The sequence below is a fragment of the Dipodomys spectabilis genome, unplaced genomic scaffold (assembly GCF_019054845.1).
Source record: "Dipodomys spectabilis isolate Male_0828 unplaced genomic scaffold, ASM1905484v1 ptg000039l, whole genome shotgun sequence".
NCBI lineage: Eukaryota > Metazoa > Chordata > Mammalia > Rodentia > Heteromyidae > Dipodomys > Dipodomys spectabilis.
The window spans coordinates 889749-1125232 of NW_024870716.1; the positions used below are offsets into that span (position 1 = coordinate 889749).

Here is a 235484-nt window from a genome sequence, read left to right on the forward strand (position 1 = left end):
TACAGAGCTTGAAGCTAGTTTTCAGAGAGGGAGGCTGTATTTCTAATTCTTTTTTGTTGTTGTTGTTGGTTGCGGGACTTGAACTCAGGGCCAGGGAACTGTCCCTGAGCTCTTCAGCTCAAGGCTGGTGTTCTACCACTTGAGCCACAGCACAACTTCAGTTTTCTGGTGGTTTATTAGAGATGAGTTTCATGGACTTTCATATCCAGGCTGGATTTGAACTGTGATCCTCAGATCTCAGCCTCTTGAGTAGCTAGAATTTGCAGGTGTGAGCCATTAGTGTCTGGTTTCCAATTCTTTAAAAAAAAAAATTTTTTTTTTTTGGGGTCCGGTCGTGGGGCCTGAACTCTGGCCTGGGCGCTGTCCCTCAGCTCTTCAGCTCAAGGCTAGCGCTCTACCACTTGAGCCACAGCGCCACTTCCGGCTTTTTTCTTTTTGCTTATGTGGTGCTGAGGAATCGAACCCAGGGCCTCGAGCATGCAAGGCAAGCACTCTACCACTGAGCCACCTTCCCAGCCCCTAAAAAAATTTTTTAAAATTGTTATTATAAAGGTGATATACAGAGGGATTACCGTTACATAAGTAAGGTAATGAGTATTTTCTTTTTGGACAATATCACCCCTTCCCTCTCTCTCCCTGTTTTTCTCTCCCATCCCTACTCACAATATATTTTTAATCCCCCCCCCCCTTTTTTTTTGTCGGTTATGGGGCTTGAACTCTGGGCCTGGGCACTGCCCCTCAGCTCTTGAGCTCAAGGCTAGCACTCTATACTTGAGCTACTGCGCCACTTCCATTTTTTTCTGCTTATGTGGTGCTGAGGAATCGAACCCAGGACCTCATGCATGCAAGGCAAACATTCTACCACTAAGCCCTGTATTTCTAGTTCTTAAGGTTTGTTATGATTCTGGTTCCCAAAACATAGGAAGGTTGTATATTTTTAGCTTCTTTCATTTCTAGGCTAGCAAAAGCTACACTTACAGCCTCAGCAGAGACAGAACATTGTTACTAGCAGAGGGAACAGGTCTGAGTTTTGACTTTCACCTTTGCTTTACAAAGCCACCTTAGCAGCCCTGACCCCTGTAGATAAAATTTTCTCCAGATTGTTGTACCTTAGCTAATTATTTCAATAGCTAACAATTACTGGATAGCAAAGCACTTTATACATGAGATCTCAGTGAGCTCTTGAGATGGTGAGGTGCTACATAGTTGTAAGCACAAAGGGATTAGAGAGGTAGGGAGGATCAGCCTGATAGAGGATCACAAATCAGGCAGTGTTCTCTCTAAGTCAGATCTTAAAGGTGACTAGGGTAGATCAGCAGGGAGGAGGTTACTCCATACAGAGCAGGATAGGAGGGGACTGTAGAGGAGGAATGAGCTAGCCTGCTTGCTGGAATGAAGGAACCTAGTTACAGAGAGGTGAGTTCGCCTCAAGACAGATGGTCAGTTCACAGAGGATTTTGTCTGAAGATTTCCTGATGTTAAAATAAGCTGTGGAGGCTTTGCTGCCCAGACTTGGTTCAGGAAATAGAGATTAGCTGGTAAATGGTCCCTGGCCATTCATGAGTTTGCTCATTACAAGTCAGATGATTGAAATATATGAGAAGTGTTTAATCCTCAGAGGTTAGAGATTCAGAATAATTTAAGAAAAACTGGATAGGAAATGGTCTCACATTACCCTTGAACTATAGAAGTTCCCAAATGTAGAAATTCCTTTTTTCTTATAGTTACTATAGAAGTAACATACAGAGGGGTTATTGTTTCATAAGTCAGATAATGAGTACATTTCTTTTTAGACAAAGTCACCCTTCCTTTGCTCTCTCCCAGTTTTTCCTTCTGTCCCCTACTCACAAGTTGTACAGTTTATTTTCAACATAGTGTCCAGTGAGTACCACTGCTGCATCTGTTCACCTTTTGTCCTATTTCTGTACAGAATTTCCATTTGTACTCAACCACGTTTTGAACATGTTTTATTCATGGTAGATACTCAGTACATATTGTATTGTAACAGTGGCAAATACTGTTTTCTACTTGCTGTTGTTTTTGTATACACTGTATCTTGGGGGCAAATAACACCCTCTCTCAGCTAATCACCTAGGCCTAGTACCTGGGAATCTATGCTACTGTATATCTCACTCTTCCTTTCTCTGTAAGGCTGCTCCTGTAGTTTGGTCCTAAGTTCTTGCCTGCTTTGTTGTAATAGATTCTTTTATATTCTCTAAGCTCCAGTCTTACAGGACCTATCCATGCCTCCCACCCATCATTATAGCTACGTGTAAAGATTTGGCAGAGCTGGGCACCAGTGACTTACTCCTGTAATCCTAGATACTTAGGAGGCTGAGATCTGAGGATCAAAGTTCAAAGTCAGCCCGAGTAGGAAAGTCTATGACTCTTATCTCCAGGTAATCACCAGAAAACCAGAAATGGAGGTGTGGTTCCAATGGTAAAATGCCATCCTTGAGCAGAAAAACCTAAGTTACAACACCCAGGCTCTTCAGTTCAAGTTCCAGTATAAGTGCACATGTTGTGTGTGCACGCACACACACAGTTTCTGAGGGCAGACTTTTTTTTCTATTAAGATTTTTATTAACATACATAAGTTGTAGGGGAGGTTTCATTATGTTTCCGTACATGTATGCAGTATAACTATTGATGTCACCTACTATCAGGCCTCCTTATTATTCCTTCCCCTTAGAATAATTTCAACTAGCTTCATTGTCCTATTTTCATATATACATTCGTCCTCTTTATTCTGATATACACCCACCCCCTCAACAGAGCCTGTCTTACTTTCTCATCATTTCTTTTGTACTATGTATTATATCAAGAGGTTTCATTGGGGAGGAGTTTTCTAGAAAGAAAACCTGTGCTAAGGCTTGGGAAAGGAGAAAACCTGCACATTCAGTGCATTGAAAGGACAAATTGGTTGATGAGGATGTTGAAGAGAGAAAGCCAAGAAGGCATAGAAATTGATCAGGTTGTAGGGGACCTTGCCAGCCTTGGTAAAGAGCATGGTGAGAGTTTTAGACATGGTAATGTTGAGTTTACTTTGGCCATTGCAGACTCCTGGAATCTATCTCTTCTGGACATCAGCTTGCCTGAATGAGGGCTGGCTTCTCAGCTTCTTGCTAGCCTCTACCAACAAGGTGATGGTGCCCTTTTCCCTTTCAGGTTTGACTGGTGCTCTGCTCACTTCTGTCCCCAGGCTAGAAAGGGCAGTGCCTCTGGTAGCCTGGCCTCAGTGTTTGGCATGCCTGCCAGTGGCCTGAGCCTATAATTTGGTGGGCTGGTTGGTTACAAAAATAAAAAGTGTGACCTATAACTAAAGACAAGTGCATTCACTGAAGAGGGAGTTTTTAATTTGCAGAAATCCTGGTCTGTACTTAGCTGGAGGAGAAACTGATCTCCTCCCCAGGCACAGCTCCATGTTCTGCTTTAGTACTTGCTCTAGGGCTGGTGAGGGTTTGGGAGACAGGGGGTAAGATGTGAGGGCTTTAGGGAATTATTTGGAGGAGACAATAGAGTGCAACAACAATTTTTGTTTTTTGTCTTTTTGTCAGTTGTGGGGCTTGAACTCTGGGCTTGGGCACTGTCCCTCAGCTCTTTAGCTCAAGATAAGCTAAAGAGCTGGGCTTGGGCACAAGATGAGCGCTCTACCACTTGAGCCACAGTGCCACTTCTGGTTTTCTAATGGCTAATTGGAAATAAGAGTCTCACAGACTTTCTTGCCCTGGCTTGCTGTGAACTGTGATCTCAGATCTCAGCTGCCTGAATAGCTAGGATTATAGTTGTGAGCCACCAGTGGCCGGCTTCAACAGTTTTGATAGGGCTTCCTGGGAAGTAAGCATTATTCAATCTTGCTTCTCATGTATTGACTTTTCTGGGGTAGGAATACTTTAAAAATGTTTAATTGCATGATCACTCTTTCATTTAACAACTATTGAGTATTCTGAGTTTTAGACATGAGGGATGCTACAGTGAATCACTGATCTTATAGAACATAGACAAATATATATATGCATCTTAAATAATGTTAAGGAGTGATCAGTGTCTCACAGAAAAAAGAGATAAGGGGCTAGAGAGTAATGGTGGTGGTGTTTTAAATAAGAATGTTGGGCTATTTGGGGGGTTGAGGTATAGGAGAAGGATGAGATAGTGAAAGGCTACTTTTTGTATGGTACTAGAGTTTAAATTTAGAGACTTAAGCTTACTGGGTAAGCAACCCATTTCAGCAAAGGGTTACTTTCTATGAATTTTGAGTGTCTTAGAGAAGTGTCTTTCTGTGTCAGCATAGTCAGCCTGGGAGGGGTTCAGAGGCGGTACTCTCCTGAGGACTGGTTCCTCACCCCAGCTGGGCCCCAGTCAGAACTTGTGGTTGCTTCTTTGGGCTTCAATTGTCAAAACTGCCTGTAGGGTTGGCATAGTGCTGATTAACTGTAAATAGATGCTTGTCTTTCCAGGATTGTTGGCCTGATTCACCCAAGATTTCTTGACGTCACTGTGCTCTGGGTTAGTGTCGGGAAATGAAGCTGGATGCAGGAAACCATTTTAGGGAATATGCAGATTCCTCCTACCACCAGGTGTTTAGCCAGCTCTTTCAACAATTTTGGGGCTCAGTACATTTGGATTTGAATCCAACATCAGTTGCTGTTTATTAGCTCTGTGACCTTGAACCAGTCCTTAACTTGTATATATAAAGAACCTCAGTGCTGGGTGTCGGTGGCTCACACCTGTAATCTAGGTACTCAGGAGGCTGAGATCTGAAGATCATGGCTCAAAGCCAGCCCAGGCAGGAAAGTCCTTGAGACTCTTATCTCCAATAAACTCCCAGAAAACCTGAAGTGGTGCTGTGGCTCAAATGGTAGAGTGCTTGCCTTGGGGCTGGGAAGGTGGCTCAGTGGTAGAGCGCTTGCCTTGCATGCATGAGGGCCTGGGTTCGATTCCTCAGCACCACATAAGCAAAAAGAAAAAAAGCCGGAAGTGGCGCTGCAGCTCAAGTGGTAGAGTGTTAGCCTTGAGCTAGCTGAGGGACAGCACCCAGGCCCAGAGTTCAGGCCCCATGACCGGACCCCACAAAAAAAAAGAGTGCTTGCCTTAAGCTGAAGAGCTCAAGGACATTGCCAAGGCCCAGAGTTCGAGCCCCATGATAGGTAAATAAGATAGTGTGTGGGATAGTAAGTGCTCATTAAAAATTAAATAGAAATATTCTAAGAGCATTAGGCCTCTTGAATCAAGGATCTGGTATTGAGGAGTCAATAAGAATATTCAAGAAATACGAATGGGTAAAGACTAGTTTTCTGTCTCTTTAAATTGTAAATTCAGTGAACTGCATGTAATATTTGTTACTATGCTTTTCTATCTGATGGTGTTGCCCTGTCATGCATGACATTTTCATCTGCTTTAATGACCCTGCAGGAGCTGGGATAACCCTTTTCTCCTGTTAGACTGCTCTTTAGCACATTTTTCTTTAGTACAGCCATGGAAGAGAGTTCTGAGCTAAAGGGATTTTACCAAAGCCACTAGAACAGCCATCACAGACCCATCAAGGTCTAGACCTGTACACTGAAACTATATTGAACTCTTGGTGGAGCTTCTGTTAGGTGAGTTCATTTTGCAGACTGGAGTCCGTGTATTCTCCTTAATGTGAGCCTGCTAGCCTTAGGTGAAGCCCAAAAATGGATGGACCAGATGTATCTAAATAGAGATGGGAGAGAGCATCTTTTTTTAAAATAAAATTTTTTATTGCGATTAAGTGATTATATAAATTTCACAGTATTGTGTGCTAGTGATACTTAAAAGTCACAGACAAGCTGGGCACCGGTGGCTCACGCCTGTAATCCTAGCTACTCAGGAGGCTGAGATCTGAGGATCATGGTTCAAAGCCAGCCTGGGCAGGAAAGTCCCTGAGACTCTTATCTCCAATAAACTGCTCAGAAATCTGGAAGTGGCGCTGTGGCTCATGTGGTTGAGCTTTAGCCTTGAGCTGAAGATCTGAGTGACGGCGCCCAGGCCCAGAGTTCAAGTGCCACGACCAAAAAAAAAAATTGGTGAATTTCATGAGCTCTGACAATACAACTCTTTCTTCCATATTAAGTGATATGTACATTTCTGTCCTTTTGCTTAGTATAAGCTTACACTTTCCCTCTCATTCCCTCCCTCCCATCCTTCGCTTGTTTTCATCAATGTCTAGTGCTGCTGATGGGCCCCTCTGTTGTAGGTTTACCCCTGTTTCCCTCTGATTCTATGTCCTCCTCCTAGCTTCCCTCAGGTGGGAGAGAGCATCTTTATTTAGACATTCTGTGTCCAGAATTTGTCTTTTTTGTGTCAGTACAGAGCTTGAATTTAGGAACTTGTGTTCTTGGTCATGTTGCTCATGGCTCGTGCTCTACTACTTGAGTCACACTTTCCAGTTCTGTCTCAAGAGTTTGCTTGGACCATTTACTTAAGAGATAGACTTTTCTTTTTTTTTTTTGGGTCTGGTCGTGGGGTCTGAACTCGGCCTGGGCGCTGTCCCTCAGCTCTTCAGCTCAAGGCTAGCACTCTACCACTTGCGCCACAGCGCCACTTCCGGCTTTTTTTCTTTTTGTTTATATGGTGCTGAGGAATCGAACCCAGGGCCTCATGCATGCAAGGCAAGCGCTCTACCACTGGAGCCATCTTCCCAGCCCCAGACTTCTTTCTTTCTTCCTTTTTTTTTTTTTTTGGTGGGGAATGGGTGCTTGAATTCAGGGCCTAGGCACTGTCCCTGAGCTTTTTGGCTCAGGGCTAACACTCTACCACTTGAGCCACAGGGCCACTTCTGGATTTTTGCTGGCTATTTGGAGATAAGAGTCACACAGACTTTCTTCCCCAGGCTAGCTTCTAGCTGTGATCCTCATATCTCAGCCTCATGAGTAGCTAGGATTACAGTCCCCTGCCAGGAGGGCCTGGCTTAGGACAGACTTCTTTTTTGTGTGGTTGTGGTTACTTTGTTTTTACTTTTACTCAGCAGAATCAGCATCACACAAGCATTCATTATCATATGGCTCTTGGTAAACAGGGCACTTGGTGCTCCTTTCCCTTATGAAGTACTCACTTCCCTTGTGAAGTGCTTCTGATATTAGTTCCAGATTAATAGTCCCAATCACAGCCATTAATTGCTCCCTTTGGACTTTCTTAATTACAGCTGGCATGGGTAACTGAGGAATTAAAGATCTCTTGTGCATTTATGGGGTGACAGGTCCTGGTGGGTTCCTAAAGCAGTTATCTGTCATTTTCTCAGAAAATCCTTGTTGAAAGCTGTGAGAATAACCTCAGGACTTGAGAGGTAGCCAGCTAAAGTGTTAGGTGGCTTTTGGCTTCTTAGTTTATTTCTTCCAAGAATTTTGTAAAGAAACTATCTAGTACTTGTCATTTTGAGATGCCCAGAGAAATGTCAAAGTGGTGTCACAACAGTGTCACAGCGCTCCCAGTTGTTTCTGATGTCTTGCAGATACAAAGCTTACTCTGGCTTTTTTTCTGCAGCAAGGCTGGTAAAGATTCCCCTTAGTTTCCTCTAGGGCCTCTGAATGCTAAGATGTCATCTTCCCTGCCTGGTGACAGGGACAGGGACAAGACACAGACATCAAAAACTTACTTGGTGCAGCCTGGTATTCCTTCACTCAGCAAGTATTATTGGATGTTAAGAATTGCGTTGTTAAGTAGATGAGAGTTAAAGATGACTAAGTGTCTGCCCCTATGAGTTCAGACTAAAGGGAGAGACAAGCTCATTGAACATATAATTATAATATGTAGCTGGTGAGTGCAGTGATGTAGATATATAGGTAGTATGGGGCACATAGAGGAGAGGTGGAGCTTGAAGGGTACTGTCTACAGGAGGAAATCTCTGCTGGCCGGAGGGCTTCTTAGGAGTTGAACAGGAGTGTGGGAGTGAAAGCTTCCCAAGTAGAGAGGATAGCTGGGCATTGGTGACTCATACCTGTAATCCTAGCTACTCAGGAGGATGAGATCTGAGGATCACAATTTGAAGCCAACCCAGGCAGGAAAGTCTATGAGACTCTTAAATCCAATTAACCACCAAAAAGGCAGAAATGGAGCTGTGGCTCAAGTGGCAGAGTGCCAGCCTTGAACAAAAGAAACTCAGAACAGGGGCTAGACCCTGAGTTCAAGTTCTAGGACTCTCTCTCACACACAAATCCAAAAAAACAAACAAGTAGAGAAGACAGTATGAGCAGAGTTACCAAGAGAGACTCTATAGTTTGAGCTAGGCAAAGATGGCTCATCTGTAATTTTGACTACTCAGGAAACTTGAGATCTGAAGATCACAGTTTGAAGCCAATCAGGGCATAAAAGTCTGAAATTCTTTCTAAATAATCAGCATATAGGCCAAAAATGGAGGTTTGGCTCAAAGTATAGTAAAGTGCCAGCCTTGAACAGAAAAAGATAAGGATAGCACCAGGCCCTGAGTTTAAGCCCTTATACTAGTTTAAATAAAAGGGAGGCTGGATGCTGGTGGATCACCCCTATAAACCTAGCTACTCAGGAGGCTTAGATCTGAGGATTGCAGTTTGAAGCCAGCTGGGGCAGAAAAGGCCCCATGAGACTCTTATTTCCAGTTAACCATGCAAAAACTGGAAGTGGAGCTGTGGCTCAAGTGATAGATTGCTAATCTTGAGCACAAAGAGGCGAGGGTGCCTCAGTGCCTAGGCCCTGAGTTCAAGCCCCGCAATTGACAAAAAAAATAAAAACTAAAAGGGGGGGTAGGGGGGAAGGTCAGGAGGCAGAAAACTGGGAGAAGATGGAAGAGATGACTCTGTTCAGAAAGAAATGTACTTATTACCTGACTTAGGTAAGCAAACTCCTCTGCACATCACCTAATAAAATTTAAATAAAATTTTAAGAAAGGAGAGAATAGGGGCTGGGAAGTTGGCTCAGTGGTAGAGCGCTTGCCTTGCATGCCTGAGACCCTGGGTTCGATTCCTCAGCACCACATAAGCAAAAAGAAAAAAGCCGGAAGTGGCGCTGTGGCTCAAGAGGTAGAGCACTAGCTAAAGAGCTGAGGGACAGCGCCCAGGCCCAGAGTTCAGGCCCCACAACCGGACCAAAAAAAAAAAGGAGAGAATATACAGAATATACAGTTTGAGAATCCTCACAGAGATACTAGTGCTGTTGAACTGATATATCCAGCAGAGGATGCTGGGAGGGGAGGCTAGAGACAAAATCACCCAGAAGGGACTGTCGTACCCATAAGGGTGGCATGGTCAGGTTTTGAGTTGTCCCATGGATCTCATAGGAGGGAATTGGAATAGAGTTGAGTCATGTGTGATGAGGATGGGATGATGATAAATAGCTACTGGAGATCATGTGAAAGAGCCAATAAATAGTTAAAAAGATTAAATCTTAAAGACTGATTAGTTTTGACCTTGGGTATGTGGAAATGAGGGATAAGGGAGGAATTCAGGACGACATGCACGTGTCTAGCTTGCTAGATTAGTGGTATGGAAGTACTATCAGCTGAGGGAACACAGAAGAAATTCCTGAGAACCAGAAAAGTACTTAGTCAGACACTCAAGGTTGCTAGAGCCTATGGATGCAGAATGTCCCCCAGGCAGTTGGATATTTAAAGCTGAAGGTCAGAGGAGAAGTCTTAAGTAGGAATGCACATTTGAGAGTAAAATTTGAGGTCTTTATATTCTCACAGACAGCATAGGCATTCAGCAGTGGGAGGGACAACTTCTTAGGTAATGTCTCAAGGAGCACAGCAGAGTTGTTGAGAAAAGTAGTTGAGGGTGATGAAAACAGATTTGTGGCAGAATCAGGTTTGGAGACCACATGTTTAACCTAGGGAACTCAGAGACAGGGAAGTAAGGGATTTGAGGTAAGCCAGGAATATTAGAGATAATCTGGTAAAATCTTCTCCAAAGCTCTTCAGAGATAACAAAACTGTGGCCCCAAAAGTTCAGTGGGATTGTCCCAGGTCAGCCCCTGGGCTGCACAAATAGCCAAGCAGCTTAGTAACTCTATTCTCTATCTCTCTGAATTCTGGTTCCAGCTTTACAGTGAATTTCCTGGGTGGCCAGTGGTGTCAGTCTTTCCTTTTGTTTTTTTTTTTTTGAGTCCGGTCATGGGGCCTCAGCTCTTCAGCTCAAGGCTAGCGCTCTACCACTTGAGCCACAGCGCCACTTCCGGCTTTTTTATTTTTGCTTATGTGGTGCTGAGGAATCGAACTCAGGGCCTCATGCATGCAAGGCAAGCGCTCTACCACTGAACCACCTTCCCAGCCCCCAGTCTTTCCTTTTGAAGGGACCTACACGTAACTACTCTAACAAGGATTATTGGATTTCATAAGTTAATGATATTATATCCTATATTGATAACTTGTACTATTTGCTTTCATATTTATGTAGATATGTCATATCACTATGAGATTATATTTTACATATGTATTGAGAATCTAACTTGAGTATAATAAAAATCCTGGGGTAGGTCATTTCATAGAATCATACATAGAGGCCTTCTCCTATGCCAAGCATCACGGGAAGTCCTCTTTCATTGATCCCTTCACTTAATGGTTATAAAAAGAAATAAGTATAATCCATAATTTATAATGGACAAATTAAGCTTTAGGAAGGTGTGGTAGTTTTCCCATTGTCTCATGAAAAATACTCAAGGATAGATGACCAGGATTCATGATCTTGATCAGGGGCTCCTGAACAGGACTTTAAATCCAGGTCCTCCCTTGATTTCAAAACCCATGCTGTTATTTATTTATTTTGCATGTGCCAGTGCTGAGGCTTGAACTCAGGGCCTGGGTGCTGTCCCTGAGCTTTTTTGCTCTAGGCTAGCATCTGTTACTTGAGCTACACTTCCACTTCTGGAGATAGGAGTCTCATAGGTTTTCCTGCCTCAGACTGGCTTTGAACCTCAGTCCTCAGCTCAGTTTCCCAAGTAGTCAGGATTACAGATGTGACGCACCAGGGCCTGGCCATGTTGTTATTTATTACCACTTTGGAAAGTTTAAAATGTCTTTTATTTGTAAGGGATTTGTCACCATATGCTTTCCAAAAAGATAATTCATTGTCTCAGTGCTCTACATACTTTAGGTGGTTGCATACAAGGAAATATTGGTCAATGATCAACCAGAGCTGTTTAAAAAATCCAGTTGGATCTTCCCCAAGGTAGAAATAGTTCTTTTTTAAAAAATTCCTTTTATTTTTTTCTTTGTAAGAAGACATCATGACATGATCGAAACACCTGTGTGTTGGAAGCTACATGGCTGGGCTTGAATCTGTATTCTACTTTTTCTGGGGCTTGAACTCAGGACCTGAGCATTGTCCCCGAGCTGAGCCACAGTGCCACTTTCGGCCTTTTCTGTTTGTAGTACTGAGGAATTGAACCCAGAACTTCATGAATGCCAGGCAAGCACTCTATACAACTCTACCCCGCCCCTGTGTTCTACTTTCTATGTGACCTTGAGCCCACTGAAAATCAGATTTGGAATTCTCTCACCAGTTAAATAGATATAAATAACATTCACCTTCAGTGGTGAGGGCAGTGCTGAGGACAGTGATATAATCTGAGAAAAGTGCCTGGCATATAAAAGATACCCAGTAATGTTTTATTCCTCATCTATGGCCTAAGTGAATATGGCCCTTAGAATGCCAGGCATTTCAAAAAGTAGAGAAAATTCTGGGTCTGTCCAAAGGCTAACTACAAGAATGCATTCTTTTCTAGTTGGACAGTTAAAGGAAATATAAAATATTAAAAAGAAGATGGGACCAACTAAAAAAAATGATATTCAAGTATGACTTGACCTCTGTCAAGCCCTAATCTTAAAGACATGACAGGATAATAGTCCTGAGGGACAGCTCAATGTCAAGAGCACATTGAGGTCATCATGGTTCCTCCCAAAAGAATCTATGCAAGCACCCAAGTACTGAGGCCATGCTGCATTGGAGATCTATTGTAAAAGCAAGGAGAAGGCTAGAGGCTTGGCTCTGTGGAAGTCCCTGAGTTAACCCCACCCCCCATATCGCCACAAACAACAAATATATATAGTGCTTCTCCCCAGCTGATATGTGTGACACGTGTGTTTCTGGGATGGGCTTCAGTTTTTACCTTTCCATAAAGCAGGAGTCATGCCCCTCCTACATGTATTTGGAGGTAGAAAAGGGATTCATTAAGTTTTATGGTCAGTTAAGATTCAGGATTTATGATAAGACTCCTGGAAAGTCAGAGCTGGGTCCAGGCAAGGCACTGGGTGAGATGGAATGCTGCCTTGACAGCTTCTGCTGTCAGTTTGGGCAGCCACTTCCTTTTTTTTTCTTTCTTTCTTTTTTTTTTTTTTGGTCAGTCGTGGGGCTTGAACTCTGGGCCTGGGTGCTGCTGTCCTTGAGCTCTTCAGCTCAAGGCTAGCACTCTACCACTTGAGCCACAACACCACTTCTGGCTTTTTCTGCTTATGTGGTGTTGAGGAATCGAACCCAGGGTCTCATACATGCATCGCAAGCACTCTACCACTGAGCCACTTTCCAGCCCCTAGGCAGCCACTTTCTACCGAGCTGCTTCTGTGTGCAAGGCATCCTCGCTTAACAGTTGTGTACTAGGCTAAGTCTGTACCCTCATGGAGCTTCTCATTCAGGAACATACAAAAGGTGAAAATGTAAAACTTAGAGAGAGAAGTCATTTCCCCATAAAACCTTATAATTAAAGGATTTAGAGCAAGACTCAAGTTGATAGAGCACTTGCCTAGCAAACATAAGGTATTGCGTTCAAACCTTAGTATGAATGAATAAATGAATGAATGACTAAATAACTAAATAAATGGTCTGGCTCAACTGTGTGTGATGGTACATACCTATAATCCTAGCACTTAGGAGACAGGTATTTTGATAACAAGTTTGAGGCCAGCCTGAGCTACGTAGGTAGTTCCAGGTCAGCCTGGGCTATGTAGGAAAGTCCTGCAGCCTGGGCTCTGTAGCAAAATCCTGCACCCACAAGCAAAAATGGGGGATGGGGAAGCTTAGCATAGTACCTGGCCTAAAGTAGTTGTGTATAAACTTCAGCTTCCTCTTTCTTTAAAAATATGCAGGAGTGCTGGGCACTGGTGGCTCATGCCTGGATTCCTAGCTACTCAGGAGGCTGAGATCTAAGGATCATGGTTCAAAACCAGCCCAGGCAGGAAAGTCTGTGAGACTCTTATCTCCAATAAAACTGGAAATGGTGCTATGGCTCAAATAGTAGAGTGCTTGCTTTGAGCTGGAGAGCTGAAGAGCTCAGGGACACAGCCCAGGCCCCATAACAGACCCCCCCCCCCAAAAAAAAAAAAAAAAAAAAAAAAAGGAGCAAAACTTGTCTCTCGGCACAGTATGTGGTATGTAGAAAACACTAAGGCTGTTGAAAGAATAGTTGAACACTACTGCTAGCCAGGCAGTAAAACCTTCAGAAGTTCAGAGGTCTCAGTAGTTTGGAGAAATTTGTGATTGAACTGGTTGCTCCTGAAGGGTAAATATTGTTTGGAAAGGCATAATCCTACCTACTCAGGAGTCTGAGGTATGAGGATCTTGGTTCAAGTCAGCTCTGACAGGAAAGTCCACAAGACTAATCTCCAAAAAGCTGGAAATAGAGCTGTGTTTTAAAGTGGTAGAGCACTAGCCTTTAGTACAAAAGTTCAGTGACAGCATCCAGGACCTGAGTTCAAGCCCCAAGACTAGCACCAAAAAAAAAAAAAAAAAGAGCAGATAATGCAATTCCTTGTCTTAGGGGAGGTGCTACATGGGGTTAAAGCTACTTCATTTGAGTCATACCTTAGCTGTAATGCCAGCTTAATTTTTTTTTATTATCGTAAAGGTGATGTACAGAGGGGTTACAGTTACGTAAGTCTGGTAATGAGTACCTTTCTTTTTGAACAGTGTCATCTCCTCCTCATTTTCTCCCAGTTTTTCCTCTTTTGACCCCTCTTCCTCCATAAGTTGTATAGTTCATTTCAATTCAATAATTCAGCAGTGTGTATTACTAAAGTATTCACCCTTTGTCCCACTGTGTCTATGCTTCTCCTTCCCCTCCCCAAATCAGATAAACTTATATACAAGACAAAGGGTACAGAAATAAAAAACAGTGACAAAAGGAAAAAAAAAACAGAAGAAAAAAGAACCGCAAACAGTACAATAAAAAAATCTATTTCCAATTCTTAGAGTTTATGGCTCAGTGGTAGAGCACTTGTTTTTTGGGTCCAGTCGTGGGACCTGAACTCTGGGCCTGGGCGCTGTCCTTCAGCTCAAGGCTAGCAGGCTAGCACTCTACCACTTGAGCAACAGCGCCACTTCCAGCCTTTTTCTTTTTGCTTATGTGGTGCTGAGGAATAGAACCCAGGGCCTCATGCATGCAAGGCAAGTGCTCTACCACTGTGCCACCTTCCCAGCCCCTCTTAGAGTTTAATAAAAACCTCTTGCTTCCATTTCTTGGAGTTCATTTCGATAAGCATCGTTTTATATGGTCATATGCTTGTAACTATTGAGCCCTTGTGATCCTCTCCTAAGAATATCTTACTTTGATCTCACTGTGTGAATGTTTAGAGTCCTATTTAATTAATCCTGTCCAAGTGTAATTTTTTGTCCTTTACTATCTATTGAATTTACGTGTAGATATTTAGGCACATTCTAATTATTACAAGTCTATTTCTTTGAGTCTGGCTTACTTCACTAAGTATATTTTTTTCCAATTCTTTCCATTTTCTAATGAATGGGGCAATGTCATTTCCATTGTGTATATGCTACATTTTCTTGATCATTTTGTCCACTGAGGGATATTTGGGTTGATTCCATAGCTTAGCAGTACAGCAATGAACATGGTTGTGCTGGTGGCTTTAGTGCAGTCTGGTTTGCGGTCATTTGGATAAATGCCCAGGAGTAAGTGGGATTGCGGGGTCATAAGGAAGCTCTGTGTTTAGTCTTTTGTTGTTGTTGTTGTTGTTGTTGTTGGTTGTGGGGCTTGAACTCTGGGCCTGGGCGCTGTCTATGTGTTCTTCAGCTCAAGGCGAGCACTCTACTGCTTGAGCCACAATGCCACTTCCTGTGTTTAGTCTTTTGAGGAACCTCCATACTGCTTTCCAGAGTAGTTGAACAAGTTTATATTCCTGCCAACAATGTAGCATTCCCTTTTGGTCACATCCTCACCAGCATCTGTTATTGTTCGTTTTCTTGGTAATGGCCATTGTAACTGGGATGACGTGATTTTGATTTGCATTTCTTTTATGGCCAGAGATGTTGAACATCTCTTCATTTGTCTATTGGCCATTCTTGTTTCTTCAAAGGCTCTCTAAGTCTTTAGCCCATTTATTAATTGGGTTGTTGTTTCTTTGAGGATTTGTTTTTTTTGAGCTCTAAGTATATTTCAGGTATGAGACCCTTGTTTGATGCATAGTTAGTAAAGATCTTCAGTTCTGTAATCTCATCTCTAACACATACTTGATATGTAATCCTAGGTAAGTTCCACAGCCTAAGCCCTTGTTTCATTGCAAGTAAAATAAAATAATAACTCCTACTTCACAAATTTGTCTTGAGAATTAAATGAGATAATTCTTTTTTTTGGGGGGGGGTTCGGTCGTGGGGCCTGAACTCTGGGCCTGGGCGCTGTCCCTCAGCTCTTCAGCTCAAGACTAGCGCTCTACCACTTGAGCCACAGTGCCACTGCCGGCTTTTTTCTTTTTGCTTATGTGGTGCTGAGGAATCGAACCCAAGGCCTCATGCATGCAAGGCATGCGCTCTACCACTGAGCCACCTTCCCAGCCCAAAATGAGATAATTCTTATCAAATATTTGTCAAAGTTTTATTAATGGTTACCTTTTGTCACTGCTATTTTCATTTTTATAATATTGTTATTATTAAGTCCATTTACTTACCATAGCTTATAAGTCCCTTTGTTATCTGACTGTGTCTTGCTTGTAGTAATTTTCATATATACTTTCATCCTGTTAGAGCAAATCTCTTACAAATTCCCAGAGTCTATATAATTTGTAAGCACTCTAGTCTCCTTGCCTAGAATATCACCATCTTTCTTCCTTTGTTGCCCAACTCCCTTCTTAATTTTTTTTTTTTGGTTAGTTGAAGGTCTTGAACTCTGGGCCTGGGCGCTATCCTATTTGTTGCCCAACTCCCTTCTTAATTTTTTTTTTTTTTGGTTAGTTGAAGGTCTTGAACTCTGGGCCTGGGCGCTATCCTAAGCTGTTCAGCTCAAGGCGAGTGCTCTACCACTTGAGCCGCAGTGCCACTTCTGGTTTTCTGGTGGTTAATTGGCAATAAGAATCTCTCTGAGTAGCTAGGATTAGAAGTGAGAGCCACTGGCGCCTGGCTCTGCTTAATGTTTTGAAATAGGATCCTATCCGAGTGCAGGTGGCTCACACCTGTAATCTTAGCTACTCAGGAAGCTGAGACCTGAGGATTGCAGTTCAGAGCCAGCCCAGGCAGGAAAGTCTGTGAGACTCCAGTTAACCACCAGAAAATCGGAAGTGGCACTGTGGTAGAGTGCTCTCCTTGAGCTGAAGAGCTCAGGGATAGTGCCCAGGCCCAGAGTTCAAGCTCCACGACCACAACCACCAACAACAAAAAGATAGGATCCTAAAATATTTCTTCCAGGAAGTCTTATACTTGGCATCTTGGTCTAATTAGGTGTTACTTCACTGGATTCCACAGTGCCATCTCCACCTCTTTGATAGCAGTGCTGTCTTTGCTCACCCCTGTTTTGCTGACTTACCTTGCCTCAGGATATAAATTTTGCAAAGATAGTGATCATACCATACTTATTTTGATACTACCAGATTCTAGCTTGGTGAACAGTTGTGTCCCAGGTAAGTGTTGGATAAAAAAATCTAAACAAGCCAGGCGCTGGTGGCTCACACCTGTAATCCTAGCTACTCAGGAGGCTGAGATCCGAGGATCGCGGTTCAAAGCCAGCCCGGGCAGGAAAGTCCATGAAACTCTTATCTCCAATAAACCACTAGAAAACTGGAAGTGGCGCTGTAGCTCAAGTGGTAGAGTGCTCGCCTTGAGCTGAAGAGCACAGGGATAGTGCTCAGGCCCAGAGTTCAAGCTCCACAACCAAAAAACAACAACAACAACAAAAAAACAAAAACCTAAACGAAGTTCATAATATGTGTCACATTTATGATCATAGCAACCCTATGAGGTAGATATATCTTCCTTCCTTTTACGTATAGGGAAAGTGAGGCTTTATAGACATTACATTACACTTCCCTAAAAGAGTAAGTGGTGCAGCCAGGATTCTACCATAGGCAGTGGTGGCCCCATGTGTCTATAGAACCGTCACTACAATTGATTATAAGGATGTCTTCTGAATGTCACTAAAATGTGAAGAAATATTAGCTATAAGTTTAATAAATAATAAATGCATGGACACTTTTGGAGGAGGATATTAGCTTTATGAAAGATTTGCAAGAGAAGGTAAGGTTTTACCTATTGTGAACTAGAGGAGGGGTGTGACTAGCAGTTGTGAAGAAAGTGATATCAGAGACTCGTATAGAGGAAACTGAGGGACAGGAGGAACAAGAGTATATAATAGAAAAATTAAATTTGTAATCTTAGCCCATGCTGTAGTAATAAACAGGCTGATGGAATCCCTGTACTCAAGAGCAGGGTCTAGCAGGCTGTACAAGGATGAATATGACCAAAGGGCTGGGAAATAGCTTAAATTACAGTATGAACTAAGTAGAGTTAAGCCTCAGAATGAGAAGTAGAAGTTTGCTGAGGAAAAAGCAACATAGGAAGAAAGTTACTTGAGCTATAGTTTGTAAAGCAGATTATAGGTGAGAATCCAGAAATAGCAAAAACTGGTGCAACAACCCATTGCTTGCAGATAATCAGGACAGAACAAGGACTTGGTGGTGAGATAGATCAATCATTTATTAAGCACTTGCACCTATTTCAAAGGATAACGCATGACCCCCTACCCTCTAGTTCTAGTTCTGAGCAGAGGGATTTCCCCTAAATAAAAGACACTGTTGGGCTGGGAAGGTGGCTCAGTGGTAGAGCACTTTGCCTTGCATGCATGAGGCCCTGGGTTCGATTCCTCAGCACCACATAAGCAGGGGGAAAAAAAGCCGGAAGTGGTGCTGTGGCTCAAGTGGTAGAGTGCTAGCCTTGAGCTGAAGAGCTGAGGGACAGCGCCCAGGCCCAGAGTTCAGGCCCCACAACCGGACCCCTCACCCCCACCCGCCCCCCCCCAAAAAAAAAGACACTGTTTGGAGCACCTTTTTCTTCTCTTTTTCTTTTCTTTTCTAGTTGCCTTGAGTATTTTGTTTGTTTGCTTGTTTTTTTTTGGGGGGGGGGGGGGAATCTTTTTAGCTTTTATTTTTTTTCAGAGCTGAGGACCAAACTCAGGGCCCTTGTATTTACTAGGCAAGTGCTCTTCCACTGAGCTAAATCCCAACTTCTTTTTTTTATTTACTATTCCTATTTAATTCTTCTATTCATTTCTTCCCCTTTATCTATTATGTCTAGCTATCTCTATCTAATCTCTATCTATCATATATATATATTTTCCCCCCAAGTGCTGGGCATCAAGCACAAGGGTAGATAGGCAAGCACTGTACCACTGAGGCACATTTTCATTCTCAGAGATTTTCTTATTTTATTCATGAAGACTTCATTTCTAAGGTTACTTCATGGACTGCAATAGATGCCTAAGTTCCAACCATTGTAGAAAAGATTTTAAGAAGTCTACATACATCCCATTTAATACTTTGATACTTCTAGGAGGTTATGCATACTCCTTCTGTTATATTCCACATAGTTACATAGCCATACCTAAATTCAAGGGAAGCTGAGAAATACACTACTTTTAGGCTGTTGAACATTCTACTGCACATGGCTCAGGAAGATGAGGATAAGAGTTTGGGGATAACAAGCAGGTCTTTGGCATGTCATTCATTCTTCCCATATGATTATGCTTGATGCTTAGAAGTGTTTTTAGGTTGAGTAGTCACAAAGCTATTAAATTTGAGTCAAGTAGTAATAGCCAAGGATTCAGAAGTCTGGGCAAACAGTCACAAGTAACTCCTAGAGTCAGAGAATGGTAAGACACACTATTCCAGAAGAATCCAGAATTGGAGAGGATGAGCTACTCAAGGGCCAATATGTGCTTTCCGTAAGATTCAAAGAGCAGCAGGGCATGCCTGCTATCCCAGTTAGTTAGGAGGTAGAGATTAGGAGGATCACAGTTCAAGGCCAGCTTGAACAAAAAAAGTTAGCAGATAGTCACCTATCTGAAGCCAGGTGACTCAAGCCTGTAATCCTAGCTATTCAGGATGCTGAGATCTGAGGATCACAGTTCAAAGCCAGTCCAGGCAGGAAAGTCTATAAGACTCTTCTTTTTTTTTTGCAGGGGGGTCGGGGTCCTGTCATGGGCCTGAACTCTAGGCCTGGGCACTGTCCCTCAGCTCTTCAGCTCAAGGCTAGCGCTCTACCACTTGAGCCACAGTGCCACTTCTGGCTTTTTTTTTTCTGCTTATGTGGGGCTGAGGAATCGAACCCAGGGCCTCATGCATGCAAGGCACGCGCTCTACCACTGAGCCACCTTCCCAGCCCTGTGAGACTCTTATGTCTAATTAACCACCAGAAAATTGGAAGTGGCACTGTGGTAGAGCACTCGCCTTGAGCTGAAGAGCTGAGGGACAGTGCCTAGGCCCAGAGTTCAAGCCCCACAACTGACAAAAAGACTCTATCTCAAACAAGTGCTGTGTGGTGGTACACACTGTAATCCCAGGTACACAGAAGGTAGAAGTAGGAGGATCAAAAAGAAGGCAAAAAGTGTAAGACCCTATCTGAAAAATACAAGGTCTGGCGACATGGCCAAGTGGTTAAACACCTGCCTAGCAAGTACAATGCACTAAATTCAAGTCCCAGTACTGCAGACACCATTAAGAACATGCTAGCTGGGCACCAGTAGCTCATACCTGTAATCCTACCTACTCAGGAGGCTGAGATCTGAGGATCACAGTTCAAAGCCAGCCTGGGCAGGAAAGTCTGTGAGATTCTTATTTCCAATAAACCACTAGAAAACTGGAAGTGGTGCTGTGGCCCAAGCGGTAGAGCGCTCACCTTGAGCTGAAGAGTGCAGAGACAGTGCCCAAGCCCAGAGTTCAAGTTCCATTATCAACCAAAAAAACAAAAAAGAACAAAAAAATGCTAATGCCAGGTGCTGGTGGCTCATACCTGTAATCCTAGCTGTTCAGGAGTCTGCGATCTCTGAGGATTGAGGTTCAAAGCCAACCTGGGCAGGCATGTCCATGAGACTCTTTTTTCCAGTAAACTACTCAGAAAAAGCTGGATGTGATGCTGTAACTCAAATGGTAGTGTGCTAGCCTTGAACACCAATAGCCAGAAGGCTCAGGGATAGTGCTTAGGTCCTGAATTCAAGCCCCAGGACTAGCAAAAAGAAGAAAGAAAGAAAAGAACATGCTAAGATTATTGGGCACTGGTGGGTCGTACCTGAGGAGGCTAAGATCTGAGGATCACGAGTATTTTTGAATTGAAGAAACATAGTTTATCTTCTTTGCTTAGAAGTTGGAAGTTTTATCTCTGTGTAGGGTAAAGGGAGGAGGTACCTGAAGCAGAGATGACAGCTAGAGGATTATCCCAGAGGACCTGGGTGGTGACATCCAGTTGGTGACAGTGGGAGAAGTAAAGATGTAGATGAGAGACCTGGAGGAGACTCGGTGCCACAGGGAGAAGTGGACTGTGGAGTTTGGGGGAGAAAGGAAAGTGACCCTTGAACTACAGAGTCCTCTAAGAGGTAAGATTGCCTGTTGGGCTACTCAGGCTGGAAGACAGAGCCTTGTGGGGAAAGGAAAGACCCCGTTGGCTAGGGGAGAATGAGAGGCTCTGCCCCAAGATGCCTTGGCTTTGGAAAACCAGCTGCCCCCAGCAGAATAGTTTCCATTCTGCGTAACTGAGGAGTGTGTGGGTCTGGCTAACCACGAGCTGGGGCTGAGGAGCCAGAAGACAGATCAAGTTGCTGTGACGGTAGCTGTTTAGTTTAGGCCTGGGGGCTCCATTGGGAAATGCTTACAGCCGTTCTCTTATCTCCCAACTGTGAACTCCTTGACTGGTAAGCCAGAGTGAGGGCCTCAGGAAGAATGTAGAGACCAGCCTCCCTGCAGTAGGTTACTGGTTATTAAGTGTGAGGCCAGTGATATGGCTGATTGGGGATGTAGCCATTTTTCTTTGCCTCCTCAAAACCCAACACTGGAACGCTCCAGAGTGAAGAGGAGACCTCTAGAGTATAATTTTCCTTGGAAAAAAAAAAATCTCTTCATTTCAATGATGCTGGCCTTCTAAGGGCTTCTCCTTCATGTGATTTGCCTGGTATGAATCGCAGAGCTCAGCTAGAGACATCTGGTGAAGCCATTTCTTTTTCCTACAGACTGCTGAAGGACTTGGCCTGTAATGGCTCAGCATGTCATTTCTGGTTATGGAGTCATCAGTGACCACAGCACCTCCTTCTCCAGTCATAGTTCTGAGCCTGGCAGCTTGTCTCTAAAATGATGGCTTCAATTAAACAGAAACAGAAAAGCAGCTGGATGCCAGTAGCTCCTGTCTATAATCAGCTACTTAGCAAGTTGAGATCTGAAGATTGCAGTTCAGAGTCAATTGGGGCAAATAAATCCATGAGACTCTTATCTCCAATTAACGAGCAAAAAAAAGTTGAAAAGTGGAGGCATAATTCAAGTGGTAGAACACCAACCAAGAGCATGAAGCCCCATAAAAAAAAATCACAGAAACACAGATGCTACAGATACTTCAGTCAAAGTCACTTTTCTCATGCCTTTTTGTCATAAGAAACCCCAGCAAATTTTTCCTGTCTTAAGAGGGCAGCTCAGACCTAGAGATAACTGTGTGCGTAACTAGAGTGTTGTACTCTACCCTTATGCTCCTGTGCACAGTGTGTGTGTGTGGGGGGGGGCATCTCATTTGGTGGGGGATAAGGAACAGTGGGGAACAGAACTGTTGAAGCTATGGAGTTTGTCAGTCCAATCCCTAGACTCTAAGGGGGTGAGGGGTAACTGCTTCCTTCTATCCCTTCCTGTGTTACAGCACTGTGTTGGGCACATGCTGGTTGGGATGTTTACCTCCACTGCATGAAGGAGGGCATAGGGTTGCCTTTACTTCCAGTATGGTGTCATTGACTGTTCTGTGATTTCCTTTCTGCCACGGGACAGTTCTTTCACCCAGAACCTTTTATCACTGACTTAGGCCCACTCTAGACTCACTTTCCCAAGTTATCTCCAAATCCGCCCCTGCATTGCTCCAGCCAGTCATGAGCCTGGGGAAAAGTGTGGGTGTTTGGAGGGGCTTCTGTGCTTCATATGTCTAGACCTTTTTTAATTTTAGCTCTTGGACCTTTGATCAGACTCTGATTTTTTGGTTTCCTTGGATAGGACCACAGGTTTGTTTTTTGTTTTTTAATGGGGAGGAGTTGAGAGGAGCTGTGCTGAAATAATGAGATAAACAAACAGTGATGTGGAGGTGGCAGCAGAGTAGGCTGTGGGCTGGGCTGGCGGGCTGGCCAGCCTGCTGTCTGGGCGGGCTGGGTGGAGGAGGACTCCTGCCCTGTGTATTGGCCAGCTGGCTTGTGTTAAAGCACTAGCTGAAAATAACTCATTGTCTGGGAGCCGCTACTGCAGCAGGACAGCAGGGGTGGTGCCTACTACCACTTTAAGTTCTCACCCTTTGGGAGTAGTGCCCAGCTGGCCACAGCTGTGCCCACTGCCCACTTATAGAAACACATGACAGGCAGGCTGGGCTGTTCCTGATGTTCTGTTCTTTTGGAGACTAATAATGGACCTTTGTGCATTATGTTGCCTGTTTTGTTATTGGCATGGGAGGAGCAGGCTTTTGGTTGGTGAAGGGGATCCTAGTAGGAACACAATAGGATAGTACTGCAGTTCTTCCTACAGCTGCCTCTTGGAGATATATGTTGTATCAAGTTAGAGTATGAGACTCTTATTTCAAGCTTCAGTATTGGTGCCGTGTGTGTGTGTGTGTGTGTGTGTGTGTGTGTGTCCCCTTTTTTACTCAAGGCTGGCACTCCTATCACTTGAGCCACACCTCCACTTCTGGCCTTTTTCTGGTTAATTGGAGAGCAGAGTCTCCTGCACTTTTTGTCCAGTTGGCTGTGAACCACAATCCTCAGATCTTAGCTTCCTGAGTAGCTAGGATTACAGGCATGAATCACCAGCACCCAGCTGGACTTCCAAGTTTTGTGTCCCCTCACCATTTCCTTCCTCGGTTTCTCTGCCCACTAGTCTAATCTAGTGGGATGCCTAGAGGACTTGGTGGCAGCAGATTCGCAGCAGTGTGTTGAGAAGCATATAGTTACCAGGAAAACACCTCATTTCACTTATGGAGTAGTTCTAGTTTCAGTTCTCTGGGGTTCCCCATGTCCAGGGCCTGAGGACAGGGATGGGGCTTCCATGTTGGAAGATGGGTCCAGCCATAGGAAGCTTGATGGGAGGGAGTTCTGAGAAAAGAAAACTTTACTCAAGTCACCAGCAGACTTTCTGTATTTTGCTTAAAGTCAGCAACCTCTGCTGCTGGCCTTCCCACAGCCCTTTTCCCAGGGATGTTTCAGATTTCTCTCTGCCTGATTCTCAGAAGCTATGCCTTTTTTACTTTATTTTTTTTTTTCTTTCAAGCTATGCCATTTTTATCTTTATTCCTAAGTAAGATTTATCATGATCTACTGGGACGAATAGAAATAGTTCCAAACAGGGATTTTTGGTAGTTCCTATTTTTGTGTGTTGGGTTTTCCCCAGGCCTGGTCCAAGAAGACTGGCAGAGTAAATGGTAAGCCCCAGAGCAGGGCTTGTAGCTTTAAAGGAAACTCCAGCTCTATCAGCGTTTCCCTTCCCTTACAGTGGAAGGAAATGGGGAGGGGCTAAGTGGGCTAGTGGTTCAGAGCAGGAAGGGAAAGAAAACTGTGCAGAGCTACCTCCTCCTCTCTTTACTGCAGTCAACAGGGGTCTGGGGAGAAATCCACTTATCAGGCAGTCTGCCTGGCCCAACTCATGAGCCAGAGCAGCCTTGCTGGAAGAGCATCATGTCCATGCCTTTTACCTCCCTCCATTGTAAGTCTTCAATCTGAGATTTCTTGTGGGTTCTGAGTTAGAAGCCAGTTTCACAGTTTGAGTTCATCTTTTTTTCTTCCATTTCCTTTTCTGACTGTGTCTATAACTCGTCTCCTTTTCTCCCTCCCAAGTATGGGTTGTGTGTGTGTGGGGGGGGGTGATGGTGGATCCATAACCCCAAGGATGTAGTATTTCAGTTGTCTCTTAGTCTCAGAGGAAACCAGAGATCAAAGCAGGGGTAAAGGACTGCTTTGTATTCAGTATTGAGAAGCAACTGCTAAAGGAGATCAGAATCAGACATAGACAACCCCAAAGCAAGAGAGCAGACACTACACAGGCTTTTCAGGAGGAAGAAGGGAGCTGTGAAAATACCCAGTGTTCCAGATACATACAGACATAAACTGTTTATCATTTGATCCTCATAAAACCCTGTGAAGTAGTGAGATTATCTCCAATTTATGGGTGAGTTCACCAAAGTTAGATAGCTCTGAATAACCTAAAATTAATCATGGGCCCTCTGGCTCCACGTTCAGTGCCCTGGACCTCTGCCTTTTTTCTGTTCAAGGGTTGCACTGAGGAGTTAGTAAGAGCTTAGCTTCTATCTCTGTGGAACCACTGAAGGAAAATACCAGAGTAACAACCTTTGGCTGAGACCGGAACTGTGTCAGTTTTGCTCCCTGGCTGCCTCCAGAACTCAGGAAGTTGTCCTTCCTAAGGCTAGAGCAGCTTCCTCTGGACATTGGAGTTCTACCAGATTCATTCACATCATCAGGTAGAGGCAGGAGCCTTAACAATCTTGTCTGACAGGAAGAGAACTGTCCTGGTCCTGCTGCCTTGGCTGACAGCTCTCACTGTTGTCCTACTTCTTGTGAGACTGCTGGAGACTGAGGGTTTCCCCTTAAGCCATCTCCTTTCTAACACCCTGCAGTGTGACAAAACAGAGAGTCCTACCTGAGGATCTACCTCTAGGATGTAGGCCAATAGTCAGGGCTGCTTTGTGCTTTGTACTCCATAGGTCCATCTTCTCTGAGGATCCAAGGTTTGACTAGGTCTCTGATAGGTCTCTTTCATGCTCCTAGGTTAGGGTTCTAAAGAGGGTGACTGCTTAGTCCTGAAGCTGGGAGACAACCACTCATTTTCTCAAGTTCACCTGGGTGAGGAGGTGAGAAACCTCAGCAGTGACAGTGGTTAGCCAGGGAGAAAGTTGGTATAGACAGGATGTGAAGTTTGCCACAGTAACAACAAACCACCCCCTCCTCTGAGTAGCTCTCTTCTAGAGGAGACAACAGCAAACTGTTTTCATGGCACAGATATGGAAGAAACAACCAAAGACAGCATTTTACTCAGGTTGTACAAAGCCAAGACTGGTACTGGAGACTGTTTCTAGGTTCAGTTGGCAGCATCTCACCCCTAGTTAGAGTATAGACTGCTCTGTGCCTGCCCCCGGCTTTAGAGTCCCTGTTTCTTTAAGACCTCCTGCTCTTATTCTGCTGTCCTCACAGACATGTTACAACTGACCCTTAGAAAAGCAGAAAGGAAGGGCTGGGAAGGTGGCTCAGTGGTAGAGCGCTTGCCTTGCATGCATGAGGCCCTGGGTTCCATTCCTCAGCACCATATAAGCAAAAAGAAAAAAGCTGGAAGTGGCGCTGTGGCTCAAGTGGTAGAGCGCTAGCCTTGAGCTGAAGAGCTGAGGGACAGCGTTCAGGCCCCACTACCGGACCAAAAAAAAAAAAAAGCAGAAAGGACATTCTGGCCTGTATTTGCCCATCCCTACTATCAGTATGATACTAGCCGGGGAAGGACTGGGCCAGCTTCTCACTCTTAAGGTTGAGGTGAGCATATAGCTGGTTTAGTAGTATATGTAGTCTGTTAGCTTATGTGACACTGTATTTAAAGATTTCTTCTCAATCCCTTAGGCAATGGAGGAACCCCTCCTAGTATTCTTCCTTAGGGATCCTGGGTATACACAGTTTGCTCCCTGGGGAGCAAGTGGTCATGCTTGGGTTGCCAGGGAGTGAGAGTTGCACTCAGAGCAGTAGGGAGAGAGAAGGGGAAGTTCCCCAGGAAGAGACTGGCTCTGTGGGAAGTCCTGAGCATTGTCAGGCAGTTGTGGCACTTTGGGTGGGGAACACATTTCATTTAGGAGTGTAGGTGTGCAGATGGGGGGATCTGACAAAAATCCCAGACTGTTTAGTGGTAAAGATCTGTGAACAAAGCCAGGTGCCAGTGGCTCACGCCTATAATCCTAGCTATTCAGGAGGCTGACATCTGAGGATCATGGTTCAAAACCAGCCGAGGCAGGAAAGTCCGTAAGACTTATCTCCAGTAAACCACCAGAAAACCAGAAGTGGTGTTGTGGCTCAAATGGTAGAGCGCCAGACTTGAGCTGAGGGGATGTTATCTCCGAACACTGCGCCATACATATGGGTTCCTTAGGCTTCCCTCATTCACAGTGTTATCTGTCCATTCAGCAATCAATAATGAACAAAATAATATGATTCCTGGGCTATTCTTCAGTTTTCTACATTGGAATATCTGGGTGAGGAGTCAGGACACTGTTGTGTCTAGGTTAATTGGGAAAAGTGTCATATGTAATTTGATACTAATAAAGTCCTAAACTTTCATAAACATTTTTTTAAGTATTTGAACAGCTTTATCATGCTCTTTACAAATATCCTTCTCATTACTTTCATCTGACTTGTGCAAGAGAGAGAGAGACAGCACTTAAATAGGTGGTGGCTAGTCACAGCTCACTCATGCAAGCGTATGGTGCAGTAATGTCACCTGTTTCAGACAGTGGTGGAAAAGTATATTGCAAATCGCTTCTTTGAACTGGTGGCTCTCAAAGTTTTGAACTGTCTAATGTTAAAAAGTACATTTTACAGGGCTGGGAAGGTGGCTTAGTGGTAGAGCGCTTGCCTTGCATGCATGAGGCCCTGGGTTCCATTCCTCAGCACCACATAAGCAAAAAGAAAAAAGCCGGAAGTGGCGCTGTGGCTCAAGTGGTAGAGCGCTAGCCTTGAGCTGAAGAACTGAGGGACAGTGCCCAGGCCCAGATTTCAGGCCCCACAACCAGACCCAAAAAATAAAAAATAAAAATAAAAAAAATAAAATGGAAATGAACAGATTTAAATATGGTAGACTATACCAGAATTTACTGCAAGTAAATTATATAAATGTCTCAAGATTCAATTTCTTTTAATTCCACACACACACACACACACACACACACACACACACACACACACACACACACACACACACACACACACACACACACACACACACACACACACACATACATGTCTGTAAAATGTACTTTTGGTCAGGTCGTGGGGCCTGAACTCTGGGCCTGGCCGTTGTCCCTCAGCTCTTCAGCTCAAGGCTAGCGCTCTACCACTTGAGCCACAGCCCCACTTCTGGCTTTTTTCTTTTTGCTTATGTGGTGCTGAGGAATGGAACCCAGGGCCTCATGCATGCAAGGCAAGCGCTCTACCTCTGAGCTACCTTCCCAGCCCTCATTTCCATTTTAAAAAGGTTAATTTTTCTTCATTACCGTCTATTTTATGACCTGTGGTTTTAGAAGACATTGTTCAACCAAATCCAACTAATACAATAGGAAGACAGGAGAGTGACATCACCTTTTTAGTCTGTGTGAGCAGCAGCAGAGTCAAGGTGAAGTCCGATAGCCTAGGAAGGAAAGACAGGTCATTTTAGCCTTTCTGTCCTTCAGAGAGAGAGAGAGAGAGAGAGAGAGAGAGTGTATTGCATGCACACGCATATAGGCAGGGGTTCAGTCTGTTCATTTATATTCTTCAGAGCTCTATGAACCTGCCTCCTGACAAGGCCCGGCTCCTGCGGCAGTATGACAATGAGAAGAAGTGGGATCTGATCTGTGATCAGGTATGTGCTTGGGAAAAGCAGGGAGGTGGGGAATAGTGTTGGACTATACAAGGCAGGAAAGTCAAAGGCATCAACTGTAGCCCTGGCAGGAACCCCAGCCTAGTTAAGGGGACTCATGACAGAGACAGAACTGTTAGACCAAGGTCCAAAAATGCTATTTTGGTAGTTTCCAGTGGGCAGTGGGTGCTGAAGTGGTTTGTGTGAGGCTGCCTATGGAAGAGGCAGGTAGTTTTCCCAGCAGAGCCTGCTTCTGCCTTTCCATAGGACTGGGACTCAAGGACTTGGCCTTTATCTCTCACTTTACTCCAGGTAAATAGCATGGTGCTTCTCATTATCTGCAGACTTCTAGGAATGAAAAACCTGTCGTCTAGTCTCCTCTTCCCAAATTTTGGAATAGTAAAGAAATCTGGCTTTCCTTATAGTGTCTAGAGCTAGATGAGAAGAGAGAGTATTACTTCGCTTAGAACCAAGGGGTTTTTTGTTGTTGTTTGTTTTTGTTCTTATTCCTGCTGTTGTTGGATACTGTCCCTGAGCTTTTGTTTGTTTGTTTGCTTAAGGCTAGCACTCTTCCACTTGAGCCACAGCTCTACTTTTGGCTTTTTGGTGGTTAATTAGTAATGAGTCTTACAGACTTGTCCCACCTGTCCCGGCTTGCTTCAAGCCGTGATCCCCAGATCTCAGCCTCCTGAGTAGCTAGGATTACAGGTGTGAGTAACCAGCACCTGGCTAGAGCCAAGATCTTTTAATACCTGGTTCTTTACCTGCCTATATTTCAGGGTCATGAGTGGGTCATGAACTTTTGAATTTAGATGGGTCTATCTTCCAGGCTTTAGCTTCCTCTTTCATATTTCTTTGTAGGTATGGATAGACCCTGCCCAGTGCTAGTGTTTTCCTAGCACTCTTTTTTTTTTTTTTTTTGGTCAGTTGTAGGGTCTGAACTCTGTGCCTGGGTGTTGTCCCTCAGCTCTTCAGCTCAAGGATAGCACTCTACCACTTGAGTCACAGCACCCCTTCCAGCTTTTTCTGCTTATGTGGTGCTGAGGAATTGAAGCGAGGGCCTCATGTATGAGAGGCAAGCACTCTACCACTGGCCATCTTCCCAGCCCTACCTAGCACTTTTTCCATAGCCCTTGTCATGAAAAAAGATCTATTTCTTTTCAAGCTCTTAATAAAATAACAGCTAGCATTTATTGAATGCTGGTTATGTATCAAGGACTCTACACATACTAATTCAGTCCTCATAAAAATCCTCTGAGGAAGGAACTTGCATTTGAAGAGGCACATAGTTCATGAACCTGCCTATTGCTGGTAAGTGGATAGAGCCAGATTGGGCTTAGGCAAGCTGGTGCCAGGTCTGTGCCAACTGTGCCCTTTACCATCTGATTCAGAGGCCCTAATCCAAGCTTCTTTTTCCTCATGGAGACCCATCCCCTTGGGCTCTGCATTAAGAAGAGTTGGTTGGCACCTGCTTGGGGTTTGACAAGCAGTAGCTCTTTGGTACTGAGACTCTTCAATAATATCACAGTCTTTTCGAGGTCACATAAGCATTCTCAAACTTTGTGTTTTCCTTTAATTTGTTTCCAGGTCCTGTTTCCTAACATTGTGTTGTTTTGTAGCCCCATTCTTGGGGCTTCTCTGTCATCCTCAAGATTTTAGATTTTTTTTGTCAGTGGAGTTTTCCACATTTCTTCTTGGGCCAAATGAGGGAGTTGAGCCAAAATAGAGAGGGTATTTTCCCCTGTGCCCCATGAGAAGGGGATTGGGAGGTGACCTGGCTTAAAGCAGCAGGATTTTGCCTTGCGTTGTTGGGACTTGAGGCTTGACTGTAGCCCTGAGCTGTGTTAACACTCTTAGCCAGTTTAGTTCCATTTACAGGGTTTGGAGTTATAAAAGCTGGATTCTGCAAGGCCAGGATCCCCTTCCCTTGGTCTTCCTAAAACCAGAGAACAGCATTCTCCAGTAATATCTTTGTTTTTGGTACTGGTCATAGTGCTATAATCCCTGCATTTTAGTAACCAGCATACTTAATTACATAGAAAAACATTTTAGTTCCAGAGATCACTCATTGGAGAAGAAGATTATAAAAGATGAGAAATGCCTGGGGATAAGTTATAGAAACCTAGGATTTGGGTGATACTAAGGGCCACATGATAGCTGGGAGGCGAAGCCCCCTTACACTGAACAGTCTTTCCTTGGTGTCTTCCTTAGGCTCTGTGTTTCTGTATGTACATTTGTACATGTATACATGTTTCCTTTATAGGAACGGTTCCAGGTGAAGAATCCTCCCCACACTTATATCCAGAAACTCCAGAGCTTCTTGGACCCCAGTGTAACTCGGAAGGTGAAGTATGAGACAGCTAGTTCTCCTGTTGCTGCCTATATTGGTCCTGTGGTATCTGGGCACAAACCCTTTGACTTGGGACATCTGCTTTTGAGCAAATAAGAGTTGGATTTCTGGGTTCTGAGGCCAGGGATTTGGAGTGGCTTTCCAGGCTGGAGGTCTCTTTACCCTTCCATTCTTTTTCTGAACCCTTGGTTTATACTGTAAAGTTGGATAGCCAGGCATGGTGGTACATGCTTGTAATTTTAGATCTTGGGAGGATGAGGCAGGAGAATTTCAAGTTCGGTGCCAGCCTGGGCTACATAGTAGCAAGACTATCTCTAAAAGAGAAAGTTGGAGGGGGTCTCTATCAGTGACAGATGATTCTATGTTCACAGAAGTTCAGGAGGAGAGTACAGGAGTCAACCAAAGTTCTGCGGGAGCTAGAGATCTCTCTTCGCACCAATCACATTGGGTGAGTTAAATCTGGCCATCCCAGACTCTCCATTTGGTCCAGGTTTGCTGCTACATAGGACCTGGTGTCCTTTGAGGATGATTTGCTGTTTAGCCTTCCTGTCATAGAGTTTCCCCTGGAATGGATCCTGGCTCCCCAGGGCTTTAGACTGTGCCTTTCCTGGCTCTCACCCGCCACGCCCCCCCCCCCTCCCCCGTCTAGTTCTGCCAGCTGCTGACTGGATCCTTCTGGCAAGCTTGGGGCCTCTCCTGAGGGCCTCATCCTGTGGCTTTGGGTAGAAGACATTCCCATAGCAGCTGAGACTAGAGTCTGTTTGTGGCCTGGTACTGAGCCAAGCGAGGCCCAGAGAAGGCTGGGGGTGGGAGGTTACTGAGAGCTACTTCCTATGTGATGACCACTTGGGCTTTTTGGTGTCCACTTTATTTACTTTTTTTTTTTTTCCTCAGAGCTAGTGCCACAGCACCACTTCCAGTTTTCTATTGGTTAATTGGAAGTAAGAGTCTCATGGACGTTTTCTTGCCTGGGCTGGCTTCCAACTGCGATTATCTCAGCCTCCTGCGTAGCTAGGATTGATTATAGGTGTGAGCCACTGGCACCTGGCTACTTTAAAAAAAATTTTTTTTTGTGCTGCTCCTCCCTGGGCCTTGAACTCAGGGCCAATTGTTCTCACTTGGCTTCCTTTGGTCAGTGCTGACATTCTACCAGTTGAGCCACACAGCTGTACTTCTCGCTTTTTGGTGATTAATTGGAGATGAGAGTTTCACAAATTTTCCTGCCAAGTCTGACTTTGAATCATGATCTTCAGATCTCAACCTCCCGAATAGCTAGGATTAGTCATGAGCTACCAACACTTACTTTCTTAATAGGAAACAATTTTAGTTCCTAAGCAGAAGCTTCCTGAAACACCAGAAAATATGTAAGACAGGAGCTGAACGTTTCCTGTATGTACAGATCTTGATGCTACCAAGTGATTGACAGAGCTCCCTGGATCTATGAGTCTTCTTTCTAGTCTGAGTGGGGAGCCAGGTGTTACTGAGGAGGCAGAAGGCCAGTTAGGACCAAGGAAAGAGGGCAATGCCTTGGTTCTGTGAAACTAACCAGCAAAGATATATAAGGTGTGAGAGAGAGAGAGAGAAACAGATTGGCAGACAAAGGGAGAAGCAGAGAGTAAGAGAGGAGGAAAGAGGAGAATGTGTGAAGACATGCAGAAAGCACAGGGACACCTGATGTGTAGGACTGAAGGTCTACTGTCAGGAGTTCTGACTTGTCATTCACTGAGAAGTACCTGACATGATAAGTGCCTCAGTGAATGAGAAGTAGAGCCAGGGGGAAGGGTGGGGTTACTGGGTAGATGCCAGTCCCAGGTCCCTAAGCTTCCTGAGAGTAGAATGGGAAAAGCCAAATGACACAATTAGCCTTTCCTCTCTTGTCACAGTAGTGGCCTGCTTGCCTACCCGCACGCGGAGCCTGCTTGGACTCTTTACAGGGAAAGCCATCTTGGTGTAGTCAGCTGCTGCAGTCACAAAGGAAACAGTGCAGGAGAGGGCAGGAAAGGGACAGTTCCTGGCCTCAGAAGGTATGTTGTGGTGGCCAGGACGTGGCTTCTACACTCATCTGACCAGTAATGGAAAGCTAAGCCAATGGGAAAGGTGTGGCCAAGGTTCCACACTTGGTGAATCTTTCACAGAAAGAAACTTGGCTCCTCAGTTTGCCTCAAGAGTGAGGGCAAGAGTGACACCCACTACAGTCCTGCGTACCCTTGCTACTCCACAGGGCCTCCCTCTCAGGTCCTGCTGTCTTCCTTAAGTCCTCCTGTAGTTGGAAGTGATGATGGGGGTCTTGGTAGACAGAGGACCACGGCAGTGTGTAACAGTCTTTTCTCCCTTCTCACTCTACAGAGTTGCTGCCTCCCTGGCTTTTGTCTTAGATTTAGGCCCAGACTAACATGGGTCCCAGGCATCAGGGCCCCTTGGCAGTTGACACACAGAGATCTAGACTTTGTCCTTGATTCCCAGGGAATACTTAGTACTGGCGTTTTAGGAGTCTATGCCATCTGACGTAAGACTTTCCTGGGTAGTTATTGGGATAGCTAGGATCCGTGTGTGTGTGTGTGTGTGTGTGTGTGTGTGTGTGTGTGTGTGTGTTGTAAGCTGGAAGGAGGAGATCAGGTCAAGTGTGTGTGTGTGTGTGTGTGTGTGTGTGTGTGTGTGTGTGTGTGTGTGTGTTGTAAGCTGGAAGGAGATCAGGTCAAGGTGAAGAAGAGTAGGTACTCCTTCCTTGCTCATGGCCTGGTTGGTAGGGGTCTGCAGAACCACTTACGAAAGTATGGAGTGAGGCCTGCTAGGAAGTAAGGATTCCAGATCCCCTGCAACTCCTCCTCCCTCCCTGGTTTGTATTGGTTTCTCTGCCTTGCCTAAGTGACCTTTACCCTTTCCTCAAAGTGTCAAGATCCCGAAAATAGCAGTGTAGACTCAGACAGGAAATGAGAAGGGGGTGGGGAGCTGGAGAGCAGACAGACAGGAAACGGGAGGCCTGTAGGCCTCCAGAGAGGAAGCTAACTTCAGGCAGCTCCGGTGTCAGTCAGCTTTCAGCCAGAGGCTGCTGCCAAATCTCAGCCTGGCCTGGTGTTCCAGCCCCAGCCTCTCTCCTGCTTGGGGTGTGTCTAGCCAACATGGTGCTGGTGCTTCAGTTGTGTTTGAAAAGTGGCTTTGTAGAGCAGTTTGGGTATAGCTGGCTTATACAGAATAGAGAACTCAGGAGAGTAAGGATTTTTTTTTTTATCCTGAGGGTTTATGTCTTTGTGGAATGAGCTTGTAATATAACATTCCTTCTGGAATTTGCTCTTGCCTTTTGTCCTAAAAGGAGTGAAGGCAGTAGGCAAAAATGCTCTAGGACATTATCCTTCACATTTCCTGTTTTCTTTTTTTTTTTTTTTTGTCGGTCGTGGGGCTTGAACTCTGGGCCTGGGCGCTATCCCTCAGCTCTTCAGCTCAAAGCGAGCGCTCTACCACTTGAGCTACGGCGCCACTTCCGGTTTTCTGGTGGTTTATTGGAGATAGGAGTCTCACGGACTTTCCTGCCCGGGCTGGCTTTGAACCGTGATCCTCAGATCTCAGCCTCCTGAGTAGCTAGGATTACAGGCATGAGCCACCAGTGCCCGGCTATTTCCTGTTTTCTATATACCTGCCTTCCATCGTCATCTGAACCCAAAGGGTCATGGTATTCTGGAGTTCTTTGAGTTCCTGGTCATCCCCAGCCTTTTCTGCTCACCAGACTTACTGTGACTACATATATAACTCATGTCCCACTTTGCTCACTGCTTCCTCAAACTGCTTTCCTTGAAATCTGTGGAGAGCCCTTTCACTCAGTAACCCCGTTTCAGAGCTCTCTTTGCCCCTCTGCCAGTATCTTGACTGAAACTTGAGTCAACCTGGGAACTTGCTCTCTCTGTCAAAGCATTGCTCTGAACACAGAGGTAAATACTCCTTAACTTTTTTTTTTTTTTTTTTTTTTTGGGGGGGGTCCGGTTATGGGGCCTGAACTCTGGGCCTGGGCGCTGTCCCTCAGCTCTTCAGCTCAAGGCTAGCGCTCTACCACTTGAGCCACAACGCCACTTCCGGGTTTTTTCTTTTTGCTTATATGGTGCTGAGGAATCAAACCCAGGGCCTCATGCATGCAAGGCATGCGCTCTACCACTGAGCCACCTTCCCAGCCCACTCCTTAACTTCTTTAAAAAATTATTTTTTTGTTTGTATTAATTATACAGAGAGAGTGAAGGCTTACATTGTGTTTTGTTTATTTGCCGGTCCTGAGGCTTGAACTCAGGGCCTTGGGTACTGTTCTGAGCTTCTTTTGTTTAAGACTAGTGCTCTATCACTTGAGCTACAGTGCCACTTCTTTTTCTGAGTGGTTAATTGGAAATAAGAGTTTCAAAAACTTTTCTGCCCTGGCTGGCTTCAAAAGAACAATCCTCAGATCTCAGCCTCCTGAGTAGCTAGGATTACAGGTCTGATCCACCAGCACCCAACTAATTGTGGTATTTTTAAAAATAATATATATGCTGTACTTTGGATTTACCCCCTCTATTACTTTTATTCTCCCTTCCCCCTACTGCCCCACACCTGTATTTAGTTACATATTTTAACTTCCTTACAAATACCTCCCCAAGTCTTTGAACGAACATTGAGAATAACATTTTGCTAAGCCTGTACTATCTCTAAGGGATACAGAAAATGATTGCACCAGAGCCCTGGCCCATAAAGAAAGTGCTTGGAAGTGTGCTTGACTTGAAGCATGTTCACACGAAAGCAAGTGGTATTGTGCTTTTCTCCATCCCTAGCTCATAAGACATGACCATGAAGGGATATTGTAGGTTTTGGTTTTGAGGATTTTCCCAGCCAGGCTCCAGAGTGATCCAAAAAGGGTTCAGAGGCCCCCCTTAACCCACTTGAGCAGATCCCACTGCCATTGTGTTTCCTCTTATCTGCAGGTGGGTTCGGGAGTTTCTTAATGATGAAAACAAAGGCTTGGATGTGCTGGTGGATTATCTGTCCTTTGCTCAGTGTTCTGTCATGTGAGTACTGCCCCTGGGCTAAGGCTGGGGACCCCTGGGGATTACAGAGTCCCATTCTACTTAGAGGAAGAAGGATGGAATTCTAACAGGTGGGAATGGGCATCCCGGACAGGAGGAAGTAGCCAAGGTTATGGCGTGGAAGGGAACAGGCAAGCCAAGGCACGTATGAAGAGCAGTGAAGTGTGTTTTGTAGTATAGGAAGATTATAATCAAATGATCAAATGCCAGTCTGCAAACAATCCAAGGAAATGTCTGGGATTCCCTGGTGAGCTCCATCATCTCTAGAATTGAATCTTTCTGAAGCTGTTCTGGTTCCCCAGATGAGATGCTTATTTCAGACTACTGTTGAAGAATCTAGGAGCAAGGGCATGACCTTTGACCTGGACAGACAGATAAAGTATATATGGGAACCTTTTTTAGGCAGTCTTTTAGCTTTGAGGCAGCCAGAATGAGTTAGCACAGGAAAGACAGCACAGAGTCGTGCAAAGAATAAGGCATCTTTTGAGTCAAGTGAAGCTGGCATTGATTCTCAATTGTATCTTGTACTCTGTATGGTCTCACTCAAGCATGTTTATCTTCTTCAAAGAAAGGATTGTAAGATTAAATGGAAATGTGTGTAGAGCACTAGTATTATTTGGAACATTCTATGTCTACACTGTAGTATCTGCTTTACTGTTAATTGTATTCCTACTCAGGGTAGCATGCCCTACCACAAATTACCTGATTATCTGGAAAGAAGAGGGCAGTGATAGTAAATGAAGTGGCAGATATATGCATACTTACATCCTAAACAAATCAGCTGTAGGGAGAGCAGTGTACCTGATTGCTCATTAGATTATATGTAGTCTTTTGTATAGTTCCCCAGTACTGAAAGCCTTTAGTCTTGAAAAACCCTAGTCTTGGGCCTTGGCCTTTGCCTAGACTTTTGTTTTCTATTGTCCCTGTCCCTAAGTCTGTTCTCCTTTATCTAGCAGGTCTCATTTCCTGTGAGGTACCTACTAGTGCCTCTCCCAGATTTGACCTTCCTATCACCTTACTCAGATCATCCTCTACTAAACCAGAGAGTGGCCTATACCTAATTCCTATCCCTTCAGAAAGCATACTTTGTGATCTTCCTATCCCTTTTTTTGTGTGTGTATGTGTTGGTTGAGAGGCTTGAATTTGGGGCCTAGGAGCTGTCCCTGAGCTCTTTTGCTCAAGACTAGCTCTCTACCACCTTGAGCCACAGCAACTTTAGTTTTCTGGTAGTTAATAGGAGATAAGAGTCTCATGGAGGGGCTGGGAAGTTGGCTCAGTGGTAGAGCGCTTGCCTTGCATGTCTGAGGCCCTGGGTTCGATTCCGGGGCACCACATAAGCAAAAAGAAAAAAGCCTGAAGTGGCACTATGGCTCAAGTGGTAGAGTGCTCACCTTGAGCTGAAGAGCTGAGGGACAGCACCCAGGCCCAGAGTTTAGCTCTCCTCCTCCCCCCACCCCACAAAAAAAACAAAAAGAGTCTCATGGACTTTCCTGCCTGGGCTGGCTTTGAACCATGATCCTCAGATCTCAGCCTCCTGAGTAGTTAGGATTATAGGCATGAGCCACCAGCACCTGGCCTTCCTATCTCTTTAAATAATTCTTTTTTTGGGGGGTGGGGAGTGGTACTGGAATTTGAACCTAGTACCTTGAGCTTGTTAACTAGGTGTTATACCACTTGAGCCACTCTTCCAGTCCCTACTCTTTGAATAGAAAGAAATGAAAAGCATGTGCTGAAATGACTTTTTTAAATTCAGAACTTTTTTTTTTGTCTGTTGTGGGGCTCGAACTCAGAGCCTGGGGTCTATCCCTGAGCTCTTTAGCTCAAGGCCAGCACTCTACCACTTCCTGTTTTCTGGTAGTTAATTGGAGATAAAAGTCTCACAGACTTTCCTGCCTGGGCTGGCTTTGAAAAAACCATAATCCTCAGTTCTCAGCCTCCTGAGTAGCTAAAATTACAGGCATGAGCCACCGGCATCTGGCTAAATTCAGAACTTTTATAGTAAAAAGATATAGATCATTTTTCCAAATAAACCTATCATACTTGAAAAGTAAACAAGTCCCAGCTGCTCTAAACCAAGAATACTCTAGACCCTTGGTGCTCTGGTGTCCAAGGAAGTGTCGCTGAATGTTTTAAAAGGAAAGACTCACTGGGAGCTTGTGGCTCACACCTGAAATCCCAGCTACTCAGGAGGCTAAGATCTGAGGATTGCTGTTCAAAGCTAGCCCAGGCAAGAAAGTCCGTAAGACTTTTACCTCCAATAAACCACCAGAAAAAGCCAGAAGTGGCTCTGTGGCTCAAGTGGTAGAATGCTAGTCTTGAGCAAAAGGAGCTCAGGGACAGCGTCTGGGCCCAGAGTTCAAGCTCCAGGACTGGCAAAAAAACCTCTGGGATAGGAGAGTGTGTTTTGGGAAAGCTTGAGAGAAAAGGGTGAGGCCATGTAGAGTTTAAGTGAAGGGAGGTATAAGTGCTCAGGAGTACCATGACTGATGGAGAGAAAGAGAGAAAAAAGCTACCAGCAAGCTGTCTCCCTGTCAGGGAGTTTCCTTTGATATCTACTAGAGAGCCCCCCACTAACCACTTCCTGATCACCAGGTATCAACACCTGCCTCTGCCTCCTTTGGCATATTCAGCATTTGTGGATATTGTTTACTGTCCCAGAAAGCCCCAGTCCATGCCTTGACTTGGAATATGTTTGCAGAGCAGGATGCCCTGTGGGGAGAAGAGCCTGTGGGAGATTCTCTCTAGTCCTTAGTGTCCTTCGGAGTAGTGGACAGGAAGGGTGAGTCAGTCTGTTCTTAGTGGGTGTGCCTTGATGGCAGTGTAAGAGACAGCCCTGTGGGTTTCTGGCCTTGGCCGTCTCTTTTCCCTGGACATACTCACAAAGGAGACAGGACCTCAGAAACAAGTGACAGAGAAGCCACCCCAACTCCTGCGGGTTTTCTGTCCCTAGTCACAATCTCAGCCTGCAATTTCTTCCCCCCCGGAAGCTGAAGCCAAGGAACTTCTATATTAGAAAAATATGGAAGTCTCTAGGGGCTGGGAAGGTGGCTCAGTGGTAGAGTACTTGCCTTGCATGCATGAGGCCCTGGATTCGATTCCTCAGCACCACATAAGCAAAAAGAAAAAAGCCGGAAGTGGCGCTGTGGCTCAAGTGGTAGAGCACTAGCCTTGAGCTGAAGAGCTGAGGGACAGCGCCCAGGGCCAGAGTTCAGGCCCCACAACTGGACCCCCCCCCCCAAAAAAAATATAGAAGTCTCAAATAGCCAGTTATAGAAAATTTAGCCCCTAAAAAACTCCATGCTGAGGCTTGAGGTGTAGCTCAGGTGGTAGAGTGGCTGCCTAGCATGCTAGCCTGCCTCACAGCCCTAGTTTCATTAACCCCTTACACTGCAAAATGAAAACACAAAGCCAGTGCTGGCATGGGACAGTGGTGCATTTCCTAAATATAAAGGGCTTGGGTGTTCTGGAACACCATCCTCTTCCTTCCATCTACCCAATCCAGAACAAACTAGGTGTCTCCCAAGGCACTGAGAGGCCCTTTAGTCACTGGCACTGACCAATGAGCAAGACCTGCAGTTGGGCCAGTCCCCACCACTTCCTCCTTAGGCTATATTTATATTCTCCATATGGAACCACAGCTTCTTGGAGATGTCCCTTCAGTAAGATGCTTGGAGTGCAGGGAGCCAGCTAGCCGCCATAATCCTTGGTCCATGGGGAGGCTACTCCTGGAATTTCTGGCTAGTTTGGAAGAGAAGCCGGATTCTAAGCATTCCCTGTTCTTAGATCCTCCTCCTGAAGCTGCCTCAGCCTCTCTGCTCTTGTCCTATGGTGGTGGGTCCTAACCAGAATGGAGTCTTTGCTGCCCAATTCTGCTTTCTTCTCTTGCTGCCCTTGCTTCTTGTTGCCCTAGAGGCCTGGAAAATGGGATGTGGGCCTGTCAAGGGCTTAGCATAAAATGTCTCTTGTGTATGTGCCTGTGTGTGCGCATGTGTGTCCTTTCATGCTCCAGGTTTGACTTTGAGGGTCTGGAGAGTGGTGATGATGGTGCATTTGATAAACTCCGGTCCTGGAGCAGGTCAATCGAGGACCTGCAGCCGCCCAGCATCCTGTCGGCCCCCTTCACCAACAGCCTCGCTCGCTCTGCGCGCCAGTCTGTGCTCCGGTATGTGTGTGCTCGCTCTGCCCGCCTGCCTCCCACCCCAGCCCCAGTCCAGGTCTCAGTAACTGCGGTGAGTGCTCATGCTCCTCCCTCCACTCTTGCTTCTAGGCTCAGCTCTCTTGCCCTCTGCCTGCCCGTCTGTCTCTGGTCTGTTCTCTCTGTCTCCCTGACTGCCCAGCGGTCTGTCCTGGGTAAGTACATCGTCCTTTGCTGTGCTGCCTCACCTGGGGCTCCAGCTCTCCCCCTCCTCCACTCCTCACTCTCAGCCATTTCTCCCCCAAACTCTCAGGCAGGGCTCAGGCTTTACTGGCTGATCCAGTTCCAGCTCTCATTGCTGTTACCTCTAACTCCCACTCTGCCCATCCAGTTCTCAGAGACCAGCTAGAACCTACCTGCCTGTTCCTCTCCTTCCCTGTTCTTCTTCCTCTGGCCTTTTTTCTCCAAAGCTGCTGTGCCTTCATTTGTCTATGGTGTTTTAAGAGCCATCTGCTAGTAGACTAGATGGCATCTCAGAGCCTCCCCCACCCATCCTCCACAGGAGGCTCTGGCTTGTTTCTCTTATGGCCCTATTTCTCTCCTTTGGATTTTATCCCTCAGAGTGCTCATCATTCTTGCCTTGAAGGAGCAGATCCATACTTGCTTCCTCTTTTTAAAATTTCTCTTCACAAACTCATCATTGAGGCTGCAAAGGGGTGGTACAAAGCCAGGTGTAGCCTCTTGGCTTCCCTTACACTTGTGGAGGTATGCCCTGCCTTTTGGAGACATAATAATGGGATGAGAGCCAAGATTTTCTACTCCATGAAAAGTGCAGTTTGGATAAATGTCTTTCTGGAAATATAGACTATAGGTCTACAGGACTACAAAGACGTCAGGTCTGTGTATTTCAAAAGGTCTCTGGAGTTAGCATGATTTAAACGCTGATGATAAAGTTTGAATCCTAGGAAGGTGTGAACAAAGGCCTCTTCCAGAGAGGTGAGCACAGGCTGACGGCCCTGCCTCCTGTGCTCTCATGGTTGTTGGCACACACTCCTTCTTGCCCATCTCGGCCGCTGCCAAGGGGCAGCCTGCTGTCTGGGTGATGAGGAGTGCTTTTGGATCCTTCAGCAGCCTCAACACCCACCTGACTGACTGGCCCTCTCCTCCAGATACAGCACTCTTCCTGGCCGCAGGGCCCTGAAGAACTCCCGCCTAGTGAGCCAAAAGGATGATGTTCACGTCTGTATCCTTTGTCTCAGAGCCATCATGAACTATCAGGTAAGAGACAGCACTAGCTACAGGTGCTCTACTTCTGCCTCATCTGTTGAATTAGGACAGCTAGCAGGGCACTGCTTTTATTTTATTTATTTTTTTTTTTGTGGGTCGTGGGGCTTGAACTCTGGGCCTGGGCGCTGTTCCTCAGCTCTTCAGCTCAAGGCGAGCGCTCTACCACTTGAGCTACAGCGCCACTTCCGGTTTTCTGGTGGTTTATTGGAGATAGGAGTCTCACGGTCTCTCCTGCCCGGGCTGGCTTTGAACCGCGATCCTCAGATCTCAGCCTCCTGAGTAGCTAGGATTACAGGCCTGAGCCACCAGCGCCCGGCTAGGGCACTGCTTTTAAAAGACAGGTTTGCCAGTAAGCTTGTGGCCAAGGAGATTGGCTAGGCTCTCCCTTTCTTACCAACAAGGTCCTCTCCTATCTCTTTGCTTACAGTATGGCTTCAATTTGGTCATGTCCCATCCCCACGCTGTCAATGAAATTGCGCTCAGCCTCAACAACAAGAATCCAAGGTGAGTTCCTTTCCTCCTCATTCTGCTCAGGGCTCCAAAGATCTCAGTTGCACTTACCCTGGACAAGTCCTGCCCGGATTTGTGGTCCTGTAGCCAGAGTCAGACCTTTGATTCTCCTTCCCCTCCATCTTGCTGGAAAAGTGTCCCTGGCTTCCTTCTGGTCTGCACAATTATTGAGGGAGCAAGTCTTCCTCTCACCCTTCCTTCCTTCCTTCCTTCCTTCCTTCCTTCCTTCCTTCCTTCCTTCCTTCCTTCCTTCCTTCCTTCCTTCCTTCCTTCCCTCCCTCCCTCCCTTTCTCTCGCTCTTTCTTTCTCTTGCTCTTTCTTTCTTTCTCTTGCTCTTCCTTCCTTCCTTCCTTTCTTTCTTTCTTTCTTTCTTTCCTTCTTTCTTTCTGTTATGTTTTCTTTTGTTTTGTCAGTTGTAGGGCTTGAACTCAGGGCCTGGATTCTATCCCTGAGCCCCTTTGCTCAAGGCTAGTACTTTACCACTTGAGTGAGCCACAGCACCACTTCCAGTTTTTGAGTGGTCAATTGGAGAGAAGAGTTTCAGAGGGACTTTTCTACCCAGGCTGGCTTTGAATCAATCCTCAGATCTCAGCCTCCTGAGTAACTAGGATTACAGGTGTCAGCCACCAGCGCCCAGCTTCTCTCACCTTTCTTTAAAAAAAAAAATTAATAAAACTAAAATCAAGGGTAGAAAAACTTGATAGTCCTCAGCAGTTTAATTCTTAGGTGATAAAACCATCCCTCTTACCAGTTCTGAGCTTTGTCCTTTTTTTTGGGGCGGGGGGTGGTCCGGTTGTGGGGCCTGAACTCTGGGCCTGGGCACTGTCCCTCAACTCTTCAGCTCAAGGATACCGCTCTACCACTTGAGCCACAGCGCCACTTCCGGCTTTTTTCTTTTTGCTTATGTGGTGCTGAGGAATCGAACTCAGGGCCTCATGCATGCAAGGCAAGTGCTCTACCATTAAGCCACCTTCCCAGCCCCAGGTTTGTCCTTTTTTAAAATGTATATTCTGTTTTGGCTGTAGTGGGATTTGATTCTCTCACCTTTCTAAAGCCTACCCTTTTCCTCACCACTGAGGCTGGATCTACCTTACAGAACAACTCCGCAGTTGTGGACATGAACTGTGTGGTGGCCTGATTAAGGTGCTAATCTTCCTTCCTTAGGACCAAAGCTCTGGTCTTGGAACTCCTGGCAGCTGTGTGTTTGGTGCGAGGAGGTCATGAAATTATTCTTGCTGCTTTTGACAATTTCAAAGAGGTCAGTCTCCTGCTGGCATGTTTCTATGTAGGAGTAGGGGGGCAAACGGGGAGAAGGCAGGGAGCCAGATAGGTAAGCACCATTTCTTAGGATTTCCAGTGATTTTAACATCTCTGATTGGCTAAGTAGCCTGCTTCCCAGAGCAGGAACAAAAACTAAAGCAAAATCAACTTCAATCCTGTTAGGTCTCATGGCAGGAAGCCTGCCAATTAGCTGGCTAAGAATGAATGTTCTGAGCTATAGTGCAGTGATCCTAATCTAATGGCCATCAGAATTACCAGAGGAGCTTGTTAAAAGTGTAGACCCCTTTAACCCTCTTCTGACCCACGGGAGCCTGGGCATCTGCTCTTTACAAGACTCCCCAGGCAGTCCTCCTGCTGTGAACCCATTGGAGGGACCTAGTTTACATAGGAAAAGGATGTCTCCTGGGCTGTTGATATAACCATTAGTGAGGGGAGAGAGAACTCCTGTGTGGAATTTCCCCAGCTCCCAGACTACCTTTGCAACCACAGTGCTTCAAAACACTGTGGGATTCCTCGACATCAGCCACAGCTGTCTTCCCACCCCTTCCTCTACTCTGGACCTCTTTCCTAGCATCCATTGTTCAATCCAGGAAACAGCTCTTCCTCCTTGAAGCTCAGGGGCTCTGAGGAGCCCTTGGACCCCTCTCAGTAGAGAGCTTTCCTGTACTAGTCCCACCCCTGTGGATCCCTGGGACCTCAGTCTCTTGCTTCAGTCATGGCGGAATTCCTCCTTTTAACTTTTTTTTTTGTCAGTCTTTTTTTTTTTTTTCGGTCATGGAGCTTGAACTCTGGGCCTGGGTGCTGTCCCTGAGCTCTTCAGCCCAAGGCTAACTCTCTACCTCTTGAGCCACAGCACCACTTCTGGTTTTCTGGTGGTTAACTGGAGATAAGAGTCTCATGGGCTTTCCTGCCTAGGCTGGTTTTGAACGGCGATCCTCAGGTCTCAGCCTCCTGAGTACTAGGATTACAGGCATGAGCCACTTGTACCCAGCCCTCCTTTTAACTCAGACACATCCGATCTCCCTGTTTCCCCTCGTAACCTGACCAGAGGCACCTAATACCCAATCCAAGGGCACAGGCTTTACTTGGTTCGGGATGGTAGGAGACCAGATACCCAGGGCCAGATTCCAGGTTCCCAGTTTTCTTTTACAGTGTTCAAAATGGATCATTCCCTAGATAGAGTTGTGGTTAAACTTAGTCGGAACTAGTGCTTTTGTCATAATGCTGCTGGAAGCCATGGTTCAGGGGTTTGGGTTCTGTGTGGAGCAGATCCTTTCCCTGAGAAAGTTTGCTGGTTCAGGTGTGCAAGGAGCTGCATCGATTTGAGAAGCTAATGGAATACTTCCGGAATGAAGACAGCAACATTGACTTCATGGTGAGGAACTAGGCCAGTGCATACCCATCAGAAAGAACTATGAGCTTCTTAAGGTCAGGAACCATTTTGACTGTATTTTGATATTCTGCCCTTTCCCAGGTGGCCTGCATGCAGTTCATCAACATTGTGGTGCACTCAGTGGAAGACATGAACTTCCGGGTCCACTTGCAGTATGAGTTTACCAAGCTGGGGCTAGAGGAGTTCCTGCAGGTGAGCTGGTCGGGGTCCTGATCAAGTAAAGCATTTGGAGATAATCTTAGACCCAGCACGAAGAATGCTTAAAGCCGGGCATTGGTGGCTCACGCCTGTAATCCTAGCTACTCAGGAGGCTGAGATCTGAGGATGGCGGTTCAAAGCCAGCCCGGGCAGGAAAAGTCCATGAGACTCTTATCTCCAATTAGCCACCAGAAAGCTGGAAGTGGCACTGTGGCTCAAGTGGGAGAGTACTTGCCTTGAGCTGAAGAGCTCAGGGACAGTGCCCAGGCCTAGAGTTCAAATTCCATGACTGACCAAAAAAAATTTATTATTATTATTTTTTTTTTACAAGAATTTAGTCCTGGATACTTCTAAAATCTACTAGTCTTCTCTGGGACTCAGGACCTCCTGCAGAGAGCTCTCCAGTCCGGTAACTTCATTGGAACCAGACTCTTAACATGATGCTGATTGTGTGTTCTAGGAAGTGGTAGTGGGAGACGATGAGAATGAAGATTTTCCAGGAGCCCCTTCCATCCTCTGCTAGCTCCCTTAACTACTACTCTCTTTGCTTTTCCCCAGAAGTCAAGGCACACGGAGAGTGAGAAGCTGCAGGTGCAGATTCAGGCATATCTGGACAACGTGTTTGATGTTGGGGGATTGTTAGAAGATGCTGAAACTAAGAATGTAGCCCTGGAGAAGGTGGAAGAGCTGGAGGAGCACGTGTCTCATGTAGGTGGTCTCTTTTGCTGTTCACGCTAGTGTTGAGGGTGGGGGATGGGCATCATTTAAGTTCCAGAAATCCTGAGCTGATCTACTTGTCTCCATATTAAGCCTCAAGGCGGCTTTAGAACCATCAAGGCTCTGGCTTGATTCACTGGACTCCTTACTGGGACACATACATGCAGTGACCTTCATGCTGGGCATTAGGTGACCTCAGGCTGAGGACACCACTACTTGCCTTGTATCTATCCATTTTGGTTTCTTTCTTTTCTTTTTTCTTTTTTGCTGGTACTGGGGCTTGAACTCAGGACCTTTCACTCAGTTGGTTTGCTTGTTCACAGCTGGCACTGGAGGGCTGGGAAGGTGGCTCAGTGGTAGAGCGCTTGCCTTGCATGCCTGAGGCCCTGGGTTCAATTCCTTAGCACCACATAAGAAAAAAGCCAGAAGTGGCACTGTGGCTCAAGTGGTAGAGCACTAGCCTTGAGCTGAAGAGCTGAGGGACAGCGCCCAGGCCCAGAGTTCAGGCCCCACGACTGGGAACCCCCCCCCCCCAAAAAAAAAAAAAAAACAGCTGGCACTGGACACTGAGCCACACCTCAAGTCAGGCTTTTTGTTGGTTAATTGAAGATGGACTCTCTTAGACTTTTCTGCCTACGTTGGCTTCCAAACCACAATCCTCCTGGTCTCAGGCTCTTCAGAAGCTAGCATTGCAAGTGAGCCACGGGTGTTAAGCTCTGTTCCTATTTCATGTATATTAGACCCTGGCCCATGAGTTTCGTAGGGAAGCCGCTTGCCCTTGTAGCATTATGGTGGGGGTGCCCAGGTCCTGACTGGGTGTCAGACTATCCTGGGTGCTCAGGATTTAACATAATCCTGCCTTTTCCATCTTGCAGCTCACAGAAAAGCTTTTGGACCTGGAGAATGAGAACATGATGCGGGTGGCTGAATTGGAGAAGCAGCTGCTGCAGCGAGAGAAAGAACTGGAGAGCATCAAGGTTCAGTAATCTGGGGAAGAGAGGACCTGGGCTCCATGGTCTAGGGCCTTGCTTTTCTTTCCTCAGTTATGGTGGGCTGATGATTTTACCCATATTTTTGTGCCAGTCCTGGGGCTTGAACTTGGGGTCTGGGCACTGTGCCTGAGCGTTTTTAGTCAAGATAGTGCTCTACCACTTGAACCATAGCTCCATTTCTGACTTTTTTGTGGCTAATTGGAGCTAAGTCTCGTGGACTTTCTTGGTCAGAGTTGGCTTTGATCTATAATCCTAAGATCCCGGCCTCCTGAGTTGTTAGGATCACAGGTGTGAACTGCTGCTGCCCCAAAATAATCCCTTTTTTTTTTTTTTTTTTTTTTGTGCCAGTCGTGGGGCTTGAACTCTGGGCCTGGGCGCTGTCCCTGTGCTTTTCAGCTCAAGGCCAGTGCTTTACCACTTGAGCCACAGCACCACTTCCAGTTTTCTAGTGGTTTATTGGAGAGTCTCACGGACTTTCCTGCCCGGGCTGGCTTTGAACAGTGATCCTCAGATCTCAACCTCCTGAGTAGCTAGAATTACAGACATGAGCCACCGGCACCCGGCTAATAATCCCATTTTTTAGCTGAAGAAGGAAGCTGAAAACAGAGTGGGCCAGACAAACTGGGTGAGAATGGATATGGTACCCATAAGCATCCCTGGAGTCTTCAGGCGAGACTGCCTTCTTCATGTACTCCCTCATCCCTGATTACAGAGCAGGATCAGAGTAGCCCATTCTTTCTGGCTTTTTCTTAGGTTCTACCAGGCATCCTAGATTAGAAGGTAGGGGGTTCATCATATTTGTCCCTTTTTTGGTCTCCTTGCCTACCTTGTTACTGGTTATAAAGCCATGCCTCCACCTTTGTTTTCTTCTGGAGGAATATGATTATACTGGCTCTGTTGCTACACACACACACACACACACACACACACACGTGCATACATATGTATTTGGGCACATGTGTACATGTGGATATATTTGTGTGTTTATGCACAGCCCCTGTTAAATACAGAGCTATGAGGGTCTAGAGATGGCTCATACAAGGCCTGTCCATGGGGCTTCCAAATGAATGATATACCATGGCCAAATGAAAAAAAAAAACAGTAGTGAGAAGCAAAAAGTTACGGAGAGAGCAGCAGTGTCAGACTGTCAGTGGTCCAAAGGGAGTGTTTCTCAGGGGGATCCTTTTCCCTGGGGGTTTGAGTGGCCTTAGCGATGAGACTAGACTGGAGCAGGAAGGAAGGACTCATCCAGGTACTAGTGAGGCAGGCCAGCTCTTCTTCTTACCTCTGCTCCCCACATGGAATTGTGCTTTTCTGAATACCTTCATAGATCCCTTGGTCCCTTGGGTAGGAATTCTCATTCCTTGGTAGCAGCAGCTGTTGTGATTCTAAACCCCGCCCCCCCACCCACTTTCCTCAATGGCTGATAGGAGACATACGAGAACACAAACCACCAGGTGCATACCCTTCGGAGGCTCATTAAGGAGAAGGAGGAGGCCTTCCAACGCCGATGCCACTTGGAGCCAAGTGCCCGGGGCTTGGAGTCTGTGGGTGGAGAGGTCCTGGCCAGGATAGGCCCTGCAGAGCTGAGTGAAGGCATACCACCCTCTGACCTGGACCTGCTGGCTTCAGCCCCACTGGCTGAGGAAGCCCTTCCTCTGCCCCCTCCACCAGCTCCACCTTTGCCTCCACCCCCTCCTCCATTACCAGGTAACTAAGACCTCTGAGCTGGAAGGAACAATGTTTTTATGGGAGCCAAATGTGTAGTCAGTAGTGTCTTCCTGGAAGAGTAGCTGGGAGATTGCATCATTTGAGGGCTGGAAGGATAGGAAGTGAGGATGAGAAGGCTGAGAGTGGAAGCAGATATAAAGCAGCACAGGTTACTAGTGGAGGAGTGGCAGGAACAGAACCTGCTTCTAAGATCTTCAAGATGTTGCTCCTAATTCCTCTGAGATCAGTCAAGCAGAGGCTTAACTGAAATGGTCTGAGACTAGCTTGAGCTGTTATTAAGGACTCCTGGGAGTAGCCTGAGCAGATTCCACATAGGGTGGAATATGGACAGGTGGTGAGGGTGGCCTGGGAAGAGAGTCATGACCCTGTGGATCAATGTACCATTCCTTTTTCCTCCAGACAAGTGTCCCCCAGCCCCACCTCTCCCTGGTGCTGCTCCCTCAGTAGTACTGACGGTGGGCCTGTCAGGTGAGTCCCCAGGGTGCTGGGCAGGCTGGTGATACAAGGAAAATGTATCCTTGGGCTCTGCCTTACTGATCATCTTTCTAAACTAGCCATTCGCATTAAGAAACCTATCAAGACCAAGTTCCGGCTACCAGTCTTCAACTGGACAGCACTGAAACCCAATCAGATCAGTGGCACTGTCTTCAGTGAACTTGATGATGAGAAGATCTTGGAGGTGACAGGGTTTAGGGCCTAGAGGGCTGGGGGTTGGAGACTAGGCTGCTCTTTTAGCCAGGTCTCCTGGACTTGGAAAAGCCCTCAACCAGAATGGGTCAGTTCCAATTCTGTCCTGCAGGAGCCAGAGTTGGGCCCATGCTGGGCATGCTGTCAGTGCTCTCATAGTGTGAGACTGAATCATTGTCCTTTCTTACGTACTTCTGCCAGGACCTAGACCTGGACAAGTTTGAAGATTTGTTTAAGACGAAAGCCCAGGGCCCTGCTCTTGACCTCATCTGCTCCAAAAATAAGACAGCACAAAAGGCTGCCAGCAAGGTGACCCTCTTAGAAGCCAACCGTGCCAAGAACCTGGCCATCACCCTACGCAAAGCTGGCCGCTCAGCTGAGGAGATCTGCAGGGCCATCCACACGTGAGGCTCCCTTCCCTGAGGCCCTGGGGCCCCAGACAATCAGCAACCTATTTATCCACTGAAGAGTTTGGCTTTTCCCAGTTTCTAGGGTTCCTGACAGAACTTTCTCACACACTTCAGTCATCCACTGGGCAGAACTTACTGCATCTGTGCTGTGTCAGACACAGAATGAGGAGGTACAGATTCAGCCCAGGCTTTTACCCAGAGAATTAACTGGTGGGAACAGTGCAGTAACACCAAGCAGATATTACCAGGCTGGTAGGATGTAGATAGGAGAGGCAATATGGCTGAGTTTGGTCAGGGTGGAGTAGTCCTTCCAAGAAGAGGTGCTTTCTCAACTGGGACTGAAGGAAGTACACAGGTTAGTGCAGTTCAGGCCCAGAGGAAGGAGCCTGGTACTTTGGATACTAAAAACGAAATGTGATAGGAAGTTCCAGGCAGGGCAGACAGTAGACCGAAGTCATCCTACTTAACCATACGTGCAGAGGGAAGTTATTGAAAGGCTTTTAAACAGAAGCCTGGAACATTTCCCCACGATCATTGCTGTGTCCTCTGCACAGCTTCTCCACCCCTGATTTTTCTAGGGATGAGGGGAATGTGGACAAATGCCAGGTCTAAGGTAGTCCTCTTTTCTACACAGGTTTGACCTGCAGACACTACCAGTGGACTTTGTTGAGTGCCTGATGCGCTTCCTGCCCACAGAGGCTGAGGTGAAGCTGCTTCGACAATATGAGCGTGAGCGGCAGCCTCTGGAAGAGCTTGCAGCAGAGGACCGCTTCATGCTGCTCTTCAGCAAGGTGGAGCGGCTCACCCAGCGAATGGCCGGCATGGCCTTCTTGGGCAACTTTCAGGACAACCTGCAAATGCTCACACCGGTATAGCTCCCACCCAAATCACAGACCCCCACTGTGACCTATCTATCCCATTCCATCCCTGCTGGTCATCTTCCTTGCTAGTCTTTTTTTGGGGGGAGGGGTCAGTCATGGGGCTTGAACTCTGGGCCTAAACTATGTCCCTCAGCTCTTCAGCTCAAGGCTAGCGCTCTACCACTTGAGCTATAGCGCCACTTCCAGTTTTCTGGTGGTTTATTGGAGATAAGAGTTTCACCGACTTTCCTGCCGGGACTGCCTTTGAATCTCGATCCTCAGATCTCAGCCTCCTGAGTAGCTAGGATTACAGGCGTGAGCCACAGGCGCCTGGCTTCCCTGCTAGTCTTTATAGCCACTCCAATTTTACCTCCCTCCCAGCCTGGGTGACTCTGTTCATCTCTTCTTCTAGCAACTGAATGCCATCATCGCAGCCTCAGCTTCAGTCAAGTCCTCACAGAAACTGAAGCAGATGCTGGAGGTAAGGAGAGGAGATAAACAGGGTGCTGTTGGTTCCCACGTACAGGGTAGGGGCCTGGGGTGATATGGAGAAGAGGAAGTAGCCTTGGAGCTTGGTCTGAACTGCTCACCCCTCACATTTTATGGACAGATCATACTTGCACTGGGGAACTACATGAACAGCAGCAAGCGAGGAGCTGTGTATGGCTTCAAGCTCCAAAGTCTAGATCTGGTAAATGGAGGGACAGCATGGGCGGGAAGCTAGGTAAGCAGTGGTAGAGCAGCATGTTCAGCTCTCTGGTCCCCTCCCTCACAGCTCCTGGACACAAAGTCCACTGACCGGAAGATGACACTTCTCCATTTCATCGCCTTGACAGTGAAGGAGAAATACCCAGACCTAGCTAACTTCTGGCATGAGCTACACTTTGTGGAGAAGGCTGCAGCAGGTGAGGGGAGCCTGGCTGGGTGGCCCTGCCCTCTCATCCAGCCTAGGACAATCCCTGGAAGCTATGAGAGGGAATGCTTGGTTCCATTTGTTTCTGGCTTTTGTTATCTTCTTTCTGACAACTTCAAAGCTTTCCGAAGGAGCCACCCAGAGTCCTCCTAGGCCCAGCCCAGCCCTGGGAGTGGGAACAGGAAGGGGAGCAAGGACTTTACTCCCATCCTCCACCAAGTGGTCCAGAGACAGCATTTGTCTTGAACATATGCAATGTGATTCTAAGAACTATAAATGTCCTCCATAGACATAGAGCACTTGTTTCTACCACAGCTGCAAAAGCAGATACAAGCCTAAAACAGCTGCACTGTGAAAACCAGCAGTTCCCCCTTGATTTTGTTCTTTGGGGTCTTGAGCTCATAGCCTCCATTTGTTTCCCCTGCCTCTTAGAACTCAACTGGCTTGGTACATGTCCACATGGGTGTGAGACCCCAAGGGAGCCTGTGTCTGGGGGAGGGCAAGGTTGTGGAAGCCTTGGGCCGGTTTCAGCCAGGCCTCTGGTGACTACAGTGTCCCTGGAGAACGTGCTGCTAGACGTGAAGGAGTTGGGCCGGGGTATGGAGCTAATTCGGCGGGAGTGCAGCCTTCATGACAACAGTGTCCTTCGGAGCTTCCTCAATACCAATGAAGGCAAACTGGACAAGCTCCAGCGTGATGCCAAGACAGCTGAGGTAAACAAAGGATGGAGGGGGTGGGAAGGGCCAGGACCAAGGCACTAGAGCCAGGTAGGCCTCCAGCTCTTGACTGGCTGTATGTAGGAGGAAGACAGTGCTTTAGAGGTGACCATCGTGGCTAGAGATTGAGAGCTTTGGGGAACTTACATTTTTTCTAGTTCAGCAGCTCAGGTGGTTGATTTTCCAGCTTTTGGTTCCAGGCTCTGCTTTCACGTCTCTAGTGTTAGTTGAATTTCTGCCTAGCAGGCTTATCCCTCCGCCCATCCCTTCCTTAGGAGGCCTACAATGCAGTTGTGCGCTACTTTGGTGAGAGTCCCAAGACCACACCTCCTTCTGTCTTTTTCCCAGTATTTGTCAGATTCATTCGTTCTTACAAGGTAAGCTGTAGAGTTTTTAATGAGTTTGGCTAAGACAAAATTTACTGGGGGGAGAGCACTTGGGCTTCAGCTGTGGGCTGTTCTGGGGAGAGAGCAATGGAGGACCAGGAGGGCTGGTGACAGGCCTCTTAACTGTGAACCAGTAGGCAGGGTGGGGGCCCAGGCCCTTCCTGTCATTGTTTGGGGCAGGAAGTGCCCCTCCAGAGTGTGGCCACCTGGGGTTAGCTGGTCCCACTGCCACCTACTCTCCACCCTCAATGTTTTAGCCCCTCCTCTCCCAGCGTGTGTGAACCTCACCCTCCACCCCTGTGGTTCTTAGGAAGCAGAACAAGAGAATGATGCCCGGAAGAAGCAGGAGGAGGTAATGAGGGAGAAGCAGCTGGCTCAGGAAGCCAAGAAGCTGGATGCCAAGGTGGGTGGAACCAAGAGCTGGCCTGGAGAAGGCAGCAAGACAAAGAACTGGGGGCTGAGGAGGAACAGAGCTAGAAAAAAGATGGAAAATTGGGACAGATTCCCAGAGGGCCCGGGGATTGAAGGCCAGAGGGATTGAGAGGGGGATTCCCAGCAGTGCAGAGGCATACTCAAACTGAATCTTGGGACAGGAACCAGTCCCCTGTCAAATTAGTGAGTTCCTTCCCCCTCCTATGTTGGCCCTAGACTCCATCCCAGAGGAACAAGTGGCAACAACAGGAGCTAATTGCAGAGTTGAGGCGGCGCCAGGCTAAGGAGCACCGGCCTGTTTATGAGGGAAAGGACGGTACCATTGAGGACATCATTACAGGTGGGGTCTTGCCCGTCCCAGGGCCTACCCATTGGGCCCAGCTCCCAGAGCCCAACCTAACCCCTCAGGCCTTCCTCCCACTCCCCCATCCCCATGAGGCCTGACGGCTGTGTCTCTCTCCTGGGCCACAGTGCTGAAGAGTGTCCCTTTCACGGCCCGTACTGCCAAGCGGGGCTCACGCTTCTTCTGTGATACAGCCCACCATGATGAATCAAACTGTTAACCCCCAAGCCTGGGGCCCCTGACAGGTACCAGGCACCACAGCTGCCCCCTCTGCATGCCCGCCTTCCTCAACTACAGGAACTCACAGGCAACTCTTGCATGCCTTGGAAGCATCCTGTGTCAGCCTTCTAGCAATGGGAACACCTATTTCTTGCATGCTCCATGCTCTGAGAAGCATGGCTTATTTCCTGCATGTGCCCTTGTGGAAATGATCTCTCTCTCTCTCCCACTAATGCTGTCTCCTGGCTTCTACTAAGACTCAGACTCAAGTGATAGTGAATTGCCAGGCCAGGGAGCTGTGCCAGAGCAGGCAGGACCAGGCCTGTGGTTATGGACTGCTAAAGCTCCATTCCTAGGGTAGGGATCCTTAGGCTTCTCCAAAGAGTTCAGCAGTAGCCGCTGCCAGGGACAGTCAGATATCACTTGAGCTCTGCTTCTTGACATCTAGTTGGCCTGGGGTCTCTTCCTGAGTTTACCTTGTCTCTGTGCCACAGCCTCTTTTCACCCCACCTCATCTTCTGGAAAAACAAAAAGACCTATCCATCTCTCCATCAGGCCAAAGCCTCTCCAAGCTCCTCCTCATCTCCACTGCTTGCTGCTTCCCTGCCCTGCTCAGTCTTCCTGCTCCTTCACAGGCCTCTTGTCTTCCCCACAGGCCTCCGCCACCAGCCTGTTGTTCGCCACCAAGCCAGGAGTGCTGCACCATTCAGTGTACACCCTCGGGCCCCAGGCCCCCACTGAGAGACCCGACCCTCTTGGAAGCAGAAGCACTTCAACTCTTGAGTTCTCCAAGTCTAGACAAGGAATCTGACCTGAAGCAATGGGCCTGGCAAAAGGCTGTGCTGTGCCATTATACACACTTGGTCTCTGGGGTCCTGGCACTTCCTTAGTGCCTCCCATGCTGCACTTTGCCCCATAGTCCTCATTTCCTGGAGGGTCAGTTCTGAGCTGGGAAAAAACCACTTCCAGCATAGTCCCCCAAGCTCCTCTCCCACTAGAGTTCCATGGGATAAGAGAAATGTGTCCCCCCCCCCCCCCCCTTCTTTTCCCCTTTTCTTTGGCCTAGAAGTTCCAGGCTGAGGGAGTTCTGGGGACTCTGCCAGTCTCAGATATCTCTTACCAAAAGCAAGGCTATGCTATGCCTGGGCCCTGCCACACACACTCTGCTATCCTCTTGAGAGAAGGGTAGAGGAGCTATGTCAGGCCCAATGCCCTTCCCCTTGGCCCTTCCAGGCTAGGCAAACACTGTCCTTGTGAGGTAGCTGAAGAGTAGAGGTGCTCTCCTGCACTACAGCAAGGGTGTGCCAACAGCCCATGTCCTGTCTTCAGCTAGGTGGTTTTTGGCAGGGGATAGCACATGGAGCATCTTTACAGACTATTTTACTCAGTTCCCTATCAGCTTCTTCTGAGCCCTTGGAAGGGAATGCGGGGCCATCTCTTTTTGTACATGTACCAATCCCTTCTCTCTTGTACATAAACCCCAGACCTTCCTTCTCAACAAAGGCTTGAAGCTCCATGCTGACTATGTCTCTTCTTTCTGAGCTTGGGAATCTAGGGATGGAAAGCAGATTGGAGGTGAGCTGAGAAACCTGGAGAAAGGAGAACCAGTCTGGGGTGGGCTCCAACCACACAAAGGGATGGAGGCCTATTAAAAACACTAGTGCCATCTGCTGGTCGTGCGTGCGTGTGCATGCATGCGTGTGTGTGTGTGTGTGTGTGCGCGCGTGTGTGTGTGTGTGTGTGTGTGTGTGTGCGTGCGTGTGCGTGCGTGTGTTCGTTCCTGTCCAGTCCCCAGACTGCATAGGTAGTACATGGAGAGGACAAGAGTCACTTGCCATGTTATAAATATTGTTATTTAAAAAACAAAAACAAAACACATACACTGGGTTCCAGGGCTGGAGGAAGCAGTGGTAGAGCCCCAGGGCTGGGGCAGGCAGGAGCAGGCACTGATACTAAAGGGTGAGGACCCTGCCCTCTGCCACTTAGGCTGTGTCCACCAGCCCATCTCTTCCCTGGAGGCCCCTTCTCTCATACACTTTATCTACTGGCATCACCCATCCCACATGGAACAGGCCATTCATGTCTGGCCTGGGGCTCAGGGCAAGGACTGCACTAGTTGTCTGGGAACCGGGGGACCCTTGAACACCAAGAGCAGCCTTGGTAGGTGCCAAAAGTGGTGCGTTGAGGGTGGAGTTACTTTAAGAAAAGTGGACATGGACCAGACTGATGAAAAAAGGAGTCTGAGGGTAGCCTTGGAGCCATTGCCTCATGTAGGCCAGAGGCAGAGAGAAGCCCATCAGGTCACTGGTGGTCATCTAGCTGCTGCAGGAGTGTCCGCCGGCGCCTCTCCAGCTCTCCCTCACTCAGCTCACTTTCTGATGTGTCCCAGCCTGTCTGTTGGAGCAAAGGCACTGCTCACCTGAGCCCCCTAGACAGAGACAGAGTACCACTGGGGCCTTGGGCTGGGCCTCCCATTCACCTTCTCCTTCTTGACTCCGAAGCCTGGGGAGCGGTTAGGGAGTTCTGCCTGCCGGAGCTCCATATCCTTAGCCTGTTCCTGTTCTTTTTCTTCACTCTCTTTGCCAGGCTTCTCCTCGGGCTCTGTCTCACTCTCAGGACTGTTCTGTAAGAGTTCAGAGCCTCCCTCAGCAACTGCAGAGGACTGCTGGAAGGCAGGCAGAGTTCTACAAATTACATGAGCTCCTTCTCTACTTACCGACTTGTGTCTTCTTTTCTTAGTTTTCTTTTTTGGTTTCTTGGCTTTCCGAAGGCCATGCTCTGAAGGTAAAACAATCCCATCAGAAAAAAAGGAGGGCTAGCTCACACATAAAACCCTAGCACTCACGAAGCTGAGATTTGAGCATCACAGTTCAAAGCCAGCCTGGGCAGGACAGTTCGTGAGACTCTTACCTCCAATTAACCACCAGAAAACTGGAAGTGGAGCTGTGGCTCAAAGTGGGGCTCATCTTTTTTTTTTTTTTTTTTTTTTTGCTACAGCCCACTGTCTATTCTTTGCAGTGGCAGGTGCATGGTATGAGGGAGCACTCTGGGGAAGTCTGACTCTGGCTTCCCTTCTTCCACAGCTCAACCTTCCCAACCCACTCTGGCCTTTATGGGGCTGGAGCCTCTGCCTATCAGGATGGTAGTACTCAGGCTACCATGTTCCTAGCAACTGCTTACCTGATCCAAGGAGGTGGGAAGATGGGGATCCCCGTCCTCCGAGGGTAGCACCCCCACTTTCAACTGAATCAAGTGATGATGAAGGCTCAGAGCCTGACTCTGAGGGATTCCGCCGCCTTCGCTTGGGGGGTCGGAGGGATGGTGGGGGCAGCTCCTCCTCTTCTGACTCAGAGCCCTGGGCAGATACGGGTCAGTAAAGAGGTGGTTTGGCCACACATACCCTCACCTGGGAATTGGGGGCAAAGGGTACAGATCCAAAGAAATCTTCGTATCTCCCTCTAAGACATACAGTGTTTATTCAAAGCGATCCAATCTCATCCTACACCCCTCTAGCTGCTGACTCACTGAAGGCGAGTGCGAGCGTTTCCGATGGTGCTTCTTGCCCTTCCTGCTGTGCTTTCGGCCTTTGGTATGGAGGTGCTGGCATTCGGTCTGCTAGAGGGAGAGGGAGAGGTTAGGCCTTCCGCCTACCCAGGGCCCACCCTTCATAGTCCCTCCTTCATTAGCTGGCCTGAGAAAGGAGACCCTAGTGGTGAGAGGCCACTGAAACACTCAAGGGCCCAGGACAGATTAGGAAGACCAACAGCCTGCCTCACCTCCAGCACCTGCAGGAACTCCCGGAAGAGCCGGATCCTCTCCGACTCCAGGGTGATCTGCTCAAAGGCTGAGTCGCACACAAAGCGCTCACGGACCTTGAACGGGGAGAGCACTGCTGATCAGACCAGGCCCTGCCTGGCCTGGCTTGGACACCGCCACGAGCACTGGGCAGGGCTGGGGCAGAGGAAGGAAGGGAACTGGAGCTGTCCCAGGGCTTTGCTGTGACTGGGGTGGGCCCTCAGTGGTGGAGAAGCTCCGCTGCCCTCAGGCTTGAGGGTGATTGGGGCCAAGCTGCGCTCCTGACCTCTTCCCACGCAGTGCCCAGCTCCAGAGCAGGCACGGCCTGCCTCAGCATGCTTCGAAAGGCAGCCTCCCTGCGCCGCATCCTCCGTGCCTCCTCCTTTTCCCGCTCCCTCTCCCGGGCCTCTGCCTTCTCCAGCAGCTGAGGGCAGAAAGGAGCACAGGGTCACCCAGAAAGGTAGATGCCCAGGGCCCACTCAGGTATAACATAAGAGGTAGGAAAGTGGGTGTGGACTTCTGCCACCATTCCTCAAACCCAGGATACAGTGGGGCAGTGAGAAGGAACAGTGAGCCCGCCCCGCCCTACCCAGCCCCTCACACTATTGAAGGTCAGCTTGATGTTGCCTGCGTCCAGCGCAGCAGCCCTCTTGTCAAAGCTTATGACGTGGGCGAAGTCCTCAAAGGCTGTGTTCACCTCCACACAGAAGCCCCGGTCCTGTGGGCACAGCAGTGTGTGAAGCAAGGGGTACCATGGGCAGAGGCCCAAGGCCAATAGGTAGAGTCAGACTACAGGATGCCCAAGAAACTCCTCTGCCCTAAAAAGAGGATCCATAGACTGACACCTGAGAATCCACACTGTCCAAATCCTCATTGTCTGCCTGGGCCCCAAGCTTACCCCAGATATGGCTATTGTGTGGAACCAAAGGGATCAGGCAGTATCTCCAGAGTCTGAGAGTCTCACAATGACTTCTTTCTTCCTTTGGCTACAACTGGAACTTCCTGGTGCTCAAGAAAGCTCCCAAGCATCTCAACATCTAGTCCCTAGCCTCAGGCTTTACTTACTGAATGCTCACTATGCATTAAACCCCCTGCTGAGTGCTTCATTCACATTCTCACTTAATCTCCAAGTTCTTTTAGGTTGTCCTCTCCTAATTTTAGGCAGAAAAATGAGAACACTTCCCCAAAGTCTCTTAGCCAAACCTATGGCCAGATGACATCTACCCAGGTCTTTTTAAGACTGGAACCTGTGCTCTCAAGCACTACATCCACACTGGTTTTGGTTTTTGTTGGTCATGGGGCTTGAATTCTGGGCTTGGGCACTATCTCTCAGCTCTTCAGCTCAAGGGAGCGCTCTACCGCTTGAGCCACAGTGCCACTTCCAGTTTTCTAGTGATTTTTTGGAGATAAGAGTCTCACGTGGACTTTCCTGCCTGGGCTGGCTTTGAACCGCGATCCTCAGATCTCAGCCTCCTGAGTAGCTAGGATTAAAGGCGTGAGCCACCGGCGCCCGGCCACACTGATTATTTAGACCCTAGGTGAAATGGAGGATATTAGGTGTGCACCTTCAAAGCAATATTGAAAACATGTCCCATTCTCTTAAGCATCCTGACCAGACCCCATGCTTTACAACATTGTAGTGAAGTGAAGGCTTAGCAGAGTGGTCGCACTTATTGGCCCAAGTTGACACAAGTGGTAGCATAGCCACTGGCACAGGCCAGCTCCCTTGCTGTCCCTCCACAAAGGTCTGGTTCCTCTGACCTTCCTGCTGATGGCAGGGGCATATTCTTTCTTCTCTTCAAGTCTCTACTCAACCTCCAGCTCCCTTCAAACACATTCCCTTCTTGTAGGGTTTAATCTCACCCTCTTCACTGGCTCCTTGCAAGGAACAGATATCTCACATTGCCTCAAATATTCTTGTTCTTAGCTCCGTAAGCTAAATGCCTATTTCTTTTTTCTTTTTTTTGCCAGTCCTGGGGCTTGAACTCAGAGCCTGGGCACTGTCCCTGAGCTTTTTGCTCAAGGCTAGCACTCTACCACTTAAGCCACAACGCCACTTCCAGCTTTTTCTGTGTATGTGGTACTGAGGAATCAAACCCAAGGCTTCATGCTTGCTAGGCAAGCACTCTACCACTGAGTCACTTTCCCAGCCCCTAAATGCTTTTTTTTTTTTTTTTTTTTGGGTCGGTTGTGGGGCTTGAACTCTGAGCGCTATTCCTGCACTCTTCAGCTCAAGGCCAGTGCTCTACCGTTTGAGCCACAGCGCCACTTCCGGTTTTCTAGTGGTTTATTGGAGATAAGAGTCTCATGGACTTTCCTGCCCAGGCTGGCTTTAGAACCTCAATCCTCAGATCTCAGCCTCCTGAATAGCTAGGATTATAGGCGTGAGCCACCAGCGAGCTGCTTATTTCTTTATAAATTTCAAAATCCCTTAAAATACAGCACAGGGAAAAGGAATAAGCATTTATAGGGAACCTTTTATCTTTGTAAATGCTATTTAATTCCTTGAACCTGGCATAAGGATTTTCCTGCTTAAGAAACTAAGGTTCTGAAGCACTATGTAACTTGTAGTGGTCTCAGAGCCAATGCACAACTAAGAGTTAGATGTGTGCTGCCCCACAGCCAATCCCTTCATGGCCATTGCTCTTCCAAAAGTTATACTTAGTCAAATTCAGACTCCTACTCTGTCCTCATTCATGTGGTCCTAAGCGCCTGTTTCCTTCATCACTCCCCTCGTGTCGTTTTTGTTGTTGTTGTTACTTCTCTTTCATGCAAGTTCCTGAGAAATGATTTTAAATTCGTCTTCACTACCTGATCTACCCTCCTAGCAATCTCATTCTTTACCTGTCTGAGTTTTTTCAGACTCATACTACACTAAAGAGACTAATTTAAACATCCCCACATTTCTCACGAACACCCTCACATCTGTTATCGATCTTCCAGGCCAAGATCTCTCTTCCACATTCTCCAAGTCTAGGGCCCTGCAAAGTCCTATGAGCTGAGAGGTGCCCCCATGGACTGTAGATAGCCACAGGGACTCCTAAGACCATGTCTTCCAAAGCCAATAGCACAAATGAACAAGAAAGACCAACTTCAAAAGAGCTCTTAGGTGGCCTGGAGAGACCAGCTTCAATGAGGTCAAGAGCCCACAGGATTGTCAGCAGTACCAACAACTCCATGGCTAAAAGTTAATTGACCAATAAAATTTAGCTATCTTGGAATCAAGTATGTGATTATCCTACTTAAAATATGGCATATGTTTATTCCTCCTTGCCCAGGTTGTTTTTTAAAGCAATTCTCCAAATGGAATTTTTATTTTCTACAACCTTTCTACGTAATCCTTACTAATGATGATGCAATTCATTGCCCACCTATGCTCATCATACATCTCTCTCTCAGCTTAACAAAATAATCTAGCAATTCTTTTTAGTAATGCTATCCTACTGATTTTAAATTTTCATTTTTTAACAAACTTTTTCAATGAAAAAGTAATGTAAAATCTCAATGCATGAGATGCAAACTACTGAAAACAGGAAAAGCATATAATTCCCCTCCCCCTACCCCACTCAACCCCAACCGCTTGTTTCAGGAAACCTATGGCATCTCCCCCTTCTCATCTGCCATCCCTGTTCAGATCACTGCAGCAGCAGCCTAACTGATCTCCCTGCTTAGCCTCTTCTATTCCTTTAACCCAGCCTTGCAGCTAGTCCTGATATCTCAGAGGTTGGGGATTACTCTGAAGAGGATGGTTAAACCTAAAATGCATTTGAATTACGTACCACTTTTAGTATATGAGTCCTCAGAAACGTCCTGACACTACCTCTACCCTCATCTTCCCTTGATGCCACAAACTCCACACTACGGAGAAACGACCATATACTATTGCCAGTGGCTTTATCTAAGGCACTGCTTGATTTGATCATTAATTACAGGATAAAAATTTCAACTTATTTTAGTATTCAACGTACTTCATATACAGGGATCTACTTCCACATGGGCAAGAAGAAGCCACAGAATAATATACATCTCACAAAATGGAAATTTTTGGAGGGAGGGGTCCGGTCGTGGGGCCTGAACTCTGGGCCTGGGCGCTGTCCCTCAGCTCTTTAGCTCAAGGCCAACCCTCTACCACTTGAGCCACAGTGCCACTTCCGGCTTTTTTCTTTATGTGGTGCTGAGGAATCGAACCCAGGGCCTCAGGCATGCAAGGCAAGCACTCTACCACTGAGCCACCTTCCCAGCCCCAACAAAATGGAAATTTAAAAATACTAAATTCTGCCGGGCGCTGGTGGTTCATGCCTGCAATCCTAGCTATTCAGGAGGCTGAGATCTGAGGATCGAGGTTCTAAGCCAGCCCCGGCAGGAAAGAAGCCAGCCCTGGCAGGAAAGTCCGTGAGACCCTTATCTCCAAAAAACCATTAGAAAACCGGAAGTAGCGCTGTGGCTCAAGCAGTAGAACGCTCACCTTGAGCTGAAAAGCACAGGAGCAGTGCCCAGGCCCAGAGTTCAAGTCCCATGACCGAAAAAAACAAAAAACAAAAGCCCTAAGTTCTTTTGGTACTATGGTTTAAACTCAGAAGCTCAAGATTGATAGGCAGATTCTCTCCTACTAGAGTTAGACCTCTCCTCCAGAGTGCATGCGTGCGTGCGTGCGTGCGTGTGTTGGAGGGTCTCACTGGCCTAGAACTCAACAATCCTGCCTCAGCCTCTTGAGTGCTGGGATTTAAGGCATGTATCACTAAACTCAGCTTACTAAATTCATATTAAACTAAAGGAGATATGGGGGGCTGGGAATGTGGTTCAGTGGAAGAGTGCTTGCCTAGCATGCATGAGGCCCTGGATTAAATTCCTCAGAACAACATTTTAAAAAGTAAAACAAATAAAAGAGAAAAAAGTATTTAAAGATAAATAAGAGACATGGTATTAAAATGCAACATATGTATGACTGTGGAAGTTAAAGCAAAAAATTTCTGAAAAACATGCATACAATGAGATCTTCCCAACTTTACTGGTCCTTCTCAACTCGGGTACCAAGTTAAATCTCCTCTGTAATTAGGTGTCCTTTGGTAAAACACTTGCTATTTCTCATTTGAAAACTTGAACTCAGAAAGGTCATACTGCTTGGCTAAGGTCAGACAATTAGTAAAGACTTAGAACACTCTGAACTTTTACCCTAGGTGTTCTATCTCAAGTCCTGCTTCTAATGACAGCACTTAACTGTCTCCTCAAATATCATTAGTGTTCTTCCCTTTTCTTTTTTTTTTTTTTTTTTTTTTTGGGGGGGGGGGGTCCGGTCGTGGGGCCTGAACATTGGGCCTGGGCACTGTCCCTCAGCTCTTCAGCTCAAGGCTAGCACTCTGCCACTTGAGCCACAGTACCACTTCTGGCTTTTTTCTTTTTGCTTATGTGGTGCTGAGGAATTGAATTCAGGGCCGCATGCATGCAAGGCAAGCGCTCTACCACTGAGCCACCTTCCCAGCCCCTGTTCTTCCCTTTTCTATATATGAAGCATTCTCTCTTTTGGGAGGACAGAAGATTCTCTTTACCTGGTGGTTCACTTTTATAATTTTGACAGACATGGACATTAAACTATTTCTGCAGTGTAAGAAAAGCAACAATATACATGGGATGATAAATGATGGCCAACCCTTAGCCCTCTTTTCTAAGGACAATGACATCTAGGCCTGAGAACATGACAAAATTGCCCCCTAGAACCAGTATTGCCAGGTCATCCATATTAACAAAAGACCCAGATTTTTATGTGAAATCTGATTTTTAAATGTTAGCAGTAAGTTCCAAATTTTTCCAAAACAAAGCATGTGTATGCCAGAAAGATAACCTGTTAACACTTAGCTATACTTCTTGCTCCTAAAACCTGCCATGCCCTTTCTATCCACATGCCTTTGATCCTGCAATATCTTTATGTCTAAAACATTCCACTCTCTACCTACTTCACCCTAAAGATACAATTCAAGTGTCAATTTTTCTGATTCCTGTCTCTAAAGTAACATCTTACCCCTCTGAATAATATTTCTATCTTCATATTAGGCCATAAGTTCCAAGGAACAGAAAAATGTACAGTAAGAGAAGGTGTGGTGTTGGATGCCTATAATCCTGGCTACTTAAGACAGTAGAGGTAGGATGATTTCTAGTCTGAAGTTAGCCTGAGCAAAGTTAGTAAACCCCTATCTCCAAAATAGAACAAAAGGTGACATGGTAGTACACAGCTTTAATCCCAGGATTTGGGAGGCAGAGGCATGAGAGTTGTGAATTCAAAGCCAGCCTGTGCTACATAGCAAGTTCAAAGCTACCCTGGGCTATAAGGTGAGACCTGACTCAAAATGTTAAAAACAAAAGGGCTGGCTGAGGGCATAGCTCAAGTCATAGAGCAATTGCCTAGTTAGTATAATACCAGGAGTTCAATCCCCTAGTAAGAAAAAAGAAAAAAAAGAGAGAAAATGTGTCTAATTTACTATTATCTCTGTTCATGGTTGATTTCTGCTGAGCTGTCATGCTAATGAAAATGGGACTTATCAAAGAAGTCTTGTTCAGGGATCTTGGCTTGCAATGGCCTGCATTCAATCATGACCCCAGGTCCCCCTCACCTTAAGAATGTCTTTAATGATCTTCTTCTCATCATGGAATCGTGCCTTCAACTCCTCCACATAAAACTTGAATAAGTCCAGAGGGGTGGAGCCTGCAGGAAGGGAGGGAGGGGGGCCTGGCGGGCGGCAGCTTCCCAAGGCCTAGGGTGGGGTCGAGGACAGGACCAGGGAGTGGGGATGCAGAGGCTGATGGGGTAGGAAGCCAGACCAGAGAAGGGGGAGCCTGGCTGCCTTACCCGGCTGGCCCAGCATGTTGGCAAAGCGGACATCAGTGCTGACTGCTGGGTACAACTCCATCCAGGTAGACATGGAGTGTAGCTGCCCTGTCTCGTGCAGCTCGTCCAGGAAGGTCTGAGCAGGGAGAAGCCAGTGACAAAGCAGTGAGACAGGGAGGGAGGCGAGAACTTGGGGGGAAGGGAAAGGCAGGGATGATCCAAACTGAGGAAATCCAGGCATAGAGGCCAAGATGAAGAGATACAGATGCAGAGGAAGAGAGCATTACAAAAGGAGAGACTGTAAATATACCAAAGGAGACAGAGCAAAAAATGAAAAGAATCAGAAACCTGCCAGCAGCTCAGTCTTCCATGACTTGGCTTCAACTTCTTGACGTGATCCAGCTAAGTCCCCCTCACCACTGCTACCTCAATTGGAAGATAAGCTGTCTGGCTTCCACCCAAAGGAAATGCACATAGTCTAGCTGTCACTTGTGCCTACAGGGTGCTCTCTGCTGGAAGCTTCTGCACGGTGCATATAGCTGGTCTCCCTAGAGACCAAAGCTAGAGCTGAGGGGACAAAGCAGGAGCAGAAGTGCAGGACAGAGGCCTGGTGGGAGTTTTCTTTGTACAGCATTAGGCACAAAGCAGGCAGCCTAGGCCAGAGAAGGCAGGGCACAGAGGAAGAGGCTGTGGTCTGGGGCAGAGCAGAGCTCTGATTCCCAAAAGCAGGAAGATACCTGGAAGGCCTCCCGGTTCTTGCGCTGCTGGCGCCGCTCCCGAAGCCGGGCCCGCTCCCGCTCTTCCTCTTCCTCCCTCTCTAAGGCTCGGATGTGCTCCTCAAAGCAGACCAGGGCATCTTCCTTATCCATATCTACAGGAAGGGTGGAGGTTCAGTGGGTTCCAGAGCAGCAGGGCAATTTCTCAGATTCCAAAACCTTCTACATCTCAAAGATGCTGTCCTTGTTGGTACCCCTCCCAGGCAGATGGGGAAGTGAAGGAGAGGGCTCTGTGGGACCACCTACTGTAGGGGTGTTTTTTTGTTTTTGTTTTTGATTTTTTTTTTTTTGTCTGGGGTCTGAACTCTGGGCCTGGGCACTGTGCCTCAGCTCTTCAGCTCAAGGCTAGTGCCCTACCACTTGAGCCACAGCACCATTTCCGGCCTTTTCTGTTTAGGTGGTGCTGAGGAATCGAACCCAGGGCCTCATGTATGCGAGGCAAGCGCTCTACCACTGAGCCAACTTCCCAGCCGAGGTTTGGCTCTTGATGTTAAAATAATCAAGTATTCAAAAGTATGGTGAATTCAGTCACTGGAAGCCATCACAGGAAACCAGTTACCTGAAGTTTCATATCTTGGAACTGAGTTTATTAGGTTTTCTTTCTTTCTTTCTTTCTTTGGGTCCAGTCGTGGGGCCTGAACTCTGGGCCTGGGTGCTGTCCCTCAGCTCTTCAGCTCAAGGCTAGCACTCTACCACTTGAGCCACAGCGCCACTTCCGGCTTTTTTCTTTTTGCTTATGTGGTGCTGAGGAGTTGAACCCAGGGCCTCATGCATGCAAGGCAAGCGCTCTACCACTGAGCCACTTTCCCAGCGCTAGGCTTTCTTAATGTACAGAAGGGTACTAAGGCTTGAAATCAGGGTCTCATGCTCACTAGGCAGATGTGCTATTGACTTGAGTCATGCTCCCAGTTCTTTTTTACTTTATTTTTTAAGTAGAGCCTCATATTACGATCCTACTACCTATGCCCTCCCACATAGCTGAGATCACACACAAGTACCACCACACTGATTGAGATGGGAGTATCAGGAATATTTTGTCTAGACTGGCTTTGAAATACAATCCTCCTGATCACTAACTCCTGAATAGCTGGGGTAACAGACATGAGCCATCAATCAGGCTTTGATACAACTGCAGTTGTTGAATTTTTCCTATTGTCATTGATTTCAGTCTAAGAGTTTCTTATTGTAGTATACGTGACCAGTTAAGGCCCACAGTGCCAACCAAGACTTAAAACCCTCTTCACATGAGCTATAAATACTTTCATGATCATCATCTCCAGGAGTTCTGATTCTATGTCCATGTCAACAGTAGAACTTAGTGGGTATGTATTTCAGTAACAAAACATCTGTCTAGCATGTGTGAGGCCCTGGGTTCAATTTATAGCACATATACAAAAAAACAAAAACACCAAGCTAAGTGCTGGTGGCCCAAGCCTCTAATATTAGCTACTCTGGAAGCTGAAATCTGAGAATCACCATTGAAAGTTAGCCAGGGCAGGAACTCTGTGAGACTTTTTTTTTTTTTTTTGTCGGTTGTGGGGCCTGAACTCTGGGCCTGGGCGCTGTCCCCCAGCTCTTCAGCTGTAGACCAGCTCTCTACCATTGAGCCTCAGCCCCACTTCTGGCTTTTTCTGCTTATGTGGTGCTGAGGAATCAAACCAAGGGCCTCATGCATGCAAGGCAAGCACTCTACCACTGAGCCACCCTCCCAGCGCCATCTGTGAGACTCTTTTTTTTTTGTCGGTTGTGAGGCTTGAACTCTGGGCCTGGGCGCTGTCCCTCAGCTTTTCAGCTCAAAGGGAGCGCTCTACCACTTGAGCTACAGCGCCACTTCCGGTTTTGTGGTGGTTTATTGGAGATAGGAGTCTCACGGTCTCTCCTGCCCGGGCTGGCTTTGAACCGCGATCCTCAGATCTCAGCCTCCTGAGTAGCTAGGATTACAGGCGTGAGCCACCAGCGCTCGGCATCTGTGAGACTCTTATCTCCAATTAACCACAAAAAAAGCTGGAAATGGATCTGTGGTTCAAGTAGTAGAGTATACTAGCCTTGAATATAAAAAAGCTCAAGGACAGCACCTGGGCTCTGAGTTCAAGCCTAGAATTGGCACAAAATAAAACAACAGTGGATCCCAGGAGAGATAGTAATCTGAATCATTCTGGGATTCTCTGAATGCAGAGAAAGACAGTGACTGAGTTAGGTGGGGCCTTCCAAGACAGGCAGGAGGGCAGGGGTGCCAGGGACTCATATGAGGCAGGTGAAGGTCAGTAAGGAAATAGGAAGAAACAGGTATAAGTAGAGACTCAGGCTTACTCTGCAGCTGCTGGTCCTGAGCAAAACTGGGGTTATCCATGAGGTACTGCTGGGCCTGGGACCATGTGGTTTGGAAGTTAACGCTACTCATCCCATCCAAGATGCTCTTCAGGGCCTGGATGTTGCGGCGCCGGAGCTGCTTGGCCTGTTCCTGGGGAGCAACAGAACCAATGAGGCAGGGCCTCGCGGAGTTGCACTGGAGAAAAGGATGTAGTACAGAACAGAGGAGGGCAGGACTAAGACTCTTTCTGGCCCTCCTACAGCCAATGCTGCAGGCCCAGAGAAGAATGGAAGTAAGCACAAGTGCTGCATCAACTTCCAAAACAGAAGCCGGGACACTAGGAGAGTAAAATGAATGGCTAGAGTCCATAAGAAAGAACAAGGAGGGTCTAAGATAAGACTAGGGCTGAGGTCCTGGCCCAGTGATCATTACCTTCTCCTTCTTGGCCAGGAAGAAGAGGACATCATCATAAACCTCTTTTCGATCCCTTTCAGGAACCACAGCCCAGACCTCCAGCTCCCCAAAGGTCTGTTCTGCCCGCCTGTGGAGCACATGGGCTATGAGTAGGTAAAGAAGAAAACCCTGAGCCTGTGTTCTCTGGGTTCCCCAGGTCTGGCCCAACCCAGCACAACCCCCTGACCGGTAGCGTGTGGTGGAGGTCATGCGTTCGTGTTGCTCCAGGAAATGCTGAAGGGTCTGCTTGGCTTCCTTGGCCCTGAGCCGAGCCTCTTCCTTCTCCTCCTTTTCCCGCTGTGCCTTGTAGGCATTGAATGCCTGCTTTTTCTCACTCAGTTTAGGCAAGGCACTGGGGTAGACAGGGTAGGAATGGGGTGGGGACAGGGAAGGAGTCAGCCTGAACCACCTTGCACAGCCCAGAGATGAGTGCAGATATATGCACAGACCCAGCACACGATGTCTCAGATATGGGAAGGGGTGAGTAGTAGTAATGGGAAGAGAGATGGCCCCAAAATACTGCCAAGACTGAACTCATTTGCACTGGGGTTTTCAAGTTATTGTCAGACCTCTGTTCTATTCACACCCTTCTTCCCAATTAATTCAATTCAATCCAATCCAGTAAGCACTAGGTCAGTACCTTTCCCTTTCCTTGTCAAGGCTTTTCTTGCCCTTGTACCCGCCCTAGTCTATCACTTTTCTAATGCCAGCCCCTCAAGCCTGAGTGGTGAATTGAGGCTCTGCTCAGTTCGTGGAGTCTCTGCTCTCATGAACAGGCGCTGGCTCCCTCTGCCAAGGCCTACCTGTAACGAGGGTCAGTGACCACCATCTTCATGGCCTGTTCCCACGAGGCATTGGAGGGGACAGCCTGGAACAGAGCAGGCATAGGTCTTGGGGTCTTCCCACCTCCAATCCTTTCAGGCCTTCCCTAGGAGCCCCATTCTTGGCACCTTGTCCCTCAGCAGCTCCTTGAATGCCTGCTTTGCCTTCTCCCGGTTGCTCCAACTGAGGCCAGATCTCTCTGGTTCTGGCTTGGATTCTTCTTCCTCCTGATGCTGTCCAGTAGAACTGGAGGATAAAAGTAATAGGGTTCTCTCAGTCCTCACTGCTTTCAGTGCCTTGCACTCTCAGTAACACATGGCTCTCTTCTTGCTCCCCAGGACAACCTCTTTTTACCCTTCAGTTGTGACCATACTGCACACCCCTCCAGAAACCTAGCACAGAGCAAGGGCTGAGCAGGCTAAGAGTCTGAGGCTGGAATGTGGAAAGCTTCAGGGGATGAGGAGAAGCCCTCACCTGCTGGGACCCTCCTCTGGCTGCTGCAGGAAGCCCTGCTCCAGTGGCTGGGCAGCCTCTGATATACCACAATCTTCACTCCCACCTGGCTCAGGTTCCAGAAAGCCTGTGGACACTGTGGTGGGACCCGGAGGTACAGGCGGGGGATCAGGCTGTGACTGAGGAGGCTGTGGCTGGAGTGTCTGTGACTGTTGCTGTTTCCTGAAGGCAAGCCAGAGGGTGGTATTGGAGTACAGCAGGGACAGAAGGGCAGAGGCCGATTGATTTCTGTAGCTTAGGAAGAACTAGGGCCAAGAGCAGACAACTCACAAGGAGACTGAGAGCCGACTTCTTCTCCCATAGGCTAGAAATAATGGAGAGCGTCCACCTGTACTCTCACATGCCCCCAGTAGGGATGGAGATGTGGGCAAGTCACTTACCCAGCAGCCTCTTGACTGACTAGAGCTGCAATGGGAAAAAAGCATAGTCACAGGGTAGCGAAGGACTGCACCCTCCCGCAGAGTCCTGGTCCAAGCCTCAACCCCCAGGACCCCTTACCCTCCAGGTCATCCAGGTCTTTAGGGCGGGTCCACCGGGACTCCTGACTCTGGTTGTTGTAGTAGTAAGGCTTGCCTGTGTCCGACTTGTACTCTTTCCAGGGGCACTGGGACAGCAGCAGCTGCAAGAGGATAAGCCAGAGACATTAGTGGGCTGGGAAGCTTTCTAGAGATAGGGGAGCTGAGGGAACCCAGTGAGTGGAGGACATAGTAGTCTTTAGCTACCACCTGGCTTGGCTCAAATCAGGGAAGGTGGACTTCCTGAAAACCTAGGGAGGTGTTTCTAGGGAATATGGATGGCTAGGGTTCTTGGGAACAGAGGAACTACAATGGGTATGAAAAGGGACTCGGGGAGGCCAGGGACTTGGAAGGGAAGAGCCAGAAAGCTCCACTCAAGACCTCTGCCTTGGACTTGAGCACGCTGGGCTTCTCCCACACGGACTGCTTGTCGTCAGCATTGTAGTAGTAGATGCGCCCATCAGGGGCCACATGCTCACTCCATAGGGCCCTCTGGGGGAGGGGGGGTTACAGAATGGTGGTCAAGGCCCCTTTCCCAAAGATGCTCTCCTCACCCCAACGATTTAGCCACCAATCCACCTGTTTTCAGTCTTTCCACTGAGACCCAAGCTAGAAGGACTTACCAGAGGGCCTGTTCCAGCCACAGCAGCTAGAAAAGAAGACAAATAAAAGCTACTTTGGAACCTTGTCCCAACTCCCATCATACCCCCACCTAGTCCTCCCTTACTCCATTCCCAGTAAATATACCCCTGGTCCCATCAACATCCCAGGCTCCCTGGCATCCCAACAGGCATGATCCAGGATGGGCTTCAGTCCATGGCCCCCTCTCCCCTGTAGCCCCCCAACCTCCGAGCCTGGGGGGAGGAGATCCCCCAGAAGACTCACAGCTGGCGGTGTCCGCACCCGGAGCCGTCTGCCGAAGAAAGAGGAGGGGGAAGGGTTGGGGCCAAGCCCAGTGCCCCCCAGGACCCAGGCCATGGGGGATGGAGAAGCAAGCTAGGCCAGGATCCGTGTAGCCTGTTCCCAGGGATCTCTGCCGGCTCCCTAACAGTCCCGCTCTCCCTGCTATCCACTCCCATCCAGCTGCAGTTCTCAGATCCCAGGGGGAAATCACATAGCAGCTCCATTCTTCATTTTCCGTGAAAATGTTTGTTGAGTCAATACCTGAGGCCCGTCTCTTCACAGTAAATGCCAAGTTCTACATCCCACTCAGACTCTACTATGCTGAACAACAGCACAAGAAGGAAGGTGCAGCAAGATCCCTGGGTGCCACTGCCTCCTCCAGAGGCAAAGAGGATGTGAAAAAAGGTCCTTATTAGTGTGTCCACAGTGCATGGCCCTGTGAGGGGAATGATGTGTCTCTGGAATAGGCGTGTCTCTAAGAGGCAGCCTGGGGAGTGTCAAGAGAACACACATGCCTTTGGAGATGAGCAGGAAACCAGAATTGCTGATTAAAGTATGAGGAATACTGCCAGGGACCAGGATGAATATGGTAAGAGGGAAAGAATGGAGTCCATATTCCTGAACTCCACGTCAGACCCAAAGGACTGCAGGGCTTAGCCTGCTTCCTGCCAGCCCCTAGCACTTACCGCTGCGGTGACGGGCACTGCTGGCATCAGCATTCCTGGCATCATTGGAGGTACCATTCCTGGTATCTATGGATGCAAAATAAGCCATGTGAGGGCAGGTATAACCTAGACAGTGGCCCTCTGAGTTGGGATGTCCTAAGAGATCCCATTGGGATCTAAGACCCTCACCTGGGGCACCTTCTCATGCAATCTTTGGCTTCTAGGTAGTCACCTTGCCTGAGAGTTGTCTCTGTTATTTAGCAAATCCTTGGGCCTGGCCCAAAGCTTCATTCCCTCCCCAGGTTCTGAAACCCAGATGCCCACTCTCACCTCCACCCCAGCTAAACAAGGTTTCCTGAGACCGCCCCCCCCTTCCCCCCCCTCGCCATGGCAAGGATTACCTGTGTGAGTGGTGGTGGTGCCCCCATGGGCGGAAGCATTGGGGGCAGAATGCCTGGTGGCATGGGGGGAATCGCTGGTGGTCTCTGACTCATAGGAGGGAGCCCCATCGGAGGAAAGGGAGGGGGAATCCCTGGAGGGGGCATCTGGAAGTGAGGAGAGGAAGAGATCTGCCTTGTCAAGGTCAGAAGACTCACGGAAAGTAGCCACCTGTTACCCACCCTGCCCTCCCCTGCCCTCCCTCCTGGCTTAGAGGCCATCCCAAGGCTTTCATTGAGAAGCACAATGCATGAAACTGCTTCTCTCCCCACCACTGAGGAAGACTATAACTGGGGAGTTCTCTGAGCCTAACAGGCAAGTATACAGTGCCTGAATAAGGAAGGGAGCAGGAAAAGGAGCAGCACCAGACTGAGGGGAGGCTGCACCCTTTCAGAACTCCCTCCACAAGAGGTCTCTCAGGTGAAGGGAGAAGGCAGGCGTCCCCCAGTCCCCTGCCTCCCATCCCTTTCTCTCCAACTTCTCTTCTCCCATCCCTTTCTCTCCAATAACCAATGCTACTCCAGCCCAAATTCAGAGGCTTTTTTAAAAGAGCACAGGTAAGGAATGGTGAAAGAGAAAGACAGAACCCCCCCACACACCCTCATCCTAATGGGGTTGGGAATATCCCTCCCAATTCTCCTACCTCAAGCCCCAGTGTGTCCAACGAACAAAAAGACAAAGGGAGAACTGTCAGCTTATGGACTACAGCTTTAATAGCTGCTCTCCCCACCCCAGCGCCCAACAAAACTACCCATCTTCCAAGGGCAGCAAAAAGGCTCATTCTAGAACTGTGCTGGCAACACTGCAGCAGTGAGGGTTTGGGGTGCAGGCTGGAAAAGCCAAGCCCAGGGAAACACATAAAACTTACGAAGGGTGGTGGCATCATGGGGGGCCCCGGTGGGAAGGGGGCAGGCGCTGCTGGGGGCCGGGGACCAGAATCGGGAACCGACTGTTGAGGGAGAGAAAAGTCATAGGACCCAGGATGGGCACAGAGATGGGCTTTTGCGGAAGGGAAGCAGAGGGATGAGGATGAAAAGGAGTACAAAGTTCAGGAGGGAGTCTCCAAGCCCAATTTCCTGCCCAGCCCAAGTTCTGAGCCCTGGGAAACTCTACTCTCTCTGTGCCAGCCCAGAGCCAGCTGGCTGAACCCTTCAATGTCATCGTTATTTTGGGAATTTCCATTTTGCCAAACACACAGAAAAGATGGAGAAGGCTGTACTACAGGCATCCAGCACTTGCCATGATTTTTGTTGTTGTATGAGGGCTCACTGCAGTGCCTCAAGCTCTAGCTTGACTTGCTTGTTCATGGCTGGCACTCTACCACTTCTGCCATACCTCCAGCCCAGCTTTTTATTAGTTAGCTATAGATGGAGTTTCACAGACTTTTCTACCTAGGCTAGCTTTGAACCTCAATCCTCTAATCTCAATCTCCTGAGTAGCTGGGATTACAGATGTGAGCCACCAAGCACCTGGGCTTTTTTTTTTTTTGGTCCAGTCGTGGGGCCTGAACTCTAGTCCTGGGCACTGTCCCTCAGCTCTTCAGCTCAAGGCTAGCACTCTACCACTTGAGTCACAGCGCCACTTCCGGCTTTTTTCTTTTTTGCTTATGTGGTGCTGAGGAATGGAACCCAGAGCCTCAAGCATGCAAGGCAAGCACTCTACCACTGAGCCACCTTCCCAACACTGGGCTAAGTTTTTGTTTTTGTTTTTTTCTTGCCAGTCTTGGGTCCCTGAGCTTCTTTTGCTCAGAGCTAGCGCTCTACCACTTAAGCCACAGCACCACTTCCGGCTTTTTCTGTTTATGTGGTACTGAGGAATTGAACCCAGGGCTTCATGCATGCTAAGCAAATGCTCTACCACTAAGCCACCTTCCCAGCCCCATGGGCTCAGGTTTTTTTTGTTTTTGTTTTGTTGTTAGTTGTGGGGCTTGAACTCTGGGCCTGGTCGCTATCCCTCAGCTCTTCAGCTCAAGGTGAGTGCTACCACTTGAAACACAGCAACACTTCTAGTTTTCTGGTGGTTTTATTGGATATAAGTCTCATGGACTTTCCTGCCTGGGCTGGCTTTAAACCTCGATACTCAGATCTCAGTCTCCTGAGTAGCTAGGATTACAGGCGTGAGCCACCAATGCCAGGCGGGGCTCAGTTTTTTTAACCACAGTTTTCAACTGATTCTTCAGTCATTGGGTAAGGCTATACCTCCCTCAAGCCAGTTGAGAAGTGGCCCCTTTACCTCTTCAACTAAACTGGTTGAAGGGAGATCAATCCAAAATTCTTTTTTGTTGTTGTTGTTGTTGTTGGTAGTAGGGGCTGAACTCTGGCCTGGGCACTATCCCTCAGCGCTTCAGCTCAAGGCTAGCGCTCTACCACTTGAGCCACAGCACCACTTCTGGCTTTTTTCTGCTTATGTAGTGCTGAGGAATCGACCCAGGGCCTCATGCATGCAAGGCAAGCGCTCTATCACTGAGCTAACTTGCTAGTCCCCAATCCAAAATTCTTACAACCCTATTCTCTTCTCTCAACTACTAGCTTCCTCCCCTAACCAGCCCCATCCTTAGTTACCCACTTCAACACCTCCCACTCCCAATCACCAACTTCATCTCTTTGTACTACCCTCACTCTTTTGGCAGCTACCTTTTCTTTACAAAACCTGAACTTATCTCCCTGTGGACACAGCTTTGCATGACCTAAGGGTCTTTGTTCTCTACCAAATGGGACCCTCCTTTAGTGCTCAACTTAAGTACTATTACTCCAGGAAGCCTTTCTGACTCTAAAGTAACTCATTCTAATTTTCACACTTCTGTTATTATGTGTGCCTGAGTATGTATCTTTCCCTACTAAAAGGTAATGGCAGAGATCATACCTGGCTTGTTGAAGATAGATTCCTAGTATCTGCCACTGTATCTGACACATAATAGGTACTTAATAAATACTGAATAGAAGTTCAACTCTCTCCATGGAAACTTCCAATCTAAAAAGTCATCCTACAGATACAACTCCACATAACCAAAATGATGAGTGTATGGAATGATGCTTTAATACTACTTCTAAAATGAAAACAAGACTGAAATCAACCTAAGAAATATACATTAGTAAGGAACTATGAGATTATATACAAGTGTAAAATAGAATACTATGCAGCCATAAATAAGAATGATAAGCTCACTGTCAAGATATGAAGCAATCTCTAAGATATATTGATAAGTGGAGAAAAGGCAAGGTATAGCAAAGTTTTGTCATATGTATAAATGCCAGTGTTAAAAGATGACAGAGGGCTGGGAAGGTGGCCTTGCATGCATGAGGCCCTGGGTTCGATTCCTCAGCACCACATTAGCAGAAAATCCTGGAAGTGGCACTGTGGCGCATGTAATAAAAGGCTAGCCTTGAGCTGAAGAGCTGAGGGACAGCGCCCAACCCCAGAGTTCAGACCCTACAACAACAACAACAACAAAAAATGACTGATAAAACATTAGTAAACGAAGGAAAGAGGAGAGGCAAGAATTGTGGCGGAAGACTTCACCTATGCCCTTTTGCATCATATGAATATGCAACCATATGACACTATTACCTGTTCAATAAAAACACTAAGTGCATTAGGGCTTGGAGACTGAGCTAAAAAAGCTGCCCTTCTCTGCTGAAAGCTGGTAGGTGGCAGAGGAATTCTAAGGAAAGGTGGTAGCTGGTTGAAGACAAGTCACCTTACCACTACTATGCTAAGAAGGCTCAGCATTTAAAAATGCTTTCTCGCCAGGTGATGATGGCTCACACTTGTAATCCTAACTACTTAAGAGGCTGAGACCTAGAAGATTGTGATTTGAAGCCATCTCAGGCAGAAAAGCCTGTGAGACTCCATCTCCAATTAATCAGCAAAATGCTAGTCAGGAGGTGTGGGTCAAGTGGTAAAGAGCCAGCCAAGCAAGAGGGTAAGACCCTGATTTCAAGCTCCTGTGTAGACACGTAGACACACACACACACACACTTTCTAATCTCTAACAATTTATTTTATCTTCACCTCATCTAACAAGAAAAGGTATGGGAGCTGAGAAGGTGGCTCAGTGCTGGAGCACTTGCCCTGCATGCATTAGGCCCTGGGTTCAATTCCTCAGCACCACATACACAGAAAAGGCTAGAAGTGGCACTGTGCCTCAAGTGGTAGAGTGCTACCCTTGAGCAAAAGCAGCTAAGGGACAGTGCTCAGGCCCTGAGGTCGAGCTGGGGGGGGGGGGGCGCGAAGGGGGGAGAGGGAAGAATAGAGAGAGAGAGTGGAGAGGGAGAGATGTATGAGCTAAACTATTGGAATCAGAACTTTTCTCAGTGTTCAATTACTTTAGCCCCATATTCAGACCTGTTCCTGTGCCCTGAAACTTTCATGAGATGTCAGAAGCTAATCACCAGGGAAGAAAATCCAGTCTTTGGAGTGGAACTCTCCCACCTCAAGCAGCCTTAGGACTTTAACTTCCCAGATAACTATCTTTGGGTCTTTTTTTTTTGTCGGTCGTGAGGCTTGAACTCTGGGCCTGGGCGCTGTCCCTCAGCTCTTCAGCTCAAGGCTAGCGCTCTACCACTTGAGCCACAGCGCCACTTCCGGTTTTCTGGTGGTTTATTGGAGATAGGAATCTCACGGTCTCTCCTGCCCGGGCTGGCTTTGAACGGCGATCCTCAGATCTCAGCCTCCTGAGTAGCTAGGATTACCGGCGTGAGCCACCAGCGCCCGGCTTATCTTTGGGTCTTATGAGGCCCCCAAGCTGCCCATTTCCAGATAGACATCACCACATCATCTATTCAGCTGTCCAAGATCAAAACCTAAGAGTCACTCTCCTTAGCTCCAGTCCATCACTGGGTCCTCTTAACTTTCTCTGCTCAAGATCTCTTGGATCAATCTACTTCTCTCCATTTTCTCTTCCACCTCTCAACTCCACTGTTTCTCATTTGACTACTGCATGGCCTCCCAACCATTCTCCCCACATTAACTCCACAATCTGTAACCATGACAAGCTCTTCAAAATGCACCATGAGCTAAGTAAGGTAAATGCCTGTAACACTCCAAGGCTTCCTACTGCTCTTAGGAGAAGCACCAAAGCCCTGCTCAGGGGGAAGAATATGAAAGTCTGCTGCCAGTCACCCTCCAGTCTCACTGATACCCTGATGCTGATCTGTACTCACCTTCCCATTTCTTCCACCTCAGATATCCACCTGGGCCTGAGACAACCTTGCCACCTCACCTACATATACTTCACAGTCAACAAATGTAATTTCCCAGGCAAGCTCGTTACAACCCACTACACTAGATACAGCCCTCTTTTGTATGCTCACTCAACACCATGTATCCATCAGCATTTATCCATTGATATTTAATCAGTTGTGCAATCCCAATGTACTACTATATTATGTAGCACTAATTTTAAAAAATGCTGCCCATTAAAGTGGTATCACAATGGATAAATGAATCAAGAAAACGTGACTAGTACTTATACACACACATATATACTATATATTATATATGTGTATATATAATTGATATATACATATATGTACAATTATACATACATATACATTTATGTATATACACATACACACATACACAATAGAATTTTACTCATTTCTCACAAACAATAATATTATGTCATTTGTAGAGAAATGGATGGACCTAGAAGAAAATTAAGTAACTCAGGCTTAGAGAGACAAAAGACGCATGAGTTCTCTCATATGTGGAAGTTAAGATTTAAAAATATAAATATATATATGAATACATATGCAGGGTAATATGCACATATACACAAATTGAATAAAGATCCTTCCTCAGGGAAGGAGTCCAATGATGTAACTCCTCTGAGCAACTAATGAGCAGTTTAACAAAATGAATACCAGGAAGCTCAAACATGTTTTATTGGGAGAACAAGGAAAGGGTACAGATGGAGAGAGAAAGGGTAGGCAAATACAGTGATATACATTTAATGTACATCATGTAAAAATGGAACTATGTAACTTGAGGGTATGATAGGATTGGGAAAGATGGGGGAGAACAATGAAAAGGGTAACACTGATCAAGATTGTACTCATAATCTAACTTATTTAATTTAAACTGCCACGTGCTGGTGGCTCACACTAAAATCCTAGCTACTCAGGAGGCTGAGACCTGAGGATCACTATTCAAAGCCAGCCTAGGCAGGAAAGTCCATGAGACTCTTTTCTCCAACTAATAGAAAATGCTGGAAGTGGAGCTGTGGCTCAAGTGGTGAGTAAAAAAAGCTCAGGGACTATGCGCATGCCCAGAGTTCAAGCCCCAAGACTGGCAAATAAATAAGTAAATGTTTAAAAAAAGTGATAGTCCATCGATTTTAAGATGAATCTTGACTTGAATGTTAGAATTAATGGAATATAAAACCTGCAGCACCCAGTAAATTCAAAGTTCTCCAGGGCAGGGATAGGTAATAAATACCTGTTCATATAATAACTGGTTTCGGCAAGTCCCACTAAACAGCAGGTCATTAGTAAAGCCTATTAAGAGTTATATAGGGAATATGGAATATCAGAGCCATAGAGAACTCTAATAATCACCTAAGATACTCTCCTTTTTCATGAAAAAGAAGAGTAATGTCCAAAGTCCTAAAACTGGTTAGGAACAGAGGACGCACTGGATCCAATTTGCCCTCCAATGCTCTCCACGTAGAAGCACAGTGGTTCCCACCCTGTAATCCTAGCTATTTAAGAAGTTGAACAAAAAGACCGAGGTTCAAGGCTAGCCTGGGCAGAAAGTTATCAGCTGATAGCTGGGTATTACACACACCTACCATTCTAGGGGAAAGAGGATGAGGCATAGCTCAGTGCTAAGGGCCTTCCTAACAAGTATGAGGCCCTGATTTCAAACCATAAAAAAATAAAAATAAAAGCAGCACAGCTCCTGTCACTAGAAAATCTGTTTATATCAACCTCCTTTCCAATGTAAGTGGTTAAATCATCAATAATTCAACATCTTCTTTCTTGAGAACCAGTGTTATTTCCCTATTACCTATCTAATAATTCACCAAAACTCATCCCTTTATCCTGCTTTGTCTCTCATCTTGTTCAAGAAGATCCAATATTCACCTTCTTCAGGTATTTTTACATTACCCCCCCATCTCCCATCCCACAACATTCTTACCATCTTGTGTCACTTAAGAATAAATGCTATGCCGGGCACTGGTGGCTCATGCCTATAATCCTAGCTACTCAAGAGGCTGAAACCTGAGGATCGTAATTCAAAGATAGTCCAGGCAGAAAAGTCTGTGAGACTCTTATCTCCAATTAACCACCAGAAAACTGGAAGTGTCACTGTGGTTCAAAGGAATAGAGCACTAGCCTTGAGAAAAAGAGCTCAGGTATAGCGCCCTGAGTTCAAGCCCCATGACAGAAAAAAAATAAAAAATAAAAAGCAGAAATGCTGACATACTCCTCTGTGAATGTCAGCTAGATATTTCAATAAGGATTTCTCTATATTTAGTCATATTTCTCCTATTAAACCTCCTGGAGTGTCCAGCAAGGACCCTGCAAACAAAGTGCTATAATAAGCTGGGTTCTGAAGGCTCACATCCATAATCCTAGCTACTCAAGGGGCTAAGATCTAAGGATCAAGGTTCAAAACCAGCCCAAACAGACAGATCCAAGAGACTCTTATCTACAATTAAACAGCAAAAAGCTGGAAGTAGTGGCATGGCTCAAGTGGTAAAGCACAAGCTATAAGCAGAAAAAGTCAAGTAAGTGAGAGCATGAGATCTTGAGTTCAAGCTCCATTATCATTATACGCACACACACACACACACACACACACACACACACACACACACACACACACACACGAAGTGCTATAGTGCTATAACATGCAGTCTCATTCCTAACCTCATTAGATTCTTGCATACTGAATACCCTTAAAATAGTTATGTTCACATGGGCCCATATACATTTCTATAAATCCTCTTGAGAACAGACTGTGACAGAGACATATAGTTTGGCAGAGGTCTCTGGCTTGGGGAAAGATAATACTACTTCTGTATTTCCAATTTCAACTCTGGATGGAAACTTCTGAGCAGAATTCTGACTGTTTTATTCAGTTTTCCACAGATAAAGCAATGGAATGGAAAAGAACCAACCCTTAAAGAGTTGGAGACATGGCTCAGTTGGTAGAGCACGCCAGCCAATGAGTGGATGTGTCAGGTCTCCAGTTTTGGAGCTTCTTCACGGAGCTTCCCCTGTGCTATTCAAGTCCTTTCTTTCCTTAAAATACCTACACTTCTCCCACATGTGACAATGCCAGTACAACTTTGGGATTGTTCATATTTCTAGGTGAGAATCTGAAGAAATAACTAGTGCAATAGAGGAATATAAGAAAAAGGACCAAAAGGGAAGCACTTCTTGTGGTTTTTTTTTTTTAGCACAAAACACACATTTAGGGACTGAGGAGAGACAACAACAAAAAATTTAATCATCATGAGTTCACCTGGAATGGTGGAAGGCCAACCTACTTTTGGATGAATCGATTCTTCTGAGCCTTTACATCTAAGGGGCAGTCTCAAAACAGAAAGTTCAAAACAAAGAATAAAAGGAGAAAAGAACAAGAATAGAAAGATAAAGAGAATGGAAAGAAGAAATAACTAACAGGCAAAGTTTACTGAGTACTTATTATGAGTCAGATACTGTACCAAACTCAAGTAATCCTCCCACCATCTTAGAAGTTATTACCCCCATTTTATAACTAAGGAAGTTGAGGTTCAGTGTTATTTGATTCCAAGAGATTAAATGGAAGAAGCAGGTTTTAGAATCTAAATATCCTATCCCAAAGCCTGGGCTTTCAACTGCTCCACAAAGCTGCCTCCCAGCAGGATGGATAGTGCCACAGACAGCATTTCTTACTCTTAGATTCATTGCCCTGCTTTCTTTTCACTCCAATCCTCATACAATCCTGAAATCCTCAGTAAGTCAGGTGATCCTAAAGTCTGCCTAGTCTGATTGACTCCAACTTCCTGAAAAGACCTGTCTGAAAAGTAAAAGCTAGGACATGTATCTTTCAGAAAGTGGTAGCCATTATCAAAAAGAAATAGTTGAGAGACCCATGCTGGTGGTTCATACTTATAATCCTAGCTACTAAGAAAGCTGAGATCTGAGGACCATGGTTCAAAGCCAGCCTGGGCAGAAAAGCTGAGAGTCTTATTTTCAATTAACCACCAAAAGTCAAAAGTAGAGATATGGATCAAGTGGTAAAGCACCAACCTTGAGTGAAAAAGCTAAGGGTCAATGCCCAGGCTTTAAGTTCAAGCCACAGAGGAGATGTAGCTTGGGGTAAAATGATTGCCTAGCATGAAAAAGACCCTGGAGCAGCAAGTATAGCTAAGAAACCAGCTGATTCCCCCCTGTGTTATATCTCCTTGCTACCTTACTTCAACAGCCTCCAAACAGCACCAGTCCCTCCCCCTGTTCCCAAGACCAGCCGACCTTTCTAGAAAATATCCCTTTGTGGTTTCTAATTCCTTCATCACTTCTGAAAAACAGAATGTTACTCTAGTCCTCATCTATCTTAAGTCAAGGCTCAACCTCTTAAAGAGTTCTCTCATCCCTCCAACAAGATTCCAGGCGCTGGCTGGTCCTTGGCTGGTCCTTCTCAGCCTGGCAGGTTTTCTGGCTCCCCCCCCCCCCCCAATCCCTGGGGATTTCCTCCAGCCCCAGCTGAAGGCCTCGCCTCCATCTTCTCCAGCTTCAGGTTTCCCTGTGTCCTAGGACCCTTTTGCCTGAATTTCCTCTTCAAAAGTCATCGTATTTGGAAACTGGGAGAGCCCTGGTTTATCATTTTCATCCATTTTCTTTTTTAAGTCCCTGGGAAAGAAAGGCCCGAAGAGAGGTAGTGACTTGCCCAAGGTCACACCAGAGTTGTGAATTTGTGGACGGCAAAGCCAAGGCTAGGACCCTGGGGCCTCTGCTCTTTCATTTCTAGGAATACCGAGCTCTGGGATGCCGACCTGGAGCATCTCTTTCCTCAGGAGCCCACTCCCCTCCTCAGGAGACAAGGTCTTGCAAATGCGGGGAACGGGAAGGAGTCTCCATGTGGTCCTCCAAGGGGCACCCCGGGCTTCCCAAGGGAAGCGCCCTGGGCCTGGGGGAGGGGCATGGGGCACGCCAAATACCTCAGGAGATGCAACTGGGGTTCCCTCACCTCCGGCCCCATCTCTTTTCCCGACCTTTCTCCGCAAACCCACCCTTTACTTCTTCCCTTTCTCCTCCTCCTCCCTCAGCACCGAAACTCGCGGTCCCACCTCAGTCCCTCACTCCCCTGTCCGCCCCCCCCCCCCCCCCCGCAGCCAGACTCCATCATGGCCTCCCCCGCCCCCTCTCCAAATCCCCGCCCCCACCCCTCTTCTCGAGCTGCCCTCCCTCACCTTTCCCTCCCCTCACCCCCCTCGGGGTCCCGGGTACCCCGGTGACCTCCTCGCCCCCCCTGGCCCCAGCCCGGGCCACAAGGGGCGCTGTGGAACCGCCCCGGGCCCCTCCACCCCCGCGCGGGGACGTTACCATGCCAGAGCCTCCGAGCAGCTGGGCCGGCTCGGCCCACCCCCCAGTAAAAGCCGCTCTGATTGGCTGGGGCGCAGCCTGGAGGGCGGGGCCCGCGGGGGGTCGCACCCCTTCGTGGCCGGGGCTCCGGTGACTACCGCCGCCGTGCGGGGACCCCAACCGGCCCGGTGTCTCCGGGCCCGGCCCCGCCCCCCTGCCCCTGGGCGCGGAGAGCCGGGCCCCGCCCCCGCGCCGCGGGCCCTGGGCCCGCCTCCGGGGGCGGGGCGCGCCGGCTCCTCCTCCGGCTGACCGCCGCGCGGGCCCTCCCCCGAGCTCGGTCCTCGCCGCGCGCGTGCCGCCGCGTCCCGGGGCCGGGACCCAGGCTAGATCCAAGCATTCATCCCGTACGGCATCTCTGCCTTTCGAGAAACGGTGTCAAACTTGCCGTGCAGTTATTTGTAGCACTTTTAAACGAGTTAACCTGTTTCAGGCACCGAGCATAAAGCAATTGGAAAAAAAAAAAGAAACACGAATCCCCTAAATTGCTGCCCTTCTCAATTGACCCTAAAGCGAACTGAAATTTGGCTCCCATCATAAAGTAAACTCAAGCTGGGTGCTGGTGGCTCACACCTGTCATCCTAGCTACTCAGGAGGCTGAGATCTGAGGATCGTGGTTCAAAGCCAGCCCGGGCAGCGAAGTCCGTGAGACTTGTCTCTAATTAACCACCAGAAAACGTAGGAAGTGGAGCCTGTGACTCGAGTGGTAGAGTACTAGCTTTGAGGAAAAGATCTCAGGGATAGCACCCAGGCACTGAGTTCAAGCCCGGACCCAGCACAAAAAAAGTGAGGATGCAGTCTTGTATAAAGAATTTAAAATGTGGGCTGGGAAGGTGGCTCAGTGGTAGAGCACTTGCCTTGCATGCTCGAGGCCCTGGGTTCGATTCCTCAGCACCACATAAGCAAAAAGAAAAAAGCCGCAAGTGGCGCTGTGGCTCAAGTGGTAGAGCGCTAGCCTTGAGCTGAAGAGCTGAGGGACAGCGCCCAGGCCCAGAGTTCAGGCCCCACGACCGGACCCAAAAAAAAAAAAAAAAAGAATTTAAAATGTGAGATAAATGGAATGTGGTCAGTTAAGGGGCAGCTGTTTATAGAGGCTCAGCACAAACTAGTGTCACGGAGTCCTGTGTGAGGGTCTCATAGCAGGACAAAGCTAAGAACAGAAGAAAAGGGGGCAGACAGGGCCAGGATCTAGGGACTGCCATTTGTTAGTTTAAGAATTCTGGAGAACCCCAAAATTCCAATTTAGAACCTGGTCTTCCAAGTCCTTACAAAAGTGCATTTTTATAAAGTTAGTTGTCTAGAATAATTTTATTTATTTTATTATTTGTTAGCTATTTTTTCCCCAGTACTGTGGTTTGAACTCGGGGCTTGGGCACTATTTGGCACCCTTAGCTTCTCTCTTAAGACTAGTGTTCTACCACCTGAGCCATAGCTCTACTTCTTTTTGATAGTTAATTGGAGATGAGAGTCTCTCAGACTTTCCAGACCAGACTGGCTCTGAACAGCAATCCTCAAATCTCAAGTCTCCAGAGTAGCTAGGATTACAGATACACATCAACACCATCTGATCCATTTGTTCTCATTATCATTTACATTGGTACTGTGACATGGACTCGGGATTTTACTTTTGCTAAGAAAGCACTCTACCTCATGAGCCATGCCTCCAGCCCCAGGCACTAGCCTTGAGCAAAAAGGAGCTCAGGGACTGCATCCAGGCTGTCCCAGGAATGGCAATAAATAAATCAATCCAATTGAATTTCTTATTTATTCATTTATTTCTGTACCAGGTTTGAACTCTTCTTCCTCCTCCTCCTCCTGCTCCTCTTCCCTCTATTTTCTAAATAAATCTCACTATGTAGCCAGCAAAAAGCCAGAAGTAGAGGCATGGCTTGAGTGGTAGGTCTCTCCAGTTAAGGAGAACTTGAGGCCCAGAGATTAAACCCCACATGGTACCAGCACAAAAAAAAGAAAATAGAAAAATAAGTAAATAAATAAATAAATAGTAAGCTGGGCACCAGTGGCTCACGCCTGTAATCCTAGCTACTCAGGAGGCTGAGATCTGAGGAACAGGGTTCAAAGCCAGCCTGGGCAGGTACATCCATGAGACTCTTATCTCCAATAAACCACTAGAAAACCGGAAGTGGCTCTGTGGCTCAAGTGGTAGAGCACTTTCCTTGAGCTGAAGAGTGCAGGGACAGCACCCAGGCCCAGAGTTCAAGCCCCACAACTGACAATAAATAAATAAATAGTAAGTAACAATATGTTCTGAAGTCATGAAGGATTAAAGGAACAGATGTATATAGAGACATACTTTAGTTAAGGTATAAATGCCTTAAGAATAAAATGAGGTCTCACTGGTTTCTTCATGACCAGCACTTACACCTATGCATGGCACCTGAACTGTTCCCAAGAGTGTTTGTTGAGTGAATGAGCCAATAAAAGGATTAACTTTGAATAAATAAATATAATATATAAAAAACAAATGAGTGTCAGCTGACAAGTTGCTCAGTGACTATGGCACTACTGAGGACTTCACTTATAACATTAAGTTCCTTGGAGCTGAGATGTAGCTCAGTGGCAAAGTGCTTGCCTAACAAGTGCAATGTCCTGGGTTTAAGCCTCAGTACCAAAAGAGAAAAGACAAGAAAAATATAGTTTATTATTTATTAAATTGTAATATTTTAGTAGCAAAGATTAATCTGCATATATGTGGACTTGCATTTACATATTTATTCATTTAACAAGTTTTTAGTAAGTGCCTAGGAGGTATAGTTCTAAAGCCTAGATATATAATGATGTTGGTTAGTTTTGAAAAGATGATTACCATGATTTTTAAAGAATAGAGCTTTGATCCTCAGGAAAAAGGTAAATATGTTCCCTCTTAGTTGCTGATTGGCTTTAATTTTTTAAGTAAAATTAAAATTTCTTTTTAGGAAAGTGTGTGAGTAAACTTTCTGGTATTATGGCAAAATAGCTGAGATAATTAACTTGTGAAATAAAAAGCTTATTTTGGCTTCCTAGTTTGGAAGTTCTGGTCCATGATCAATAAATAGTTCTATTGCTTCTGGTGGGAGCGCTAGACAACAAAGGCATGGAGTGTTTAGTGGAACAAGCCACTGACATCATGAGCCAGTAAGCAAAGAGGAACAAAGAAAGGCCTGGGTACAATTCTGGTGATCTAAATAGCTCCCACAAGAACCTCCCTACCTTCCAAAGTTTCCATAATAGCACCACGCTGGGGACCAATCCTTTGTACGTGAACCTTTGGGAAAGTATGCATGACTGTAATCTTAGCTACTTGGCAAGCTGAGAATCGAAAGACGGCAGTTTGAGGCTAGCTTGGGCAGAAAAGTTCGTGAGATTCTTTCTAAACTCATAGCTGGACTCAGTAATATGTACCTATCATCATAAGCTATATGGGAAGCTGAGATTGAATAGATCTTGGTTCCAGGAAACCTTAGGCAGAAAGCTCCATCTCAACAGAAAGATGCTGAGATGGCTGCATGCACTTGTCATCATAGCTAGGAAGAGAAGTATAAAATAGATGGATCAAGGTCTAGGCCTACTCCCAGACAGGAAGTGAGACCCTATTTCAAAACTGACCAGTGCAGCCAGGTGCCAGTGGCTCACACCTATAATCCTAGCTACTCAGAAGGCTGAGATCTGAGGATCACAGTTCAAAGCCAGCCAGGGCAGGAAAAGTCCGTGAAACTCTTATCTCCAATAAACCACAAGAAAACCGGAAGTAGCTCCGTAGCTCAAGTGGTAGAGCACTAGCCTTGAGATGAAGAGCTGAGAGACAGTGCTCAGGCCCAGAATTCAAGCCCATGACCAACAAAAACAAACAAAAAACAAAACACTGACCAGTGCAAAAAAGAACTGGGGGTATAGCCTGTCACATGAAAAGCCCTGAGTTCAAAACCCCAGAAGACCCAAATTAGCAGAAGGTAACATTTCTAATTACTTTTTCCTATTTTCAGCCATTATTTAGCTAAACAATATTCAGTGATTTTTGTGTGTTTCTTTGCTGGTACTGGGGCTTATACTTGGAGCTTCGCACTCTTGCCTAGCTTTTTCACGTAAGGCTTGTGCTTTACCACTTGAGCCACACTTCCACTTCCAGCATTATTTATTTATTTATATATTTTTTTGCTGGTTCTAGGGCTTGAACTCATGGCTTGGGCACTATTCTTTATGCTCAAGGCTAGCACTTGAGCCACAGTGGCACTTCTAGCTTTTCTGAGTAGTTTATTGGAGATAAGAGTCTCACAGGGACTTTTCTAGCTAGGCTGGCTTCAAACCATGATCCTTAGATCTCAGCCTCCTGAGTAACTAGGATTACAGGTGTGAGCCACTGGTGCCAGGCAACATTTTTTTTTTTTATCTTTTTGAGTGACAGTTCTGGGGCTTGAACTCAGGATCTGGGTGCTGTAACTGAGCTTTTTGACCATTTGACCAGAACTCCACTTCTAGCTTTTTTGGTGCTTAATTGTAAATAAGAGTCTCACAGACTTTTCTGCCCAGCCTGGCTTCAAACCACAATCCTCAGATCTTGACCTCCCAAGTAGCAAGGATTACAGGCATAAGCCACTGGTACCCAACTTCCTCTTCTAGCTTTGTTTGTTAGTTGAAATTAAGATTCTGTCCAGATTTGTCTCCTAGATGGCTTTGAATCAAGATCCTCAGATTTCAGCTTCCTGACTAGTTAGGATTACAAGCATGAGCCACCATGCTCAGCTATATTTAATAATTTTTTAAAGCAACAGGTCAAGGAAATACAATATTAAGTAATGGGTTAAAAGCTAGATAATAGGCACTGAGATGACTGGAAATCTAATCTTCTAATTCTTTAAATCAGACTGATGATGTCACTAGGGAAAAGAGGGTCAGTTGGAACCTGGTGTCTGGCAGTTGCTGGAGAAGGTGTGACTGGGCAGAAGGTATCCAGAATCCACTGTGGGGCCCTTAAGCCACAAAGCTGCCAACATTGTGTGTGCAGGCTATGTGCCAGAGACACAGGAAACTTTGGGACTGACAGAATTACCCATAATGGAGAATAACTCTCCACAGTTGGTGACTCCAGCATCAGTGAAGGCCATCATCTCAAGGATTGAAGCTGCCCAGCTAACTCGAGCTCGTGAGGTAATGTGTAAGGAAAGTACCTTTCTATTGGGATCTGAAGTAGAAGCCAGGGACTGACCCCAGCCCTGGGAACTCAGTTCCTAGGATACTTGGCAGCCTGAATTTGCAGACAAATGAATTAAAAATACTGAGGTCCTATATTTGGCCTCTGCCTGGTGGGCTGGCATCAACCCCCAGGAGTGGGGGTGGGACCAGGATGGAAGCCAACCACAAGTAAGTGGGCAGGAAGGACCAGGATAGCTCATAGTGGTGGGTCCTGGGAGAGTGGGAAAAATGAAATATTTTTAAATTCAGAGTCTGTGATTGACAAATTGCAGAATCCCTTAAGCCATGAGGATCAAAGGTTCAGATCTCCCTGTATATGACTGAGGGTCTAGTTTTCATTTGAGCCTCTAATTCTGAGGGTTTCTTGGGACCTCATTTTTTCCATGTTGCTTCCTTTTGAAGGGAGAGGTTAAGAAGCCCAAGCAAGTTCTGAAATTTAATAAAAAGAAATATAGGACTGGGGGTTGGGAAGGTAGCTCAGTGGTAGAGTGCTTGCCTTGCATGCATGAGGCCCTGGGTTCAATTCCTCAGTACCAAATAAGCAGAAAAAGCTGGAAGTGGTGCTCTGGCTCAAGTGGTAGAGCGCTAGTCTTGAGCTGAAGAGCTGAGGGACAGCACCCAGGCCCAGAGTTCAGACCTCAGGACCGACAAAAAAAAAAAAAAAAAGAAAAGGAATATGGGCTGGGAAGGTGGCTCAGCGGTAGAGTGCGTGCCCTAGCATGCATGAAGCCCTGGGTTCCATTCCTCAGTACCACATAAACAGAAAAAGCAGGAAGTGGTGTTGTGGCTCAAGGGGTAGAGTGCTAGCCTTGAGTAAAATAAGCTCAAGGACAGTGCCCAGGTCCTGATTTCAAGCCCCAGGGCTGGCAAAAACAAAACAAAACAAAATATTTGAGGTGTGTGTTTATTATTGCTGACCTTAATCAAAATGATAAGGGCTGACACTTTTTTGTTTATTTATTTATTTATTTTTGGGTCTAGTCGCGGGGCTTGAACTCTGGGCCTGGGCGCTGTCCCTCAGCTCTTCTGCTCAAGGCTAGTGCTCTACCACTTGAGCCACAGTGCCACTTCCGGCTTGTTTCTTTTTTGCTTATGTGGTGCTGAGGAATTGGACGCAGGGCCTCAGGCATGCAAGGTAAGTGCTCTACCACTGAGCCACCTTCCCAGCCCCAGGGCTGACACTTTTTGTTATTTACAAGTACTATTCTAAGCATTTTACAAATACTAATTCATTTATTCCTTATAAAAACCTACAGGACATAAGAATGTAATAATCCCTACCAATTGAAAAGCAAAACAAGGCTGGGGATGTGGCTTAGTGGTATAAGCACTCGGCCTAGCATGCATGAGGCCCTGGGTTCGATTTCTCATTACCACATACACAGAAAAACCAGAAGTGGTGCTGTGGCTCAAGTGGTAGAGTGCTAGCCTTGAGCAAAATAAGCTCAGGGACAGTGCCCAGGCCCTGAGTTCAAGCCCCAGGACTGTCATTTTAAAAAATAAATAAAAGTCAAACAAACAACAACTATAAGCAATCCCTGAGAAGACTAGTTACTTAGTTCAATGTCAGTCTAGGTAGAAAAGTCTATGAGACTCTTTTTTTTTTTTTTTGCTGGTCATGGGGCCTGAACTCTAGGCCTGGGAACTGTCCCTGAGCTCTTCAGCTCAAGGCTAGCGCTCTACCACTAGAGCCACACCACCATTTCCAGCCTTTTCTGCTTATGTGGTACTGAATTGAACTCAGGGCCTCATGCATGCAAGCAAGCACTCTACCACTGAGCCACCTTCCCAGCCCTCTATGAGACCCTTATCTCCAATAAACCACACACACACACACACACACACACACACACACACACACACACACACACTCAGGGCCTCATGCATGCAAGCAAGCACTCTACCACTGAGCCACCTTCCCAGCCCTCTATGAGACCCTTATCTCCAATAAACCACACACACACACACACACACACACACACACACACACACACACACACACACACACACACACACACACACACACACACACACACTGGAAGTAGAGCTGTGGCTCTTGAGCAAAAAAGGTCAAGGACAGCACTCAGGCTCTGAGTTCAAGCCTCAGGACTGGTACACACACACACACAACAACAACCAAAAAATAAAATACCCTGAGACCTAAACAAGTTGAATGACTTATCTTAGGCCATGCTGCTAGCACAGAGCTTGTGGCTTGAGTCTACACTCCCCCAACCCCCAATATTGCAATGTGATATCTCCCATATAGGATATTTCTAACCAGCTCTCAGACATTTTGGGCAATGTCAATAGTGTCATCAACTGCTTCCAGGAAGAATTAGGATATGATTTAAAAGAAAAGGCAATAATTCATGTTGGACAAATGGAAAAAAAGAGATACATCTTGCTGGATAAAATTGCCTCTTTCTCCAAAGATGCTGAGATGAAAGAGAAACACCTGTATGACATCTTCTGCTGGCTGAGTGACTGGGGTGAGTCTGTGAATAAATACAGCTCTGAATGTAGGTGCCTTTTCCCCAAGATGCTGGTCCCAGTTCACTCAGTTTCTTCCTTTCTCTACTTAATATAATCTGGGAGAGGGATGAGTGTGGTAGATGTAAGGAGAACAAAGGACACACTGCAATACCCTTTCCCCAATGAAGCTCTGTGTGTGCTGCTTCTGTGGTTTGAACATAGGTTCTGGGTTCTACCCCTAGGCTCTATCCCTGGGCTTGTTTGTTCAAGGCTAGCACTCTACCACCTGAGCCACAGCTTTACTTCCAGCTTTTTGGTGGTTAATTGGAGGTAAGAGTCTCATGAGCTTTCCTGTCTGGGCTGGCTTCAAACCATGTTCTTCAGATCTCAGCTCCTAAGTAGCTAGGATTATAGCTGTGAGCCACCAGCATCTGGCTCCCAGTAAAGCATTTTACCACTCAGATCACAGTACTTCACCTCTACTCCCCAAAGGGAATCAGCGAAAGTTCTCATTGCAGTGACAAATATCTGAAAGAAACAAGTGGATGGATACAAGATTTACAGTATTTTGGCTATGGCTTCAGAGGGCCAGTCCATGGTCCTTTGGCCCTCCCTTTTGCTTCTGGCATTAGTGGGCATGGAATATCATGGTGATGAGACTATCTGGCTGAGAGGATGCTTACCTCATGGCAGCCACGAAGCAGAGAGTAGTAACAGGAAAGGGAGGGGTAGAATATACCCTTCCAAGGCACACACCCCTGAGATGCACTTCGTCCAACTTTGCCCCACATTCCAGTTTTCTACCACCTCCCCATAGTTTGTTTACATTCTGGTTTTTTTTTTTTTTTTTGCCAGTCATGGGGCTTGAACTCTGGGCCTGGGTGCTGTCCCTCAGCTCTTCAGCTCAAGGCTAGCACTCTACCACTTGAGCCACAGCGCCACTTCTGGCTTTTTTCTGCTCATGTGGTGCTGAGGAATTGAACCCAGGACCTCATGCATGCAAGGCAAGCAGAACTCTACCATTGAGCCACCTTCCCAGCCACTTGTTTACATTCTGAACCTATCAATGGTTAAGCTATTCACTAAGTCAGAGCCCTCATGATCTAATTGTCTCTGAAAATGTTCTCACAGAAGTGTGCTTTACTAATCTCCTGGGTATCTCTCAATCTAATCAAGTTACCAGTCAAGATTAACTAGCATTGGAACAGAAATAGAATCTCTTAAGTACAAGTCATTTAGGTGTGGACCAGCTGCATATAACCCTGAAGTCAGTGCTACCCCATCTGGATCAACGTCACCTTGTCACAAGAATTGTGTGCTGGGAAGTGTACTCTATGCTGTAGTATTGGGAGAAGATATAGGGATGTCTGCTACCTATTTCATACTGCTATTATCCTGGGAGCTTTCAGTTCAGTAAGCCTTTAGACCTCAAGAAGTAAGAATGCAGCTGAACACTGGTGGCTCACACCTGTAATCCTAGCTACTCAAGAGGCTGAGATCTGAGGATCACAGTTCAAAAGCAGCCAGAGCAGGAAAGTCTGTGAGATTCTTATCTCCAATAAACCACTAGAAAGCCGGAAGTGGTGCTGTGGCTCAAGGCGAGTGCTCTAGTGTTTGGCTCAAGCGGTAGAGTGCTCGCCTTGAGCTGAAGAGCTGAGGGACAGCACCCAAGCCCAGAGTTCAAGCCCCATGAACGACAAAAAAAAAAAAAAAGAATTAAAAATGCTGTCCAGGCTTGGTGGTACATACCTGAAATTTCAGCATTTGGGAGACTGAGGCTGGAAATTTGAGATTTGAGCAAAGCACTGGTGGCCTACTAAAAAAAAAAAAAAAAAGCCAGAAATGGAGCTGTGGCTCAAATGATATAGCCCTAGCCTTGATCAAAATAAAAGCTCAGGAACAGTGTCCAGGCCCTGAATTCAAGCCCCATTCAAGCGGCAGGATTGGCACAAACAAACAAAAAGAGAGCACAGACTGAAAAGTTGAGAGTTGAGAGTTCAATGCCAGCCTAGGCCACATAGTGAGATCTTATCTCAAATAAAGAACTAAGCAAGCAATTGACTACATTTATTTAATTGGTCAGATGATGCCCTAGGCAATGAGTACAGACATCTGGCTGGTCTTATAGTACCTAATGTCTATTTTGTATTTCTACATGGCAAGCCTTGTGTTAATCATTTGTTTTTTTGTTTTGTTTTGTTTTTTGCTGGTTGTGGGGCCTGAACTCTGGGCCTGCCTGGACACTGTCCCTCAGCTCAAGGCTAGCACCCACCCACTTGAGCCACAACACTACCTCCCGCTTTTTCTGCTTATGTGGTGCTGAGGATTGAACCCAGGGCCTCAGGCATGCAAGGCAAGCGCTCTACCATTGAGCCACCTTCCCAGCCCATTGTGTTAATCATTTGATGTGTGTTGTCTCATTTAATCCTCTTCCAACTCTTTCACAGGGAGGAAACTGAGGCTCAGGAAAATAAATTACCTGGCCAGCACACATAGCTAATCCAAGGTGAAACTAGTTCGATTTCAGAGCTGCTACAAGCCCTGTTAGTTAAAGGACAACCTGTCTTCAACCTGCCCTTTCTTTTTGTCCAGGTGACAGTTTGACCTATGAGATCAAGAGGAGTGAGAAAGAAGAGGAGGCCTTGGATGAGTGGACTGAGGTGATGGAGAAAGTATTACCTCTCTCCCTCATGGCCACCAAAGGAGGCATCGAATCTCTCGTTTCCCTGTGTTCCACTCTCATTGAAAATCAAAAGAAAAAGGCAAGAAGTAGGTTCCCAGAGTACCTGGGAGAAGAGCTGAGTGGTAATGGGGTCGATGATATCTCAGGGGAAGAAGTCATAGGCCAGATCTTCAGAGGTGTTTCCTAGTCTCCTTCATAACAAAAGTACAAAACATTGTACAGTGGGAGCTCAGAGAAGGGAACAGGAACATTGGACTCAACATTGGACTCAACAAGGAACACTGGATCACAGAGCAGTTCTGATTGCCATGGGGGTGAAGATAGGAGTAAAGTGGAAATGGACCCACGGATGCTTCCTGGAGCTATGGTGTCGTGAGAGTTTTGTGGAACAGGGGCTGAAAAGCCAGGAAGACTATAGTATGAAGCTGGGTGCCAGTGGCTCATCTTAGCTACTCAGCAGGCTGAGATGTGAGAATCATGGTTCAAAGACAGCTGGGGCAGTAAGTATGTGAGACTCTTTGTCTCCAATGATCACCTAAAAGCCAGAAGTGTAGCTGTGGCTCAAGTAGTAGAGTCCTAGCCTCCTTGAGCACAAAAGTTCAGGGACAGCACCAGGTCCTGAGTTCAAGCTCCAGGACCAACACCAACATATACACCAAATCTCTCTCTCTCTCCTCTCTCTCTCTCTCCTCTCTCTCTCTCTCTCTCTCTCTCTCACACACACACACACACACACACACACACACACTATAGTTTGTAGCCAAAGACTGGAAGAACATTCTTTTCTCATTCTGAACCCAGTTGCTGAGTCAGGAAGTTTGGTGAGACTGTCAGAAGCCCTCTAGAGATTTCTAATCATGGCTTCTTGGGAGGTAGTTAGCTAACCTCAGGAATTTTACTCCCACTGAAACTGTAAGTGAGCTTAGATGATCTAACTCCTACATTTTTGTAGATTCAAAGCTTGAAGCTCAGAGAAGGAACCATTGAAAGGCTGCGCCAAAGGCAAGCCCCATATTCACTCAAGAGCAAGGGCCTTGGCATGAGACTGATTTCAGTTGGGACTCCATTTCTGCCAAATTTCAAGCTATGTGACTTTGGGCAAGTTACTTCATCTCTCTGAGCTTTGGTTTCTTCATATATAAAATGACAAGGACACTAACTCCCTGCAGGGTTATGGGGAGGCTTCCACAAAGTGTGAGGTATCTGCCATTATGCATAATCAACAGTAACTCACATTAGCATTTTCACTGATTCTCCTAGATTGTTATCAGTCATTGATTCTTGTGGCTCATTATCAGTCAAGTAAGATTGAAAATTGGGGAGGGGACAGAGGAAAATGGATGCAGAGACTATCTTTCCTACAGTTTTTTGTTTTGTTGCTCATGGGGCCTGAACTCTGTGCCTGGGAGCTGTCCTTCAGCTCTTCAGCTCAAGGCTATCACTCTTTAGCCACAGCGCCACTTCCAGCTTTTTCTGCTTATATGGTGCTGAGGAATCTAACCCAGGGCCTTTATGCATGCAAGTCAAGCACTCTACCACTGAGCCACCTTCCCAGCCCTTTCTTATAGTTTTTAAATGTTTTTGGTTTTTCTTTTTCTGGTCCTGGGGCTTGAACTCAGAGGCCTGGGCACTGTCTCTGAGCCTCTTTGTGCTCAAGGCTAGCATTCTACCACTTTGAGCCACAGTACCACTTCTAGCTTTTTCTGAGTAGTTTATTGGAAATAAGAGTCTCACAGACTTTCCTGCCCAGGCTGGTTTTGAACTGTAATCCTCAGATCTCAGTCTCCTAAGTAACTAGGATCACAGGCATGAGCCACTGGTGCGCAGATAACTACACTATTTCTTAAAACACAGTTATTTGTAGGCCAGGTGTTGATTGCTTACACTGTAATCCTAGCTACTCAAGAGGCTGAGATCTGGGGATCACGGTTCAAAGCCAGCCTAGGTTTATAAGTCTGAGAGACTCTTATCTCCAGTTAACCAGCAAAAGACCAGAAATGGAGCCAGGTGCCAGTGGCTCAGTCCCAGCGCCTTCTTTTTACCTAATCCTAATCCCAAAGAGGGATGCACAAGAATTTTGGACAAGTAGGATCTGTAGATCTGTGTAATTTTTTTCCAGTGAGTTTTGTTACCTCTTCATAAGAGTTCCCCCCGCTCTTTTCTTTTCCTGTCTACCTCTCCCAGTGTCTAAACACACCTTCTGGAAGAACTGGTTGGAAAAAAACTCAAAAAAGTCTGCACAGCACCTTCAGCCACTGAGCCCAGAGCTGATGCTCCAGGACAAGGGCATCACCAATACAAAGGTCTCTGAGGTGACATCCATGCTGCAGGAGCTCTTAGACTCCACCATGTTTAATAAGGGGGAGGCCAGAGCCATTAGGTATATGTCCACTATGGTAGAGAACCTCAACAAGGCCTTGATCCTCCAGCAAAAGGAGAATAACAGTCTGGAGACCAAATACAAGTACCTGGAGACAGAGATGACCAAAGAGCTTACCAATCAGAAGTTGCACTTCCAGAAGTCTACTGAAGCCCTTGAAAGCAAGAGGAATGCCCTACTAAAGCAGGTAGAGGTTCTAGGGAAAAAGTACCGTGAACTCCTTCAGACAAATCACAACCTCGAATTCCAACTGAAGCAGGCTCAGATGGCTACAGACCAAGCAAAAGTCCAGAAGAAGGTTTTCCTTATCCCCTCTGAATTCCCCAAGAAAGATACTCTTCTAAAAAAAGAAACATTCATGGAAGAAACCGACCTGGAGCCCCAGGAAGAGGAAGAAGACCTGGTTTCTTTACTTCCCCCATTTCCCATTACCTCAGCCTGGGTCAATGAGAGTACATCTTCAACACAGCCACTTTCCACCATTAGCCCAGAGTTGAGGACTGCAGATATATTCAGTGACAAGGACACTGGCAACCTTGTGCCACCCTCAGAGGGTGACTTTCCTACAGAAAAGGAAAGAATGGTGGCAGAAAGCCCAGGCCCTGAAGACAGAGATCAGGAAGGCCATTTCCAAGAGAAAGGAGCCCAAATGAAATCCTACCTGTCCCCAGAGACTTTGGAGAGAGAAGTTGAGCGCAGGAAGGAGGAGTTTATCTGGGAGAGGAAGAGGCAGCAATGGATGCAGGAGGAAGAGAGATGGCTACAGAAACAGAGGAAGTGGGCCCAGCTGGAGCTGGAGCACCAGAACAGGCTGCGACAGTGGGAAATGGAGGCAGCCTCCAGGCAGCAGCCGCAGAAGAAACTCTCTGGCCTGGAAGAGGATCCAAAGGAGGACAGGAGGATCTTCATCACCACCAACCAGTGGAGGAATCTGGAGAAGGCAGACAGGTCATCGGTGCCTCCCCCGAGGCGGGCTCAGTCAGCTCGTCAAGGCAAGCAGCCACAGATGCCTGGGTCCCTACGTGCACAGCAGCGAGGTCTGGGAAACCAGAGGGCAGTGAGTTCAGTTGAACTTACCCCAACATCAAAAACCAGCCAGATTCCCAGCAGGCCCAAGAAATCTGCTTCCTTTCCCATCACTGGTACATCCATTCGAAGGGTGACCCGACCCTCTGTGCAGAGATCTTTGGTCATCCCTAGAGAGAAGGTATACCACATGAACATGGAGGCCCAAAGGCAGAACCTGCAGCTTCTGAGGAGTCACTCAAAGCTGGCACTACCGAACCACCTGAGCAGCAAGGCCCTGACACTCATCACTACCACCATGGATCTGAGCTCTGGCAGGCTGCAGTGCCTGTGCCAAAAGTACATCCTCTACAGACACTTCCAGAGCTTCCGGTAGGTGCCCTGGCAGCCACTAGGCACCCACCCACACCCACTGAAATGTGGAGCAGAGCCAAAACACTAAAGGAGAGGAGTATTGGCAAGGAGCCAGGAAGAAATTACTCAGGTCCAGACCAGGTCTCCTGAGGGAAGGGACTAGCAAAGGCTGCTGGTCTCTACTTGGGCAACCCAAAGTATGGGAGGTAGAGCCTTTACATATGCTTTCCTTGTGAGCTTTTCCTCCAAGACTGCTACTCCATTTTCTCCCTCCCTCCCTTCCTTTCTAGCTCTCAAATCTCTTTCTTCCTTTCTCCTTCCTTCCTCCCTTTCTCCTTTCCTTCCTTTTTGTGTCAGTCTTGGGGCTTAAACTGACCGGGCACAGACCGTGATTCATTCTCTCTCTCTCTCCTCTCCCCACCCCCCCTCTTTACTTAAGGCTAGCACTTAAGCCACAATTCCACTTCCAACTTTTTGGTAGTTAACTGGACGTAAGAGTCTCACATACTTTCCTGCCCAGGCTAGCTTTGAATGATGATCCTCAGATCTCAGCCTCCTGGGTAGCTAGGATTACAGGTGTGAGCCACTAGAGCCCAGCTCTGCTTCTCTAGTTCCTCCTTGCTTCCTGTCATTCTATCACTCACTGACTAGGCTCCCCCCATTTGCTTGACTTTCCATTTCCAGCCCAGTCCTAAGGCTCCTCACTTCATCCCATCTCCTACTTTTCTGTGCCCTACTTTTCCAGGCTCCTACCCACCTCCATTTCTCCTCTTGCTCACAAGAATTACAAAACACAGACATCTCTAGTCAATCAACTTGGGGAAGCAGAGGCTTCTCCACCCCCTGAGTTGTTTCTCTTCTCTTCCCAGGCAAGAGGTGATGAGCCACATACAAATCTTACAAGAAATGAGGATCTCTTACAAGATCCCAAGCTTCTATATTTTACTAGAAAACATCGACCACCAGCAATGCCTTGGCCTGCAGACCTGGACAGACAAGCAGAAGTACTTAGAGGCCAAGCGCAAGGAGTGCCTGAACCGCATGGTGACCATGTTCCCCCAGGTGGGCCTGCTGCTCTGCTGCCTGCTGTCAAAGGAGTCAGCCCAGCCAGTGGATCGTGCCAGGAAGTGACCCTACAGTGGCCACTGGGGGTGTGACTAGAAGGCAGGCAGGCAGGGGAGGGGGGACAGATGGGAAATGAGAATGCTGATCTGGTTCTGGTCAAGGTCTCTGAACCAGGAAGAAGTGAAGGTGATACTGAGCCTGAGATAAAGAGAGAGCTTCCAATCTATGCTGATGATGGAGGGCAAGTTTCAGAAAGAGCAGAGGCCTAGGCTGGTGGCTCATGCCTATAATCATAGCTACTCAGGAAGCTGAGATCTAAGGATTGAGGTTTCAAGCAGGAAGTAACAATCTGAGAATTGAGGTTCTAAGCCAGACTGAGAAGGAAAGTTATCTCCAGTTAACCAGCATAAAGTGGAGCTGTGGCACAAGTGGTAGAGTACTGGTTTTGAGCACAAAAGCTCAGGGACAGAGCCCAGGCCCCAAGTTCAAGCCCAGGCACACACACACACACACACACACACACACACACACACACACACACACACACACACACACACACGATATTCAGGGGAAAAGAGATAGAGAAGAAGAGAAAGAGGGCTGGGAAGGTGGCTCAGTGGTAGAGCACTTGCCTTGCATGCATGAGGCCCTGGGTTCAATTCCTCAGCAACACATAAGCAAAAAAGAAAAAAGCCAGAATTGGCGCTGTAGCTCAAGTGGTAGAGCGCTAGCCATGAGCTGAAGAGCTGAGAGACAGCACCCAGGCCCAGAGTTCCGGCCTCATGACTGGGACCCTCCCCCACCCCCCAAAAAAGAGAAAGAGTGGAAGAGAGAGAGAGTATGAATGAATTAGAACATTTTGGGAATATTAATAGCTTTGTCCCTATTATTTGAGCATTGGATCTGCATCCCTGCCATCTTGTGTATGGGAGGAATAGCTATGAGTATTAGACCATTATATGCCAAGCTCTTCATCTGCAGATTCTTCAGTGCACGTCTAGATGTATAGCCCTAGCTTAGGAATGATTGGAAAGGATTAGTTCTAATTGCTTCTCCCCTCCCTCAACTACCAGGAGCAGAGAAGCAGGGAGTGCTGGTGTGCTCCATAGAGGGACTGCCAGTGGCTTGGAAGAAATCCCTCTAGTAGTCTCAGAATTTCTAGGCTCTGCCCTGGGTTGGATAAGGAAGTATCCTCCTGAGTCCTAAGCCGGGGTAACCTAGGGATTTGGTGCAAGTGCTGGTATCAGAGGGAAGAACCTTGGCCATGGAGGTTTCTTTCAATTCTGTACGTATCGTGTGTGTTTTAGCTTTGTTGCTCAAGGCTGGCACTCTCCTACTTGAGCCACAGCTCTACCTCAAGCTTTTCAGTGGTCAATTGGAGATAAGGATCTAATGGACTTCTCTGACCAGGACGGCTTTGAACCACAATCCTCAGATTTCTACCTTCTGAGTATCTAGGATGAGCCACCAGTACCCAGCTGTATGTACCACTTTGTAGTAGTCCTGATAAACCAACTCCTATAGTTGACTTCAAGTAACTTAGTAAGTTCATTTCAAGGTTGAGAAGGAACAGGGCCATATGATATTTTTTGGTGGCTCTGAGGGTTTTCCCAGCTCCTTGCCCAGTGCCAGGGCTGGGTATGAAGCTACTTGGAGTACTCCAGGCATCACCTGGTCCTCTGCTGTGTCCTTGCAAATACATTTTGTGACTTTCATTGCCCTGGCTCCCTTAAATTTTCTTCCTTCTGTTTTATCCACTGTCCAAATTCTTTACAAAGGAGAAAATAGACACTAACCAGTAAATAAGTAATGAAGGAGCTTCTAGGAAGGATCTGATACATGGGGGTTCAGGGGGTGGTGTGTGTGTGTGTGTGTGTGTGTGTTGGTCTTGGGGCTTGACCTCAGGACCTAGATTCTGTCCCTGAGCTTTTGTGCTCAAGGCTAGTGCTCTAACCACTTGAGCTTCAGCTACATTTTCAGCTTTTGGGTGGTTAATTGGAGATAAGAGTCTCATGGGCTTTCCTACCTGGACTGGCTTTGAATTGCAATCCTCAGATCTCAGCCTCCTGAGTAGCTAGTGTGAGCCAGTAGAGCCTGGCTGGTTCAGGGTTTCCAACTGGAGGGGTTCCCTAGGTCTTCCCCCCTCCTCTCAGCCCTGAATCCGGCCAGGAGCACTGTCAGACAGCTGACCTGGAGAAGGCATACTTTCTCGACACTCCAGGTTCCCTGATGTCCTCTGCTGGTTCTTGTCTAGCTCCAGCTGGAGTGTAACATTCATCTGAACATCCCTGAAGTCATCTCCCCAAAGCCCAGGAAATGCAAGTCATCCTCAGTCCCACGTCCCCAGCATGTCCGCTCTAGCGGCCCCATGTGCAAACAGCCCTCACTCTCCAAGCTCCGGGAATGTATGCCCCTGCGGATGGCCAGGTAAGTGCAAGGAAGTTGGGTGGGTGAGTGGGGAGTCAGGAAGCAGGGGTGACCACCTGGATGGTGGGCAGCACAGGCAAGAGCACAAATAGGCAAAGGATCTTGGCTGGAAGTCAGCCTAGGCAGAAAAGTCCATAAGACTCTTATCTCCAATTAATCAAAATTAAAATAATAAAAGCCAGAAAAGGAGCTGTGGCTCAAATGGTAGAGCACTAGCCTTGATTAAAATAAAGCTCAGGGGCTGGGAAGGTGGCTCAGTGGTAGAGCGCTTGCCTTGCATGCATGAGGCCCTGGGTTCGATTCCTCAGCACCACATAAGCAAAAAAAGAAAAAAAAAGCCAGAAGTGGCACTGTGGCTCAAGTGGCAGAGCCCTAGCCTTGAGCTGAAGAGCTGAGGGACAGCGCCCAGGCCCAGAGTCCAGGCCCCATGACCAGACCCCCCCCCAAAAAAAAATTAAATAAAATAAATAAAATAAAGCTCAGGAACAGTGTCCAGGCCTTGAAATCAAGCCCCAGGATTGGCGCGCGCACACACACACACACACACACACACACACACACACATATACACACACACATACACACACAGGGCCCAGACTGAAAAGTTGAGAGTTCAATGCTAGCCTAGGACACATAGTGAGATCCTATCTCAAATAAAGAACTAGGTGAATAATTGACTCCATTTATGTAATTAGTCTGATGTTGCACTAGGCAATGGGTACATACGTCTGGCTGGTCTTATAGTACAATAATAATACTGAATGTCTACTGTGTATTTCTACATGGCAGGCCTTGTGTTAATCAGCTGATATATGTTGTCTCATTTAATCCTCTTCCATAGAGAAAAGTGCCTATCTCCTTAGCTGCCCTGTCCAGCTCTGGTGCACTGACCCAGAAATGTGGGGCCATGTGTGGGCTTCAAGGACTAGCCTGATTATGTTGCAAACTAAGAAACTGACTCCAGGGGCTGGGTATGTGGCTTAGTAGTAGAGTGCTTGACTAGCATGCATGAAGCCCTGGGTTTGATTCCTCAGTACCATATACGCAGAAAAAGCCAGAAGTGGCACTGTGGCTCAAGTGGTAGAGTGCTAACCTTGAGCAAAAACTCAGGAACAGTGCCCAGGCCCTGAGTTCAACCCCCAGCACTGGCAGAAAGAGAGAGAGAGACACACACAGAGAGAGAGACAGAGAGAGAAAGAGAGACTAATGATTTACAACCAATCACTTAAAACCTTTTCTAGGGCTGGGAAGGTGGCTCAGTGGTAGAGCGCTTGCCTTGCATGCCTGAGGTCCTGGGTTTGATTCCTCAGCACCACATAAGCAAAAAGAAAAAAAGCCAGAAGTGGCGCTGTGGCTCAAGTGGTAGAGCGCTAGCCTTGAGCTGAAGAGCTAAGGGACAGCGCCCAGGCCCAGAGTTCAGGCCCCACGACCGGACCCAAAAAAAAAAAACCCTTTTCTACTCTGACAATTGAGTCAACATCTGCCATTGGTCTTTCCACATAAACAAACCTGATGCTTCTGACTGAGATCCCACCCCATCCACACCCCAGACTCAAACAGAGATAGTTTGTCTTGGGACAACCAAGAGCATCCATGCTACATCCAACCCAGCAGAAGCCTGGTTCAGGATTTCAGCTCTGAAGGCACAGAGTACCCTAGAAGAATCTTCAGGTAACCTCTCAGTCAGAGGAGCCCCAAAGAGCTCCCAAGGGAGTTTAGGAGCCCATGTTGAGAGGTGAGGGGTGACAAGAAGAGCAGGAAACAAATGCCATTTGAAAAGACAAGACAGCAAGGCCCAGTACCTTGGGCCTTATGGTCATGGAGAACTGGAGACTTCTCTGTCTTTTTCTTAATATCTAACTCTAAGTCTTTTATTTTTTTATTTAATTTAACTTATTTACATTCTCTTTTACTCACAGCCAACAGGGAAACCAGATGGGGGCCATCTGGAAAACTGATGTGTCCTCTTCTAGTCACCCAATAGAAAAGAAGACCCCTGCCAAACAAGCCTGGGACCAGGTAGGGGGATACCCAGATATCCCCCGACTGTTGGCAAGAGATGAGCAGGCATCCTAGCACAGAAGGGCCATTCAAAACCTGGTAAGGAACAGGGCTGGGAGTGACTAGGGATCATAATTCAAGGCCAGCCTGGGTTAAAAAAAAAAAAAGTTCAACCCAGGTACTGATGGTTCATGCCTAAAATCCTAGTTACTCAGGAGGCTGAGATCTGAGGCTCACAGTTCAAATCCAACCCAGGCAGGAAAGTACATGAGACTCTTATTTCCAATAAATTACTCAGAAAAAACCTGAAGTAGTGCTGTGGCTCAGTGCTGTGGTACAGTGCCAGCCTTGAGCAAAAGAAGCTCAAAGACATGTGCAAGTCCTGAGTTCAAGCTCCAGAACCAATGAAAAAAAAACAAAGAGCTTGAAAGCCCCAAACTCAATCAATGCTGTCACCTGTCATCCCAAGTTACTGGAGAAGCACAATGGTGGTCCAGAATAGCTGAAGTAGCAAACTTGCCTAGCAAACATGAAGCCTTGAGTTCAAACCCCAGCAACACACACACACACACACACACACACACACACACACACACACATGCTCTGAGACTTCAATAGTGACATCTTCAGATGTCTTCAGAGTGACAAAGAAGAACTAAACTTGTTCTATAACCAGAAAAACCTTCTGCTTTCCTTTTAGCTGCTCTTTCTAGCAACAGTTCTCAAGGAAATTAAAATGACAAAGGTAGGTCCAGGCCCAAGTCTCAGGGTTATCATATGATGTATGACATTTCTCAATCTCTCAACATGTCTACCTGGCTCTCTCAGAGAACCATCTCCAGGCCAAAGGCAAGATAGGCCTTAAAGCAGCTAGAATTGAAATCTTAAGCCACTATTACCTCTTTTGGCCCTGGCCCTGTCCAGGTCCCAATTAAAACATATCTGAAGATAACAGTTTGAATCCAGCCCAGGCATGAAAGTCCAGGAAACTCTTCTCTCCAATTAACCACCAAAAAGTCAAGAGTGGAGCTGTGGCTCAAATGGTAGGGCCCTTAGCATTGAGCACAAAAGCTCAGGAACAGCACCTAGGCTCTGCGTTCAAGCCCTAGGATTGGCACCAAAACAAAACAAAACAAAATCTCCAATAGAGAGAATATTGTGATGGCTGCCAATCTAACCTAAAAGGAACACATGTGTTGCTCTGTCTTTCCCAAAGGGACTTAGGTAAGAAAGAGTGGCAGAGCAGCCTTAGGGGTTAGGCCCCCCCCGCTGTGCCTCTGCCCTAAAGTGGTATGAATGTCCCAACTAGAAACCAGCATGACAGCCTACCCAATGTGGCTACCTAGAGTGCCACGCCAGGAGCATATGTGTAGTACTTGTTGATTTGGAGTTAACAGAGCTGAGAATAACTGAAACAATACAACTGTAGAACTAAGGAACTCAGGAGCCATCATCAGAAGCCTGTCCAGCTGAGGGGCTTCTAAGGCTCCACCGGGCATCCATGGGGACTCAAGGCTGGCCATTTTGTTCTTCCCCACACTTCTCCCAGAAATGGACACATAATGCCCTGTAATTGACCCCAAGCATTCATGGGGTTAGACTCTTTCAAATGTAAGTAGATAATGAAGAAATGAAATAATAAAACACCATAGAACAGCAGCTTTCTCCCCCCTCCTTGCCCCACTCTTTTTTTTCCCCCTGCTTTTCTTATAAAATGCAAAATCCTAAGATCCCTTCATGTCTCAAGCAGAGCTGTTCCACCCACACCCAGGCCTCCACTGGGATCTCAGCTACAGGCTGAAGCACTTATCAAAATATTGTTCCCAGTAAAGACAGCTTCCCCTTTCTAAGGGAATTTAGATGAATACAATTTTCTTCCCCCTTTTCCAACTTTGTACAGGATTATTTAATTTATTATTTGCTACTGGTGCAAAGGCAAGAGCCCTACTTCTTCTGTGTCCTTTGCCTATATCCTAGCTGGATCATCTTTTCACATCAGCCTGCTCCTAGGACCTCATAATCAATGATGGAAGGAGTGTGGATCTTGTGTGTGTGTGTGTGCACATGCGTGCATGTGCGCATGCACGCACATGTGCATGTCAGTCCTGGGCTTGAAACTCAGGGATCTGGGTTCTGTCCCTTATTTTTTTCACTCAAGGCTGGTGCTCTACTACTTGAACCACTCCTCTGTTTCTGCTTTTTGGTAGGTGGTTGGAAATAAGAGTCTCACAGACTTTTCTGCCTGGCTGGCTTCAATCAAAATCCTCAGATCTAGCCTCCTGAATAGCTAGGATTACAGGTGTGAGCCTTGTGTTGCCTTATAAGCCCTAAGCCTGTGCTCTCTGTCTGACAGGCAGAAAGACTGTATGTATCTACACACACTACATACTTTCTGAGGTTGGAGGTGAATCTTAGTTGAACTCTAACTGCCCTTCTCTTCCCATGCTCAGATTCATTCCTGCACAGCTATGCTATATGCTAGTCCCTGTGTGCCACAGAGAGGCATAAGAGCACAGACAAACATAGAAGTCTCACATGCTAGAGACAGACAAGAGGGCTGAGAATTTGGTATCTGAGACTGAGATGAGATGACATGAAGAAGAAACATGGGTTGGGAAGAAGTAAAGAAGATTAGCAGGACACCTGCAAAGGATGACATGTAAATTTATATGGAATTCTTTGCTTAAAGAAATGAATACTAGGAAGCTGTTATGGGGTGTAGAGTTAGGTTAAAGGGGGCAGACCAATGGAGGGAGAGTTAAAATGCAGTCATAATCCTGGGTGTAGATATGTGGAAATGGAACAGGGTAAATTGAGGGGATGGGTGCCAGTTGGAGACGAAGAATGATAATCAAGATGCACTGTACTCACAAACTAACAACTTGAAACCCCTTTGAACAATGACTTAAATTTAAAAAAAAAAGAAGAAAAAAAAAGAAAAGTAGTGAAGAAAGAGAAAAGTCAATGTTCTGTGAAGACTAGAAGCAGATTGACAAGAGATTGACATAAAGTCTCTGGAATTGACTCCAAAAAGAGTCATGTTAAGCAGTTTTACATTTAGGTCAAATATGGGCCCAACTCTTGACTGTGTGCCATTTGTTTCCTCCACACTCCCTGCCCAGTTCTCTAATTAGCTGTGTACCCGAAGACCAGGGATCTGACTCAGTTGTTCATCCTGCCCACCTGTCTTAATTTTTTCAGAGCTTCTATGACTCAAAGGAGGGAATGCCAGGAACCCATACTTGAGCTAGCTGAGTATGTCAGCAAAAAGCAACCAAACTACTCCTTGGAACCCCACAAAGTCAGAAGAATCAAGACACAGCATCAGTCCCCACTCCATCCCTTAAATAGTGATTCTCAAGCTTCATGGTAACTAAGAGCCACACAGGGACTTGTTCCAATGCAGGTTCCCAGCTGGTGCTTTTCAACAAAAACACTTTTCAGTGTTGAGAAGTCTCATCTGAGGACTTTAAGAAACACTATTTTCCCCCCATAGTCTCCAAACAGTACATTTTAAAAAAAAATAAAATAGAGGTTGGTTTATTTAAACATCTGTCTCAATTAATGCTGTAAAATATACTTCCCTGACTCATTTTTAGAAGCAACTCCAAGGCCATTTCCAAGTTCTCTTTCTCAGGAATGAGCACTCTACTTGCTTCCAGCACAAGCCCCTAGGAAGAAGAGAAACACTTACGTATCTGGCTCTGGGGATGATGTCAGGAGTAAAGTTTGATTTCTGAATCATGCTGTAGATAGCAGAAGGATGCCTTGCTAGAGAGAAAAGTGAAGGTATTTGAATATGGGTCATGCATAGGATAGCTAGGGCAAAAAAAGGGGTAGTTTCCAGACTCTGGGGTCTCAGGCTTGCTCATTTTTTTGTCAGGTCTCCCCAGTTATATCAAACCTATGAAACTGCATTCACACCCTTGTGTTGTAGTACATGCCTGTAACTGTGTATATGTGCATGTTGTGTGTAGGTAGAGGGTGTAGTATGAATGATGTGTGTGTGGGGAGGTACTTTTCTGGCAATGAGGTTCAAAATTGATATATCTAGCCAAATAAACTTATGCTGCCGCCAGTGCTGAGCACCAGTGGCTCACACCTATAATCTTAGCTACCCAGGAGGCTGAGATATGAGGATCACTGTTCAAAACCAGCCCAGGTAGGAAAGTCCATGAGACTATTATCCCTAATTAATCACCAGAAAAATGGAAGTGGTGCTGTGTCTTGAAGTGGTGGAGCACTAGGCTTGAGCACAAGAGCTCGGAACTAAGCCCAGGCCTGATTTCACACCCCATAATCAACAAAAGAAAAAAAAACTTCCTTTCTTTCTACCTTCCTTCCTTCCTTCCTTCTTTCCTTCCTTTTCTTTTTCTTTTTTTCTTTCTCTCTTGGTCAGTTTTAGAGCTTGAACTCAGGGTCTTAGTGCTGTCCCTAAAGTTTTTTGCTCTAGAATAGACTGGCGCTCTACCACTTTGAGCCATAGCTCCACTTCAGTTTTTAGGTAGTTACTGGAGATAAGAGTCTCACGGATGCTGGGCGCCGGTGGCTCATGCCTGTAATCCTAGCTACTCAGGAGGCTGAGATCTGAGGATTGTGGTTCAAAGCCAGCTCGGGCAGGAAAGTCCGTAGTACGCTTATCTCCAATAAACCACTAGAAAACTGGAAGTGGCACTGTGGCTCAAGCGGTAGAGTGCTCGCCTTGAGCTGAAGAGTGCAGGGACAGCGCCCAAACCTAGAGTTCAAGCCCCACAACCGACTGAAAAAAAAAAAAAAGTCTCACAGAGGGCTGGGAGGGTGGTAGAGTGCTTGCCTTGCTTGCATGAAGACCTGAGTTTGATTCCTCAGCACCACATAAGCAGAAAAAGCCAGAAGTGGAGCTGTGGCTCAAGTGGTAGAATGCTAGCCTTGAGCTGAAGAGCTGAGGGACAGTGCCCAGGCCCAGAGTTCAGGCCCCATGACTGACCAAAAAAAAAAAAAAAAAAAGAGTCTCACAGACTTTCTTGCCTGAGCTGGCTTCAAATTGCAATCCTCAGACTTCTGCATCCCGAGTAGCTAGGATTAGAGACATGAGTCACCAGTGCCGGGCTATTTATTTTGTGTCAGTACTGGGTTTGAACTCAGAGCCTGGCCACTGTTTCTTAGCTTTTTCTACTCTGACTAGTACTTATACTACTTGAGCCACAGCTGCATTTCTGGCCTTTTGGTACTTAATTGGAGATAGAAGTCTCATGGACTTTCCTTTTTCTTTTTTTTTTTTTGGTCGGTCGTGGGGCTTGAACTCTAGGCTTGGGTGCTGTCCCTGTGCTCTTCAGCTCAAGGCGATCACTCTATCACTTGAGCCACAGCGCCACTTCTGGTTTTCTAGTGGTTTATTGGAAATAAGACTCTCATGGACTTTACTGCCTAGGCTGGCTTTGAACTGCGATCCTCAGATCTCAGCCTCCTGAGTAGCTAGGATTACAGGCGTGAGCCACCACTGCCCAGCTCTCATGTACTTTTCTACCCCAACCGGCTTCAAACCATGATCCTCAGATCTCAGCTTCCTGAGTAGTTAGGATTATAGATATGAGTTACTGGTGCCTTGCCCAACCAAAAACTTTTAAAAACAACTGAGTCAAAAGTGCTAGGGAGGGTTAGCCACATTCAGTCTGATATGGTCTGTTTAGTATAGGAGGCTGACTTGGAAAAGTCAGAAACAAGATGAGTTTAATTTCATTATGAGAAGAGTCATGTTCTCATCAGTCATCTGACCATCAATTGGAAACTGTGAGGAATCTGTACAGAATAACTTTAAGTGATCTAGGCTAGTGGAAAAGGCATAACATGTATGAATAAATGGGAGCTGAGCATAGAAGGATATTTTTTTAAGGAAACCACAGAAATAGAAAGAGGAAAATATCAGAGAGGAAGAATTCTTTTGATAGGATTACTAACAAAGTAGAAAGGGGGAGGAGAAATCTATGAACTTGAAGCCAGGTCATTAGAAATTAAACTATCCAAAGGAGTAGAAAGGAAAAATGTAAAAACTAAGCATAGAAGGTGTGTGGAACCATGTCAAATAGTCTCACACAAGATGAAATTCTCAGAAGGACAAAGAATATATGAAGAGATTTGATCCCCAGCTCTGTTAAGGGAGGGCAATGTGAGCAGACAAAACAAAACAATAAAATATTCTATAGAGTTGGACACTGGTGACTCATGCCTGAAGTCCTAGGTATCAGGAGGCTGAGATTTGAGGCTTGGGATTCAAAGCCAGACCAAGTAGGAAAGTCTGTGAGGCTCTTACCTCCAATTAATCACAGAAAAACTGGCTCAAAGTGGTAGAGCACTATTCTTGATCAAGAAAGCTCAGGGATAGTGTCCAGGCGCTGAATTCAAGCCCTACAACCAACAACAACAAAATCTATAGGAAATAAATAAAGCACCAACCACCAGTGGCTCATGCCTGTAATCCTAGCAGCTCAGAAAGCTGACACCTGAGGATCACGGTTCAAAGTCAGCCTAAAGAAGGAAAGTCTGAGAGATTCTCAACTCCAATTAACCAGAAAAAAAAGTCAGAAGTGGAGCTGTGGGGCGGGAAAGGTGGCTCAGTGGTAGAGCGCTTGCCTTGCATGCTTGAGGCCCTGGGTTCGATTCCTCAGCACCACATAAGCAAAAAGAAAAAAGCTGGTAGTGGCACTGTGGCTCAAGTGGTAGAGCGCTAGCCTTGAGTTGAAGAGCTGAGGGACAGCGTCCAGGCCCAGAGTTCAGGCCCCACGACCGGACCGCCCCCCCCAAAAAAAAAAAAAAAAAAGAATTGGAGCTGTGGCTCAAGTGGCAGAGTACCAATCTTAAGGGATTAGTGAAAAAGGTAAGGGATAGTGCCCAGGCCCTGAGTTAAAACCCTAGTACCAGCACAGATATAGATATATATGAGACAGAGAGACCAGTTTTCTCAGTATGTTTTTTTGTTGTTGTTTTTGGTTAGTCATGGGGCCTGAATTCTGGACCTGGACACTTTCCCTCCGCTCTTCAGCTCAAGGCTAGTGCTCTACCACTTGAGCCACAGTGCCACCTCTGGCTTTTTCTGCTTATGTGGTGCTGAGGACTTGAACCCAGGGCCTCATACATGCAAGGCAAGCACTGTACCACTGAGCCACCTTCCCAGCCCTCAGTAGAAATTTTTCAAGCTGGATGTTTCCTGAAGCCCCACTGCCTTACACGTCTACAAGATAACCAAATAACCCCAGGCACTGACATGTTATCTGTTATTCTCAACTGACTGTTAACAGTGGCTACTGAGCGGCATCCTCAGAGTGAGGGCTTTCCAGTTTTCCACAGGTCCCAACTCTCTCTCCCGTACTAGGTACCATGAAGCCCTTAGCCAGTTGGTAGCATCATCATTCTGCCAACTTCGAGTTGAGAGGAGATGAAGGAGGCAGAGACTGAAAAGTCAACTAAATGTCACCCAAGACAGGATCTGGGATCTGCCTGCTTCCCTACATTTTTTTCCTGGAGCTGCTCAGCTTGGAACAGCATCAGAGTGCAGCTTTACACAGGCCAACAGTGTCATTGAATTTGGCAGCAGTGTCTGTGAAAGGGGACAGTTGACAACAATCCAGGTGTCCTGTCTCATCAACCCGTTTCTGAGTCCCTGAGTGGGCCCTGTTGCCTCACTTTCAAAAGGAGTCCCTTTACTTCAGTAGCCACCAGGGGGCAGAAAAGTATTCGTCTAAGGTCCTGAGGGCCTGGGCAGGGAGGGAGGCAGACTCTAAAACAGGAATGAGACAGAATAGATGAAGGAAAATGAGGCATGGGAAACAGCAGCCAGGAATTCAAAGATAAACATTGTATTAACGAGGGCTGGGAAAGTGGCTCTGGGGTAGAGTGCTTGCCTAGTATGTATGAAGCCCTGGGTTCAATTCCTCAGTGTCACATACACAGAAAATGCCAGAAGTGGCGCTGTGGCTCAAGTGGTAGAGTGCTAGCCTTGAGCAAAAAGAAGTTCAGGGTCAGTGCCAAGACCCTGAGTTCAAGTCCCAGGACTGGGAAAAAATATATAAATTTTATTAATGAATAGCTCTATTTGAAACACAAAACACTATTTTCTTTGCTTTAAGCCTAAACTCCTTCATAAGCTGCAGTACTAGTTTTTTTTGTGGTGGTGGTTGTTTTCTTTTTTAGGACAAAAAGGAAAAAGCAGCTCTTCCCTTGCAAGCTGCCCAAACTGTGCTCTGGGAACTGAACAAAATTATATTAAAGACATTTATCCTGGAAAACACTTGGAGAAAGACCCGTACTGACACAGACATAGTTAAGACACTTATCTAAGCTGGTTCACATCTAAGCTGATGGTTCACACCTGTAATCCTAGCTACTCAGGAGGCTGAGATCTGAGGATCATGGTTCAGAGCCATCCCAGCCAGGAAAGTCTGTGAAACTTTATCTCCAGTAAACTATTCAGAAAAATCTGGAAGTGGTGCTATGGCTCAAGTAGTAGAACACTAGCCTTGAGCACAGAGAGGCTCAGTCAGGTTACAGAGCCCAGTTAGTTCCAAGTTCACACTCCAAGACCGGCAAAATCAAAACAACAAAAACACACACACACAGAAATAAACCTATTTATCTCAAGGATAGACACCTATCTTGAAGGGAGCATGTATCAACATCGATCCTGTTTGAAGTGGTGCCCCAGACATCAATGGCCCAAGTTTAAAGTTTAGTGAGCATTCCAGCCAAAATCTCTGGTCCAGTTGATGAAACAGTATCTCTAACATCAAGATTGACAAAATCGGGCTGGGAAGGTGGCTCAGTGGTAGAGCGTTTGCCTTGCATGCCTGAGGCCCTGGATTCGATTCCTCAGCACCACATAAGAAAAAAGCCGGAAGTGGCGCTGTGGCTCAAGTGGTAGAGCACTAGCCTTGAGCTGAAGGGCTGAGGGACAGCGCCCAGGCCCAGAGTTCAGGCCCCATGACCGGACCAAAAAAAAAAAAAAGACAAAATCTATCAATGTTAGATAAAAAAGGAGTAATTTTCCTAAAGTGAATTTGAGCCAAACCCCAACTTCCTATGTGTATGCAGGGCCGTGTGTGTGTGTGAGGGGGGAGTTGAACTCAGGGCCTGGGCACTGTCCCTGAGCTTTTTTGCTCAGGGCTAGTACTCTACCATTTCAAGCCACAGTGCCGCTTCCGGTTTTCTGGAGGTGAATTAAAGAGTCTCATGGATTTTCCTCTTTGGGCTATCTTTGAACCATAATCCTTAGATCTCAGCCTCCTGAGTAGTTAGGATTACAGGTGTAATTACAGGTGTGTTCCACCAGAGCCTGAGCCCAACATCCCTTTTTTAAAAACCATATTACACCTGTTATCAGATGTGTCTACACCTAGGTCTGGATTGTGTACTTTGTGTGTGTGTGTGTGTGTGTGTGTGTGAAGAGAGAGAGAGAGAGAGAGAGAGAGAGAGAGAGAGAGAGAGAGAGAGAGAGAGAGCGCATGCATGCCAGTACTAGGCTTGAATTCAGGACCTAGATGCAGTCACTTAGCTTCTTGACTCAAAGCTGGTGCTCTACCACTTAAGCCACAGCTCCACTTCCTGCTTTATGATGGCAAAGTGGACATCAGCATCTCACTGACTTTCCTGCTCCAGCTGGCTTTAAACCTTGATCCTCAGAGCTCAGCCTTCTGTGTAGCTAGGATTACAAGTATGAGCCACTGGCACCTGATTATGTGTACTCCCTTCCCAACTACTTTTATTTTCATCTTGATATGTGTGTGTGTGTCCTCAAATTCTTTTTCATGACAAGACCAAGAACTCAGTATGTAAGGGTCTTCCTTTTGGATATCTCTGCCCTGAAGCATTACTGGTCACTGATCTGGTACTAAGAACTGATGAATGATATGCACTATGAAAGTGGCATGGTCCATCTGGGAAGGTGCTTGGCAGAGCATGAAGAAAAAGTATGGCAAAGATACCTTTTAACCATCTGGATCTTGAAAGGTAACACATGGCGGCTACAGTCTTCTCTCCCCCAGCCTTTTTCTCCTTGCTTTACCAGCTATCGCCAGCAGACTCTTAGCTCTGCAGTGCAGAGATCTGTCCTTGTAAATGATTTTTTCAGGCAATTATTTTCTAGGAACTCTGCCAAGATATCCTTCATTCAGACTTCCTCAAGCATAGTTCGTGTCCTCAGTCATTCATTCATTCAACAAATGTTGGTAGGGCTGGAGGTATGGCTCAAGTAGTAGATCAAGGCTCTGAGTTCAAACCCCAGTACCACCAAAATAATATTTATTGGGCACCTAACACTAGTCAACATTCTAGGTTTAAGAATATAGTAGTAGATGGGCTGGGAAGGTGGCTCAGTGGTAGAGTGCTTGCCTCGCTTGCATGAGGCCTTGGGTTCGATTCCTCAGCACCACATAAGCAGAAAAAGCCGGAAGTGGTGCTGTGGCTCAAGTGGTAGGGCGCTAACCTTGAGCTGAAGAGCTGAGGGACAGCGCCCAGGCCCAGAGTTCAGGCCCCACAACCAGCAAAAAAAAAAAAAAGAATATAACAGTAGAATAAAGTTTTTTTTTTGTGCTAGTAGTGGGGCTTGAACTCGGTCTTGTACTCTTGCTTCATTGAGATTCTACCACTTGAGCCATACCTCCACTTCTAGCTTTTTGCTGGTTAACTGGAGATAAGACTCTCACAGATATGTTTACCTGGGCTGGCTTCAAACCAAGATCCTCAGGTCTCAGCCTCTTAACAGGCAGTATTACAAGTATGAACTACTAGCACCTGACTTAATAAAGTCTTTTTTTTTGTTGTTGTTGTTTTGGTTGGTCATGGGGCTTGAACTCTGGGCCTGGGCACCGTCCCTGAGCTCTTTCACTCAAGGCTAGCGCTCTACCACCTTGAGCCACAGACCCACTTCCAGCTTCCGATGGTTAACTGGAAATATGAGTCTCACAAACTTTCCTGCCCACGATGGCTTTGAACTGTGATCCTCAGATCCCAGGTGTGAGCCAACAGTGCCCAGCATAAAATCATTTTTAAAAAAAAGTCCTTTCACGAAGTTTACATCCTATGGAGGAAAATAGATTAGTGAACTACAATTTGTCAGATAGTAAAAGGTACCATGGAGAAACACAAGATCTCAAAGAGGGATTAAGTTCCAAATTTAACATAGCCTCAGTGAGGCAAGTTTATAATCTCAGCACTGCCTCAGTGGAGGCAGGAAGATAATAAGTTCAAGGCCGGTCTGAACTGTTTAGGGAGACCTTGGAGAAGAGGCTTTCCCAGAAGGAAAGTCTGGCACTTAGGGGAGCATTAAGTACTTGGCATATTCAAGAAATTGTAGTGTTCTGTATGGCTAGAGCAGGTGAGTGAATAGAGGAAGAGAAGGCATGATACTGGAGCAGTGACCAGGAAAGATCACAACAGGACTGCAGGTCATCAGAAGGACTTTTTTTGGGACTCTGCATGAAATGGAATGCAGGAATAGAAGTGACATGATCTGATCTTTACTCCAAGAACATCATCCATTACTGTGCTGAGTGGAAATGGAGAGCTGAGGGTTGAGAGCAGGAGGACCAGCTAGAAGCTATTACAATGCTCAACACATTCAGGAAAGCTCAGGCAATGAGCTCAAGTGCTACCATCTCCCTGGAAGCCTCCCCTGATCCTCCCCTTCTTCTGGGGGCTCTCCTGTCTTTCCTTCATGCATATCTTACACCGTCAGCCCATCTGGTATTTGTTTTGGGGTTAGTGGTAAGGCTGTCCTTGAGCACATAACATGAAATCATGAGAGCAGAGGCCCTGTCACTTCCACAGATGTGGTGGCCCTTCCCTACACACAATGGACCAGGCACACAGCAGAAACCAAGTCGAACTTCTCCCTAAGAAATAAGTGGTTACTTCTATTCCTCTTGGTAAAGCTGCCTTGCTCTTGCCTTCGAGGCTTCTCCTGGCTGTTTCTGCTTACAAAGCCACCTCTCACTGTATTAAGCACTTAGCCACCATGACAGCCCTAATGTGGCCTGTTAGCTAACATCACAGTTCCTCAGTATAGAGGTTCACACAACACAATTCGACACTGGCCTGCAAAGGCAGCTTGTCAGTAGGCAGGAAACATACATAAAACATCTGCCCAAGTGAGTGACTCCGAAGACTCCTGAGATCAAATTAAATTAGTAATTATTACTGATTCTTTAAACATTTTTTTGGTGCCAGTACTAGCTTAGACTCAGGGCCTAGGGGCTGTCCCTTAGCTTTTTCACTCAAGGCTGGAGCCCTATCAGTCACAGTTCCACTTTCGGCTAACTTTTTAGTAGTTAATTGGAGAAATGAAGTCTCATGAACTTTCCTGTACCAGTTTGCTTCAAACCACGATTCTCAGATCTCAACCTCCCGTATCTGGTATGAGCCACCAGCTTCCATCCAGCTTTTCCCATAAACATTTATTGAGCACCTACTGTAGTGTTGTGTCCTGGATTAGGCAGCAAGGACATAAAATTGAATAAAACAAATGTCTAATGAGCTTATTCCCTCCCCCTCACAGAAGTGGTGACAAAAACATAAATAAAACTAAGTTGTACTCCGGAGAACTCACAATCCCTCCATCTATCCATCTACCCACTCATTCAACAACTGTTTCCTGAGTGTGTGGTGCTAGCGTTGGATTGTCTTGATGACATAAGAACACACATATGGAGACAGAGTAGTAAAACGTGGGGAGCTGGTGTAACTAAAAGCACAGTCATGGGCAAGTGCTGTGATGGAAGTACACAGGGAAATGGAGAACAGGGGAAGGGCCTTCAAGGATAAGTGGGGTTTCAACAAAATGATGGAAACAAGTAGAGAACTACCCCAGGTGGCAGAGTGGGCAAACCCAAAGGAATTCAAGGGAATAGAATACTACAAGCACAGAGTATTCATGGCCTAGAGTAGTTGGTGTGACTGTAGTTCAGTGGGTAGAAGCCAGATATCATAGGTCAGTCCAGCTAGAATTAGGTATGCATACACTTGAATGTCACCCAAGGGCAGTGGATAGTCACTGATAATTTTTGCAACAAGGCATAGAAGTATCTAATCTGAGCTGGGCACTGGTGGTTCATACCTGTAATCCAAGCTACTCATGTGGATGAGATCTGAGGATCATGGTTCAAAGACAGCCCAGGCAGAAATTCCATGAGATTCTTATTTCCACCCAAAATCCCAAAGTAGAGCTGTGATTCAATGATAAAGCACCAGTCTTGATCAAAAAAGCTAAGGGATAGCACCCAGACCCTTAGTTCAAGCCCTAGTACAGAAAAAGAAAAGACAGAAAGAGGAAGAAAGAAGGGGGGAGGGAGGGAGGGAGGAAGACGGGAGAGAGGGAAGAAGGGAAGGAAGGAAGGAAGGAAGGAAAGAAGGAAGGAAAGAAGGAAGGCAGGCAGGCAGGCAGGCAAGGGAGCACCACTTTTTTTTTTTTGTTGGTCATGGGGCCTGAACTCTGGGCCTGGGCGCTGTCTCTCAGCTCTTCAGCTCAAGGCCAGCACTCTACCACTTGAGCCACAGCGCCACTTCCAGCTTTTTCAGCTTATGTGTTGCTGAGGAATTGAACCCAGGGCCTCATGTATGCAGGCAAGCACCATTAATCCACCTTCCCAACCCTGTGAGTGCCACATTTGTGTTTTAGAGAAGTTTTGGTGGCAATGTGGAGAATTTAGATTGAATGAATATAGAAGAACATTCAAAATAACAATAATGAACTATAGGAGTGTAATACACTAGTTGTTACTGGAGCTGTGCGTGCATGGCCTTACGTGTTCATAGATGTTATATAATGTGCAAAACCCTCCTGCTAATTGAAGTTAGAATGTACAGATAGAAAACAACAAAGAAGGGGCTGGGAAGGTGGCTCAGTGGTAGAGTGCTTGCCTTGCATGCCTGAGGCCCTGGGTTCGATTCCTCAGCACGACATAAAGAAAAAAGCCGGAAGTGGCACTGTGGCTCAAGTGGTAGAGCGTTGGCCTCGAGCTGAAGAGCTGAGGGACAGCGCCCAGGCCCAGAGTTCAGGCCCCAACGACCGGACCCAAAAAAAAAAAAAAAAAAGAAAACAACAAAGAAAAAAGAATATCCTGTAAATTTCCTCAAAGGTTTTCATCCAAGTGAAAGACAGACCAGTAAAACTTTACCACTTTTTTGGGGGGTGGCGGGGGTCCGTTCATGGGGCCTGAACTCTGGGCCTGGGCACTGTCCCTCAGCTCTCCAGCTCAAGGCTAGCACTCTCCACTTGAGCCACAGTGCCACTTCTGGCTTTTCTTTTTGCTTATGTGATGCTGAGGAATCGAACCCAGGACCTCATGCATGCAAGGCAAGTGCTCTACTACTGAGCCACCTTCCCAGCCCCACCACTTTTTTTTTTTTTTTTTTTTTTTTTTGCATGCAGGTCCTGGGGCTTGAACTCAAGGCCTGAGCTCTCTGTTTCTGACTCTTGTTCAAGGCTAGCAGTCTACCACTTAAGCCATAGCTCCACTTCTGGCTTTTTGGGTAGTTTAGTGAAGAGACTTTCCTATCCAGGCTGGCTTTGAGTCATGATTCTCAGATCTCAGCAGTCTGAGAAGCTAGGATTACAGGTATAAGTCACCAGTGCCTGGCTACCATATTCTTGCTTTAACCTCTGTGATGTTCTTAGTCTCACTTTTTATCTTCTGCCCTGTTGTTCACTATGGTGTGAAATCCATCCCCAATTGTCATCTCTCCTCTGAGCCACAGAGTTATATATATGAACACCCAACTAAACATCTCAAAAGGTTCCCTACTGGCACCTCCAACTCATCCAAATGAAGCTTATCTTTCCAAAGATAAGCTTCCAAACCTGCACCTCCTATTTCAACGTCTAGCCAGTCTCCAACCGCTGCCAAAAAGGAAAAACTAGGGAATCATATCTTAAACCCTGTAGATCCAGTTTATATTCAGTCCATACCTTATGAGTCTTCTATGACTATTCAAATTTAATCCATCAATTATGATGCCTATCTTTAGTTTTATTCTTGCAATCAATTTTCCATACTAAGCCAGAGAGAACCAAAATGCAGAGTTCATATCTCCTATTTAAAAACTCTTTAATGACTCTTCCTCTTTTAGAATGTAATCTAATCATAGGCTATAAAGCTTTTGTAACAGCTCTTCAGCTTGATTGTGTGATATTCTATCAGATGTACTGATGATTCATTAGTCTTCCAATGACAGATGTTTGAATGGTTTCTAAACTTTCCCCTACTCTAAACAATGTTGTAACTTTGCATGTGTGACAAGTGATTAGATCAGAAATAACATGGATTTGTAATTCTGAGAAGTATTGGTAATTTACAGTTCTGCCAGCAATATATGAGGGCTTATTTCCTCATAACATGACATGGGTATATTGTTGAACATACACATTTTTTTTACCAATCTCTAGGTGAAAAATTATATCTAAATATAGTTTGAATTCTTTTGTAAGGGATATTGAGTATTTTTGTATGTCTAACAGTCATTTATATTTTTTTGTTAATAACTCCATTTTCTTATTGGATTTTCATTCTTTTTTATATTGATTTGAGAAATTTTATATACTTAAACAAATTAGTCCCTTTGTCTCTGATATGAGTTGTATTTCTCTCACTTTGCCATTTGTCTTTGTTTATGCTTTTTGTTCTACAGAAATTATAGATTTTTATGTTAATAAAATCTGTCTTTTTTATGCTTTGAGAAATTTTGTGCCACTCTGAAAAATACTTTCTGCACTATGACATTATAAATTTGTGGCTTTACTTTTTTACATTCATTTAAACACAATTGATTCATATGGATTTATCTTACTGTAAGAAGTGGAGACACCACATTACTTTATTCCAGGTGGCTACACAATTGTCTCAATATAACTTATTATGTAATTAATCTTTTCCCTACTGACAGATAGTTCTATCTTTATAACATACTAACATTTTTAAAATTTTATTGTAAAGGTGATGTACAGAGGGGTTACAGTTACATAAGCCAGCTACTGAGTACATTTCTTTTTTAACAGTGTCATCCTGTCATACTAAAAATTTTTATGTTGAGTCTATTTCAGGATTATTTTGCTCTCTTCATGAAACTGCCTATGCATGAACATTCTTTGGATTTTACTATTTTAATTATGTTCTTTTTAATGGTTTATTATTTGGTAGAGCTATTTCCCTCTGATTCTTTTTTTTTTTTTTTTGATAGCTCTATGGTTTACTAGCATAAGAATTCTACCACTTGAGCCATGACTCTGGCCTAGCTTTCTGCTGGTTATTTTGGAGATGAGGTCTATCTAACATTTCTGCTCAGGCTGGCCTCAAACTGCAATCCTTCAAGTCTCAGCCTCCAAAGGTGTTAGGATTACACGTGTGAGCCAACAGAACCCAGATATAACCTTTTTTTCCCTCCCCAAAATGTTATAGTTACATTTTTTTTATGTGTGTGCTGGTCTTGGGGCTTGAACTCAGGCTCTGGTACTGTCTCTGAGCTCTTTTGCTCAAGGCTAGTACTCTACTACTTAAGCCATACCTCTATTTCTGGCTTTTTGGTGGTTACCTGAAAATAAAAGTCACACGACCAGGTGCTGGTGGCTCATGCCTGTAATCCTAACTACTCAGGAGGCTGTGATTTGAGGATTATGGTCCAAAACCAGCTTGGGCAGGAAAATCCGTGAGACTCTCATCTCCAATTAACCACTAAAAAAACCAGATGTGGCACTGTGATTCAAGTGGTAGAGCACTAGCCTTAAGCTGAAGAGCTGAGGGACAGCGCCCAGGTCCAGAGTTCAAGCCCCAATACTGACAAAAAAATTAATAAAAAAACATAAAGTCACACGAGCTTTGCTGACCCAGCTAGCTTTGAGAGGTGATCTCATCTCAGCTCCTGAGTAGCTATGATTATAGGCATGAGCCACTGGTGCCCAGCTTTTTTTTTGTTTTTGTACGAGATCTCACTATGTGGCTCTGGCTGGCTACATACTTCTCATGATCCTCCTGCTTCAATTTCCTGAGTGCTGGGATTAGGACTGCACCTCCACACCCTATCCATAGCTAATCTTTTTCTTTCTTCTTTCTTTCTTTCTTTTTTTTTTTTGGTCAGTTGTGGGGCTTGAACTCTGGGCAGGGGCGCTGTCCCTCAGCTCTTCAGCTCAAGGCTAGCCCTTTACCACTTGAGCCACAGCACCACTTCCAGTTTTCTGAGTGATTTATTGGAGATAAGAGTCTCATGGACTTTCTTGCTCGGGCCTCAGATCTCAGCCTCCTGAGTAGCTAGGATTACAGACATGAGCCACCAGTGCCCGGCTCCACAACTAATCTTGATGCACAAATTTCTATATGAACTTTATATTTAAGTCATGTGGTATATTAGCATTTTTATTAGACTGTATTTATAGATTAAATTATGAAGAGTGACATCTTTATGATACTGAATCACAACAAGAGAGTATGCTTGAGTCATACCCAAGATGCTTTTCCATTTATCCAAGCCTTCTTTTGTATTCTTTGATAGTATTTTAGTTTTGGACATCTTGATCTAGCACATTTATGATTATATTATGACTAATTATTTTACTTTGTTGTTGCTATTTAAAGTTGTACTTTCTATTCGGTGTTGCTTATGTTTAAATATATATTAATTTGTACCCATTTTGCTAAAACATTGTATTTATTATTTGTATTTGTTTGTAAGTTGATGTTCTTTTTTTTTTTTTTTTTTTTTGGTCAGTCATGGGGCTTGCACTCTGGGCCTGGGTGCTGTCCCTCAGCTCTTCAGCTAAATGCGAGCTCTCTACCACTTGAGCCACAGCACCACTCTGGCTTTTTCAGTTTATGTAGTGCTGAGGAATCGAACCCAGGGTCTCATGCATGCGAGGCAAGCACTCTACCACTGAGCCACCTTCCCAGCCCCCCAGTTGATGTCCATGACTATAGTCTATCATCATAAATATTTTAACTCTTCTGGAATTTTTTGGGAGGAGGGGGTGCATATGCACCACCCTTGGGTCTTACACCCAAAGCCTCACATTCTCACTCACTCTTCTCCTACCTCACAGCTGACACTCTACCACTTGAATACCCCTCTGCTTTTTGCTAGCTCATTGGAGATATAATTCTCATGGGTTTGTCTGCTCAGGCTAACTTCTAATCACAATCCTCAGATCTCAACCTCCTGCAAATCTAGGATTACAGGCATGAGCCACTGGCCCCTGGCAATTCTAGTTTTTACATCACATTCCTTTCTCAGGTAATTACGTAGGCAAATATTTCAAAGCCATATCAAATAAAAAGTTTTCTGGTTAATCTTTGTTACATACCAAACTTTATTTTTAAATTTTGCATGCTTTTTCATACTTTTACCCTTAGTGGGAATAATATGGGGTGGTTTTTGTTTTTCTGGGTTTTTTTTTTTTTTTGTGGTCAGTAGTAGGTCTTGAACTCAGGGTCTGGGTGCTGTTCCTGAGGTTTTTTTTTTTTTTTGCTCAAGGCTAGCACTCTACTACTTTTAGTCATTTAGTCACAGTGCCACTTCTGGTTTTCTGGTAGTTAATTACAGATAAGTGTCTCACGAACTTTCCAACCTGGGCTGGTTCTAAACCATGATCCTCAGATCTCAGCCTCTTGAATAGCAAGGCTTACAGGCATGAGCACTGGCACCCATGTAATCTGAGTTTTTTCATTAAGTGATTCTGAATTTTAGACTAAGATTTAAAAAAAAAAAAAAAACATAAGCTGGGCGCTGGTGGCTCTCGCCTGTAATCCTAGCTACTCAGGAGGCTGAAATTTGAGGATCACAGTTCAAAGCCAGTGCAGACAGAAAAGTTCCCATGAGACTCTGATCTCCAATTAACCACTCAACCACAGGAATTGGTGCTGTGGCTCAAAGTGACAGAGTGCTATCTTTTGCTTTTGAGCAAAAGAATTCAGGGAGGGCTGGGGAGGTGGCTCAGTGGTAGAGTACAGGGACAGTACCCAGACCCTGAGTTCAAGCTCTACAACTGACAAAAGAAAAAAAAAGAAAAGAAAAGAAAAAGTAAGCCAAGAAGCCTTTGATTTTTCCAGTTTGAAGTTAGGATGCTTAAACTAGTACTTCTAAGTAGAATTACAGAAGTCTGTAAACCCCCCTAAAATAGTATGTGTTTGTATATTTTTCTGGAGCTTTTACCATATTCTTGAAAGTGAAAAAACCCATCATTATGGCAACTTAAATTGCATTGTGAATACAAAAGTAACTTTGTACTGGTCAACAAATTTATAAAATTTGACTGTTGGGATGATAAAGTATTTGAGCCAACAGCGGAAGCTCTATGGCCTCTGAGTGGGTCCCTGGAGATAACAGCCTCAGGTGAGAGGACAATTGGCCTTGCTCTAGAGGACAAGAATAAGGAGTTGGCTGGGAATGTGGCCTAGTGGTAGAGTGCTTTCCTAGCATGCATGAAGCCCAGGGTTCGATTTCTCAGTATCACATACATAGAAAAAGCCTGAAGTGGCCCTATGTGGTAGAGTGTTAGCCTTGAGCTGAAGAACTCAGGGACAGCGCTCAGGTCCAGAGTTCAAGCCCCACAACCAACCAAAAAAAAAAGAAACAACAAGGAATGAGGAGCCACAGGGGTATCAAAGTTTGGGTCCTAGAATCAGCTCACTTGGTAGGAGATGCTGAAAACAACCCCTAAGAACAGTACAATAGTTATCTCCTATAAACTTAAGTAGTAAACGATTTACTCGAAAACTACTTTTTCAGCCACAGATGAGAAAAGGGAGACACAAAACTAATTTCTTCCTGGTCACAAACCAGTAGGTGAGAGCAGTCTTTTTTTTTTTTTTTTTTTGCCAGTCTTGGGGCTTGAACTCAGGGCCCAGCCACTGTCCCTGAGCTTCTTTTGCTCAAGGTTAGCACTCTACCACTTGAGACACAGTGACACTTCTGGCTTTTTCTGGTTTTCTGGTTTTGTTTTTATTTTTGCCAGTCCTGGGGCTTGAACTCAGGGCCTGTAGCACCATCCCTAATGCTTCTTTTTGCTCAAGGTTAGCACTCTACCACTTGAGCCACAGGGCCAATTCCAACTTTTTCTGTTTATGTGGTACTGAGGAACTGAACCCATGTTAAGCAAGTACTCTAGGGCTGGGAAGTTGGCTCAGTGGTAGAGCGCTTGCCTTGCGTGCCTAAGGCCCTGGTTCGATTCCTCAGCACCACATAAGCAAAAAAGAAAAACCCGGAAGTGGCGCTGTGACTCAAGTGGTAGAGCACTAGCCTTGAGCTCAAGAGCTGAGGGACAGCACCCAGGCCCAGAGTTCAGGCCCCCGGACCAGAAAAAAAAAAAAAAAAGAAGCAAGTACTCTACCACTAAGCCACATTTCCAGCCCCTAGGTGATAAAAGTCTAAAACTAGGAATTTTTGACTCCAGAACTTGTGTTTTTAACCTGTTCTAATCACCTAGTAGGAGCCTTGGGCCCTGAGCAAAGATCAAACATGCTCCATGAATCTGGTCTCCAAGAAAGCCACCCGTATCCCATGGAATGGCAGATTATGAAAGACTACTCTCAAGCGAAGGGTATTTCATTGAGTCTGGATGAGTAATGCAGGTCTTTTCATTTACAGTTTCTTTGCTGGCTTCTCCTCCTCTACCTTAACTGTTGGAACACATCTATGCTTTCTCCCTGGGCATTTATATCCCCATCTTCATGATAATGAGTTCTTCTGTGTGTCTCCGTAGGCCTTTTCCTGGACTGAACTAGTATGTCTACCTCTCAGACTGAACACTTCCACCAAGATACCTTACATGGAGAACTTTGAACACAGGTGGGATATGAGTAGATATCCATTTTAATAAGAATACTCTGGTTTCTGCGAGTGAATTAGAGGTGAAGCAGTAAGGATGAACACTGGTAAGTCAATAAGAGAGCTCATGCCTTAAAAAGTTCTGGTGAGGGCTGGGAAGGCGGCTCAGTGGTAGAGTGCTTGCCTTGCATGCATGAGGCCCTGGGTTCGATTCCTCAGCACCACATAAGCAGAAAAAAAAAAGCCGGAAGTGGTGCTATGGCTCAAGTGGTAGCGTGCTAGCCTTGAGCTGAAGAGCTGAGGGACAGCGCCCAGGCCCAGAGTTCAGGCCCCACGACCAGAACCCCCCCCAAAAAAAAAAAAAAAAGTTCTGGTGAGAGATGACTGGGGATGGGGACCTGGAACAAGAAGCCATGAGAAACTGGCAAAAGAAGGTCAGATTCTGGATATATTCTAGAGTGTCTCCATCTTCTTTTTTTTTTTTTTCCTCTGTGTCTCACTATGTAGTCCAGGATGGACTAGAACTTGTGATCCTTCTCTCACAGTCTCCCAAGTAGCTGGGATTACAGGTATATGTTATGGCACCTGGGCCAAAGGTTTGCATCTCAGCTTGGGGCTATGGGCTTACACTAGTAATACTAACTATTCCAGCGGCTGAGATATGCGGATCTGGGCTTGCAGCCAGGGCTGGCAGAAAAGTCCATCAGACTCTTATCTCCAATTCACCAAAAAAAAAAAAAGCCAGCAGTAGAGTTGTGGCTCAAGTAGTGGAGTACAAACTTTGAGAGTAAAAAACAAACTCTAAATGATAGTGCTAGGACTTGAATCAGAAACACACAACACTAAAAACGTATGCTCATTAAATAGGTTAAATTAGGTAAATAAAGTGGACTGTTTTTGGGGGTAGAGGGTAGGGGAAGTCCTGGGATTTTAACTCAGGGCGTGGGCACTGTACCAGAACTTTTCTTTTTTTTTTTTGTCGGCTCTGGGGCTTGAACTCAGGGTCTAAGTCAGGGTCTGGGCGTTGTCCCTGAGCTTTTTTTTGCTCAAGGTTAGCGCTCTACCGACTTTTGAGCCACAGCACCACTTCCAGTTTGCAGGTGGCTAATTGGAGAGAAAAGTCTCACGGACTTTCTGCCCGGGTTGGCATCGAACCATGGATCTTCTCAGCCTCCTGAGTGGCTAAGATGACAGGCGTGCGTCCCCAGCGCTCGGCGTCAGAATTTACTTATTTTTTTATTCAAGGATAGCACTTTACCACGTGAGTCACGGCTTTTTGCTGGTTAACTGGAGATAAAGGTCTCACGGAGTTTTTCTGGCAAGGCTGGCTTCGAACCGCGGTCCTCGGATCTCAGCTTCTGGAGTGGCTGGATCACAGGCGTGAGCCACGGGCGCTCGGAGCGTCAGCTACTTCTCGTCCCAAGTCTAGTTCTTCTCTTTAGCCACCGGATAGCCTCTCAGGTAAAACTCTGCCGTTTCCCTAAATGCCGTCCCAAACGTGAAAGTTGTTTTGTTTTGTTTTACTTTCGGCTCCCCACTGCTCGTCACGCCCCCCTTTACGCGCGTTTCCAGGACGAACCGGAAGAGATTGTCCCGCCCCTAAGTTGGTAACCCGGAAGTAGACGTACCTCACGGAAGCCGGCTTTGGTCCTGCGGCTCCTGCTGTCGCGGCGGAGATACATTTGGAGCTGGAAACCTAGGAATGGTGAGACCTGGAAATTCGGCTCTGAGGGTTCTGAGTAGAGTAGGGGGTGGAATGGTGTTTCCCAGAGTGCCTCGAGGGACAACCCCTCACCCCTATAAGGCTTGGGGCCCCGCCCCGGTAGCGCCCCGAAAACCTGCGCATGCGTGGGTCGGGTTGGCCTGGACTCTGGCTCGTAGTGGCACGCATGCGCACAAGAGGCATGCAGGTGATGGGATGAACCTGAGCTTAGAAGTTGACCACGCCTGTCTGGTTTAGGCCAGCCCACGAGAGTGTTGAGCTTCCTTTAATTTTGTACGTCGAGTTACTTAGCTGACTTCGTCACCACCCTGACCCTAAGCACTTCAAACTAGCGTGGTCTGATCACGCACCTTGGCGGTGCTCTAGCGGAAGGAAGGGCTGAGGGCGGGAAAGGAGGGAGCCTACTTTCTTCAATTTGCGGACGGGATCCGGTCCTTTTACCCTATACTCTTGGCGTCCCAACATTTCCCCTTCGTAACTTCCGGTCGCGACCTGCAGGACACCTAGAACGATTCGCTAAGAGACTGGTTAGAAAAGGGCACAAGTTCAATACCTGAGTTTTTTGAGTTGGAGAGAAGCCCAGTGATGAATCACACAGTTCTCAAACCACTTTAACTTTCCACAAAATACCACACACTTCAGCAAAAACTTAAGTAGGAGGAAGAAATAAAGGTTTTCTTTTCCCTGCCTTGACCTGAGAGAAATGGGGTTTTTTTTTTTAAGAGAAATGATTTTTTTTTTTGGTCGGTCGTGGGGCTTGAACTCTGGGCTTGGGCCCTGGCCCTCAGCTCTTCAGCTCAAGGCGATCGCTCTACCGCTTGAGCCACAGCGAGCCACTTCCGGTTTTCTGAGTGGTTTGTTGGAGATAAGTTTCGGACTTTCCTGCCCGGGCTGGCTTTGAACCGCGATCCTCAGATTTCAGCCTCCTAAGTAGCTAGGATTACAGACATGAGCCACCTGCACCCAGCAAGAAGTGATTTTTTTTTTAAGTGAGCCAAGAAACCCTTGATTCCTTCCAGAATGCTTAGCCTAAAGCATCTACTTCTGAGTAGAATTAGAGAAGTGTGTGAACCCCCTGAAATAGTATATGTTTGTACATTTTTCTGGAGTTTATACAGTTTTACCATATTCTTAAAAGAGTGACTTTCGCAAAGCTACCATTTGTGTTGTGGGTTTTTGTTGTTGTTGTTGACTTTGGTAATACAGGGGAATGCAACCAGGGTTTCACACGTGCTAAGCAACCACTCTAACCCTTGAAGGGCTACACGTTTCTAAGGCTAATTTTCAGAGTACATCATTATGCCTTATTTCACTCCCTGTGTCTTACTTAGTCTAGTCTGAGATGAAGCTGCCAGTCAAAAAAACCTGAGCCTCAGGAAGCCTCATTTTTTTCCTTTGCAGAATCTTCTCTCATCTTCCAAGCTCACCTGGTCAGAATCCTTGGATGAGCCTGTGGGACCCTTCCTCCTAGCCCTGTGGTTTGGAACCCGTGGCTTTGGGACTGTAAGAGGATGGACAAAGGTAGTATGAGGCCAGGCCAGCTCCCCAAATGCCCGGGCATCAAGCATCTGCTGATTCCACCCTGTGCCTGGCACGTGTGTTTTTCGGTCCTGGCTGGGTATTGCCACCTCCCCCTGGGCCAGCACCACCCACGTACCTCTCGGCAGAGCCACAATTGACTGACTTGCTGTTGAGCTGCTGCTCTTTGGCATGCTGCATTTTGATGGCAGAGGGAACAGTTATACCCAGAGCCCAGTGTGTCGGCATCATCAGTATGACCTGAGCACCATGTGCTGCACAACATGACACGTGGCACCAGGACAGCTGCCCAGCGTGGAAGGTCTGGGCCAGGTCTGAGCCCAGATGGGATGTGGATGGCCAAGAAACTCCCACCTTAAAACCTCGAATGTCAAGAAGGCAGAGGAGGGGTCAAGAAGGCTGGCAGGAGAAGGGCTTGAGGAGGGATCCAATGTGTAGAGGCTGGAGGCTCTGGACTCTTGGGAGGCCTTAGTTCACCATTTCTCTTTTTCTAGATTCTCAGGGGCTGTTAGATTCATCCCTGATGGCATCAGGCACTGCCAGCCGCTCAGAGGATGAAGAGTCACTGGCAGGGCAGAAGCGAGCATCTTCCCAGGCTTTGGGCACCATTCCTAAACGGAGAAGCTCCTCCAGGTAACCAGAGTTCAGAGGGACCAGGAGACAAAGAAGACCTATGCCATTAGTCATTGAATTAGGGCTCAGGCGAGAGAATGGTTGAGTCCCTGACCTGAGTCCCTATGGGGTCTAAGCAGAGCCTTGGGCTTTTCCTGTCCCTATCAGTATCTTCCCATGGCACTGAGGGCAAGGGAGGGAGATATTCATTCTTTGACATGAAGTCCGTGTGTACAGTCAGCTGTCATTTCAGAGGGCCAGCATGTGACAGTTCCATGACCACTGAGCTAGGCTCTGGTAGAGGTGAAAGCAGTGGGATGTTAGTTACTGTAGGATCCTGCTGTGTTCTGGAAGCATATGAGTGGGTTCCAGGGTGGGGTGGGGTACAGATGACTGACTACTACATGGGACCCTCCACAGGTTCATCAAGAGGAAGAAGTTTGATGATGAACTAGTGGAGAGCAGCCTTGCAAAGTCCTCTACCCGGGCAAAAGGAACCAGCGGGGTAGAACCAGGGCGCTGTTCTGGGAGTGAGCCCTCCTCCAGTGAGAAGAAGAAGGTGAGGAACTGGGTGGCTGGGAGAAAGGGAGAGCACTAGATTTTGTTTTCCCAAATCCTTTGCCAGCTGCCAAGAGCCCTGCAGAGGAGGCTGTGAGGACTGGTCTGCCCCAGCCCCCATCCCAGATCCCTCCCTCCTCTCTCTCCCCACTCCCTTTTCTTGCTGCACCCACTACCCTGCCAGTGCATCCTGTATCACATTCCGTGTGGGAGGCAGGGAGCATGCATCTATTCTGGGAGCAGACAGCTTGTTCTCAGCTTTGCAGGGTGTAAAAATAACCCCCAGGTGGCATTGCTCTGGCCCCAGACACTGCATCAGCAAGAGTGTTTTCCTGGTATCATCCCCACCCACTCTCCATTCTGGGGTTGAGGGTACCACCAGCAAAGAGAAGACCCCATATGGTCAAGGATTATGTCAGTGTATATGGTGGGGGATGGATTTTGGAAAGCTGAGCTCTCTGCCTTGCTTCCTGTTGGCTGAGTCTGCAGCTGCCACGTAATACATGAAGCTCTAGGCCTGTGTAGTCCCATCCACCTGGATGACAGCTTTGAGTCTGTTGCAATCCTGTCCTCTGCCCAGGTATCCAAGGCCCCTAGCAACACTCCTGTGCCACCCAGCCCTGCCCCAGCCCCTGGACTCACCAAGCGTGTGAAGAAAAGCAAACAGCCACTTCAGGTGACCAAGGATCTGGGCCGCTGGAAGCCTGCAGATGACCTCTTGCTCATCAATGCTGTCTTGCAGGTAATGCGTCCACCGAAGGATTATGTTCCTCTAGTTTAGCCCAGCAGAGCCCTGGGGGGTGGCATGGGAAGGGCTTGTATCAATGTTGAGATTGGAACCACCCTCTCTGGGGCCTTGCAGACTAATGACCTGACATCTGTCCACCTGGGTGTGAAGTTCAGCTGCCGCTTCACCCTTCGGGAAGTCCAGGAGCGCTGGTACGCTCTGCTCTACGATCCTGTTATCTCCAAGTGAGTGGGGCTGGCTCCTTCCATGAGTAAGTACTGGGGTTACAAGAATTTGGCTACTGGTACAAGAGGGCCAAACTGTACCAGGGCCAAGGGAGGGGCTTGGGAGTCAGCATTAGGAGGTCTGGCTTTGGGATGATTTGAGGACTAGGCAGACTTCACAGGGAAGCGCCTTCCTGCCGCCAGCTCCACTAGTCCCGGCTTGATGCCAGATGCAGGAGAATCTGAAAGCACAGAAGTGTGTGAGAGAGAATGCCCACATAAGTGCTAGGAGTTCCAGTTCTACCACCTTGTGACTTTAGGCAGGTCACCATCCAACCTTTCCACACTGGCCTCCCACAGTTTCTTCCTCATAGGTTGAAGGAGTTGGAACAGAAGAATACCAAGTCCCCTTCTAACTTTAACAGCCAGTTTCAAATAAGCTCATGCACACATATTCCACATTCTCCCTTCTTCTCAAGTCACTTAGTTTAATGTCTTGAAAATTTGGTTGGATGCTAAGCATCCATCTTCTACTCCCCCACAGACTCCTACACCACTTAGCTGTAGCCCCGATACACTGGGAATTGGGCTGGCCTCAGCTCAGCACACAGGTGGTGTAGGCAGTTACTAGTGGGTGTCAGCTTTAGCCAAGTAAGCAGACAGGGAGGGAGCTGCATCTAGCCTCAGATGTACCCTAGGACTGGGATTTAGAGAGCATTAGAGCTCTGGAATTGCCTATTTATTCATTTGTCCCATGGTGTTGCACTAAGACTTGGGCTCTCCTATTGAAGACCCAACATTTAGATTCTGGATCTTAAAAGCCTACAGGTTTTGAGAAAGTAGAAACACCAGGTTGCTTGACAGCTCTCTTTAATCCTGCTGTTTCTTCTTGTTCCCAGACTAGCCTGCCAGGCCATGAGGCAGCTGCACCCAGAGGCCATTGCAGCCATCCAGAGCAAGGCACTATTTAGCAAAGCTGAGGAGCAGCTGCTGAGTAAAGTGGGATCGGTAAGGCTGAGGGATAGGGCACTCCTTGCATGTGTAACTGTGGGACAGGGCCTTTTGTAACAGGCCTCGGGAGGATCCTAGTAACTGTTGTTTTTTCCAGCTCTCGTGGGGGCCTGAGGCAGAGGTGGGAAGGCAGAGGTGGGAGTGAGAAAGCACAGACACATACAGAATGTTTCTCACCTCCAGACCAGCCAGCCCACCTTGGAGACTTTCCAGGACTTGTTGCACAGACACCCTGATGCCTTCTACCTGGCCCGTACCGCCAAGGCACTACAGGCCCACTGGCAGCTCATGAAGCAGTATTACCTGCTGGAGGACCAGACAGGTAAAACTGCAGGAACTGGCACAATGAGCAGGCAGGCATGAATTGTCCTGGGCATAGCTTCCTTCAAGTGTCTACAATAGTCTTTAGTTGTGTTCACTTTGCAGCAGAAACTGCTTTCATCCAGAAGGGGAAGGAACAGCCAGAATGGTCTTTGGCATCATGGTATAGGTAGTCTAAACTGCTTAATAGCTTGGGCCAAAAGTCTAGAGTTGTCTACCATGTCTCTCTCCGCATCCCCCCCTCCCCCTGCAGTCCTAGCACTTGAACTCTGGGCCTGGGCACTGTCCTTGAGCTCCTTGGTTTGCTCAAGGCTAGCATTCTACCACTTGAGCCACAGCTCCACTTCCAGCTTTTTGCTGGTTAATTGGAGACAAGTCTCATGGTCTTTCCTGCCCAGGCTGGCTTTGAACCGTGATTCTTAGATCTTGGTCTCCTGAGTAGTTAAGATTACAGGCATAAGCCACCAGTCTCCAGCCCATATCTTTTTTTAATTTTGTTTTTCTTAACATAAAAATAGTATAGTATAGCTGGGTACCAGTGGCTCATGCCTATAAGCCTAGCTACTCAGGAGTCTGAGATCTGAGGATTGTGGTTCAAAGGCAGCCCAGGTAAGAAAAGCCCATGAGACTCTTTTTTTTTTTTTTGGTCAGTAGTGGGGCTTGAACTCTGGGCTTGGGGTGCTGTCCCTGCACTCTTCAGCTCAAGGCAAGCGCCATACCCCTTGAGCCACAGCACCTGCCCAGGCTGGCTTTGAACCGCCATCCTCAGATATCAGCCTCCTGGGTAGCTAGGATTACAGGTGTGAGCCACTGGTGTCCGGCTCCGTGAGACTCTTATCTCCAATAAACAACTAGAAAATGGGAAGTGGCACTGTGGCTCAAGTGGTAGAGTACTAGCCTTGAGCTGAAGAGCTCAGAGACAGCACCCAGAGTTCAAGCCCCATGACTGACAAAAAAATATAACATAAAATTAAAAATAGTATATGTCTATATGCATGTATATGGTATATAGGCAAAACTGTCATTGGACTCAGGGCTTTGCCCTTGTGAGGCAAGTGCTCTACTGCTTGAGCTACCTTTAGCCCTTTTTGCTCTCATTATTATTCCTGCCTTAGGAATAGGACTGGACTATAATTCCTATTTATACTTCTCACCATAGCTGGGGTGACAGGTGCATGGACTTCTTTGTCTGAGCTGGCCTGAATTTATGATTCTCCCCGATCTCAACTGTCTATGTAGCTTGGATGACAGCTCTTGGTTGAGATGGGATCTCCTGAATTTTTCATCTAGGTAGCCTCCAACTGTGATCCTCCAGATCTCTGCCTCTTGAGTAGTTAGGATTATAGGCATGAGCTACTGGTACCCAGCCTAGTATATTCTTTATGGATAACATTCAGACAGGAGCAAAATATACAAGTCTCCATGTCTATTCATCTTTCCCCTTTTTAACCAACCTAAAGATAACTACTTTTTCTAAGCTTTCCTGCCAATTGCTGTCCCTGTTCTTTTTCCTCTCTTCCCACCACAAAGTCTGTACTGTCCAGCAGTCCTCAGGCTGTCACTGAGACTTCACCTTCCCCAGGGGCTGCCCCTCTACTTTCACCAGCCAATACTTGAAAGCAGGCTGAACTTCAGAAATCCTGCAGTGAGATTCTGATGTCCACAGTGCAGTTCTGCTCTTTCTGCCTCGGTGCTACTGCCTGCTCTGTTCCACATAGTTTTTCATACCATTCTGAAAATTCTGAAAACTCGTACTGTTCTGTGCCCTTCACCCTGCTTCCAGGAAAGATTGTAGAAATCTGCCTCACCCCTAGGGACCTTTGGTTTTTGTGGTCCAGTGCCACCCATTCTTGCAGCTTCTTGAATGCTGCTTCTTTCCCAGCCTCATCTATCATCTCCGAGCGAATGTTCACTGGATGAATTTATTTTTATTGCTAAAGCTGGCCCCTTTATCACTATTTTGGAAGTTATTTTGTTAACTGAAAGCTTTATCTTAAAGGTTATATTTTTTTTTTCTTCCATGAATCTCTATATGTGGAGATTTAGTGTATCCTTTACTGCTTAGAGCTGGAAGTCCCTGGTCTGCAAGCTGGAAAGTCAGTTGCACATTAGGCTCAAGATTTCCTGAAGGAGAGGAGCTTAGTGGGGATGAGCACCCCACTCCTCTCCCACACAGTCTTACCTAAGGGGCATAGTAAAAGGAGCATATATGGCTCCTGTGTAGCTCCTTCCCTTAGCTGTCACTTGCTACAGAGCAGCACTGCAGTCTCAGTGCAGCAGGCCAAAAGTTTTTTTATTCTCAGATTCTGGGCACCCTATGTATGCTCACTAGGAAATTTCTTTTAAAAAGAAAAACTGGGCTGGGTAGGTGGCTCAGTGGTAGAGCGTTTGCCTTGCATGAATGAGGCCTTGGATTCGATTCCTCAGCACCACATAAGCAGGGGGAAAAAAAGCTGGAAGTGGTGCTGTGGCTCAAGTGGTAGAAGAGCTGAGGGACAGCACCCAGGCCCAGAGTTCAGGCCCACGACCCGACTCAAAAAAAAAAAGAAAGAAAAAACTTTCCATGAAACAATATTCTGAACATATTCAGTGGTCTCTAATATTCATTGTCCTATTTAATTACATTCTTAAGAATCTCATTGTTAAGCCTGGTGTCGGTGGCTCATGCCTGTAATCCAAGCTACTCAGGAGGCTGAGATCTGAGGATCACAGTTCAAAGTCAGCCCAGGAAGGAAAGTCCATGAGACTCTTATCTCCAATAAGCCACTAGAAAGCCAGACATGGCGCTGTGGCTCAAGCGGTAGAGCGCTTGCCTTGAGCTGAAGAGCTGAGGGATAGCTCCCAAGCCCAGAGTTCAAGCCCCACGACTGACAAAAAAAAAAAAAAAAGAATCTCGGAAAGTGGCTCAATGGTAGAGTGCTTGCCTTGCATGCATGAAGCCCTAGGTTCGATTCCTCAGAATCACATAAGCAAAAAAAGCCATAAGTTGTTCTGTGGCTCAAGTGGTAGAGGACTAGCCTTGAGCTGAAGAGCTGAGGAACAGTGCCCAGGCCCAGAGTTCAGGCCCCAGACCAGCAAAAAAAAAAAAAAAAATCATTCTTTAAATAAATCATGACCATTGAGCAGGTCATGACCTGCACATTGAACAGTGCTGGTTTGAGGTGGGGCAGCTCCCACTGGCACATATTTCCCAGTGGCATAGACTTCTCAGCCTTCAGCATAGCAGGAAAAGCTGAAGCACAGAATCTGAATGCTAGCTGTGCTCAAACTAGAGTCAGTTGGTTTAAACCACCCTCCTGAATCTGTTTCCTTATCTGTAAAATGGAACTAAGGTGTAATGTCTCCCATGCTGTCAGTGCAAAGCTGTAATGCAGAGCCTTTCACATGCTCAGGAGCCCTTGGCAAAAGCCAGTTTTAATTTCCTTTCATGGACAGAACCATCTCAGCCTCCAAGTAAGTGCAGGATACTTTGTGCCGAATCAGGACCACACTCCTTTCCATTTCTGGCTATTTCTGCTCAGCAGCTAGCACTGGAGTAGGACCCTTGACACTCACCTCTCTGTTGTTTGTTCAGTGCAGCCACTGCCCAAGGGGGACCAAGTGCTGAACTTCTCTGACGCAGAGGACCTGATTGACGACAGTAAACTCAAGTGAGTAGCTATGGCTGTAGGTGGGATGGAGAGTGCCATATTCAGTTGGTAGGGCACCCTGGCTGCCCAGCTGGCTCACATTATAGCTGCTGGGCCCACGGTCACTGCCACACCCACTCCATGGGAATCACTTAGGCTTGCTGCCTTCTCCTTTTCCCCACCCCAACCCTGGAGAAGATGGTTCAGCCACGGCCCAACAGCCTTCTAGGCTGCTTGGTTGAAGGGGGTTTAGAGAAGCTGAGAAGCAGGTGAGCTGGCACTGGGCCTGATTTATCCTTTTCCTACCTCAGGGACATGCGAGATGAGGTCCTGGAACATGGTGAGTACACACTGATGGGGTGAGGGTAGAAGCTCCTTGAGTGGAGAGGACCAGAACCAGTACCAGATGCTGGTAGCCTCAAAGTGTCTTCCTCACCCCTCTGCTTCACCTCACCTCAGAGTTGACAGTGGCTGACCGACGCCAGAAGAGAGAGATCCGACAGCTGGAGCAGGAGCTGCATAAGTGGCAGGTGCTAGTAGACAGCATTACAGGTGAGGAGGCCAGGGCCCTGACAGGTGCACCCTTCAGTATCCTTCACCTTGCCATATCCCTTTTGTTGCCTAGCTGGCCATTTCCCAGGCTCCAACTCCTGTCACTCATAGACCTTGCCTGTTCTCCACCTTTCACCCATGCCCTCAAATGGGCTCCTCCTAACCCTGCTGTTCCCCCAGGCATGAGTTCTCCGGACTTTGACAACCAGACACTGGCAGTGCTGCGAGGCCGCATGGTGCGGTACCTGATGCGCTCACGAGAGGTGAGGCAGTCCCTCCCTGGCCCTTCCTGGACTATGAGTCCCTCCTGTCACTGCCCTTTGTCTAGTCCTTGGTTCCTCATCCTCTCTTACTGGCCAGCATGGACCTCCACACCCTATTGCTCAGGGCCAAGCCCTCACTTGCCCAATTTCTCCAGATCACCTTGGGCAGAGCTACCAAGGATAACCAGATTGATGTGGACTTGTCCCTGGAAGGTCCAGCCTGGAAGATCTCCCGCAAGCAAGGTACCCCTCACCCTACTGTCAAGTGAGAAGCCATGTTGAGGTATTTATCTAGCCTCTGACTGCCTTTTCCTGCCCTGGGACTTTGAGTCTGAGGGGAACCCACATGGACCAGTTGAGGTGGTCAGATCTCTTAACTCCTAGGTTCCTTCTTGCTGCCCCTGTCCCAAGGAAGCAGATGGACCTATAGGCTTCTGGCTGTCTTCTGACCTTCCCTCTTCCCTTTTCCTCTCTGCCCCACAGGTGTCATCAAGCTGAAGAATAATGGAGACTTTTTCATTGCCAATGAGGGCCGACGGCCCATCTATATTGACGGCCGGCCTGTGCTGTGTGGCTCCAAGTGGCGCCTCAGTAACAACTCTGTAGTGGAGGTGAGTTGGGAGGGAGGTGGAGGCCAGGGTTTCTTACCTGGAGGGTGGCAAACTGGTCTGTGGTCCTGGTCCTACCTTTGTCCTGAGCCACCTCTTTCTTCTACTCAGATCGCTAGCCTGCGCTTCGTCTTCCTCATCAACCAGGACCTCATTGCCCTTATCCGGGCTGAGGCTGCCAAGATCACACCACAGTGAGGAATGGTAGCAGGAACTGGGGCTCTCTCTGGCCTCAGTTTTCCTTATCATTCCAGTCCCTTGAGCTGAGAACTCAGGCTTCTGGAAAATTCTTCTGCCCAGAGTGGATAGTGGGAAGTCCAGCTGCTGGCCCATTGACTTGAACCTTTGAGGCAGGGTGGGCTGGCCATGGGAAGCCAGGAGAGGCTGGAACCCTTATGCCTCCCTAGAGCCAGAGCCCCTCCCTGCCTCTCCACAGACCATCCCCTCTCCCCGATTTGCCATCCTCACTCCTATCTCCAGCGGATTGGCTTCACACTTGTCCTTTATTGTTTTCATTTTTTGTAAATAAAGATGTACCCGAGTTCCAAAGTACTTTCTTTTATTTTTTTAATATAAAAAAAAATGTAAGGACAGGTAGAGACGGGCACATGCAAGGGACAGCAGAGCTCCTCCTTGTTCTCTGCCTGCAGCCTGCAAAGCAGGATGAGGTGGTCAGTGAAGCAGGCAGAGGAGGGGCCCAGAAGTCGGACCTGTGGACTCCTCAAGGCCCTAGCATACCCTTGAGGTCCAGCGCCAAGCCCTCTTCTCCAGCAACTGTCTCGAGCCATTGATCAGCTTAGAGTCCTGAGGTTAGACAGGTACTAGTGTCTGCAGTACTGAACTTGGGCTGGCAATCAGACCCCTGTGCCTTCTTCCTGGGTCCACTGGACTGTGCCAGAGCCGTGGCAGCCAATAAGCACCATCTCTAGACTGTGGGGGTCCCAGGGCAAGGCCTGGCTCCCAGTCCCTGGTGGGGGCTCTCCAGTGCTGGCAGCCTCAGCCTGGCTCACTGGCTCTGGGGGCCCAGTCCTGGTCCCTTCCTCAGGAGGGGGTGAGGCCGGGGTGCTGGGTTCAGAGCACAGTTCTCCAGAGCCAGGGGGCTCTGATTCTGAGGTGGAGGTCCATAAAGTCGTGGATCGAGGCCAAGGGGAGCTCTGGGATGCTGGAGGACCCCAGGGCCAGGGTGCCATGAGAGGAGGGGGACCTGAGTGAGCATGGGGCCAGGTCCCACTTAAAACAGAGCCAGCTGATGGCTGCAGGCAGTAGGAGGATGCTCCAGTGTCCACACGCAGAGGCTGCAGGAGCCCAGAAATGCTGGCTGGGCATGGCCCCTCTCCTGATGCTCGAGGACATGGGACTTCCCCCTGGGGCACCAAGGCGAGCTGCACAGCCTGTCTGAGTGACTGCAGCCCTTCCCGCATCTGCAGCACTTGCTCAGATAGTTCCATCACCTTCAGAGTGAGGAGGAGGTGAGGCCAGTGTGTCAGCCATTCCACAGCACAGAAGCCCCTGCCCTTCCCCTCCCTGCCCTCACCCCGCCCTCACCCACCGCCTTCTGCAGCTTGTCCAGTGTGTCTGTGCTCCTCGCCTCAGTGGGTCCAAGTGGAACCGTAAGCAGGCCACTTTCTGTGGAGAGCGTGGGCTTATCAACCAGGCCTTGCACAAGGCAGGCAGTGTTGGATCCAGGTCCTGATCACATAAGAATAGATCACTTTGATCAGGCAGGACCAGACTCTAGCAGCAACCCCCTTCTGCTGTTCAAAGTGCCAAGGGCAAGAAACCCCCTCCCAGAAGCCCTGAGTCCCAACACTCAGCACTCTCCTCCCTCAGGAAATTGTTCTTTGTGCCTGTCCCTTGTTCTCTCCTGCAGGGAGATGGACATTACTGGGAGCTTTGTCTACTTTCAACCCTAGTTCCGCTGCCCTTTGTCCCTCTGTGAGCCAGACATTGTCCTAATAGTTTTATACCTTTTTTTTTTTTTTTTTTTTTTTGAGCTCAACCTTGGCTTTGCTGCCTCTAGCCTCCCTTTCCATTATTTTTGAGGTAGAGTTTCGATTTATGCCCTGGTGAGCCTGGAGGCTACTTGTGCCTCCTTATGTTGCTGAGGATTGAGCATGGACAATACACTGTTCGCAGCACATTAGGAGTCTTGTGAGCTTTTCTGTCTGGGCTGGTCACACCACATCCCAAGAAACTAGGATTAATGCTTGCACCACCTTGCCCAAAATTTACAATTTCTTACTCAACACAAAAACAGCTGGGCTAGAGATGTGAAGTTCAATAGCCAGAAGGCTAATACCTGGTCCCAAGCTAGACTTCACTACCAAAGCCCCATGCAAATGACACAGATATAAGCGAGGGCAAGAGGCTTCCAAGGCCAATTTGCCCTCTGCCACTTCTCTAATATGCTCAAAGGCCCACAGGGCAAAGGGCCACCCCACCAACATATTCTGTCCTAAGCTCAGTACCTGGTCCAGGGGAGGGGCTGCTGCTACATTCTGGGCCAGATTGACCCACTCGGAAAGAGAACTTGGGTTGGTCAGAGCCACAGCCATCCTCAATGCCATCTACAACCCTGTGGAAAACAGAACAACAAATCAGTTGACAGGCAACCATTGTACTATAGGGGACAAGATGCTTTGGTATCCACACATAAAGGCACCAGTAGCTTCAAGCACCTGAAGGTCACAAGAGAAAGCTAATGTCTAGTTTCCATGTTTGTATTTTAGCTCAAGAAGCAAGTTTAAGTACAAAACTCAAGAGTTCAGAGCAGGGTAAACTTTATACCAACAGGAAATGGAACAGTTTGGAAAAATTCCTGGAGGAATCAGACTTGGACCATGCAGGCTGGGAGGATAGAACTGGGTCCAGTTGTGTACACCAGTGATCCCAGTACTCAGGAGACTGAGGCAGGAGGTTTAGAGTTCAAGGCCAGCCTAGGCTACATAGCCAGACTGTCTCTAAAAAAAAGTGTGAAAATGGGAGGCAGGGCTCAGGCTCAGGGTAGGGATATACCAGCTGGTATATTATCACCACCTTCCTGCCATGGGGGTCCAGGGCCTGCTCACCTGGGGCTCAGATCCGGGGGTACATTCCATGGCATGTGGGGCAGCTGCAGCCCTTCTAGTTTCCGTGGGTGAGAAGGCCCAGCCTCAGCTTTCAAAGCCCCTGCCCTGCTTGGCCTCCCTCTGCCACCTAAACGAGGTCGGGGTGCAGTTCGACGTGGAGACAGCAGCTTAGCAGCTGAGGATGAAGAAGTGCAACCAGGGGACAAGAGGGGGCTGGAAGGCTCATCTGCTGGGGCAGGGGAGGCTGTGGGGCCCTGCTCCCCATCTGTCTCCTTCTCCTCCAGTGTAGACATGAGTGTGTTATCCCCACTCAAGGAGCTGGTATCCACCTGTAGATAGTGGGGGACAGGGAATTGATGTGGATGGCCCCTGCTGTATCTCAGTCAAGCCATAGTGTCCCCTAGAACAAACGAGCCATCTTTATTAAACACAATAACCAATTACTGCAACCGGGGGCCATTTGGATATTTGTAACATCATTAAAGGTCACACAAAATTATCAATACAGCTGGGTGCTGGTGGCTCACGCCTGTAAGCCTAGCTACTCAGGTGGCTGAGATCTGAGGATCTCGGTTCAAAGCCAGCCCAGGCAGGAAAGACCGTGAGACTCCTATCTCCAATAAACCACTAGAAAACCAGAAGTGGCGCTGCAGCTCAAGTGGTACAGCACTTGCCTTGAGCTGAAGAGCTGAGGAACAGCGCCCAGGCCCAGAGTTCAAGCCCCACACCGACAAAAAAAAAAAAAAAATTATCAATACAAATAGACGGGCCACAGAGAGCTGAGGAGAAATGACTTTGCAGGCCTCATACAGCTTGTGGGCCGGAGATTCCCCACCTGCTAGAGAAAGAGGCCTAGTCAAGAGGAGCTGACCCACATGTCGGTTGCCACATGAGGCTACCAAGCTCAGAAGGCATTAGCTGCCCCTCAATATTCCACCAAACTGGACATACTACCCCTCTTGGTCTTCAGGCTAGCAGAACTATCCAAGAGTATGCAATATTGAAAAACTATTTGTGACCAGGTGCTGGTGGCTCACACCTGTAATACTACTCAGGAGGTTAAGAGGTTCAAACCCAGCCCAGGTAGGAAAGTTCATGAGACTCTTATCTCCAATTAACCATCAAAAAGCCAGAAGTGGAGGTGTGGCTCAAGTGGTAGTTTTGTTTTTAGCAAAAATGCTTAGGAACAGCTCCCAGACCCTGAATTCAAGCCCCAGGACTGATACAACAGCAACAACAAAAATACCACCCAAAAGCCTAAGGTAGAGCTGTTACCAAAGTGTTAGAATAGCATTCTTGAGTGATAAAGCCAAGAGACAGTGCTCAAACCAACACACACACACACACACACACACACACACACACACACACACACACACACACACACACACTGGTTTGGAAGTATTGACATAAACCCCAAAGTTCAGCAGAACTAGAACCATTCAGCTCCCTTCACCTAAAACTTTGCTCTGAACTGAGCCAGGGTGTCTCACATGGGGTGGCTAAGAGGGATGGCTAAGTACAGCTAGGACAGCTTTTAAAAGGCAGTGTGGCTGGGCGTTAGTGGCTCATGCTTGTTCAAAGCCAACCCAGACAGGAAAGTCAGGGAGGTCTTAGCTCCAATTAATCACCAAAGAAGCCAAAAGTAGAGTGTTGGCTTAAGTAGTAGAGCACCACTCTTGAGCAAAAAAATGCTCAGGAGGAGCACTCAGGTCTTGAGTTCAAGCTCCTCGACTGGTACCCAAAAAAATAATAATAGAGTTAAACAAAAAAATAAGGCTTTCATAGCATGCCATGCCTTTCCCAGCCCTATCCTCATCAGCTCCATCACCCCAGCCTCCCTACGCACATACCCAGCACCCTCACCTCCGCAGAGCCTCCAGCACCCAAGTTGTAGCTGAGCTCCCCTCGGAGGCCACGGCTGAAGCGTGGGGCAAACTCAGGATACAGTGCAAGGCTCTCATGCAGCCCAGCCAGCTGCAGACACTGTAGCACGCAGTATGTCAGACCTTTGACATCAGCATTGGCCTTTACCACCTGCTCTCGCTGGGGCAGCTCACAACCAATCAGATCGCCCTTTCCTGGGGAGAGAAAGTAGAGGTCAGCAAGCCCTGACCCTTAACTGCTGGGAAAGGGGAGGTGGGTCACCCATCTCCCAATGTGAAGCTTTCAAGGGGCAGGAAGACACAGAGAAGCTTAGCTTATGGCCTAACTACTCCTGTTCCCTGCCTCACTGGATTTGAGTGAAGAGCTTTGGGCTCCAGGTTCTCGAATATATCCATGATCAACTTCCCCAACTGCATCTGGAACCAAAACTTCTACATCTTAGCTCTTAGCCTGAACACTCATCAGTTCTAGTGGTTCAAAAATAGTGTGTTAGTTAAGTCAGTCAATCTCTCAGGCACCATCTCAACATTTTTCTTTGTAGTATATACAGGAGATCTCAAAATCTGATTTTGGCTGGGCACTGGTGCCTCATGCCTGTACTCCTAGCTACTAAGGAGACTGAAATCTGAAGATCATGGTTCAAAGCTAGCCTGGGCAGGAAAGGCCGTGAGACTCATCTCCAATTAATCACAGAAAAAGCCTGACGTGAAGCTGTGGCTTAAGTGGTAGAGCACTAGCCTTGAGCAAAAGGAGATCAAGAACAGTGCCAAGGCCGGGTGTTCAAGGCCCCGACCTGCACCCCCCAAAAATCTAATTTTGTTTTTGAAGTTTTAAGTGATTCATGTATAGATTGTCCAGGGACCAGTGTTTAGTGCCGTGTGTAGCCCAATGAAAGTATCAGGCTGCTGAGTGCCTTCACCATTCCCAGTCCTCACTGCCTCCTCTTCACAATAATAGCTGCACCTGCCTAAATCCATGGGGGTTTGCTTTCTTTCTTTTCTTTTCTTTTCTTTTTTGGTGGTACTGGAGATTGAACTTAGGGCCTTGTGCTTGCTAGACAGACATTCTACCACTTAAGCCTAGACCCCCAAGCCCTTTTTGCTTTAGTTTTTAGACAATAGCTTGTATTTAGGCATGGGATCTTCCTAACTGTGTTTCCTCCATTTCCAGAGAAGCTAGAATTACTATTATGCTTGGTTTTTTTTTTTTTTTTGGGGGGGGGGTCTGGTCATGGGGCTTGAACTCTGGGCTTGGGCGCTGTCCCTCAGCTCTTCAGCTCAAGGCAAGCGCTCTACCACTTGAGCTACAGCGCCACTTCCGGCTTTTTTTTTTTTTTTTGCTTTTTGTTTATGTGGTGCTGGGGAATCGAACCCAGGGCCTCATGCATGCAAGGCAAGTGCTCTACCACTGAGCCACTTTCCCAGCCCTGTTTTTTTTTCTTTATCTGTTTTTTGCCAGTCCTAGGGCTTGAACTCAAGTGCTGTCCCTGAGCTTCTTTTGCTCAAGGCTAGCACTGTACCACTTGAGCCACAGCTTCACTTCCAGCTGCCGCCGCCTCCCTCCTCCTCCTCCTCCTTCTCCTCTTCCCCCTCCTCCTTCTTTCTTCTTTGTAGTTTTTGTTTTGGAGATAGGAGTCTCACAAACTTTCCTTCCCAGGCTTGCTTCGAACTGTGATCCTCATATCTCAGCCTCCTAAGTAGCTAGGATTTCAGGCATGAGCCAACAGCACCCAGCAATCTTCATGTTTATTGGAAGTGTTACTTGCTCTTATCCCCTCATATATTGAGTCCTCTTAAAAGACTGTCCTCAACATTCTGCAGATCAGGAGCATGCCCCCTATCCATCCATGAGCCCTCATACCCTCTATGACCCACACAAACCTAGGATGGCAAGCACGGTGCCACCCTTGAGCACTTCCATGGAGCCGGAGCAGACAAAGTAGAGGGCCTGGAGAGCATCGCCTTGGTGGATGAGGTACTCGCCAGGTGTGCAGAAGGCAGGCCGCAGAGCTAGGGACAGTGCCCGTAGGCAGCCTCGGCTTGCGGCCTCAAACAGCGGTAGCTGCAAGACCTCCTTGTGCAGGTGCATGGCGATATCTGCACGAAGCTCATCTGGAAGGCTCTGCAGCAGCTGCAGGTAAGCAGGCAGGGATTGTTGTGGATGGCAGAAGAGCAAACCCCCTCCAGCCAGCCTTGTCTATACCCTAGCCAGCCTCAGGAGCAAGGACAGCCCCAAAGCCTCCTGTACAGTGTCAAGTGGCACAGGTTGCAGCCACCAGGGGGTGCTGCTTCAGTGTCCCTGATAGTCCCTTTAGTCCCCTTGAACTGCCCTTTTGCTCTTCCAGGCCTCAGGCTCACACATCAGGGAGCACAGACAGAGCTCACAGACCTAGTAGGGGCTGAGAATGGCCTCCAAGCCTTCTTGGTTGCCCTGTCCCATGATGCTGTCCCTTCAAGGGAACCAAAGCTCTGCTTTCTTCACTCACCCCACTCTGATCCTTCAGGTTAAGTATGAACCCTTCAAGAGAAAAAAAGTGGAAGGGCCAGGAGGCCCCAGCACACCTCAGTGGTGTCGATGCCATTGTTCACGGCCCACGTGGCCTGGAAGTACTCCAGCATGCGCTGCTTGAGGGGCTTAGGGATGCGATGGATGCGGATGTAGTCTCGCAGGTCACGGGTACGGCTGTGGTACAGAAAGCGGCGGGCGTACATGCGCTGGATGATGGCCGTCACGTTCCCAAATACTACTGCGTGCATCAGGGCTGGGAAGGATGGCAAGAAGGTCATCTACAGGCCTTTTAGAATTTGGCTTGGTGCCAGGCACCAGTGGCTCCACCTGTAAACCCTAACTACTCAGGAGGCTGAGGTCTAAGGATCAAGGTTTGAGGCCAGCCTGGCCTATGAGATTCTTATCGCCAATTAACTTCCCAAAGAGCCATAAGAAGAGCTGTGGCTCAAGTGGTAGAGCACTGTCTTTGAACAAAGAAGCACAGAGACAGTGCTCAGGACCGGAGTTCAAGCCACAGGACTGGCATACACACAAAAAAGAATCTGGCTTGGCACATCCTTTTGCCATGCTGGGCACACCTGTCCTCTGCTTCCTCCCTACCCTGACACTCCTAGGCAGGGCACTCAAACCTTGTGTAGCATGGTATCTCTCCCAGCCCAGGGCAAATCATTTGCTTCCAGGAAGGTGAGAAGGGAGAAGACCCTGGGTCTACAGGCTGGAAAATGTCCTAGAAGACCCGCCCCACTCCGCCTCACCACCAATGAGCATGGTGCAAATGGAGAAGATCTTCTCAGTGTCTGTGTTGGCAGACACGTTGCCAAAGCCCACACTGGTGAGGCTGCTGAGTGCGAAGTAGAGGGAGGTGATGTAGGCACTACGCAGTGACGGGCCACCCAGGAGCTCCAGACTTGTCCCATTGGCCTCCGTGCTGCTGCTACTGCAGTTATCACTCTGCCCAGAGCTGTTCCCTCCAATAGGGCTCCGGCCTACCAGGTAGTAGGGGGTCTCCAGTCGTCGGGCCAACTCCTGCAGCCAGCCTAGGGAGGGAGGAAGGGGCAGGCTTCAGTCAGGGCAATATATAGGGTTGCTTTAAAGGTGCAGATATCCTGAGGGTGGGAGACATCCTTGTGCCCTCCAACCCCCCTCTGCCAGCCCACCACACTCCTGTAAGTCTCATCAGCCCTCAGCAGGACAAGCACAGAGAAGCCACCTCCCCAGCTCAGTCTTCCTCGCGCTGCAGGTGGAACAAGGAGACTCAGCCTCTTTCCCAATTTCAGACACCGATCTCTGGTAATGAGCCAGAAGGATGGGTTAGCTAGAGGGGCAAAGAGACTGGAGAGGAAGTGATACTTCCTGCATTCAGCCACAGACTGGCCCTCAGGTCTGGATGGCTGAAGCCACCTCTTCTACACTAAGCCACCTGCTCCTGCAAGCCTCCTCTCCCCGCCCTGTTCAGCCTCAACCCTCCCCACATCCACACAAACCATCCAATCTCTAGAAGGATGGGAGCACACACAGATATGGCAGAGGAGTATCCCACACAATCAAGAAAACAAGGACCCACATGTGAGCATTCTACAGATGCCAGACACAACCATGGTTACTCACTCGGAAAAGGCCTATGCACATTTGAGAGAGACAATGAGATGGGGAACTTGAGCATGGACATGTGGGAGGGTGGGGTGCATGTGCAAACAGGCTGTAGGCTGGTCCCTTCCTGTGCACTTGGGCATGTGTGCACATACATACACATGCTAGCCTGAATGGGCTGGAGGGTGGGCAGAGGCTGATTTTGTCTCATACCCTTCAACCCCATGTCTTGGCAGAAGGTAAAGCTGGGTACCAGAAGTCTTTCACAAGCCCATGACTGCCAAAAGCCCCCTGTGGAAGGTCTAGAGTGCTGGGTGGAGGCCATTGGAAGAGGGAGATTGGCTGAAGGCAAGTACAGCAGGCTGAAGGAGAACTGTGTGCCACACTCCCCCCAACACCTTCTGCTTGTGTCATGTGTTCCCCACACCCCTGGACTCATCCACCCCACTAGGCCAGGCGCTTCCTGGAGGCTCCAGTGCAGAGGGGCACATGACCACTGTAGGTCAAGAGCGATGCTCCAGAGGCACCACAGAAGGGGGCTCGAACCTAAATGCTCTGGTCAGGGCTAAAGGGCTTCTTCAAAAGGAGACAAAGTTGCTTGATCTCAAGGAAAAGGAAGGGTTTTGGTACAGAGAAATCAAGAGAGGGTCATGCCTAATCAGGGAAGGGCACAGGCACTGAGCCAAATTTAGAGGAGACTTTCATAAACTACATGAGGTCGGCATGGAATGGTAGAAAACAAGACAGAGATGAGGATGGCAGGGGTTTCTCTTCTTTCAATCTTGGCCATGGGACATAAGAGCCCTGGAGCTAATGCCAGAATGGAGCCTCTGCACAAGAAAGAGTCAGGCTAGCCAGGGCTGCTGTTGAAGCTGATGGTTTTGACAGAGCTGTCTCTTTTAGTATTTAGCGCATTTGAGCACTCAGCCCCTCTCCAATGGGCTAAGTGCACAGTGAATGGGTAAGGAACTACGGGCAGTGGAATCTGGGACCAAGGAAGCACACAGAAGTTTCTCCTAGCAGACAAAACTGGCTAGCAGCACCCACTCCCAGCCTCACCTCCCCCACAAGGGTCTCCTCAAGGCTGGACTCAAGGGACACTAGGCTTTGGTATCAACCCAGTTGGGGGAGCAGTTTCCCTAGAGGAGGAAGGGGAAGATGATGATATGAAGAACCTGAAAACTCTAAATGTGGATGGGTACTAGCTCTAAACAGGAGTCAACATTGGAACACAGGAGTCAACAGTGGAACTCAGGGGCCAACAGAGGAAGAATTATCAAGAATCATCAGCTAAGGGGCACGGGGTGGCTCATGCCTATAATCCTAGCTACTCAGGAGGATGAGATCTGAGGATCATGGTCTTTCAGAACCAGCCTGGGCTGGAAAATCTGTGAGACTCTTATCTCCAATTAATCACCAGAAAACCAGAAATGGTACTGTGGTTCCAAATGGTAGAGCACTAACATTGAGCAAAAAAGCTCAGGGAAAGCATCCAGGCCCTGAATTCAAGCCCCTCAGGACTAACAACAACAAAAAAAAGTCATCAGCCAGTCATCACCATGATCACCATGCTTATCATGGTTGGGTCGATTCCTCCTCCTCCTCCTCCTCCTCCTCCTCCTCCATGATCACCATGCTTATCATGGTTGGGTCGATCCTCCTCCTCCTCCTCCTCCTCCTCCATGATCACCATGCTTATCATGGTTGGGTCGATCCTCCTCCTCCTCCTCCTCCTCCTCCATGATCACCATGCTTATCATGGTTGGGTCCATCCTCCTCCTCCTCCTCCTCCTCCATGATCACCATGCTTATCATGGTTGGGTCCATCCTCCTCCTCCTCCTCCATCACCATGCTTATCATGGTTGGGTCGATCCTCCTCCTCCTCCTCCTCCATCACCATGCTTATCATGGTTGGGTCCCTCCTCCTCCTTCTCCTCCTCCTCCTCCTCCATGATCACCATGCTTATCATGGTTCGGTCGATCCTCCTCCTCCTCCTCCTCCTCCTCCTCCATGACCACTATGCTTATCATGGTTGGGTCGATCCTCCTCCTCCTCCTCCTCCATGGTCACATGCTTATCATGGTTGTTTCGATCCTCCTCCTCCTCCTCCTCCTCCATGATCACATGCTTATCATGGTTGTTTCGATCCTCCTCCTCCTCCTCCTCCATGATCACCATGCTTATCATGGTTGTTTCGATCCTCCTCCTCCTCCTCCTCCTCCTCCTCCTCCATGATCACATGCTTATCATGGTTGTTTCGATCCTCCTCCTCCTCCTCCTCCTCCTCCTCCATGATCACATGCTTATCATGGTTGGGTCCATCCTCCTCCTCCTCCTCCATGATCACCATGCTTATCATGGTTGGGTCGATCCTCCTCCTCCTCCTCCTCCTCCTCCTCCTCCTCCTCCTCCTCCTCCTCCTCCATGATCACATGCTTATCATGGTTGTTTCAATCCTCCTCCTCCTCCTCCTCCATGATCACATGCTTATCATGGTTGGGTCCATCCTCCTCCTCCTCCTCCTCCATGACAACCATGCTTATCATGGTTGAGCCGATTCCTCCTCCTCCTCCTCTTCCTCCTCCATGATCAACATGCTTATTATGGTTGGGTCGATTCCTCCTCCTCCTCCTCCTCCTCCTCCTCCTCCTCTTCCTCCTCCTCGGATTGTTGATTGAATCCAGGGCCAAGCAAGGGCCTGGGCGCTGTCCCTCAGCTCTTCAGCTCAAGGCTAGCATTCTACCACTTGAGCCACTTCCGGCTTTTTTTCTGCTTATGTGTTGCTGAGGAATCGAACCCAGGGCCTCATGCATGCAAGGCAAGCACTCTACCACTGAGCCACCTTCCCAGCCCCTATCTCTGGCCTCTTTGAGACAAGGTGTCCCTAAGTTGCCCAGGCTGGCCTTGAACTTTCCTGCCTCAGCTTACCAAGTAGCTGGGATTATAAGAGTTTGACACAGTGTCCTATTCTTGCTATCAGATCAGTAAATCCCATGCAATAGTGGGAACAAAGGAACCTTGTAATCTCAAGAGCCAGAGTGTCTGTGCCTATTGTAGGGGGTGAGGGCTAACCTGGAAATTTGGTGTGCCAGGTAAGTTGGGAGGAGACAGTGAGAGGTCAGGAAATATGCTGACCCCACAGCAGCCTAGATCTACTACAGAGTACCTCTGGGAAGGATAGGTGCCAAAGAACTGACATTGCCAGAGTGTCTGGGTTTCTGCATGCTCAGCAACTAGAGCCCTCAGAGGAATAGCCAAGTGGGCCCTCTGGGCATCTGCAAGTCTCTGAGCATGTGGCAAGAGGAAAGGATTCACAGGTGCCTTGGCATCCTGGGGGAACTGATAAGAATGGGTTTCCAAGATTGACTCCCACCAAGGAGCAGACCCCCACAGAGGCCACCTGAGCAGGTAAAAACTGTCAGTTACTATGAAGCTGACATAGTGTAGAAGGGCTTGGAAATAGCTGGAACAACATGGTTCTGATAAGGGAAAGGAGGTAAAAAGAGAGAGAGATTTCTATCGTATATCTTGGTGGGATGGCCAGGGAAAAAGACAGGTGAGAAAGAAAGCCTTCAGGAGTCCATGGAACTCAGATGAGCTCAGCCCCGGGCTACACCTCACTTGGCAAGAGGAATATGTGGCTGGCAGGTTTGGGTGCTATAGCAACTTCACCAAGAACCAAAGTTTGGCCCCAGAAGGTCATCACAACCTTCCGGAGACATTCTAGCGAGAGAGGTGGGGGTGGAAGCCCTCTTAGCAGGAGTTAAGGCTGAGTGGGTGGTGAGCAGAGGGAGGAGCCGCAGCAGGAGGTGAAATGAAGGAGAGAGAAGATGCTGGGGATGCAGAAAAGGCTGCCTTTTAGGCTCAAGGAGGAAGTGGCTGTTGGTGCTCCAGGGAGACAGATGTAGGTCCCAGGAGACTAAAGTAGGACCAGGGCCTGGGAAGCCAAGGTAGTAGGGGACAAACTTGAGAGAAAGTGGCATCAGAGGAAGCTGTGAATGCTGCAGCTCCTGGGGTGCCCTTCACAGCTGGGCCAGAGCTTAAGGAATGTGAGAAAGGTTGGATCACCAAGAGGACATGATGGGTAACGGGGGCTCCCCACGAAGCCTGCCAAGCTATCGCCATAGCAGTCGCCATGTAATGGTGGCCATCACACACACTTGCACACTCCTTGACAGACACTGGCATCACTCCTCTGGCATGAAAGCTCCCACCCCCCTGCCTCAGTACCAATTTCTGGAAGTTCCGATTCGCTGCTCTCAATCTCCCGTTGGCCTATGTAGAACCAGACGCAGGCCACCCAGTGGGCAAGAAGGGCAAACACAGCCATGAGCAGGGTCAGTACTACAGCACTGTACTGAGAGTACCGGTCCAGCCGTGGCAGCAGGCGCAGCAGGCGCAGTAGGCGCACGGTCTTCAGCAGGTGGGCCCCAAAGTACTGAGATAGGGGGAGAGAGGTCATGTCAGGCCAGCTCTGTATCAACCCAAAGCCCACCCACCTAGCCCAGCCATACTGACCACGTTGACTTTGAAGGCATGTAGCAGGTCAAAGGGCAGAGCGGCGATGACATCCAGCAAGAACCAGGTAGTGACATAGTGGAGACAAATGGACTTTGGGGCAAATATCACCTGGCCTGACTTAGATACAAATGTGGTGCGGAAATTCAGCACAATATCTGTGGGGAATCCAAGTGGATGTTAGTAAGCAGAGATAGTAAGTAGAGCTTTATCACAAGGAACCTGCTCACTGTGTGTGTGTTGGGGGTGGGTGGGCTTGAACTTAGGGCCTCAGAATTGTCTCTTAGATTGGCACTCTACCACTAAAGCCACAGCTCTACCATTTTTTTTGGAAGTAGAGCCATAGCTCCAATTCTAGTTTTTCTGGGGTTGTTAATTGGACATAGGAGGCTCGTGGATGGCTACAAACTGAGATCCTCAGATCTCAGCCTCCTAACTAGACAGGATTACAGATTTGAGCCACCAGTGCCCAGCTTTTGCTTAATTCTTAACCCCATTGCAGGCTCTTTACACACATGACCTGAAGTTGTTACAGTAACTCTAGTAGGCACATACTGTTATGCCTATTTTACAGAAGGAGAAACTGAGGCTTGTAGAAGCTATGACTAGACCAAGGTCTAATAACACATTGGAAGCAGAGACATGTTTGGAATTGAGGTCTGATTTTAAAGCTCATGGGTCACAAACAGGAGGCACTGTGGGGTACTGAAAATCATATAGATAGTCCCCCATCAAAGCCCACGAGTGCCTGGCATGGGGTGGGGTAGAAGATACAAAACACACGTACCAAGGATGAAAAGGACCTCCACGGCAAGGTCACAGACACTGGGCGGGCCCCGCGCCGCGCTGGGCTCCCGAGCTGTGCTCACACAGACGCTGTAGGGCACGGTGACAGCCACATAGAGTGTGGCAAGCAGGATGAAGCCGTCCCAGGTGGCTCTCAGTGCCCCACAGTGCAGCAGGATGAAGGGTGACTTCCGGATGGCAGCAACTTTGTACTCGGGTAAGTTTGGCTTCTCTCCAAACACTCCCTGAGTGAAGCATGGCCAGTCCAGGCAGGAAGGAAAGGGTATTGGCAGAGGTTGAGTTTAGACACTGGGCAAGATGGACATCCATCTTTATTCTCTTCCTGCACTCCCAGAGCAGTCCCTGATATACTCATTAGATACCCCATTTCAAAGATCTGAAAACTGAGGACCAGGCAAATCAAATGGCTTCGCTGAAGTCAAACAGCTGGCCTTAGGTGGTGCCAGGATTGAACAAAGGCCCATCCAATCCAAGACATGATGGATCAGATGTCATTCCCTGACATTCCTTCGCCCTTAGTCTCACCCTGAATCCTGGGCCTGAGGAGCCCTCTGGGTAATCCCTCTGCAGTGGACTTGGTTCCCCTTCCCCATCTTCCTTCACCAATCCCCAAACCCAAACACACACCCTGGTGCTCAATCCACCTTATTGAGCTTGTGCTTGCCCTTGGGCTGCTTCTGCAAGTGACCAGACAGGTGGTAGAGCACAGCCCGGCTCCGCCGCCGATTGGCATTAAAACCTTTGGCTCCTGCGCGACCATATCGGCGCCGGCCACCACCTGCAAAAGACAAGCCCATAAAGAGAAAGGGTAAGATCTCAGGTGTAGAACATCAATTGCTGTTCCATAAAATCAGTCAGTCTGGTTCCATGACCATTTTGTCTGTTTAGAGTTGGGGCTTTAGGCATTCCTTACTGGGTCACTTGCCAACCAAAGGAATGGGCAATCCTATGAGGTGCTTATGGACACTATGGCCTGCTTCCAGGAGGAGAGTTTAGACTTGGCCAGGCAAGTGAGGATATCTATGAAGAAAGATCTGGGGGAGGGATGTGGAGGATGCAGAGCTAGTAGAAGGCTAGCAATAGAAGTATGGGAGCTCAAGAAAGGAGCCCAGGATCCAGGTGCAGGAATCAAAGGGAGAGACTGAAGATTGACCTTCTAGGAACAGAAAGGGAGAGTACCCCCAGAATCTTCAGGCAGCAAAGAGGCCTTGGAGCAGTGTCTGACAACAGCTCTGTAACCTGCCCAGAGGCCTACCCCAACCCTTGGAGGATAGAGAGGAGAAAGACCACAACAATTTAAAAGAGGGTTTTAGCTAGGGCTTCTCCCATGGAGAAAGGGAGCCACATACATCTGTGTTAGCCTCACTAAATGGTGGGGAAGGGGTGTTTCACAGATATTGGGGAGTTTGTTTTCAGTTTTTAACAAGTTAGGAAGTGGCGCTGTGGCTCAAGCGGTAGAGCGCTCACCTTGAGCTGAAGAGCTGAGGGACAGCACCCAGGCCCAGAGTTCAAGCCCCACGACCAACCAAAAAAAAAAAAAGGAAGAGACTTAACAACTTTTTATTTTGTCGTGCCAGTCCTGGGGCTTGAACTCAGGGCTTAGGTACTGTACCCAACCTTTTGTGCTCAAGGCTAACTCTCTAACACTTGATCCACAGGTTCACTTCTAATTTTTCTGGAGTTGTTAATTGGAGATAAGAGTCTCATGGCCTTTCCTGCCTGGGCTGACTTTGAAACTTGATCCTCAGATCTCAGCCTCCTAAATAGCTAGGATCACAGAAGTAAGCCACCAGCACCAGTTTGTTAAGTTAGCTTAGAAACTCCAATGTTGTCTGAACTCATCTATGTAGAAAAAAAGATTCCCACCCCTGGGCATGCAGAGACGAGAGAAGCCTGGGTGTCTCAGACAGCCAGAATGGGACTCAGTGAGCACCACAGGGGAGAGAGACTCACAAGCCCAGACTGAGTGCCACAGGCTTGCCCAGGCCTGAGGTAGCCCAACACCCAGTTACAGCAACTAGACCAACACCCACATGCACCCACCTGTCTCCTTCCACTTGTCGGGGCCCCCTCGGTTCTTGGTTTCAGTGATGTCCTTATGAGAGACCAGGAAGAGGGCCACCTCCCCCTTCTCATTCTTTATGGGTATCACATCCAGAAGACACCAGAACGGAAGCCCTAGGCACAGAGACACACTCAGTACATTCTCCTTCTCAGCTCCACCTTAGGTGACAGAGGTCCTCACTCCACTAACATCCTGGGCAAGACACAGCAGGGGAAGGACTTCATGGGGAGAAGCATCAGCCTGGATTCATAGGGGCCAGAGCTTGATAGAAGGGATCTGTATTCTGTTGAGATAGGGACCTAGGCATGCTTCTCTGCTGGATGTTGGAAACTTAAGTTTAGAACTGACTGGAGGCTGAAACTAGGGTGAGGATGACAGACAGGAAGGGTCTTTAAGAGCAAGTAGGGTAGGAAAAGAGGATGGAAGGGTGGATAGGTGCATGGGAAGATGGGAAGGAAAGGAGGAGGGACAGTAAATGAGATGTGTGCCCAGTTGGGTAACACAGTGAAGGTGAATCAAGCCTATGAGGTGGCTCCTCACCACTTTTCCGGTACAGGATCAGTTCAGCCTTGAATTCCTTGTGTTCATCCAAAGCCTTTCGGATCTGTTGGCGGACCAGCTCACTGGTGTCTGGCCCATAGAGGAAAGAACAGGCACAGCCCCGCTGCATGACCTCAGCCCGGGAGAAGCCCGTGAGGTCACAGAAGCCATCAGAGCAGTAGACCACAGGGAAGAGGCCTGCCACCTGGGCGTTGCCCAGTACGAAGTTACTGTCTGCAAGAGAGCACCTTTCAGATGAGGTATATATGAGGCACCTTCCCTTGCCTGCAACCAAAGGGTGGGTGGGTTTTACACCCCAGGAATACTGGGTGTAGGTTTGGCAGTTGTTTAGGAATGGGGCTTGGAGTATTATCTGCGTGTTAGTGCCCTGCAAGGGCCTGCTCCTAGCCACACACGTATGAATCTATCAGTTATATGAATGCACACCAATGAGTATAGCCCTGTATGGGCATTGTACCCTGAGACTGTGTCCTGGGCAGTTTGGGTAAGGGATGGGCCCAGGGATGCCCAGAGGGCTGTACCACCTGCTCTAAGCTCATCTCAGCCCACTTCTACTTCTCCCAGGCCAGATAACCAGGATAGATGTATAGTTCCTCCCATCAAGACCCACCTAGACTGGGAGATAACCCAGGCCACTGTCCATTCTGTCTTTCCTGTTTGTATCTTAGCTGCCTGACCTGGCTCAGGAACTAGTGAACATAATCAAGAAGCAGTGGAGACTGAACAACAGAGCCTGGAGCCAGGCATGTATTGGGGGGCAGGGGGTGCTGAATCAGCACACTGCAAACACCAAGCACTGCTAGCAAAGCGATTGGAGGAGGAGGCTGGAGAGAAAGAGAACTCAGTAATGGACTACCATCCCCTATCATGAATAGAAGACCCTAGAGGACACTAGGTAGCTGTGAAGTCCACCAGGGTTAAATGTGCTAGAGGAAGAGAAGGAAGAATCCCAGTTTTCATTCTTTCCTTGTGCTCTAAGCCCCCTGAAGACTGGGATGCAGACGCTCAAGTCACCTTCTTCCAACTTCCTTAGTCTTGGTGGGGGTCCCTAAGCTCATCTTCTTTGGGGCCGGATAGGTTCCCCAAGACCGGTGTGTTTAGGCTGAGAGAAGGGCTTGGACAAATGGTATTCTCCTGAGTCCCGCCTACTCTATCTTCCTTTGCAAAAACCTCTTTTCTAAATCTGTATTTTATTTATTTATTTATTTTTTGAGGTCTCTGCGCTGTTGGTGAGCTCTAGTGAGCACAGTTCAGCCACCACCACCCCCTCCCTCCTTCCCTGCCCCGAGACCAGTCCAAGGGTATATAGTTCTTGCAACTGTGCCAGATAAGAGGAAGGGGCGGGTCAGCTTGCTAAGGTCCACGTTCACACCCCCGGGAACAGAGCGCTTCCCCCGCCGGCCCTACACTCAGGGCCATCTCCTTCCAGCCCAGTCTACTCGCCAGGAGCAGGGTTGACCCTGAATCCTTCGTGGGGGTGGGGAGGGGAGCAGGAAATGGGCGCCTGCTTGGAAGGAGATCGCGGTCCCAGCCTCAGGAGAGGCGAGGAAGGGGAGAAAAGGTGAGAATCGAGGGAGCCCCAACTGACGTGTTGGGGGGGGGGGTTCCAGGCTGGCGGGAATCCTGACGCGGGAGGGCTTTCCCAGGGTTCAGGGGGGCTAGGGTCGGACTCACGCGTGCCGTCGAAGCGCGTGGCGATGGTGTCCAGGAAGGTGTTCTGCGGAGCCAGGAGCCCCCTCATGGCCGGCATCTTAGGCGGCCGAGGCAGTCCGCCCCATCCCTCCGGGGCGCGGGGACTCAGCACCCGGGGGAGGGCGCCCGCCTAGGCCGCCCCCCGCCGGGCCCCGCGCCCCCTAGCGCAACCGTCGGGGGGCAACAATGCCCAGCCTGAACTCGCAGGCCCCACCAGCCGCCGGCGCGCGAGGGGGCGTCCGCGCCGTCGGGGCCCGGAGCATGGCGCGCGGCCCCTCGCGCCCTCGCCCGCCCACGAATCGCGGGCTCCGGGTCCCGCGACAGCGGTGCTATTTGTCCCCCTCGCCTGCCGGTGTCTCCCCGTTTCTGTGGCAAAGAGGCTCGAGGCTCCGGGCTCCGGCTCGGGCGCCGGGTCCCCTCAGCTCCCTCCGTCTGTCGGGGAGAAGCGCAGCCTCCCTTCCCTCCCCACCTCCTGCGCCGCCGCCTGCACCGGGGTAACCATGGAGACGGGGCACACCCAGTCAGGGCCGCCTCCTTAAAGGGACAGGCCTCCCGCGGAGGGATTTCCCCCCCTCCCCTTGGGCCCTCAGTGGGGCCTGTGGGGGGTGGGGAGGCCGCCGCCCCCTCGATGCCGGCCCGCCTCCCGGAGAACGACGGTCGCTGCAGACTGACTCAGCTTCAACCGTAAGGGCGAAGCGATTTTCCCCCCAACAGTCTGGGGTTCCAAGAGCCGCCTAGCCGCCATCCCTCCCCCGGAGAGACCCGAGGAGGAGGGCTCCGGGAGGGTGGGCGTTTGTAGAAGATCTGCTCCCCGAGGTACCAAGTGATGGGATAAGAGCACTGGGGACCAAAGCTGGTACTGGAGGCCCGGTAGTTGGAGGGATTCCAGCTGCTGCACGGGGAGCAGTCTAAAAAGGGAGATGGGAGGGGCTGGTGAAGGTGGCGTCGTCAGGAGTTCAAGCCTTTCCTCGACTCTGGAGAAATGGATGGAGCGGCCACTGGAAGATGCGACTGCGGGCCGGAGCTGTGAGGAGATCGGAGGAGGGGGAGAGGGGGGAAGCGTGATGGGTAGCCCTGAGAAGATGCTTTCCGTGTGACCCCCGGAACGCAGAGGGTGCGCGGTGACCCGAGGGGCTCAGTTTCCCCTCCGTTTCTTACCACCTTAATGTGCGCCAGCGGCTTGGGGGCTGCTAGAAGTCAAAGATTGAAAACTTCCTAACCCAGCGCGTGCGGGTCTCACGGGGGAAGGTCTCGTGGGGAGGGGGCCCACACTTCCCGTTTCAGTGGCGGGGTGCTCGGCTGTGCGTTGGATGGGGAGCTGGAGAGGGAGGCTGCGGGTGTGTGTGTGTCTTGGGGGGGGGAGCCTCACTTCCAGGGGGTGGTGGGGTAGGGAGCAGGGGTCGGGCTGGGCAGACGGCCGTGCCTGTGGGTCGGTCCCCGGGGCCTCTCCTGCCAGCGCCGCTCCTCCTCCCTCCCACGATTTGCCAGCAAGCGCGGCTGCCTCCCGCGCCCGGCAGAGCCACCAGCGCCAAAACAGCAATTTGTTCCGTCACGAGTGAAGCGGGCGCTCAGCACCCCGCCACCCAGGAGACACACCCACAGCCATCAGCGTCGGGGAGAGAGAGAGAGAGGAGTGTCCCCCCACTCCGCCTACCCCTCATCAGCAGGGAAAGCTGAACCCCGAGGCACCTGTATTTAAATGAGCGCGTGCTTTAGGAAGAAATGAGAGAGCGCTCCCCTCCCCCAGTCCTCTGAATCTTGGAATCTGGGTAGGAAGAGGGGCGAGCGTAATCTGGTTCCCCTCCTCCCCGACCCTGGGGGGCCCAGGTCTGCCAAGTAACTCCCTCAGCATCGCTTCTCCAGGTCATGCATTCTGCCGAGCCAGCGCATTTTGAACCAGGGTGAGGCACCCATGGGCTGAGGTATCAGGCTAGTAGGCTTGCTCTGTCACCTGCTGTCTGGGTGATTTCTTTCTCTCTCACACAAGTTATTAATATTTCTATACCTCAGTTTCCTCATCTCTAAAAACGGAGATAATAATCATTACTTCAGAGAATGATGGGGATTAAATAAGTGAATGTGTATAAGACCCAGAACAGTGTTTGACACTTGCATCATGCAAGTGTGTGTGTGTGTGTGTGTGTGTGTGTGTGTGCACGTGTGCCGTACTGGGGCTTGAACTCAAGTGTGGACATTTTTTTTTTTTGGTCCGGTCGTGGGGTCTGAACTCTGGGCCTGGGCGCTGTCCCTCAACTCTTCAGCTCAAGGCTAGCACTCTACCACTTGAGCCACAGCGCCACTTCTGGCTTTTTTCTTATGTGGTGCTGAGGAATTGAACTCAGGGCCTCGAGCATGCAAGGCAAGCGCTCTACCACTGAGCCACCTTCCCAGCCCAAGTGTGGACATTTTCCACTAGCGTTTTCTGCTCAAGACTGGCACTCTACTTCTTGAGCCACACCTCTACTTCTGACTTTTTTTTTTGCTGATTAATCTCAGAGATAAGCACCTCTCAGACTTTCCTCCCCAGTCTGACTTTGAACTTCAATCCTCGGATCTCAGCCTCCTGAATAGCTAGGATCACTGGCATGATACTACAAGCTTCAGGCTTATGCAAATGTTTATAATGTGAGTTGGAATAAAGCCTGTGGAATAGCCAGGCTAGCCATTTCACAAAGGAAGAACAGAGAGGAGTGAAGGGTAGATAGGGAGCAAGATGAGGGGCTGGAAGAGCCACTCAAGATAAGAAAGTTGGTAAATGGCAGAGCCAGAGTTCATCTCTGGGACAGTTTCCCAACTCTTAACTGTAGATACTGCCTCCTTCCACCATGGCTATGTAGACCTGAGGAGCACTGGTCACCTAGAGTGACTTCAGTTCCACCTGGTCTCAAAGTCACCCCAACATTTTCAGGCTTCCACTTTACCCACCTGAGCTGGTTTTGGGCATTAAGTCACCTTGACTTCTAGAGTGAGGAAGAGGTAGATGGAATGAGTGGGACGCCTGTAAAGAATCACAGTAGTTCCACATTTGCTGAGCATCAGCATTGAGCCAGGCACTGTGCTAAATGCTTTACTTGGATTTTCCTATTCATCTTCAGAATAACTCCAAGGTAGTCACTATTTATAACCAACCATTTGATGATGAAAACATTGAGGCAGAGAGGTTAGGTGCTTTGTCGAAAATGCACCTGTTTCCATGAACAGCTCTAGTGACATAATGCCTTCTAGCATTGTTATTTTATTTTGGTCGGATTGTAGGGCCTGAACTCTGGGCCTGGGCACTGTCCCTCAGCTCTTCAGCTCAAGGCTAGTGCTCTACCACTTGAGCCACAGCACTACTTCCGGCTTTTTTCTTTTTGCTTATGTGCTGCTAAGGAATCGAACCCAGGGCCTCATACATGCAAGGCTCTACCACTGAGCCACCTTCCCAGCCCTCTATTATTGTTTTGGTGACCTGTTCCCCACTACCAGAAGGTGTACTGGTGTTTACTAAATGTAATGACCACTTTTATCCCAAAAAGAAAACCAGTTTTTTGAAGCTTTTAAACTCTTCCTCATCTCTCAATGAATCTGTGTGCTGTGGGGTGCAGCTACAGCCCCTATCCCTTAGCCTGTCTTAGCCTGACCTTTCCATTTGATGATGCATTGAGGCACAAGTTCTATTCTCTCACTTCACCTTTACCAACCCCTGAGATCTTCCAGCCCAGGCTGGGTTTTTGTTTATATAGGTTTCCTCAGATCTTAGTGATTAATTCCCTACCTTCTCTTTTCTATACCCCCACCCCCACCCCCAGACATATACACATCTACTCGGAACCAACCAGAAGGGATTGAGAAGTTGAAAGTAGAACAGGGCACTAGGAGGTGCGGGATCACTGTACTCACTGTAATCTTTTCCTCTTCCCTTCCCCCTACTTTCTTCTGGGCCATGGTAGGAGTCTTGGGAGGAAAAGACTGGGGGGAGGGGGGCTGCACAACTGAGACAGCTCAAAGCCTTTGTCAACAAGAAGAAACTCAAGAGGCTGCATTTTAGAGTTGCTGTGGGAGGCCTGTGGGAGTATTATCTACAAAAAGGAACAAGGAGAGAGAGCAGAGAAGAGCAGAGCAAGGGGGAAAAAAAAAACCTGTTCAAGACAAAAAAGATGAAGAAAGCTCCCCTCCCAACCACAAAGCGCAGGCGGAGTCAGACAGTTTAGTGCAGGGGGTGAAAACAGGTGGCTGTCGAGGAATGGAGCCCAAGGCCCCTCCTCCCTTCCCACTCTCTTCACCCTTCCTTCAGGAGGTCCCCAATCTTGTTCTGAACCTGGCTCTCAGCCAATGTGGCCACGGTTGTGTTATGTGGTGTAAAATTTTGGGGCTTTCAAGTCAATCTGGGTTCAAAGCAGCATGAGCTTTGGGGAGGGGAGTGCACATCAGTTCTGTCATTTGTGATCTGAACCTTATATACTTATAGAATTCCTACTGACCCTGGGACCAGGAAAATAAGCTCAAGATGAAGGTTCCTCATCCTATTGAAAAATAAAACATTTTGCAATTCCTTGAGGCCACTGGTACTTGGCTAATTTCCCCCCACCCCCTAGTCCTGGGGCTTGCTTGAACTGAGGGCAGGGGCACTGTCTCTGAGCTGCTTTTGCTTAAGGCTAGCACCTAACCATTTGGGCCACAGTGCCACTTCCGGCCTTTTCTGTTTATGTAGTACTGAGAAATTGAACCCAAGGTTTCATGCATGCTAGGCAAGCACTATAACACTAAGCCACATTCTCAGCCCTTGGCTAAATTTTGACCTTCTAAGTGGTAGACCTTAGCTAGGATATATCTAGAGCACAGTAAACTTTCAAACAAGGAATCCTGAGGTACCTGGTTTTACTTAGAAACTGTTATGGGCAGCTGGGTGCTAGTGGTTTACACCTGTAATCCTAGCTACTTAGTAGGCTGATATCTGAGGATCAGTTAAATTTTTAAATTTTTTTTTTGGCGGTCGTGGGGCTTGAACTCTGGGCCTGAGAGCTGTCCCTCAGCTCTTCAGCTCAAGGCAAGCGCTCTACTATTTGAGCTATAGCGCCACTTCCTGAGGATCACAGTTAGAAGCCAGCTGGGGTAGGAAAGTCTGTGAGACCCTTATTTCCAATTAACTATCAAAAAAGGCAGAAGTGGAGCTGTGGCTAGCCTTGAGCACAAAAGCTCAGACATAGCACCTAGGCCCCTGAGTTCAAGCCCCAGGACCACCACTTCCCTGTCTCTACCACAAAAAAAAAAAAAAGAAAAAGAAAAAAGAAAAGAAATTGTTATGGACCCTACATAACTAGGAAGTAGAAGAACCAGATTCAAACCAAAATTTGAGCAGGCTACCAGCACTGTTTCTGTGCCCTGGTGAGGTGTCCTTTGATAATGTGCTCATTTTGGTGGGTGGTCACATAAAGAGACCTAGGCCCCATAACCTGGCCTTCATGCTCCAGGGTACACTGTCCTTGGCTGTAACACCACAAGAAAACAGGAGCAGGCAAGGGAGTAAGCACTTGACCTTTGAAGAAACAATTCTTTTAATCTGTGTGTTCTGGTAGTATGAGAAAACACATTTGCTTAGCTGGGCACCAGTGACTCATGCCTGTAATCCTAGTTATTCAGGAGGCTGAAGTCTGAGAATTGTAGTTTGAAGCCAGCCTGGGCACACAAATTGGTGAGATTTTTTTGTTTGTTTTTGGTCCAGTCTTGGGGCTTAAACTTAGGGTCTGGGTGCAATTCCTGAGCTGCTTCTGCTCAAGGCTAGCACTCTAGTACTCTACCACTTGGGCCACGGCACCACTTTTTTTTTGGGGGGGGGGGTGGGTCCGGTCATGGGGCCTGAACTCTGGGCCTGGACGTTGTCCCTCAGCTCTTCAGCTCAAGGCTAGCGCTCTACCACTTGAGCCACAGCGCCACTTCCGGCTTTTTTTCTTTTTTCTTATGTGGTACTGAGGAATCAAACCCAGGACCTCATGTATGCAAGGCAAGAGCTCTACCACTGAGCCACCTTCCCAGCCCCCCCCCCTTTTTTTTTGAGATGAGAGTCTCATGGACTTTCCTCTATGGCTGGCTTTGAACCACAATCCTCAGATCTCAGCCTTCTAAGTTGAGCTATCAGCTTAACTTCTCACCAGGTATGAGCCACAAGCTTTAGTGACTCTTATCTCCAATTAACCACCAAAGAAGCTGGAAGCAGAGCTGTGACTCAAGTGCTAGAGTGCCCTTCTTGAGGGGAAAAGCTAAGAGAGAGTACAAGGACCTGAGGATCTGAGTTCAAGCCCCAATACCCACACAAAAAGAAAACCAAACAGCATCAACAAGAATAAAACAGACTAGCTTAAAATCAAGTTATAAAGCTCAACTAGGGCTGGCAATGTGGTAGAGTGCTTGCCTAGAATGCATGAAGACCTGGGTTTGAATCCTTAGTACCACATAAGCAGAACAAGATAGAAGTGGCTTTGTGGTTCCAGTGGTAGAGAGCTAGCCTTGAGTAAAAGAAGTTCAGGAACAGTGCCTAGGCCCTGAGTTCAAGCTCCATGACCGACAAGAAAGGATGGATGGAAAGAAGGAAAAAAGGAAGGAAGGAAAGAAGGAACGAAGCCTAAAGCCAGATGCTGGTGGCTCCTTTCTGTAATCCTAGGATTACTCAGTAGGCTGCTATCTGAGGATCGGTTTGAAGCCAGCTGGGGCAGTAAAGTCTGAGAGACTCTTTATCTCCACTAACCTACTAAAAAAGCTCAAAGTGGAACTGTGGCTCAAGTGGTAGAGTGCTATCCCTGAACAGAAAAAACAAAAACAAAAACCTCAGGGACAGTGCCCAGGCCTTGAGTTCCAAGTACCAGGACAAGCACAGAGAGGAAAGAGAGGAGAGAGAGAGGAGGGAGAGGAGGGGGGGGGAATAGAGAGAGAGAGAGAGAGAGACAGACAGACACAGAGACAGAGACAGAGACAGAGAACTTAGCTAGGTTAAGTTGAAGAGACTTAAAAGGAGACCTGACTGGTACTTGAGGAATCAGGAGTGGGTGGTATTTGTTCCTGCTGTTTTGACGGCAGTAAAGGGGTGAGTGGGCAGAACAGTTGTGCTGGGAATGCTGGGGATGAAGAAACATCTTCAGATAGGCTTTCCTCCTTGATGCGAGTACAAAGCAGGTCACAGAACTTTCTTCACCTGGTGGAAGTTAACACTTCTTGGCTTTCTCCAAGAAAACTCTGATCCCAATGTCACTCCTGTAGGTTGCTACAGTGGTGGCAGTGTTTACTGAGGTCAGCTCTGAAGCTGGGTGAGGGTTGTGCTGCTGTAAGGGAAGGGCAGAGACAAAAGGGATAAGGGGGGGACCCACTATGCTAGAGGAGGGGCACTCTAGGAGGAAAGTTCTGATTTCTTTTTGATTAAAGTCTGCTTAAGTGTTCTACCACTTGATCCATATATCCACTTCCAGGTTTTGCTGGTTGAAAATGTCTTATGAACTCTCCTGCCCAGGCTGACTTTGAACCATGACCCTTGGATCTCAGTCTTCTTTTTTTTTTTTTGTTAGTGATGGGGCCTGAATTCTGGGCCTAGGTGCTGTCCCTTAGCTCTTCAGCTCAAGGCTAGCATTCTACCACTTGAGCCACAGCGCCATGTCCAGTTTTTCTTACTTATGCTGAGGAATTGAACCCAGGGCCTCATGCATGCAAGGCAAGCATTCTACCACTGAGCCACCTTCCCAGCCCTGGATCTCAGTCTTCTTAGTAGCTCCGAGCTCTACTTTTTTTTTTTTTTTTGCCAGTCCTGGGGCTTGAACTCATGGCCTGAACACTGTCCCTGAGATTCTTTTGTTCAAGGCTAGCACTCTACCACTTGAGCCATACCACCACTTCTAGCCTTTTCTGTTTATGTGGTACTGAGGAATTGAACCCAGGGCTTCATGCATGCTAGGCAGGCACTCTACTACTAAGCCACATTCCCAGCCCTCTTTGTTTTTTTGTTTTAAACAGGGCAGGGGAGAGAGAAGGAGTGGTGAAATAAGGGAATATCAGCTTATCACAGGCTGCCTGAGACACCAGGGTGCTGTTCTGCAGCACTTGGCTGGATACTCCTAAGGCAGTTGCCACCATCTCTGTAATCAGGGATAAGTTCAGAGATATTACCTGTCCAAGGTTAGCTGGTCACATAGCTACCAAGGTATGAAGTGGAATTAAACGCTAGTTTAGGGACCGGGAAGGTGACTCAGTAGTAGAGTGCTTGCCTTGCATGCATGAGGACTTGGGTTCGATTCCTCAGCACCACATAAGCAGAAAAAGCTGGAAGTGGCACTGTGGCTCAAGTGGTAAAGCGCTAGCCTTGAGCTGAAGAGCTCAGGGACAGCGCCCAGGCCCAGAGTTCAGGCCCCACAACGAACAACGAAAAAAAACAAACAAACCCTGGTTTAGAGTCTTTCTACTTCTACTACACTGCCTACCCACCAAGCAGATTCACTGGTGCTTTGAAAGAAAAGAAAGAAAGGCCATTTAACTCGGCCTCAGAACTCAGCTTGATATGTGAAAGAATATGCCTGAGTGGCTATAACCAAAGGTTGATAATTTTGTGCCAGAAATGGGTTTGAACTCAGGGCCTAGGTACTATCCCTTAGCTTTTTTGCTCAAGGTTGGCACTTATCACTCAGAGCCACTGCTGTACTTCTGGTTTTCTGGTGGTTAATTGGGGATAAGAGTCTCACAGACTTTCCTGTTCAGGCTGGCTTTGAACCAACTAGGTTCCCTCAGACCTCACCCTTCTGAGTAACAATATTACAGGTGCGAGCCACCAGTGCCCAATTTTAAATAGTTCTTTTGATCAGTTAGTGGCCTCCTCACAGGTTTTGTTTTAGATGCCTGTTTCTTACAAGAAGCTGTTCCAATGCAGATTCAACCCTCACCAGACAGAACCAACACTCATTTTGTTATGTCAGGTTGCAGGATTTCCAGGAACAAGATCAAACATTACTTTTCTGACCTCCAAGAATATACAGATTAGTTCACAGATGATGATGCATCCTAATTTTCCAGGGCACTCCTAACTCGAAGTTTATCCTATTCTCTTGCTCCCTGTCTACTCTACTCTCTCAACACCCAGTGCATAGCTGCAGTTTGGGTCCAGGATTTACTTTTGGCAATGCTTTTCTACCTTATTCCCACAAACAAGGGACTGTATATGTATTAAAGAATATTCAGGGCTGGGAAGGTGGCTCAGTGGTAGAGTGCTTGCCTTGCATGCATGAGGCCCTGGGTTTGATTCCTCAGCACCACATAAACAGAAAAAGCCGGAAGTGGTGCTGTGGCTCAAGCGGTAGAGCGCTAACCTTGAGCTGAAGAGCTGAGGGTCAGCTCCCAGGCCCAGAGTTCAGGCCTCATGACTGGACCCCCCAAAAAAAAAATTAAAAAAGAATATTCATGTAGCAATACTTGTAAATGGCAAAAAAAAACCTGAACTGCTTATTTCCTTTTCTTTTTTTTTAAATTGGGAGATAAGTCTTTTGAATTTGTCTGTCTTGGCTAGTTTCAAATTGTGATCCTTAGATCTCAGCCTTCTGAGTAGCTAGGATTACAGGCATGAGTCACTAGTGCCCAGCTGAGCTTTTTAATTTTTGCCAGTCTTGGGGCTTGAATTCAGGGTCTGGGCATTGTCCCTGAGCTTCTTTTGCTCAAAGCTAGCACTCTACCACCTGAGCCACTTCTGGCCTTTTCTGTTAATTGGTACTAAGGAATTGAACCCAGGCAAGCAACCACTAAGCCACATACATTCCCAGCCCCTGAGCTCTTTGACATTTTTTTTTCCCCAGGGCTGAAGACCGAACCCAGGGCCTTGCGCGGGCAGGGCAGGCGCCCTTCCGCTGGGTTAAACCCCCAGCCCTCCCCCCCGCCCTGCCCCCGAGCTCTTTGAAAGAAAAATATTTAAGGGCTTGGGTATAGTTCACTTGAACTACTAGTGTTCTTGCCAACTAAGCACAAGGCCTTGAACTTGAACCTTATTACTAAAGAAAAAATAAGTCTATAGTCATATGTATAGTTTTGAAAAAGGTCTAGAAGGATGAATGCTAAATTAGTAAGCCATAATTTTTACATTTCTGGTTATAGAGTATTTCAAATATTACTTGTGCAATTTATAACAAAACAATGAGGGCTAGGCACTCACTGGTGGATGTACCCCTTTAATCCTAGCTACTCAGGAGACTGAGATCTGAGGATCGCGGTTCAAAGCCAGCCTGGGCAGGAAAGTTTGTGAGACTCTTATCTCCAATAAATGACCAGAAAACCGGAAGTGACACTGTGCTCAAGTGCTAGGGGGCTAACCTTGATTTCTTTTGGGGGTGGGGCCGGTCATGGGTCCTGTACTCTGGGCCTGGGCACTGTCCCTCAGCTCTTCAGCTCAAGGCTAGTGCTCTACCACTTGAGATACAGTGCCACTTCCGGCTTTTTTCTTTTTGCTTATGTGGTGCTGAGGAATCGAACCCAGGGCCTCATGCATGCAAGGCAAGCACTCTACCACTGAGCCACCTTCCCAGCCCCAAGGGGGCTAATGTTGAGCTGAAGAGCTGAGGGACAGCAACTAGGCCCAGAATTCAAGCCCTATGATCGACAAAAAACAAAAAATAACAACAAAAAACAATGGGGGGAACCTCATAATTTTCAAAGTTATTATGGTCATAAAAAAAAACTTTAAATATTTTCCTATAGGGAGATTACAATTTCAACTTCAAGGCATTTTTAACATGTAACTTCCTATCTATCTGTGTGGTGAAAAAGTCTTGTCTAGATATAAGATATACCTCTTAAAATTTCAAGGCCACTTCAATCTCTAGATTTTTTTATAAAGTATAGGCAAGCAATTAATCAAGAAAGCAGTTCTTTATCCGAACAAATGGACAAACTGTCAAAAATGAGGTAATCAGCCCCTTGAAAAATATCCTCTTAGCTTCTCTGACTACTGTTTTCTTTTCCAAGAGTCAGTGTCTTGTCAGTCTCCCTCCCTTCACACACACACACACACACACACACACACACACACACACACACACACACACACAATCTGTTCAACCAACCTGAACCCTGGCTGCTCAGCGTTAGCCAAAGAGCCAGGGGAAACCCTGAGGCAGCTAAGTTCTGCACCACTGCCACTTACAGTTAGGGCCTGAGAGAACACATGCTAAAGGAAAGAAAACTCTGCTGTATGACATTATAGATGCTGAGGGTGGGGTTGGGTGGAGGCGTCTAGCACCAGTGCCACCTGCTATACTACCTGTAGGAGTTCAATTATATGGTTACATTCATGACTCCTGTCCAGGGAGACAGAGAATGGGGAACCTTGGGTTCCCTGGGAAAGCAGTTGGCAGCTGTGGTTTTTCTACACTGCTGAATCCTCTTTTGAAAGTCACCATTCCCTATCCTATGGATCCTTTCCCACAGGAACAGCTGCACTGGCTCATTCAGGCTTTCACATTTTAATTTGGTCCCAAAGCTAAGCAGCAGCAGACAAATGACTTGGGAATCAGACACCCTTATTTAAGCACAGAAAAAGTGGTCTGAATGACTTCTACCCCATGAGGCCCAAAGAAAAACTGATAATGAAGCCACTTGTGAAACAAATGTGAGAACATTTTTGCAGTTGGTTTTATTCATTCATATAAAGATTGCAGCAATTTCTGTTGTATAACAGCTTAAGTTAACACTAATTATATTGCTATAAATTTGGTTCAGGATTTGAACAGGATTCAGGAAAAGGGGAGAAGAGTTAACAACAACAAAAATCTTCAAATATTAAAACAATGAAATACTTTTTTTAACTTTAAAAAACTTGAATTAAATGCTACTTTCCCATAGACTTCCTTGGACTACTTTACAGCCCACGGGATAGCCTAAGGTAACAGGAAACAAGGCTTTGGGCATTTTGAAGAAATTGCAGAATAAGTTATGGTGCCAAGCAGGGGTCTGAAACCCCGATTCAAGTGTCAAATCTCAGGCACATTCTGGGAGAGACAGACTCTCATATATTTCCTAGTATTCTCTTGCTTTCATCAATTAACTTTTATTTTCCTTTTCTGGCTAATCCAGTTCAGTATAAGATTTCCTCACTGCTCCTCTAGTCAAATTCAAATTGACATTTAGGGGGAACCCAGCAGGTCTGCTTAGACAGAAAAGGTACTAGGACTAGCTCTGACCTACTTCCTCCTGATACAGCCTCAGCAGTGGGGTGTGCTAAGTAAGGCTTCTTTAGGCAGTTGGAAGACCTGGTGCACTGGGGAGAATGTTGCTAAATCCTTGAGAAACCTGGCAATAGTTCCTGATTCTTGGTGAAAATGACCAATCAGAATCAGTCATATCATTGAGAAAGATCAAGGGAAAAGTTTCCCCTCCAAAATGATAAAGAGGATATAGGGAGAGAAGAACCCTAAAACATTCAGATTGACACACACAAAAAGTGATTAACACATAAACTTCTTTTGCTATTACATCTAAGTATGTTTCCTAAAGTCCAGTTATCAGGATGAAGAGGCCAATTGGAATTTCAATAGTTCACAGCTTCAGGCCGGGAGGTCCTGGGTTTGCGCTGAGGGAGCCCCTTTTTAAATGAGGGCTTAGATGGGCTAGGCTCCACGCTGACTCCAGTTCCATTGGTCCCTGCAGAGTGAATATGGCCCCACTCACTAGTATTTCCCAGTGCCTGGCATGGAGCACTCTGATACCTGGAACCAGATGAATACCACGAACTATTTCTGTAATGATCCACACTGTCATGTTGCCCTTGGTTTGTTGGGTCACTGGACTTTTGGCTTTGTGGCCTATAGCCTCGTCCTCGTCTGGTCCCCGGCAATACCTAAGGATAAAAAAATGTTTAAGATACTCTGACATTACAGTGCCCCACTGGTTCCAGTTTGGTTTATAGGGGTTTTTCTGAAAGCATAATTGTGGTAGTTCATGTTTGGGACTAAGAATTCTATCAGCCATACCAACCTAGCGACCATATTACCACTACCGTTCCCTACCATTCTCCACTGAAGAGAAGCTTCAGATAGGCACAAGAAAGCTAACCCTGAAGAAAGAATATTCTGAGTTATGAGCTCTTAATTGGAGATATATCCCTAAGCTCTTCAGCTCAAGGTGAGCAACACACCACTTGAGCAACAGCACCACTTCCAGCTTTTTTTGGTGTATGTGGTACTGAGGAATTGAACCCAGGGCTTCATGCATGCTAGGCAAGCACTCTACCACTAAGCCACATTCCCAGCCCTGAATATATATTTTATCACATCTTAATATGTCTCTAGTACTGAATATTTGGAATAATACACACACCACTGTGTTCTGTTTTACTATGTATTAAAGCATAGATTAAGCCATGCTTTGTGATATTTTACACTTTTCACATTACAATCCAGGAAGTTTATGGCTTATGAGATTTCTTTTTTCCTTCTAATTCCAATGTTCTATCAATTCTGAAGACATAAGAGTAATCATTGCTTTGGATTTCTTTTACAAACTCTTCTACTATGGATTTTCTCCCCATAGGTTCATTTTCTCTTTTCTTCATATGGTTACTTTGCGCTTCTAGGGAGTTGCTGCTTTTAGACACAAGATTTTGAGGCTGGACTGGGAAGGTGGCTCAGTGGAAGAGTGCTTGCCTTTCATGCATGAGGTCCTGGGTTCGATTCCTCAGCACCATGTAAGCAGAAAAAGCTGACACTGACATGAGCAGAAAAAGCAGAAAAAGTGACACTGTGGCTCAACTGGTAGAGCACTAGCCTTGAGCTGAAGAGCTGAGGGACAGTGTCCAAGCCCAGAGTTCAGGCCCCACAACTGGCAAAAAAAAAAAAAAAAAAAAAAAAGATTTTGAGGCTGCTCCTCAAAGGGCTTGTCCTCCCTATGATGGGTACATGACTTCCAGTGTAACTAATTACCAGGCAATACTACCTACAATAGTGAGGATTACTGTCAACCTAGGAAAGTCAGCAGTTCTGGGCAATAGGATTTAGCTAATGATTTAGAATATCATACCAAATGCTTTCTCAGACTGATTAGGACTAGAGGATGGAAAATAGATGATGAGTGAAAAGAGAAGAATGTAATTAATATATTGAGCTATCAGCACTTAAACACCAGCAATTATGAGTCTTTTCTCCCTCACATGCTGTTTGGAAGCCAAATTACCTCCCAATGAGGCTGGTAAGGTCGGCTGCTGGAGTTTGCTGTGGCTGCAGGAGTCTCTCCTGGTGCAGAGTTTCTCTTATTAGCACCTGTAAGGCTGGGAGCAGAGGCACAGGTGGAAGAAGCAGCAGAGGCATCATTGGACTCACTCAAGGACACAGATATAACTGAGCTACATCGGGATCTGGTTGAATAGCTATTCTTTGGATGGGACACTGAAACAGAAATGAGGAACATGTTGTTATATGATGAAAGAGCATTATGGGTAAGGTTTCCCCTATCTCTCCATTTCAAAACAAGAAAAAGAACTGTCTTTGAATGATCAAAAGGAAGCCTATAGGGCTGGGAAGGTGGCTCAGTGGTAGAGCACTTGCCTTGCATGCTCGAGGTCCTGGGTTCGATTCCTCAGCACCACATAAGAAAAAAGCCAGAAGTGGCGCTGTGGCTCAAGTGGTAGAGTACTAGCCTTGAGCTGAAGAGCTGAGGGACAGTGCCAGGCCCAGAGTTCAGGCCCCATGACCGGACCCCCCCCCCCAAAAAAGGAAGCCTATAAAGCAAGTAACTAGAAAGAAAATTTGCCTTCTGCCTTCTTCCTCCACTCCTTCCAAAATCTCAATGCTTTATGGGAATGCTTAGAGACAGAACAGTTTAATATCAAGTTACCCATTCCCCCCCCCCCCCCCATGACTTCTTGGCATTGCCTACTACCGAAACTGGCTACAGCTTCAGCAGCTGACTGAGCCTGGGAACAATAGTATGGGCCATATGTTCAGTTTCCCAAGCAAGAACATTCTAAAGTACAGACTTTGCAAAGAAAGAAGGTAAGCAAATCAAATTTTTACAAAATCCTTTTTAAAAAAGTGAATAATACAAGGTAAAAAACAAATCAATTAAATATAAATAGAGCTAGTCTTTACAACAAACATTTATGCTGCCAAATTCTTTTTGCAAAAATAACCCCAAATTCAAAATACCAACCCAACTGATTTTCAAATTAAATGCTACCAAATTCTAATGATTCAAAACCACTCTCCTGCTTTTTTCCCCTTGGCCTTAAGCTTGGTCTAATAAGTTAATAATCACTACTCCTATTGTTTTGGTAGTGCTAGGGATCAAACCCAGGTCCTTGCAAATGTAAGACAAGCATTCTACTACTGAGCTACATCCTCAAGCCCAACATTTCATTTTATATTCATATTGAAAAATTAGAGGAGGTGAGTTCAGGGACTGATATGTCACTACAAACTTTCACCCAGAGCTGCATCCTTTTCTGTCTTTAATGCTAATATTTAAGGACCTATTATGTGCCTGGAGGGAGGTACATAAGACTCCTATGTTGTTCTTCCCTTTTGTTGGCAGTATTAGGGTATGAACGCAGGGCCTCACACTTGCTAAGGCAGGCATTCTACCACTTAAGCCATAAATCCAGCCCAGAGCCTTATGTTCTTTACATTATATATGGTATATTTCTCAATGCAGCAGAAAACAATGGAAAAAGTATCTTGTGGTTAGGGATCTGGTAAATACTCGTCATCTCTCAAGTTTAAGGTATTTGCATCCATGGACTTTGTAAATATCCCAGAGTCATTTTCCAGTGCCCCTCCCCCCCACAACAAAAAAGTAAATGAGGCACTGAGGAAGAATCAGGGGGAGACCAGAAGATAATCTCTTTACCATATCTAGTGCCCAGTATCTCTCATCATCCATCTTACCTTGTCCAAATGAATCAATGCTCTTCTTCAGAGTTTCCACATCACAGGTGAACCGTGCTACTCGACCCAGATCCTCATCGTATTTACGTTCACTAACAAAGTGCTGGAAAAAGGGCACAGGAAAGTCTCTGGGTTAAACATTATACATGGAACTGATAACTTACTATATAAAAGTGAAACAATTATATTTTCAATTTCCTCTTTTTTATTACTTAAAATCAAATTTTCTCGTTTTCACAAGAGCCCAAAGATAAGTTAGGGGTTTTATGAAATGTTGCAGGATGGTCAAAGCCCAGTAGGTATAATCCAAATACTTGTACAGAAGGGGAAAAAAAGGACAAATTTATAGTGGGGGAATCTCTTTCTACTACATGGTTCCATTTTACAAAGAAGCAGCAAAAATGTCCATAAGCCATGACAATGATCTCATTTAGATAGATGGTTTGGTGCTCTACAATAGGAACCTCCTTAGGAACCATTTCATCTCTATAGCACACGATTTCATAGTCATTGAAATAGGAACAATTTCTTGATGGAAAAATTCTTGATGGAAAATCACTCATGTGAAAAGTCAACTTTGGAAATGAGAAGAGTTTTATGCTGCAAGTGATTTAATCCTTTTTTGCAGACTGAGGGAAGAAGAAACCAACCCCTTGGGTCAAATACTAACTACACTATAGAAATTTTCAGGAAATTTGAAACATGTCAGGAATTAAGTACTCTCGCAGATACATTCAATAAACAATATGTAAGGTAGCCAGGAATCATTTTTTCAGATAGAAAAGCTAAGGGCCTGCCTAGATATAATCTGGAAGATCTCAAATGAATCAGAATCCTTGAGATGCATCCAGAAATACTGACAAGGAAAGGAGAGAAAAATTATCTTTGGGACTTAAGGTCCTAAAGCTCCTTAGTAAATTATATCTTAGGAAAACACATGTGAACCTCTTATAACACGTCCTTAAACATGTAATATTAGTCTGAGATTAATTCTGAAACAAATTTTAGGGTTTGTTGAGTCAAAAACATATGACAAATAAAAGTATCTGGAAGACATTTAAATTGCACAGTTCCTAAGTTCAGTAAACTGAAAATGTGGAAAGAAACAAGTTTCTAGAAGTATTTCTAGCAGCCTTCCAGCCATGGGGAATGGAAACAGATGAAGCTTAATAGAGCCAGAATTCTAATTCCAAAGGGATTTCCAGTTTCTCCTAGAGAACCGAATGAGACTGACTGGCACCAGTTTGAAGATGTTCTATAAAACTGTGTAACATAGCTTAGCTAAATAGGAAGTAGTAATTTAAAGAGTAAATAGTAAAGTTTGTGTCGTTTGGCTATTTTACCTCAATGAATTCTATGGAGCAGTGAGAGAATAGAAGTACTTTATAGACTTGTGTGAACACTGGACTAGAATGATGATAAGGATCCCAGAAAGATCCTAGATCATCTTCCACCTATATCTGTGGAGATTATACATATAAAGGCTATTGAAAGCTTCCTCAGCAACTGTTACTCTCAATTTTGGCAATAAAGCTTACTTTAGAAAGAGCAAAAGCTAAGGGCTCAGGGTAGAAAAGGCCAACTTCCCTTTATTCATACAGTTTACTGTTTACAAACAATTATTTAGAATATATTGTCTACAACTGCTCATGGATATTTCAACCTCTCTCAGGTTTGTATGTTTAGTTTCAGAAACATAAACACTGTCCTTTATATAAAAACCTAAAAGGTATTGAGTCATAAAATGATTCTAGGAGACAGAAGGCCAACACAGGAAGTTTGAAGCTAGCTTGCTACACAGCAGAATTAGTCTTAATCAACAAGTAAAGTATGACTTGGACACTGGTCATCTTCATAAAAATTACAATATAAAAGCAACATCTCAAATTGTTAATTTTTCTCCATAAAATCAGAATTGACCAAACAACTGTTGCTTACTGAAAGTCTGTTATGTTCCAAGGCACTGTGCTAGGCACTTGGAATACAGAAGCTCCGGATATTATGGATTCTAGTGGGGAAGACAGAGCAATCCAGGACACATAAAATTATAACTATTCCATTAGAGCCCAGTATTGGGGCATAAGGAAATGAGGAAGGAAAGGTAGGCCAAAAGTGACCTAGGAAATAGAAAAGTGTCTGTGGAAAGGACCTTTTAGAAGAGCTGGAGTACAGAGGACAATGTGGACACAAGTGTGAGAAAGGATGGGAGCAAAAGCAAGCTCATGTAGAGCCTTGCAGATTGTTTTAAGGATTATATATATTTTAAATGTGTTGGAAAGTTTGAAGCAAGTTACTGTAGTGTTAGGAATGGTTGTAGGATAGGGAAGTTAAGGAAGTAGCAAAGTGCCTGGAGAGAATCAGGTAAGAGTCTATTATGGAAAGACCAAGACAGAATAGTAGCTTGATTCTCATGGTAGAAAAGGAAATGAAAAGGACAGACCTAAGATTTAGTAGGAGGTCAAATAGTTAGAGTCTTTTGATAGATTCAGTATGGGTAATATAGTTTCTTCATTATTTTGTTGGTAGTGGGGCTTGAACTCAGGGCCTGGGTGCTGTCCCTGAGCTTGTTCACTCAAAGCTAATGTTCTACCACTTTGAGCAACAGTGACACTTCCGGTCTTCTGGTGATTAATTGGAGATAAGAGTCTCACAGACTTTCCTGCCCCAGCTAGCTTTGAACTTCTATCCTCAGATCTCAGCCTCTTGAGTAGCTAGGATTACAGGCATGAGTCATTAGTGCCCAGGTGGGAAATGAAGTTTTATTCTTAAGGTTTCCTGTTAAGATAACTGGATAGTTGGCACTACCATTTATAGAGAAAGAGAACCTAGAAGAGGGCTATATTGGGAAGGGAAGCTCATGACATCAATAAATTACAAGTAGCCAGGAATTTTGGAGATTTGCTATGTTAGTTACTGAGGGTAAGAAGAAAGGCGGAAAGGAGAAGTTTTACCTTGATATCAGCTCTGAGCTCAACCAACTGTTCCTCAGACATTCGCACAGCCACATCAGTCATCTTTTTTAGAAGTTCTGCTTTCTTTTGCCGGCTGAGCAAAATTTCCACTGTTGAGGAAATGTAAGTATAAATCTTATTTTGCTGTTAAATAGAATAAAGAAAAGCTACAGTGTGATAGAGGGGGTAAGAATGATAGGAACATACTGTAAATGTAAAAACAGTGAAATCCCTCTGTGTAGCTAATGTAAGCCTGTAATCCGAGATACTTAGGACCCTGAGGTCTGAGGATCGAGGTCTGAAACCAGCCAAAGTAGGACAGTCTTATCTCCATTAACTACCAAAAAACAGGAAGTGGGGCTGTCACTCAAGTGGTAGAGCACTAGCCTTGGGTGAAAAATCTAAGGGAGACTACACTTTGTTCCACAGGCTCCCTGATCTACAAAACTCATGTGTAGCCATGGCAAATAAAAGCTATTATAAAAATCTCCCAGGCACAAAAGAAATCCTCCCAGGAAACAGAACTAGAGTTGTCAGATCAACCACTAAATAACTCTGCTATTCCTGTCCAGCAACTCTGCTATTCCTGTCCAGCAAAATTGGATCATTATTTTTCTAAGTGAGTTAACTGACTATCCACCCTCCTTTTCTTCCAAACAAAAGCCCAGGGTTAAGATAGGCATGATGGCCCGGTACTCGTGGCTCAGGAGGCTGAGATCTGAGGGTCACATTCAAAGCCAGCCCAGGCAGAAAAGGCCACAAGACTCTTACCTTCAATAAACTACTCAGAAAAAGGCAGAAGTGTCTCTGTGGCTCAAGTCATAGAGCTCTAGGTTTGAGCAAAAAGAAGCACACGGACAGGGCCCAAGCAAGCCCTGAGTTCAACCCCCAGGACTGGCAAGAAAAACAAGGTAAGATAGGCAGGCATGTAACACCTGTAATCCTAGCTACTCAGGAGGCTGAGATCTGAAAATCACAGTTCAAAGCCAGCCCAGGCAGGAAATTCTGTGAGACTCTTATCACCACTAAACTACCAAAAAAGCCAGAATTGTAGCTATGGTTCAAGTGGTAGAGTGCTAGCCTTGAACAAAGGAGGCTCAGGGAAAACACCCAGGCCCTGAGTTCAAGCCCAAGGACCCGCCCCCCCGCCCCCCCAAACACACACAAAAGAAAAAAAAAAAGACTTTATCAGGTATTAGACAGCTAAATGTCTTTAGCAAGTTTATGTAGCCCAAATGCCACATGAATATGCCATCGTGAATAACTACAACCACATCAGGTTAATCAATCAAAGCAATGTTAGGAATATGTCTACTAAAGCATCTTAACAGGTAGGTCTAACAGCTACAAAGGGTTTATTGTTCTAGCTCTGAACATAAAACTACTTCTCATTCATATCAACTTCAGTTCCTTTCTGTTCCAGCAGCATTCTGGGATTTCATGACAAAAATTAGAGATTTCAGATGGACAAAATGTGTTGAGTAAAGATTTCTACATATATAATTTAGAGGACTTAATTATATATATAATGAACACGTTACTTTTTTGGTGCCACTACTGGGCTCGAACAATGAACTTAGGACTTCATGCATTTCCTTGCCTTTTTTGCTTAAGGCTAGCCCTTTACCACTTAAGCCACATCTTAAATTCTGTTTGCTTGTTGTTAACTGGAGATAAATCTCTTGGATTTGTCCGCCCAGGCAGGCTTCCATCCTCAATCCTCAGATCTCAGCCTAAGTAGCTAGGATAACAGGTTTGAGTCATTAGTGTCCAGCCTTTGTGTATGTGCATGCGCCAGTCCTGGGCTTGAACTTAGGGCTGAGGCGGTCCCTTAGCTTTTTTTGTGTTGTTGGTGGTGGTGGTGGTCGTCATGGTTTGAGCTCTGGGCCTGGGTGCTATCCCTCAGCTCTTCAGCTCAAGGCTGGCGCTCTACTACTTGAGCCACAGTGCCACTTCTGGTTTTCTGGTGGTTTATTGGAGATAAGAGTCTCACAGACTTTCCTGCTGGGAATGGCTTTGAACCATGATCCTCAGATCTCAGCCTCCTTAGTAGCTAGCTAGGCGTGAGCCACCAGCGCCTGGCTGTCCCTTAGCTTTTTTGCTTAAGACTAGTACTCTACCGCTTGAACTCCACTTCTGGCTTTTTGGTGGTTAACTAGAGATAAGAATCTCATGGACTTTGCTGCTTGGACTGGCTTAAAACTGGGATTCTCAGGGATCAGCACCCTGAGTACCTATGATTACATATATGAACCACTAATGTCTAGTAGGTTTTTTCTTTTTTCTTTTGGTTGGTCGTGGGGCTTGAACTCTGGGCCTGGGCGATGTCCCTCAGCTCTTCAGCTCTACCACTTGAGCTACAGTGTCACTTCCAAGGTTTTCTAATAAAACAAAAAACTAAAGACAAAGACCTACTACTTTAAAAGGTTGATGTGACTGCATATATGAATGTGAAAAACTGAGCTGTGAAGTGCTATATGTATATAAGTAATTTAGTAAAACTATCATTTATAAAGAAGCACCTTCTTGACAGTATTAGTAAAGAAATTATTGTTATCACTGAGGACCAGCATTTTCAGGGAGAAAGGTGATAAAGACATAAAAGTGATGAAGTTGGGGCTGGGAAGATGTCTCAGTGGTAGAGTGCTCTCCTTGCATGCAGGAGGCCCTGTGTTGATTCCTCAGCACCACATAAACCAAAAAAGCCGGAAGTGGCACTGTGGCTCACCAGGCCCAGAGTTCAGGCCCCATGACTGGAAAAAAAAAAAATTGAAGGGGCTGGGAAGGTGGCTTGGTGATAGAGCACTTGCCTTGCATGCCTGAGGTCCTGGGTTCGATTCATCAGCACCACATTAAAAAAAGCCGGAAGTGGCGCTGTGGCTCAAGTGGTAGAGCGCGCTAGCCTTGAGCTGAAGAGCTGTGGGACAGCGCCCAGGCCCAGAGTTCAGGCCCCACGACCGAACCGAACCCAAAAACAAAAACAAAAAAAAAATTGAAGTTAGGTATAATTATACAGCTCTGATTTTGACTAAGATGGCTTTGAGGTTACAGCTAGTTAAAGCTGGGTCATGGGTATTCATTAGTGTATTTGAAATAGGTTTGAAATTTTCTGTGAAATATTTATTTTAAAAAGCATTTTTTTTGTTTTGTTTTGGAGTTAGGAACTGGTGGCTCATGCCTATAATCCTAGCTACTCAGGAGGTTGAGATCTGAGGATGGTAGTTCAAAGCCAGCCTGGGCAGGAAAGTCTGTGTAACTCTTATCTCCAATTAAACACCAAAAAAGCTGAAAGTGGAGCTGTAGCTCAAGTGGTTGAGGACTAGCCATGAGCAGAAAAGCTCAAGGACAACACTCCAGCCCTGAGTTCAAGCCCCAGGAATGGTGGGGGAAAAAAAAGGAAACAACTGTTCTAATTATAAATCTGGTAGGGGCTGGGAAGGTGGCTCCGTGGTAGAGTGCTTGCCTTGCATGCATGAGGCCCTAGGTTTGATTACTCAGTACCACGTAAGCAGAAAAAGCTGGACCTGGCACTGTGGCTCAAGTGGTAGAGTGTTAGCCTTGAGCTGAAGAGTCTAGGCCCAGAGTTCAGGGTCCATGACCGACAAAATAAAATAAAATAAAATAAAAATCTGGCATTCAATACATGAAGTATAATCTGCCACTGAAAAGCCCCAAATCAATACCCCAAATTGCAGCTGATACTTGTTTACATGTAACTATATATCTTTATAAACTAAAACATAATGATATCTAATGCTTCCATTCAAAACTCCACAAATTACCCGTTATTCTATTCCTCCAAATCTATTTCAGTAAGCCTTTACAGAATCCTAGTGATGGCATTCTGAACTCTTCTTTACTTACCAATTATAGATGATGAGTGAAGACTATTTTCCTAAGAATTATGCTTAAGTGGCAGATATCATGATGCAATCTTTACATATTGGTATTATGTATTTATAATATTTAAATTTGTAAATATTCTTAAAATAGACACTTGCAAAGTAATTTTTCTTTTCATATACAGCATAGTACAGCTTCTCAAGACTGATTACGTGTATGAACTCTTTTTCCGCAGGTCCTGGGGCTTAGATTCAGGGCCCTAGGCGCTCTGAGCTTCTTTTACTCAAATCTAGCACTCTAATCATTTGAGCCACAGCTCCACTTCTGGTTTTGTGGTCCTTAGTTGGAAGTGAGAGTCTCACACTTTCTTCCCTGGGCTGGCTTTGAAACCAAGATCCTCAGATCTCAGCCTCCTGAGTAGCTAGGATTATAGGCATGAGCCACTGGTACCTGGCTTAAAAATATAAATCCTTTTAAGTTTACTTTCCACTTATTTTTTTTGGAATTTTATTTATTGTGATTAAGTGATTATATAAATTTCACAGTATTGTGGGATAGTGATACTTAGTTAAAGTCACAAACACATTCTAACCTTCATAGGGCAAATTGTCTTTATCATGGTCTATAAAGTTTATGAGTTCTATGAGTTTTGACAACAGTTATTTCTTCCACATCGGGTGATATTTCTTTCCTTTTGCTTAGCGTCAGGGGTTCCCTCTTTCCTGCTTATTCCCTCCCTCCCATCGCTGCCACTGAGTTGCTTAGTTCATTTTGATCAATGTCCAGTGTAGCTTCCCACTTTTCTTTTTTCTTTTTTGTTGGTCATGGGGTCTGAATTCTGGGCCTGGGTACTGTCCCTTAGCTCTTCAGCTCAAGGCTAGCACTCTACCACTTGAGCCACAGTGCCACTTCCAGCTTTTTCTGCTTATGTAGTGCGGAGGAATTGAACCCAGGGTCTCATGCATGCAAGGCAAGCACTCTACCACTGAGCCACCTTCCCAGCCCCTCCACTTTTCTTATGAGACCATTTGCAAATTACAAACTTAATTTAATAAAGTAGCCACACAGACACACACACACACAGACACACACACACACACAGACACACACACACACACACACACACACACACACACACACTTCTTACTGTGGCATTCATTCTGGGCTTTTTCCCCCTTCAGTACTGGGGATTACGCAGTGCTAGACAGGTACAGGTACTGTTATCACTTGAGCCAGGGCCCCAGCTCTTTTGTTTTTATTTTATTTTTGATAGAGGATCATGCTAACTTTGCCTAAGTTGGCTTCAACCTGGAGATAATCCTACCTCTGCCTCCAAATGTCTGGGATTGCAGTAGTGTACCACTATGCCCCACTCATACAAGCTCCTTTTATGAGGACTGAGAGGTGAAAACCTATTATTTCTATAATAGTTTTAAATAAAGAATGGTTATCTTACTGGCTTCAGCTTTTACTTTGTCCATTTCAGCAAGCAATGCTACTTCTCGATCCATTAAACTAAAAAACAACAACAAAAAAGGACAAAGGCTCAATTAGCAATTCAAACGTAGAAACAGCACATTCTTAATAGTGAAGACTGGAAAAATTTGCAATATTGTAAGGGCCACATGAAAATTATGATGTTTTATTGCCAACAAAGAATATTTTAAGAATTTCCAATAAAAATAAATAGACCTAATTCTTTTACTTCTATAAATTTCAGTAGAACAGTTGCTACAAGTCCAGGAGTTGAGAACCAGTAGATGGCAGTATCAAGATATAAAACATTTTAAAAGTAAGTTGTGCTAAAGGAAAGTCTTAAAGAAATTACTGTTTCCACATATGCATTCACATTTTAAATAGATTTTTTAGTTTATAAAATTTGACAGTTTTGCTTCTAATAAAGCGCTACCCCCCCCCCCCCCCCCGGTCTCCCCTCCTCCTGTGTAAGGGCATATGGAAGCTATCTCTGATTAGGATTTATATAGTTCAACAGGTGTTTTCTTTTTTTTATTATTTTTTATTGTAAAGATACTATACAGAGGGTTACAGTTACATGAGTAAGTTAATGAGTACACTTCCTATTGAGCATTGTTACCCTCTCCATTGTTTTCCCCCTACTATCCCTTCCCTCCCTACCTTCCCCAAGGTTTTTTTTTTTTTTAAATTGTGATTGATACACCATACATGTGATCAGCATCATGGGGATATTTAGTAGTGGTTCTACCAGATGAGTGGAAGTTCTTTGTTTCTTAAGTCCTGTTAATTTTGTCGTATCACCTAACATTTTGGATTTAACATTCACTTATCAGGGAGACCATGTACCGTTTGTCTCTTTGCTCTTGGCTTACCTCGCTCCATCCATTTCCCTGCAAATGCCATTATTTTGTCATTTCTAATGGCTGTATAATATTCCATTGTGTATAGATACCACAATTTTTGGTATTTGTGGTGGACATCTGGGTTGTTTCCATATCCTAGCTATTGTGAACAGTGCTGCAATAAACATGGAGGTGCACGTGTCCTTGTATATTGGTTCCTGTTGTTCAGGGTAGATGCCTAGAACTGGTATGACTGGGTCGTAAGCAAGGTCAATCTTTAGCTTTCTAAGGACCCTCCAGACTGCTTTTCAAAGTGGTTGTATAAGTGTACATTCCCACCAGCAGTGTAATAGGGTTCCTTTCTCCACATCCCCTCCAGCATTTGTCGTTGGCTGATTTGTGTTGTATATACTGGATGTTAACCCCTTATCTGATATATTGCTGGTAAATATTTTTTTCCAATTAGTTGGTTGTCTTTCTAGCTTGGTTGCGATAGATTTAGCTGTGCAGAAGCTTTTTATTTTAAGGTAGTCCCATTTGTCGAGTCTCTCTCCAATTTGTTGTGACCCTGGGACTCTGTTCAGGAAGTTCCTTCCTGTGCCTATTAGTTCAAGTGTCTCTCCTACTCTGTCGTGCAGTAGTTTCAGAGATTCAGGTTTAATGTTAAGGTCTTTAATCCATTTTGAGTTGATGTTGGTGCATGGTGATAGGCTGGGGTCCACTTTTAGTTTTCTCATGTGGCTGCCCAGTTTTCCCAGCACCAGTGGTTGAAGAGGCTGTTTCTTCCATTGTATGTCTTTGGCTCCTTTGTCAAATATCAGCTGGCTGTAGGCCTGTGGATTTATTTCTGGATCTTCTATTCTATTCCATTGGTCTTCGGGTCTGTTTTTGTGCCAGTACCATGCTGTCTTTGTTATTATAGCTCTGTAGTAGAGTTGGAAGTTTGGCATGAATATCCCTCCCATGTTGTCTTTATTCCCTAGAATTGTTTTGGCTATTCTAGGTCTTTTGTTGTTCCATATGAATTTTTGGACTGTTTTCTGTATTTCAGTTATGTACGTCATTGGGATTTTAATACGAATTGCATTGAATTTGTATATTAATTTTGACAGTATTACCATCTTCACTATATTAAGTCTGCCTATCCAAGAGCATGGGAGGTCTTTCCATTTCCTAGTGTCTTCTGCAATTTCTTTAACTTTTTATAGTTTTCATTAAATAGTTATTTTACATCTTTGATTAGGTTAATTCCTAAATATTTTATTTTTTGGGAGGTTATTGTGAATGGGGTTGCTCCCTTTATTTCCCTCTCTTCTTGTACATTGTCAGTGTACAGGAAGGCAACTGATTTTTGTGGGTTGATTTTGTATCCTGCTACTTTGCCAAAGTGATTTATGATTTCTAAGAGTTTGGGGATGGAGTTTTTGGGATCATGAAGGTATAGTATCATGTTGTATGCAAAAAGGGATAGTTTAACTTCTTTCCCTATGTGGATCCCTTTAATGTCTTTTTCTTGCCTTATTGCCCTGGCTAAGGGTTCCAGGACTATATTCAAGAGGAGTGGAGACAGTGGGCATCCTTGCCTTGTTCCTGATTTTAGGAGAATTGGTTGTAGCTTTTCCCCATTAAGTATAATATTGGTTATTGGTCTGTCATAAATGGCTTTTATTATTATAAGAAATGTTCCTTCTATTCCTATTTTCTCCAGAGCTTTTAGCATGAATGAATGTTGAATTTTATCAAAGGCCTTTTCTGCATCTGTGGCAATAATCATGTGATTCTTGACCTTGGCTCTGTTGATGTATTGTATTACATTTATTGACTTACGTATGTTAAACCATCCCTGCATCTCTGGGATGAAGCCTACCTGGTCATAGTGTATGATTTTTTTTATGTGTTTCTGGATTCTGTTAGCTAGAATCTTGTTAAGGATCTTTGCATCTGTGTTCATCAAGGAAATTGGCCTGTAATTCTCTTTTTTGGTTGGGTCTTTGCCTGGTTTGGGGATGAGTGTGATATTGGCTTTGTAGAATGAGTTTGGGATAGCTTCCTCCTTCTCTGTTTCTCTGAAGAGCTTGAGGAGTATGGGTATTAGTTCTTCTTTAAAGGTCTTATAGAATTCTGCTGTGAATCCATCTGGTCCTGGGCTTTTTTTTGTTGGAAGACTTTTGATAGCTTCCTGTATCTCGTTGTAGGATATTGGCTTATTTAATTGGTTTACTTCTTTGCTCAGTTTGGGTAACTTGTATTTCTCTAAAAATGCATCCATTTCTGCCAGGTTTTCTTCCTTTAGAGAGTACAACTTTTGAAAGTAGTCCATTAGGATTGTTTGGATATCTTGGGTACATGTTGTGATTTTTCCCGTGGCATCCCTAATCCTTCAACAGGTGTTTTCAATTGTATCAGATCATTGTCATTTTAATTTTTCTTTTTTTAAAAAAATTTATGCGGTACCAAGGAATTGAGCCTGGGGCCTCAAGCATGCTAGGCAAACACACTATACTAAGCCACATTCCCAGCCCCTCATTTTAGTAATTAGGACACAGAATAGTTAAAGCTCACTTCTCAGAAACATTTATAAAAGCAATCTGGAGCAAGGTGCTAGTGGCTCACGCCTGTAATCTTAACCACTTAGGAGGCTGACATCTGAGAATCATGGTTCAAAGCCAGCCTGGGAAGGAAAACCCATGAGACTCTTATCTCCAATAAATCAGCAGAAAACCAGAAGTAGCGCTGTGGCTAAAGTGGTAGAGCACTTGCTTTGAGCTGAAGAGCTGAGGGACAGCGCCCAGGTCCAGAGTTCAAGCCCAACAACTGACAAAAAAAAAAAAAAAGCAATCTGGAAAGATGGTATTAGTTTCTGATAGGTTTTTTCTTTATTTTAGTTACCTTTGTTTTTTAGTAGATTAGGGTTTAAAATCAGAATGTCAAATAAAATTTTTTTGGGGTCATGGGGCCTGAACTCTGGGCCTGGGCGCTGTCCCTCAGCTCTTCAGCTCAAGGCTAGCGCTCTATCACTTGAGCCACAGCACCACTTCTGTTTTTTTTTTTTCTTTCTTTTTTTGCTTATGTGGTGCTGAGGAATCGAACCCAGGGCCTCAGGCATGCAAGGCAAGCGCTCTACCACTGAGCCACCTTCCCAGCCCTATCTCAATTTTCTTTAAATGTTGAGTTCAGATTTTACTCTTCCCTCCCTCCCTTCTTCCTCTGTAATGATGGGTATGTAACCATGACATTCAATGCACATGCTAAGTAAGCACTCTACCACTGACCTTTATCTCCAGCTTTTGGCTTTTTGAGATAAAGTCTTGCTATGTGGCCTAGGCTAGCCTAATACTACTGTCTTAGTCTCCCAAGTTCTACAGTTACATGTATATACTACCACACTACAGCATCATTTCCCCCTTTATTAGGGGTGGGGTAATTATTTATTTTTTTGTGCTGATACTAGGGCTTGAACTCAGGGCCAGGGCACTGCCCTTTAGTTGTTTCCATTGAAGGCTAATGTTCTACTACTTGAGCCACAGCTCCACTTTCCAGCTTTTTGGTAACTAATTGTAGGTAAGAGTCTATGGACTTTTTTGTCTGGGATGGGTTCAAAAAATATCAGCCTCCCAAGTAGCTAGGATTACAGGAGTAAGCCACCAGCACCCAGCTTATATCCTGTTTCCTTCCTTCCTTTCTTTCTGGTTGTGGGGCTTGAACTCTAGGCCTGTTCCTGAGCTCTTCAGCTCAAGGCTAGCATGCCACCACTTGAGCCACAGCACCACTTCTGTTTTTCTGGTGGTTAAGTGGAGATAAGAGTCTCACGGACTTTCTTGCCCAAGCTGGCTTTGAACCGCAATCCTCAGATCTTGGCCTCCTTAGTAGCTAGGATTACAGGTGTGAGCTACCAGTGTCCCACTCCTGCTTTCTTATCAATCTTGAATTTAAATTAAATAACAGCTCCAACAATGTGAAGCAGACAAATTTGATCAATTAGCAAGGAAAGTATAATTGGGTTTAGAAATGATTAAATCAGGGCTGGGATGGTGGCTCAGTGGTAGAGCGCTTGCCTGAGGCCCTGGGTTCGATTCCTCAGCACCACATAAGCAAAAAGAAAAAAGCCGGAAGTGTGCTGTGGCTCAAGTGGTAGAGCACTAGCCTTGAGCTGAAGAGCTGAGGGACAGTGCCCAGGCCCAGAGTTCAGGCCCCACAACCGGACCCAAAAACAAAACAAAACAAAAAGAAATGAGTAAATCACCAACAAAAGAGATTTTAGGTTTTAAGTATTAGAAAGCTTTTGATTTTACTTATCTTCAGGTATGGCTCAACTTTTATTTGATGTCAAAGAACAAGAAGTCTTCCACATAATTTCCATGATGCCTTGTCAGGGATTATATAATCTTACTGCTGCAAATATGTAAGAACCTTTTGCTTCCCATACTGTTACGAACAGAAAAATGGCTAAGTGACATTAACTCCAAGCCTTAGTTCTGTGTCAAATGGAATAAACTCACCTGTCAATTATGTCTTGAAGTTCCAACTACAAAAAACATTGAAGTAAAGATAACTTAAAACCCCCCATCAGGTAGACAGAAGAGCTTTATACCAGCAGGGAAGGGCAGGTAATCTCTCTCAAATAAAATTGTGCTGGTTATGAGATCTGCTAATCAATACTAAATACACAGTTCCCAGGCCAAATTTTTTTTTTTCATTTGTCATTTATGGCTGGTTTCCAAGAAAGCAGGAACTCACAAATATCTCTCCCAAAATGTTTCCTGGTTCAGGTTTGTTCTCAATGGAATCAGGTCTTATGACTAATCAGAAAGCTTAACAACAGTCTAGGAGACTAGAAGCCTACCAAGGCAAAGTTGTAATGAACTATACTTAGCTCTTTTCTTTTTCTTTGTCAGTCATGGGGCTTGAACTCTGGGCTTGGGTGCTGTCCCTGTGCTCAGCTCAAGGCAAGCTGTCTACTGCTTGAGCCAGTGCCACTTCTACTTTTCTAGTGGTTTATTGGAGTTAAGAGTCTCATGGACTTTCCTGCCCAGGCTGGCTTTCAACCGAGACTCTCAGATCTCAGCCTCCTGAGTAGCTAGGATTACAGGTGTGAGCCACTGGCTAGCTCAGCTCTTTTATTTTTCAAATATGTCATATGATAAAAAATGTAGTGCACACTATCTTGCCCATGTAATTGTAACCCCTCTGTACAGTATTTTCACAATAAAAAAAAATGTAGTGCAAAGGGCACGCTGCTTTGTCTTAGAGGTGCAGAAAATAAAAACTACCTCATAAGCTTTTTTTTTTTTTTTTGCCAGTCCTGGTGCTTGAACCAAGGGCCTGGGCACTATCCCTGAGCTTCTTTTGCTCAAGGCTAGCACTCTACCACTTGAGCCACAGCACTACTTCCAGCCTTTTTCTGCTTATATTATATTAATGAATTAAACCCAGGGTTTGCTTCATGCATAGTAAGCACTCTAGCACTAAGCTACATTCCTAGCCCCTAGTAAACTTTTTTAGACATCAGAGCTGGTCCATGAGATTCTTCAATAAACCACCAGAAAACCGGAAATGGCACTGTTGCTCAAGTGGTAGAACACTATACTTGAGCTAAAGAACTAAAGGACAACGCCCAGGCCTGACTGACAAAAAAAAAAAAAAAAAAAAAAATCCAGACTAGCCTGGGCTACCTATCAAGACCCTGTCTCAAAAATGTAGAAACAGGGGCTGGGAAGGTGGCTCAGTGGTAGAGCGCTTGCCTTGCATGCATGAGGCCCTAGGTTCGATTCCTCAGCACCACATAAGCAAAAAGAAAAAAGCCGAAGTGGCACTGTAGCTCAAGTGGTAGAGTGCTAGCCTTGAGCTGAAGGACAGCGGCCAGGCCCAGAGTTCAGGCCCCACGACTGGACCCCCCCCAAAAAAAAAGTAGAAACAAACCAGCTATGAGCAGCTCATGCCTGTCATTCTAAGCTACTCAAGAGGCTGAAATCTCAGAATTATTATTCAAAGCCAATCAGGGAAAGAAAGTCTGTAAGATGCGTATCTCCACCAATAAACCACCAAAAGCCAGAGGTGGGTCTGTGGTTCAAGTGATACAGCACTAGCCTGAAGATTAAAAAAATAAAAAGCACAGACAGTGGCCAGCCCCTGAGTTCAAGCCCTAGGATGTGCACCAAAACAAAACATAAGAACAACAACAAAAAATACCAAAGAATAAAAAAGAAGGGAGATAGCTACTCAGGAGGCTGCGATCTGAGGATCACAGATGAGGCCAGGAAAGTCTGTGAGACTCTTATCCCCAATAAACTACTCAGAAAAGGCTAGAAGTGGCACTGTGTGTTCAAGTGGTAGAGCTTTAGCCTTGAGAACAAAGAGGTTCAAGGACAGAGCCCAGGCCCTGAGTTCAGGACCCGGGACTAGTTTCCCCCCGCCCGCCCCCCCCCCCAAAAAAGAAGGGAGAATGGGATAAAGGAGAGTGATAGACGAAGTTCATTGCAATACAGTGTATACATATGTATACACTGACAATATGCAATGACAATAAAACTATCCTTATATAAATAATATATGCTAATAAAAAAGGTAATAATAAAGTCAAGGAAACCAATGAGTACAGAAGACATATTTGAGGTGAGGTGCATCAAAAAGGATCTCTTCTATAATTATGTCCACCCCCTATATTCTTAGTTTAAAAGACAAACACTAAATTGAATGTGCAGCCTGCTCTGTATTTATTTTTTTCGTTAAAAAATATTAATGTGACCAAAAACAAAAAAATTAAACCAGTAGAAAGTTAAATATACCACAGTATTTTTCATCTATCCTCACTATATAGAGAATATGTAGGAATCTGGAATTAAAGAATCTAGTCAACTAAATGTTTACAAACAAGACCACACTAAAGCTACCAGCACGACTATGTTTATTGCAGCACTATTTACTATAGCTAAGATATGGAACCAACCCAGATGCCCTTCAGTAGATGAATGATTCAAGAAAATGTGGTATATATACACAATGGAATTCTATGCCTCCATCCGAAAGAATGACATTGCCCCATTTGTCAGGAAATGGAAAGAACTGGAAAAAATTATGTTAAGTGAAGTAAGCCAGGACCAAAGAAACACAGGTCCCATGGTTTCCCTTATTTGCAATATCTAGTATATGTCTGAGTCAAGCAGAAAAGGTCAGATAAGGTGATGTTAGGGAAATGAACCCTAAGATATGTACTCAAATGTTTTTTTTTTCTTTCTTGCGATTGTTTCTAACACATTTATAAGATTATTTCTTTGTTGCTATGTATGTCCCTCCCCCACAGTACAACCCCTGCTTTCACTGTATTTGATGTCGGTATAATTTGTGGAGGGGAAGGGGAAAAACAAATGGTTTAAATAGGGATACAGGTGGACCCACTGCAACAATGAGATGTACAAGTTGTTATGTGGAAAATGAACTTTACAACTTTGGTGGGGGAGAAGCAGGGAGGATTAGGTGGGGGGGTTGGAGGGGGAGGATGGACAGGGATGGGAAGGGGAAACAAAAGAGGAGGCTACAATGCTTGATAAGAAGTGTACTCATTATCTTGCCCATGTAATTGTAACCCCTCTGTACAGTATTTTCACAATAAAAAAAAAATCTAGTCAACTGCTAACCATCTTTATAAATGCTTCTTTTTGTGTCTATGACTTATCAAATCAAACTTCACTTACCAGCTCTGTAATTCAGCAAAAGCTTGTTTCATTTTCTTAATGGAAGCATCCATCTCTTCTTTAACTACAACTCGATACCGTGCAAGAGACACTGTGCAACGCTGGAGGTCTTTTACAGATTTTTCAATATTAGAACCTTGGGGGAGAAAATTCAAAGATTATTTATGTCATGTGGAATAAAAATGTTTCCTAAATGATTGTCATTGCCCAACAATCTTATTTTTTGTAACAATTTCTCAAGATTGTTTCTATTTATTTATTTTAAATCTTGCCAAGTACCAGTGTCTTATACCTATAATCCTAGTTACTCAGGAGCTGAGATTTAAGAAATACATTTCGAAGCTAGCTCAGGCAGGAAAGTCCATGACACTGTTACTTCCAACTAACCAGAGTGGTGGCACTGTGGCTCCAAGTGATGAGTGCTAGCCTTGAGCAAAAAGCTTAGCACCCAAACTCTGAGTTCAAGTCCCACAAAGAAATCTTTTGTGCTGGTCTTGGGGCTTGATCTCAGGGGCTGGGCACTGTCACAGAGCTTTTTTGCTCAAGGCTAGCACTCTTAACATTTGGGCTACAAGCTCCAGTTCCAGCTTTTTGGTGCTTAACTGGAGAAAATGATCTCATTATCTCCAATTATGTCTGGGCTGTTCAAACAGCAACTTTCAGATCTCAAGGAGTAACAAGAATTACAGGCGTCAGCTACAGGTACTTGGTTAAGACATGTATTTCAAATTTTTTTCATCTTGTAACAGTACTGGAAGCTTGAACTCTAGGTTTTGTGCTCTTGCTTATCTTTTGGCTCCAGGCTAGAGCTCTACTACTTGAGGCACACCTTCACTTCTGGCTTTTTGCTGGTTAATTGGAGGTAAAAAGCTCTTGAATTTGTCTGCCCAGCCTGGCTTCAAACCACAATCCTCAGATTTCAGCCTCCTGAGTAGCTAGGATTACAGACATAAGCCCTGGCTTCTATTGCATTTGAAAATTTTAATCCTTTTGTTACTGTTTTGAGACAAGTCAGGTTTTGCATGAACTACCACACCTGGCCCAAAATTTCAATTTTTTAATTAGTTTTTAAAGACAGAATTTTATTGTGCTGCTCACACTGATCCCAAACTTCTGGGTTTAAGTGATCCTCCTTGCTTCAGCCTCATGAATAGCTGAGATTAAGGCTCCTGACACCATGCCCAGCTTATCACTTTCAATTCTTCACTACAATTTGATTGTGTTCTTTTAGAACATACCCAAAAGCCTTTACACTTTGTTCTTTTATTTAACTTCCATTATTTTTACTTGCTGGATATTATCAGACCTGTAGTTCTGCAATAAGCTGAGGGCTGCTACAAAGATGAAAAAGTAGAGCTACACTAATTAAAATTTAGCACATGTACTAAATAATACATAGCTACAAGGTACAAGTATCTTTTACATTTTTGTTTCATTTGTTCACAGGACTGGACCTTCATGCTTAGATGCATAAAGCTTAGAGGAAGCTGCCAGTGGCTCATGCCTGTAATCATAGCTACTCAGGAGACTGAGATCTGAAGACTGAGGTTCAAAGCTAGCCTGGTTAGGAAAGTCTATGAGATTCTTATTTCCAGTTACCACCAAAAAGCTGGAAGCAGAGCTGTGGCTCAAGTGATAGAGTACTGGCTTTGAGCATAAAAGCTCATGGAAACCCCCAAGCCCTGGGTTCCAGCCCAGGATACACACAGACACACAGACACATACACACACACAAAATTAGAACAAAACAAAATCCCTCAGAGGAGCTAATAACCTGTTTATTTAAATGATTACAGCTTAAAAAAAAAATATAACAAAGGAGTTACCTCCAGTCAATGCTAAGACACACACACACAAAATTAGAACAAAACAAAACCCCTCAGAGGAGCTAATAACCTGTTTATTTACTTAAATGATTACAGCTTTAAAAAAACAACAATATAACAAAGGAGTTACCTCCAGTCAATGCTAAGTTATGTACCCCAAGGAAGCCTGGAACTTGAAATCTTCCTGGCTCAGCCTCCTGAGTCGAGTTCTGGTATTATAGGCATGACAATCACATTTGGCCAAAATTAGTTTCTTTTTTAAAAAACAAAAACAGAATTGGGTGCTGTGGTTCACAGCTTTAATCCTAGCTACTAAGGAGCTGTGATCTGGGGGTGGGGGGGGAATCATGGTTTGAAGCCAGCCCAGCAGAAAAGTCTGTGAGACTCTTATCTAATTAACCATTCAAAAAGCCAGAAGTGGAGGTGTGGCTCAAGTGATAGAGCAGTAGCCTAGAGTAAAAAGTCAGGGACAGAGTCCAAGCCTTGAGTTCAAGGAAGGAGGGAGGGAGGGAGGGAGGGAGGGAGAGAGGTTAAATCATCTAGCCAATAGACTTTGACTATATTCACAAAAAGGGTTCTTGCCACTGTAACAAGACTGCATGATCTGAACTATTCTCTTAAGATTCCCAACTGCATACACAGAAATAGGCAAGGGTTAGGTAATTACAACCTAGAAAATAGAAAAAGGATTACCTGATATCCTTCTGAAACTTCAACTATGAAAACAATGAAGTAATTTGCTTTCACTAGCCAAAACCAGATTATTCTTTTCTTTCCCCAACAGTCTTTGATTTACCTAGTCTTTTATTGGTAGAGGAGAGTGGAACATCCTCCACTCCCAGATTTGAAAACTGGGATCCTGTGGTGGATGTTTGGGGAAATTTGGCAGCATTTCTGGACTTCTGAGCATTCCTAATAGAGCGCATCGTCAAAGACTTGGACTCAAAGTCAGAAACACCATTCTCCAGCACAGAATCTGTCAAGAAAGAGGCTGTTTTAGAGAACAATGTAGTGGTAAATCAGGCAAGCAATCTTAATTACTCAAAGAAAACAGGCAAAAAATGTTTTAGGAAAAGTCATGGGTATTAACAAGGTTGCTGGCTTCTATACGTTACACCGAAATGAAAAAGAAGTTTTATATTGTTTTAGGGAAAAAAAGAATTTAAAAACCTTTAGGGAGTATTGCATGCATGGTTGGTGGGAACATGTAGTACAACCAATCTTTTTTTTTGTTGTTGGTTGTGGGGCTTGAACTCTAGGCTTGGGCACTGTCCCTGCACTCTTCAGCTTAAGGCAAGCTCTCCACCGCTTGAGCCACAGCACCACTTCCAGTTTTCTCCATGAGTCTCATGGACTTTCCTTCCTGGGCTGGCTTTAAACCATGATTCTCAGATCTCAGCCTCCTGAATAGCTAGGATTACAGGGGTGAGCCACCAACACCCAGCATTACAACCAATCTTAATGCAGTTTGGAGGTTTTGCAAAAAACTAAACATAGAACTTCTCTGTGACCCAGAACATTACAAATGCGCATGTAAAGACACTTGCACATCTATGTTTATTGCTACACTACTCACAATAGCCAAGTTATGGAAACAGCCCATATGCCTTAATAGATGAGTACATTAAAAAAATGTGGTACACATACATTTTACTCATCCATTAGAAAGCATAATATTATATCATTTGCAGGGATATGAATGGACCTATAGTAAATCATGTTAAGTGAGGTAAGCCAAGCTCAAGGAGACAAATGGTCCATGTTTTCTCTCATATGTAGAAACTAGATCTAAAATACAACTGGACAGGGTTGGGAAGGTGGCTCAGTGGCAGAGTGCTTGCCTTGCATGCATGAGGCTTTGGGTTCGATTCCTCAGCACCACATAAACAGAAAAGGCCGGAAATGGCGCTGTGGCTAAAGTGGTAGAGCACTAACCTTGAGCTGAAGACCTAAGGGAGAGTGCCCAGGACCAGAGTTCAAGCCCCACGACTGACAAAAAAATAAACTGGACATAATAATTTATACAGGACTCTAAACATTTACACATAGTCAGAGTAAAGGAGGATACCCATAGGGGAGGAACCCAAAGGTGGAACTATTTAAGAAACTATTTATCAAAATAAATTTCAGGAAATAGAAATGCATTTTTGTTGTTGCTGTTCATGGTGGTGGTATTTGTTTTTTCTTTTTTTCCTTTTTTTTCCTCTTAGGGAGGGTAAAAGGAGATGTAGAAATGGAGGGAGGAAGAGTGAACAAATGCAGTCCTGGTATTCAGTATACATTACATGGAAAATGAACTATGCAACTTGAACAAAAAAGTTCAGGGACAGTGTTTAGGCCCTGAGTTCAAGACCTAGAACTGACGAGAGGGGGTGGGGCAGGGAGATATCTGTGAATTTACAACTATTAATAATAATAATCAACTGTTTACTGAACTAGTAAACAAATGTGGGAGTATGAAAGGTCAGTTCTTATAAAATCTATGATCAGTCAGTATTATTTATTCCTTTCTGTGCTGGGTAGAATTACATCAACATTATTATCTCATCTTCATCATTATCCTTAGTAAGTTTTTTTTGTTTCATGCATGCTAGGCAGGCACTCTATTACTAAGCCACATTCCCAGACCCCTTAATAGGTTTATAAAATTTTTTTGACAGTACTGGGGTTTGAACTTAAGAACTTGCATTTCCTAATCAGGTAGTCTACCACTTGAGCCATACACCTCTACTAAATCTTCAAGAATCTTTTTAAAAAGATCTTTAGAGTCTGGGAAGGTGGTTCAGTGGGACAGTGCATGCATGAGGCCCTGGGTTACAGTCCTCAGCACCACATAAGCAGAAAAAGACGGAAATGGCACTGTGGGTCAAGTGGTAGAGCACTAGCCTTGAGCTGAAGAGTTGAGGGACAGCGCCCAGGCCCAGAGTTCAGGCCCCATGACCAACCAAAAAAAATCTTTAAACATCTTTTAAAGTCACTTTCTGCTAAATACTAAAAGGATTCTTCTCCTTATTAGAAGATATCCACAAGACTGAGCTAAACTAAAAATGTAAGACAAGAAACAAGGCTGGGAATGTGGCTTAGTGGTGGTAGAGTGCCTGCCTAGCATGCATGAAGCCCTGGGTTCAATTCCTTGGTACCACATAAACAGAAAAAGCCAGAAGTGGCGCTATGGTTCAAGTGGTAGAGTGCTAGCCTTGAGCAAAAAGCAGCTCAGTGACAGTGCCCAGGCCTTGAGTTCAAGCCCCAGGACACCCAGGACTGGCAAAAAAAAAAAAAAAAAAAAAAATGACAACAAAAATTATACTTTTCTAGGCTTTTGATAATTATAAGGCCCCTGTATTATATATTTTAATAGAATCAACTTTGAAAAACCTGTTAATGGACTCACCTGTCATATCCAGTCTATTTGGCATGGCAAACTCATAATCTTCTAATTCCCTGGCATCTATTGAAAGAGTCTCCAAACCTTCACTGATTGAGTCCACAGATTCAGCATCATTGATGGTGCCATTGACATGATAACCATTAATGCCACCTTTCTCTGAGGAAGGTACAGACTGCTCCTCTTGATTGGAAACTAATTTATTGGAGTCCGGGATACAGTTACTTGCTTCTGCTGCTGGTTTTGGTTTACTTTTCTTCTTTTTGTTCTAAGGTTATTGAAGATTTGAAAAAATGAAAAGAAAAAACAAACTCCTCCAATACCACCTAAAGAGTTAACTCTAGCTACTACAAGCAACCAATTTTTCCTATGTACTTCCCCAAACAGAACATTTTATATATGTTGAACCATTCCTAAAATAAAATTTTTCTATGTGAAACATTATAATTTAAAAAATTAATTTCTTGGTGATATTGTGGCTTGAACTCAGAGCTTTGTTTTCCTAGGCAAGGGCTCTGCCACTTAAGCCCCTTCTAGCCCAAATTCTGCATTTTAGATAAATTCAAACACAGAAACATAAAACATTTCAAATTTTTTGTGTATATGTCTGTCTGTCCTTACGCTTGAACTCAGGGTCTGGATGCTGTCCTTGAGCTTTTGTCCTCAAGGGTAATATTCTACTGCTTGAGCCACAACTCCACTTCTGGCTTTTTGATAGTTAGTTGGGAGATAAGAGTCTCAGAACTTTCTTGCACAGACTGGCTTCAAACCTCAATCCTCTGATCTCAGTCTCCTAAGTAGCTAGGATTACCGGCATGAGCCAGGGACACCTGGCAATATAAAACATTTCTTGATGGCAAAACTCACCTTAATGAAAATGAAAAAATAAATTATAAAATATATAATATAGTCAAACAAAATGTTAAATGCACAAACCAAACAACTCAATAAACAAAAAAAAGTAACAAGTGTGAGAGCCAGAGCTCAATCTATTATCCAAAAAATTAAATACTAGCAAAAGCTGTGAACACTTGGAATGAAGCAAAATCTTACTCTAATGCTTATCAAAATTACAAATGCACATATTTTTTGACCAGCAAATTTCTACTTCTAGGAGTTTATCCATCTAAAATACTTTCTCCCATGAGAACTGGCTCTGGTTTCATATCATCATTGTCCCACGTATACAGTAAGTATACATATGTATTTATAGCCTGTAACTACCTAGTGCCACATCCTATTCAACTAATCCCAATAATTAACTAAATTTGGACATTGGAGAATATCAATTTGAAGCTACTCTCATAGTCTATTTTTCCTCCAGATTTTTAAGGAATTTGCATATGTCTAATACATGCTTTTTCATCTCTGGTGGGATTTGAACTCACTGTCCCTAAGCTTTTGTGTTCAAGGCTAGCACTTTGAGCCACAGCTCCACTTCTGGTTCTTGGGTGGTTAATTGGAGGTGAGTCTCAGGGGCTTTCCCATCCAGGCTGGCTTTGAACCACAATCCTCAGATCTCAGCTTCCTGAGCAGCTAGGATTACAGGTGTGAACCACCAGTGCCTGGCTTTCAGCTATGGTTATAACTTATGTCATTAACAATTTATACTCCTGGGTTGATAAGACACTAGTATTTTCCAGAATACTCGCTATCTACGTTGGTGAAACCAGAATCTGTGGCCTGATATGGTCACAACTGATAGTATTCCTAATGAGGTGATGTAGAGCCACTAACAAAGTATTTCAGGGGCCAGAGATGATGGTGAATGCCTATAATTCCAGTATTCAGGAGGTGGAAGTAGATCACTGTTTAAGGCCAGTCCAGGCAACATTAGCTTGAACCCTATCTGAAAAACCAAAAGCAAAAGAACTTGGTGTGTGGTTCATGTGGCAGAATTGCTCAGCATACGAAAAGCCCTGATCAAAAAGGAGGGAGGAGGAAGAGGAGGGGGAGGGGAGAAAAGGAGGAGGAGGAGGAGGAGGAGAAGGAGGTGGTGATGGAGGTGGAAGAAAGTAGAAAGGAAGGAAGAAAGAAGCATTTCATAATCTCATAACTCCAGCACTAATCTAACCTAAACATCATAAATACTTGCTTAAAATCCACATCAAGTAGACAGGCACCTGACAGCTCATGTCTGTAACCCTAGCTACTCAGAAGGCTGAGATCTGAGGATCACACTTCCAAGCCAACCCAAGCAGAAAAGTCTGCATGGGACTCTTATCACCAATTAACCACTCAAAAGTCTGAGCAAAAGAGCTCAGGGACAGTGCCCAGTCTTGAGTTCAAGCCCCCAGACTGATCAAAAACAAAAAAGAATCCACAAAGTATTTCCTAAAGGAACTACATTGAAAATGTCAAGATATGAAAAAGATTTTGAAACCAGCTAGTATCCCTTGGGGTAAGCACTATTTTGTCCGGTGGCTAAGGAGAAGAGTTTAAGCTGGGGGCGGTGGCTCCATCTGTAATCCTAACTACTCAGGAGGCTGAGATCTGTGGATCATAGTTCAAAGCAGCCTGGGCAGAATAGACCCCATGAGACTCTTATCTTCAATAAACTAGTCAAAAAGGCCGGAAGTGGTATTGTGGCTCAAGTGGCCTTGAGCTGGCCTTGAGCACAAAGAGGCTCAAGGATAGTACCCAGGCCCTAAGTTCAAGCCCCACACCAACCAAAAGAAAAAAAGGGGGGGAAGGGATTGAGAACTTATGTTAAGTACTGGAATATATTAGTGTTATTTTCTTATTTTAGTGATGAGCAAATTAAACCACACAAAGGCTTAAAAATATTCTTAGGTCACAAAGCTAAAATGGAACAGGATAGAAATTCAGTTCTGACAGATCTACAGTCAAGTACCTCCTACCTACTTAAATTGCAATATTAGCTCCAACTGGAAGAGACATACAGCTATAGTAATATAAGCCTTCATTAGGTTTTAAGTCACAATTTATGATATTAAGAATTATATCACAGTTTTCTGACCTAAAACTCTGAACTGGTTGGGCTTAGTGGTATACATCTGTAATCCTACCACTCAGAAATTGAAGGCAAGAGGATCCCAAGTTCAAGGCTACATAGAGACCCCATCTCAAAAGACAAAAACATATACAAAACAAAAAACCTGGACAATTTTAGCTATCTATGATATGACTATTGTGATCATTTTCCCTGGAGGAGCTCTGCTTTCCTTGAAATGTTCTCATGCTTTAATCCCTGTGTAGTATCCATCAGCACAGCACCTTGGCAAAATCACTCTGATTCATCCCTTCAATCACAGGGAGACCAGGTTGAGACACAGTTGCATTTCAAGGTCAAAGACAACTTTTTTAGCCAGGTGGACTGAAGATATTTATGTAAATATTTTCTTCCAATAGTTTTAACAAACCTTAAGGTTTTAATAATATCAATATCAATATTGTGCTCTTAAACTTATTTTTACCTTTTTCTTGCCTGTTACTGTCCATTCTTTAAGTACTTCACTGGCACTACCTGTAAAATGAAATCAATTACAGATTTTGTCACCTACCACATACACACCCACAAACAGGACTTAAAGAATCTCTGTATTTTGTAACTATTGAAGAAGTCCCAGAATTCCTAATAAGAAAAGTTAAAGATTAAATCTTTGGGGGTTGAAAGCATGGCTCAGGTGGTAGGGCCTCAGCCAATGAGCAAAAGTATCAGTACCAAGTTTAACCCCGTCTTGGACCAATCAACCAACCAATCAATCAATCAATCAATCTGAGATAAATCACTTCATGCTCCCTTTTGAATACCTGCCTACTTATTAGATCCCCTTTTCCATGTAATCTCCCCATTGAGGTATTTCAAGAAGAGACTAAATGTAGCCTGGCCATTTTAAGATTCTTTTATCTGTACATCTTACATGACTCGGTTCCACCCAGTCTAGCTTAGGTAACATGTAAATCTTTAGCTTTGGAGAGAGCTGTATACCCAAATACCAACACCAATTTTTTTTTTTTTTGGGGGGGGGTCAGTTGTGGGACTTGAACTCTGGGCCTGGGTGCTGTCCCTCAGCTCTTCAACTCAAGGAAAGCTCTCTACCACTTCAGCCACAGTGCCAACTTCCAGTTTTCTGTTGGTTTATTGGAGATAAGAGTCTCACAGGCTTGCTTGCCCTGGCTGGCTTTGAACCATGATCCTCAGATCTCAGCCTCCTGAGTAGCTAGGATTACAGGCATGAGCCATCAGTGCCTGGCACCAACGCTATTTTAAGAAAAAGAAACAAACAAAAAAAAAACCAGATGTAGGCAAAAAAACTACTTTACAATATTGAGACCTGTGTATCCCATAGTTACAAATTCAGGGAAATGAAAATAGGGAGACTTAACCTGATATCACTGTTAAATAATAAAACAGCTTCAAATAAAGTTTTTCTAAAACAAGTTATATAGAAAGAAACACTCTTTACAAGTACTCTTCAACTCTATAAATCTGAAAGCTTAAGTCTGCTGCTCTTCCTTATATATTAGATAAGGAAATTTAACCCACATATTTGAGTAATTGCCACACCCAAACTAAATGATGGTAGGCTTGGAAGGGAATCTGCCATCTATTCCTGAGCCACAGAATCACCCCTTTATTTTATTTTATTTTTTTGGGGTCCGGTGGTGGGGCCTGAACTCTGGGCCTGGGCGCTGTCCCTCAGCTCTTCAGCTCAAGGCTAGCGCTCTACCACTTGAGCCACAGCGCCACTTCCGGCTTTTTTCTTTTCACCCCTTTATATTATAAGGAGTCACAGACTCTTGAACCCAACTCCAGTCAAGTCCCTTATACTGGCCACATTTCTTCTTAAATACCAGTAGAGAACATTTTGTATAAGGTAGTAAGTTTTTTTTTTAGTTTGTCCCTTATTCCAGTATCTTACATTTTATACATGAATTGCTTTTAACAAAATGTCATTATATGTTATGTTATTGATTCTAAAGTTTTTGGCCAGAGAACCAGCTTCAGGGGTTCTAATTCTTGTCCCAATTCTCCAAATATAAGCCAAATAGTAGTGAAGGGCAGGAAAGAGATTTATTAATAAAGCCTGGGCCTATCACAGGATAAGACAAAGTAAGCATTTCAGCACATCTCCAGGGCAAGAGATATGAAGTTATTAAACCAGATGTGCTCAAAGATATGGTTCTACTGCTCATTATTTCAAGATTGGTTAGGCAAGGCCTTGCATAAGTTAGAAAATCATTGTTCAACTGGGCACCACTGGCTCATGCCTATAATTCTAGCTACTCAGAAGGCTGAGATCTGAGGATCTTGATTCAAGGCCAGCCTGGGCAGGAAAGACCATGAGACTCTTATCTTCAATTAAGCACCAAAAAAGCTGGAAGTGGAGTTATATCTCAAGTGGTAAAGTGCCAGCCTTGAATAAAAAAGCTCAGGGATACACCTCCCCACCCCAGGTCCTGAGTTCAAGCCCCAGGACTGGCACCAAAAAAGAAAACCATTGTTGTGTGGAGGACAGAATTGTGACTTTTTTAACAAAATGTTTATCCATCAGTCCTATCATAGAATCCGAGGTGACTTCAGAAGATAATGGCTCAGAGCAAAGGCAAAGTAGAAAGTGAGGTTTTGGCAGGATAAAGAGTCACTGCTAGCCGGGCGCTGGTGGCTCACGCCTGTAATCCTAGCTACTCAGGAGGCTCAGATCTGAGGATCAAGGTTCAAAGCCAGCCCGGGCAGGAGAGACCGTGAGACTCCTATCTCCAATAAACCACCAGAAAACCAGAAGTAGCACTGTAGCTCAAGTGGTAGAGCGCTCACCTTGAGCTGAAGAGCTGAGGGACAGCGCCCAGGCCCAGAGTTCAAGCCCCACGACCGACCAAAAAAAAAAAAAAGAGTCACTGCTATTATCAAAAAAAGCTTTCAAGTTTCTGCTATTTTACATGGGATCTACTGTATCATCATGAAACACTGGCTTGATGAGTGTTCCACAAATCTGAAGTAACTTCTACTGAATAAATAAAAAAGAAAGAAAGATTTAGGATTACCTTCCATGAATGCTTGTACTGTTTTGTCCACACAATTATCAAAGTGTTGCAAAACCAAGATAATTTCATTGTTGCTCTTGTTGGGAACTATTGCACGCACTGCATTTATCTGGAAAAGATGACAAGGTCATTTAATTCTAACACAAGTAGGTCACTGGACAGTTGAGGCATATTACAGAGAAAAACAGAGAAGACATTTCATTTTTAACAATATTATCACCTTTTAGTGTCAGCAAAAGTACATACAAACATCTTACTGGGAATAATAAGTAGAGGAATGATAACAGCACATGAAAATTTAATTTCTTCAAGCAGAACATTTCAAGAAATAGAAGCCATGTACTAGAGTGAGTATCAAATATTAATTTAGCATCAGTGTTTTTGTCATTTTTAACATACTGTATGGAAAGGTGGAAAGTTTAATGAACCACTAACCAAACAACTTAGTTTTGTTGTTTTTTTTTAAAGCATTTTTCTAAACAGTTACTTTGTAAACTGGGCACTGGTGGCTCATGCCTGTAATCTTAGCTACTCAAGTAGCTGAGATCTGAGGCTCACAGTTTGAAGCCAGCTCAAGTAGATAAATCCAAGAAAATGTTATCTCCAATTAATCAGAAAAAGCCAGATGTGGAGGTGTGGCTCAGAATGTTAACCTTGAATGGGAAAGATGAGTGAGAACACTATGTCCCAAGTTCAAGACCTGGTCCAGAAGAGAAAAAAAAGTTTCAGTTTCTATCATTTAACTGTACAATTCTACAAAGGTAATTTATAGAGATAATCTAAATTATAATTAATTACTTTGGGTATACTAGCTGAATGAGGGTAGCTCACACTTCTAATCCTAGCTACTGGTGAGGCTAAAATCAGAGGATCACAATTTGAAGCTAGCTTGGGCAGACAAGGTTGTGAGATCTTATTTCTAAAAATCCAGCAAAAAGCTGGGCTGGAGATGTGGCTCAAGTGGTAGAACACCAGCCAAACAATCTAAGAAGTGCAAGCCTTAAGTTCAAACCACAGTACTAGCTAAAAACAAAACAACAAAATCATACTGTACTAGGTGATAATAGTTTAATAAAAGATAAATGCAATTGAAGCCTTACAAACACCCAATAAATACTATTTTCCTTCTCCTTAAGAAATTTCTACCCTGACGCCAGGCTCCAGTGGCTCACACCTGTAATCCCAGCTACTCAGGAAGCTGAGATCTGAGGATCAAGGTTCAAAGCCAGCCATGACAGAAAAGTCTGTCCAATTAGCCACCAGAAAAAAAAATTTTTCTACCCTGTTTTGGTGTTATATCAATATATTTGTATTTCTATGATGTATATTTGTCCATAAGTAACATATGAGAGTGTTTTGCATTACATAAATAGTCATTTTTGGTTTTGTCATGGGGCTAGATAACTCAGGACCTGGGGCACTGTCCCTGAGCTCTTTTGCTCAAAGCTAGTGTTCTACCACTTTAAGCCACAGCTCCACTTCTGGTTTTCTGGTGGTTAACTAGAGATAAGAGGTTCACAGAATCCTTTGGCTAACTTTAAACCGTTATCCTAAGATATCAGCCTCCAGAGTAGCTTAGAACTAGTGAGTACCAGTGCCGGGCTAACTAGTCATTTTTTAAAAACACTTTTATCATTTTTTTCCACATATATTTTTTTTTATTTTCATGTAGCATTTTAGCATTTTTTCCCTTGTTCACAAACTACATGGGATTCACACTACATTATATACCTAATTTATTAATTTACTTGTTAATGATTAGACCCTTGCATTGTTTCCAATACTTGGCTGTACTTAACATCCTTATGGGTGTTTTCTTTTTTCATTTATTTATTTGCAGTGCTAGTAACTGAACCCACAACCTTACCAATGGTAAGTAAGCACTCTACCACTGAGTTACATCCTTACCCTGCATTTTCTTTTTTTATTTTTTCAAATTTTTTATTGTGATTAAGTGGTTATGTATTTCCCAATTTCACAGTATTGTGGGATAGTGATGCTCAGTTAAAGTCACAAACACATTCTACCTTTCCTGGAGCAAATTGTCTATCATGGTCTATAATATTTATGAGTTCTATAAGCTTTGCGATACAGTTATTTCTTCCACATTGGGTAGTGTGTACATTTTTTTTGTTTTGCATAGCAGCTGTTCCCTCTTTCCCACTTGTTCCCTCCCTCCCATCACTGCCATTAAGTTGCTTAGTTCATTGTGGTCAATGTCCAGTGCAACTGAGGGTCCCGCTGTTATATGTTTTTCCCTGATTCCCTCTAGTTCTGTGTCATCTTCCTGGTTCCCCTCCAGTGTACACATATATCCCATACATGTGATCAGCAGCATGGGGTTATTTAGTACCTACCCTGCATTTTCATATTTGCTCATGAATCCTTAGTGCCTAAAACAATATTGAAAACACTAGAAGTAACAACAAAAAAGTCTTCTGTGTAACCCTTAGTAAAATTCTGAATAAGGTACAATTTCATTAGATAATGACAAATTTTTCTCTGGAGTAGTTCTAAGATATTTAACGTTTCTTTAAATTTATAAATGTGATATTTTTTTTCAATCTAGCAACTTTGATGGATTTTTTTCTTTTTTGGAGAAAAGGTCTTGCTATGAAGTTCAGGTTAGCCTCAAACCCATGATTCTCCTTCCTCAGCCTCCTACACATTATAGATATGCTTAGCTTAACTTTGACGAACTCTTATTAGTACTATTTATTGCTTTCCTGTATTTTTCTATGTAAATAACTATACCAACAAGAATAGCATCTTTCTTGTCTTCTAGTTTGTACAATCATTCCTGTCTTATTGCATAATACGGTTCTTTTTTTTCTTTTCTTTTCTTTTTTTGCTTATGTGGTGCTGAGGAATCGAACTCAGGGCCTCATGCATGCAAGGCAAGTGCTCTACCACTGAGCCACCTTCCCAGCCTGATAATACGGTTCTTAAGGAAATCCTAATTCCTTCTGGTGGAAAATAGCTGAAACCCACATGTAGGTAGGAGCTAGTTGTGCTTGCTATTTTTTTTTCTTCTAAATCCTTTCAGTGGATGTAAAAAAGAGACTTTTTGTTAAATTATGACTTCATATTGACATCTATAATTTAAATGTAAGCCTTTTTCTCACTGGATTTTAAATATGGATCTTATTTTTCAACTGTAAGTTTTAGTTGCCTAAAATAATTTTACTAATTAGTTTTACTACCTAATATTCCTAACATTACCACTAACAACACTATTACTGCTAAAGATAAAACTACTGAATAGGGGTTGGGAACGTGGCTTATTGGTAGAATGTTTGCTTAGCGTGCATGAAGCCTCAGTACCACATAAAGAGAAAAAGCTGGAAGTAGCACTGTGGCTCAAGTGGTAGAGACTGCTAGCCTTGAGCAAAAAGAAGCTCAGAGGCAGTACCCAGGCCCTGAGTTCAAGCCCTAGGACTGGCAAAAAACAAATGAACAAAAAACCCACTGAGCCGGATGTCGGTGGCTCAAGTCTGTTATCCTAAGCAAGCCCGGGCAGGAAAGTCCCTGAGACTCTTTTTTTTGTTGTTGTTGTTGGTCGTGGGGCTTGAACTCTGGGCCTGGGTGCTGTCCCTCAGCTCTTCAGCTCAAGGCGAGCGCTCTACCACTTGAGCTACAGCGCCACTTCCGGTTTTCTGGTGGTTTATTGGAGATAGGAGTCTCACGGTCTCTCCTGCCCGGGCTAGCTTTGAACCGTGATCCTCAGATCTCAGCCTCCTGAGTAGCTAGGATTACAGGCGTGAACCACCAGCGCCCGGCTGCAATAAACCACTAGAAAACCGGAAGTGGCGCTGTGGCTCAAGCGGTAGAGCGCTCACCTTGAGCTGAAGAGCACAGGGACACAGCCCAAGCCCAGAGTTCAAGCCCCACGATCGACCAAAAAAAAACAAAAAACAAACCTACTGAATAAAATTTAAGATTTGCAATTTCTTTTTTTTTTTGGTGGTAGTGTTGGGAGGAACAGAGCTGGGCTATACATATGCCAAACATTCTACTACTGAGCTACAATGCCCAGCCTGTAATTCTTTTCATCACTCTAAACATGTACAATAAGAATACTATGTTTACTGGGTTCCAGTGGCTCATGCCTGTAATCCTGGCCACCCAAGAGACTGAGATCTAAGGATCATGTTTTGAAGCCAGCCTCAGCAGGAAAGTCTGTAAGACTCTTATCTCCAACTATTTCCACCAGAAAACTGGAAGTGGTGTTGTGGCTCAGAGTGGCCCCAGGCCCTGAGTTTAAGCCCCACAACTGACTGACTCTTCCCCCCATAAAAAAAATACTATGTTCAGAAAGTTAGTGGAAACATTTTTCTAGTTTATCCTTTCTTTGAAGGTGAGTTTTAAAATCCCAACCCTAGGCTGGAAGCCAGTGGCTCACACCTGTTATTATAGCTACTCAGAAGGCTGAGATCTGGGGACCACAGTTCAAAGTTCAGGCAGGGAAGTCCATGAAACTCTTATTTCCAATTAGCAAAAAAAAAAAAAAAAAAAAAAGCCAGAAGTGAAACTGCTGCTCAAGTGGTAGGGAGCAAAACAGCTCAGGGACAGTGCCTTTACCCAGAGTTTTCAGATCCAGGATTGGCATTTAAAAAAAAAAAAAAAAAATCCGGGCGGCAGTGGCTGATGCCTATAATCCTGGCTACTCAGGAAGCTAAGATCTGAGGATCCCGGTTCAAAGCCAGCCAGGGCAGGAAAGTCTATGAGCCTCTTATCTCCAATTAACCACTAGAAAACCCGAAATGGTGCTGTGGCTCAAAGTGGTAGAGCACTAGCCTTGAGCGGGACAGTGCTCAGGCCCAAAGCCCCATGACTGACCCCCCAAAAAAAGCCCATTTTTCAACCCCCAAAATAGACATTAGATAAAACCTGAAGATTCAATGACAAAGGTTAAGATTTAGATAAGCTAAATACGTTCATAATAGTGAACTACTATCTATGACCTATAATCAACATAATCTTACTTTAAAGACTGAGCACATAAAGCTTTGGTTTTACATGTTTCTCAACACAGCTGGTTACTAAAAACATGTTTTCTTCCATAGGGTTTCTACTTAGAAAACCTATTGCTCTTCTGGCTCTGATGTCCGTTGGACTTAAGAATGATCATCAAATGAATGGGAGGATCCTACTCAGACTGATCTTCAAAGAATGCTTGCTACCAAATGAGGATAGAGGCTGTAGCTCAATGGTAGAGTGCTTGCCCACCACTTTGCATTTGATCTCAGGCACTACAAAAAAATTAAAAGAATGTTGCCAAATGAAATATACATTTAGTCATATAAATACTGTTACAACATTATTTAATGTTAAATATCTTCAAAGAATTCAGAATTCATATATACAGAAATATGAATGAAGAAAATCATGTTTCAGATTATTCAGAACCATTATAGTATTCATGCTCTGATATACAGTGGCATTTAGTTTTATTCCTAAAATTTCATCTTCATAATACATTTGTGATAGCCACCGAATGTAAGAGTACCTAAATTTTCTTGTTGATACTGAAGTTTGCAATACACAGGCACTCTTACCTTCTCTTTCATATTCTCAAACACTCCTCCCTGGGCCAGTACAGTATTGGACTGTAAATCAAAAATGAATCCTGAGGAATCTGAAAAAAAATGAGAAGGAACAAATATATTCAAACCTGATACATAATTAATGCATTCCATCTCCAAAAGAGAAGAACTAAGACTGTCTTTATTTTTCTTATAATAAAATCAACAACTTAGTTACTATTCAGCAATTGTATAGTGCTGATAAACAGTTATAACTATAATTTGAGTCAAAACAATAAGATGAAATTTAGTTTTTCTTATTTTTACTTGAAATTTAACTTTTAATAGAATGTGTACATCTTGAGGAAAACACTAAATGCATTAATTACATCAGTTTTGTGCTATGACCCTAATATCTTTGTCAATGACCCTGCTTTTCAAAAATTGTTTGACAGGGTCTCTCTATGTAACTTAGGCTGGTCTTGAAGTTGCTAGGAAGCTGAACTTGAATTCAAGATCCTCTTGCTTTAGTCTGACAAGTGCTGAGGTTTGTAGGTATACACTTCCACACATGGCTCCTACCTTAACTAAAAAGGCCCTCTAAAAATGCTGTAATTAAGATGTGGCTCAAGTGCCCTGAGTTCAAAGCACAATTCGGCAAAATAGGTAATTTTTGTTTTTGGGGGGGTCAGTTGTGGGGCTTGAATTCTGGGTCTGGCATTGTCCCTCAGCTCTTCAGCTTAAGGCTAGGTGCTCTACCACTTGTGCTACGTCCGGTTTTCTGGTGGTTAATTGGAGATAAGAGTCTCAAGGACTTTCCTGCCCCGGCTGGCTTTGAACCATGATCCTCAGATCTCAGACTCCTGAGTAACTAGGATTACAGGCAATGGCCACTGGCACCTGGCTGATTTTTTTTTTTGTCAGTCATGAGGCTTAAACTCTGGGCCTGAGCATGGTCCCTCAGCTCTTCAGCTCAAGGCTAGCACTTTACCACTTGAGCCACAGCACCACTTCCAGTTTTCTGGTGGTTTATTGGAGATAAGAGTTTCCCAGCTTTTCCTACCTAGGCTGGCTTTGAACCGTGATCCTCAGATCTCAGCCTCCTGAGTAGCTAGGATTACAGGCATAAGCCACTGGGGCTGGCTTTTTTTTTTTTTTAAGTTACAAGTAAATAGTTTCTCTTGTGGCAAAATCTAACACTAAAAATAAAAGAAAATTCCTTTTTAGACTGCAACACATGTGTTATATTTTTAGACTGTGAACTCCCTGAATAAATTTGCTTATGTCCTCAATATCCCAATAAGATGCTTAGTGAGGCAATGTACCCACGTTCATATTACCAGGATTATATCTAAGTTTACTTTAAATAAATAATCATTTACCTAAGAAACAATATAATTAAACAAAATCTTAGATGTTTTTGTTCAATTAATGAGAAAACTTGGTTCAATGTGATTAATTTTTTAAAAACCTAGTTTCTCTAGACTTACATAGAAAAGAATATGCAATGTACTTTTTCTTGGTGCTGGTTCCCCCCGCCCCGCCCCTTCTCTTTTTCTGTGTTCTGGTTTGAACCCAGAGCCACATGTATGCTCTATTAGTAAGAACTCTACCACTGATTTATACCCTTGGACCTCAGCTTTAATATTCAACTACATTTTTTTTGTCAATACCGAGTACCAATATTTTGGGTGTTTTGTCACTATTGAACTCAGGGCTTTGGGCTTGCTCAGCAGCCTGAGCTACACTCCCAGTTCTTTAGCTTTTAGTTTGTTTAGTTTGTTCATTTTGTCTAGCCTGGCCTCTGACCATTCTACTTCCACTTCCAAGTATTTGGGAACACAAAAAGGTGCTATCATACCTAGCCTACCAGGAAAATTGTTAGAGAGCTTTTAAAATTCTAGTGTGCATACTTATCATCTCTAGAATCTTTTTTGTTGTTTTCTTGTTCCAATCCTTGGGCTTGAACTCAGGGCCTAGGTGCTGTCCCCTAAGCATTTCTGCTTAAGGCTAGCATTCTACTGTTTTGAGTCACAGCTTCACTTCTGGTTGTTAATTGGAGATAAGATTCTCACAGACTTTCTTGCCCAGGCTGACTTAAAATCATGATCCTCAGATCTCAGCCTCCTTAGTAGTTAGGATTACAGGTATGAACCACCAGCACCTGACCACTTCTAGCTTTTTTGCTTTTTTTCTAGTCCTGGGGTTTGAACTCAGGGCCTGCACACTGTCTCTGGATTTCTTTTATTCAAGGCTAGCACTCTACTACTGAGCCACAGTGCCACTTCTGGCTTTTTCTGTTCATGTGGTACTGTGGAATGGAATGTAGGGCTTCATGCATGCTAGGCAAGCACTCTACCATTAAGCCACATTCTCAGCCCACTTCTAGCATTTTTAGGTTCACTGGAGATGGCAGTATCACAGACTCTCCTGCCCAACCTGGCTTTAAACCATGATCCTCAGATCTCAACCTCCTAAGCAGTTAGGATTACAGGCAAGAGACATCAGTACCCAGCTATCTAGAGAAGCTTAAGCTAAAATGTAGGTTGTGATTCAACTCCAATCCTGTTTTTTTTTTAATTGTGAAAATACTGTATATCCTGTGGATTTTTAAGAGTTTTACTTCCAGATGATATTATTGACCCTTAAACCATACTTATATGTAGCTCAGGATTGAAATTTTCAACCAAGTTAAAGGATATAAAAAATACAGAAAATGCTAGCATGCTTTCCAAATTGTTTTGCTATTATTAAAACTGTGTTTTAAACTCCTTTTATAGCTTAATCTTTATTCTTTCTAAATATATCCTGCTTGCTATGGAAGAACAAAAGAACATGAATAGACCCTAAATCATTTCAAGAGAAACAATGTTTGCCAATTGCCAAAAAGCCTTGAATTAATTTGGATCTAACCTATATTAATACTAGCAGTTTTTAAGACTTCCTCAGTTGTACTTACACAAATTAAGTAGTAAAGCGTGAGTCTTCCATATAACTACATAATAGTATGTTAACTCCCAATTATTTTTATTAATTGGAAGGAGAAACAGCATAAAAAAGTGAAAATTCTATACAGCCAAAGTACTATCAAAATATCTTAGAATCACTATAGATCAACCAAGTGATAAAACTTGAATGTTTTAATATACTCTCTCACCCCTAAAAGAGGTATTGGTGAGCAGAAATACACTATACATATAATCTACTTAATAGAGAATCAAACCACCGAAATCTTAAGAAATTGAAGAGACACTTAGAGCAAAACAGCATTTGGAGTCTATAGAGAACTATTATTAATAGCCTCATATATCATCTAGCAACTTTTTTCCTTTAACACCACATGGGATAATACAAAGTATAAGAAAAGCAAAGTATCTCATTAACTGAAACTGACTATGCACTCAGTTAATGTCCCAAACGAAATTATTTATTAGAGTTTATCTGGTATACCAATTAAGATGGTAATTTAAAATACACAAACAGCCTGATAGTAGTGGCTCATGGCCTGTAATTCTAACCACTCAGGAGACTGAGATCTGAGGATCACAGTTTGAAGCCAGCATGGGCAGGAAAAGTCTGTGAACAGACTCATCTCCAATTAATCACAAAATGTCAAAAATGGGGATATGGCTCAAGTGCTCAAGTGGTACAGAGTTAGCTTTAAGCAAAAGAGCTTAGAGAATGGCCCTTAGGCCCCAAGTTCAAGCTCTAGTACTAGCATAAAACAACAACAACATAACAATAATAAAGCAGCTATTACCATGAGGATCCTAGCAAGAAACAAATTTGAACCAGGAAAATCTAAATAACTTAAATGAAGTGACTACTTTAGAAGGCACTAGAGTACAGTACTTCAAAGCTAATAAATTCAGTATGTATAACTACTCCCAGGTCTTAAATGGTGAGGACTACAACCCACAGAAAGAGATGTCTATTTCATTTTTGGTTCCTCACTAGAGACAAAGACCCAAAGACTGTTATTGTGACCTTAGGTCAAAGGAAGAAGCCAGTTATCCCTCAGGAAAAGACTACAGGAAGCTGGGTGCCAGTGGCTCACGCCTGTAATCCTAGCTACTCAGGAGGCTGAGATCTGAGGATCGCGGTTCAAAGCCAGCCCAGGCAGGAAAGTCCTTGAGACTCTTATCTCTAATAAACCACTAGAAAACTGGAAGTGGCACTGTGGCTCAATCAGTAGGGGGCTCACCTTGAGCTGAAGAGCTCAGGGACAGCACCCAAGCCCAGAGTTCCAAGCCCCACGACCGACCAAAAACAGACTACAGGAATAAATACTCCTACCTCACTCTCATCCTAGCTTCCTGAATGTCCTGCCAATGCTGCCCCAAAGGCCAAACTCCTCTAAGCCAGAGAGAAAGTTGCTGGGAAACAGTCTACATAGGCCAGTTGGGGCACAATGTCAATTTTATATTTACATTCTCTCTCTTTTCCCTCCCTCTTGCTTTCCTTTCTCTTCCTTTTTGTAATACTGGGATCACACCCAGAGCTTTGTGCAAACCAATCAAAAGCTGTACCACTGAGCTATAGCCCAACCACCATATTCTAAAATCATGATGCCTCCAAATAGAGAAAGCAATAATATGTTTATTTGTCTACTTGCTACCTAATATCACCTTTTTTTGAGATGGAGTTTCACTAGGTTAAACAAGTTTGTTTTCCAACCCCTAGGCTAAAGTGTTTCTCTTATTTCAGCCTCCTGAAAAGCTGGGACCACAACGTTATTTCCTTTTAAAAGTTACCTCATATTGGTAGATTACACCTTGAATAGATTCAAAACTTTACTTCAGTGAATTGAAGCTTAAGTGACTCTTTGCATTAGATCAAAAGTAACTTTTAATTCTAATCAACAGTAATTAACTTCAATAATTTCTTTCACCTGAAAAGAATGCCAAATATAAGCTGGGCATCAGTGGCTCATGCCTGTAATCCTAGCTACTCAGGAGGCTGAAATCTGAGGATTGCAGTTCAAAGCCAGCCTGGGCAGGAAAGTCCATAAGACTCTTATCTCCAATTAACCACAAGAAAACCAGAAATGGCGCTGTGGCTCAAGTGGTAGAGCACTAGCCTTGAGCTGAGGAGCTGAGGGACAGTGCCCAGGCCCAGAGTTCAAGTCGTATGACCACCACCACCACTAACAAAAAAAAAGAATGCCAAATATTTGCCTAATTCTATTGGTAGAAAATAAGGTAGGGAAGTAGCCACTGTGGCTCAAAGTGGTATAGCATTAGCCTTGAGTGAAAGCTCAGGGATAGAGCTCAGGCCCCAAATCCAATCCCCCCAAACCCCCCCCTCCCCGGGGGAGAGAATGTACAGAACGTACATTCTATTAGATTTTTTTTCTTTTGTCGGTCATGGGGCCTGAAATCTGGGCCTGGGCACTGTCCTGCACTCTTCAGCTCAAGGTGAGTGCTCTACCGCTTGAGCCACAGTGCCACTTCCGGTTTTCTATAGTGGTTTATTGGAGGTAAGAGTCTCACGGACTTTCCTGCCCAGGCTGGCTTTGAACCCTGTTCCTCAGATCTCAGTCTCCTGAGTAGCTAGGATTACAGGTGTGAACCACTGGTGCCCGCCATGAGCCAACATTTGAAAAAATGTCTTACTACTGATGAAGCTCCAACCATAGTTGCTTGGATGGAAAAGCCTCCGTGAGACTCTTATCTCCAATTAACCACTCAAAAACCAGAATTGGAATGAAGGCTCAAAGTGATAGAGCAGGGGCTGGGAAGGTGGCTCAGTGGTAGAGTGCTTGCCTTGCATGCATGAGGCCCTGGGTTTGATTCCTCAGCACCACATAAGCACAAAGAAAAAAGCCGGAAGTGGTGCTGTGGCTCAAGTGGTAGAGCACTAGCCTTGAGATGAAGAGCTGAGGGACAGTGCCCAGGCCCAGAGCTAAGGTTCCACAACTGACCAAAAAAAAAAAAAAGCCAGATAAATAATCTTGAAAGAAAGTTAAAGAAAACAAAAACTAAATTTATTCTTATTCCATTTCCTTTCTCTAGGGCTACAAAACAAAGCCTGCAGGCCTGGTAAGGTGGCTTAGTGATAGAGTGCTTGCCTAGCATGCATGAGGCCCTGGGTTCGATTCCTTAGCACCACATAAACAGAAAAAGCTGGAAGTGGCACTGTGACTCAAGTGGTAGAGTGCTAGCCTTGAGCTAAAAAGCTCAGGAATCCAGGCCCAGAGTTCAAGACCCATGATCAACAAAAAAACAAAACACAACCTTAATGAAGTTATCCTGCCACATTTCTCTAACACAGTCACTCTCCAAAGAAATTCACTGTCAAGCCGGGCGCTGGTGGCTCACGCCTGTAATCCTAGCTACTCAGGAGGTTGAGATCTGAGGATCGCGGTTCAAAGCCAGCCCAGGCAGGAGAGACCGTGAGACTCCTATCTCCAATAAACCACCAGAAAACCGGAAGTGGCGCTGTAGCTCAAGTGGTAGAGTGCTCGCCTTGAGCTGAAGAGCTGAGGGACAGTGCCCAGGCCCAGAGTTCAAGCCCCACGGCCGACCAAAAAAAAAAAGAAATTCACTGTCAGGTTGCATCTGGCTTTCCTGCAAGTTTATTACAATTCTGATGTTTGGGTAGAAATACAATCCCTAGCCATGTGCCAGAGGCTCATGACTGTAATCATAGCTACTCATGTAATCCTAGCTACTCATGTAATCCTAGCTACTCAGGAGGCTGAGATCTGAGAATCATGGTTCAAGGCCAGCCTAGGCAGGAAAGTCCATGAGACTCTTATCTGCAATTAACCACTAGAAAACCGGAAGTGGTGCTGTGGCTCAAGTGGTAGAGCACTCACCTATACAAAATAACTCTCAAGCTGGGTGCTGGTGGCTCATGCCTGTAATCCTAGCTGCTCAGAAGGCTGAAATCTGAGGACCATAGTTCAAAGCTAGGCAGGGCAAGAAAGTCTGTAAGACTCTTATCTCCAATTAAACACCAAAAGAAAAAAAAAAAAGCTGTAAGTAGAGCTGTGGCTCAAGTGAAGTGGTAGACTACCAGCCTCAATCAAAAGTAAAAAATAAAAAACCTAAGAGACAGCCCTCAGGCCCTGTACAAGTCCAGTACTGGCACAAAAACAAAACAAAACAAAAACACAACTACTGAAAGAATAGAGGACGTTTTGTTCTTCTGGTTTGGCTTTTTTGGGGGGTTGGGGGACAATACAGGATTCTGAACTCGGGACTTCATGATTGCTAGGCAGGCACTCTATTGCTGAACTACACTTCCAGCAAGAATAATTTTTAGATACATAGATTTAAGTGGGGATTACTGCTCTAAAACTATACTGTTTGGAGTGGAGGCAATACTGGGGTTAGAACTCAGTGCCTTGAATTGGCTGGCAGGCTCTTTATCATCTGAACCATTACCCTACCTAAAGTGTTCCCCTGTGCCCCATAGTGCAAGGAATTAAACCCAGGCCTTAATGAAAGGCAAGTGTTCTACAACTAAGCTATATTCCCAAGTTGCTATAGTTATTCTTCAATAAAGAATATATGTAATCTTACCTTTTTGGCTTTGTTTCCTTGACATTGCAGTTTCTTTTCTTCCAAAAAAAAAATACAAAAACAAAAATCTTTTTTCCCCTGGGTTCCAAGAATACTGTTGATTTAGAATTGAGCAACAGAAGTTGTAGTTAATGCAATAAATACAAAATCCTTGTAGTCCAAAATTCTGCTCACTAGCTGTTAATTTCCTTTACTTCTAGATATCAACTTCTTGTCAAGTAGTATTATTACAAACAGTCATGTCATGGGTATTCTGAAAGAAAAAACAGAAAACATTCACTAATATAATAATGAGTATCTGTATGAAATTTACAAGCAACATATACAGGCTTTATTTTGAATTTCTGTATCTAAAACTAGTTTTTGTTTTGTTTTGTTTTTTAAGTACCCTAGAGAAAAGAATAGCTATGGAAAAGCACTATTTTTTTTTTCCCTAGTCCTGGAGCCTGAGTTTGAACTCAAGGCCTGGGCACTGTCCCTTGCCAGTTCTATTTCTATTTATGCAGTACTGAGGAATCAAACCTGGGGCCTTTAAGCATACAAGGCAAGCACTGTACCACTAAGCCACAGTCCCAGGCCCAAGATAAACTATTTTTAAAAAAAGCAAATTGCAAATTCAGAAATTCAAGCCCGGGCTGGGAAGATGGCTCAGTGGTAGAGCGCTTGCCTTGCAGGCCTGAGGCCCTGGGTTCGATTCCTCAGCACCACATAAGCAAAAAGAAAAAAGCCGGAAGTGGCACGGTGGCTCAAGTGGTAGAGAGCTAGCCTTGAGCTGAAGGACAGCACCCAGGTCCAGAGTTCAGGCCCCACAACCCGGACCCAAAAAAAAAAAAGTTCAAGCCCCAGTACTGGCACAAAAAGAGAGAGAGAGAGAGAGAGAGAAGAAAATGGGTGCTGATGGCTCATGCCTGAGCATAAAGCAAGATCCTATCTCAAACATGAGGATAAAGAGCTGGTGGAGTGGCACAAGTGGCATATGCTTGCCTAGAAAGCATGAAGCCAAGTTCAAACCCCAATACCACAAAAAAAAGTATGCCAGTCTAACTTTAAAGTATTATTTAAAACCACATCTATTAACATAGGTACCAGAACCAATTATTTGCTGTTTACTAGCATATTTAACTTACAAATATGTTTTAAATTGTTAGGAATTAGATCATGGGTAGGAAATCTGATGTTTTAGATCTCTTAGAATTGGAATTTCACTTCCACAGACTATAATTATGATTAAGCCCAACTTCTTTTTTGTTTGTTTTGTGCTAGTCCTGGAGCTTGAACTCATGCCCTGGGCACTGCCCTTGAGGTTTTGTTGTTGTTGTTGTTCAAGGCTAGTTGTCTAACACTTATGCAATAGCTCTACTTCTGGCTTTTTGGTGGTTAATTGGAGACAGAATCTCACATACTTTCCTGCCGCGGTTGGCTTCGAACCTTGATCTGGATGTCTCCTAAGTAGCTAGGATTACAAGCATGACCCACTGTACCCAACTTAAGCTCAACTTTTGCAGGGAAACTAAAACTTCATGAGTCAAAAGCTAACTGGCTCCAGCAGGTTAGCAAAAGGCACACTACAAGAAAAACAGCAAGGATGGGGCTGGGAAGGTGGCTCAGTGGTAGAGCACTTGCCTTGCATGCTCGAGGCCCTGAGTTCAATTCCTCAGCACCACATAAGAAAAAAGCCGGAAGTGGCGCTGTGGCTCAAGTGGTAGAGTGCTAGCCTTGAGCTGAAGAGCTGAGGGACAGCGCCTAGGCCCAGAGTTCAGGCCCCACGACCGGACCCAAAAAAAAAAGAAAAACAGCAAGGAGTTCTCAAATCAAGGTAACTTACCTCTAAAATAATTCTTTTCTTCATTCTGAGAGCACTGACAATATTTTGATTGAAGGAGAAAAAGTTTAATTCTCTAAGCCACATCCTAAATTATTTAAGCAGTGGTTTAATTAACCTGTTTTACTTTTTCCTAGACTGTTTTAGCAAGTACCAAGATGAAAAAAATCAAATGCAATTAGTTTTAGAAAAACTTTCAAAGACTATATATTCTGTATATATATGTTTTTCTAAATATTGAGAAATCTAGTCCAGGCACCAATGGCTGAATGCCTGCAATCCTAGCTACTCAGGAGGCTGAAATTGGAGGATCCTGGTTCAAAGCCAGCTCAGGCAGCAAAGTCTGTGAGACTCTTATCTCCAATTAGCCACTCAAAAACCAGAAGTGGCACTGTGGCTCAAAGTGATAAGAGTGCTAGGCTTGAGCAAAAGAGATCAGGGGGGGCTGGGAAGGTGGCTCAGTGGCAGAGCACTTGCCTTGCATGCCTGAGGCCCTTGGGTTCGATTCCCCAGCACCACATAAGCAAAAAGAAAAAAAAGCCAGAAGTGGAGCTGTGGCTCAAGTGGTAGAGCGCTAGCCTTGAGCTGAAGAGCTGAGGGACAGCGCCCAGGCCCAGAGTGCAGGCCCCACGACTGGACCCAAAAAAAAAAAAAAAAAAAAAAGATCAGGGACAGCAACCTGGCCTTGAGTTCAAGCCTCAGGACCAGCAGAAGAGAAAGAAAAGGAAAGAAAGAGAGAAAGAGGGAAAAAGGGAAGGAAGGAAGGCAGGCAGGCAGGCAGGCAAATATCCAAGACTATGCTATAAGAAAAAATATTTTAAATCCAGGCATAGTGACAAATACCTACAGTCCCTGCACTCAAGAGGCAGAGGAAGGATCACAAATTCCAGGTTAGCTTAAGCTATACAATAACTGTCTCAAAAGAAAATTATAATTTAAAGAGCTTTCACATTACTATTTTAGATAGATAACTAAAAGAGAAGGTCAGTGCATAAAAGTCCAGTTAACACTCTAGGTCCTAACAGTAGTAAGTCTTCCAATAAAAAAAAAACAAACTTTTTTTTTTTTTTTGGTCAGTCATGGGCTTGAACTCAAGGCCTGGGTACTATCCCTGAGCTTTTTTCCTCAAAGGTAGCACTCTAGCACTTTAAGCCACAGTGCCACTCTGGTTTTCTGATGGTTAATTGGAGGTAAGAGTTTCATGGACTTTCCCGCCCAGGCAGGAAAGGAGTAGCTAGGATTACTGGTGTGAGCTACCAGAGCATGGCTGAAAAAGATCCTCTTACAAGGAATAAGTTTAGGTCTTTAAAAAAAAAAAAAAAAATGGGGTAGGGGGGACTGGGAGGAGTTTGTGTGTTTTTTAAAAAAAAAAAATCTTAGCCGGGCGCTGGTGGCTCACGCCTGTAATCCTAGCTACTCAGGAGGCTGAGATCTGAGGATCGCGGTTCAAAGCCAGCCCGGGCAGGAGAGACCGTGAGACTCCTATCTCCAATAAACCACCAGAAAACCGGAAGTGGCGCTGTAGCTCAAGTGGTAGAGCGCTCGCCTTGAGCTGAAGAGCTGAGGGACAGCGCCCAGGCCCAGAGTTCAAGCCCCACGACCGACAAAAAAAAAAAAAAAAATCTTATTATACCTCTGGCTTTGAACTTGCTATTAGTCCATATTGGCCTCAGAATGTGAAATTTTCCAGCCTCAGTCTACCAAATGCTGGGATTAAAGGTGTGCATGCATCATCACACCTGGCTTCCCTAAACAAATTTAGGTATTATTCATATCCAAAAAAACCAGGAATATTTGATAGTCCACCTCCTCTCATGAGAGTAAAAACTGTAAATTAACTACATATAATATAGTAGGAAAAATGCTGAATTCCCACCCCTCCCAAAAGGTATTTTTTGGGGGGGGGGGGGGAGGTCCAGTTGTGGGGCCTGAACTCTGGGCCTGGGCGCTGTCCCTCAGCTCTTCAGCTCAAGGCTAGCGCTCTACCACTTGAACCACAGTGCCACTTCCGGCTTTTTTCTTTTTACTTATGTGGTGCTGAGGAACCCAGGGCCTCATGCATGCAAGGGAAGCGCTCTACCACTGAGCCACCTTCCCAGCCCCCAAAAGGTATCTTTTAAGGTGTATATCAATACCATGCTCACTTGTCATTATCACCTAATACCTAATGTGGGGAGATAAACACTTCAATGAACACTTAAAACTTTGCATAAATAAGTTTTGCTCTTGCATTCTAGGACTTGCATTATAGTTTAAAAAATCTATCAAGAATTAGTTGTTTAACCTTGGGCAAGTAATTCAGTAACACAAAAGCAACTAAATTTTGAGAGAGAGGAACTGTAATACCCTGAGAGCAGGAAAATCCATAGAGGCCTGGTTAAAGATGACAAAAGAGTTTTATTAGTTGGTCTGCAACCCTGTACTGGGTTACCTCAGAACTAGGAATAGCTGCAACCTCCAAGGGGGCAAGTTTTTTTTTTCCTTTTTCCTCCTTCCCACAGCCTCTCCTCTCTCCACAGGCCTCTCTGATCTCTGTGGGCCTCTCCAATCTTCATGGGCCTCTTCACTTCTCAGCGGGCCTCTCCGATCTCTGCAGGCCTCTTGGCTCTTCACAGGCCTTTCCACCTCTCCGCTGGCCTCTCTGCTCTGTGCAGGTCTCTCAGCCCTGAGCCTCTGAGCCCTGTGTGGATGTCCCCAGGCCTCTCTTCTAGCTTGGGTCTCCCCTCAGACTGAACTTCCCCAGGCCTCTCTTCTGGCCTGGGTCTCCCCTCAGGCCCGAGAAGTGCCTGGGCACTGCTCTACTCCAGGAGCCGTGTGTCCCTTGGTTCTTTGCCACATCCCTCCTCTCTGATCTCCTCTCTGGAACACCCCCTCCCTATATCCGGTGACCCCCTCCCAAGCCGCCCTGCATCCCAGCAGACTGGAGTGTGTGGTGGTGATGTCAGCCTGGGGGGGGAGGGGGGAGGGTGATTCCCACCCTATAGGCCTCACAGAGTAAAAATAAGAAACTCCAAGGAGTTATAGAAACCCAGGAAATTACACTGAAGAACTCAAACCCCAAAAAAGTATAAAGAAAAAGTAGTAAGAGGCTGGGAATGTAGTTGAGTGATAGAATGCTTGCCTAGCATGCATGAAGCCTGGGGTTCGATTCCTTACTACCACATAAACAGAAAAGGCCAGGAGTGGTGCCGTGGCTCTCAAGTGGTAGAGTGTTAGCCTTGAGCACAGAAAGGCTCAGGAATAGCACCTAGGCCCTGAGTTCAAGCTCCAGGATTGGCAAAAAAAAAAAAAGTGAGAAGCTAGTTGCTGGACACTGGTGGCTCATGCCTGTAATCCTAGCTACTCTGGAGGCTGAGATCTGAGGATCACAATTCAAAGTCAGTATGGGCAGGAAAGTCAATAAAATTCATCTCCAATTAACCACAAGAAAACCAGAAATAGTGCTGTAGCTCAAGTGGTAACACACTCACTACCTTGAGCACAAAAGCTCAAGGGACAGTTCTTAGGCCCTGAGTTCAAGCCCTATGACTGACAAAAAATGGAAAGAGAGACAGAAAGACAAAAAGACAAAAAGACAGAAGGAAGGAAGGAAGGAAGGAAGGAAGGAAGGAAGGAAGGAAGGAAGGAAGGAAGGAAGAAGAGAAGAGAAGAGAAGAGAAGAGAAGAGAAGAGAAGAGAAGAGAAGAGAAGAGAAGAGAAGAGAAGGGAGGAGAAAGTAGTAAGAAATCTGGAACTTACATCTAGTTCTCCTGGCTATGGGCAGGGAATCAGGAAAACAGAACAGCAACACTAGATAAAATTAGTGTTAACAAAGGATTACCAAATTTAGCTTCAGGAAAAATAGACAACCCATAAACCTTACTACTAGACCAGGAATTGGGAGATGGAAACTAATCTATTGTGAGCAGCTTGATTTTGAGAACTAATGGTGCCTGGTATCCCAGTGTGTGACAGAGTATTGCCGTTTTGAAAATGTTTCTCTGGCAGTTCAGGGACAAAAAACAATCATAACTTTACAATACAGAGGACCTTTTGCTACAGAACTTAACAGCCAGAAAGTCAGAGGCTACAAGAGCCTGGTGGGCTGGGAAAGAGAGAATTAGGAATACCTGCTGAACCAGAAACTACAGGCAACTGAGGATGACTGAAGGTCCCTCAGCAAAAAAGTGTTGTGGCCTGCCCAGAAACACAGCACACAAGCGGAACATGCTGCCAACCTATAGCAGCTCAAAAAAGTCCAGTATAGCCAGCTTTAGATAGTGGCAGCCACACCATACCAAATAGCTTTGGGACTCCCTGATGAACCAAACAAAGTCATCATGAGCCATCACATAACCTGTACTCTGAAGCCCTTGCCCCAAGCAAGCTCTTCTTCATGCTCTGACCTTTTGCAACCTGCAGATAAGTCTATACATAAATATATACATAGACATACAAAAATAATGGAAAATTCCTAATTGTTGTATATAAGTCTGTTTCTCTTTATTCCTATATTGACGCAAGTTGGTTTTATCAGTCATGGGGCTTGAACTCTGGGCCTGGGTGCTATTCATCAGCTTTTCAGCTCCAGGCAAGTGCTCTACCTCTTGAGCCACTGTGCCACTTCCGATTTTCTGATGATTAATTGGAGATAAGAGTCTCATGGAACTTTCCTGTCCAGGCTGGCTTTGAACCCTGATCCTCAGATCTCAGCCTCCTGAGGTGTGAGCCACCGCCACCCAGCACACAAGTTGTTTTGAGTGTTGTATTTGTTTAACTGTATGGTTCTTTTCTGTAAATCAGATAAAGACCATTTAGTCTTTACTTTTACAGATTTTAGCATAGACTTATTAATCTGGTCATTTCTTTCTCTCTATTTAATTGGAAACCTTTTTCCTTTTTGTGGGGCTGGAACTCTGGGCCTGGGTGCTGTCCCTCAGCTCTTCAGCTCAAGGCAAGTGCACTACCACTTGAGCCATAGCACCACTTCCCAGTTTTCTGGTGGTTTACTGGAGATAAGAGTCTCAGGACTTTCCTGCCCAGGCTGGCTTTGAACCTTGATCCTCAGATCTCAGCCTCCTGAGTAGTTAGGATTACAGGCGTGAGCCACTGGCGCCTGGTGAAACCATTATATTGAAAATGCACTCTTTTAAGTTCTCTCTCTCTCTCTCTCTCTCTCTCTCTCTCTCTCGCTCGCTCTCTTTTTTTTTTTTTTTTTGTCAGTTGTGGGGCCTGAACTCTGGGCCTGGGCACTGTCCCTCAGCTCTTCAGCTCAAGGCTAGCGCTCTACCACTTGAGCCACAGAGCCACCTCCTGCTTTTTCTGCTTATGTGGTTCTGGGGAATCGAACCCAGGGGCCTCATGCATACAATGCAAGCACTCTACCACTGAGCTACCTTCCCAGCCCTTAAGTTTTCTCTTTTGTATCATAGTTTCTTCTCCCTTGAATAGCTCCTCCCCATCAATACCTTCCTTAAATCTACAAGTAGAATTCTTTTCTTGTACTATCTCTTGCCACTGCCCTCCTACCCCTAAATCTTCAGAACCTAAACACATCTGGTAATTAAAACTACCTGAACATCATTTATTCTTTCATTTTTTTGCTTTTTGTTTGTATTTCTTTGTATGTTTTCCTCTCCTTTTTCCCCTCTTTTCTACTTTATCACTGGTGTTCTCTGTTTTTTGTTTTTTTAATATGTTAGTATGTATATACCTACTCATTTTTCCTTACGTCATCTCCACTGCTATGTAACCCAATAACCATTTTTTCCCCTGCTTACCTTATTCCACCTTCCCATTAACTTCTCCACAAAGCTTAGATTACCTACCTCCCCCTTTTTACCTTATATCACCAAATACCTAGTATTATTCCTATAGGACTACCCTCTCTATCTCCTTCCTACTACCACTCTGGTTAAGGAAAGTCTTCCTAGAAAATGAAGATACACCTAGGTTCCTATATCCGAAAAGACTGAAGCAGCAGCAATGACTTGTCTACATTATAACAACACAAACAAGGCTGATTAATGCTGGAAGAAGCTTTCTTCACTCACTGTGAGTCTAGAAGAGTCCAACAGACAGTGTCTCAAGCACTGAAATTGACTATCAATACCTTCTTCCGAATCCATACAACACTACTCAGCCATCACCTCATTTCAATAAAGCTTCAAGAAATCACCAACTAAGAGTATACATGAGATGAAATCTCCACTAATAATGGACCTAGGTGTATAAATGCAACGAAAGATTACAAAACTCATGAATAAACAAGGAAACATTCTCCCTCAAAAACCATCAAAGCCACAACGAAGGTATTAAGTGAGAGTGAAGAGGAAGAAACACCAATGAGCTCAATAAAACTGTGAAGAATGACTAATAAAGTAACAGACGTTTTTAAAAAACTAGACAAATTGCAAGCAAATTCAAACAAACAAGAGATCAACCAAATATCAAGAGAATACAAACAGCTGAAAGAAGGCAATGCAAGATAGGAGAAAGGAATTCAGCCAGCCATTGGTGGCTCACACCTGTAATCCCAACTACTCAAGAGGCTGAAATCTGAGGATTGTGGTTCAAAGCCAGCCTGGACAGGAAATTCCATGAAGACTCTTATCCAATTAATTACAGAAAAATATGGAAGTGGGCTTATGTTGTAGAGTACTCACTTTGAGCAAAAGGTGCTCAGGGACAGTACCATAAGCCCAGAGTTCAAGCCCAGGACTGACAAAACAAAAACAAAAACGAAAATCCCAGTAAGAAAGTCTGTAAGACTTTTTTTTTTTTTTGCCGGTTGTGGGGCCTGAACTCTGGGCCTGGGTGCTCTCCTTCAGCTCAAGGCTGTTTCCCTACCACTTGAGCCACAGTGCCACTTCTGGCTTTTTTCTGCTTATGTGGTGCTAAGGTATTGAACTCAGGGCCTCATGCATACAAGGCAAGCACTAGACCACTAAGCCACCTTTCCAGACCCTGTGAGACTCTTATCTCCAATTAACTACCAGAAAACTGGAAATGGAGCTGTGCCTTAAATCGGTAGAGCCCTAGCCTTGACTAAAGAGATGAGGGACAGTGCCGAGGCTCTGAGTTCAAACCCCACAACTGACACAAAAAAAAAGGGGGGGGAAGGGCCTGGGAAGTTGACTAAGTGGTAGAGTGCTTGCCTTGCATGCATGAGGCCCTGGGTTCGATTCCTCAGCACCATATAAGAAAAAAGAAAAAAGCCGGAAGTGGCGCTGTGGCTCAAGTGGTAGAGTGCTAGCCTTGAGCTGAAGAGCTGAGGGACAGCGCCCAGGCCCAGAGTTCCGGCCTCACGACCGGACCCCCCCCCAAAAAGGGGGGGGGGGGATTCAATCAAAAGATGGAAACAGTTTAAATAAATAAATAAATAAATAAGCAAGTTAACAAACAAATCCCACCAAACTGAAATCCGGAAATGAAGAGTTCTATTGCCCGAAGAAAAAATTTAATCAGGCCGAGTGCTGGTGGCTCATGCCTATAATCCTAGCTGTTTGGGTGGCTGAGATCTGAGGATTGCAATTTGAAGCCAGCCTGAGCAAGAAAGTCAGTGAGACTCATCTCCAATTAACAGAAAACTGGAAGTGGCACTGACTCAGAATGGTAGAGTACTAGCCTTGAGCGTAAAAACTAGGGATAGCACTGAGGCCCTGAGAGCCAGCCTAGACAGGGAAGTCTGTAAGACTCCCTATCTTCAATTAACTACCAAAAACAGCTAGACGTGGAGCTGCAACTCAAAATACACTGTACACATAAATGGACACGTTAAACTCTCTTGTGCTAGCCCTGAGCAAAAAGGTTAAGGGATAGCAGACAAACCTAGTTCAAGCCCCAGGACTAGCACACACACAAAAAATGATTTTTGGTAATAGAACATAAGAAGTTAAACACAAGATATGAGACATTGCAAAAAAACATTGAAAAAACAATTAGAAGATACCAAAGTGACTTACAAAACCTCTCCTACTGTGAAAAGATCAGACTTACTTAAAATGGAGATAGATGAGGAACAAGTAATAAAAACTAAAGGTAATGAAAACCTATCCAACAAAATAATGACTTATGAATAATAATACAACCTTAAGAAAGAGGTATCATCTGAGTGACATAGGCTTACAGAACTCCCAATAGCTAAGAACACAGACAAAACACTCCCATATACCTTATAGCAAAAACACCAAATATATAAGATACTGAAAACTGCAAAAGAGGCAAGTAACTTACAATGGTGAGCCTATTTAAATAACAGCAGATTTCTCAACATGCACATTAAATGCAAGGAGGACATGAAAAGATATAATTTAGGTCCTGAGAGACAACTGTCAACCTAGAATAGACTACTGTATCCAAAGAAGCTATCCTTCAGAAATGATAGAGAAATAATCAGAGCTAAAGAAATTCATGACCACTAAGTCAGCACTGCAAAAGACTTAGGGGAAAATGCGACATATATATGTGTATATATATATACACATATATATGTATATATTCATTTTATTCAGCCATCAGCGAGAATAAAATTATGTCTTTTGCAAGGAAAAGGATGGATCTGAAAAGCATCATTCTGAGTGAAGTCAGGCCCAGAAAGACAAAGGGAGCATGTTTTCTTTCATATATGGATACTAGACCCAAAAAATAACCTCCCAAATAAACATACACAGGGGCACATGCATATAAACATGGCCAGTCTTACTAAATTATAGTACATGCAAAAACTCCATGATGTAAACCTTTGAATAATGAACAGCTTAGCAAAGTAAATCATCAAGAAGCTGAAATATTTTTTTAGTAGATTAGTATGAGCTGGTGATTAATGGAAAGGGAAAGGCAACAGTGGGCAAAACTGTCATTACTCAATGTACATATGTGAAAAACTGGCAAACTTGATGTGCTGGTAGCAGAAAGGTTAACTGGGAGGAGGAGAATGATGGAAGGAGTGAGTGATCAAGATGTGCTGTATACATAAATGGACATGCTAAATTGTAAACCCTTTGGCCACCCACTTGTAGGTAAAAAAATAAATTAAGAAAAGAAAAAAAAAAGCTGAGCACCATGGCTCACATGTGTAATCCTAGCTACTCAGGAGCTGAGATCTGAGGATTGAATTTAAAAGCCAGACTGGGCAGGAAAATCTGTGAGACTATTATCTCTAATTAACCACCAAAAAAGATGAAGGGGAAGAGTGGTTCAAGTTATATAGTATAACCTTGAGCAGTACCTAGGCCTTGTGTTCAAGCCCAGGACTGTTGCACACTCATGCCTACACAAACACACACACATGATAAACAAACAAACAAAAAAACACCGTATATTGTATAGACCAGTAAGATATGACAAAACATCAAGTCTAGGAAATGGTTCCCTTAGTTCTGTTGCTTTAACTTCCACACTCATTCCCTATTAGCTATAAACAAGTTTCACTGATCTCATCAAATGTAAGTCTCTCATGATGAGATCTTCACACAGAAGGTTCATTCACATGTGTATGGGCTACAAGGACAATTTTCTATAAAAATGTACAAAGATAACCAAACAATTTTTTTTGGGGTCCGGTCATGGGGCCTGAACTCTGGGCCTGGGCGCTGTCCTTCAGCTCTTCAGCTCAAGGCTAGCGCTCTACCACTTGAGCCACAGCGCCACTTCCGGCTTTTTTCTTTTTTCTTATGTGGTGCTGAGGAATCGAACCCAGGGCCTCATGCATGCAAGGCAAGCGCTCTACCACTGAGCCACCTTCCCAGCCCCCCTTTTTTTTGTTTTTATTTGCCAGTCCTGGGCCTTGAACTCAGGGCCTGGGCTCTGTCTGAGCCTCTTTGTACTCAAGCCTAATGCTCTAACACATTGAGTCACAGTGCCACTTCTGTCTTTTTCTGAGTAGTTTACTGGAGATCAGAGTCTCATGGGCTGTTCTGCAGGGGCTAGCTCTGAACCACAATCCTCAGATCTCAGCCACCTGAGTAGTTAGGATTACAGGCATGAGCCACCAGTGCCCAGCATGTTGCACAGTTTAAATCAAAGTTACTATAGACCAGGAAGAACCAGCTGTGGACTAACCATATTGACAAGCTATAATCAGGCACCAGTGGGTAATTTGGGAAAAAGTACTACTCTACTAGTTCAGTAGCAAGTCAATTACAACTGAACAGACCAATGTATTCAAAACAGAAGATACTTCAGGCTTTACAAATTGATCTTTTCAGTACTATCCAGGTAACAGGAAGTAGTATCTTGGCAGCATCTCCAAGTATAGAAGACACATTCACTTAACTATCCTGACTCATCCACATCATATAAGCGTTTTATCAAACCTTTCTCCTCAGTCCCAAAAGACTTTAGTCTATCCCAAAGAAAACACACACACACACACACACACACACACACACACACAAAATTTATACAAAAGTTCTCCTTTGTGATTTACAGCTACCAAAAATTACTTACTTATGGGCTGGGAAGGTGGCTCAGTGGTAGAGCACTTGCCTTGCATGCATGAGGCCCTGAGTTCGATTCCTCAGCACCACATAAGCTAAAATAAAAAAGCCGGAAGTGGAGCTGTGGCTCAAGTGGTAGAGCCCTAGCCTTGAGCTGAAGAGCTGAGGGACAGCGCCCAAGCCCAGAGTTCAGGCTCCAGACCGGACCAAAAAAAAAAAAAAAAAAAGAAAGTGTGGAGGCCTTGAGTTCAAGATATGGTGCCAGCACAAAAAATAAAACAAAATGTAAAAAGCCCTAGATTCAGCGGGGCACCGGTGTCCCATGCCTGGAATCCTAGCTACTCAGGAGGCTGAGATAAGAGGATCAAGGTTCAAAGCCAGCCCAGGTAGGAAAGCCCGTGAGACTCTTATCTCCAATAAACCACCAGAAAACTGGAAATGGCACTGTGGCTCAAGTGGTAGAGTGCTTGCTTTGAGCTGAAGAGCTGAGGGGCAGTGCCCAAGCCCAGAGTTCAAGCCCCATGACCGACAGAAAAAAATTTTTTTAAAAAAGCCCTAGATTCCAACCACTGGAAATGCTTTGTAATACTTTTTTTTTTTTTTTTGGGGGGGGGGAGTACAAGGGATTTTAATTCAGGACCTTATGTTTACCAGGCTGGTGTAACACAACTGATAGACATCTCCAGCTGTTTTTCATACATTATTTTCAGGATAGGATCTCACTTCCCTCCCCAGCAAGCATCTGAGCCATGAGCTGACTTTTGTGGTTGTGTTTGTGTATGAGAGACATGGGGCTCAACTGAGGGCCTGAACATTGTCCATGAGCTCTTTTGCTCAAGGATCATCCGCTACCATTTTGAGCCAGAGCGCCACTTCCAGTTTTCTAGTGGTTAATTAGAGATAAGTCTCACGGACTTTCCTGCACAGGCTGGCTTTGAACTATGATTCTTAGATTTCAGCCTCCCGAGTTGCTAGGATTACAGGGTGAGCCACCAGCAGATATAAAATGACCATTTTAAAGTAACCAAACTTCCTAAAACATTAAGTACAGAATTATCATGTCATCTATCAATATTCCTTCTGCATATCTAATTGTAAAAACCGAAAACAATGTAAGATATTTGCATATGTACTCAGCTGCATTATTCACAATGCCAAAATGTGGAAGTACCTAATGTCTACTATGGACGAATATATAAAATGTGGTGGAGCCATTCACTCCTGGTAGTGTGTTCTTATAGTCCTAAAAGGATTACTTCAGCCCACATACTCAAGGCCAGATTAAGTGACATTACTAGACTGTTTCAAATAAGTATAAATACAAAGAATACTTCTGGGTGCTAGTGGCTCATGCCTATAATCTTATCTACTCAGGAGGCTGAGATCTGAGGATCATGGTTAGAAGCTAGCTGGGGCAGGAAAGTCTAAGAGACTTCTTTTTTTAGTCACAGGACTTGAATTCAAGACTTGAGTGTTGTCCCTGAGCTCTTTTGCTCAAGGATAGCCCTCTACCACTTTGCACCACAGCACTACTTACGGTTTTTGAGTGTTTAATTGGAGATAAGAGTCTCATGGGGACTTTTTGCCTGGGCTGACTTAGAACTGTGATACTCAGATTTCAGCCTCCTCATAGCTAAGATTATAGGCATAAGCCACAAGTGCCCAGCGATTATGAGACTCTTATGTCCAAGTAACCACCAAAAACCTGGAAGTGGAGCTATAGCTCAAGTAGCAAGAGCAACATCCTTGAACAAAAAAAAGCTTACAGGACAGCACCCAGACTTGAGTTCAAGCCCTAATACTAACACAAGAGAAAAAATATTTTAATAATATATTTAGCCTTAAAGAGAAATTCAGCTGAGTGCCAGAGGCTCCTGGGGTGGAATACCAGTACAGCAAGCAAGCTAAGGAAACAAAAGGTTCTCAGTTCAAACCCTGGGTCTTGAGGGAAAAAAATTAAACAGGGAGGGTGAAGTGAGGGAGGGAAGGAAAGTCTGACACATGCTACAGTATGAATCAACTAGGCCAAACAAAAAAGGGTAAACACTGGGTTTTTGGTACAGTTGGCTACTCCTAGCTACTCAGGAGGCTAAGAGCTGAGGATTGCAGTCTGAAGCCAACTTGGGCAGGTAAGCCCATCAGACTCTGGTCTCCAGTTAACTACCAGAAAACTGGAAATGGCACTGTGGTGCAAAGTGGTAGAGCCCTAGCCTTGAGCAAAAAGAGCTCAGGGACAGCACCTAGGCTCAAAGTTCAAGCCCCACAACTAACCAAAAAAAAAAAGGCAATAACAATGACCAAAGTTTTGTGGCAAAGCATATCAAGCAAATTGGTAACACCTGTAATTCTCTACTTAGGAGGCTGAGATCAGAAGACCACAGTTAGAAGTCAGCTTAGACCTAAGCGTTCAAGAGATTCTATCTCAACAAACAGCTGGACAAAGTAACCTAGCTTATATAGGCACAGTGGCACACACCTGTCAACACAAATAAGAGGATTATAGTGGGTGCTAGCCTGCCATACAGAAGACTGATAAGAGTGGTAAAGAGAAACTGGTAGAGTGGCTCACATGGTAAACAGGCTACCTAGCAAGTACAAAGCCCTAAGTTCAAATCTCAGTACTACTAAAAACAAAGTGGTAAGAGTTTGTAGACATGCTTCATTGTTCTCCTCCAGTTTAGAAGACTTACCCAGAAAGTCAAGACCTCAAGACTAGGGTGGTTTAAGTGACAGAATGCTTGTGCCTTAGCAAGCACAAAGACCCTCAGTTTAAACCCCACTAAAAGAGGGAGGTGAAACCTCAGTTTAGAAGAGATGGACATGCCATTTTCTTTTTGTTTGTTTGTTGTTGTTGTTGTCAGTAGTGGGACTTGAACTCTGGGCTTGGGCACTGTCCCTCAGCTCTTCAGCTCAAGGCGAGCACTCTACCACTTGAGCCACAGTGCCACTTCCAGTTTTCTAGTGGTTTATTGGAGATAAGTCTCTCAGAGTTTCCTGCTCGGGCTGGCTTTGAACCTGGATCCTCAGATCTCAGCCTCCTGAATAGCTAGGATTGGATTACAGGCATGAGCCTCTGGCCCCCGGCTGGACATGCCATTTTCATGTTGCTTCTGAAATACACCAAGCAACTAAGGAAGCTGAACTATATTCTACAAGAGGTCATTTGGTCATACAATGAATGAATTCTTCCTTCCCCACAAATAAATAAATACAAGCTTTTCCTTCCAGTTTCCAATAAAAGCAACAAGACTGATATAATCAGGTTTGCTTCAAAAAGAGAAAGGAGGATCAAAAAAAGAGTGACTTTTAATTCCTAGCTTTTGTATGATGGCTCTACATTAAAAAAAAACTGCAATCAGAAATTTTTAATACCATATTCAAATTTTCATCTTGTCATTATTAAGTGACTCAGCATGTACCCAGGTTCCAGTGGCTCATGCCTTTACTCCTACTCAGAAGGCTAAGATCTGAGGATCTCAGTTTAAAGCCATAATGGACAGGAAAGATGCACAGTCTTATCTCCTATTAACCACTAAAAAAAGCAGGGGTTTTTTTTGAGCTGTGGCTCAGGCGATAGAGCAGTAGGCCTTGAGTGGAAAAATGCTGAGGGATAACACCCAGGTCCTGAGTTCATGCCTCAGTACAGGCACCAAAAAACAAAAGGTACCCTGTGTATTAATGAACTTTTCTGAGCCTTATCTGAAAAATGGTGTTAATACAACCATCTTTTAAGTATATATATGTTCATCCGTACATCTCTCTCTCTCTCTCTCTCTCTCACACACACACACACACACACACACACACACACACACACACACACACACACACACCAGTAACTAGGGATATATAAACTTCAACAAATGAAAATTCCTCCTTCCCTGCTATTTACTAGCATCTAATCAGCCTAATCGGCCTCCAGGGGCTATGCTGATGTTTTGGCCAGTAACTTTTGGCTACTTCCCCAGGCCCCAGCTGTTTCTCTTGGTTCTGTTCTCTTCATTCTGGGTTTCTAAGAGGATCCTGTCTATATTTAGAGATAATGCCAGTATCAATTGTAGGCTCAACAGGTGCTTGGAGAACACCTGAGCACTGAGCAGTTTTCAACTGTTTTCCAGAGTTAATTGGTTTTGACTATGCTATTGGTTGTCTTGACTTCTACAGGAGTGCCACATATGCACAGTACTTCAGTAGTACACTAAACAGAAAATTACTCATAATCACAATACATCCTACAGCAAAAAGATTTTTTAACCATATTATCAGAAGCTATGTAAATCTCAGAATAAATTTTCTATAAACTCTAGATTAGGCCACTAACCCAATCTAAACAAAATCACTGTGTTCCTATCAGCCCCTAGTTTCAACCAGTTCTCAGTGCTTTACCACAACCAAGATAAGAGTGGAATAGAAAACAATCAGGCAGTGCAGATTTAAAGAAGGCATCCAATAGAACTAGTTCTGGTCAGTCTAGTTATTCACTACCTTTGTGACCTTAGTAAATTATTTAACTTCTGCATTTAATTTAAGGATTTAAGGATTAAATTAAATGAGATAATGCATGCAAAAAAAAACACAAAAAATACTTTGCATAGCCCACTGAAAGGTCAATAAAGAGCCACATCACTAAGAGCACTCCCTTGTTTGATTTTCATAACATATAAGGAAACTACAATTTAGATTATGATTTTTGGATCTTTATAAAGTAATCTAATGCTACCAAGGGAGACACAGCTGAGAAATAGAAACTAATGAATGCCCAGAAATCTTAGATGATTCAGCAAAACTTAATGCCCAACAAATAAAAAGCTTAATATGGACATGTAGGCAACATGGTAACAACAATTTCAAAATCAGCACTCTTCTATTTAGCATCATCTCAAATTTGGTCTGGAAGTCCAAATATTAAGACAATACAAAGATCATAATCCCAGAAATATTTTCTCACATTATTCCTAAATCACCTTAATTTAAACTGAAAGGTTTAAGGTAGACTGATAATTTGAAGTCACCATCAAGAAAACAATTTCTGGGCTGAGAAAGTGGCTCAGTGGTAGAGCGCTTGCCTTGTATGCATGAGACCCTGGGTTCCATTCCTCAGCACCACATAAGCAAAAAGAAAAAAGCCAGAAGTAGCACTGTGGCTCAAGTGGTAGAGCACTAGCCTTGAGCTCAAGAGCTGAGGGACAGTGCCCAGGCCCAGAGTTCAGGCCCCACGACTGGACCCAAAAAAGAAAAAAAAAAAAACAAAGTCTTAAAGTAAAACTCTCTCTTCCAGTGTCAGATAGTACAGGGACATTTCTCAGTGAGAAATTGCAATTCTGACCAAGTACAGATAACTTAAGTTTATATCATGGCTCTTCATAACCTTTTAGTCCAGAAGGAAACAAAAAAGCCCTGGGTGCTTCCCCTACTCCCAAGACATCCTGAACTCTGAATTATCACCGGCTTAACTCAAAGCAAGATATTTATTGGTTATTCTAGACTCTCCTCTTCATTAAGCGCAGGTATATTGTATGCAGTAACTGCTGAGGATTTGAGAAGGTATGCTTTATCAATAGAATGAAATACATAATAAAATTATTAAATGAATGGTGGTTTCCACTCCTTAGCAAAGGGCCAAAACTTATGGCAAAACCCACTACCTTTATTTAAAAAAAAAAAATTCCAATCATCTTGAATGAATTAGGAGAAAGACATAGTGCAGACTTACCTACTCTACACCACTGGACTTACCCTGTAATTCAAGCCCAAACCGTAAGTGTTGTACTTCTGTGCCTCTCTCTGCTTTATTTCCAACTCGTTTTCCTTTTCGATGCTAAGAAAGCTTGTCTATCTCTTTTTATCTTCAAAATCCCATTAGGACCCTGAAATCCTAAGGACCTCTGACACCCACTCAAATGACCTTTTCAATCCTCATTTCATTGTACTTTTACGTCCCAAACAACCCATCCCTTCCATTCTTTCTCGATCTTGCGCGTTATTTCTTAAAAATCCACTCCCCCTCCCCCCCCTCCCCACGCTTACACCGGAGTCCCCCTCTCGCCATTGTTTCCCGGGCCTATCCCTCAGCGCAAACTCCCCAACTCGGGCCCGCGAGCCTCGCTCGCCCCCAGGAAACCCCCCACAGACCCTCGACCTTCGGAGCGCTCCGGGTCTCCCAGGGCTCGCGTCCGACCCTCCTCTCCAACACGCCCGTGGCCCCCGCTCCCTCATCCTCTCCCCTCCCTCGACCCGTCCTCCACCTCAGCGCCCCCCTCCAGCCCCGCCAGCCCCATTCACCCGGCATCCTCCTCAACCTCACCTAGCTCCGGGTCCCCCGCAGTCGGCGTGTCCCTCCAGTTCCCGGCTCAGCGCCTCGAACTCTCTCGGGGTCTGAGAAAAGGAGAAGCAGATTCTCCGCCTTCTCTTCTGGAGCCTCCGTCGTCGACGTCGTCGCCGCCGCCGCCGCTGCTGCTGCTACCGCCGCTGCTACCGCCGCCGCTGCCGCGCTCCTCCCCCAGTTCTCCCAGAGCCGGACGCCGCCCCGCCCCCACCGCCACCTTCCTCACTTCCCTCGGCCGCGGGGTGGCGGGCTGAGGAAGAATCACCGCCCCCGTCTCCCCTCGCCCGACGCGGGAGTGCCTGGCCGATCCACGCCGGACGCTCGCTCCGGCTCGCCCTGCTTGCCCCGCCCCGGAGCCTCCTCGGGAGCGCGCGCGCCAGCCATCCAGCCAGGCGCGTACGGCGCGCACTCGCGCGGGCGTGAACCTGATTGGCCGAGCTCCAGGCGGTCGCAGCCAACGGGCGCGCGAACGAAGCCCGAGCCTCGGGCGACCCGTGCGTCGACCCTTTTGCAGTGGAGTGGCATCTTGGCGGAGGCGGGCTTCTAGGTTGACCTTCGTGTTACGGCTCCTCTGGGGGGGGGGGGGGGGGGCTCCGTCTGTCACGGCACTCGTCACTACCCTGGGCTTGAAGAAGTCTTAGAAAGGAACGGGTGAGACTCGAACTCAGGTCAGCGTGCAAGACAGCCCAAACCTGACGGCGGGAAGGTGAAGTGGGGGATTAACACTCGGCGGGACTGGAGGACCGAACGAGAACTGCCGGAAAGAACCGAAACTTCCTGAAGATGGCCGAAGGCTCGCGTTGGCAAACCTCGCGCACAGCCTTTTGCTATAAGTCCGAGCCCGGGACCTCTTCTGCGATCGCTCTAGAGTCGGTCCGGAAGACTTTAGGTTCCTGGCTACTAAACATCCTTGAAGCCATTCCGGAGCCACCGACTTCGGGAAACTGGAGATCCAGACCAGGCGGCCACCAGGCCTCCCGGGAATGAATACAGGAAGTGGTGAGGGTTGGGGGAGAGGATGCACACACAGCCCAGCCCAGGATTACCTTGGGTTTGAACTTCAGGGATCTGCCCTGGCTGTGTTCTCCAGACACGCGACTCAAGTCGTTTTCTGTGACAGGTTTCAGATCTGCCCAGCTGTCCTCTATCCCTCAGGAATGCTTTCTGTTGAATCTTTCTATTAAATACCCCCACTCCCACCCCGCTTCCGTCTAGCCCGGCGCTAGCTACCCCAGAGGCTGAACCTGAGGATCGTGGTTCTCAGCCAGCCTGAGCAGGAAAGCCCCTGAGATTCAAAAAGGGGCTCTGAACGTGCTCCCCTAAGACTAAGACTTACATATGTATAGCTGGACACCACAGATATCCCCCATAGTTTTGGTTTCCACAAGTCTGTCGTTTCAATCACAGTGCATGTAAATTGACTAGGATGGTACATACATATCAAGTCATCCTTGTAGTTTTTTGTTTGGGAGGATTTTTGTGGTTGTGTGTGTTTGTGTGTTGTTCGAGGTTTTTTTTTGGAGGGGGTGTTTTTTGTATTGTTTTGATTGTGTGTGTGTCAGTCTGTCTTGGGCTTGAATTTACAGCTCTGCTTCCAGCTTTTTTTTGCGGGGGGGGGCGTTGGTTGTGGGTCCCTCAGTTCTTCAGCTCAAGGCCAGCACTCTACCATGTGAGCAACATCACCACTTCCGGTTTTCCGAGTGGTTTATTGGAAATAAAGAGTCTCACGGAGTTTCCTGCCTGGACAGACTGAACGGCTATCCTCAGATCTCTGCCTCCCTGAGTAGCTGGGATTACAGGAATGAGCCACTGGCGCCTGGCAACTTCCGGCTTTTTGGGTGGTTAATTGAAGATAAGAGTCTCTCCGACTTGGCTGACCTGGCTGGCTTCTCACATCTCAAGCCTTCTGAATAGCTAATATTACAGATGTGAGCCACTGGTGCCCAGCTTTTTTATTTTTTTTACACTGGATTTTGCTGTGTAAAATTCTGAGGCCAGGCTGGCTTCGAATTCATGATCTTCCTGCCTCAGCTTGCCAAATCTGGGGCTACAGGCAGTATGCTACTTTGTTCTTAACTTGCTTGGGTTAGGAAGCCAAAATTCCACAGCCCATATCCAGGTACCAGTTGCTTATACCTGTTATCCTAGCTGCTCAAACAGGTGAGATATGGAGGATCAAAGTCCATAGCCAGCCCAGGCAGAAAAGTCTACAAGATACGTCTCCAATTAACCCAATAAAAAGCAGATCTAAAGTCATGGCTCAAGTGATAGAGTTCCAGACCAGGAAAGGTGAAACTCTAGAGTTCAAACCCCATTACTACCTAAAGAGTAGCTTTGCTTTAAAAAAAAAAAAAAAAAAAAAAAAAGGGTTGATTAGTTAGGACCCAGAGCCCCTGGAAAACATCTTGCAACTGAATGCATTGCTTGCTTGGCAAGCTGAGACTTGCGGAAAATGTAAAATTGTTTCACAATTATCAGCAAAAATAGAATGTTCAGTTTTCATCCTTCCTAGTTCCTCATACTCTTAGTGGGGGAGGGATGCAGGAGACAGACCTAATAGAGAACTACAGTTCCAAATCTGCTGCCTGCAGGCAGCAATCTTCTCTGATTGGCACTGCCACTTGAGCCATACCAAGTGCCAGTGGCTCATACCTGTGATCCTAGCTACTCAGGAGGCAGAGATCTGAGGATCCCAATTCAAAGCCAGCCCAGGCAGGAAAGTCTATGAAACTCTTATCTCCAATTAACTACCCAAAAGCCAGAAATGGAGCTGTGGCTCAAGAAGTAGAGCACTAGCCTTTAGCAAAAAAGCTGAGGGACAGCTCCCAGTACCTGAGTTCAAGCCCCAGGACCAGCACTATAAAAAGAAAATAGAGCTGGAGTCATTACTCCATGGTACAATACTTGCCTGGCATATTGGAAACCCTGAGTTCAATCCCTAGCTTTGCAAGGAAAAAAAATTATTGGTCAGTTATGGCACATGTCTGTAATCTCAGCTCTTAGAAGCTGAGGTAGGAAGATTGTGTGTGTGTGTGTGTATGTATATATATATACATATATATGTATATATTCCATGCTAGCCTCAAACTGACAACCACATAGTTGAGGCAGAAAAGAGTTTGAGGGGTGAGGGGTGGCAGGGGTAGAGGGAGGGTCAAACTGCTGTCCTGCACAAGATGTAGGATGGAGGCATGCAAGGGGTGTACCGGGGGAACTCATGATGGAGATTATAAAGGGAGAGGTCAGGAAGGAGATAATGGCTGCAGCAATGACTTCATAGCCTAGGAGACTGCTTATTGCCCCCAGGTATGCCAGTTGCCTGGGTTACAGTTGTTGGGCAGGGACTTCTAGGGAAGGCCATGTGTGGCCAGAGGAAAAACAAAAGGAAGGGGTCATTTTTCCAGGGCAGACCTAACTATATATATGAAAAAAATTTTTTCCAGTCCTGGGACTTGAACTCAGGGACTAAGCACTGCCCCTAAGCTTTTTGCTCTACCAATTGAGCCACAGCACCACTTCTGGCTTTTTCTGTTTCTGTGGAACTGAGGAATAGATCCCAGGGTTTCATGCATGCTAGGTAAGCACTCTACCAGTAAGCCACATATTCCCAGCCCACGTGTGTGTGTGTGTGTGTGTGTGTGTGTGTGTGTGTGTGTGTATGTATACATATAAAATTAAAACTGACACTCAGGGCATAGCTTGAGTGATAGAGCTCAAAGCCCTAAGTTCAAACCTGAGTATTATCAAAAATAATAAAATAAAAATTAATTTGTTGACAGGTCATGCCTGTAATCCAGTTCAAGCCCTAATACCAACACACACACACACACAAATTAATACTATCTAACTTTTGTCAGTTTGAACTCAAGGTCCTAAAGTAAGTACTCTACGACTTAAGCCACACTTTTGGCTCTTTTGCTCTAGTTAATTTTCATTTAGGGGCTCAAACTTTTTGCCCAGCTGGCCTGAATTTAGTTTCTCCAACCTATATCTCTAGATGGCAATACAAGTATGAACCACCACACCTGCCTTGTTTGTTTGGATATGGTTTCACTAGCTTTATACCCAGGCCTTGAATTCAATCTTCCTGATTTCTACTTCCCAAATAGTTGGGATTACTGGATCATACTTGCTTCTCAAAAGTTTTATAATTTATAAAGTGCTGTCAGTGCAATGTCTCATTTCATTGTCTAAGCATCCCTGAGAGACACTCCCCATTTAACAAATGAACATGAAAGTCCAAGTTGTTAATTTATTCATACTTAATACATATCCTGGGTTTTTGTTTTATTTTGTTTTCTTATTTTGAAGAACTGAAGTTTGAACCCAGGCCCTTCTATAACAAATATTTTGTTATTTGCATTGGGAGCAGGCAATCCCTGCCCAGAAGGGGCTTTGGAATAAAGAACAAAACTTGCAAATGTGAGACAGAAAACAAATTACATGGCAATGTGTCCAAAAATAGACCAGTACCAACTAGACAAGAATACTAAAAGAATTCAAGAGGAAAAGATTACTGCAGGTAGAATTAATTGGCAAAGGCATCATTTAGAGATAAACCTTAATCTGGGTCATAAAAGAAGTATAAAGATATGGATTAGCAGTGAAGAAAAGAACTACAGTAAAGAAGAGTAACATCAGCAAAAACAGGAACATCAAAACAACAAACACATTGACAGAGAAGGACAAGAGCTTGATGGGAGATGAATCAAAAATGATCAGACCCTGCCGGTCACTGGTGGCTCACACCTGTAATCCTAGCTACTCAGGAGGCTGAGGATCAGGGTTCAAAGCCAGCCCAGGCAGGAAAGTCCGTGAGACTCTTATCTCCAATAAACCACTAGAAAACCAGAATGGCACTGTGGCTCAAGCAGTAGAGTGCTTGCCTTGAGCTGAAGAGCTGAAGGATAAGCTAGCGCCCAAACCCAGAGTTCAAGCCCCATGACCAACAAAAAAAAAGAAAAAGAAATGATCAGACCCATCCTTTTGGCTATGCAAGAGAAGTTATCTGCTAAGAGGCAGTGAGTTCCAAATCACTGAATAGAAAATAGTCTGCTACCAAGTGCCCAAATTAAACAGTTATTTACTTTCTTACCCAAATTAAACTAGGTGCCAGTGTCTCACACCTGTAATCCTAGCTATTCAGGAAGCTGAAATCTGAGGATTACAGTTTGAAGCCAGCCTAGATAGAAAAGTTCATAAGATTCTTATCTCCACCCAAAAACCAAAAGTAGAGGTATGGCTCAAGTGGCGGAGTGCCAGCCTTGAGTGGGAAAGCTAAGGAAGAACAGTATCAATATGGGTACAAGTATCAATATGGGTACACACACACACACACAATACACAACACTGAAAAGCAATAAATAAGTTTCTGTGGACCCCAGGAAGGAAAAATAGGAAAAAAAGAACAAAAGAAGTGAAGTTCAAACTTGTGGGTGGGGGAAGATTAAGGGCACGGTAGTAAAATTAACCTCATTGCCCCCCAGATCTGAAATAGGGAGATATCTGAACAGAATATATTTATTTATTTATTTTTGGGTCCAGTCGTGGGACCTGAACTCTGGGCCTGGGCACTGTCCCTCAGCTCTTCAGCTCAAGGCTAGCGCTCTACCACTTGAGCCACAGTACCACTTCTGGCTTTTTTCTTTTTCTTTCTTTTCTTTTTGTCAGTCGTGGGGCTTGAACTCTGGTCTTGGGCACTGTCCCTCAGCTCTTCTGCTCAAGGCTAGTACTCTACCACTTGAGCCACAGCACCACTTCTGGCTTTTTCTGCTTATGTGGTGCTGAGGAATGGAACCCAGGGCCTCATGCATGCAAGGCAAGCGCTCTACCACTAAGCCACCTTCCCAGCCCCCCAGCTTTTTTCTTTTTGCTTATGTGGTGCTGAGGAATCGAACCCAGCGCCTCAGGCATGCAAGGCAAACGCTCTACCACTGAGCCACCTTCCCAGCCCTGAACAGAATATATTGATATTCTCAGTCCCTTCTCATTCCTTTCTTGGCACTAATTCACCTGAAAAGTGCCAGACCTATTATTAATCAGCCCTTGTTGGGTGGGAAATACCTTTTTAGGTGATGCTTGCCAAGCCAAGCTCACATGCTAATTCAGTCACTGTTCAGCAGATGTTCCCCATGACCTTTCACAGCCCAGATACAGGTTAAGATGATTTCCTTGGGCTGGGAAGTTGGCTCAGTGGTAGAGCGCTTGCCTTGCATGCCTGAGGCCCTGGGTTCAATTCCTCAGCACCACATAAGCAAAAAGAAAAAAAAGCCGGAAGTGGCGCTGTGGCTCAAGTGGTAGAGCACTAGCCTAGAGCTGAGGGATAGCTCCCAGACCCAGAGTTCAGGCCCCACAACCGGACCCAAAAAAAAAAAAAAAAAAAAAGATGATTTCCTTTCAATTTTCTCATACATGACAATACTTTATTCTGCTGAAACTTGTCAATCCAATTTAAGTCCAGAAAGTCTAAAATCCTTGCTTAGAGTTTTAACAATTTGCCAATAAGCAGAATTATAGAATGGTGGATAACTAGGACAAAGAAGGGAATTGGAAAGAGAAAGAAAGCAGCCAGGCACCAGTGCCTCATGCCTGTAATCCTAGCTACTCATGATCTGAGGATCATGGTTCAAAGCCAGCCCAGGCAGTAAAGTCTGTGAGACTCTTATCTTCAATAAACCACCCAGAAAACCGGAAGTGGCACTGTGGCTCATGTGGTAGAACACTAGCTTTGAGCTAAAGCGCTGAGAACAGTGCCCAGGCCCAGAGTTCAAGCCCCACGACCGGCAAGGAAGAAAGAAAGAAAGAAAGAAAAAGAAAGAGAGAGAAAAGAAAGAACAAGCTATTGAGATGAAATCTCATTCAACTAGAATTCCACATAAATTTTCTTTTTTTTTTCTTTTTCTTTTTGCCAGTTGTGCAGCCCGAACTCTGAGCCTAGGTGCTGTCCCTTGGGCCACAGTGCCACTTCTGGCTTTTTCTGCTTTTGTGGTGTTAAGGAATTGAACTCCGGGCCTGATGCATGCAAGGCAAGTACTCTACCACTGAGCCACCTTCCCAACTCTTTTTTTTTTTTTTTTCTTTTTGCCGGTTGTGGAGCCTAAACTCTGGGCCTGGGCGCTGTCCCTCAGCTCTTCAGCTCAAGGCTAGCACTCTACTACTTGAGCCACAGTGCACTTCACGATTTTTCTGCTTATGTGGTGCTGAGGAATCAAACCCAGGGCCTCAATAATGCAAGGCAAGCACTCTACCACTGACCCACCTTCCCAGCCCTAAACTTTTTTTTATTATTCAAGACTCAGCAAAAACAAAACAAAATCATTCCAACAACAGTTCATTGTAAGTTAGGTGTTTGTGTGTGTGTTTTCCCCAGCCCTCCTGTTCCTTGTTGTTGTTGTTCTTGGGACTTGAATTCTGGGCCTGAGCACTTCCTTGTGCTCTCTTTGCTCAAGGCTAGTGCTCTACCACTTAGAGCAATAGCACCACTTCACTTTTTCTGGTGATTAATTGGAGATAAGAATATCAGAATCTCCTGCCTAGGCTGTCTCATCCTCCAGAGTAGCTAAGATTACAGGTGTGATCCATAGGTACCTGACTTGAATAAAATTTGATCTCTTTCAGTGACTAAGGGGAAAGATGGCAGGAACATTGTGGGGGGTAGGGGGAACATAGCATCTCAAAGTGTAAACTTCAAAAGCCAAAATAGTAGCTTGAGATGTGTTACAACTAACTCTAAACAAACCATCCCAGATTCCCCTGGGAGATCAAACAATGAGAAAAACACAAATCCATTGGCATTTGCCTCAAATAATATTCCAAATTCAGTTTCACATTGGCTCTCTTCAGTTTCACATTTGTTCTCGTCTTGTGAACAGGAAAGGACAAAGGAACTCTGATAATGAACTTACTATCAAACTTAAAAAAAAAGTGATGTATTAAAAAG

The 235484-nt window shown here is 45.6% G+C and overlaps 6 protein-coding genes across 13 annotated transcripts in view; 3 read left to right on the forward strand and 3 right to left on the reverse strand.

The window, feature by feature from the left end:
- Fmnl3 (formin like 3) overlaps positions 1-54130 on the forward strand; it is a 69154-nt gene extending 15024 nt beyond the window's left edge. The window contains exons 2-27 of one of the 5 annotated variants that reach the window (XM_042677649.1): positions 27935-28018; positions 30279-30359; positions 30737-30813; positions 35303-35386; positions 39414-39566; positions 40709-40817; positions 41254-41330; positions 42501-42594; positions 43918-43992; positions 44092-44202; positions 44767-44916; positions 45801-45902; positions 47348-47627; positions 48048-48116; positions 48203-48327; positions 48537-48739; positions 49380-49614; positions 50018-50086; positions 50216-50296; positions 50381-50510; positions 51071-51231; positions 51510-51611; positions 51931-52023; positions 52269-52392; positions 52524-52640; positions 53270-53355. In XM_042677649.1, coding sequence (XP_042533583.1) covers positions 27935-28018; positions 30279-30359; positions 30737-30813; positions 35303-35386; positions 39414-39566; positions 40709-40817; positions 41254-41330; positions 42501-42594; positions 43918-43992; positions 44092-44202; positions 44767-44916; positions 45801-45902; positions 47348-47627; positions 48048-48116; positions 48203-48327; positions 48537-48739; positions 49380-49614; positions 50018-50086; positions 50216-50296; positions 50381-50510; positions 51071-51231; positions 51510-51611; positions 51931-52023; positions 52269-52392; positions 52524-52615 — 2961 coding nt within the window. In that variant the 3' untranslated portion in view covers positions 52616-52640; positions 53270-53355. Of the gene's footprint in view, positions 1-27934; positions 28019-30278; positions 30360-30736; positions 30814-35302; positions 35387-39413; positions 39567-40708; positions 40818-41253; positions 41331-42500; positions 42595-43917; positions 43993-44091; positions 44203-44766; positions 44917-45800; positions 45903-47347; positions 47628-48047; positions 48117-48202; positions 48328-48536; positions 48740-49379; positions 49615-50017; positions 50087-50215; positions 50297-50380; positions 50511-51070; positions 51232-51509; positions 51612-51930; positions 52024-52268; positions 52393-52523; positions 52641-53269 lie in introns of all 5 variants that reach the window. The other 4 variants (XM_042677650.1, XM_042677651.1, XM_042677652.1 and 1 more) reach the window with 4 other exon arrangements.
- Positions 54131-54449: 319 nt separating this feature from the next.
- On the reverse strand, positions 54450-81297 carry Prpf40b (pre-mRNA processing factor 40 homolog B). 3 transcript variants are annotated; one of them, XM_042677695.1, is made up of 26 exons: positions 81161-81297; positions 71494-71574; positions 70589-70732; positions 70209-70274; positions 69505-69532; positions 69243-69268; positions 69001-69111; positions 68603-68723; positions 68485-68509; positions 68066-68266; positions 67720-67837; positions 67573-67637; positions 66957-67121; positions 66749-66857; positions 66316-66466; positions 63967-64100; positions 63251-63365; positions 63015-63106; positions 57011-57127; positions 56696-56833; positions 56391-56486; positions 56140-56226; positions 55795-55969; positions 55331-55392; positions 55094-55237; positions 54450-55008 (listed from the first exon to the last, which is right to left on the reverse strand). In XM_042677695.1, the coding sequence occupies exons 1-26, from the start codon at positions 81161-81163 to the stop codon at positions 54916-54918; spliced, it is 2667 nt and encodes an 888-aa protein (XP_042533629.1). In that variant the 5' UTR covers positions 81164-81297; the 3' UTR covers positions 54450-54915. The 3 variants fall into 3 exon arrangements, with proteins under 3 accessions (XP_042533629.1, XP_042533628.1, XP_042533630.1); XM_042677694.1 differs by having other exon boundaries at positions 56140-56229; XM_042677696.1 differs by lacking the exon at positions 71494-71574 and having other exon boundaries at positions 56140-56229; positions 81161-81190.
- Positions 81298-86245: 4948 nt separating this feature from the next.
- Fam186b (family with sequence similarity 186 member B) lies at positions 86246-100869 on the forward strand. Its single transcript, XM_042677737.1, has 7 exons — positions 86246-86338; positions 88653-88875; positions 91451-91627; positions 93726-95319; positions 96171-96363; positions 98621-98793; positions 100713-100869. The coding sequence occupies exons 1-7, from the start codon at positions 86246-86248 to the stop codon at positions 100867-100869; spliced, it is 2610 nt and encodes an 869-aa protein (XP_042533671.1).
- Positions 100870-123175: 22306 nt separating this feature from the next.
- Mcrs1 (microspherule protein 1) lies at positions 123176-133885 on the forward strand. 2 transcript variants are annotated; one of them, XM_042677635.1, is made up of 15 exons: positions 123176-123271; positions 124691-124810; positions 125323-125461; positions 125861-125999; positions 126579-126740; positions 126861-126970; positions 127849-127957; positions 128144-128282; positions 131856-131931; positions 132222-132250; positions 132370-132462; positions 132643-132725; positions 132881-132968; positions 133209-133336; positions 133445-133885. In XM_042677635.1, the coding sequence occupies exons 2-15, from the start codon at positions 124801-124803 to the stop codon at positions 133529-133531; spliced, it is 1392 nt and encodes a 463-aa protein (XP_042533569.1). In that variant the 5' UTR covers positions 123176-123271; positions 124691-124800; the 3' UTR covers positions 133532-133885. The 2 variants fall into 2 exon arrangements, with proteins under 2 accessions (XP_042533569.1, XP_042533567.1); XM_042677633.1 differs by having other exon boundaries at positions 123185-123271; positions 124691-125140.
- Positions 133871-150547, reverse strand: Kcnh3 (potassium voltage-gated channel subfamily H member 3). The gene is made up of 14 exons (XM_042677632.1): positions 150319-150547; positions 149757-149891; positions 148358-148491; positions 147694-147937; positions 146907-147064; positions 146619-146826; positions 141552-141833; positions 140850-141049; positions 140169-140418; positions 138268-138482; positions 136402-136730; positions 135802-135908; positions 134883-134959; positions 133871-134784 (listed from the first exon to the last, which is right to left on the reverse strand). The coding sequence occupies exons 1-14, from the start codon at positions 150446-150448 to the stop codon at positions 134188-134190; spliced, it is 3066 nt and encodes a 1021-aa protein (XP_042533566.1). The 5' UTR covers positions 150449-150547; the 3' UTR covers positions 133871-134187.
- A 13090-nt stretch (positions 150548-163637) lies between these two features.
- On the reverse strand, positions 163638-227820 carry Spats2 (spermatogenesis associated serine rich 2). Its single transcript, XM_042677714.1, has 13 exons — positions 227525-227820; positions 208981-209233; positions 201485-201564; positions 195927-196035; positions 193355-193404; positions 189924-190185; positions 187329-187508; positions 184707-184842; positions 176154-176212; positions 170855-170964; positions 167904-168006; positions 166195-166406; positions 163638-164863 (listed from the first exon to the last, which is right to left on the reverse strand). Exons 2-13 carry the CDS (start codon positions 209003-209005, stop codon positions 164555-164557), a joined length of 1635 nt encoding a protein of 544 aa, XP_042533648.1. The 5' UTR covers positions 209006-209233; positions 227525-227820; the 3' UTR covers positions 163638-164554.
- Between the last annotated feature and the right edge of the window lie 7664 nt (positions 227821-235484).

What these genes read in the sequence shown, in the direction of transcription:
- Spats2 (XM_042677714.1), bottom strand. Translation starts at nt 209,005, where the DNA reads ATGTCAAGGAAACAAAGCCAAAAAG. An exon ending in CAAAGTAAAAGCTGAAGCCA is followed by an intron (nt 170,965 to 176,153) that starts GTAAGATAACCA and finishes TTTCCTCAACAG; the next exon opens with TGGAAATTTTGCTCAGCCGG. An exon ending in CATTGATTCATTTGGACAAG is followed by an intron (nt 166,407 to 167,903) that starts GTAAGATGGATG and finishes TTTCTGTTTCAG; the next exon opens with TGTCCCATCCAAAGAATAGC.
- Fam186b (XM_042677737.1), top strand. Translation starts at nt 86,246, where the DNA reads ATGGAGAATAACTCTCCACAGTTGGTGACTCCAGCATCAGTGAAGGCC. An exon ending in AGCTAACTCGAGCTCGTGAG is followed by an intron (nt 86,339 to 88,652) that starts GTAATGTGTAAG and finishes TCTCCCATATAG; the next exon opens with GATATTTCTAACCAGCTCTC. An exon ending in AGACACTTCCAGAGCTTCCG is followed by an intron (nt 95,320 to 96,170) that starts GTAGGTGCCCTG and finishes TTCTCTTCCCAG; the next exon opens with GCAAGAGGTGATGAGCCACA.
- Prpf40b (XM_042677694.1), bottom strand. An exon ending in CAGTGCCCGTCACCGCAGCG is followed by an intron (nt 69,533 to 70,208) that starts GTAAGTGCTAGG and finishes TTTCTTCGGCAG; the next exon opens with ACGGCTCCGGGTGCGGACAC. An exon ending in TCAAGCTGACCTTCAATAGT is followed by an intron (nt 56,834 to 57,010) that starts GTGAGGGGCTGG and finishes TTCTGCCCTCAG; the next exon opens with CTGCTGGAGAAGGCAGAGGC.
- Mcrs1 (XM_042677633.1), top strand. Translation starts at nt 125,092, where the DNA reads ATGACACGTGGCACCAGGACAGCTGCCCAGCGTGGAAGGTCTGGGCCA. An exon ending in CCTCCAGTGAGAAGAAGAAG is followed by an intron (nt 126,000 to 126,578) that starts GTGAGGAACTGG and finishes TCCTCTGCCCAG; the next exon opens with GTATCCAAGGCCCCTAGCAA. An exon ending in GAAGATCTCCCGCAAGCAAG is followed by an intron (nt 132,969 to 133,208) that starts GTACCCCTCACC and finishes TCTGCCCCACAG; the next exon opens with GTGTCATCAAGCTGAAGAAT.
- Kcnh3 (XM_042677632.1), bottom strand. Translation starts at nt 150,448, where the DNA reads ATGCAGCGGGGCTGTGCCTGTTCTTTCCTCTATGGGCCAGACACCAGT. An exon ending in ATGGCATCGACACCACTGAG is followed by an intron (nt 140,419 to 140,849) that starts GTGTGCTGGGGC and finishes GCTTACCTGCAG; the next exon opens with CTGCTGCAGAGCCTTCCAGA. An exon ending in CAGCCCCTCCCCTGGACCAG is followed by an intron (nt 134,960 to 135,801) that starts GTACTGAGCTTA and finishes CGCTCTCCACAG; the next exon opens with AAAGTGGCCTGCTTACGGTT.